The sequence below is a fragment of the Dendrobates tinctorius genome, unplaced genomic scaffold, assembly GCF_039654945.1.
Source record: "Dendrobates tinctorius isolate UK_male_01 unplaced genomic scaffold, ASM3965494v1 ptg000003l, whole genome shotgun sequence".
NCBI classification, from domain to species: domain Eukaryota; kingdom Metazoa; phylum Chordata; class Amphibia; order Anura; family Dendrobatidae; genus Dendrobates; species Dendrobates tinctorius.
This window is the reverse complement of record NW_027361671.1, coordinates 48,323,157-48,604,666: the sequence shown is the minus strand read 5'-3', so window position 1 is coordinate 48,604,666 and position 281,510 is coordinate 48,323,157. Positions and strand designations below refer to the sequence as shown.

General features: G+C 44.9%; 1 protein-coding gene across 2 annotated transcripts; it reads left to right on the top strand.

Moving 5' to 3' along the window:
• Window positions 1–60,951: 60,951 nt before the first annotated feature.
• STARD4 (StAR related lipid transfer domain containing 4) lies at window positions 60,952–261,459 on the top strand. Of its 2 annotated transcripts, XM_073550210.1 has the most exons (7): window positions 60,952–61,149; window positions 108,788–108,826; window positions 240,931–241,046; window positions 250,492–250,541; window positions 250,656–250,782; window positions 251,667–251,781; window positions 260,030–261,459. In XM_073550210.1, the coding sequence occupies exons 3-7, from the start codon at window positions 240,942–240,944 to the stop codon at window positions 260,257–260,259; spliced, it is 627 nt and encodes a 208-aa protein (XP_073406311.1). In that variant the 5' UTR covers window positions 60,952–61,149; window positions 108,788–108,826; window positions 240,931–240,941; the 3' UTR covers window positions 260,260–261,459. The 2 variants fall into 2 exon arrangements, with proteins under 2 accessions (XP_073406311.1, XP_073406237.1); XM_073550136.1 differs by lacking the exons at window positions 60,952–61,149; window positions 108,788–108,826 and adding an exon at window positions 229,962–230,042.
• Window positions 261,460–281,510: the final 20,051 nt, after the last annotated feature.

Here is a 281,510-nt window from a genome sequence, read left to right as displayed (position 1 = left end):
ATATTTTGCACTTCTAGTCAAGACAATTTTAAAAGTGTGCAAATAAGACATCAATTATAAGATACAGGAAAACACTTACAAGTTCCTTCATGTAATCAAACCATAATTCTGTATAAAGTGCATCATGAACATTCATATTTGGCACTTTAACACTAACAAAACCAGAGCCGTAGATGCTTTAAATAGCTGGATATTTTTAATTTTTGCGCTTTTGCCTTCAAAATAGTTTTGCTTGTTTTTTTTTTGTGGGACAAGTTGTCGTTTTGAATGTCTCCACTAATTTTGCCATATAATATGCTAAAAAACTACAAAAAAAATTCCAAGTGCAATTCTGCCTTTTTTGGGGAAGGGTGGGTTTTTTTTTTTTTAACAGCATTCATTCTGCGGTAAAAATGAAATAAGAGTATGATTCTCCAGGTCGATACATTTATATTGACACCAAATTTATAGTTTATTTATTATTTCTAAATTTTGGCAATTAAATAAAATTCATAACTATTATCTTTATTAAAAACATATTTTGTGTTGCCATTTTCTTAGACACATAAAATGTTTTCAGTCTAAGGAGCTGTGTAACATCTTGTGCGTGCTGAGATGTATAGAAAACCTTATGGGGCACTTATGACATTTTGATTGGTGTATATTGTATTTTTCTAGGGAATTGCAGTGATTGAAATAATGCAATTTTGATGTTTAGATTATTTTTTTCTTTTGGTCATATTTTTTTACTTATGGTTTATATAATTTTATATATAGTAGTACAGACACGAAAAGATCCATTTTTCCCCCCTTTTTTAATTTCTTTATTTTTGAACGGGGAAAAGAAGGTTGAGTTCAACTTTAATATATTTTTTTCAATATTTTTAAAAACATGTTTTCTAGTTTTACCTTATATTTTAGTAACTTTAGTGGATTTGAACCGGCACTAATTTGACCACTTAAACTACATCCTCAAACATTGAAATTGCAACATCAAGAAAAAAACAGTTGTAAAATTAGGGAAGTAACAGGATGCGTAGACATGTTAATGATATGCAAATGATGAAAAAATGGAAAGGAAATTTTCAAAACATCACAATTTATTCAGTATCCAGTACGAGATGTTATTGATCGGCAATTGCAAAGGGAGCTGCCGGCAGTGGCTCTTGATGATTTTTGTGACATAATTCGTTCAGTGCGGCAGAAGATTCTTCAGTCAATCACTAATAACCTGCTGGGGTATGTAGACTTTTGAGCACAACTGTATGTACAAGTGCTTCTCACTAAATTAGAATATCATCAAAAAGTTAATTTATTTCAGTTATTTAATACAAAAAGTGAAACTAATATATTATATAGAGTCATTACAAACAGAGTGATCTATTTCACGTGTTTATTTCTGTTATTGTTGATTATAGCTTACAGCCAACGAAAACCCAAAAGTCATTATCTCAGTAAATTAGAATACTGTATAACACCAGCTTGAAAAATCTGAAATGTTGGCCTACTGAAATGTGTATTCAGTAAATGCACTCAATACTTGGTTGGGGCTCCTTTTGCATCAATTACTGTATCAATGCGGCGAGGCATGGAGGCGATCAGCCTGTGGCACTGCTGAGGTGCTATGGAAGCCCAGGTTGCTTTGATAACAGCCTTCAGCTCGTCTGCATTGTTGTTTCTAGTGTCTCTCATCTTCCTCTTGACAATATCCTATAGATACTCTATGGGGTTAAGGTCAGGATAGTTTGATGGCCAATCAAGCACCGTGATACTCTTGTTTTTAAACCAGTATCAGTTGGCAGTGTAGACAGGTGCCAAGTCCTGCTGGAGAATTAAATTTCCATCTCCAAAAAGCTTGTCGGCAGATGGAAGAATGATGTGCTCTAAAATTTCCTGGTAGATGGCTGTGCTGACTTTGGTCTTGATAAAACACAGTGGACCTACACCAGCAGATGACATGGCTCCCCAAACCATCACTGATTGTGGAAACTTCTCACTAGACCACAAGCAGCTTGGATTGTGTGCCTCTCCTCTCTTCCTCCAGACTGTTGATTTCCTAATGACATGCAAAATTTACTTTCATCTGAAAACAACACCTTGGACCACTGAGCAACAGTCCAGTTGTTTTTCTCTTTGACCCAGGTAAGACGCTTCTGGCATTGTCTATTGGTCATGAGTGACTTGACACAAGGACTGTAACAACCCTGCTGGCATCATTGAATGGCCTCCCATCCCCCACACATCAACTTACTTCTCCAGGCCATGCTGTGACTTCTGTCAGCTGCCAGCTGTGTGCCTCTTGACTGCTCTCTATGCTTCCTGGCTGTGTGCATAGGAGGGTGGCACCAGAACTCTGGTTCTTATGGAATCAGGGTACACCTGTCTGATGTGTCCCCCGACCAATTACCAAGAGCCCTCTAGTATTTAGGGCAGCTCCACCCAGTGGATCTTGCCTGTGCAATGTGTTAACTCAGTTTCTTGCTGCTGAGTAAGTCAGGTCCTGTCCTGTGTTTCACCTCTGGAGGCTGTATTACTAGTTTCTGTGTCTCTATACCTTGCCTAGTACATCTGTCCGCCCACCAGAAGGCAGAATATCCTGGTCCCTGTGCTATTACTCCTTGCCTTGTCTTATCCTGGTCTCTGTGTCTTTGTTTTAGCCTCGTCTTGCACATGTCCTCTCTGCCCACCAGGAGGCAGTATTTCCTGGTCCTTGTGTCTTTGGTCTTGTACCTTGTCTCGTACAGTTACCTTGTCTGAACTCTGTCTTACCTCTGTCTCTCAGTCTCCTTGTCTGTGGCTTCTTTCCCTGCTGTGTCTCTCTTTGTGTCCTCTCTGTTTATGCTCTGCACTCTTGCAGCTCTGTCTGCTCAGTACCCTTGTGTCTCTGCCTGTGCTCCACATCCTTGTGGCTCTGCCTGTGCTCCGCACCCTTGCGACCCTCCTGTGTGAACAGGTCCAAACCTGTTCCCTCATACTCCACTCTTTCCTGTCAGTACCCGTACTTGCTCCTCCTGAGTGAACAGGTCCAAACCTCTTCCGTCATACTCCACTCCTTCCTGTCGGTATCCGTACCTGCTCTTCCTGTGTGAACAGGTCCGAACCTGTTCCGTCATACTCCACTCCTTCCTGTCAGAACCCGTACCTGCACCTCCTGTGTCAACAGGTCCAAACCTGGTCCGTCATACTCCACTCCTTGCCTGTTCCAGTACCTGCACCTGCTGTGTGAACAGGTCTCTACCTATTCCTTCATATACCACTCCTGCCTGCCCTGTGTCTCAGCCGTGCCTGCCTGCCCTGTGTCTCAGCCGTGCCTGCCTGCCCTGTGTGTCAGCCTTGCCTTTCTGGGACCTGCTGTGCCCACTCGCCTGCCTGTCAGTCGCACCTGTCCAAATGTCCTGTCCCCCGGTGGGGTCAGCAGCCACAGCCAGACACCACCCTGGAGTGGCAACTGCCTGCCACACAAGCCTGACCTCACCATCAGAGGCTCCAGTGAAAACCAAGGCAGCTATCTTAGTCACGCCCCTTCCAGGGTAGTGTTAGGCGTCGGGTTCCGAGTGCTGCACAGTGGGAATCCCGAGCCTTGCCATCTGCAGTCTCCCATTCCTCCCGGCCGCAGTGGAGCCTGCTCAGCAGACTCCACGATCCCGGCGTTCTGCACACACCAGCATCGTGGGTTCGGTTGCTGCTGCCACCTCTGGTCCAGTTATGGCAATGCAGCCTGTCCTGTTATGAGTTCATTTTCCCCTTCACCATTGAGGTCTGATGAACTCCCTCTTCTAGTGAAGGAAGGTAGGCTGATTACCAAACACCTGAGCTGGTAGAGGATGACTGGGTGACGGGAATTGCTGACTGGATATAATGCAGCCGACGCCCTTCTGCCTCGCTGGTGATTTCTCTGAGGGATTCTAGGAGACCAGTCTGATTCCTGCTCCTCAAAAGCTAAGTTTTCTGCCTAGCTTTTTGCATTTGTGTTTTGGCTTTATTTTGCCTTGCTTTTCTGGATTCTGCCATTCCCTGCTGGGGTGAGCTGAATTCCTTTGTGTCTTTTTGCTCTGTCTTCAGAAAATACCTGAGTACTGACATAGTCTTTTTGAAGCCTAGCGTCTTCAGGGCCTTTTTCCCTGTCAGTCTGTTGGCTCTTGTTTTGATAGGGTTTTTGGCGGATTGCAGACAGCAGCTTTTCTATCCTGTCCTATCTAGTTAGCTTGGGCCCCATCATTTGCTCAGTCTATCTTTCTATCTGTGTTAGTGTTTTTTCTTCTTGCTTCACCGTCATTATATGTTGGGGGCTGCCTATTGCTTTGGGGTCTGCTCTGGGGCAGTTTAGATTTCCCTTTCTGTCTTTAGGCTATGTAGTTCTCCGGCTGTGTTTGAGGGGTCTAGGGCACCGTAGGAACCCCCCACGGCTACTGCTAGTTGTTGTTGATAGGTTCAGGGGTCTGCAATCCGATAGCTGCCAACTTCTTTGGTTTTCTGGACTTAGCTAGCATTTCTGTTTTTGTCTCCTACGGTGACTCGTCATAACACTGTCCAGCAGCAAAAGACTCCAGAGTCTAAGTTCTCCCTTTGCTCCACTGAGCATGCTCAGGAGACGATCTCCACTGGGGATCGGGAGTCACATGCTCAGGTCCTTCTCCAGTTCCGATTGGTCAATCTGGAGGATCAGGAAGGTCCTGGAAGGGCACGGCTATATAGGCGTGCATTGCCGTCCCGCCATGTGCTATGATAGGCTCTGAGGCTAATGCATTTAGTGGATGTGTGATAATGGATGAATGAGCCTGGTGACTGACGCATTATAATTCCCCCCTCCTTGGATATTACGTATGTGTTAGGGTGAGGGATTAGAGTCAGTATGTTAGCTCTACACTGCATAGTGCCGCAGTGTTGCTCCACATCCACCGCTAGCGCCTAGGGCTTCGGCCAGTATAGGCCTCCTTGGTCACTGCTATCGCGGCGTCCGCTATTTACGCCGTGCGCTTTAGTAGCGCCTTCCAGCCCAGTTACTAGGCTGGTTAGTGGCGTGCGTCAGGGCGGATACTGCACACGTTGCAGCAGTGGTTCACACCCCGTGACCTGTGACGTTAACACGTTGCAGTTGTTCGCCGGCAGGCACGTGTTACGTGAAGTAATGGCGCACGTGTCTGTTAGCATCGGCTCAGTGGTTACGCACCGGTGTCCGACTTTACACCTACACGCCTTTCCCTCATTGTTTAGCAGCAGTTGGTCACCTCTGCACGGTGGGCCCTGGGCTGCGAACGCACCTTATACAGTGGGGAAAAAAAGTATTTAGTCAGTCAGCAATAGTGCAAGTTCCACCACTTAAAAAGATGAGAGGCGTCTGTAATTTACATCATAGGTAGACCTCAACTATGGGAGACAAACTGAGAAAAAAAAATCCAGAAAATCACATTGTCTGTTTTTTTTTTCATTTTATTTGCATATTATGGTGGAAAATAAGTATTTGGTCAGAAACAAAATTTCATCTCAATACTTTGTGATATATCCTTTGTTGGCAAAGACAGAGGTCAAACGTTTTCTGTAAGTCTTCACAAGGTTGCCACACACTGTTGTTGGTATGTTGGCCCATTCCTCCATGCAGATCTCCTCTAGAGCAGTGATGTTTTTGGCTTTTCGCTTGGCAACACGGACTTTCAACTCCCTCCAAAGGTTTTCTATAGGGTTGAGATCTGGAGACTGGCTAGGCCACTCCAGGACCTTGAAATGCTTCTTACGAAGCCACTCCTTCGTTGCCCTGGCGGTGTGCTTTGGATCATTGTCATGTTGAAAGACCCAGCCACGTTTCATCTTCAATGCCCTTGCTGATGGAAGGAGGTTTGCACTCAAAATCTCACGATACATGGCCCCATTCATTCTTTCATGTACCCGGATCAGTCGTCCTGGCCCCTTTGCAGAGAAACAGCCCCAAAGCATGATGTTTCCACCACCATGCTTTACAGTAGGTATGGTGTTTGATGGATGCAACTCAGTATTCTTTTTCCTCCAAACACGACAAGTTGTGTTTCTACCAAACAGTTCCAGTTTGGTTTCATCAGACCATAGGACATTCTCCCAAAACTCCTCTGGATCATCCAAATGCTCTCTAGCAAACTTCAGACGGGCCCGGACATGTACAGGCTTAAGCAGTGGGACACGTCTGGCACTGCAGGATCTGAGTCCATGGTGGCGTAGTGTGTTACTTATGGTAGGCCTTGTTACATTGGTCCCAGCTCTCTGCAGTTCATTCACTAGGTCCCCCCGCGTGGTTCTGGGATTTTTGCTCAGCGTTCTTGTGATCATTCTGACCCCACGGGGTGGGATTTTGCGTGGAACACCAGATCGAGGGAGATTATCAGTGGTCTTGTATGTCTTCCATTTTCTAATTATTGCTCCCACAGTTGATTTCTTCACTCCAAGCTGGTTGGCTATTGCAGATTCAGTCTTCCCAGCCTGGTGCAGGGCTACAATTTTGTTTCTGGTGTCCTTTGACAGCTCTTTGGTCTTCACCATAGTGGAGTTTGGAGGCAGACTGTTTGAGGGTGTGCACAGGTGTCTTTTTATACTGATAACAAGTTTAAACAGGTGCCATTACTACAGGTAGTGAGTGGAGGAAAGAGGAGACTCTTAAAGAAGAAGTTACAGGTCTGTGAGAGCCAGAAATCTTGATTGCTTGTTTCTGACCAAATACTTATTTTCCACCATAATATGCAAATAAAATGAAAAAAAAACAGACAATGTGATTTTCTGGATTTTTTTTTCTCAGTTTGTCTCCCATAGTTGAGGTCTACCTATGATGTAAATTACAGACGCCTCTCATCTTTTTAAGTGGTGGAACTTGCACTATTGCTGACTGACTAAATACTTTTTTTCCCCACTGTATATTATTCATCTTTATTAGCCTCGTAACAGGTAGTCTGGTTTGTGGCACAGTGGGGCCACAACCCCCTGGCTCCCGCCCACCAGTCAGGGCGTGAGCGTGACAGCAACTCTTGTAGCCCATGTCCTGGATATGTCTGTGTGTGGTGGCTCTTGAAGCAATAACTCAAGCAGAAGTCCATTCCTTGTGAATCTCCCCAAAATTTTTGAATGGCCTTTTCTTAACAATCCTTTCAAGGCTGCAAGTTATCCCGGTTGCTTGTGCACCTTTTTCTACCACACTTTTTCCTTCCACTCAATTTTCCATTAATATGCTTAGATACAGCACTCTGTGAACAGCCAGCTTCTTTAGCAATGACCTTTTGTCGCTTACCCTCCTTGTGGAGTATGTCAATGACTGCCTTCTGTTTAAACGCTTAGGAAGCCTTTGCAGGTGTTTTTTGATAATTATTCTAATTTACTGAGATAATGACTTTTGGGTTTTCATTGGCTGTAAGCCATAATCATCAATATTAACAGAAATATACATTTGAACTAGATCACTCTGTTTGCAATGACTCTATATAATATATGAGTTTCATTTTTTGCATTGAAGAACTGAAATAAATTAACTTTTTGATGATACTCTAATTTTGTGAGAAGCACCTGTGTTTGTGTGTGTATATACAGTAGATACACAGTGGGTACTGAAAGTATTCAGACCTCTTAAAATTTTTCACTCTTTGTTTCATTGCAACCATTAGGTAAATTAAAAAAAAAGTTCATTTTTTTCTCATTAACCCCTTCACCCCCAAGGGTGGTTTGCACGTTCATGACCGGGCCAATTTTTACAATTCTGACCACTGTACCTTTATGAGGTCATAACTCTGGAACGCTTCCATGGATCCCGGTGATTCTGACATTGTTTTCTCGTGACATATTGTACTTCATGTTAGTGGTAAAATTTCATTCAAATAACTTGCGTTTATTTGTGAGAAAAACGGAAATTTGGCGAAAATTTTTAAAATTTCGCAATTTTCCAACTTTGAATTTTTATGCCCTTAAATCACAGAGATACGGCACACAAAAAACTTGATAACTAACATTTCCCACATGTTTGCTTTACATCAGCACAATTTTGGAACCAAAATTTTTTTTTGTTAGGAAGTTATAAGGGTTAAAAGTTGACCAGCGATTTCTCATTTTTACAACACCATTTTATTTTTAGGACCACATCACATTTGAAGCCACTTTGAGGGGTCTATATGATAGAAAATACCCAAAAGTGACAACATTCTAAAAATTGCACCCCTTAAGGTGCTCCAAACCACATTCAAGAAGTTTATTAACCCTTTAGGTGCGTCACAGGAATTTTTTTGAATATTTAAAAAAAATGAACATTAACTTTTTTTCACAAAAAAAATACTTCAGGTTCAATTTTTTTTATTTTACCAAGGGTAACAGGAGAAATTGGACTGCAAAAGTTATTGTGCAATTTGTCCTGAGTACGCTGATACCTGATATGTGGGGGGGAACGACTGTTTCGGCGCATGGCAGAGCTCAGAATGGAAGGAGCGCCGTTTGACTTTTTCAATGCAAAATTGGCTGGAATTCAGATCGGACGCCATGTCACGTTTGGAGAGTCCCTGATGTACCTAAACAGTGGAAACCCCGTACAAGTGACCCCATTTTGGAAACTAGACCCCCTAAGGAACTTATCTAGATGTGTGGTGTGAACTTTGAACCCCCAAGGGCTTCATAGAAGTTTACAACATACAGCCGTACAATTAAAAAATCATATTTTTTCCACAAAAATGATCTTTTCACCCTCAATTCTTATTTTTCCAAGGGTAACAGGACCCTAAAAGTTATTGTGCAATTTGTCCTGAGTACGCTGATACCCCACATGTGGGGGTAAACCACTATTTGGGCGCATGGCAGAGCTCGGAAGGGAAGCAGCGCCATTTGACGTTTTTGGCTGGAATTGAGATCGGACACCATGTCGTGATTGGAAAACCCCTGATGTACCAAAACAGTGGAAACCCCCACAAATGACACCATTTTGGAAACTAGACCCCCTAAGGAACTTATCTAGATGTGTGGTGAGAACTTTGAACCCCCAAGGGCTTCACTGAAGTTTATAACATAAAGCCGTACAATTAAAAAATCATATTTTTTCCACAAAAATGATCTTTTCACCCTCAATTCTTATTTTTCCAAGGGTAACAGGACCCTAAAAGTTATTGTGCAATTTGTCCTGAGTACGCTGATACCCCACATGTGGGGGTAAACCACTATTTGGGCACATGGCAGAGCTCGGAAGGGATGCAGCGCCATTTGACGTTTTTGGCTGGAATTGAGAACGGACACCATGTCGCGATTGGAAAACCCCTGATGTACCTAAACAGTGGAAACCCCCCACAAATGACACCATTTTGTAAACTAGACCCCCCAAGGAACTTATCTAGATGTGTGGTGAGCACTTTGAACCCCCCAGTGCTTCACAGAAGTTTATAACGCCCGGGCGTGAAAACAAAAAATTTGTATTTTTTCCACAAACATGATCTTTTAGTCACCATTTTTTTATTTTCCCAAGGGTACCAGGAGAAATTGGACCCCAAAAGTTGTTGTCCAATTTGTCCTGAGTATGCTGATACCCCATATGTGGGAGAAAACTACTGTATGGACACACGTCGGGGCTCGGAAGGGAAGTAGTGACGTTTTGGAATGCAGACTTTGAGGGAATGTTCTGCGGGTGTCATGTTGCCTTTGGAGAGCCCCTAATGTACCTAAACAGTGGAAACCCCCCACAAATGACCCCATTTTGGAAACGAGACCCCCTAAGGAACTTATCTAGATGTGTGGTGAGCACTTTGAACCCCCAAGGGCTTCACAGAAGTTTATAATGCCCGGGCATGAAAATAAAAAAATCGTATTTTTTCCACAAACATGATCAATTAGTCCCCAATTTTTTCATTTTCCCAAGGGTAACAGGAGAAATTGGACCCCAAAAGTTGTTGCCCAGTTTGTCATAAGTACCCTGACACCCCATATGTGGGAGAAAACTACTGTATGGACACACGTCGGGGCTCGGAAGGGAAGCAGTGACGTTTTGGAATGCAGACTTTGATGGAATGGTCTGCGGGTGTCATGTGCGTTTGGAGAGCCACTAATGTACCTAAACTATTGAAACTCCCCACAAGTGACCCCATTTTGGACACTAGACCCCCCACAGAACTTATCTAGATGTGTGGTGAGCACTTTGAACCCCCAAGTGCTTCACAGAAGTTTATAACGCTCAGACGTGAAAATAAAAAAATCTTTTTTTTCCACAAAAATGATATTTTTGCCCCCAATTTTTTATTTTCCTAAGGGTAACAGGAGAAATTGGACCCCAAAAATTGTTTTGCAATTTGTCCTGAGTAGGCTGATACCCTACATGTGGGGGTAAAACACTGTTTGGGCGCATGGCAGAGCTTGGAAGGGAAGGAGCACCATTTGACTTTTTCAACTCAGAATTGGCTGGAATTGAGATCAGACGCCATGTTGCATTTGGAGAGCCCCTGATGTGCCCAAACAGTGGAAACCCCCAATTCTAACTCCAACCCAAACCCCAACACACCCCTAACCCTAATCTCAGCCCTGACCCTAACCCTAGCCATAACACTAGCCCTAACCCTAGCCCTAACCCTAGCCCTAACCCTAACCCTAATGGAAAAATGGAAATAAGTACATTTTTTTTATTTTATTATTTTTCCCTAACTAAGGGGGTGATAACGGGGGGTTTGATTTACTATTTATGGCGGGTTTTATATTTGGCAGCTGTCGCACACTAAAAGACGCTTTTTATTGTAAAAATAGTTTTTGCATCACCACATACTGAGAGCTATAATTTTTCCTTATTTTGACCCACCGAGTCATGTGAGGTCTTATTTTTTGCGGGACGAGTTGACGTTTTTATTGGTACCATTTTCGGGCACGTGACATTTTTTAATCGCTTTTTATTCCGATTTTTGGGACGCAGAATGAACAAGAACCAGCCTTTCATGAATTTCTTTTGGGGGGGTGCGTTTACACCGTTCTGAGTGCGGTAAAATTGATAAAGCGGTTTTATTCTTCGGGTCAGTACGGTTACAGCTATACCTCATTTAGGTCGTTTTTTTTATGTTTTGTCGGTTTTATGCAATGAAAACTATTTTATATAAAAAATAATTATTTTTGCATCGCTTTATTCTACGAGCTATAACTTTTTTATTTTTTCGCTGATGATGCTGTGTGGCTGCTTGTTTTTTGCGGGACAAGATGACGTACCATAGATATTTATATGCGTCTTTTTGATCGCGCGTTATTACACTTTTTGTTTGGCGGTTTGATAATAAATCATTATTTTTTGCTTCGTTTTTTATTTTTATTTTTTAAGGGGTTCGCTAAAGGGGTTAACTAATGGGACAGTTTTATAGGGCGGGTCGTTACGGACACGACGATACCTACTATGTGTACTTTTATTTTTTATTTTTTTATTTCCAAAAAATGGATTTATTTGGGGGAATATTTTTTTTTTTTTCTAATTTATTTGGCCATTTTTTTTTAATTATTTTAACACTTTTTTTAATTTTTTTTTTACTTTATTAAATAGTCCCAGGTGGGACATCACTGTCCTGTGACAGATCGCTGATCTGTCACATCACAGATCACTGTGACAGATCAGCGATCTGTCACAGGCAGTGCAGAAGGCTTCCTCATGCCTGCGCTTTGCAGGCACTGAGGAAGCCAGCTTCCTGCAGGCCCCCGAAGGCCCCCGTCGCCATCTTTGATTCGGGGGCCTGCAGGAAAGGAGCCCCCCGCAGCAGCGCTGCACATTGCGCTGCCGTGGGGGGCTCAGGGAAGCACGGAGGGAGCCCCCTCCCTGCCGATGCTTCCCTTTAACCCCCGGTACACCGCGATCATGTTTGATCGCGGTGTGCAAGGGGTTAACGTGTCGGGGGCGGTCCGTGACCGCCCCTGACACATTGTGCCGGGTGTCAGCTGTGATAATCCGCTGACACCCGGCCGCGATCAGCGGCGCTCACCACATGGGCGCTGCTGATCGCGGTAGACGTACTATCCCATCCATGGGCATAGGGGCCCAGGTCCCATGGACGGGATAGTACGTCGAATGTCAGGAAGGGGTTAATGTACACTCTGCACCCAATGTTGACTGAAACAAAAACCGGAATTGTAGACAACTGAAATATCACATAGTAATAAGAATTCAGACCCTTTGCTCAGTATTGAGTAGAAGCACCCTTTTGAGCTAGTACACCCATGAGTCTTCTTCGGAATGCAATAAGTTTTTCACACCTGGATTTGGGGGTCCTCTGCCATTCTTCCTTGCAGATCCTCTCCAGTTCTGTCAGGTTGGATGATGAACGTTGGTGAACAGCCATTTTCAGGTCTCTCCAGAGATGCTCAATTGGTTTAGGTCAGGACTCTGGCTGGGCCAGTCAAGAAAGGTCACAGAGCTGTTCTGAAGCCACTCCTTTGTTATTTTAGCTGTGTGCTTAGAGTCATTGTCTTGTTGGAAGGTGAACCTTTGGCCAAGTCTGAGGTCCAGAGCACTCTGGAAGAGGTTTTCATCCATCAATTTGTATTCTGGGTCAATTGATGCTACTTTTACGGGTATCTCCCCCTAATTTGAGCTGTTTTGGCAGCTTTTTTGCCCCCCTGAAGGTGTTGTGTATATGTTAAGTTTTGCCTCACATTATTGTTATTGTTATTTATTATTATAGCGCCATTTATTCCATGGTGCTTTACATGTGAGGAGGGGTATACATAATAAAACAAGTACAGTAATCTTAAACACTACAAGTCACGACTGGTAAAGGAAGAGAGAGGACCTTGCCCACGAGGGCTCACAATCTACAAGAGATGGGTGAGGGTAGAGCTGGTCGTGCATTGGTTTGGTCAATCAGTGGTTACTGCAGGTTTTAGGCTTGTGCGTGGGAGAAATCTTGTATGCAATTGTGGGAACAGGAGATAAGAGGGAAGTAGAGAAGGAGATCTTGTGAGGATCGGAAGTTGTGTGCAGGTAAGTACCGGGAGACTAGGTTACAGATGTATGGAGGACACAGATTGTGGCTGGCTTTGTATGCCTTGGTTAGGATTTTGAACTGGAGTCTTTGGGTATTGGGGAGCCAGTTCAGGGATTGACAGGGGAGAGCCCGGGGAATAGCGGGGGGACAGGTGAATTAGTCGGGCAGGAGAGTTTAGAATAGATTGGAGTGGTGCTAGAGTGTTAGAGGGGAGGTCACAGAGCAGGAGGTGGCAGTAGTCAAGGCGGGAGATGATGAGAGCATGGACTAGGGTTTCTGCAGATTCTTGGTTGAGAAATGTACGTATCCGGAAAATATTTTTGAGTTAAAGTCTGCAGGAAGTGGAAAGGGCTTGGATATGTGGTTTGAAGGAGAGATCAGTGTCAAGGATTACCCCAAGGCAGCGAGCTTATGGGAATGGGGAGAGTGAGCAGCCATTTATTTTAATGGATAGGTCCGTTGGGGGGGTTGATTGAGATGGGGAAAGATGATGTATTCTGTTTTATCCATATTAAGTTTTAGAAATCTAGTGGAGAAGAAAGATGAAATAGCAGACAGACATTGTGGGATTCTGGTTAGTAGGAAGGTGATATCTGTAGATCTGTGTGTCATCAGCATAGAGGTGATACTGAAAGCCGTGAAATTCTATGAGCTGTCCGACGCCGAATGTGTAAAAGAAGAGCAGGGCCCCTAGGACTGAACCTTGCGGGACTCCGACAGATATGAGGTGAGGTGAGGAGGTGGTGTGCGAGTGGGAGATGCTGAATGTCCGGTATGTTAGGTATGACAAGATGAAAGATAGGGCCAAGTCAGTGATGCCAAGAGATGAGAGGGTCTATAGTAATAGGGAATGGTCCACTCTGTCAATGGCAGAGGACAGGTCCAGGAGGAGGAGGACAGAGTAGTGTCGCTTGGCTTTGGCGGTTAAAAGGTCATTGGTGACTTTAGTTAGGGAAGTTTCAGTGGAGTGATGCATCCGGAAGCCAGTCTCTAAACGGTCGAAGAGGGAACAAGAAGAGTAGTGGGAGGACTGTTCAAGATGGACGTGTTGTTCCAGTAGTTTTGAGGCATGGGGAGAAGTGATATGGGGCGATAGCTAGATACAGAATATGGGTCAAGAGAGGGCTTTTTGAGGATAGGTGTGATTGAGGCATATTTAAAGCTTGAGGGGAAAAAAACAGTTGTTAGTTATAGGTTGAAGAGATGGGTTAGGGTTGGGATGAAGACTGTGATGAGGTTTGGGATGAAGTGGGATGGGATCGGGTCAAGTGCACAGGTGGTGATCTTGAGAGAAGAGTGGAGAGTTGATTTTCTGTAATGTGGGAGAAGTTGGTTTTGGAGGAGGGCTGAGCAGTTAGGAGGAAGTGCTCTGGGGGTTGGAGGCCAAAGCTTTGTCTGATATTATCAATCTTCAGCTTGAAAAATGAGGCAAAGTCTTCAGCTGAGATGAGTGGAGGAGGAAGGGTATGCTGGGGACGAAGGAGAGAATTGAAAGTGTTGAATAACTGTTTAGGGTTGTGAGACATGGAGGATATGAGAGATGAGAAGTAGGTTTGTTTTGCTGCAGCGAGTGTGGCCTTGAAAGTAGTGAGGGACTGTTTGAATGCGATGAAGTGCTTGTTGGAGTGGGATCTTTTCCATCTCCGCTCAGCAACCCTGGTAGCCCGTCTGAGTTCTTTGGTCAGGCTGGTGTGCCAGGGCTGTCTGTTGATTTTGCGAGCTTTGGTATGTGTGAGAGGGGCAACCGATTCCAGAGCTATAGCTATTTTGGTGTTATATAGAGCGGCAGCGGCATCCACATTGAATTCAATGGGGTTCAGGTGTGTTCGATGAACTCCGGTGTGTTCGCCGAACCTTGAAAGGTTCACTCATCTCTAGTAATGAAAACTAAACATAGCACCTAATCTGAGTCTATATTCTTTTTTAAAAAATAACTAGCAACATATATATATACAGTATATATATACACACACACACACACACACACACACACACACACACACACACCCCTAAGATTTCCCACAATTGTACTGTTAAGAGATGATTGGACAGGTTGGCACTTGTATAGAGGTGTCATTTATATAAGGGCGTGGTGTTCCCATGCACTTAAACATTTCCTTCTTTATAGCTGATTGGACAGACCATTCCAATATCTTCTTCACAGGGTTGAAAGTGCTGCTGCAGTGAGGGAGAGATGATCAAACCATTTTTATAGCCCTGGCTCCCTGTAAAAAGGTTGTCAGCTCCCTGTGAATGGGTTGTCAACGCTTCTGCAGTAAGGGAGAGGATCAGAGCATTGTCATTGCACTGACACAGCTTTTGGGACTGAGCTGTTCAGTCAGCTGTTCTCTGTATTTTCACAGTGCTTGCTATGAATATGATTGGAAGTCACTCATCCTTACAGCTGCTTAGCAAGCAGTAACCCAATCAGCTATTCTGATAGATGGAGGGAGTGGACGGAGGAGGGCCTGCTTGAGACTGGGGGGTGTCTGGTCTGACATCACTGAGTAGACTCCAGACAGGAAAACTCTAGTCGGGTTTTCACCAGCTTCTCCAGAATCAGTAGTGAGAATTCTGACAGAGAGTAAATTGAAAACTGTCAGCATTTTGCAGCCTAGGCGCACACACAAATTATACTGAATGCCCGGACAACTCTGGTGATGACGTAGGAGAGGTTTTCTTCTGATGACTCATATATTTGTGCAGGAGTCTCAACAGTAGAAGAATGTACCACAACTCCAGAGTGTGCCAAATCTTTCTGAAGGTCTTTTGCAATCAAGCGGAGGTTTTGATTTACATATCCAGCAATCCTAAGTGCAGCTGTCACTGAAATATTGCTTGGTCTTCCAGACCTTATCTTGACCTCTACTGTTCCTGTTAGCTGCCATTTCTTAATTATGTTCCAAAATGAGGAAAGGGCAACTTGAAAACGCTTTGCTATCTTCTTATATCCTTCTCCTTCTTTGTGGGCCTCCACCATTCTCATTTTCAGAGTGCTAGGCTGCTGCTTAGAAGAACCCATGGCTGCTGGTTTTTGCACGAGGTTAGAGGAGAATGGGTTTTTGTAAAACTGGGAAATTTGCATCAACTGGCTTTTCCTAACAATGAGGCTGCATTCACACGTCACGGTTTTTCCGAGTTTTCGTGGCGGTTTTTAACGCGCGATTTTGCCACGAAAACGAAAAAAAAACAGCATCCCATGCAATCCTATGGGATTTCACAATGCTGTGCTAATGCTGCGGATTGTCCCGCGGCGGAATCGCATCGCGGAAAATTACGCAGCATGCTCATTATTTGGCGGAATCGTGGCAATTCCGCCCACATGGGAATGCATTGTTCCGCTTACTTCCCGCATGTGGCTGTGCCCACCATGCGAAAAGTAAGCAGAACATTTGCGGTTGGTATCCACGGTCTGGAGGAGAGGAGACTGTACTCCGGGCTCTGGGTACCATATCCCTGTAAAAATTAGAATTAAAATAAAAAAATCGGGTTATATTCACCTTCCAATGTGCCGCGCAGCATCCCCAGGCTTCATTGATACACGCGGCAGGTCTCGTTCCCAGTAATGCATTGCGATAATGACCTTTGCTGACGTCTCTGTCTCGCGACACTGTAGCGGTCTTGCGAGACCGCGACGTCATCAAAGATCATTGCCGCAATGCATCACTGGGAACGGGACCTGCCAGAGCATCGCGGAGGCCTGGGGACGCTGTGAGGGACGTCGGAAGGTGAATGAATATAACACGATTTTTTTAAAATTATTTTTAACATTAGATCTTTTTACTACTGATGTTGCATAGGCAGCCTCAATAGTAAAAAGTTGGTTACACTAGTCAAACATTATGTTTGACAAATGTGACCAACCTGTCAATCAGTTCTCCAAGCGATGCTACAGATCGCTTGGAAAATGCTAGCATTCTGCAAGCTAATTACGCTTGCAAATCGCTAGTTTTTCTGCGGGAAAATAGCGGGAATTTAAAATGCGATTTTCCAGCGGAATAGAATTCCGGAATTCTCGCGGTAACTTCTGCGGGAGTTGCGCTATGTGTGAACCCAGCCTGATGGTGGACAAGCCATAACCCTAACCGGCTAATTTAGATCTGAAACCATGGTCACATTGCATCTGCCCATTTTCCTTTTTGCAATTTTTAAAATGTAAAAAAATTACAATATGTCATTATGCATATATAATATTGCATACAAGTTTGGCAGCATGTTGTTTTTTTTTGTCTGCAAGTTTCCATTCTTGATATATGGCCCCCTCTTCCTGTATGTAAATCTAGTCTTATTAGCTAAGTGGGCGTGGTCCTCAAGAAGATGCCCACAGAGAAGAGTTAAGAATCATGCCCATTTGGCTAAAAAAATAGATTTACATAAAGGGAAGGAGTTATATATTAATAACGGAGGAGAAGAGCAAAAAGAAAGAAAAAATTAACACCAGATTCAGGAAACATTCACTTAATGTAACTGAATCACATATTTGTGGCAGGAGGAGACAGGTCCTGGGGACAATAGCTTGTCTGCCAAGGACACTTAGTGGAAAATCACAATCATGTTTAGTTACATAGTTACATAGGTTGAAAAAAGACCTTTCTCCAATTGTACATTTCGCCACTAATTTATCTATAACCCGCAATCTTATGCATATCTAGGAAATCATCCGATGCTTTTTAAAAGCTGTTATAGTGTCTGCCATTATTACCTCTTGTGGTAGGGCATTCCACAGTCTGACTGATCTAACTGTAAGGAACATTTTCCTATTTAGCTGCCGGAATCGCCTTTAATCTACCCGTAATGAGTAGAGATGAACGAACTCGAACAGTAAAGTTTGGCGTTCGCACCGAACACCTACTGATCTGGCATGGACACCGAACACGGACTTCACCAGGAAGTCCATGTTACTGTTCAGATTCTGCACCCAAACACCAGGTGTTTGTCGCACTGTCATGTGCATGGCAGTGCGGCAAACACCGCTTCTGATTGGTGATGAAATCATCGCTGTGGGTTAGAGAGCCACAGTTCCCACGCTGTCAAAAGACAGCGTGAGCGCTCAGCTGTGATCAGAGGTATAAAATTTACCTCCGGTCACTGGTGTCAGCGGATGGGACTACTGCTCCCATCATCCGACACCTGCTGCCACTAATAACAGCGAGAGCAGGAGCAGCTGATGAGAGTATTCATTAGCCGGCTCCTGCTCTGTAAATAAATACTTTTTTAAAAAAACTGCGTGGGTTCCCCCCTATTTTTGCTAACCAGCTGGGCTAGCTAGCTGCAACCCTCAGCTGTCAGCTTCAACAAGGCTGGTTATCAAGAATAGAGGGGTCCCCAAGCTGTTTTTTGACTAAATAATTTTAAAAAATGGCTTGGGGTCCCCTCAGTTTTTGACAACCAGCATTGCTAAAGCAGACAGCTGGGGGCTGATATTCTCAGGCTGGTAAGGGGCTATGGATATTGCCCAACTCCTGGGCATAAGAATAACAGCCTGCAGCTGCCCTGAAAAGGCACATATATTAGATGCGCCAATTCTGGTGCTTTGCCCTCTCTTCCCACTTGCCCTTTAGTGGTGGCAAATGGGGTTCATATTTGTGGGGTTGATGCCATATTTGTATTGTCAGGTGACATCAAGCCCATGGATTAATAATGGAGAGGAGTCTATGAGACACCTATCCATTACTAATCTTATAGTTATATGGTAAATAAAGACACAGCAAGTATAAAGTCCTTTATTAGAAATAAAACAAAACTCAGTTTTATATTTTTATTTAAAAATATCAAGCACAGTTATACTCACCTAACACCTAATTCCACCGAAGCCCTCAATCTCCTGTAATAATCCAAAAATAAAAAAACAACAAGATCACCGCAGTGCAGCCCGGCTGGGAACGCAGCCTCCTTGACCGGAGGTAACCTCGATGACGTCCCCGCCAGTCACTGAGGCTGCGCTCACAGAAGCTCATTCACCAGTGGTTCTCAACCTGGACGGTCGCATCTTCGCACCGTCCAGGTTGAAAACTGTTTTTCCCCAGACATGGATTATGGCGTGGGACAGAATGACAGAGATGTGAGGGATATCAGAAGTGGTGTTTGCAGTGCTGCCATGCATATGGCAGCGTGGCAAACACTGGATGTTCGGGCCCCTCCATTCAAGTGAATGGAGTCCAGGTCCGGGTACTGTTCTGGTACCTGAACCCAAACCTTTTGTAATTGTTCGGCCGAACCCGACGGACCCGAACATCCAGGTGTCCGCCCATCTCTAGTAATGACTACCCCCTGGTCCTTAGTATGGTCTTTGGAAGGAATAAGTCATGTGCCAGTGCCTTGTACTGACCACATACAGTATATTTATACATATAAATGAGATCTCCTCTGAGGCATTTTTTTTAAGCTAAAGAAGCCTAACTTTTCCAACCTCTCAACATATGAGAGGCCTTCCATCCCTTGTAATAATCTGGTTTCCCGCCTTTGAACTGTCTCTAACTTCTGAATATACTTTTTTAAATGTGGAGCCCAAAACTGGATCCCATATTCTAGTTGTGGCCTCACTAGTGATTTATAAAGTGGTAACAATAATGTTTATCCTTCGTAAATCTGTAAGTAGAACACATGAAAACAAATTTATTTCACAATAGCAACACTATTACAATTGTTCTTCAATTTCCTAAGTGAAGATATAGGTAGCAGAATTGGGTAATTTACCTAATAACTAGAGTTGAGCGATACCGTCTGATACTTCAAAGTATCGTATCGGATGGTATCGGCTGATCTTTAAAAAAAGTATCGGTATCGCCGATTCCGATACCGGAAGTCCCATTCAAGTCTATGGGACTTCCGGTATCGGAATAAGAAAAACCCTTTCCTGCCCTTGTACAGCCTCTCTGGGGTCTGTACGGGCCTTTCGGGGGGCTGTGCCGGCCTGCCAGGGGGTCTGTGCAGGCTCCGGTGGTCTGTGCCGGCCTGCCGGTGGTCTGTGCAGGCTCCGGGGGGCTGTGCCGGCCTGCCGGGGGGCTGTGCCGGCCTGCCGGGGGGCTGTGCAGGCTCCGGGGGGCTGTGCCGGCCTGCCGGGGGGCTGTGCCGGCCTGCCGGTGGTCTGTGCAGGCTCCGGGGGTCTGTGCAGGCATCGTCCGATGGGACTACAAGTCCCATCGGGCGATGCCTGCTACCATGACAGTGATTGACACATTAGCCAATGATGGGACAGTAGTAGTCCCATCATCCGGCTAATGTGTTAAATGTAAAAAAAAAAAAAAAAAAAAAAAAAAAAAAAAATTACATGCTACATACATACAACATGCATACTACATACATGCTACATTCATACTACATAAATACTACATGCAACATACATACTACATATATACTACATGCATGCTACATACATACTGCATGCTACATACATACCACATATATACTACATACATACTACATGCATGCTACATACATGCTACATTCATACTACATACTACATACATGCTACATTCATACTACATAAATACTACATGCAACATACATACTACATATATACTACATGCATGCTACATACATACTACATACATGCTACATTCATACTACATAAATACTACATGCAACATACATACTACATATATACTACATGCATGCTACATACATACTGCATGCTACATACATACCACATATATACTACATACATACTACATGCATGCTACATACATGCTACATTCATACTACATACTACATACATGCTACATTCATACTACATAAATACTACATGCAACATACATACCACATATATACTACATACATACAACATGCATACTACATACATGCTACATTCATACTACATACTACATACATGCTACATTCATACTACATAAATACTACATGCAACATACATACTACATATATACTACATGCATGCTACATACATACTGCATGCTACATGCATGCTACATACATACTACATACATACTACATGCTACATACATACCACATATATACTACATACATACAATACATACATAGACATACAGTACATATAACATAGAGTAACATACTTACCAATACTTGTCACATTGTTCCCCGAAGCCATTGTCTTTTCCGGAATAAATATTAACATAACAAACCACAAAAATACTCACCCACGATCCGAAGCAGTCCACGAGTGTGTCCCACGACGATCTTGGGTAGAGAACTGCAGCATCAGCTGTTGCTGCCGTTCTCTACGGGCTGCAGGAATCCAATGACGGAAGGTAGGTATCCTTCCGCACTGTATTCCTCCGCCACTTAAAAAAAAAAAGTCCCTAGTCTCACTTTATACCATTGCTGTGTGGGAAATTCCCACACAGCAATGGCATAAAGTGAGACTAGGGACTTTTTTTTTTTAAGTGGCGGAGGAATACAGTGCGGAAGGATACCTACCTTCCGTCATTGGATTCCTGCAGCCCGTAGAGAACGGCAGCATCATCTGATGCTGCAGTTCTCTACCCAAGATCGTCGTGGGACACACTCGTGGACTGCTTCGGATCGTGGGTGAGTATTTTTGTGGTTTGTTATGTTAATATTTATTCCGGAAAAGACAATGGCTTCGGGGAACAATGTGACAAGTATTGGTAAGTATGTTACTCTATGTTATATGTACTGTATGTCTATGTATGTATTGTATGAATGTATTGTATGTATGTAGTATATATGTGGTATGTATGTAGCATGTAGTATGTATGTAGTATGTATGTAGCATGCATGTAGCATGCAGTATGTATGTAGCATGCATGTAGTATATATGTAGTATGTATGTAGCATGCATGTAGCATGTATGTAGTATGTATGTGGTATGTATGTAGCATGTAGTATGTATGTAGCATGCATGTAGTATATATGTAGTATGTATGTAGCATGTAGTATGTATGTAGTATGTATGTGGTATGTATGTAGCATGTAGTATGTATGTAGCATGCATGTAGTATATATGTATGTATGTAGTATGTATGTGGTATGTATGTAGCATGTAGTATGTATGTAGCATGCATGTAGCATGCATGTAGTATGTATGTAGCATGCATGTAGTATGTATGTAGCATGCATGTAGTATGTATGTAGCATGCATGTAGTATGTATGTAGTATGTATGTAGTATGTATGTAGCATGCAGTATGTATGTAGCATGTATGTAGTATATATGTAGTATGTATGTAGCATGTAGTATGTATGTAGCATGCATGTAGTATATATGTAGTATGTATGTAGCATGCATGTAGTATGTATGTAGTATGTATGTAGTATGTATGTAGCATGCAGTATGTATGTAGCATGTATGTAGTATGTATGTAGTATATATGTAGTATGTATGTAGCATGCATGTAGTATGTATGTAGCATGTAGTATGTATGTAGCATGCATGTAGTATGTATGTAGCATGTATGTAGTATGTATGTAGCATGTAGTATGTATGTAGCATGCATGTAGTATGTATGTAGTATTTTTTTTTTTTTTTTTTTTTAACATTTAACACATTAGCCGGATGATGGGACTACTACTGTCCCATCATTGGCTAATGTGTCAATCACTGTCATAGTAGCAGGCATCGCCCGATGGGACTTGTAGTCCCATCGGACGATGCTTGCACAGACCCCCGGACATCAGCACAGCCCCCCGGCAGGCCGGCACAGCCCCCCGGCAGGCCGGTACAGACCCCCACAGGGTGCACAGACCACCGGCAGGCCGGCACAGCCCCCCGGCAGGCCGGTACAGACCCCGGGCAGTCCACACAGCCCCCCGGCAGGCCGGCACAGCCCCCCGGCAGGCCGGTACAGACCCCGGGCAGTCCACACAGCCCCCCGGCAGGCCGGCACAGCCCCCCGGCAGGCCGGTACAGACCCCGGGCAGTCCACACAGCCCCCCGGCAGGCCGGCACAGCCCCCCGGCAGGCCGGCAGAGACCCCCGGAAGGCCCGAAATGACGGCGCATCATGATGCGCACACACCGCGCATCATGATGACGTCAGGCCGTCAATCAACTGAACTTCCGATTCCGATGCCGAATTCCGATATTGAAAAAATATCGGAAGTCGGTATCGGAATTCCGATACAGCAAGTATCGGCCGATACCCGATACTTGCGGTATCGGAATGCTCAACACTACTAATAACTTCTAAAATGTCATTTTAATTCATTTAAGGTTTTATTAATACTACAGCTATTGTTCATACTTACTGTTGTGTGAATGGGCTGCAGTTATTTGAGTGTCCCAACTGTAGTGTGAATTAATAAAGCATTAATATCACAGAAAGGGATGGCATATGGTATATCATCATTGATTGGTGCCAGGCCATCTCTAGGACTGCCCATAATCCTGAGACTAAAAAGACTACAGCATTGCTTCTCCCCTTCACAGCACACTCCCAGGTACATAGGTCTCTGAACTATTTTTGTTATTGCTGTGTAGGGAAAGAATATGGCAGAATTCAGCAATGAGAGAGTCATGGCATACCCCAGTGATATGCCATCATTTTCTATAAGAATTTCCACTTAAAAAATATATATAATAAAAATTCAAATCACTTCCTTTTTCTCCCATTACAAGTAAAGAAATGCAAAAAATAAATATATTTTGTATTACCGCATCTGTAAAAGTCAGGTCTAAGTATTAAAAATTAACCCATAAAATAAATGCAAAACCAAATGAATTTAGCTGGAATTTAAGTTAGCATGCATGTCATGTTTAAGAGCAGGTTCACACTCATCATTATTCAGTCAAATTCCAAGATAGAAACAAAACTAACATATACCCTGCTATATGTAAGTAAAAAACAATAGTGCAGGCGGGACGCCACTGATTGGGGCCTTCCCGACTGGCTACACCTTGGCCCTGGTGGGATGGCTTTTACACTTTTGATCAAAAACAGTGTTTAGTAAGTCCTCAATTTTATTTATATGCACTATTGCTTTTTACTTACTTACAGCAGGCAATATAGAATTAATCTTCAGCTCACCTGGTCCAGCCTGCCCAGTCCTCCTTTCCATGATCTCGGTGCACGGAATGAATCCATCCCCATTTGGGAGAAAATTCTTGGTGAAAAAAAAAACTTTTGTAGTTCCAGCACAAGATATAGGAAAATTTAAAAAAGCCTTTATTTAGTCCATCATTAAAAATTACAATACCAAATGTAATAAAAGCATGTGTAGGCTTACGCGTTTCGGATCATACTTGACCCTTAATAGATGCTATGATTAAGGGTCAAATATGATCCGAAACGCGTAAGCCTACACATGCTTTTATTACATTTGGTATTGTAATTTTTAATGATGGACTAAATAAAGGCTTTTTTTAATTTTCCTATATCTTGTGCTGGAACTACAAAAGTTTTTTTTTTACTTACAGCAGGGTATGTGTTCATTTTGTTTCTGTCTTAGGGTGTATCTATAAAATAAATGTGTTAAAAAAAAGATGAACTGAATTATCAGAATGTTTTATTAATCACCTCACCTCCCTAGAAAAATGCAAAAAACTGTTTTCAAAATGTCATATGTGCCCCAAATTAATATCAGTAAAATAATAAGCTTAAGATAACTTGTTTTGTGGAAAATTGGTTAATCTGCAGGTTAATAGTTTTCTGAACCTGCCTGGCACTCTCAATGAGAGACTCGCTGTCGGGAGGAAATAAACTTTATTTGCAGCAATGTTCAGGTTTCTGTCATGGGGTGGCGCTCGTTCAGTCACAGCTCTGTGAAGAGAGTGCAGCGACCGTAACCGCAGCCCCGGTACTGACTGACAGCCAGAGCAGGGGGCACGGTTACAGCCACCGCTCACTATACACATAGCTATGACTGAACCCATACTAGGGCCTCCCCCATTGCTGAAATAGAAATGTTACTGGTAGGAATAAACTTAATTTCCTTCTGACAGTGGGTCAGGAGTTGGGCAGGTTCACAACGCTATTAACCTGCAGATTAACCTCATATTTGCAGGTTAATAGCGCTTTCCACGTGGCAGGTTCCCTTTAGTACACAGAAAACAAGCCCTTACATAGCTCCATTAATGGAAAAATGATAATTGTTACATGTCTAAGAAAGTAATGGCACAATTCAAAAATTATTTTGTACAAACTTCTGGATTTTTTTCTCCATTTAAGGGTACCTAAACTTTCTCTTTTAAATGCTCTTGAAAAAGGGTAGTGTCACTGGGATATCACAACAGAGAAGGACTTTTTCCTTGCTGTCAGTGCAGGGGTTAATCTGTTCAGTTGAAGTTCCTGGAGCTTTCCTACCTGGATTGTCTCAGCTGTTTAATTTTGGACACTTCCCTCTGCTATATATACTCGCTTCTGGCACTTAGGAGTTATCAGTGTTAGTTCATACTGCCTGGATTGGAGTTGGAGGTGTAGTTTATGGTTGGAGCTGGCATTTGGAGATTTGTTCAAGAGATTGTTGATTGGATTTTTGTTTGTGTGCACATCCTCATCCTCTCCTATTTGGTTTATCCTTCCTTTAACTCCCCTGTGTTCTACTCTGTTGTTTCGTGAGTGTATTTTATATGATTGCTATTTTCATTTATCCCTGTCTGTCTTCCTTTGTATGGTTTGTGTTATCCTATACACTTTGACTTCTCATCTCATCTCCCTAGCTAGGAGAGTGCACAGATAAGGGTTGATATAGGAGAATAGCAATGCACGTGAACCCAGTGTCTCCACTTTCAGTAGTAATCTGAGGGACAGTGGTAAACTCGGGACCTTTGGGACCTGGTTAGCGCCCACAGTCCAAAGATACTGCATGACAGGTAATGTCATATTATGAAAATGGTAGTTAGTTTTAATACTATGAGAGAACTTTTATCTTATATAGTGCACAGATTGTTACTAAGGAAACTGACCATCAGAGCCTAACAGAGTATGCACAGTAGTACATTTCAGACAGCGAACTTAACTCCTAAGATACCAGCCACCTATCTCCAGACAATTAATTTCTTTAAAGGAGTTAGTTGTTTACCTTCCTCACACTTGCTCTCAGCTCCTGACTAAGCTGCTATCAGTCCTGCTAAATCACAATTCCCTGCCCAAACCATGGCCACTTTTCACTCGAACCGGCAGTTTTCGCTTGAATCCTGTGCTTGTCCAAATGCACTGTTATTTCTCTGTGCATAAATAGTGATAATAGTGTAGATTTCAGAACAAGTACTGACAGACCATTAATGTGTCACAGTAGCAAAAGCTCAGCAGTATGACGAAGATACTCAACTAGAGCAGTCATTCAAACAGGAGTATCTGCCCCCCCTTCAGCAGCAAGGAAGTAAAGAGACTGTAAAACTGTATTCTGCTGAAAAAACAACTTGAAAATACCCATTTAACCCCTTCACTACCAAGGGTGGTTTGCACGTTAACTACCGGGCCAATTTTTACAATTCTGACCACTGTACCTTTATGAGGTCATAACTCTGGAACGCTTCTATGGATCCCGGTGATTCTGACATTGTTTTCTCGTGACATATTGTACTTCATGTTAGTGGTAAAATTGCATTCAAATAACTTGCGTTTATTTGTAAAAAAATGGAAATTTGGCGAAAATTTTGAAAATTTCGCAATTTTCCAACTTTGAATTCCCACATGTTTACTTTACATCAGCACAGTTTTGGAACCAAAATTTTTTTTTGTTAGGAAGTTATAAGGGTTAAAAATTGACCAGCGATTTCTCATTTTTGCAACACCATTTTATTTTTAGGGACCACTTCACATTAGAAGCCACTTTGAGGGGTCTATATGATAGAAAATACCCAAAAGTGACACCATTCTAAAAACTGCACCCCTTAAGGTGCTTAAAACCACATTCAAGAAGTTTATTAACCCTTTAGGTGCGTCACAGGAATTTTTTGAATATTAAAAAAAAAATGAACATTTAACTTTTTTTCACAAAAAAAATACTTCAGATTCAATTTTCTTTATTTTACCAAGGGTAACAGGAGAAATTGGACTGCAAGACTTATTGTGCAATTTGTCCTGAGTATGCTGATACCTGATATGTGGGGGGGAACCACTGTTTCGGCGCATGGCAGAGCTCAGAATGGAAGGAGCGCCGTTTGACTTTTTCAATGCAAAATTGGCTGGAATTCAGATCGGACGCCATGTCACGTTTGGCGAGCCCCTGATGTACCTAAACAGTGGAAACCCCCCCAAGTGACCCCATTTTGGAAACTAGACCCCCCAAGGAACTTATCTAGATATGTGGTGAGAACTTTGAACCCACAAGGGCTTCACAGAAGTTTATAACGTACAGCGGTACAATTAAAAAATCATATTTTTTCCACAAAAATGATCTTTTCATCCCCAATTTTTATTTTTCCAAGGGTAACAGGACCCTAAAAGTTATTGTGCAATTTGTCCTGAGTACGCTGATACCCCATATGTGGGTGTAAATGACTATTTGGGCGCATAGCAGAGCTCGGAAGGGAAGCAGCGCCATTTGACGTTTTTGGCTAGAATTGAGATCGGACACCATGTCGCGATTGGAAAACCCCTGATGTACCAAAACAGTGGAAACCCCCCACAAATGACACCATTTTGGAATCTAGACCCCCCAAGGAACTTATCTAGATGTGTGGTGAGAACTTTGAACCCCCAAGGGCTTCACAGGAGTTTATAACGTACAGCAGTACAATTAAAAAATCATATTTTTTCCACAAAAATGATCTTTTCACCCTCAATTCTTATTTTTCCAAAAGTAACAGGACCCTAAAAGATATAGTGCAATTTATCCTAAGTACGCTGATACCCCACATGTGGGGGTAAACCACTATTTGGGCGTATGGCAGAGCTCGGAAGGGAAGCAGCGCCATTTGACGTTTTTGGCTGGAATTGAGATCGGACACCATGTCGCGTTAGGAAAGCCCCTGATGTACCAAAACAGTAGAAACCCCCCACAAATGACACCATTTTGGAAACTAGACCCCCCAAGGAACTTATCTAGATGTGTGGTGAGCACTTTGAACCCCCCAGTGCTTCACTGAAGTTTATAACGTCCGGGCGTGAAAATAAAAAAATCGTATTTTTTCCACAAACATGATCTTTTAGTCCCCATTTTTTATTTTCCCAAGGGTAACAGGAGAAATTGGACCCCAAAAGTTGTTGTCCAATTTGTCCTGAGTACGCTGATACCTCATATGTGGGAGAAAACTACTGTATGGGCACACGTCGGGGCTCGGAAGGGAAGTAGTGACGTTTTGGAATGCAGACTTTGATGGAATGGTCTGCGGGTGTCATGTTGCGTTTGGAGAGCCCCTGATGTACCTAAATAGTGGAAACCCCCCACAAGTGACCCCATTTTGGAAACTAGACCCCCTAATGAACTTATCTAGATGTGGGGTGAGCACTTTGAACCCCCCAGTGCTTCACAGAAGTTTTTAACGACCGGGCGTGAAAATAAAAATATCGTATTTTTTCAACAAACATCATCTTTTAGTCCCCATTTTTTTATTTTCCCAAGGGTAACAGGAGAAATTGGACCCCAAAAGTTGTTGTCCAATTTGTCCTGAGTACGCTGATACCTCATATGTGGGAGAAAACTACTGTATGGGCACACGTCGGGGCTCGGAAGGGAAGTAGTGACGTTTTGGAATGCAGACTTTGATGGAATGGTCTGCGGGTGTCATGTTGCGTTTGGAGAGCCCCTGATGTACCTAAACAGTGGAAACCCCCCACAAATGACCCCATTTTGGAAACTAGACCCCCTAATGAACTTATCTAGATGTGTGGTGAGCACTTTGAACCCCCCAGTGCTTCACAGAAGTTTATAACGACCGGGCGTGAAAATAAAAATATCATATTTTTTCAACAAACATCATCTTTTAGTCCCCATTTTTTTTATTTTCCCAAGGGTAACAGGAGAAATTGGACCCCAAAAGTTGTTGTCCAATTTGTCCTGAGTACGCTGATACCTCATATGTGGGAGAAAACTACTGTATGGGCACACGTCGGGGCTCGGAAGGGAAGTAGTGACGTTTTGGAATGCAGACTTTGATGGATTGGTATGCGGGTGTCATATGCGTTTGGAGAGCCCCTAATGTACCTAAACTATTGAAACTCCCCACAAGTGACCCCATTTTGGAAACTAGACCCCCCACCGAGCTTATCTAGATGTGTGGAGAGCACTTTGAACCCCCAAGTGCTTCACAGAAGTTTATAAAGCCTGGGCGTGAAAATAAAAAAAACATTTTTTTCCGCAAAATTATATTTTTGCCCCCAATTTTTTATTTTCCTAAGGGTAACAGGAGAAATTGGACCCCAAAAGTTGTTTTGTAATTTGTCCTGAGTAGGCTGATACCCTACATGTGGGGGTAAAACACTGTTTGGGCACATGGCAGAGCTTGGAAGGGAAGGAGCACCATTTGACTTTTTCAACGCAGAATTGGCTGGAATTGAGATCAGACGCCATGTTGCCTTTGGAGAGCACCTGATGTGCCCAAACAGTGGAAACCCCCAATTATAACTCCAACCCGAACCTCAACACACCCCTAACCCTAATCTGAGCCCTAGCCCTAACCCTAGCCCTAACCCTAGCCCTAACCCTAACCCTAACCCTAGCCCTAACCCTAGCCCTAACCCTACCCTAACCCTAACCCTAGCGGGAAAATGGAAATAAATACATTTTCTTTTAGTTTTATTATTTTTCCCTAACTAAGGGGGTGATAACGGGGGGTTTGATTTACGATTTATGGCGGTTTTTATGTTTGGCGGCTGTCGCACGCTAAAAGACGCTTTTTATTGTAAAAATAGTTTTTGCATCACCACATATTGTGAGCTATAATTTTTCCGTATTTTGACCCACCGAGTCATGTGAGGTCTTATTTTTTGCGGGACGAGTTGACGTTTTTATTGGTACCATTTTCGGGCACGTGACATTTTTTGATCGCTTTTTATTCCGATTTTTGGGATGCAGAATGAACAAAAACCAGCGTTTCATGAATTTCTTTTGGGGGGGTGCGTTTACACCGTTCCGCGTGCGGTAAAATTGATAAAGCGGTTTTATTCTTCGGGTCAGTACGGTTACAGCGATACCTCATTTAGGTCGTTTTTTTATGTTTTGTCGGTTTTTTGCAATGAAAACTATTTTATATAAAAAATCATTATTTTTGTATCGCTTTATTCTGCGAGCTATAACTTTTTAATTTTTTTGCGGATGATGCTGTATGGTGGATCGTTTTTTGCGGGACAAGATGACGTTTTCAGCGGTACCATGCATATTTATATGCATCTTTTTGATCGCGCGTTATTGCACTTTTTGTTCGGTGGTATGATAATAAATCATTATTTTTTGCTTCGTTTTTTTATTTTTATTTTTTAAGGGGTTCGCTAAAGGGGTTAACTAATGGGACAGTTTTATAGGGCAGGTCATTACGGACGCGCCGATACCAAATATGTGTACTTTTATTGTTTTTGTTTTTTTTATTTTGAAAAAATGGATTTATTGGGGAATATTTTTTTTTTTTTTACTGATTTATTTAGCGATTTTTTTAAATTATTTTTAACACTTTTTTTTTTTTTTTTTTTACTTTATTACCTTGTCCCAGGTGGGACATCACTGTCCTGTGACAGATCGCTGATCTGTCACATCACAGATCACTGTGACAGATCAGCGATCTGTCACAGGCACTGCTGCAGACTTCCTCATGCCTGCGCTTTGCAGGCAGTGAGGAAGTCAGCTCCCTGCAGGCCCCCGTCGCCATCTTGGATCCGGGGGCCTGTAGGGAAAGAGCCCCCCGCAGCAGCGCTGCACATTGCGCTGCCGTGGGGGGCTCAGGGAAGCACGGAGGGAGCCCCCTCCCTGCCGATGCTTCCCTTTAACCCCCGGTACACCGCGATCGCGTTTGATCGCGGTGTGCAAGGGGTTAACGTGTCGGGGCCGGTCCGTGACCGCCCCTGACACATTGTGCCGGGTGTCAGCTATGATAATTAGCTGACACTCGGCCGCGATCAGCGGCGCTCACCACGTGGGCGCCGCTGATCGCGATGACGTAATATTCCGTCCATGGTAATTAGGTCCATGGTCACATGGACGGAATATTACGTCAATTGTAGGTAAGGGGTTAAGGACAAAATGCCATATTTCAATCACGAAGCATCTTTCATTTCACCAGAGCTGTTTAAAAGAAGCTGAACTGTGATTGGTTGCTATGAGCAACAGTTCTCCTTGCAACCAATCACTAAGCATCTTTCATTTCACCAGAGCTGTTTAAAGAAGCTGAGCTGTGATTGGTTGCTATGAACAACAATTTTCCCACTCAAGAAAACATCTCCGCAAACACTGACTGGGAGGGAGAAATCTAGCATCCCTGGGAACATAAGCTCCCAGCCATTGTCTGCCCCCCAGAAAGGAGCAGAGAGCACATGACAGAAATGAATCCCCCCTCCCGTGCCCATATACCCATCACACATCCTCCATCCCATAGGCACATCTTCCCTCTTATAAGGATCTCCAGTATGGAAGTTAGGCAAATCCCCCAGCGCTCTGATACTGACCCCAGGCCTCTGTTAAAGGGATCATTGGTATGGAAGTTAGGGCAAATCCATCCAGCGCTTTAGTTTTGACCCCAGGCCTCTCTTAAAGGGATCCCTGGTATGCAATTAGGACTGTTCCACTCAGCGCTGTGGTTCTGACCCCAGGGTCTCTTAAAGGGATCATTGGTATGGAAGTTAGGGCAATTCCACTCAGCGCTCTGGTTCTGACCCCAGGCGCCTCTTAAAGGGATCCCCGGTATGGAAGTGAGGGCAAATCCACTCTGCGCTTTGGTACTGATCCCAGGCCTCTCTTAAAGGGATCCCCGGTATGGAAGTTAGGACCATTCCATGCAGCGTTCTGGTTCTGACCCCAGGCTGATGGGATGATGTGGGATATTAGGGGTAGTAGTCAGGTGGTTCTGGCTGATGGGATGATGTGGGATATAAGGGGTAGTAGTCTGGTGGCTCTGGCTGATGGGATGATGTGGGATATTAGGGGTAGTAGTCTGGTGGCTCTGGCTGATGGGATGATGTGGGATATAAGGGGTAGTAGTCCTGGAACGCCTGGTCCACTCCCGTCTTATCCGCTATCTCTTTGATAACTCTCTTCTCGACCCTCTCCAATCCGGTTTCCGCTCTTTACACTCTAATGAAACTGCCCTCACTAAAGTCTCTAATGATCTACTAACAGCTAAATCAAATGGTCATTACTCCATGCTAATTCTCTTGGATCTCTCTGCAGCATTCGACACTGTGGATCATCAGCTCCTCCTCACTATGCTCCGTTCCATTGGCCTCAAGGACACCGTTCTCTCCTGGTTCTCCTATCTCTCTGACCGCTCCTTTACTTTGCCAGTTCCTCCTCCTCTCACCTTCCCCTTACTGTTGTGGTTCCTCAAGGATCGGTTCTAGGCCCCCTCCTCTTCTCCTTGTACACTGCCCCTATTGGTCAAACAATCAGTAGATTTGGTTTCCAGTACCATCTCTATGCTGATGACACCCAATTATATGCTTCTTCTCCTGACATCACGCCAGCCTTTCTAGAAAACACCGACGATTGTCTAAACGCTGTGTCTAACATCATGTCCTCACTATATCTGAAACTGAACCTGTCAAAGACTGAACTCCTTGTGTTTCCTCCCTCTACAAATGTACCTATACCCGACATTGCCATTAACGTGTGTGGTTCCACTATTACTCCCCAGCAACATGCCCACTGTCTTGGGGTCATACTTGACTCCGAGCTTTCCTTTGCCCCCCACATTCGATCACTGGCTCGCTCTTGTCATATGCACCTCAAAAACATTTCTAGAATTCGACCTTTTCTTACTTTTGACTCTGCAAAAACTCTTACTGTTTCTCTTATTCGTTCTCGTCTCGACTATTGTAACTCTCTTCTAATCGGTCTCCCTCTTACCAAACTCTCCCCTCTCCAATTTGTCTTGAATGCTGCAGCCAGGATCATATTCATCACCAATCGTTACACCGATGCCTCTACCTTGTGCCAGTCATTACACTGGCTACCCATCCACTCCAGAATTCAGTATAAACTTATTACCCTCACCCACAAAGCCCTCCATGGCTCAGCACCACCCTACATCTCCTCCCTTGTTTCAGTATACCACACTACCCGTGCCCTCCGTTCTGATGACCTGAGATTAGCATCCTCAATAATCAGAACATCCCACTCCAGTCTCCAAGACTTTACACGTGCTGTGCCAATTCTTTGGAATGCACTTCCCAGGTCAATACGATTAGTCCCCAATCCCCACAATTTTAAGCGTGCCCTGAAAACGCATTTATTCAGACTGGCCTATCGCCTCAACACATTAACCTAATCTATCCCTGTGTGGCAGAGCCAAAAGTTTTACCATAACCAGGTTCTCCGCATCATATTCCCACATGCTTTATGCATCGATTAGCCCTCTGTGTCTGTACTGTTACACACTTAACATTATGGCTGGTCCATACAATCAGGGCAACTGTTACCACCCACCTTTCGTGTCTACCTCTTTCCTTAAAGACTGTAAGCTTGCAAGCAGGGCCCTCATTCCTCTTGGTATTTGTTATAATCTATGTGATTATTGTTATGCTGTAATGTCTATTGTCTGTACCAATCCCCTCTGAAATGTAAAGTGCTGCGGAATATGTCGGCGCTATAGAAATAAAATTTATTATTATTATTTATAGTAGTCCGGTGGCTCTGTTTGATGGGATGATGTGGGATATTAGGGGTAGTATTCCGGCAGCTCTGACGGGATGATGTGGGATATTGGGGGTAGTAGTCCGGTGGCTCTGACGGGATGATGTGGGATGTTAGGGGTAGTAGTCTCGTGGCCCTGGCTGACGGGATGATGTGGGATATTAGGGGTAGTAGTCCGGTGGCTCTGACGGGATGATGTGGGATATTAGGAGTAGTAGTCCGGTGGCCCTGGCTGACAGGATGATGTGGGATATTAGGGGTAGTAGTCCGGCGGCTGTGACGGGATGATGTGGGATATTAGTGGTAGTAGTCCAGTGGCTCTGGCTGACGGGATGATGTGGGATATTAGTGGTAGTAGTCCAGTAGCTCTGGCTGACGGGATGATGTGGGATATTAGGGGTAGTAGTCCGGTGGCCCTGGCTGACAGGATGATGTGGGATATTAGGGGTAGTAGTCCGGCGGCTGTGACGGGATGATGTGGGATATTAGTGGTAGTAGTCCAGTAGCTCTGGCTGACGGGATGATGTGGGATATTAGGGGTAGTAGTCCGGCGGCTCTGACAGGATGATGTGGTATATTAGGGGTAGTAGTCCGGTGGCTCTGGCTGACGGGATGATGCCTGATATTATAGTGAAAGTGGCTATGTGGAATGAGCGGGGCTCTACACTCAGCTTTATATATATAGAGAGAGAGAGAGAGAGAGAGAGATATAATCATTATAATATTATAATTTGTTGTTACTAACCGTAGTTAGTTACTATGCCTGGGCAGCGCCGGGCTCTTCAGCTAGTGATTAATATTATTCAAATAATTATTGAATAACAGAACTGGTAACTTCATATTATAAAGTAAAAAATGATATGGCCTTGCATTTTTTTATGCCTCTGTTACAAACATCCACATCTTAAGCCACTTACTTAGCTTGATACAAATGGAAGTATCGCCCACAATACACATTATATACATCTGGTAAATGTAGCAGAAAGCCAGCCTATTACTGCTTCGGAATATGTATATCAATACATTTGGCTTTTGTTACAGTTTTTGCAGGATTCTTGGTTACAACATTTTTTAAACAAACACATCTAGGAACATGTTCTTAGAATTGCGTTAATAGAGAACAGCATAGTGATGATAGTGCATTTAAAAACAAATCTACAGGAAAACCATGTGAAAATATAACTTTCCCTAAAAACTGTGTATTTTCTCACTGCAGTATGGCATTATGTGAATGGAATTTTGTAATAGCACCCTAGGGAGAACTGGTGCTCGAAAAAATGCTGTAACTGTTTACAGGTTTTCCCAACTGGATCTCCACAAGGACCTTCCAAGAGCGCTCAAACATAAAGGACTGACCCAACCAGAGCGTACTCCGTACTAATAAGAAGCAATAAGCCAAAACAAACCTAAATAAAATTGTCTACAGATGTGTTCCCGTCCTGTACTTGCAGAACTACTGCATGTTGTAATTTTTATGGACCTCCCTTCAGTCCACTCAGCCAACCTCTCGCCTGAGGCGACCTATCATATTGTTCCCCCTCTTCCATTTCCCTCTTAAGCTATGTGCCCACATATGCAGTAAATGTCTGCTTCAAAACCGGACTCCTTCCCAGAAAACGCACGTTTTATTTCCGCGCGTTTTCTGCGCATTTTTCCATGCGGCTTACAGTACCATGTAAACCTATGCAAAACCAAATCCGCTGTGCACTTGCTGCTGAAATTTCTGCGCAGATTTGCTGCGGTTTATTTTCCGCAGCATGTCACTTCTTTTTTGTGGAACTGAAGCTGCAGTTTTCGTTCCGGGAAGAACGAACATACAAAAATCTCTCTCTCATGTGTTTTTGAAGCGTTTTGACCAGGACAAATGCTTCAAAAACGTGAAAAAAACACGTGGAAATAAAACGCGCGTTTTCTGGGAAGAAGTCTGGTTTTGAAGCAGAAATTTTCTGCATACGTGGGCACATAGCCTTATTCTCACCGAGCCCCTGCTACATTGTATCGCTTTTCCCCTTTTATCTTCACAGAGCCCCTTCCACATATGGTCTATCTGCACTTGTTCTTCTGTACAGCCCATGCCATAGCGTGTCTTTCTTTTCCCTCTCCACCCCACTGAGCCCTTGTTACATTCCTTTCTTCGGCCCCCTCTTTGTACTGGCTGCTCCCTTTATGTAAGCGATATAACTGCATTAAACCCACACACGGGAAAGAAGGGGGTTTCCATTCCTCCTGCCTTGTGTCCAAGAGGTTTCACCTTTAGAGACAGTAGTACTAGGGTCTGGAGAGAAAAAATTCAGCCGCGCCCTCAAGTGTTTTTTATTTTTCCATGCCATACATACTCTATTATTTTTTTCCCAGCATACTGACTCTAGACTGAGTGGGATTGGACAAATTTAAAAAATAATGGATAAAATTCACATATAGAAAAAATTATGTGCTACAGAGGTAGTCCATCTTTACATTTTTTAAAAGTTGTGAGATATGTTCTGCCTTTTATTATGTTCTGCTTTGTTTTTACTACACAGGATTGTATGACTTCTGTTTTGTTTGTTTAAAGGGAAGCTGTCACCAGCTTTTTGCTACCTAATCTGAGGTTAGCATAAAGTAGAGACAGAGAACCTGATTCCAGTGATGTTTCACTTACTGGGCTGCAGCAGATTATCACTAGAGGACTAGTAAACCAACTGCCTGGTAGCCAAGCATATTCATGAGCCTTGTATACCCCACCCCGACCACTGATTTGCAGCTTTCTGGCTATGCACAGTGTACACAAAAAGCTGCAAATCAGGGCTGTGGGTGTGGTTATACAGAGCTCCACTTTCAGAGAACTGGTAGATCTGCGGCATATAAAACAGAGATTTTATCAAGACTGCAGCAAGCAACTCACTTAATGACACATCACTGGAATCTGGGTCTCTAACCCTACATCATACTGCTCTTAGATTGGGTAGCAAAAACCTGGTGACAGATTCCAATCAATTACTTTATATTGGGGGGTAGATTTTCCAGGCACTCTGGCATTTCTTAAGGAATGACTGCAGATATTCTATTAATTCCCAGACTCTGGGGGATTAATGGGCAGTATGGGGTTAGTTACACTAACATTGAGCCCCAGACTCCATCGTTATTTGTAAGAGTAAATCTCTATAATATGTTCACACATGGTGAGGTTTTTTTTTGCTGTTATTCAATGGAAATGAGTATTTTTTTCTGATGGTAATGACACCGAGCCGGAACCTAACATCAGGATTTTTCTTATTTCTGAAAGGCAAAAACCAAGTAAAAAAACAAAGAAAGCGGGCAGGACGCAAGCACCATAAACGTTCAAGGAATGATAACAAGACGCAAGAAAAAGTTTTGAATGGAGTCCAGCATACAAATGTTTTGAATCTGTCACATCAAAAGTTAACTCTTATATATATTCAGGTGCTTAGCTATGGTCTTAATTTTGTACCTGCACGGACTTTCTATCTTTTTGGGACTTTGTTGGATATAAATCGTTTTGTTCGTAATCTCACAGATAAGAGACATTTCTTTAATGATGATGGTGATGAAGCAGATGTTCATACATCTTTGCCTTTAACTAATGAATATCGTGCATTATCGTTTAATGAACGGTTGGTATTATTGCACTTACAAGGTCTAAATGAAAGTGAGAGAAATGATCAGGTTTTATTGGAAAATGTTTCTAAATTCCACACAAAAAATCCTTCTTTTTACCCTATATATTCTAGATCTGATCTTATGGGTCAGTTCCAAGAGGCAATTCAGCGTGATTTGAAGACATTGCATACAGCTGTAAAATTCAACGCCAAGAAGTCAAATCTTACCCGTGCTGAATCTATAGCTTTGGGAGAACTTCAATCCATGGACAATATTATTATCAAAATGTCTGATATGGGGGGACTTGTGGTGGTTTTGAATTTGGAGGTATATAATTCTCAAATGAATATTTTATTATCGGATGTATCGACATATACCAGGTTATCAAGTAGTCCCCTTAAAACATTTATGCAGGAAACCCACTCCATTATTAATGATGGTTTTACATTAGGGGTGTTAACTAAACAACAAAAGGAATATATGACTATAGATCATCCAACTATTCCGTATATTTACGGTTTACCCAAAGTACATAAAGCCCTTCATCCACCCCCTATGAGACCAGTTATCTCTGGAATCGGGTCGGTGACTGAAAGTGCTGGTGAGTGGCTGGATTCTATGCTGCAGCCCTTAGTCCAGCGGTCTTGCGTTTTTTTTTAAAGATTCCCGTAATGTCCTTCAACGGCTATCGCACTTGTGTTGGCATTCCACTTGCTCCTGGGTCAGTTGTGATGTGGTATCATTGTATACCTGCATCCCCCACCAAATTGCTTTGGAAGCGCTTCAGTTTCATTTATCTCATTACAGTAATTATTCTTTGGATTTGATTAATTTTATATTGGACCTGGTTTTCTTTCTTATGACACATAACTTTTTTACTTTTGACAACCAATATTATTTACAGTGTAGGGGTGTTTCAACGGGGGCAAAATTTTCCCCTTCGGTAGCAAACTTAGTAATGTCATATTGGGAATTAAACTATCTTTATGCTACATCTAACCCCTTCATTTCCAGCATATATTGGTACGGAAGATTTATCGACGATCTACTGTTTATTTGGAGGGGTGATGACACCCCCATTTCTGACTCTATCAAGTTTAGGCTGGTTTCACACTTGCGGTTTTTTTGCGCTGTATTTTAGCGCTAAAAAACGCATGCGTTTTTTTCCCTATATTTTGCATGGGATGTGCTTATGTGCGCATACACATGCGTTTGTATGCGTTTTTCCGCGCATGCGTTTTTTTGTGGTGTGCGCTCGGGCGCACAAAATGCATCCTGTTGCATTTTTTGGGCGTCCGACTTGCCTCAAAAAAACGCATGCGCGCAATGCGTTTTTTTACAGCAAGACACCCATTATAAGTCTATGGGTGCCCATATGTGCGCATTGCCATGCTCATGTATGCGGTTTTTTGCGCATGCGTTTTTTTGTTGACCATTAGTTAGACAATGGAATTTAGGGGTTTGGGTTAGAGTTAGGGTTAGTTAAGGGGGTTTAGGGTTAGGGTTAGGGTTTGGGTTAGGGTTAGTATGGTTTGGTTAAGGGTTAGGGTTTAGGGTTAGTTAGGGTTTAGGGTTAGGGTTTGGGTAGGGTTTGGTTAAGGGTTAGGGTTAGGGTCAGGGTTAGGGTTAGGGTATGGTTTGGTTAAGGGTTAGGGTTAGGGTCAGGGTTAGGGTTAGGGTTAGTAAAGTCAAGGTTTGGGTTAGTGTGAGGGGCCAACTAATGTTGGAAAAAAACGCAAGCGCGGTAAAAATGCATACAAACGCATAAAAACGCTGCGTTTTTTTCATGCATGCTCATAAAAATGCTTGAAAAAAACGCAGCATTTGTATGCGTTTGTATGCATTTTTTCCATGCTTTTTTTGCGGGAAAAACGCGCTGCAAAAAAAAGCAAGTGTGAAAGTAGCCTTTTTAATGATAATCTGTTTGGTCTTTCTTTTACATCCAGTACTCATTCCTCTTCCATTTCCTTTTTAGATCTTTTTTTGGAGGGTTCAGGTAACATGATTTTGACTTCTACTTTCTCTAAACCTTTGTCGGGTAATAGTATACTGCATGCGCATAGTTGCCATTAGAGATGAGCGACTTTGCCTTTTTTCGGGTCGAGTCGGGTTTCATGAAACCCGACTTTCGCAAAAGTCGGGTCGAACGCGATCGGCCGATTATCGTGAAAAGTTGAAGGCCGACTGAAACACGAAACCCAATGCAAGTCAATGGGGAAGAAAAGTCGGCAGTGAGTGGAGGACAGGAAACACACCTACAGTGCCCATTTTAATGTCAAAAACATCAATTCTTATTACTTAAGCTTGTCAACCTTAATTTACTTTATAATAATAGTTAGGCATTGAAAACTGGGGGTTATTTAGCTAAAGTTGTGGGGGGGGGGTAAGGCTGGCTCCAGATTTTCGTGGGCCCAGGGCCAAAGAGTGTCACTGGACTCCTTTAACACATGCCACAATTCATGATCCTCTGATATGGAAGAGAAATAGTGGTATAGTACAATGAAAAATACTTCACTTCTTACATCACATGACTGACATCCATTTTAAATTCTCCAATAGCTCCAAAAATGGACAGTATATTACTCCATACAGTATTATGGCCACCGCATAGTGCGCCATACAGAGTAATGAGCCCCATATATTTCTCCATACAGAATCATTGGTCCCATATAATGTTCGATACAGTACACTCACTGGCCACTTTATTAGGTACACCATGCTAGTAAGGGGTTGGACCCCCTTTTGCCTTCAGAACTGCCTCAATTCTTCGTGGCAAAGATTCAACAAGGTGCTGGAAGCATTCCTCAGAGATTTTGGACCATATTGACATGATGGCATCACACAGTTGGCGCAGATTTGTCGGCTGCACATCCCTGATGCGAATCTCCCGTTCCACCACATCCCAAAGATGCTCTATTGGATTGAGATCTGGTGACTGAGGAGGCCATTTGAGTACAGTGAACTCATTGTCATGTTCAAGAAACCAATCTGAGATGATTCAAGCTTTATGACATGGCGCATTATCCTGCTGAAAGTAGCCATCAGATGTTGGGTACATTGTGGCCATAAAGGGATGGACATGGTCAGCAACAATACTCAGGTAGGCTGTGGCGTTGCAACGATGCTCAATTGGTACCAAGGGGCCCAAAGAGTGCCAAGAAAAAATTCCCCACACCATGACACCACCACCACCAGCCTGAACCGTTGATACAAGGCAGGATGGATCCATGCTTTCATGTTGTTTACGCCAAATTCTGACCCTACCATCCGAATGTCGCAGCAGAAATCGAGACTCATCAGACCAGGCAACGTTTTTCCAATCTTCTACTGTCCAATTTCGATGAGCTTGTGCAAATTTTAGCCTCAGTTTCCTGTTCTTAGCTGAGAGGAGAGGTACCCAGTGTGGTCTTCTGCTGCTGTAGCCCATCTGCCTCAAAGTTCGACGCACTGTGCGTTCAGAGATGCTCTTCTGCCTACCTTGGTTGTAACGGGTGGCAATTTGAGTCACTGTTGCCTTTCTATCAGCTCGAACCAGTATGCCCATTCTCCTCTGACCTCTGGCATCAACAAGGCATTTCCGGCCACAGAACTGCCGCTCACTGGTTTTTTTTTCTTTTTCGGACCATTCTCTGTAAACCCTAGAGATGGTTGTGCGTGAAAATCCCAGTAGATCAGCAGTTTCTGAAATACTCAGACCAGCCCTTCTGGCACCAACAATCATGCCACGTTCAAAGGCACTCAAATCACCTTTCTTCCCCATACTGATGCTCGGTTTGAACTGCAGGAGATTGTCTTGACCATGTCTACATGCCTAAATGCACTGAGTTGCCGCCATGTGATTGGCTGATTAGAAATTAAGTCTTAACACACAGTTGGACAGGTGTACCTAATAAAGTGGCCAGTGAGTGTATATGATGAGCTCCACATAATGCTACAGTATATGTTGGTCCCCATGGATGAAGCTCCACTGTCTTATGGGTCGAAATAATGCTCCATATGTAATGGGCCCCATTTCTAATGCTCCAGTGTATAATGGGCCCTGTAAATGCTGCTCCAGTGTCTGATGTCCCCCATTTGGAAAGCTCCAGCATATGATGGGCCTCACGGATGATGCTCTAGTGTACGATTGGTCCAAATAATGCTCCATATATAACCTAACCCATTTACAATGCTCCAGTATATGATGGGCCCCATGGATGATGCTCCAGTGTCTTATGGGCCCAAATAATGCTCTATATATAATGGGCCCCATTTCTAATACTCCAGTGTATAATGGGCCCTGTAAATGCTGCTCCAGTGTCTGATGTCCACCTTTGGAATGCTCAAGTGTATGGTGGGCCCCATATATCATTCTCAAGAGTATAGTGCTCCCCAAAAATTGCTCCCAACCTTTAAAACAATTAAATAAGTCTCCTCGCTAGGGAATCCCTGTACTCTGGACTCCTCGTCATCCCCATCTTCCATCTCTCTGCACTTGGACTGTTTAGGCAAAGGGCGTACAGACGTGATGTCATTGCGCTCTCTGACCAGAATGTCACTATCAGGAAACGTGGAAGACATCACGGCGGTGGAGCAGGTAGAGGTAAGTATTTCAACTTTGCAAGTGCTGTGATCCTGAGCAAGCGGGGGGGCCCACTCGTTGGCGACGGCACTGGCACAGGGCCCCTCATAGTACAGCGGTGTGTCTGACGGCGGGTGGGCCCTCCCACCGGTAGAGACACTTTTGCGTACTATGAGGGGCCCTGTGCCAGTGCTGTCGCCCATGAGTATGCCCCCCACCTGCTCAAGGAACCTGCACTTTCATCTGCACCTTCCTCTTTGTCACCATGTAAGGTGGTATAGTATGCGGGAAGGGGAACTTGAGTTTCATCAGGGTCAAATTCTGGCTGTGTAGAGTGCGAGGGGAATGTACAGTCATGGCCAAAAGTTTAGAGAATGACACAAATATTAATTTTTACAAAGTCTACTGCTTCATTTTTTCTAATGGCAATTTGCATATACTCCAGAATGTTATAAAGAGTGATCAGCTTAACAGCAATTACTTGCAAAGTCAATATTTGCCTAGAAAATGAACTTTATCCCCCAAAACACATTTCAACATCATTGCAGCCCTGCCTTAAAAGGACCAGCTAACATCGTTTCAGTGATTGCTCCATTACCACAGGTGTGGGTGTTGATGAGGATAGGGCTAGAGATCAATCTGTCATGATTAAGTAAGAATGACACCACTGGACACTTTAAAAGGAGGCTGGTGCTTGGCATCATTGTTTCTCTTCTGTTAACCATGGTTATCTCTAAAGAAACACGTGCAGTCATCATTGCACTGCACAAAAATGGCCTAACAGGGAAGAGTATTGCAGCTAGAAAGATTGCACCTCAGTCAACAATCTATCTCATCATCAAGAACTTCAAGGAGAGAGGTTCCCTTGTTGCCAAAAAGGTTCCAGGGCGCCCAAGAAAGACCAGCAAGCGCCAGGACCGTCTCTTAAAAGTGTTTCAGCTGCGGGATCGGGCTACAAGCAGTGCAGAGCTTGCTCAGGAATGGCAGCAGGCAGGTGTGAGTGCATCTGCACGCACTGTGAGGTGGAGACTCTTGGAGCAAGGCCTGGTCTCAAGGAGGGCAGCAAAGAAGCCACTTCTCTCCAGAAAAAACATCATGGACAGACTGATATTCTGCAAGAGGTACAGGGAGTGGACTGCTGAGGACTGGGGTAAAGTCATTTTCTCTGATGAATCCCCTTTTCGATTGTTTGGGACATCTGGAAAACGGCTTATTCGGAGAAGACCAGGTGAGCGCTACCACCAGTCTTGTCTCATGCCAACTGTCAAGCATCCTGAAACCATTCATGTGTGGGGTTGCTTCTCAGCCAAGGGAATGGGCTCTCTCTCAGTCTTGCCTAGAAACACAGCAATGAATAAAGAATGGTACCAGAATGTCCTCCAAGAGCAACTTCTCCCAACCGTCCAAGAGCAGTTTGGCGATCAACAATGCCTTTTTCAACATGATGGAGCACCTTGCCATAAAGCAAAGGTGATAACTAAATGGCTCAGGGAACAAAACATAGAAATTTTGGGACCATGGCCTGGAAACTCCCCAGATCTTAATCCCATTGAGAACTTGTGGTCAATCATCAAGAGACGGGTGGACAAACAAAAACCTTCAAATTCAGACAAAATAAAAGCATTGATTTTGCAAGAATGGACTGCTATCAGTCAGGATTTTATCCAGAAGTTGATTGAGAGCATGCCAGGGAGAATTGCTGAGGTCCTGAAGAAGAAGGGTCAACACTGCAAATATTGACTTGCTGCAATAACTCATTCTAACTGTCAATATAACCTTTTGCTACTCATAATATGATTGCAATTATATTTCTGTATGTGATAAAAACATCTCACAAACACACATAAAAACCAGAGACCAGCAGATCATGTGAAAATATAATATTTGTTTCATTCTCTAAACTTTTGACCATGACTGTAGTGGTCTGGGTCAATGTACCAGCAGAATCATCTAGCAGTGGCTGGGCATCAGTGCATTTGTGGCGCCCCCAGGAGTACGGTCGCCACAGTGGCATTACCTTCCTCCTAGGGAGTGTGATGTCATGCTTGGGAGCAACGAAGGATCTCTCTAGCAGTTAAACCAACACACAACACAGTTCCCACTCCAGGCCAGCAGGGAGAGCTCTGAACCTGACTGCTGAGGAGCTGCTCTCTGTGGTCAGGAGGAGGGAAGTTAGGGCAGTCTGTGAAGGGAAGGGGAAGTGTGTGGACATGAGAAGGGGAGCTGGAGGATGAGCAGAGTTAAGGCTCACTCCTAGCTGGAGCGCATGGTCCGGATTCCGGTGTCCGAGTTTGTAGGGACACTGACGGTCCTGCAGCAGAAACCAGAGGAAGTAGCAGCTGTAAATGCTCTGTTCCCAACTAAGGCTTGGAGGCCCCAGCAGTGACGTGTGAGCCAGAAGGAAAAGACTACGGCTGCCTGCCATACGAGAAAGTTCCAAAAGAGAGGCAACAGGGGGAACTTCAGTGAACTCAGTACTGCGAGTACCTCAGATAAGCACTAGAACAGAGGCCACACTACCTATCTGCAGAGAGAGAATTCCTAATTTGCTTCCAGGTTGACCAACTCCTTCTCCATCTGTACTCTGTGTCCTGGACGGCACTTACCAAGTACAGGTAAAGGAACTGCACAACTGTGTCAGTCATCTTTCTCCTGCACCTGGTGCACGGTTCTGCTACATCCTGCACTGCACACCATCTACCAACTCTTTCATTAGCCCTGCGATTATGGCCCTACCTGTGCAGGGCTTCTACATCTTAGCTGCACCACAACATCTGTCCCAGACAAGCGACACTGCAGCGCTGGTCAATCTGATCAGAAACCACAGGTGGCGTCACATATCATTCACCTATAAACGTTGCATGGACGCCCAGGGCCACGGACCGGGTCACCACCACCATGACACATCCCTCTGAGACACCGGCCCGGTACCGATTAACCACACTGCCCTGGCTGGCGACCCACACTCCATGTCAGATTCATCTTGGACTGGGGAATTCACAATTTGACTTGATAACCCAGGCATGGTATGTGAGAAAGTGCTACATGGACTAATGTGAAGTGTGGCCTGCTGCATCATTCACTTTTGGTGGGGGTGAAGGACACAAGGAAAGGGGTTCTTCCTGACCAGGAGCCAGCACTTGACGACTCAGTGCTTGCATTTTTTGAAACTCCAGAAGAGGAGGCGATAGAGCTGGGGGCTGTGTCAGCAATGTAAGCCAAAACTTGTTCCTGAAGCTCCGGCTTTAAAAGCGGTTTACCTACTCCCAGAAAAGGGAGCCTTTGAGGCCTTGTGGAGCCAGACGATGATGCAGTCTCAACACCTCCTGCCTTAGGTGCTATTGTGCTTTTGCCACTACTAGCAGATGCACCACCACCACCACCATCAGTACCAGCTGGCAACCCCCGCCCACTTCCATGGCCTCTTCCACCATACTTCCTCATTTTTGGGAAAATGTTCCCAAAATACCACCAGCTATATGGTACTGTAAAACAAGGTACAAGGTGTATATAGTATTGGGGAGAATTTGAATCCCCCTAGAGATTTTAGGAGGCTGAACAATTATCTCAGGCCCACTATAGATTACACCTCAATGTAATAGGCTGAAATTGGCTGGTGTATGACAAGGTACAAGGTGTATATAGTATTGGGGAGAATTTGAATCTCCCTAGAGATTTTAGGAGGCTGAACTATTATCTCAGGCCCACTATAGATTACACCTCAATGTAACAGGCTGAAATAGGCCGGTGTATGACAAGGTACAAGGTGTATATAGTATTGGGGAGAATTTGAATCTCCCTAGAGATTTTAGGAGGCTGAACTATTATCTCAGGCCCACTATAGATTACACCTCAATTTAACAGGCTGAAATAGGCTGGTGTATGACAAGGTACAAGGTGTATATAGTATTGGGGAGAATTTGAATCTCCCTAGAGATTTTAGGAGGCTGACAATGATGCTCTCAGTCCAAGTATGGCAGCAGGCAGCCTAATAAGCAGGACTGCTGCACACAAAGGTGTGGAAAAATGAACGCTTGGTAACTGTGCAGAAAAGAGGAAGAAAAGTATTTTTGCTTTTAAAAAAGCAGTTTGCACAGCAGTGTGGAAACAGCAATGCAGCTATCAGGGAACCTTATAAGGCAGCCTAATAAACGACAGAGCTGATGCACAAAAAATATAGCCTCCCCGTCACTGCACACAAACTGTTGTGTTGTACAGTGAAAATCGCTACCAGCAGAAGCAGTTTTTTTTCTTCTTCCCTGCCTAACGCTCTCCCTTATTCTGAATCAGCAGCAGCACCTCTCCCTAATGCTAAGATCGGCAGAAGTAAGATGGCGGTCGGCGTGCACGCCCTTTTATAGCCCCTGTGACGCCACACAAAGCCAGCCAATCACTTGCATGCCCTTCTCAAAGATGGTGGTGACCGCTTCCCATGTCATCGCGTTGCCCACAGTGTGCGTCCTCCATCATTGGCTGAAAAAGGGCGCTGGAAGCATCATTTGAAACGCGACTTTGGCGCTCTGGTTGCCGACCTCATGGCCGACCTCACGCTATGGTCGGGTTTCGTTTCATGAAACCTGACTTTAGCGAAAGTCGGTGACTTATGAATGTGACCGACCCGTTTCGCTGAACTCTAGTTGCCATCCAAAGCATATTATTAAATCTATACCTGTAGGGGAATTTACACGTATAAAATGCAATTGTAGTGATGAAAGCAGGTTAATTTTGGAACTGAAAGAAAGTGAAAAAAAACTCAGTAATCGAGGGTATCCAAAATGGATGTTAAAAAGAGCCGAGAAAATAGTAGAAAAAAAGAAACGATCTGACTTGTTGAATGATGAAAAATCAATTAAAAAAAACGGCAGAATAAACCTGTTTTATCTTTACAGTATAGTATGCAAGTCTATGATATTAAAAAAATTGTTCTCAAATATTTACCTCTTTTGGAAGAAGATGAAATATTATCTAGAATATTAGAACCTGGATGTGCAGTTGTAGCAAAACGAGCAAAAACTTTGGGTAACCCTTTGTCAGTTTTAAATAATGAGAGAAAATGTAGCAGAACCACATGGTTTAGTTGCAAATGTTTTTAGATGTGGAGAGAGCAAGTGTAAAATATGTAAATTTGTTTCCACCACTAAAAAATTCTCTAATTCAAATGCTTCTGAACATTTTAATATAAATCAATTTATGAATTGTAACAGCCAGTATGTGGTTTATGTTATTAATTGTTCGATTTGCAACAAAATGTATGTCGGTTGTACCATCCGGAATTTGAAAATGGCGCATTTCTGAGCATTGGGGGATATTTGTAACATTTCTGATTCTTCTTGTACTATTTCACAGGCTTCTAAACATTTTGTGCAACAACATGAACGCAACACTACTTCTTTCCAGGTTTTTGCAATAGAAAACATTCTTCCATCATCTAAAGGAGGGGACATTCGAAAATATCTGCGGGATCGCGAAGCTTTTTGTATGTTTCATCTGAACACCTGCCATCCATCCGGACTTAATCTTCGGAGGGAATTATTGTTTCATCATTAAGGAACTGATTTTTTGTCTTTCTTTGTATATATACAATTTTGTAATTGTGTAATTGTTTTTATCTAATTTTTGTCTATTAATGTTTTTATCACATGACTTGTTGGGGGTGTGGTATTGTCATGTCTAAATGTATAAATTGTTTGCTAAAACGTCATTATGCAGCTCTGACAAAGAACACACACAGTGTTCGAAACGCGTAGCTGCGGTGCAGCTTCTGTCTGCGGTATACCAATCTTATCATGGATTTTTCAATAAATTAGCTTTTTTGCATCAGCTGGACTATTTCCTCCTTTCTTGATGATTTGATCAAGTGTTCCACATGCAGTCCGTGCTGACAACACGCCACGAACAGGTGAGCTGGCTTTACTTGCTTTACTATTTTGTAATATTTAAAAAAAAAATACGCAAAAGGCAAAGAAAATTATGCCAAAGACATTACTAGTGAAATACAAATGCACGTCACAGTTTTCAGATTTATATTTTCAAAATAATTCGAAAACCATGTATAATTTCCTTTACACTTCACAAATACTTTCTACTTTGTGTTCGTATATCACATAAAATCCCAATAAGATACATTTATTTGCGGTTGTAAAGTGAAAAAATGTGGAAAATGTCACAGGGTATGAATACTTTTTCAAGGCACTGAATGTATGTGTGTTTGTAAATCATATTTCCAGGTGTTTTTTACCTGACAATGAACACCATAAAAAAAGGGGGGGAATAAATCTACACCCATCAGTGGTCACTGGCAAATGTAATGTTAACATTTTGCTACCTTATCTGGGCATATGGTGTGTGACATGGTCAGACACATCCTGTTTAATTTATGAAGGAGGAAATGTGAAACTCACAAAGCCTATGCAGACCATGCAAGAACTGCCAAAAATTAGAAGAGGGACTCCGATACACCATGCATTAGACATAAAGGAGGGCCTCATACACATTCTGTTAAAATTGTTAGGTAGTGGGGTTCCTAGACTCAAAAAGCGTGTGCACTGTGTGCTAGGGCTGCCAAAACTTAGAAGGAGGTACTGCAATATCCCCTGGAAGACACATAGAGGAGAGCCTCAGAAAACATTTTTTTCCCATTTTTAAAGATCGGGACTCCTAGACCGGTAAAGCCTATGCACTAAGTGCAAGGGCTGAAAAACATTTACCCCTAGGGGTATACATTTATATCTAAGAGAATTGTAGAGGTAGACCTCATAAACATGCTGTAAAAATTTTGAAGGAGGGCATTATAAACACCCTGGAAAAATTAAGAGCGAGGGTAGCATGATGACACTCTAAAAATTATGAGTCAGGGCTGCATGATTACCGTATAAAAACTTTGAGTGAGAGACTCATGATGACCCTGTAAAAATTTTGAGTGAGGACTACATGATTACCCTGTTAAAATCTTGGGAGAGGGCCGCCGCATCGATAGCATGTGTGCCATCTCAGGATCTGACTCGGTCACGGCCTCCACTAGGTTCACTCAGTATGCCGTCAGGGAAATGTAGAGTCCCTGGCCACAAGCATTTGTGCACATGTTGGTTGCGAAGTAGACCTTCCCAGTAACTGCATTGTTATCATAAGAAATGCTCATGAAAAACAGCGACTCTATAAGGCATAGCTCTGGCATGATGAATATAAACCAAGGTGCCCCCGTGATGCCGCTGCATGGGACGTCAATAGAGAGCTATCGCAATAGAACATCAAAAGGGGGGATGGAAAATTGAACGACCACAGATCCAACAATGAAAAAGTATAAATGACAGTGACAGGTTAAAGTGCAGGCACGGACAAACCCGCGCAACTATAGGAGAAAACGCTTAGAGCCCAGAAAGCCTATGCATGGCACATGAGATGGTACACACAGGTAAGTAAATAAAGGGATTGATAGCCACCACCTGACCATCACCCTATAGACCAATCTAATTACCAGACGAGGCCATGATACCTATAGGCCCATATAAAAAACAAGTGTCAAATACAGTGGATCACAATGATCACCATGCCTTGCTGTAAAGCGTTACCTCAAGTGAACGGCATGGTGGAGGCTAGAGGGGTCCGCTTGTGGGGCAGACCTGTGGCCTTGCCATTAGTTACTTATGTATCCACATTTTGATACATGTTACCATGATCCTATTTTTTTTACCATCTCATGTGCCATATATAGGCTTTCTGGGGTCTAAGCGTTTTCTCCCATAGTTGCGCGGGTTTGTCCGTGCCTGCACTTTAACCTGTCACTGTCATTGTATTTACCTTTATAATAATTTAATAAAGATTTATACTTTTTCATTGTTGGATCTGTGGTCGTTCATTTGTGGATTTTTCCACCCCCCCTTTTTTTCAGTAACTGCATTGGTTAGGGCACGGGTAATGCTATGGGACACATGCTGACGTAAGGCAAGGACTGCATACTGGGATAAATACTGGCGAGTGGGGATGGAGTACCAAGTTCTGCCGCCATAAGGTTGGGGAAAGCTTCAGTGTCCACAAACCTCAATAGCAACATTTCCAGGGCAAGCAGCCTAGAAATGTGGCCATTTAGTGTTTTGGCCTGTGGGCTATTTGCTTTCCGAGGCCTGGTGTATGTACAGCTGAAAAATGCTCTGGTACAAAGAATTGGATGTGGTTGCTGATGGTGCTTATGAATGCGCAATGACAGGTGCAGGGAGGGGGCATCCACTCCTGTTTCATGCACAGGGGATAGGCAAGGACGTAGCACAGGGGAAGAGGCAGTGGTGTCACCCGCAGACACTGATTGTGGACCCAAGCGTTCAGGCCACCTAGTCATGTGCTTTGATGACATGCAGGGGCGTAACACCCGTGGTCTCATGGGTCGTGTTAGGCGTCGGGTTCCAGTCGCTGCACAGCGGGAATCCCGAGCCTTGCCATCTGTGATTTCCCATTCTCCACCGGCAGCAGTGGAGCCTGCTCAGCAGACTCCACGATCCCGGCATTCTGTCCACACCAGCATCATGGGTTCGGTTGCTGCTGCCACCTCTGGTCCAGTTATGGCAATACAGTCTGTCCAGCAGCAAAAGACTCCAGAGTCTAAGTCTTCCTTTCGCTCCACTGAGCATGCTCAGGAGACAATCTCCCATTGGGGATCGAGAGTCACATGCTCAGGTCCTTCTCCAGTTCTGATTGGTCCATCTGAAGGATCAGGAAGGTCCCGGAAGGGCACGGCTATAAAAGGCTCGCATGGCCGCCCCACCATGCGCTATGATAGACTCTGAGGCTAATGCATTTAGTGTATGTGTGATGATGGATGAATGAGCCTGGTGACTGACCATTATAATTCCCCCCTCGGATATTATGTATGTGTTAGGGTGAGGGATTAGAGTCAGTATGTTAGCTCTGCACTGCATAGTGCCACAGTATTGCTCCACATCCACCGCTAGGGCCTAGGGCGTCAGCCAGTATAGGCCTCCTTGGCTATATCGCAGCATCCGCTAGTTACACCGTGCGCTTTAGTAGCGTTTTCCAGCCCGGTTATTAGGCAGGTTAGTGGCATCCATCAGGGCGGATACTGCACATGTTGCAGCAGTGATTCACACCCCATGCCTGTGACGCTAACAGGTTGCGGTTGTTTGCCGACAGGCACGTATTACGTGAAGTAACGGCACACGTGTCTGTTAGCTCCAGCTCAGTGATTACGCACTGGTGTCCGGCTTTACTCCTACACGCCTTTCCCTCATTGTCCAGCAGCAGTTGGTCACCTCTGCACGGTGTGCCCTGGGCTGCGAACGCACCTTATATATTATTATTATTATATTCTTGCTTTTAAAACATTTAGGAGGCCGCAATGGCACAGTGAATAAATAAAAATGTAGAGTAGGACCCCCCATATGAGATTGCCTTGGCGTGGCGGGGTGGCTCAATATATTGATCAATATTTTGCTAAATGTCTCATTTTGAATACAGTAAGATATGTGCATATGCACCTCATGTTATGCGTTCTGACCACTGGCAGTGCTGGCTCTTCTCTCTTTTTATTGCAAATTGGTTTTGTGGCTGACCACCACTGTTGCCGTGCACGCTGGGTCATGTTCGCCATCTTTTCTGTGTTTATTGTGATTGATCTAGGCTGCTGTGCACACTCACGGCAGCCCCGCCCTGCCCCAGGCTTTATTTATTTTTGCATCCATGTCTGAGCCTGCATTGCCCTTCATCTGTGTTTGCTGGTCAGGCAGTGTGTGGAGGTCAAACCTGAGATGTCTGTGTTCAGACCTGGTTGGCCTTCATCTGCACCTGCTCCATCTGGCTGCACGGGAATGATGCAGATATGCTTCAGGTATGGATTGCATTTGATATGGTCTTGCTTTTAAAACATTTAGGAGGCCGCAATGGCACAGTGAATAAATAAAAATGTAGAGTAGGACCCCCCATATGAGATTGCCTTGGCGTGGCGGGGTGGCTCAATATATTGATCAATATTTTGCTAAATGTCTCATTTTGAATACAGTAAGATATGTGCATATGCACCTCATGTTATGCGTTCTGACCACTGGCAGTGCTGGCTCTTCCCTCTTTTTATTGCAAATTGGTTTTGTGGCTGACCACCACTGTTGCCGTGCACGCTGGGTCATGTTCGCCATCTTTTCTGTGTTTATTGTGATTGATCTAGGCTGCTGTGCACACTCACGGCAGCCCCGCCCTGCCCCAGGCTTTATTTATTTTTGCATCCATGTCTGAGCCTGCATTGCCCTTCATCTGTGTTTGCTGGTCAGGCAGTGTGTGGAGGTCAAACCTGAGATGTCTGTGTTCAGACCTGGTTGGCCTTCATCTGCACCTGCTCCATCTGGCTGCACGGGAATGATGCAGATATGCTTCAGGTATGGATTGCATTTGATATGGTCTTGCTTTTAAAACATTTAGGAGGCTGCAATGGCACAGTGAATAAATAAAAATGTAGAGTAGGACCCCCCATATGAGATTGCCTTGGCGTGGCGGGGTGGCTCAATATATTGATCAATATTTTGCTAAATGTCTCATTTTGAATACAGTAAGATATGTGCATATGCACCTCATGTTATGCGTTCTGACCACTGGCAGTGCTGGCTCTTCTCTCTTTTTATTGCAAATTGGTTTTGTGGCTGACCACCACTGTTGCCGTGCACGCTGGGTCATGTTCGCCATCTTTTCTGTGTTTATTGTGATTGATCTAGGCTGCTGTGCAGACTCACGGCAGCCCCGCCCTGCCCCAGGCTTTATTTATTTTTGCATCTATGTCTGAGCCTGCATTGCCCTTCATCTGTGTTTGCTGGTCAGGCAGTGTGTGGAGGTCAAACCTGAGATGTCTGTGTTCAGACCTGGTTGGCCTTCATCTGCACCTGCTCCATCTGGCTGCACGGGAATGATGCAGATATGCTTCAGGTATGGATTGCATTTGATATGGTCTTGCTTTTAAAACATTTAGGAGGCCGCAATGGCACAGTGAATAAATAAAAATGTAGAGTAGGACCCCCCATATGAGATTGCCTTGGCGTGGCGGGGTGGCTCAATATATTGATCAATATTTTGCTAAATGTCTCATTTTGAATACAGTAATATATGTGCATATGCACCTCATGTTATGCGTTCTGACCACTGGCAGTGCTGGCTCTTCTCTCTTTTTATTGCAAATTGGTTTTGTGGCTGACCACCACTGTTGCCGTGCACGCTGGGTCATGTTCGCCATCTTTTCTGTGTTTATTGTGATTGATCTAGGCTGCTGTGCACACTCACGGCAGCCCCGCCCTGCCCCAGGCTTTATTTATTTTTGCATCCATGTCTGAGCCTGCATTGCCCTTCATCTGTGTTTGCTGGTCAGGCAGTGTGTGGAGGTCAAACCTGAGATGTCTGTGTTCAGACCTGGTTGGCCTTCATCTGCACCTGCTCCATCTGGCTGCACGGGAATGATGCAGATATGCTTCAGGTATGGATTGCATTTGATATGGTCTTGCTTTTAAAACATTTAGGAGGCTGCAATGGCACAGTGAATAAATAAAAATGTAGAGTAGGACCCCCATATGAGATTGCCTTGGCGTGGCAGGGTGGCTCAATATATTGATCAATATTTTGCTAAATGTCTCATTTTGAATACAGTAAGATATGTGCATATGCACCTCATGTTATGCGTTCTGACCACTGGCAGTGCTGGCTCTTCTCTCTTTTTATTATATATTATTTCATCTTTATTATTTGGTGCGTTCCGCCAGCCCCGTTACATTTTCATAGCGCCAGGGCCTGGCTAACAATGACGGGTGAGCAGCGCCTGCAGCGATATGTTCAGCAGCTGGAAGGCAGGTTGTCCGCTCTCGAGCGCTCAGCCTCAGCTGTGGACGTCACTGCAGTCGCCATCCAGGCAGCAGCAGAGGCAGTCTCCCGCGCCTCTATGTCCATTCCTGCCCCGACATTATCCCATCTCCCGTTGCCCGACAAGTTCTCGGGTGACAGCGCAACCTGTAGGGGTTTCGTGAGCCAGTGCTCTATCCAGCTTGAGTTACTGGCCACATGATTCTCTACAGAGCGGGCTAAGGTGGGATTTATCATCTCCCTCCTGTCGGGCAGGACGTTAGAATGGGCCACTCCACTGTGGGAGCGTGGTGACCCCGTGGTTCTGAGCGCTGCGCAGTTTCTAATGTCCCTAAAGCAGGTCTTTTTGGGGCCACGGGTCACTCACGACACCTCTCTCCAGTTATTAGCACTAACACAGGGATCCCTCTCGGTCAGCCATTATGCCGTCCGCTTCCGGACACTGGCTTCCGAGCTGGAATGGCCTGATAAGACACTCGTCCCTGTGTTCTGGAGAGGTTTGGCGGAGCATGTCAAAGATGCTCTAGCTACCAGGGAGGTTCCCGTTAGTCTGGAGGAGCTGATTACCCTTTCCACCCGCATAATCTCCGTTTTACGGAGCACGGGCTGGAGCGTGCTCAATCCAGACAGAGGGTTAGGTTGGCTCCCGCCTTCTCTAAACCCCTTGAACCCCCGCTCTGGGAGTTATACCTCCAGAGCCCATGGAGGTGTCTCGCACCAGTCCTGAGTCGTGCCCGATGCGAATCTCCGCACACTGTTACCTGTGTCGACAGTCTGGTCACCTGGCTAACAGGTGTCCTCAGTGGTCGAAAAAACGATCACGTCCAGTGGTAGTTGGAGGAGGTCTACTTGATATAGGAACTTTCTCCTCCAAGCTGTCCCTTCGAGGGACGTTTGAGAGCAGTGTTTCCACCTGTGAGGTAGAGGTCTGCGTGGACTTCGGGGCAGAAGGAAGCTTTATGTCCTCGGCCTTCGCCCAACAGCACGCAATTCCGTTGGTGTCCCTTCCTCATCCCGTGACCATCAGGGTGGTCAACGATTCGCCCTTACGTCCCAGATTACCCACCAGACAGCACCCCTTGGGCTCTCAATCCCACCATCTCACCGCGAGACGTTGTCCCTGCTCATTATGCCAGAGGGCATCGACCAGGTGCTCCTAGGAGTTCCCTGGCTCTGTTGCCATTCTCCTCATATAGAGTGGTCCTCGGGGAGAATATTGGGTTGGAGCAAGGACTGTGAGGGAAGGTGCATGAGGGGCAACGTTCAAGTAGCCTCTACTGAAGTGCCCGCGGATCTCTCCGCGCTTCCCAGACACTACCAGCAGTATGCGGACGTCTTTTCTAAAATATCTGCAGAGACGCTTCCGCCTCATTGCCCCTACGACTGCCCGATATACCTTTTGCCAGGCGCGGAGCCTCCTCGAGGCCGCGTGTACCCTCTATCCCTCCCCAAAGAGGGGGCCAATCCAATGGTTTGGTCGGAACAGGTCACCGCGGCCTTCTTGTCTCTTAAGACTCATTTTGCTGGCGCTCCTATCCTCCATCGTCCCAATGTGGATAAACCCTTTATTCTAGAGGTAGATGACTCCTCCGTCGGTGCAGGGGCAGTCCTTTTCCAGAAGGATGCCCAAAGTCGGAAGCATCCCTGCTTCTTTTTCTCCAAGACCTTCTCACCGGCGGAGAGAAACTACTCCATCGGGGACAGGGAGCTGCTGGCAATGAAATTGGCCTTTTCCGAGTGGAGACATCTCCCGGTGGGAGCCCGGTTTCCCTTTCAGGTACACACCGACCATAAAAACCTGGTGTATTTACAAACGGCCCAGTGGTTGAACTCTCGCCAAGCCAGGTGGTCACTTTTCTTTTCCCGTTTCCGATTCACCTTGCACTATCTGTCCAGTGAGAAGAACATCCGAGCTGATGCTCTCTCTCGCTCGGTGGTGTCAGCAAAGGAGGAGGAGGCTGAGCCTCAGCTAATCATCCCTTCTGAGAGTCTGAGGACCGTGGCTCCGGTCGCTCTTGAGTCAGTGCCGCTGGGCAAGACTTTTGTCCCTCCCAGCCTGCGGCCAGAGGTTCTCGCGTGGGCTCACGCATCCAGGGTGGGTGGTCATTTTGGTATTAGGTGGACCACGGAACTCCTGGCAAGGACTTATTGGTGGCCGCACATGGCTCAGGACATAAGAGAATACATTCAGGCATGCGTCTCCTGTGCTTGGAACAGGTCCTCTAGGCAGAGGCCGGCTGGGTTACTGTATCCCTTTCCGGTGGCAGACAGACCCTGGGAGATGGTCGGCATGGATTTTGTGGTCGGCCTGCCCAAATCCAGTGGCAGCTCGGTCATCTGGGTGGTCACCGATCATTTTTCTAAAATGTTGCATCTGGTGCCTCTCGCGCAGCTGCATTCTGCTCGTGGTCTTACCACGCTGTTCATTAAGCACGTTTTTCGTTTGCACGGTATGCTGGACAAGATAGTTAGTGACTGGGATCCCCAATTTGCATCTCGGTTTTGGAGGGATCTCTGCAGTCTGCTCAGCATTGAGCTAAATTTGTCCTCCGCCTATCACCCCGAGACGAACGGGTTGGTTGAGAGAGCTAACCAAACTCTGGTCACATACCTGCGACATTTTGTCTCGGCCAGGCAGGATGACTGGGCATCCTTACTACCGTGGGCAGAATTTGCTATGAACAATGCAGTAGCTGATTCCACCGGTCAGACCCCGTTCCTCCTTAATTACGGCCAGCATCTGGGCGTCCCCGTCCCGATGCCATTATTTTCCACTCATGCCAGGCTGGCAGATTGGGCAGTGGAGGCTCGCGACATCTGGGATAGCACTCAGGATGCCATCTGGGCCTCTAAGGACACACACACATCGGCACCCCGCTCCAACTTTTGCCCCTGGTGACTTGGTGTGGCTCTCTGCCCGAAATATCAGCCTGCAGGCCAAGTCCACCAAGTTTGCGCCGCGAAATATCGGTCCCTTCAAGGTCCTGGAGCAGGTCAACCCTGTGGTTTATCACCTAGCTCTTCCTCCCCACTTGGCCATTTCGGACACCTTTCACGTGTCGCTCCTTAATGGTGCAGCAGTTGTATGCAAGTACTGCAATAGCAATATTAAACCCTGTCTATATGCCTGCTCTAAAATACCCTCTCTCTCCTATAACAAGTCTCCTCTTCTTCCAGAGGAGGAGTGCTATGCATCGCGTCACCGGGTCTTATATAAGACCCTATGACGTGATGTGTCTGGCCAATCATAATAATGTCCGAAGCCAGCATGGCTACGGTATTACTATGTATGGCGGGCAATCCCCGCATGTTCGTTGGCTGTCTAAACTGGTGCAAAACATGTAGGGTGGGAACTTGAACACAGCACTCGAGCACCCGCAATACTTGTTAGAGTAACGAGCGATCCTAGATCGAATATCGAGCAGTGGCAAGTATGCTCACCCATCGCTACTGCATATGCCTTAAAGGGGTTTTTCAGTACATTTATAGTGATGGCCTCTCCCTAGGACAGATAATATCAGATCAGTGAGGGTTCGACACCCAGCACCTCCACCGATCAGCAGTTCCCGAGTGCCACCAGGCAGAAGTGATCAGTTTCGGAGCTGCACAGCACAGTTCCGTCAACTGTATTGTGGCTGCATACAGCACATCCGCCCTATGCACATCCAAATTAATAGGAGTCGATCTTGCCTTGCCTCTGTCTAGCTGCAGACAGTATACAATTGAGGGAGATTTGCTGTTCTACTCCACAACTGAGCACATCCGGCAGCCACCAGCACTGGGAACAGCTGATGGATGGGTACTGGAGGATTCCGTTCATAATCTGCTGGGCATTGGTCATGGCTAAATTTAACCTGGAAGAAAAAATGTGCGATTAAGCCTATTATCGCATGTAATATTTACCAATAGTCCTGAAAGAGTTGTTATGTCCATTGTAAAAAGTGAAATGTTTGTTGTGTGAAGAGAGTGAGCAGTTCATCACTCCAACTAAGGCCTCATTCAGACATCAGTAATTGCACAAAAACAGTTCTTGTTTCAACAGTGTTTTTAGTTGCAGTTTTATCAGTGTTTTTTGGCCAGTGTGTCAGTTTTTACCATTAGAGTTTAATCAGATTTTCTCACCTGGAAAAATGAACTGATGCAGGCCCCTCCAGCTTCTCAAACAGTCCATGAAAAATGGTCACAGATGGCATCCAAGTTTTTAAATTGGCGAGTTGGATCCAAAACAATTTCAATTCACAATAGAGTGAGATGGTCCCATGGTATGAATAAACATGAGAAACGTCATATAATGATTCTCAAATATGTATGATTGTAATACTTTGCTTTCTGTGCAGTAGTGATGCAGAAAAAATTAGATAAAATTTGACCCTGCAGCAAATCTTCCCTGCACTTCCCTGCACTTTCAGGAGCTGCTACACAATCTGTAGCAATCTAATTATGCAATGTCAGACAGTAATAGACACATTGTATGCCTTGTACAAGCGTTACCATTTTTTTTTGTAGTGTAGCAAAGAGGCAAAGACTGATGTGGATGGAGACTGGATACAAAGGTGTTAGGCCGGTTTCACATTAGCGCTTTTTAAGCGCACGCACGGCCAGGGGTAGCTCCGCCCCCGAGCCGGCTCTCTGCCCGGCGTGCCCGCCCCTTGCTTGTAGCGCCGCCTACTAGCGGACAGCGGCGCCTGCGATCGGCGCACCCTATCTTTAGCATAGGGTGCGCAGATCGTGCGCAGGCCGTGCGCTAGTTGCGCTTTGACCTGCGCTGCGCACTTTTGACGGTGCGCCGTGCGCGCCAAAATCAAACTTTTCGGATTTTGGCGCGCACGGCGCACCGTCAAAAGTGCGCAGCGCAGGTCAAAGCGCAACTAGCGCACGGCCTGCGCACGATCTGCGCACCCTATGCTAAAGATAGGGTGCGCCGATCGCAGGCGCTGCTGTCCGCTAGTAGGCGGCGCTACAAGCAAGGGGCGGGCACGCCGGGCAGAGAGCCGGCTCGGGGGCGGAGCTACCCCCGGCCGTGCGTGCGCTTAAAAAGCGCTAATGTGAAACCGGCCTTATAATGATGAAATAGTACAGTGTGTCCACAGTCACCTGTCAACAATTCTTTGATAAAGTGGGAATATCCTGTGTATAAAAGCTTACCGTACACTGCATTATTATTTGCTTTTATCTTACACATATAAAACCTTGACAGTAGATCTCTTACTGTCACATTTTGAGTCAGTGTGTAGTGATTCTTAGAATGGTGGTTATCAATGTTACATTACCTTCTAGGCCAGGGGTCTCAAACACTGTTGTGCGGCCCAAGGAACCCTGAGATGGGACATTATTACAGTATAAGGTACATTATTACAGGCTGAGGAACATTACAGAATAGGGACATTATTACAGTACAGGGTACATTATTATAGAACAGGGGACATCATTACAGTATTGGAGACATTACAGGATGGGGACCAGAATTACTCTATGGGGCTAATTGTAAAACTATATTACTGTATGGGGCAGATTAAGGGTCAAAAAGGAAAATATTAAAAAACAATATAAAATAAAGAATGAAAAAATAATGGACTAATGTTTTATGTGAAAATTTAAGTAAAAGAAGTCCTGTACCATAACCCATATGAAAAACTGCATTAAAATAATTAAAAAGCGCCAAAAAAAGAAAAGATGATGATGATCAAAAAGTCATATAGAAAAATAATGGTAATGGAGATGGTATGTTGTGACTGTCACACAGCAGCGACACATGCAACTGCGGAGCCGAAGAGCTGATTATCGGGAGCGCTCCAGGTATCCGGGTTCACGATGGAGCTTCTTTGGTAAGCGCTATAGCTTGCCGAATAAGGAAGGAGCCAAAGATGTTCGCTCATCTCTAATATTGAGTAAGTAAAGTAAGTAAAATTTTATGGCCTGTTAGTGAGGGTTACGCAATGGGGTTCCCCCTTCTGTTTTCAATTAGTAATATATCCCTCCCTGGTCATTTATACCCAACTGATTTTTCCATGATTGAATAAGTAACTACTTCTTGGCACTGACCAAGGTGGTGGAGATATGGAAACAGCTACACTGCTTCGGTAACTCCTTACTCATCGGGTAAATGGCATTAAAAAACCTAAATAAAAACAAATCATGAACTGCTGTTATTTTCATCCTGCCTACTATAAAGTGATTAAATAAAAAGTAATCATGAAGTCATATGAAGCCCACAATGGCAACAATGAAAATGGGCAGCTCTACCTGCAAAAAAAACAACTAATCACACAACTTGCTTAAAGGTCCCATTACATTTAGCGACGCACCAGCGACCCCGACAATAATACGACCCGGTCAGGATCGTTGGTCCTTGGTGCATCGCTAAATGGTCACTAGTGAGCTGCCAAACAGGCAGATCTCACTATTGATGCAGCAGCGATTGGCAGTCGCTACTTACCTGTCACACGCAGCGATGGTGACGTCTTCCGCCTGCGTCCATGGAGTCGCTCGTTGGTACCAGCAGGAAGCCGACGACGAGAAATGGACCAGGCCGATCTCGCTCGATCAGCGATATCCAGTGGGGAGCCGGGTCGGAGTTAAGTGTCACATGTAGCGAGATCGCTACCGATATCGCTGTTGCGTCACAATATCGGTGACGCTTTAGCGATATCGCTAGCGATCTCGCTATGTGTGAAGGGGGCTCTACAGAGAAAACAAAGGTTTTATCACCATGATATTATCACTGCCTGGAATAGGTCTCATGTGCCTGTTCGACCCACCACACCCCTTCCTGTGATAAGCAGCTAACTGTCAATAGAAAATGTACATAGAGCCTGGTGTGGATGGGATTAGATTTATCAGCTCTGCTACATGCTACATCTAAGAACTCTGAAAATGATCTGAGTTACGACTATCAATTGCAGTACATACATTAGATCTCTATATGTAATAAATTATGTATAAATTATGCACCTATATTGGGAAAAGGACAGGATGTTCAATGCAATAAATGGTCTGTAGAGCATATAGAAAAAATTTTAAAACGAACCCGGAGTAGAAATATAAAAATAATATTTATTGAATCAATTAAATTAAAATTGTACAAAGTACTGTAGACTAGGGTGATGACAATGAGTGACAAAAAAATTGGCATTGCAATGAAGAAAGGCAAATAATAGTATATATACTTAGAAATTGCAGAATATATAGCTGTTACGATCTCCACTCTGTTCCTGTCTGATATGTTGCTTTGTGTAGGGGTTGTGCTGGGTTTGTGCTGCATCGTCTGTATTCACTTTCCTTTATGAGTCTCCTACTTAAGCATGCTAGCTCCTTCACTCTGTGTCAATCGTACACTTGCTGTTGCTTGTGTAAGACTGATCCCTCTATGCTCTGTGCCTGACCCAGCCTGACTTTATTCCCTTCCTGGACTCAGACCCTTTGCTTGTGACCTGACCTCTCTTGTGCCTGCTCCTTGTAAACTACAGTATATTTCCTTACTGGTTTTCCTGACCTCGGCTCGTGAATTGGATATCGTCTCTGACTACCCCTTGTTGCACTGAGCCATTTCCTGGACCTGACCTCGGATTGTTTGACCTCCCTTTACTTATCCAGTAAGTAGTATTACAATACTGTCTGTTATAGTAGTCTTTCTCTCCATTTTTGGGACTTATTATTACTATAGTGACTCACGTCACATTAACAAAGTGCAAAACTGGACATCGGCGGGTAGCTACAAACTCACAGTTGATAAATAGTAATTGCATGCAGCACATTAACTTAACATAGGAGATTAACATAGAAAATGGGGTTATACATACATGTGTATGTATTCAAAGATTAAGGGTATGTGCACACGGTGCGGATTCTGCTGTGGTTCCGCAGCGTTTCTGCAGCTGCGGGTCCGCAGCAGATTCTGCTGCGTTGTACAGTACCTTTATTTCCTATGGAAATTAAAAAATGCTGTGCACATGCTTCGGTTTTTTCCGCGCGGTTTTGCTGCGGTTTGCAATCAGCAACATGTCAATTGTTTGGTGCAGAAACGCTGCAGTTTTACACCTCATCCATTATGAGGTGTAAAACCGCAAGGCAAAACCGCAGATAAAGCGCAGGAAAAAGTCCTGCGGATTTACCTGCGGTTTTCTCTCCAAAATCCGCACACCCAAAAAACTACGTGTGCACATAGCCTTATATCTTAATCATGTATTGCGGTATAAGGTGTTAATCTTTTAATACATACATATGCTTTCTGCAAGACTTAAATCTTCATCATTATGTAGATACTTATACTGAAAATACTAATATTTTTATTTTTCTACTCCTGGGTTCTTATAGCAAAGACAAAGGGGCTGATATTGATAGGTTGGGAAGGTCCATGGATATTGTCCCCTTTCTAGCATAATATGACCAGCTCACAGCTATGTGCTTTCCTTTGGCTGGTAATTAAAAATAGGAGGAACCCGATTAGTTTTTTCATTTATTTTTTCATTTATTCGCAAATACTGTAAACTTCACACACAAGGCACTCGTCCACTTGGACCTTCTCCTACTGGTTCAATATTATAATTTTTTATTGTTTTATTTTTCTATGTTCTTTTAAGTAATTTTCCTATCCATATTTGTTTGCAGACCAATTGTCCTGCTATTACACCCATTTTGCTTCCTTTTACAGCCGCCTTAGCCTTTACTATGACCATTTTACAGCACCAAAGTTGACTTTTATGGGGTTTGGGTCCTGGGTCAAGAATGGGTCAAGTTTTTGTACCCAAACTGAACTTTGGCCTAAACTTCAGCCGAAACCAAAGAACCTGAAAATTCCACGGGTCTGCTCATCCCTAACAAAGAGAAAATATTGTCATGTTCACATATGATGCAGGAGTTGTCCATTCTTTTTTTTCTGCACTGCAATGAGTAAAACAGAATGAGAAAAGTAAAAACACCAAATGAAGGAAAACAAAGATTCAACACTATTCACAGGGTTGCTATAAAATCAGGAGTGGCTTTTTCTTGATGCAGAATTAATAGTTTGAGAACTTACATCTGGATCACAATGGAGTTAACAATGTGAATGATTCTGGGGTCATATTCATATAAGCTTATTGCTTATCATGTCTGGGAATGAGCCAGTTCTCAGCCCAGTGATAGCTCCAGTCGTAGCTCAGTGTTAATAGTTTCTCCAGTTATGACTCATTTCCTGATGTGAAACCCCAAACTCGCTTTTAAAACAGTCAGCAGATATAAATACCGTATGTGCGGTTTGAAATAAATAAGTTTAAACGGATTTTTGGCTTTCTAAAAATATTTAGAGCAGATGTGCACTAAGCATTAAGTCTAAATTTAAAGAAAATTTAGTTTTTACATGTTCAGGGGTGATACCTGACACTTATATGTGTCTATGAAAGATGCAGCATAGACAAGACTCTAACTTGTATTCCAGACAATCAGAAGACTCACCTGCAAAGTTTCCAGGTGATCAGTCTAAACTTTTACAGAAGCGCAGAATATGGACATGTTATCAACTGGAGCTATCCATTGTGTCAATATGAGATTTTTTTTTATCTCACATAGTTATATATAAAAAAATAAAACCAGTCAAACTGAAATAATGCACATAAGGCCAGGGTCACACTTGCGAGAAACTCGCACAAGTCTCACATCTCAATACCCTGCACTGCGGCCAGCACTCGGGACCGGAGCGCTCAGCTGCATAGAAATACATGTAGCCGCATACTCCGGTCCCAAGTGCCGGCGGCAGTGCCAGGTATTGAAATGCAAGACTCGTGCGAGTTTCTCTCAAGTGTGACCCCGGACTAAGGCACACAATATATTGTATATAAATATGTATTTAAAAATATACATTCTGGCAAATTTATTATATTTATTGTGTATTTACAATTGTGATGGAAGAACACCCATGGAACTTTTGTGTATGTGTTACGAAGTGAGCCAAGTGAACAGGGATTTTCTCTAAGGCTAGTTTCACCCTTGCGCCTTTTTACGCAGCGTTTCGAGTGCACATGAATCGCATGCAAAAAAACGCTTACTAACGCTTGGAAACGCTGCGTTTTTCGTCGCATCATCGTGCGCATTACGACAAAAAAACGCAGCGTTTGTATGCGTTTGCATTTTTTATGCGCATTGTGTCACAATCACAGGAGGAAAATTCTAGAAAAATTCTTGCAACAGACACCACCAATGGGACAGCAGTGGGCTTGTGTTATGGAAATTCTTTATATAGACCCAGTTTACAGCTGAATTCTTCACATTTCCTTGGATTTTCTCTTGACAACATGGATCTGTGCTGGAAGTGTTTTCACTTCAACTTGGATCTGGACATCAGGATGGTTCAGGCTTATACAGCTGCTTGCCATCAACAAAGGAAGAGAGAGAGACAGCGAAGACGGCAGCGGCGGCGTTTGTGGATACATGCGATTATTGAACTCCAAGAGAGCCGTGGAGCGTAACACACCCTCTACAGTGAGCTCCAGGCAAACCCGGATAAATTTATTGATTACACACGGATGTCCCAACAAACCTTCATGTATTTGCTTGGTCATGTTCAAGATGCCATCCGGAGACAGGACACACAGCTCCGTCGTGCGATTCCTCCTGAGGAACGGCTCCTGGTCACATTACGGTACGTAGTATTGCAAAAACAATGCCTGCATAATTTTCTTTGTTCTCACATGGATTATTCCAAAGCTGGCAGAATTATTGTTCTGCCATGTAGTTAACCAAAGGCTGAATTTTTTTTTTTTTTTATGCCATGTAGTAAAGAAAAGGCTGCATATACACTCACTGGCCACTTTATTAGGTACACCTGTCCAACTGTGTGTTAAGACTTAATTTCTAATCAGCCAATCACATGGCGGCAACTCAGTGCATTTAGGCATGTAGACATGGTCAAGACAATCTCCTGCAGTTCAAACCGAGCATCAGTATGGGGAAGAAAGGTGATTTGAGTGCCTTTGAACGTGGCATGATTGTTGGTGCCAGAAGGGCTGGTCTGAGAATTTCAGAAACTGCTGATCTACTGGGATTTTCACGCACAACCATCTCTAGGGTTTACAGAGAATGGTCCGAAAAAGAAAAAAAATCCAGTGAGCGGCAGTTCTGTGGCCGGAAATGCCATGTTGATGCCAGAGGTCAGAGGAGAATGGGCAGACTGGTTCGAGCTGATAGAAAGGCAACAGTGACTCAAATTGCCACCCGTTACAACCAAGGTAGGCAGAAGAGCATCTCTGAACGCACAGTGCGTCGAACTTTGAGGCAGATGGGCTACAGCAGCAGAAGACCACAATGGGTACCACTCCTCTCAGCTAAGAACAGGAAACTGAGGCTAAAATTTGCACAAGCTCATCGAAATTGGACAGTAGAAGATTGGAAAAACGTTGCCTGGTCTGATGAGTCACGATTTCTGCTGCGACATTCGGATGGTAGGGTCAGAATTTGGCGTAAACAACATGAAAGCATGTATCCATCCTGCCTTGTATCAACGGTTCAGGCTAGTGGTGGTGGTGTCATGGTGTGGGGAATTTTTTCTGGGCACTCTTTGGGCCCCTTGGTACCAATTGAGCATCGTTGCAACGCCACAGCCTACCTGAGTATTGTTGCTGACCATGTCCATCCCTTTATGACCACAATGTACCCAACATCTGATGGCTACTTTCAGCAGGATAATGCGCCATGTCATAAAGCTCGAATCATCTCAGATTGGTTTCTTGAACATGACAATGAGTTTACTGTACTCAAATGGCCTCCTCAGTCACCAGATCTCAATCCAATAGAGCATCTTTGGGATGTGGTGGAACGGGAGATTCGCATCAGGGATGTGCAGCCGACAAATCTGCGCCAACTGTGTGATGCCATCATGTCAATATGGTCCAAAATCTCTGAGGAATGCTTCCAGCACCTTGTTGAATCTCTGCCATGAAGAATTGAGGCAGTTCTGAAGGCAAAAGGGGGTCCAACCCCTTACTAGCATGGTGTACCTAATAAAGTGGCCAGTGAGTGTATATTTGTATGCCTTTGTTTTTTTCTTGTGGTTCTAAACAATCTATATACACAAAAATTAATTTTTTTGGTTTCTCGGTTTCACAGATTCCTTGCTACTGGCGAGAGCCTCTCTTCACTGCACTTCCAGTACCGTATTGGAATATCAACCTTGTCTGAAATAGTTGCGGACACCTGCCGGGCTTTCTGGGACGTTCTCTGTCCCGAATTTATGCCCCTGCCCACCGTTGAAAAGTGGTTTGAAACTGCTGAAAGATTCTGGACAGTCTGCAATTTCCCTAACTGTTTGGGTGCCGTTGATGGGGAAACACATCCGTATTATAAAACCAAAAAAACAGGCTCTGAGTACTATAACTATAAAAAGTACTTTTGTACAGTACTCATGGCCATTTCGGATGCAGACTGTATGTTTATCGCAGTGGACATTGGGGCATTTGGCCGTGGGAATGACTCCCAGGCTTTTAAGAACTCTGACATGGGCCGGAGGTTGTATAGCAACCAGTTAAATTTCCCCAGGCCACGGCCTCTTCCCAACACCGAAGGTTCGCCTCATCCCTTTGTAATGGTTGGGGATGAGGCATTCCAGATGTGCCAAAACCTGCTCAAGCCCTACTCCAGCCGGGACTTGGACCACATCCAAAAGAATTTTTAATTACAGGCTGACCAGGGCCAGAACTGTTGAGTGTGCCTTTGGTATACTTGTCTCCAGATGGCGCATTCTCGGCACAGCCATTAATCTGAAGCTGGAAACAGTGGATGAGGTGGTGAAGGCCTGTGTGGTTCTACATAATTTTGTCATGGTTAGAGAGCACCTGAACTTTGAACTCAATCATGCAGCTCCTAACCCATTGCCTGAATTTATTCAGAACCCTCTCAGGTCATCCGTTGAAGTTGGCCAAATGAGGGACCAATTTGCGGCCTACTTCAACTCAGATGTGGGATGGGTGGAATGGCAAGAGCAAATGGTGTAAACCAAGTTTTCTTTTCTGTGTATGTTAATAAAAAACCTGTGTTGATACCTGTACCGAGTGCACTCTGTCTTCTTACACTTCAATACAATAATCAACTGGCCCGGTGTACCAGTGAAGTAATGATGCTGTGTCTTGTGCATCATGAATTTACTAGTAATCCTGACCAGGTGACTATACATACACACAAGTTGTATGACCTTTATCATCTCTACACTTTGAGTTCAATTTGCTGCGACGGTGGAGATAATACAAATAATTTTTTTGTCACCTGGCATGATGTTATCAATAGTGATTTGTGACTGCAGTTGCATCCCTCACTATTTATGACACCTAACGCTGTGACTATAAATATTATTTGTTGTATCATCACTGTGGCTTCAGTTTAAACGCAGACAGTAGTCATAATAAAGTTTATACAACTAATACAATACCCAGGCCTGGTGTCATGCTGAAGTGAGGACGCCAAAAGTAATGCATCCAGACTTTAGAAGGTTATCACACAAGATGCAGGAGAATACACATAAGAGGTAAACTGCAGCATTGCTACAGTCTGATAGAAATATATGCAGACTGAAGCGATGCTGCAGGTTAAAACTCATGTGTATTCAACTGGCTAGGTGTGATAGTTATGATACAAGGCCTGGGTATTGTACATATGGCATGTATTTTCCCCATCATCTCCTGAGTTTCTCAACACACACTGAATAGAGGATGTGGTTAATTACAAGGTATATCTAGAATCACTTTGCCTTGTATCACAAAAAGTTAAATGATGTTGGTAAAAACACACCATAGTCAAGTAACTTTTGATGATACCTGGCAAGGTAACCACAGATACACCTTGCACTCAACAACATCCTCTATTCAGTATGTGTAATATTAGCTGACTCAAGAGACTGGTGTGGAAAATACAAGTCATATAGATTTGCGTTTTTGACTACACATATCTCCAAGGATGACACAAGAAACATGTGCCAGTAATGGAGCTATGTGGTGACAAAAACGCTAAGTGTACGGCACAGTGTGTGTGCGGCACAGTGTGTGTAGGCGGCGAAAGACACATTAATGAGAGGTTTTTTTTAAAGCAGAATTGCACATTTATTTTTTTAAAAAGAAATTTTTTTTTTTTATTTTGAAGGACGTTTGGGGGAAGAGTGGGATACTTTGGGGGTGTGGAGAGAAGAGGAACGGCTGGAAGTTGAGGAAGAGGTTCTAAGTGAAGGGGCGACTAAAGTAATGGAGGAAGGGAGATCAGGGATGGAAATGAAGGCAGGTTGAGAAACATTAGAAGGAGAGGGGGAATTGATAAACAAAGTCTTTTGTTTTTTTGGTCTTCTTTGGGGCAGGAGTCACCTGCCTGGACCGACTACCACCGTGTGACCACCTTACATTGCTTCCCCGCCTGGAGATGGTGTACCGTGTCCGTGAAGAGAAAAAGATGGAATGTGGGTCACCCCTCTGCTGCTCGGTGGTGGCGGTGCTCCTTGAAGTAGAATATGTGGTGTCGGTGCTCATAGAAGGAGAAGTGTTCTCGGTGCTTCTTGTTGGAGAAGTGGTGGCGGTGCTCCTACGAGGAGAAGTGGTGGCAGTGCTCCTAGTAGGAGAAGTCTTCTGTCCCCACATGAGGCGAATGGAGGTGTAGTTGAGTGGGGCTGGGAGAGATTCCTACCTTCCGTTTCCTCGATGCAGAGCAGACAGGACCATTGTTGCTATTTTGCTGTTCATGCGTCCGGAGAGATGATACACACCAGATATTGTGAAGTCCAGACTTGTTTAGTGGAAATCTGGACATACAGCATATGATTGGTGATGCAGTACTTCTCCAGAAATGCAGGTGTAACAACCCAGGTGGTACAGCAAGATGATTCAGCAAATTTAGCAAATTGTGAGTGGTCAAAAAACTGATGCCTTCCACAGCCTGGTAAGCGTGTCTCTCCCGGGGTGAAAAAGAAAATACTAATGGCCATCGGCAGGAAGAGAAGGAGTCACTGACCTGGAAGTGGGAGGCATGTACTAGAATTAATTAGCTGCCATCTGCTATACAGAAAAGGACAGCAGGTGGCAGCAAACCAAATGCAAAACTGAATACAAAGAAAGGTAACCTAACATAATCTATATAAGCATATAGTCATAACCTTAGATGGAACAGCACACTCCCCGTCTGAAATTTCGTAAGGGATTTCACTATATTAATGTTTTTTGTTTAAGTAAAGTTCAATAACCTAGAAAGGAAACACAAATATGCATGCAATAATAACTTCAAAGCGAGGTAGATGACAGTCAGTTCCTGAGACAATCCAATGATACCCATCTTCGGATCGGAGAAGCCACACTAGGCCAAACTGTCTCCAACCCAACGGTACTCCAGTGGACGAAGTAGTAGGGCAGTGTTCTGTTTGTGATTCATCCTACCGGAATATTCTCAAATGGTAGTGATTTATGGCAAACGTGCCAACCGTGATGGTCTTTGTCTCCACGTGAGCTGAGATAAGATCTCGCAATGTTGACTAACCTTGCTACAGTCTTAAGAAGTTTCATCCCATTGGAGAAGTATTTTAAGCGCTGGCAACCGAGGCTGGAGTTTGTTTTAGTGTTCGTCGCCAAAGCACTGACCTCGGAGCGGACTTCTGGATCGCCATCCGGATCCTGGATGCTGAAGACTTCCTGGACACATTCACTTCCCTTCTGTTCCAACAGAAACTTAGGACCTGAAAGCCAAGAAGAGTTAGCAAAGGACCTTATAGACATTTGTCTCGTGGCATGGTCAGCTGGATTAAGTTCAGATGAGATATAGTGACATTGTTCTGGCTTGGAAGACCTCCTTGTTCTTTCGATGCGGTTACTGACGTACACGTAGAAGCGCCTTGTTTGATTGTAGATGTAATCTAAGACAACCTTACTGTCAGTGTAGTATTGTACGTTGTCTATGTTGGTGTCCATCTCATACTGTATAAAGTCTGCGAGTTCTAGACTGGGAATAGTGTGGTCAGGCTTGGGAGCCAACTTAGCCTTGCAGAAGACAAACCCAATGTGATCTCGATTGTCGGGTCCCATCACCTTCAGATAGGCAACTGCTGCAATGGCCTCCATGGATGCATTCGAGAACACATGAAGTTCCTTCCTAGTGCTAGCAGCAAGTGAGGTTCTGGCATAGCATCTCGGTATATGGATCTCATCCAAGGCACACAAAGACCTCTTCCAGGTTTCCCATTTTGGTTCCTTCTCAGGAGGGAGTGGGGCATCCCAGTCCTTGACGATTTTGGAAAGCTGTCTCAGAAGGGATTTACCTTGTATGGTAATTGGTGCTACGAACCCTAGTGGGTCATATAAGTTATTCACCACTGACAGGACACCACGTTTAGTGAATGGTTTGTCTGCACAGTTTATTTGGAAACTGAAGGTGTCGACTGACAGGTTCCACCTCAAGCCTAAGCTTCTCTGCACAGGCTGACAGTCTGGTCCCAGGTCTATGTCCTTGAATCCTGGTGCGTGGTCACTTGAATCAAAGGCTCTCTTGACTGCCTGGCTGTTTGAAGCAATATTGTGCAATCTAAGCTTAGCTTGGTACAGCATACCTTGGGTTCTCTTGAGTAGATCGATAGCTGCTTCTTCTGTGGGCAGAGATTTTAGTCCATCATCTGCATAGAAATATTTCTCTACAAAGTCTCTGGCATCTGTTCCATATTCGGTCTCTCCTTCTTGAGCGGTTCTCCGCAGGCCATAGGTTGCCACTGCGGGGGGAAGGGCTGTTCCCGAATACGTGCTCTCTCATGCGATACTCCACCATCTCTTTGCTGGGGTCATTGTCCTTGTACCATAAGAACCTGAGGAAATTCCTATGGCCCTCTCTGACTATGAAACAGTGGAACATCTGTTCAATGTTGGCGGTGATGGCAATGGGCTCTTTCCGGAACCTCATAAACACTCCTACTAGGTTGTTTGTAAGATTAGGCCCTGTGAGGAGGACATCGTTGAGAGATACACCTTGATGTTTGGCGCTTGAATCAAAGACAACTCTAATTTGCTTAGGTTTCCGTGGGTGATATACTCCGAATGAGGGTAGGTACCAGCACTCCTCGTTTTCCTTTATGGGAGGCGCTGGCTCCGCATGGTTATTCTGGAATATCTTGCTCATGAAGGTGACAATGTGTTCTTTCATCTCCGGTTTGTTGCTAAGTGTGCGCTGGAGGGAGTTGAATCTGGACAAGGCTTGTTCACGATTGTTCGGGAGTCTTACCCTGGTAGCTCGGAAGGGTAGGGGAAAAATCCAGTGATTGGTCTCGTCCTTAAGGAACTCATTGTCCATTACCCTGACAAATTCCTTGTCTTCCATTGACGGGGCTACTTTGTTGTCATCCTTAGTTGTATGAAACACTGATCTTCCCAAGTCATCTGCATAGGGAGAAGGAATGACATCAGGCAGCTGTATGGGATCTGGAGGCGTCTCTTTCACCTCATAGTGATGAGGGCATGGTTTGCAGAAAGTAGCTCGTCCGTCTCTGCGTACATAGGTCTTAAAGGAATCGACTCTTGTTCGGTCCAAGCACACATTTCCTATGATTACCCACCCCAAGTCGAGTCTCTGTGCTTAGGGGGCGTAGTCAGGACCATTGCACTGTTGGCGGACCTTATGTATCTTTAAATTGTCTCTGCCGAGCAGAAGTAGGATTTCAGCATCTGAGTCCATAGGTGGGATAACGCTGACTAGGTGCCTTAGGTGTGGTTGGTGGAACGCAGCTTCCGGGGTAGGTATCTCATGTCTTTGGCTGGGTATTTGATCGCATTCGATTAGCGTAGGTAGAGGTATTTCTACGCCTCCGTTGACAGGAGAAGCAATGAAACCTTGTGCCCTTCTGCCGCTAGTCTCTCTGCGGCCTGAGCAAGTGTTCAGAGTATATGGCGTTGCTGGTCCCTTGATTCCAAAGGCTTCAAAGAACTTAGGTCCAGCTAGGAATCGATTGCTCTGATTGTCAATGATGATATACATTTTTACTGCCTTCTCTGGTTGCCCTTCTGGATAAACTTAGGCATATCCTGGCACAGCATTTATCACTTTGGCTTTCCCCACATACTTCTGAGCATGAGCAGGAGACAGCCGTGGTAGAATTGGCGTTATTCTGAGGCTCCCCGCCATGGCTTGTAGCCGGACTAGAGGTAACTGCGACTGCTGGATCGCTGGTGGCTGAGGTTGGATGCAAAGCTGAAGGGTGTTTGTCACTATGACACTCTTCACACTTAATGGCAGATTTACAGTCCTTGGCCATGTGTTCTAATGAGGCGCAGCACTTGAAACATACCACAAGAGGATTTTCTTGCGCTCCTGCATGGTTTTGAACCTGAAGCCTCTACATTTATTCAGTGAGTGCGTTTTTTTGTGAATGGGACACTCACGATTGAAAGACTTATCTCTCGATGGAATAGTGTACTGTTTATCAGCAGTTACTGCAGATGGTGGCAGGTTAGTCTTTCTGACACTTATACTGCTCCTCAAGTCCTGGCGTCTATGTGAAACGCTTTCAAACCTTGATGACGGTGTTGCTGAAGCTGTAGTGTTAGACGCCAGGAAGTTAAGGCTAGGGTCGTTCCTCATTTGGGCCTGTTCGTCGACAAACTTGCATAACTGATTGAACAGAGGAAAGGTGACATCATGTGACCTTTTGTACCTGGAAACGCATACTGCCCACTTCTCTTGCAGACTATGTGGCAGCTTTGAGACGATTGGGTTCACCCCATGGGCGGTGTCCAGGTAGCACAATCCAGACAGACGAGGGTCTTTTTTTGCGAGTTCCAGCTCCATAAGCAGATCGCTTAAGTCCAGAAGCTTGTGGGCTTCCTTAAGGTTGATCCTTGGAATGTTCTGCAGTCTCTTGAGTAGGGACTTTTCTATGGCTTCAGCACTGCCGTAGGTTCTTTCGAGTCTCAGCCAGGCAGCGGCGAGACCTGCTTCAGCTTGCCCCACGTAGACGGTCCGAAGACTCTTGATACGGTTCGTGGAGTCAGGACCCAACCATTTTACCATGAGGTCGAGCTCCTGTTCTGCAGATAGGTTAAGATCAGCAATGGTGGCCTTGAAGGTCACTTTCCAGGCTCTGTAGTTCTCTGCACAGTCGTCAAACTTTGAGAGGCTAGTGCTGATTAGATCTTTGCTCACCAGAAACCTGGCAAACTCAGACATGTCCGATCCTTCACTCCTTGTTACCGTGTTAGCTTGTGTTGCCCCTCGGGCGTATAAGCTGTGTGGCGTGGAAGGGTGAATCGTTCCCGGGTAGAATGATGTTGCTGCAGGGTTGAGCTGTGGTTTAACCTCTGGAGATTTCGATGACTGCGGCTTGAACTGTGGAGATGGACCGGAATGCGTCTTGTGGTCGTCTTGTGGTGATTGCTGCACTTGAGGAGACACATCATTGCGTTGGTCTTGGGTCTCTGCAGATGCTGTGGGTAACTCTGGCACCGTAAGTTGGGCTGACTTGGACGTTTTCATATTGTTGGGTTGAACGTCGCTGGAAAAGGTGTGTGCTGCAGAGATCTGTTTCTGCACGTAATCACTGGTACGGACAGCTGGGTCCTCTTCTTCCAGTGGTGGTAGGCAAATCGGGTCGAGGTTTTGATTCATTGCTTGCTCGAGTATTTTTACTTCAGCTAATGCGATTTTTTTTTTTTTTTTTTTTTTTTTTTTTTTTTTTCCTCCATTTCTGTTTGAAGAATCTTTACCCAAGCCTCTGCTTCTGTTTGAAGGATCTTTGCTTGGGCCTCTGCCTTTGCTTTCTTGGCTTTTGCCTCTGCCTCTGCTTTCTTGCTTTCTGCCTCTGCTTCTGCTTTCTTGGCTTCTGCCTCTGCCTCTGCTTTCTTGCTTTCTGCCTCTGCTTCTGCTTTCGCTTTCTTGGCTTCTGCCTCTGCTTTCTTGCTTTCTGCCTCTGCTTCCGCTTTCTTGGCTGTGTAGGAGCGTCTTAGTGTGGATCGCTCTGCGTTTAATCCGGCCTCTAGGATTCTGTCGCTGAGGGCTGAAGTTCATGGGCAGGATGATTTGTATGACCAAGCAGAGTGTCTGGATGAGCCTGACCTGTGAGATCCAGCTTCTTGCAGATAAGCGATACGGAGCTCCGCTTTATCTTTGGCGTCTTGCACAGCGGCGTCCCTTTCTCTTTCTGTGGAATCCACTTTGCTTAATTCTGATGAGGCTTCATCAATATTAGAGTCTTTTAGGAAGGCAACGTACCTTGCGGACAGTCTCTTGTATCTTCCGTGGGCCGTGTCTAGCCGTTTTATAGTGTCCTGTAGACTTGCTGCATCATTTTTGTGGCGTTGGATGCTTGACATGAGGGAGGCGACTCGTTCCCATAGGTCGTCCAGGTTGTCATTAAACTCATCCATTGTACTGTGATAGTTTTCGATGACCTTTATGGTTGGTTTGACAGAGCATCTTGGTCGTGAGTCTTGGTCTGTTTCTGAAGCTGGCTCTGTTTCCCCCTCTTCATAATGGACAGTATCGGGTAGTATTTGCTCTGTTTCAGCAGTGGGAGACTGTGCAGGGTCTTTTTCGGCCATTTTGATTTAAGGTGCACTGTCTTTTAAGAAACTGAACTTTTGAATTGGGGGGCTGGAAATCGCAGTGCAGCTTAGTTAAGATGTCCTGACGAGATCCCCAATGTGTTTTTAGAGAATTGTGGGGTTTTGCAGTCCGACAATCTGCAGCAATGTTGTATAATATACAGACAGTCTCTATGCACAATGCGGTGTGGGGTGACGCTGCAGAGTTTCTTAGCAGAGCAGGTCTGCAGTATGTGAGCGGGCAGGCGGGTTAGGATATAAGGGTGATTTTTTGCCGGGCTTCAAGGCAATTTTTTGACTGTTCTGTCCCCACATGAGGCGAATGGAGGTGTAGTTGAGTGGGGCTGGGAGAGATTCCTACCTTCCGTTTCCTCGATGCAGAGCAGACAGGACCATTGTTGCTGTTCATGTGTCCGAAATGATACACACCAGATATTGTGAAGTCCAGTTTATTGGAAATCTGGACATACAGCGTATGATTGGTAATGCATTACTTCTCCAGAAATCCAGGTGTAACAACCCAGGTGGTACAGCAAGATGTGTGCAGCAAGGTATGCAGCAAGATGATTTAGCAAATTGTGAGTGGTCAAAAAACTGATGCCTTCCACAGCCTGGTAAGCGTGTCTCTCCCAGGTGAAAAAGAAACTAGTAATGGCCACCGGCAGGAAGAGAAGGAGTCACTGACCTGGAAGTGGGAGGCATGTACTAGAATTAATTAGCTGCCGTCTGCTATACAGAAAAGGACAGCAGGTGGCAGCAGACCAAATGCAAAACTGAATACAAAGAAAGGTAACCTAACACAATCTATATAAGCATATAGTCATAACCTTAGATGGAACAGCACAAGAAGTTGTGGCGGTGCTCCTAGTAGGTGAAGTGATGGCGGTGCTCCTATGATGAGGAGTGGTGGTGGTGCTCCTATGAGGTGAAGTGGTGGCGGTCCTCCGATGAGACGAAGTGGTGTCGGTGCTCCTATGATGAGGAGTGGCGGCGGTGCTCCCATGCTGATGCTGAATGGTGGCAGTGCTCCTAGACGGAGATGTTGTGTCGGTGCTCTGACCAGGAGAATAAGTGGTGGTGGCCCAAGCTGGTTGTGCAGTGGTGGTGTGCCAAGATGTTGGAACGGTGGTGGTAGTGGTGCTTCAGACAGGAGCAGCGCTTGCCATGGTGGTGGCGGGGGTGGAGTGTCCAGCAGCACTCGGCATCGGGGTGGTGTAGTGGTGTCCGGCTTTGCTAGGAATGCAGGTGGCCGTGCTGTGGTATGCAGCAGAAGTCGGTACTGTGGTGAAGCGAGTCAGTGGTGGCACAGGTGGGAATGACACCACTGAGTGCTGCACGTACTGATTCTGCTGCATAGCCTGTAAGAAAGCAGTGTTGCAGGCCTGTAACACATTCAGCTGTTGCTCAGGACTAAGGTGTTCCGCCATGCCCTGTTCAACTTTACAAAAGAAATGGTGCGCTGGTCTGTTGAGGTCGGCCTCCAGCCGGTCAAGGCGCTGGTCAACAGAGTGGAAGCGGTGTTCCATGTGGGTAAAACCGCGTTCCATGAGTGAAAAACCACTTTACACTCTGCTGTCGGACAGCAACTTGAGGCTGGCATGAAAGGCCTCGCTCAAGTGCATGAACTCGGGCAAGACAGGCCTGTCCGAGGCTCTCTGCCGCTGGCGTGTAGTGCCCGCATAACCAGTGGCAGAGACCTGGGACGGGGACACCTGATGGACCAACTTCCTGGTCACCAGCTGTCCGTGTTGCTGACCTGCAAGTTGCTTCCTGGCTGTCGGATGGCTGGGACGGGTCCGAGGTCGATCGATGAAGGACCACTCCAGGGACAGGTTGCAGGGTGCTGCTCCAGGTGCTGTGGAAAGAAAAGTAAAACATTACTATCATGCATTTACTAGAAGCATCAGCTGTGGAATAGAAAAGCACAGGTTATTAAAAAAATATATAATAAAAAAAAATAAAATACTTACGCTCTAGTGGCAAGGACCGGTCTCAGGAAAGCCAACTCGTGATGATAGCGGTACTTTGTTCTTGTCCTTGCCGCTGAACCACTGCAAACCTGTCCCACAGCACGAACATCAGTGTTGAAGAGGTCCTTCATTGAGTGCCAACGTGTGCAGACTTTGTTTGCTGTAGAAAAAAACACAGAAAAAAGTTATACAATGCACTGATGGCAACATCTGCATCATCTCACACACCTGAGTGAACGTGGCAAACATTCAATGCGGCATCACAAAATAATTCAATACACAATTCGGTCACTGTTGATCCTGAGGTCACAGGTATGTTTACTGCAAGAATATATCTTGCAACCAACACACCAGTACCTTCAGGAGCAAGAATGATACCAGAATCAATGCAGCAGTCCAATACACAAAGCAGTCACTGTTAATCCAGAGAGCACTGGTGTGTTTGAAGCAAGAATATATCTTGCAACAAACACAACAGTACCTTCAGGAGCAAGAGTGAAAACAGAATCAATACTGCAGTCCAATACACAAAGCAGTCACTGTTGATCCAGAGGACACTGGTGTGTTTGATGCAAGAATATATCTTGCAACAAACATACCAGTACCTTCAGGAGCAAGAGTGAATACAGATTCAATACAGCATTACAATGTACAATGCAGTCACTTTTGATGCAGAGAGCATTGGTGTGTTTGAAGCAGAGGTCTGTAAAAGAACACAAATCATTACCCATTTGTAGAGGCAGCAGCTATACTTACACAAAGGCAGCAAAATCCTCACCTCCCGGTCAGCTTGGGCCAGTTCTTCTTCGGATGACGCATATTCAGATCCAGAAGACATACTGGAATAAAAAAAACAAAAAACATTAGTACATAATATATTTTAAAGGAGAGGCACACATATATAGATTTTATAATACTCACATTTTAGCTGCTGAAGCTGTAATCCAAACTGGAGTCTTGTCTCTTGCTGGGTAGGTGTATTGTCTCTTGCAGGGATTCTTATCTCTTGCAGACTGTCTGTAGAGTGTGGTCTGGCACTACAGACCCCTTCTTTTATGTACACTCCTCCAAAACAATGTTGCTTGTTTAGGGGGTGGAATAAACAAGTGTCTAGACAATGTTTACTCTGAAATCGCATGCGCTCACAAAGCGCTAACGTGCGCACTTCACAGCACATGTCAGCGACCCCATAGACTCTAATGCTACTTTTTTGAGCATTGCGTGCGCACATGCGATTTTTTTTTTTTTTTTTTTTTTTTTTTTTACGTCGTTGGGCGGAACAAAAGATGCAACATGTACACCTGCAAAATGCGCAGCAAATGAAAAAGCTGAGGCACGCGTGTAATCGCTAGACACTGCGCCCGCCATTTTAAAGATAGGGGACTATTGCGCATGCGACCAATAGCGCATGTTGCGCTGCGCAATAAAACGCTAGTGTGAAACCAGCCTAAGTAGGTGAGGCCCAATGCCCACAGGTGGGGGTTGTTCTCACAGCCCAACACCATGCGACCCTCCAAAGAAATGCCACCCCACATCGTTACTTACCCCCTGCCAAACCGGTCATGCTGAAGGATGTTGAAGGCAGATCGCTCTCCACGGCGTCTCCAGACTCTGTCACGTCTGTCACATGTGCTCAGTGTGAACCTGCTTTCATCTGTGAAGAGCACAGGGCGCCAGTGATGAATTTGCCAATCCTGGTGTTGTGGCAAATGCCAAATGTCCTGCACGGTGTTGTGCCATCTGTGGATGTCGGGCCCTCATACCATCCTCATGGAGTTGGTTTCTAACCGTTTGTGCAGACACTGAACATTTGTAGCCTGCTGGAGGTCATTTTACAGGGCTTTAGCAGTGCTCCTCCTGTTCCTCCTTGCAAAAAGGCTGAGGTAGTGGTCCTGCTGCTGGATTGTTGCCCTCCTACGGCCCCCTCCACATCTCCTGGTCTACTGGCCGGTCTCCTGGTAGTGCCTCCAGCCTCTGGACACTACACTGACAGACACACCAAACCTTCTTGCCACAGCTCGCATTGATGTGCCATCCTGGTTGAGCTGCACTACCTAAGCCACTTGTGTGGGTTGTAGAGTCCGTCTCATGCTACTATGAGTGTGAAAGCACAACCAACATTGAAAAGTGACCAAAATATCAGCCAGAAAGCATTGGTACTGAGATGTGGTCTGTGGTCCTCACCTGCAGAACCTCTCCTTTATTGAGGGTGTCTTGATAATTGCCAATAATTTCCATCTGTTGTCTATTCCATTTGCACAACAGCATGTGAAATTGATTGTCAATCAGTGTTTCTTCCTAAGTGGACAGTTTGATTTCACAGTAGTTTGATTTACTTGAAGTTATATTCTGTTTAAGTGTTCCCTTTATTTTTTTGATCAGTGTACATTAAAAAGGGTAATTATAAAGGGTAAATTATAGTAAGTAAAAGTACCGATTCAAGGAAATAAATGACATGGAGAATAAAGTATAACGTGTCAATTTAATAAAATGTATGATTTTTATTGTTTGTGCTGAAAGCAACAAAAAAAGTGATTGTGGTCTAAGTAGAGATACAGTCCTAAAATAATTGGGTATTACTGCTGGTGCTGGCTAGTCTATGGTTTTAATAAATTACTTATTTCAGATTTTGAAGCTATGTATTGATTACTCTGATTGGGGCCTTGGAAATGTAACTATCATCTGTATTTTTCACCATTCCTTAGCGTAATTTATTCAAAGTTTAATTCTCTCCATCGTGTGTGTGTATGTATGTATGTATGTATGTGTATATATATATATATATATATATATATATACACACACACACTAGGATTTAGTATGTAATGTGCTCCATATCTTCTTTATGTTCCAGTTAAAACGTTTGGAAAAAATTATCAGTTAAAAGGAAAAGGTCGTTAATATCATTACTAAATGGTGCTAATTTTGATGCAAAATAGAAAGATTCTTACAAAGGTAGATTTATTTTTCAGACAGGTAAAAATACGACAAACTAATTAAAGGTGTTTTGTTATTAATACATTTTGTACAAATCAATCTACTGTAAGGGCCCCGACACATTTCGCGATCTCGCCAATGCAAGTCAATGGGTGCGAGAAAAAAAATGCACGACATATGGACCATGTATGCGCCGTCCGATATTTCCACACACATCGCAAAGGAAACTCGACATTTCACCAGCCAAATACAGTAAATTCACAGCCCGAACCGATAGAATAGACAGAAATAGGTCAGTAAGATACCTATAATCAGTGCTTTGTGTGTGTAGTTTTCTGTACTTGTATATGTCAGACACCCCCTTTACTACTGTAGTCAAAAGAAATAATCACACACACATACAAAAGTCCTTTAATTGTAAAATGCACTCCCCCTCTGCCTTCTTTTACCCTTTTATTAGCTAAAAATAATCCACATAGTCCACTGTAAATCTGTAATATGGACGTCCCACGACGATCCCCGATTCTGCTTCATCTGGAGGCTGTGATGAGTGGTGACATCAGAAACATTACAGCTCACCACGGCTGCAGGAGCACACAGAGTAGCGTGTGAACCTGGCTGCTGCTGTGATGAGCTGTGACGTCAGTAAGGCTGCCGCAGGTCACAGCCGATGGTTCTCATGCACCTCACTGCCGGCTGTGACTTGCGGTAACCTTATTGACATTACTGATGTCACTATTCATCACAGATGCCTCTCCATTATTAACTCATGGGCTTGATGTCAGCAGACATTACACAGCTGACATCAACTCCAAAACCAGTACCCAGATTGCCACCGCTCCAGGGCAATCGGGACGAGGCGTGGCTAAGTGCCAGAACTGGCACATCTAATGCATGCACCATTTCTGGGGCTTCTGAGGGCCATTCGTATTAGACTGGGAAGGGGACAATATCCATGGCCCTTCCTAGGCCTATTAATATCAGCCCACAGCTATCTGCTTAGCTGTTGCTGGTTATTAAACATATGGGGGACCCCACATAATTTGGTTTCGTTCTGCCATTTTTAATAACCAGTAAAGACTAAGCAGATAGCTGCAGGCTGATGTTAATAGGCTGGGAAAACCCATGAATATTGGCTCCTTCCCAAACTAATAACACTGGCTCACAGCTGTCTGCCTTCCCTTAGCTGGTTATTAAAATAACCAAGACCCCACGCCATTTTTTTAAATTGTTTATTTAATGGGTTAAATAAGGCTAAACACCCTTTGGTGCCACATGAAAGGCAATAAAGGTGCTAGTTTATTATATGTAGGGGACTTGTGACCTTAAATATCTACAGGACATCTATCCTATTTATTCTATCTATATCTGTATATAAGATTGCTTATTTTGTAAACTAGGTTTAAATGACAATGAAGTACTGTATGTAAAAGCTGATGTTAGAAACGCACTGTATACCGATTGCATGCACATGTCATATGGATGATGGTTGAGGAAAAAAATCGCATAACACTGGCCCTACTTTTCTGGATCAGCATCAGATGAATTTTTTATACACTAGTGTGACTCCAGCCTTACCACTGCACTATGCAATTATATTGTCATTATATGCTAAACGATCTCCTCTTCTTGGACATCTTGTGTATTTTTTTTGTTTTTTTAAGCCTTTTTCTTGTACTATCCGATGTGAAACTTAAGACATTGTGGAAAACAACTGGACTGAGTTATAATACTGGAAAATATGACTGACTTGGAGAATAACACTGGAATTAGAATGAGCAGAAGTATAAAAGAGGCTTATGCAATATAAATCAACCAATGTGCCATGAAGTGTTTGGCAGGTAAGTGCATATGGAAGTGGAGCAGACATGTGAGCTTGTCACATGGACTGGACTCAGCAATTTCCCTGCCTACATAAAAAGCTTTAGAAGAGAAATGTTATAATCAGCCAGTTAGGATTACATACACAAGAACAGCTTAAAGGAAACCTGTCACCTCCAAAATATCTACTTACATTCAGATATAGTGGTAATGTGCAAGTAAATAGCATTATAATTGTGCCTGGCTTAGGGCTCATTCAGATGCCAGTGATTCTTCTCGTACATAAAAACCTGTCTGATTTCCATTAGTGTTTTGCATCAGATTCTCATCAGAATGGGTCAGTGTACAAGTAGTTACCATCAATATTAATATTTCATCAGTATTCTCATATGCAAAAAACAAATCTGAGGAAGATTTCTCCAGCTTCTCCTATCAAACAGTCAGTGAAAAATGGACAGCACACGGATGGTATCCAAGTACTGTCCGATTTTTTTTTTTTTTTCACAGACCCCTAGACTTGCATTGGTGGGTTTGACCCATAACTCGGATCAAAATCAGACTTGTCTCTTTCTTTGTTGAGTACCACTCTTTCTGCAAAAATACATAGACATGTGAACAGATCCATAAGCTATAACACATAGGTTTGTGAAAAACTGACAGCCGAACAGGCTTTTACTGGAGCAGGGTCTGCAAAGAGAAAATTAAAGGGTTGTCTGGGACTTTTACATTGATCATCAATATCTGATTCGCGGGGGGTGTGACACCTGGCACCCCCAATGATCAGGTGTTTCCATTGCTGGCGAAGGTCCCATGTGCTTCATTCTACATTTATTCTGCACAGCTCCGTCAACAGAATGCTGGCCACTGCCTGGTACTGCTCTTCTGACCGTTATTTGAAACAATACGGGATTGAAGTGCAGTACCCGGCCATGGCCATTGTACCATTAACCCTCCGTCAGGCGCAATATAGATTCTCCTCAGTTCATGCGCAATGTGCCTGACAAGCACAGGTCAGAAAACCACCTATAGTAGCTACATATTTCAATTTCAGGACTATAGAAGTAGTCAGTGACCTTCATAGGAATGTATTAAAAGAGATTACACCAAATCAGATGCAAAAAAAAACATTTATTAACCATAAACTTATTAAAACTAAAAGTACCACTTTTCGGTAGTACCGCCAAATAGGCTCCAGTTATCTTTACTTAACTATTGCTTAAATATAAAATTATGGAAAAAAACTTAAAGGATATTGCACTTAGATGTTACTTAATTATTTTCTACTCATCTTCAGTGGTTTCAATTGCAGCAGAAGCAGCACAGGTACACTTAGAAAAGCAAGGCTGGCAGACGAAAGTTGCATGGGAAAGGCAGATTGATTCTTTACATATTTTGCAGTCATATTTAGAAAGCCTTCTGAAACCAGATACAAATGAGCAGGTAGTACAACTGCGTCTTTTAGAAGGTGGTAGAGTTGGTGTTTGTTCTGGAACGTCCTTGGGACGTCCTTTGTATTTTTATCTTTGCCCAAATAATAAGCTAGATCTGTGTCTGTTTCCTCTGTATCAGTGTCATCACCATCCTGCTCTGTTCCAGAATCAGTGTTACATTCTGCTACCTCATCTTCAGATGAAATGTCACTAGATTCCTCTAAATCCTCAGTTACTGCTGGTTCTTCCTCATCATCTTCTAACAAAAAAATCTTCATTTCTTCTAAATGAAGGGGTTTAGATGAATCATACTGTTTTCTGGCCATTGCAGCAGAAAATCTGAAGCAAGAGAGAAAGAGTATGTGTTAGGGCGCAATGTGCCTTAGAAGCCACCCTCCTTTTGTCTAAGAAAACAGTACTTATGTACACTAACTTAGCATTAATCCTTCATAAAACAAGCTAAATACACAATCGTGATGAATAAAAAAAGAAAATACTAACCTTTCAATTTGTGTTGAAATCAGGCGCAATGTGCCTGAGAAGCCAAAGTGTTGATATCTGCTCACTAGAAGGTCTGCTGAGTCACTGTGATATCAGGTTTCACAGAGCCTGTAGAGTCAGGAGATAACTAGGAGGGGTGGGGTTTTCTGATAAGTGGGCAAGGAGAGAGAAGTGAAACTAATTACTGTGTGCCTGTCAGATCTATTGCGCCTGACGGAGGGTTAATGAAGCTGTGCAGCTCCACAGCTGAGCACATCTGGCCACCAAAAACACCAGGATCAGCTGATCGCCAGGAGTTTGACATCTGGCACCCCCACCAATCGACTGTTCCTAGTGCTGGTAGTGGCTGGATATGCTTAGTTGTGGAGCTGCACAGCTCCGCTAACAATAAGCTGGCTGCAGCTGAGTACTGCACATCCACCTCCTATTCAAATCAATAGCGGATTGATGTGCAGTACCCACTATATCTTTTATGGAGCTACTGTATGCAGCTCCAAAACTGAGCACATCTGGCCAACAACAGCACCTGGAACAGCTAGATGGAGGGGGTGGCGGGTGGGTGTCACACCTCCATCAATCAGATATTAATAATCTATCCTATTGGATACGCCATCAATGTAAAAATCTCTGAAAACTCCTTTATACAGACACCGCTCACTATACACTGAACACGCTGTAATCACTCTCCACCACACAGATTGATAAACTGCTCTGCATACACAGACTGGTGACTGCAATAGCGCCATGAACCATCTTGATAGCAGGAAATGAACAGCTGCAGGGAGAATAAAGCATTGTTTTCACTCTGTAACTGCTGCTGCACTAAGGCAGCCAGACATAACATAAACACTATTTTCATGCAGATTACTGCTATATCTGCAGGTAACTAGTGTCTCTCGAGATGACAGATTTTCTTTAATAAATATCTTTCTTTTCATGGCTTTTTTCAAAAATTCTGTATGGATATGCAAGTGTAAGATCACAGCATACAGACACTGAAAATATTCTTGCATGATTTACTTAAAATAAGGTGTTAAGTGAGACAAAGTTTGACCATTTATCTCATCTGCATCTCACAGCACAAAGTAATGATTGATCAGCAGCTTTCTAAATATAATATCTATGACTACGTTCTCATTCAGACATTCATTAAAAGAACTGAATCATTTTCATTGATGTGCTGGATCAGATGTTCACCAGTGTTGTTTGGTCTGTGTTTCTGTTTTTACCATCAGTGTTTCATCTGTGTTTCGGCTTTTACCATTAGTTTGGCATCTGGTTTTCTCATTTTCTGAGCTTTTCCTACCTACTAAACAGTGAATAACATATAGCACTTGGATGACACGGACGACATCTATGAGATGTTTGTTTTTTTTCATGGACCCATTGATTTGATAGGGCGAATTTCATTTTGACTCGAATCAAAAATAGACGTGTCTCTGTTTTTTGGGGGTTTTTTTGGCAGACTTGTGAGGAGACTGCAGGCACATAGGATGCAGTAATGGACTGTACACAGACCAAGGGTGAATGGGGTTTATTATACAGTAGAAACTCCATGCAGGGTGAAAACGGAGGGATAATATTCCCTAATACAGCAAAAGGCTAACGGGATAACTTAAGGAATGGGGACAAGTAAAGCCGACAATACAATAAAATATAACTTATCACTGAGGCGCTAGTCATGGCTGAACTTCCGTCTGTGACTGGTGCTGCCTAGATTGCGTCACAGTGGGGGTCTGTCACAATCCTGAGGTAAATGATGTAGTATCTTTTGACGTTGGCGGTGTCCTCCCGTGGTCCTGATGATGTGGCGCATCCTCGGGATCCTGAAGCGGGTCTTGGATCCAGCAGATGAGGTGATGCCTAGTTAATTCCTTCCCCTTACATTCTCCCTCTCTTTGTGCTTGCCATTCCAAGGGCAAGAGTTCTTGAAGTATGCGTTGACATTCTTCTATGTTTCCCTACACAACGGAGATTTGCAACACTGCCCAAACACAGTTTACAATGGGCAGCCCGGTTCGCTGTGCCGACTCGACACACACCTAAGTCCCGTTGACAGACCTTGTTTCCCACGGTCAGTACTGTCAGCGGGGGCGGCTTTGTCAGCGGTCTTAGCGAGGGCAGTGATGTCTGCTGGGACAGCGGAGTCTGAGCGGTACCCAGTCGACAGACTCCTGTCAAAGCACTCTGCCATCCCAGGCTCTGCTCTGCCCAGACGCCTCTCAGCTGATTTTACCTCACAGGCGTCCTGTGCGCCCGAAGTTCCCACTCAAACTGTCTGGTCACTGACGCGCTGCAACGCTGTCCGCTTAGCCACGCCCCCTTTTCTCAAACACGGAGTACGGTCTGGAGTCTCAAGCTTTCTACCCCGTAATATAGGTGACAGCCCCGACGGATCCGGACCCTTCACGGAGGAGACATGCCTAGTTAGTTCCATCCCCTTACAGACACACAATTAAAACAAAGCACAGACAAGTAAATAGCCCCATAGATAATAATGGGAACATGTTAACATGTTCTATACATGAAAATCACAGCATTTAAAAGTGTATGCACACAAGGAAAGAAATATGGTACATTGCTAAGAATCTGACAATGTTGTGGTGTCTCAATATTGTATAGTCTGTAAAGTGTTTGTGTAGCTTGTGGCACACTGATGATGCTGAGCACTGCTCACATAACTTGTGCCTGCATTGTGCTTTATTGACTTGTATATCAGGTATGTGTCATGTGTTGCAAAAAAAAAATTACAGATTTGCTGTATACCACACATAGACTAATTTTTTAAACAGATGTTAGATTGATATCCAAAAATGTCATTATTTATTTTTACATAGCTATTTGTCATCATCTGCATTATCAAACCAGATACCGTTGTATTACTCTCCTTAACATACAGGAGCCGTCTGTGTCATTTTTTCAACCATCTTAAGCTTCGTCTGCATGGGACCATGCACACTTTCTGAACATTGACTATGCGTGTCCTGCCTGCAGGGCCGGCTTTAGGCAAAGTGGGGCCCTAGGCAAAGTTTAAAATGGGGTCCCAAATGCTAACATATTGCACATCACACAGTAGCATTTCGGTTGTATTTACATGCACTGAGTTCAGACCGCTAAATGAGTGTGATCGATGGCCTCTTTCCACCGTCTGAAAGAATGATGGGGACAGAACAATCACTAATGGATTACTAACAGATCACCATTCAGTATCATGTTATCAGCAGCACATCTACAGTTTACACCCCATAGTCCTCTATATAATATAATGTGCCACATAGTCCTCCATATAGTATAATACACTCCTCAGTCCTCCATATAGTATAATCCACTTCCCATAGTCCTCTATATAGTATAATAAACACATCATAGCCCTCCATATAGGATAATACACTCCTCATAGTCCTCCATATAGTATAATACAGTCTTCATTGCCCTCCATATATTAAAATACACTCAGTCCTCCATATAATATAATACACTCCTCATAGTCCTCCATATATTAAAATACACTGCTGAGTCCTCTATATAAAATACACTCAGTCCTCCATATAATATAATACACTCCTCATAGTCCTCCATATATTAAAATACACTGCTCAGTCCTCTATATAGTATAATACACTCCTCATAGTGCTCCATATAGTATAATACACCGCCAGTCATCCATGTAGTGCAATCCACTTCCCACAGTATAATGCACCCCATAGTTCTTCAAATAGTATAATGTATTCCCCATAGTCCTCGATACAGCATAATGCAGCCACCCCATAGAATATAATGCAGCCCCCCTCTTATAGTATAATGCAGCCACCCCTTAGTGCATAATGCAGCCACCCCACAGTATATAATGAAATCCCCCATAGAATATAATCCAGCCCCCCTCATATAGTATAATGCAGCCACTCCATAGATTATATGGCAGCCCCCTCATGGAGTATAATGCAGCCCCCCATAGAATATAATGCAGCACCTTATATAGTATAATGTAGCCCCTCCATAGAATACAATGTAGCCCTCCTCATATAGCATAATGCAGCCCCAATAGAATATAATGTAGCCCCCTCATAAAGTATAATGAAGCCCCCATACAATATAATCTAGCCCCCATAGAATATAATGCAACACCCCATAAAATACAATGTAGCCTCCTCATATAGTATAATGTAGCCCCATTATAGAGTTTGATGCAATCACCCCCCATAGAATTAATAAATATAATACAGCCCCCCACAGAATATAATGTAGCCCAGAATAGAATATAATACAGCCGACCTCCCCATAGAGTATAATGTACCACCCTATGGTATATAACACAGCCACATAGTATATAACACAGCCCACATACTATATAACCAAGCCCACATGGTATACAGCACGGCCCCACATGGTATAAAGCACAGCCCCACATGGTATACAGCACAGCCCCACATTTTATAAAGCACAGCCCCACGTGGTATATAGCACAGCCCCACGTGGTATATAGCACAGCCCCACGTGGTATATAGCACAGCCCCACGTGGTATATAGCACAGCCCCACGTGGTATATAGCACAGCCCCACGTGGTATATAGCACAGCCCCACATGGTATATAGAACAGCCCCATGTGGTATATAGCACAGCCCCACATGGTGTATAGCACAGCCCCACATGGTGTATAGCACAGCCCCACATGGTGTATAGCACAGCCCACATGGTATATAGCACAGTCCCACATGGTATATAGCACAGTCCCACATGGTATATAGCACAGCCCCACATGGTATATAGCACAGCCCCACATGGTATATAGCACAGCCCCACATGGTATAGAGCACAGCCCCACATGGTATAGAGCACAGCCCCACATGGTATAGAGCACAGCACCACATGTTAGATAGCACAGCCCCACATGGTATAGAGCACAGCCCCACATGGTATAGAGCACAGCCCCACATGGTATAGAGCACAGCCCCACATGGTATACAGCACAGCACCATGGTATATAGCACAGCACCACAAGGTATATAACACCCCCCTCCCCAAGAATGGCCCCATAGGCCAGTACTCACTGTTACATTAAAAAAACAAAACACACTCCTCACCTCTCCTCATGCCCGCGCTGCTTCCAGCTCCTGTCTCAGCCTGCACTGCCTGGTACTGTGAGTGTGCGATGACATCATCACCATCGCACACCCGCAGTGTCAGAGGCAGAGCAGGGAATGATGGGAGAGTGTCAGCTGACGCTCTCTCCTCCATCAATGCTTTGTACTGTACTCTGACACTGGTATAGTTGAATGCGGCGGCGGGGGGAGTCGGCACTGGCGGCAGAGGGGGCCTTCCTGCCTTACAGGGGTCCCATAGCGTTTGCATGATGTGCCGCTAGCTGGGAGGCCCCTGGGGGAGCGGGGGCCCTAGGTAGCTGCCTGGTCTGCCTGCCGCCAACGCCAGCCCTGGATGGATGGATGGTCATACATTGGTGAGGATGCACCTGAAATCTAATACATTGTATAACGTTTTTCTGGCAGTATAATTGTAGTCTAAATCCTCTAATTATACGAGCAGAACCTGTAATATTGAGTCCAATGGACATTGCTGAATTAACATGCGAGACTCGGTCCTGTTTCTCGCATATGTGATCCTGGATATAGAATTGAATAGCCATGTTCATACTTTCAGTATTTGGTCAGTATTTTATATCTGTATCTGTAAGCCAAAATCAGGAGTGGGTGATAAATACAGACGTGGCGACGTGTTTCTATTATACTTTTCATCTTATTGTTCCACACCTAATTTTTCCTTACATATACTGACCAAATACTGAACGTGTGAACGTGGCCAATGGGTGAGTCTCATCCAAGACTTGGGAGAAAGTAGTGTGTGCTGGGATTTTTTCTCACGGAAAGATGGACTGAGAAAAAAAATCATTCATCTGAACAGCCCTATTGAATAACATGGGGCAGTGTGTTGTCCACGTGCTATGCAATTAAAATTCAGACAGCACACAACTGATCTATATGCTCGGCTGCACGAGCCCTTAGGCTACTAGGCTACGGTCCTATCATGCACATGATGAAATCAGACAGAAAAAAAACAAAAGGTATGAACTGGGATATAAACTGGTGTGCATGCAGCATGTAAGTACATGTTCACACAAGTCACGAAACAGAAAGAAGCATAATTGCATCATGCGCATGTAAGCAGGTGTTGAGATGCAGTACGCAAGGATTGCAGAGCAGTACGGTATAACATACTATTTATTCTTTTAACAGTAAAGGTTAAAGTAATCTCGCAGGGAGTTAATAGGCAGTGGGAAAGAGTTATTGGAACAATAAGGGTTAAATGAAATCAGCAAAACTAGTGCGACAGTCTGTCTCAAGCAACACTCATCGTAGCTCCTGGTGGGGTCCTTAGTCCACAGTCCGATGGGGTTAGTAGTATCAGCAACGGCCGGTGTAGGGTCCTCAGATGGGGTCCAAGATTAGCGATCCGTCTTCTAGCGGCAGCGAGCGGTCTCCGGTTTTATTCGCTGAGCCCCTAGTCCATAAGCCTACGCAATCAAAGCGGGAAAAGCTGCAGAAGTCTCTGTACCGACCGTGGGGTGATACGTGCTAGCCAGCAAAGGAAACCACACTTCAATGACCTGTAACCGGACCACGCTTCTCTGCACGCCCGCGATCTTATGCTTAGCCGAGCGCACGGCGCTTTACGAACTCACTGTCCCGCTGGAGCACTCAGGAGATCTCAGCCGCAGTACGTTGCGGTGCTGCTGCTCAGAGGGGAGAGCACATATCTCCCTGCCCTGCTCTCTCCCTGACGGTGGGAAACAGCTGGCTGCTTCGCACGCTTTTTGCTCTGTCCTCCCTATTAACATGCCCCCTCTTTCTGGGTCATGGGGTTTGTTCGGTCCCCTATTCCTTCCCCCAAGCAACATTGGACGCAGCCCCGACAGTTCCAGACCCAACTCAGTGCAGGTACCTGCAACCCGGTCTTTCTGCATAGACGCATAAAAAAGGTGTGGTCTGCCTTTGTATTGAGCTGGACATTATTTATGTGGTATCCCTCTGCTGTGAAGAGTAGCTGTGTCTGTCAGCACAGAGTCCAGAGCATGGAGCAGATACCAGGAGACAGGCCAGTACACCCGGAGAAGTGGAGGGGGCCGTAGAAGGGCAACAGCCCAGCAGTAGGACAGCTACCTCCTCCTTGGTGCAAGGAGGAACAGGAGTAGCAGTGCCAGAGCCTGGCAAAATGACCTCCAGCAGGCCACTAACATCCATGTGTGTGCTTAAGCTGTCAGAAACAGCCTCCATGAGTTTGGTATGAGGGCCCGACGTCCAAAAGTGGGTGATTGCCATTTGCCAGTGAACACCAAGATTGGCAGATTCGACATTGGCGCCCTGTGCTCTTCACGGATGAGAACAGATTCTCACTGAGCACTTGTGTTCTCAACGCATTCGATTATGTAATGAATAAAGATTTGCAAATATTTAATTCAGTGATATCTAGGATGTGGTATTTTAGTGTTCCCCTTAGTTTTTTGAGCAGTGTATAATACATAGTTCACTGTAGTTTGTGGGATTACGCCACCTTTGAAGGACATCCCCAAATAAAGAACCTGTGATCTACGGGTTGGAAAATACCCCTCTTTTCTTTGTCTCTCTTCTCGGAGAAAAGAGAGGCATTTTCTTAGTACTTAACTTAGGTTTGAGTTCTCTGCCTACTTTGGCTCATAGGCTACCTTATAGTTCTTTTTTATTTCTGTTTCTGTGCACCTAACAATCTTTCTTCTCTTCTTATCTTCTGTCCCACTTGTTTTCCCATCTCACATTCCCCACCTCCCCTATAGGGATGACTGCAATTAAAGTAGCTTCACTAAATGTCAGGGAATTCAATATCCCACAAAAAAGGTCTCAGATTTTATATGGTATGCATAAATTGGGAGTTCAGATGCTTTTCATTCTAGAGACCCATTTAACTGAGAGTCTTATTTGACTTTTATCCTATGTCATATTGCAAGACTCATTAAAGGGCTGATTGTGACTTGTAGGATCGCTACTTCCAACAGGTGGCAGTATAGAGTTCAAGTCCTCTTTCTTTCTGAAGAGGCAATTTGCATTTCAAAGATAATCACTTTTCAGGAGTTAAAAATCGTTACTATACACATTGGTTTCACAGCACAAATCCAATATCTAAATCTAAAGGAGTGCTATTCATAAAAATCTACTTTTTATTTGTGTGAAATATAATGCAGATGAAAATGATCGATTTTTGTCTTTAAAGGTTTCAATTATGAATCAAAACTATACCTTAGCTAATCTTTATCTTTCAAGTCAGAACTAAACGAAGACCTGCCAGTGGTATGTGGGATGGCTAGTTGGTTTTTTGGAGGGTCTACTGATCTTTAGAGGAAACCTCAATCTGACAATGAACAAATTATTAGACTTTTTCTGTGGGTAAGTCATCCATACCACCTACTCACCTAGCTACAATAACAAAAGTAACTATTCAAGTTTGGCAGTAGTTTTGTCGCATTCTACACCCAAAAGATACACTACACCTACTATTCATTATTTCACAACTCATACAGTCAAACTGACCCCTTTTTGATCAGTCATCATATGTTGAGCTGGTGTCCTGCTGCTTTCATCGGTACCATGATCTGGTCCGACCATGCACCCATCCTCTTCATATTAAAAGCCCCAGGGGTATTCCCCAAAACATGGCAAAGGCTTCTAAATTCAAATCTTTGAAGTATCCTGATACTGTAGAGGCTTTGGAGCAGGCAATCACTGAATTCTTGTCACATCGCGAATCGGACAGTAGTCTGCTCCCTATGCAATGGGAAGCTTTAAAATGTGTATTAAGGGGTATTCTAATCAGAGAATGTTCAAGACTTAAGAAAAGAAAGTCTGCCCAAATAACAGAAAATTAAAAACAAATACATATCATAAAAAGGGTACATAAACGCTATCCGACCACTACAATTCTGATTAATTTGAATAAATAAAGAGATGATCTAAAAAAAGCTAATGGATCAGAGTTATTCCAAACACTGAGATAGAATGTAACAATTCTTTTATGAATTTGCAGACAAGTGTGGTGGCCCATTAGCGAGAAATATTCATCCTAGGGCTCCCACCACACACATATCAACTATTCGCACATCAGCGGAAAAAGAAGTTCACGAATCCTAACAAGTTGAAGAGTCATTAAAGAAATACTACAAATTGTTATATAACATTAAAGGCCAATATACAGACTTTTCCCCCTCACGTCTCCAAGCAAAAATAGAACAATATATTAGGAAAACGGCATTTCCCTCTTTATCTGAAGATAGCCAGAATACATTAGATCAACCCTTTACTGAGGAAGAAATATTTCAAGTCATCATAACATAACCATCAAATAAAAGCCTGGGTCCAGATGGATATATCTCTAAAGGGCCTGTCACACTAAGCGATATCGCTAGCAAAATCGCTATAACTTGTGACGTTATAGCGATATTGCTAGCGATATCGCTGTGTTTGATACTTACCTCCGACTGCTCCCCCGCTGGTTATCGCTGATCGCGCGAGAACGTACAGGACTGTTTCTCATCGTCAGCTTCCTGCGGCGCTTCCTGTGGAGAGACGAGCGACGAGCGTGGAGGCGGGCGGGAGGACGCAGGATCGCCTAGTGTGACAGGTAAGTAGCGACCCCCGTCCCCAGCGATGTCGCTAGTGAGATCTGCCTGTGTGGCAGCTCACTAGCGACCACTTAGCGATGTACCAGCGATCCTGACCGCGTCATATCGCTGGTCGGGATCGCTGGTACATCGCTAAGTGTGACAGTACCTTTAGTCCAAAGCTCAAAAAGGATTCAACCATTTGTTCGGATTAATGACCAATTTCATTTATCAACATTGATGTGAAATTACCGTATCTTCCAGGACTATAGCCATGAGATTAACCCCACTCATGCCCCACCTTATACATAATGACCAGGTCAGATTTATCTCCCATAGAGAAGCAATAGATAACACATGCCAAGACACTGAAAATCCAAACCTGTATGTTATCAGTAGATGCTGAGAATACATTTGACCGGGTTAGCTGATCCTTGTTACAAAATACCCTGAAATAAATCATTTTAGGTCCTATTATACTCAGCAAAATAATGGTCTTATACCAGAATCTCTCGGCCAAGGTTAGATGCAATGGAACGATCTTGGATTCCTTTGCGGCATCTAATAGAACCAGACAGGGACGCCCACTTTCCCCCTACAATATGTTATCATAAAGGAACATTTAGCGATAACCCTTAGAAATGACACAAATATTTAGAGCATCAATGTTGGTCATAAATCACACAAACTTGCATTATATGCAGAAGACCTTTAGCTTTACATCACCTTTGCTATATAAACCCCAGAGCCAGGGCCGGACTGGGACTAAAATTCAGCCCTGGCATTTGAAGTTACACTTCCCACTAGTCACATGGTGACTATATAATATCTTTGTACACTTGTAGGTTACAAGAAGTGAGAGGAGATTAACACGACTATATAACATGTAGTCACAGCTGTGCTCAGTATTTCAGCTCAGTCCTATTTATTGCGTTTAGTTGCAGTACTCCTCCCAAAACTCTGTCCCCTTTTGTACACACGGTGACAGAATTCCTGGCAGAACTGCTATCCATTGGGCAACCAGACCCCCTGGTCATAGCTGCCCCTCTCATACCTCCCAACTTTTGAAGAATGGAAAGAGGGACAAAGACTGCTGTGCAAATTTTAGGCCACGCCCGGCCACACCCATTTCACAACTAGTCACACCCATGTCCACGCCCAACCCCATGCATTTAGCACTGCTGATCACACTGACTGGTACTGAGGGCACAGTGGCTGGCATTATGGGCACATTTACTGGTACTGTGGGCACACTGACTGGTACTAAGGAAGAGAGAAAACAGAGAGAAAAAAGAAAACAGAGAGAGAAAGGAGAGCGCGAGAGAAAGAACAGAGAGAGAAAGAAGTAAGGAAAGAAAGAACAGAGAGAAAGGGAGGAAGGAAAAGGAAATAGAAAGAAAGAGGGGAAAGAAAGAACAGACAGAGAGAAAGAAAAAGAAAGATTAGAGAGAGAGAGAACAGAGAATGAGAAAGAAAGAACAGAGAAAGAAAGAAACAGAGAGAAAGACATAAAGAAAGATTCTATAAAGATACTATAGCAGCCCGGCTCCTGTTGTAGTGCCCACCTGAGCCTCCTGGTGCAGGACATATCATGATCCGCTCACATGGCCGGCATCCCCGATTCCAAGGCGATCCTGCTGTCTGCGCTGTCGGAGGAAATGGTGATGGATCTGAAGCATTCCTAGTTCCGTCACAATCTCCTCATGAAATTATCTAATTTCCGGTCAGCTTCCAGCACATTACTTCCGGTGGAACGTCATGTATGAGTTTTAAAATGCTCCTCTGGGCTCCACCGTGTACTCCTGTGTCCGTGGGAGAAAAGCCCGTTTTGTATGCCTCGTACACACGCGATTCCGCTCCGCATACCCCATACACACACGGTTCCGCTCCGTACACCAAGTACACACACGACTACGCTCCGTACACCTCGTACACGTGCGTTTCCGCTCCGTACACCTCGTACATGCGCGGCTCCGCTCCGTACACCTCGTACACGCGCGGGTCCACTACGTACACCTCGTACACATGCGGCTCCGCTCCGTACACCTCGTACACATGCGGCTCTGCTCCATACACCTCGTATACACGCGGCTCCGCTCACATTCACCTCGTACACACACGGCTTTGCTACATCCACCCTGCAAACCCCTCCTGACCCCACACAGAAACTTACCCACATCCAGCAGTGCACCATGACAACCAGCATGGCAGAGTCCTGCATACACACGGAGGCTCCTGATCATGTGACCCCTGACTCCTCCCCTCCTGTGACCTCATTACAGGTCCTGTGCGCACAGAGCAGCCAATTGCAGCCTGAGAACAGAGCTGCCTACGGGGGGGTCAGAAGTGCTGTGCAGCATCTCATCCCGTCATTGCAGGAGGGGACCCCGCATTTGCGTGCAGTGCCCTGGAAGCAGGAATGGATCGAGCGGCCCACTACAGGCACCTGCCCTTCTGGCATTTGCCAGAAGTGCCCGATGGTCAGTTCGGCCCTGCCCAGAGCAATATTACATCTTGAAAGAATTAGAAAATTATGGCTTCTTAACCAATTTTAAAATCAATCTTTCTAATCAGAGATTGTTAATATCCCTTATACGGAAAAACTCACTGTGCAAAAGGTGTTCCCTTTCCATTGGTGCTCCACCTCGATTAAATATTCATGTCCCAAATCTTCCAGCACAACCTCAAACCTTTACTAACCCAAAATATTATGGAAACACCAAAAAACAGAGCAAGGAAGCATATGCCAAATAAAATGTACAAATCTTTATTCACAAATATTTCCAAAAAGTAAAAAGACTAAAAATAGAGACACATTCAAAAGACTGTCTCCAAGGAGATATACCCCTACCCAAAATGTAACAGAAAAATCAATAGGGAGCACTTGGAAGCCTTACAAACACAGGAAATCTTATCCACAAAATGTATCCAGATTTATAATAGGGGTAGATCTATTCTATTATTTCTAAACACTATTTTTCGGTGATTACTTTGTATCTCCGTTCATACTGCACCCACACACACAAATGATACACAATTTGAAAGGCAAACTTGCCCCCTTTTAGCAAGAAAATAGCCAAACAAACCACACATTCACTGCAGGTGAGTCACATATGCAAACACATTTGTAAACATGCACTGCTTTTTCGCTGATTACTTCGCCCCACACACAAATGATACACCATTTGAAAGGTAAACTTGCTACCTTCAGCAAGAATAGAGCCAAACAAACCACACATTCATGATTTTATCACTAAATACAGTTTAAACATTCATTTTCATAAACCTGCAGAAAGACACAATGAACTGCACGTGGCACCTCAACCGGAAGACATTTTTTGGCCACTACTTATCAAACCAATTGATTGTATTATCAATCTACATCTATAAATACCTGTCTGTGTTCATCATCTCATGAAATACATTTACATTTGACCAGCTTGCTTATTCTGAAATTGCCTGCGCCCCCGACGACCAATGGGCGACAGGGGCCAAGCTAGTATTTCTAAAAGCTAAATAGTTCATGTGGTATAAATCAGCATAGAAAGATGTATCAATAGTGTAATGAAGGCTTAATCCCAATAGTGCTAAAAGTAAAAGTTGCTAGAAAGGATTATGCATAATTTGAATGAAATTGGTATACGGTTCTAAGTGCTTACACATAAATGTGTCTGAACCAAAAGCATAAGGTGCCTAGTGCATATCTAATCAGACTACAATAGTCATATGAAAGTCCGTAGTTTAGTAATGTACATGCAATCTCAGGGACCAATATGCCACATAATATATAGCACGACAATGCATCTATACAATAAAGTAGCAGCAGAGATATAAAATATGCAGTGTATATATATAGATAGAGAAAGAAGGTATATGAGATAAGAAGAACCCCCCAAGAAGAAGCAGCACGCAAAACGCACGTCGGGGATCAGGACTGCTTCCATCAGGTCATATACCTTCTTTCCATATCTATAAATATATTTTCTATCTCTGCTGCTACTTTATTGTATAGATGCATTGTCGTGCTATATATTATGTGGGATATTGGTCCCTGAGATTGCATGTACATTACTAAACTATGGACTTTGATATGGCTTTTGTAGTCAGATTAGATATGCACTAGGCACTTTGTGTTTTTGGTTCTGACACATTTATGTGTAAGCACTTAGGGTACCGTTACACTTAGCGATGCACCAGCGATCCCGACAACGATATGGATCGCTGGTGCATCGCTAAGTGGTTGCTAGTGAGCTGCCACACAGGCAGATCTCACCAGCGACATAGCAGGGGTCGGGGGTCGCTACTTACCTGTCAGAAGCGGCGATCCTGACGTCCTCCCACCCGCATCCACGCGTCGCTCACCACAGGAAGCCCAGCAGGAAGCGCCTGACGAGAAATGGTCCAGGAAGTTCTCACGCAACCAGCGATGAGCAGCGGGGGAGCCGGTCGGAGGTAAGTATCAGACATAATCGGTGACGTTACAGCGATATTGCTAGCGATATCGCTATGTGTAACGGGGGCTTTAGAGCCTTATACCAATTTCATTCATATTATGCATAATCCTTTCTAGCAGCTTTTATTTTTAGCACTATTGGGATTTCATCACACTATAGTTTTTAGAAATATTTAGCCCTATTATAAATCTGGATACATTTTGTGGATAAGATTTCCTGTATTTGTAAGACTTCCAAGTGCTCCCTGTTGATTTTTCTGTTACATTTTGGGTAGGGGTATATCTCCTTGGAGACAGTCTTTTGTATTTGTTTTTTTATTTTTACTCATTTTACTTGTACATTTTATTTGGCATATGCTTCCTTGCTCTGTTTTTTGGTGTTTGTATTTTGGAAGTGCCACATATCTAGCCATCCTTTTGTAGGTTATCAAAATATTATGGATCTTAAATCGTTTAATTGCGACTCTTCTGGTTTGGCAGATTCAATGTCTTAAAATGGATATCCTTCCCAAACTTCTTTATCTATTTCAGGCAATTCCTGTGCTCCTTCTCCGTTTATTCTTTAAATAACTAAACAAAGCTTGCAGTAACTTTTTTGGAGAACCGGTAGGCACCACCTGGCACATAGATTTTTAAGTAGATCCAAGAGTTGAGGGGGAATAGGTCTTCTGGATTTTTGGTTGGACTTTTTTCCTGATGCTGAGTGACAGCAGTGGGTACTTTTAGATCCTCTTTATTAGAGTTGAGCGACTTTGGTCGGATCGGGTTTCATGAAACAAAATTTGTTTCAGATGAAACTGGTCCGACTAGGGCAAAAAAAGTCGGAGTTTCGTCCGAAACCCGACCCCAATGCAAGTTAATGGGGAATAAAAGTCGGCATTGAGTGGATGAATGTCATCCGCTCAATGCCGACTTTTATTTCCCATTGACTTGCATTGGGGTCGGGTTTCGGACGAAACTCCGACTTTTTTTGCCCTAGTCGGACCAGTTTCATCTGAAACAAATTTTGTTTCATGAAACCCGATCTGACCAAAGTCGCTCAACTCTAACTCTCAACACATAATCACATAATAAATGGTTTAATGGTTTCTTTATAACCTGGCAGAGTTGGATTATACTGTATTTAGAGAGTCCGACGATTTCTCAGAGATTCAATCAAACTGATTATCCAACGAGTGATATTATTTTAATTTTATCATTTTGACATCTTCTTTCCTGCAGTCGTCCCTCTGCTTCCTCCCCTCCTTTTCTCTCTCTTTTTCCATACTTTTTTCTTTCTAACTGAAATTTTATAAACATTGAAGAAAATCTGTATTACTGATAAATACTTCTGTACAATATTGGGTTAATGTAAAGTATATGGAAAATTAATTGTTGCCTGTTTCTTTCTTTCTGTATTATGACCTTTTGCTTTCAATAAAGTTTATGCAAAAAAAGCACAGTGGGCATGAGATTTCTATAAATCCCATCCACTTTGCTGGAACAGTAAGACTGCATTGTTGAGGCAGTAGAAATATGCTGCGTCAAAAACAGATCAAAAGCTCATCGTGGGAGCGTAGCCTCAGACTGACACAGATCTCTCTTGAGCCTATATCTCAGGGGTTTTCTAAATTACAACATCTGACAAATGTATTCTTCCAAATAGAAATAATTTTATCTGATAAAGTACAAACCAATAGTCCAACAAGAATATATACAAAAAACTAGTTTACTTCCTGTACATACCGCTACCTTAAATGGACATTGTCAGTTGAAATTTGTGTTATTGATAATGATTATGTGAAGTGGGGATTGTAATAGTTAAAGTAGTTAAATAGTTACAGTAGGGATTACAATCAAGTTTGGGACTAACCCAGAATGGAAGGGGCTAAGCTGAAGGGAAAAGGACCGTTTTCTGTTGAGACATCAGATAGGTCTTAGAGTGCATAGAGAGGAGACAAATGTTCAGAATTGAGAGTACTCAGTGCTTGATACCTTTTAACGGCTAACTGAAAAGATGTTAATAAATTGCAAGCTTTCGGGACTACTCAGGTCTCTTCATCAGGCTAGACTAATACAACATCTGAAGAATCACATATTTATGCACAACACAGCACAGAAAAAATGCAATAGATTAGCTTTTATGAAGAGGTAAGTTCCGGACTGGACCAAGGGAATGCAGTGGACATGGTGTACATGGACTTTTCAAAAGCTTTTGACACGGTGCCACACAAAAGGTTGATACATAAAATGAGAACAATGGGGATAGGGGAAAATATGTGTATGTGGGTTAAGAGCTGGCTCAGGAATAGGAAACAAAGGGTGGTTATTAATGGAGCACACTCGGACTGGGACACAGTTAGCAGTGGGGTACCACAGGGGTCAGTATTGGGCCCACTTCTTTTTAACATATTATTTAATGACCTTGTAGGGGGCATAGAGAGTAGAATTTCAATATTTGCAAATGACACTAAACTCTGCAGGGTAATCAATACAGAGGAGGACAATTTTATATTACCGGAGGATTTATGTAAACTAGAAGCTTGGGCTGATAAATGGCAAATGAGCTTTAATGGGGATAAATGTAAGGTCATGCACTTGGGTAGAACGAATAAGATGTATAATTATGTGCTTAATTGTAAAACACTGGCAAAGCTGTCACTGAAAGACCTGGATGTATGGGTGGACGACAAACTCACATTTAGTGTCCAGTGTCAGGCAGCTGCTGCAAAGCCAAATAAAATAATGGGATGCATTAAAAGAGGCATAGATGCTCATGAGGAGAACATAATTTTACCTCTATATAAGTCACTAGTGCAACCACACTTAGAATACTGTGTACAGTTCTGGTCTCCGGTGTATAAGAAAGACATAGCTGAACTGGAGCGGGTGCAGAGAAGAGCGACCAAGGTTATTAGGGAACTGGGGGGGTCTGCAATACCAAGATAGGTTATTACACTTGGGGTTATTTAGTTTGGAAAATAAAAGGCTTAGGGGTGATCTTATTACAATGAATAAATATATGCGGGGACAGTACAAAGACCTTTCTAATGATCTTTTAACTCTTAGTCCTGTGATGGGGACAATTGGGCATCCTCTACGTCTGGAGGAAAGAAGGTTTAAGCATACTCACAGATGCAGATTCTTTACTGTAAGAGCAGTGAGACTATGGAACTCTCTGCCATATGATGTTGTAATGAGTGATTCCCTACTAAAATTTACGAAGGGACTGGATGCCTTTCTTGAAAAGTATAATATTACAGGGTATATACACTAGTTTCCTTAATATTGCATTGATCCAGGGAACTAGTCTGATTGCCGTATGTGGAGTCAGGAAGGAATTTTTTTCCCCAATGTGAAGCTTACTGTTTTCCACATGGGATTTTTTTGCCTTCCTCTGGATCAACATGTTAGGGCAAGTTAGGATAGGATATGGGTTGAACTAGAAGTCTTCCTTCAACCTTAATAACTATGTTACTATGTAAGTGATGTGAAGCAGAATTGTCATTATGGGAGAGGGATAAACATAAATATTGGAACAGTTCATAGATAAGGAGTGAAAGTTATATTGTCCTCTGATTGGGATCTGGTAATGTGTTGTGATGCCCCAACAAGGTCTTAGGAGAAAATTCCTTAATTGATGTAAAAAGACATAAATTCTGTCCCACTAAGGCCCTAGATAAAACTGAACTCTGTAGTGATATGGAACATTTTTTCAGGAGACTGCGCCTGAGGGAATATTTCAATGATACAGAAAATTCAGAAAACACTGAAAACACTCAGACTGAAGGAAAAGGAATCCTAAGAAAAGGTCAGACTGGACACCTCCACCTGGATAAATATATAGACTCCTTCAGACTTTTGATAAAATCCACCATCATAGACACTAACAGGATAGTCCAGTCAAAATACGGTTTGACCCGGGACAAATTCCAAGAAAGCGTTTTATGATTTTATTTATTACTATTATATGTGGGGAGCAACATATTAAAAGTTTTCCAAAAATTGATCACCACAAAGGTCCTAACCATGATGTCATAAGACGATGACAGCCATCGCACTAAAAATAACGAATATTTCCCTATTTCAAAGCTGTAGCTTTAGGTTACAGAAGAGTTTGCATTTTGTATACTATATATTTTCATATAACAATTTTTATACAAAGTTTTATATTAACTACATGGACAGGCGAGGTCATGACGTCATCAATGACGTCATGACATATTTGTGCATTTCTAGAAATTATAGAATTAATACACAGTGCATTTTAAGACCTACTTCATCACTGAATAAGCGTGTCAGGTCAATAGTCACTATTTTCATAATCAGACACTGCTTCCTCACTCATATTGTCACAATGCCCTTCTTGACATGGTCCGCATACCCGTGAACAGGTAAGTCTGTGTCTTTTGAAAGTGCACCGAAGTGTACTACAACCACGAGAACAATTGCAGTGAATTATTTTCAGAAGTGTTTCTGGCGCGGGTGAAGTATCCATCATGACTGGAACTAGACTGTTGTTCTGCAATTCCCATCCTCATTCAGTAGTGTCCATGGCCTCACCATTGTCCATCCAAAGCATCACTTGGAGGTAATTCCGAAGGGCATGATACTTCGTTGCAGAGGAGGTCGGTGGCAGTCGTTCAGGTGTAACAAAGATTTTGGCTGAACCAACTTTTTTGCAGAGAGTAGAATACCTCATTGCAGACAGATTGTCTCCAGGTTTGTCCCCGAACAATGCCACCATCGCTTTACACCCACCGTCTTCAATCTCAGCTCTGTTTTTGTTAGGTGTGGAAAAGATTTTAGCACAGCTGTTTAAGACCGAGTCTCCCTTCAAAACCTTGTGTAGACCGAGTTTTTTTCCGATTCCAAAAACCACGGAAGTGGTATCGCAACCCGTGAATGCATGAAGGAACAGAAGACTGCTGCAGACATGGTTTCCCAGGAACTTCTTCATAACCTTAATGTCGTATACTGTTGCAGGACTCCCTTTATCCGAGTAGAAATAAAGCTTGTTGCCATCGCTGGTTGACGCGTGATGAAGTAACAACACCAAAAGATTTGTATCTTCGCCAATAAGACAAGTACTTTTGTTGGATGACATTGACACTGCTGCCTTAACAATCTCCACATCTGCATCTCCCTCTATTGTATTACGTGGCAACCTCTGTCATTCATGCGCTGTGAAACGAGATTGATAAGAGACTGTTTGTTCTCCACATTCGAAAGGAAGTCCTCCTTTTTCCCGACAAATTTCGTTCCTTCATCAATGTTCACTTTGTTACTTGATCGTTTTTTGCGCCGTCGCTGATGGGTAATGTCCTTAGTGTTTGGTCCTCCAATGTAACCATCAAATATTATCGTAGCCTTACCATAGTGCTTTAGTGTGAAAGATGCATAGTCTTCAGCGATTGAAAGATATGTCTTTCCTTCTGACCACTTTAGTCGATGGAGAAGAGAACCTCCTTCAAGAACATAATGCTACACTTCTGGTACATCCTTGAGTACTGCGTCATCTGAACTCTGTTCTTTTATAGCAGCCATCAGTTGTGCTTTGTTTGGTTTGCGTAAGAGATGTTTTGCCTCAAAGAGGGATGGTGGGTATGGTGACAGTTCATAGGCCATCACCTCATCAAGGGAAAGATCAGCAGTTTGAGACACCACAAGAAACCTTTGGAACAAAAGAGCGGGGTCTATTGTTTTGTCCTTAGCAACATCAATAGCCTCACTGGATGCCAGGGTCTTGGCTTTCATTGACCGCTTGTACTTAACTGAAAACAGTGATTGACCCTCCATTGTTGCCACTATTTCTCTGCCAATGGTGAACAGGTTATGGACATTCACATCCTTATTTGCATTGACACCGGTGATAAAGTTGAGACGAGACACTTCATCAGAGAAAGGTGAAAAGGTCTCGAGTTTATCTGCAATTTTCTCCATGTCTTCACGATCTCTTCTCGTCCTTGACGTTCTTGCCTCCTTGTGTTGTTCACTGGTGACAAAGCTCTGGCGAGTGAAACCCTGCATTGCATCACTGTAGGAAGAGGACACTGGCACAGACAGAGTCCACAAGGCCCTCTGATGTTCGGACATTCCACTTCCTCTGGTGAGTCCTCCTGCAGTTTTTAGGGAGCGCATCAGAGCTTGCTCGATGACTAGGTCGAAAGCCAGGCCTGCCCAGTACTGATCAGTCCACCTTACAACATGCAAGCCATTCATAAATCTATGTAAGACTGATGGCATATCATCTTCCAGAGTGGTCATAGACTGGACGTAAAGGTAGGTGGCCTTCACATAGTTCCCATGCCCAGCAGCTGCAAGAATGGGCAAACATTCGGCTACAGCATGAAGGTGCATCAGCCAGAATCCTGTACGATCATCCTCGATAAGCTCCCTTGCAATTCCAACCATCTGTTGGTAATTCAGCCATAGTTTACTGGTGCGAGAGTGAGTGGATAATCCGTTACTTTTGGTGGACAAGAGGTGGACAATTTCACTAAGGCAGGTAGAAGTGATGACCGAATTCAAGTCACTCTCCCCTGTCAGTGTCCGAGCATACAACTGCTCAAGTTCTTGCAACAGGTCTGCAAAACCGGGATGGTCACAAAGTACTTCGTCTGCAACTTGCTGAGTAAGACACTGATCAAGGAGGAGATGGCGACGAACTGCCTTTCCAGTCACGATGTGTTGCACAGCATTGTCACCGTAAATTGTTCCCAAGATCTCTTTGATTCCACACCCATTCATCAACGTTCCTATGGCACCCATAAGATTCATCAATGTGTGGAAGCTCCCGAACATCAGGACAACATCTCGAACCGGGCTGTCTTCAGGCACCTCGTGTTTGATTTCTGACGCTTTCCAGCAGAGTGGCTGATCGAATGTAACAACTGCAGCCGATCGGTGTTCATCAGCAAGGCTGCACAGATACTCAAGAGTAGAGAAGATGCATGACTTGTCTCCGGAATACATGTCAATGATGGGCAGGAAGATTACCGAAGACGACCCCGGATGATCACAGTCTTTATGTAGCATGTGCATCATTCCATTCCAGCTCGGTGCAGGCTGTTTGAAGTGTAAAGACATCTCCCACAATACATCAACACGATGGTCAATGGTGTCGATAAATGGCAAGGGCTTGAATTTTATGTTTCGGCGAGTGTGTTTTGCGAAACGGTATTCCCTTACATCAACTCTGCTTTGTTCAACTATCTCCAAGTCCGCAGTCTTCCGTCTGAGAACAGTGCGACTGACCTTCCTTCCTGGAGTCACAGTAGCTGCCATCCCCATGCCGTGGAAAGTCGCCTTCCCATCTAATGTGATGATATTATGATCGACGTTGTCCGCAGCGAACAGCAGTGCCGTATCCAGTCTGTCTATGGTACCACCGAGTACATCCTGGCCAACAGAAGCGGCAGCGTTTTCCTCAAAACGCTGAACTTCCGAATATGATGAATAATATCCCATGGCTGAGAGACTGTCTACAAGAAATCGAGACCTGAAATGATGATGGAGCTGGACTGCTAACCCAAGCTGCAATGGAGCTACTACAGCCCTGGGACGTACAGCCTGAACAACTGATTGTCCAATGCTTGCGACCTTCCTGTGAATGTCCTTTCCAACGAAGAGGGTTTCAAGCAAGCAAAGCAAACTCAGGGGGAGATAATCTAAGGCAGACTGACATTCAAGCGAAGAAGTCTTCGGATATTCATCGGTTGAAGATGGGATCTTAGACTTGATATCGCTCTTGATTAGTTTGGCCGCAGTCTCTATGATGGCTCTCTTCTGGGCTTCTTCATCCATTTCTTGACTACGGAAATAGTCCCTCAGGATTATTCTGGTCTTTTCACGGAACGTTACAATGTTAGGCAACCCTTCACACTCTGCTATGAATAGCGAATCGCCATACCTCTCCTCCAGCCTATACTTCTGCCATTTATTACTATAGGCAGCACTGTCTCCTTCTACAAGATACTCTGTCATTTTCTTTGCAAGATCTGTGACAGTCAGTTGCTCTTCATCATTGTCCTCGAGAAATGCACACATTGTCAAGAACGCTTGCTCTTGGTCCATGTTCATCGGCCTCCCTACCTTCCACGGTTTCTTTGTAGTAGATCCACCACCATGACGCATAGGAATTCCGTAATTTGTCCGAAAGTTAATGTCACATGAACGATGATACAGACAGTCTGCAGCATGTAAGTCCTTCCCAAAGTACGCGATTCTCCCTTGAATGGTGATTGCAAACAGCGTAAAGATGACTGGGCAATGTGACAAGATGGACCTTACAAATCCATCCGTTTTAACAAAGCTATAGTCATCGAAATCACTACTAGATCTTGTCTTCACCACTTCATGTCCACAGAACAAACACTGCGTCGTGCTCTCATAGGATCCAGTAGACACCCGTGTACCTCTCTTGGCAGGTGAACGATGAACGATGAAGTAGCTTTCTTATGCAAGTCTATTTGCTTCTTGTTTATGTAGTTCATACGACATCTCTTGTGCACCACTGCTCCAGCAGCTACCACAGTGCTAACGCCCCTCTCAATACTGGCTTTATTGATCCCTTCAGCTCCTTTCGCACCAATCACCACTCTTTCTCCATCATCTTCTACTTCATGGCTGCATAAGGGGTAAGTTTCTTGACTTTCCATCATTCTCAGCTCTGTAAAAGAAGATAAATAAATCGTTAAATAATAAATATAATAGTAGTAGTAATTGTAAAAGAAATATGATAGACACTGAAAGGCGAGTCGCACTTAACATTTTACAGCTTTGGCGGCCATAATTCTTTGACGTCACATTTGGACCCTTTGTGGTAACCCTATCTTGGTAAACCTTTAGTATGTTTTTCCCTACATGTAATACTACCAAAGAAAACAATAAAACACTTTCTTGGAATTTTTTCAGGGTAAAGGATTTTTTTTCGTATTTTGTCTGGACTAGGAGACAAGCATTCAACATCAATGCCCAGGAGAGAAAAGCCATACAGTCTTTAAAAACCAACAAAGAAATCATTATTAAACCTGCTGACAAGGGAGGTGCAATAGTCTGATGAATACGTCAGACAACATGAAGGAAGCAAACAGACGACTGATGGACACACACTACTACAAAAATTGGAGTCGGATCCTACACAGGACTATTACAAGGAACTAAACAAGTTGGTATCTTGTCTGCCTGACTAATCCATAGGAGCCGATGACCTGATACCAGAGAGTCCAAAAATAGGGACATTCTACATGCTTCCCAAAATCCACAAATCTGGAAATCCAGGAAGACCAATTATTTCATGTGTGGGCACCCTTACTGAGCAGGTATCTGGATGGGTAGAGGGTGTCCTTAAACCCCTGGTAAAGGATACACCCAGCTACATTCAGGACACAACTGACCTATTGAATAAACTAGCAGCAATAGGTCCTCTACCATAAGGAACCATCCTGGCCACCATGGATGTGGAATCTTTGTACTCTAATATCCCACACCAGAATGAATTAAATGCCTGCAAATTCTTCATGGAAAACACAGGGACTGCTGCTGATTCTGTGGTGAAACTTAAAAAATTCATCCTCACCCACAATTAGAGTACTTTGAATTTGACAACAAGATATATCTACAGGACACTGGCACATCTATGGGAAGTAAAATGGCTCCACAGTATGCAAATCTTTTCATGGTCAAGCTTGAAAGCAACTTTTTGTCCTCATGTCCCATCAGGCCTCTGGCCTACTACCGCTACATTGATAATATTTTAATTATCTGGATGGAGTCTGAGCCACAGCTAAAGACGTTCCATGAAGAGTTTAATCAATTTCATCCCACCATCAACTCAACACTCAACTACTCCAGCACTGAGATTAACTTTTTGGACACCATCATTAAAGATAATCTGTCACCCCATTTTTCGACTATGAGCTGCCGGCACCGCAATCAGGGGCTTATCTACAGCATTCTGTAATGCTCTAGATAAGCCCCCAATGTAACCTGAAAGATAAGAAAAATTAGTTAAATTATACTCACCCAGGGGTGGTCCGGGTCCGGTTTTGGTCCGATGGGTGTCACGATCCAGTCCGGCGCCTTCCATCTTCTAACGGTGATGTCCTCTTCTTTCCTTCCCGTTGCGGCTCCTGTGCAGGCGCATTGCTCTGCAGTGTGCAGGCACTGGGAGAGGTCTGTCGCCTGCGCACTGCAGTATTCTGCTCTGCCCTCAACAGGGCAGAGCAGTGAGCCTGCGCCAGAGCCACAACAGGCAGCAAAGAAGAGGACGTCACCGTTAGAAGATTGGAGGCGCCGGACCGCAACACCCATTGGACCAAGACCGGACCGCCCCCCGGTGAGTATAATCTAACTCCTTTTTCTTCTCTTTCAGGTTACATCGGGGGCTTATCTACAGCATTACAGAATGCTTGCAATTTTCGAAAGCTTGCAATTTGTTACCATCTTTTCAGTAAGCCATTAAAAGGTATCAACCACTGAGGACTCTCAATTCTGAATATTTTTCTATCTACTGGCTAACACGGTACAAAGATATACATCTTTCCTCTATTAGAGAGGAGACGTAAGTTCTGGTGTGAGTAGTGCTGCATTACTTGGGTGTCCCTAGAAGTGAGAGGAGACAAGAAGAAAGAGATAGCGTGATCTGGAACAGAAATGAGGAAGCATGACTGAAAGACAGAATGATCAATTGGAGATGGGTCCTGTGATAAGATACCTTGCAGGAAGGCCTAGAGTTTATAACTCCTAAAGGAAACGGGATTAGACAGACAGGAGTACTCGAGACGAAGAGAGTTCCCTGGGTGGGAGTTCAAGAGCGTCAACAGAAAAGAAGATAAGTACCTTCCATACTGGCACTGCTACTAGTAATGTTTAATAACATGATGGGCTATTTTTTTCTGGAAGCAGCCATTTGATGATCTCACTATGTGTTAGCAATAATATTTAATAGCAATATATATTCATGTCCCCCTCCAGTACTTTGGTTGTATGCACTAGCAGCTCGGATTGGTAAATATACTTACTACAGCTATTTTGCATTATTACTTCTACTACCTTAGGTAACTTTATACATACCCCACATATGTGACAGATTTAGTGCCACTATCAGCCGTGTAGTTTCAAGCACATAGATTTAACATTATATTTTCATTTGCTCCCTCTTGCAGCCCTATTTTTATTATCTTTCAATCATTTCCATTCACATTGCCTTGTTTTCAGTTGTTGTCACCTGATGTAATAAAACAAAGATTATCATGGTTCACTATATTGTGTATATGGACTTTATGGTCGTTCTCCCTTCCCCTCTCTTCAGTGTGTTCCCTGATTGTCCATGCGCTAGAATCTTGGTTGCAGAAATACAATTTCTACTATTTAATTAAATATTACAATATTACCCTGCATCAGGAACTTTTCCCTTGCTTTTTCTTTTCATATTTACTATGTATCAGCTGTAAGGTTCCCTTTAAATTTACTTCACTATAATTAATATATAACAACTAAGTAATTAAAGTTTCTAAAACTATTAGTCAACTCTATTTATACTACTTATGTGCAGACCAAACAAGTACACACCAACCTTGTCCTTTTTGAGTCATCGAGCAGATTGTCGTGTAGTGTATTTTCTTAGTATGATAAGTACTGTGTTACTGAACAGTCACAATCTAGCTTCCCACAATACAAATTTAACATATTTTTTTCTCAGATAAAACCATCACATCCCTCATCGGCATTTAGTCATACAGAAACACTGTTATTTCCTATCTGATCTTTCTCCTAATAATGTCTCTCCCATCTCTTTATACAGTTGTACGATTTTACAAGACATTAGAGATATTATCAGATTGTAATAAACTGTTACCTGTGTTGCACCACTCTCTACGTTATACCTGTGTTGGTTCAGGTCTTGGCTGGATGATAAGTTTATTGATATTTTCCAGTTCAGGTAAGGTGTTTCACCTATTGTATTACTTCTCTCTTTATTTTTAGGGTTTATTCAGACGTCAGATTTTCTCATAATTTTCACAGGTAAGGGCTGTATTAGGCAACATTCCCGAGATGAGTATTTGGTGAACTATCTTCTGTTGCTAATTTTCTGCATCACCTCTGCAGTTATTAGCTAAATAAGGTTAAGGCTATGTGCCCACGTGGCGTGTTAAAACACACACTAAAAACCGGACTCCTTCCCAGAAATCGCGCGTTTTTTTCCACGCGATTTCACCGCGATTTTACTGCGATTCTGTTCGCGATTTTGCCGCGATTTTCTCAAGCACTTTCCAAGCAATTTGAAGCATCGCTTGGAAAGTGATTGACAGGTTGGTCACACTTGTCAAACATAGTGTTTGACAAGTGTGACCAGCTTTTTACTATTGAGGCCGCCTATGCGGCCTCAATAGTAAAGGATAAAATGTTACAAATGATAAAAAAATAAAAAATCGGGGTATATTTACCTTCCGGCGTCCCGCGCTGCCATCCCGGCCTAAGCATTCCCAGTAATGCCTTGCGAGACCTGTGATGACGTTGGTCTCGCGTTACTATAGCGATCTCGTGAGACCGCTAGAGTAACGCGAGACTACGTCATTACAGGGCCTTGCCGCAAGGCATTACTGGGAATGCTTAGGCCGGGAATGCAGCGCGGGACGTCGGAAGGTAAATATACCCCGATTTTTTTATTTTTTATTCTTTTTTTTACAGGGGTATGGTACCCAGGGCCTGGAGGACAGTCTCCTCTCCTCCACACCGTGGGTACCAACCGCACATGAGACTCTTAACTTCCCGCATGGTGGGCATATCCACATGCGGGAAGTAAGCGATTCTCATGCATTCCTATGGGTGCGGAATCGCGGCAATTCTTTGCGATTCCGCACAAAAGAATGACCATGCTGCGATTTTTTTCCGCGATGCGTTTCCGCCGCGGAAAAAAGCGCAGCATTAGCACAGCATGTGCGGAATGCCATAGGAATGCATGGGGGGCGTTCTGTACACGATTTTTAAACGTTTTCGCGCCGAAAATCGAGGCAAAAACGCTTAAAAATCGCATCGTGGGCACACAGCCTAAATGTGTTTTTTATTGTGCAATTTTTACATTTGTTTTTATCGCAGTTTTGACGGTATTATTTTTTTCTGCTATGTCATGGTTTAAATAAAGCTGCTTTGCTTTTGATACTTCTCGGTATTTGGCTTTATTGATACAGTCATGTTTGGATTACATGCATTTTTTTTGTGCATTTCCACAAAAATCGCATATACATTTTTCACCTGCGGATTTTCTGCATCTAATGTAAGTCTATGAGAAAAATCTGCACATAAAACTCAGCATATCTGCAAGAGAAATTGAAATTCTGTGGATTTGATATGTCATGATCACGTGTGTCAGGACGCGGATGATGTCGCAAGGCGAACCCATGTGACACACGTGACCCTGGATACACCGCCTCCAGTGGGGCGAATTTAAATAATAAAACCGTGCAGGTGGATACGCCGCCTCCACCTGGCGAATTTAGGTATTACACGTTAATAAACATTCTGGAAACCCCGCCTCCAGTATGGCGAATTTAAATAATAAGGGGGACCTGGGAAACATTAACAATGGTGGGCCCTGCTATAGGGAAAAGGGAATTGGAGACCTCCTGAGCTCCCCTGAGCCAGTGTCCCTGCACTCCTAACATTCCCTATGCCGGTTTCGCACCGGGCGCCGCACGCGTACCTTAACGCCCTTGCTCACCCTGACCCTAAACCCTCACTAGGGAATGGGTCGGTGCGGAGACTAATCCCACCACTGCACTAATAACACACATGAGGAAAGAGACAATACAGGGGAAATACCACTTAGCTTTGCTCTGTTGCGTGCGCTCCCAGCAACAGAGCCCTCCACCTGAGTGCATCTTCTCCTCCACCCGGATCCATCACCATAACAGGATCCTTCACCTTAGTGCAACCTTGGAGCAGAGTCCAACACCTGTTGCAGCTGCTTAGAACCAGAGTCCCAAGGATGAGTTCAGCTGCTGACACGAAGTCGAGCATGCTTGAGTCCAGCTCAGCGGCCAAGTCCCACATGGTGAGTGCCACTCTCCATAGTCGCCACTCCACCAGCCCATGCAGACACTTCCCGCTGACACCATCACTGCGACTCCACCACACCATGCCAGCCCTTCGTCCAGACACCATAGCTGAAACACATCCCCCCTGGCTAAGCTGCGCAGGACTCCTCACCAGCTCCATCCTTCATCCAGGCTCTCCAAAAACAGAGTGAACACACTCTCAATATCACAGGCAGTGATTGCACACCTCTAGCACACCTTTATAGGGTGTAACACCTGATCCCTAATTAAGTGCACAAAAACCTAAAGTGCAATACTGCTAACCACCACCGGGGACAGTCAAGACACCTTGGAACTTTCCAAAGTAAAAAAAGTTCACCCAGTGCAATTTAATACCGCCAGATCCAACACTGGATCATGACATGATACACACACTGCAGGTCAGTTTACACAGCGTACAAAAACCCCCACTCAGCACAGTAGACATGAGATATCTATAAATCTCATCCACTTTGATAGAACTGTAAGAGACTGTGTTTTTTCTCAGCAAAAATATCAAAAATGCATCTTGGGAAATCTATAGGGCTGGTCACATGTGACATACATTTCCGTGGACTGAGTACCATATTTTTTTAACTATATGATGCACTTTTTTCCTCCAAAAATGTGGAGGGATCTGTGGGGCGCATCTTATAGTCCAGAAATACCTGCTCTGGCGGTGGATGGGGAGGTGGGGGCGCAGCACCAGCAGAGCAGCGGGTCACAGAGGCAGGAGTCGGCAGCTGCGGCTAACTCCTGTGTCCGCTGTTAAAGAGAAATGAATATTCACTGCATTCCATGCCCATGGGAGTGGAGGGCAATGAATATTCATTTCTCTTTAATAGCAGACACGCGTTTAGCCTCAGCAGCCGACTTCCTGCAGCTGCCAGGCGTTCGAGTATGCCCACACTTAAAGGAATAATTATTCACTGGTCTCCACTCCCATAGGCGTGGAATGCAGTGAATATTCACTCCCTTTAGTAGCGGGCACACGTGATTGCCCGGCAGCTGCAGGAAGTCGGCGGCTGTGGCTAACACTGTGTCCGCTGTTAAAAAGCAATGAATATTCACTGCTCTCCATGCACTTAGTCCTGGAATGGAGACCAGTTAGTATTCCGGTAGCTGTCCTTGGCTTGTAAGCAGCTCATGGCATCACTTCCATGTGGCCATGCATACCAGGATGGGGATGGGGGCCAATCATATCAGGATAAGGATGGGGCCATGCACACCAGGACAGAAATGGGGGTCCTGCATACCAGGATGGATATGGGGGCCCTGCATACCAGGATAGGGTTGAGGAGGCAATGCATACCAGGATAAGGATGAGGGGGCCATTCATATCAGGATAGGGATGAGGGGGTCATGCATACCAGGATGGGGATGGGTGCCATGCATACCAGGATAGGGATGAGGAACCCATGCATACGAGGATAGGGATGAGGAGGCCAGGATAGGGATGGGGGCTATGCATACCAGGATAGGGATGAGGGGGCTATGCATACCACGATAGGGATGAGGAGGCCGTGCATACCAGGATAGGGATGAGGAGGCTATTTATACCAGGATAGGGATGAGTGGGCCATGCATACCAGGATAGGGATGAGGGGGCCATTTATACCAGGATGGGGACCATGCATACCAGGATAGGGATGAGGAGCCATGCATACCAGAAGACACAGATTAGATATTAGAAAAAACTTTTTGACAGTGAGGGTGATCAATGACTGGAACAGGATGCCACGAGAGGTGGTGAGTTCTCCTTCAATGGAAGTCTTCAAACAGAGGCTGGACAGTCATCTTTCTGGGATGATTTAGTGAATCCTGCTTTGATCAGGGGGTTGGACCAGATGACCCAGGAGGTCCCTTCCAACTCTACCATTCTATGATTCTAGGATAGGGATGAGGAGACCATGCATACCAGGATAAGGATTAGGGGGGCAAGCATGCAAGGGTAGGGATAAGGGGGCCATGCTTACCAGGATGGAGATGAGGGGGCCATGCATACAAGGATAGGGATGAGAGGGTCATGCATACCAGGGTGGGGATGAGGGGGCCATGCATACCAGGTTGGGGATGAGGGGGCCATACATACCAGGATAGGGATGAGGGGGACATGCATATCAAGAAGAAGATTAGAGGACCATATATAGCAGGATACAGGATATTAGTACAGAATTGACTACATTTTTTACTTCAATTTATTTTTTTCTAATTTCCTCCTAGGTGCATCTTACGGGAAGGTGTGTCTTATAGTCAAAAAATACGGTAATTCGCACAAAACCGCAGAGAAGTTGATCCAAGTCTTGGCTCACACTCCGCAATTAAATCCTATGGCCACATTAATGGGTCGCCCTCCCAGGACTGGCGGGGTACTCGGTAACGGGCCCGATGAGCTTCAATGGGAGATGTCACGGTAGCTGGGACCCGGCCCGTGGCCTTGGGCGCCCATTGTAAAAGGGGGGAAAGTTCAGTGTGCTTATGTTGATTAAAGTTTATGAATGATTCGTGACGCCACCTATGGTGTTCGGCAATGAAGATGTTAAGCCGTCGCTGCAGACAGATCTTCTGGGACAGATGGTGTGATGCAGCAAGGATGTTATAGCCCTCCACAGGCAGGGCTGTAGTCCCAGGGCAGTGTAGGTGAAGTGACACGTAGATGGTGCAGTGTCAGGCGTGGGGGACGTAGCAGTGCTGAGTAGGTTGACGCAGGAATAAGTGGAGGACACCAGGGCATGTAGTTCCAAAGCTTTACTCACAGTCTGTTGTGGTACAAGGGCCCGTGTCAGTGCCGTGTCCTCCGGGTCAGGAGCTCAGCCAACTTCCAGGCAAGATGAAGTCTTCCTTTCCAACACTCCGCCAACATGTGCCTTTTCTGAACGTCTCCCTCTTAGCGCCTAGAGTGAAGTAGTCACAGTACTGAGTTACACTGGAGTTCCTCCTGTCAGATGTTCCTATGAACTCTACTTGTACGGCAGACAGCTGTAGCCTGCTTCGGGGACTCCTTACTACCTAGTCCCGGCTCACTCACGATGCTGTTGTGCCCCCAAGTCTGGTGTGGGAATAAAGTGGTGACAACTTCTTTTCCTCCGGTGTCTGCTGCAGGACCATTAGTATCCATACAACCTCGGGGACCGGACCCTGGCCTTGCGCTGTGAACTTGGGAAGGGTTCTGCTCTAACCCTAGTCCTTAGTTCCCTTCTTCTCACGTTCCGTACAAATCCTTTCCTTCTTATGGAGAGAGTCAGGCTTTCTATCAATGTCCCTTTCCTGTGCCAGCAGACCCAGGTCACTGAGGTCGGCTGCAGCACTTCCTTCCATCCATTCCCCTCAGGGGATTTTCTCTCCTCCTCTGACTCCGTCAGGCTGACTCAATCCTAAACTCTTCCCGCTCTTTTGGTGCAAACTAAACTCCACCCGCCTCCCAGCTCGCTTCGTGTTCCAAGCAGGGAGCCACCAAAGGGTGCTTTGCTACACTACTGTGTTGTGTGGGATGCAGGTGAGGAGTGTGGCCAGGAGTCTCCACCTTACCTGGATGGTTGGATACCACACCTCAGGAGGAGGTGCAGTACCTCCGTGGCGACTGAACCCTCAGGGGCGCCACATTAACACGTTCAGTATTTGGTCAGTTTTTTACATCAGTATTTGTAAGCCAAAATGAGGAGTGGAACAATCAGTGGAAAAGTATAATAGAATCACATCACCACTGTTTATCATACACTCTTGGTTTTGGCTTACACTGAAGTAATATACTGACCAAATACTGAATGTGTGAACATGGCCTATAGATCATGAAAAAAATCGGACAGCACCTGGATGCCTTCACGGTCTCTTTGATATAAGAAGATTGAGAAACCTTGATCAGTTTTTTTGGTTTTTCATCTGAGAAAAATTAACCAAACTCTGAGGATAAAAAAAATGATACTTTTTTTTGCCAAAATCCCCCACTGACTGTGAGACTTGGAGAGACTGGATTGAATTCCTGGAATCTGATGCCTACCACCTTTCATCAGACGGATGTGACCCGCCATTTTCTCCTATGCGCTCATTCTCTTTACATATTATGCTCCATGCCTGGTTGCGCTATGTATGGTTTCCATTGGATTTAATAGCCTCATACTGACTTAAAATGTTCCCTTGACTCCTTTTTCTTCCTATAATGTGATGTTTTATCGGACATTATACTTATAGTTTATGATATGTGGATGATGACATTGTCCTGATTATTCCTCTTTTTGCATCTTTGTAACTGAAAATTATATGATCTTTCAATAAATAATGAATTTTGACAAAAAAAATTTGGTACACTGATTAAACTGATGACACACTGTCATGAACTGGGGGTGTTTGGTTGCCCCCAGTTCTTCTTCAGGAGAGATTTTAGTATATCCCACTTTCCAGTTGCAGTTTGGAACATGCAGCTCTCTAGTGCCCACCTTACCCTCAGGTCAGTCAGGGAACTGCACCTAGGATAAGTAGTCGCCAGAAAGGATGCCTAGCTGCGTACTGGCTATTGGACACACTGCAGTGAGGGTGATATAACTATTCCGGTCCCAGGGGGGATATACACTTATCAAACTCTGACCTTCGCTGCCAGGGTCTCCCCAATACCCCAGAACAAACTTCGCTGCCACCAGCCCCCGATTTGATTTAATATCGGGTCAGTAGCGATGACTTAGTTGGAGAACATGGGGATACGATTAGAGCAAGGAGAACAAAGCTAGTAAAGTTTTATATTTTACTCCAAAAAGAATAGGCAGTATTTACAAAAGTGTAAAAAGATGTTACAAAATGAGACAATTACAATATGTACAGACAATAATAAAACAAAAGGGATTAAAGTGAAGACATACATATTTCGGTTACTGGTAAGCCATGTGGGAGATGGTTGGTGGGGGAGGGGTTCCCAAAGGCAAAGATTCAGTCCACAGTATGGATGGTATATGCTGTCTCCGTTGGATCTGAATGCCGCCTGAATGAGCCTCCTAGCATTATCGTTTTCAATGGGTGACCTCACTGGGGGGCTGAGCTATGGAATGCACTCCCCTTTTTACAAGGACTGAAGACTTACTAACACCTTATTAATTTCATATCTCAGGCTGGAAACCTCAGAGAGCGACAGCGCGACTATCATAAATCTTGTTCTGAAATTAGCTTTCTATTAAATCTAAACATGAACTATCTGCCAGCTAGGGGGAAGCAGGCACCCTTTTCTCAGCTCCTGACAGGCACCAATGCTTCAAAACCCACCTGTGGGTAGCTCTAAAACTGCAGTTTCCAGAAATATGAGCTTCCTGTTTCTATGAATATTCTGCGCCATTATATTTTGATCTTAAATGAACACCGAACTAAGACAAAGAAATGGCCATGTGCTTTTTGCATAGGGCAGAGGGGGCTGCTCACAACACATTCTTGAGGGAGGTGGGAAGAGTTCTAGCAGGGAGAAAGAGGGGCTTGCAACATGACAGTCAGAAAACTAAGGAGATGTAGCAGATTTCAGTGTGCGTGATTGAACAATAAGACGTATGTCATAATTCATGACACCTCCCCTTTTGGACTGCGCTATGGAGGCAGAACCTCTCAATACTCCTCCATGCGCACCTCAGCAGAGATCCGATAGGGTGTCCGCTGTAGTGGGGCATGACTCCCGGTGTCCACTTTGTGGATCGCTAACTCAGTCCTTCCTGGTCGGTTGGTAAACATGGCCCGGAAGGGTTCCAGCAGGGCTCGCAGCCGCGTCCACTGGGGTTCGGATAGCAGGGCGCTTACCTCCATGTCCTCTATGGGCCCACCACCCTTAGCTTGGGCCATGTTCAATGGGGGAGACCCTTAGTTTTGGGCAAGGGTATAATGCCTCCGGGTACGGGGTAGCGTAGTCTACCACAGTGAGGATGTATTCCTTTCCCGATCTGCTGGGGACGGCAAGTGGGCCCACAATGTCCACAGCGATCTGCTGGAAAGGCTCCTCTATCACTGGCAAAGTGATCAAGAGAGCCTTGAGAACAGGCAATGACTTCCCCACTTTTTGACAGGTGATACAGGAGAGACAGTAGTTTGTCACATCTGTCCCCATCTTGGGACAATAGAAGTGTTGAGACAATACAGTGTGTATAGCAGTTATTCCCTACCCTTTCTCTTCGTTTTTCTGTCCTATCTTTTATTTGGTAACCATGGTTAAGCTGGGAGAAGCTTTTTAAAAACAGCAGAACAAGGCCACTCTTAGTGCCCTGTGCACGTCAAAGCAGACTGACCCCACGGTAAAAAACAATGACTAAATGGTCACGGAACTGGTGCGACTTGAAGAGTTCTAGCAGAGAGAAAGAGGGGCTTGAAATATGACAGTCACAAAACCATGGCAATGTAGCAGGGTTCAGTGTGCGTGATTGAACAATAAGACTTACGTCATAGTTCATGACACACACATAAAAAAAATATTGAAACTGTTTTTTTTGCATACAGTTAAAATCAAATGTGGCCTTACATTGCAAGCTCTCTTATGAATACATTTTTAGATTGTTTTCATTTAACATTTTACCATTTAATTTCATCCTATTAAAGAATCAATAGCAACCAAGAGAAGTCTTCCATGGTTTATAGTTAAGTAGTAAATGAAGAAAAATCCAAAGAAGAGGTAAATTGGGAAATTACTATAATTGCAAGTCAGAACCATCTGAGCCATAATGAAATCATTTATTCAACAAAATTAGGGAATTCAAATGATGAAAATGTTCTTTTGCTTGTTTTTTTTTACAGTGCTTCTTTCTGTCTAACCCATGGATGTCAAACTCAAATACACAGGACAAAATTAAAAGCTTGGACAAAGTCGAGGGCTGACCTTATATTTATTTTAAAAAAGTATACAATTGAGCAAGTTTTTCCTTATCATCAAATATTGCAATGAACTTTTTCATGTGAAAACATACTTAAAGGGGTTGTCCCACATACAAAGTACATTTTAATTAATACATCTTAACATATCATATTATTCCAATATTTTATTCTATTGAAGAGCAGTAAAAAGCATATGGCCTAATTTAATTACTGAATAACAAATGAAAAAAAACCTTGACTAATACAGATAATAAAGTATGATGCAAACAAAAGTGCCCCCAAACACAGTATGATACTCCCCTCAGTGAATTCCTCCACACACATAGTATGATGACCCTACTGTACCCCCCTCAATCCCCTCAACAAAGAATGGTGACCCCATCACAATATGATTCTCCAACTGTAATCTCCCCACAGCCCTCCATACAGTATAATGGCCACAAAAGTCCCTATATAGTATAACGGGGTCCTGCCTTCCATACAATATAATGGCCCCATATAGCGCTTCATGTAGTATAATGGCCACAAAAAGTTCTCCATACAGTATAATGGCCTCATACAGTGCTCCATACAGTATAAATGGCCCCACATAGTAATCCATACAGTATAATGACCTCACATGGTGCTCCATACAGTATAATGGCCCCACATAGTAATCGATACAGTGTAATGGCCTCACATAGTGCTCCATACAGTATAATGGGCCCCATATAATGCTCCATACAGAATAATGGGCCCCATATAATTCTCCATACAGAATAATGGTCCCAATATAATGCTCCATACAGTATAAAGGCCGCACATAGATGCTTCTTCCTCCATTAATGATTTCAACTGTAATTGTAGTTGAAAGTGTGGGGAAACCTGCCTGGTGTTGCTGGCAAAACATACTCTGGACACCCGTCCGGCATCACAGGGCAAATATAACTCTGGGGACTCACCCGGCAATGCAGAGCAAATACACTCTGGGGACCCACCTGGCATCGCAGGGCAAATATATTCTGGGGACCCACCTGGCATTGCAGGGCAAATATACTCCTGGGACCCACCTGGCATCGCAGGGCAAATATACTCTGGGGACCCCCCTCGGCATCGTAGGGCAAATATACTCTGGGGACCCGTCGGCGCAGGCCAATTATACTCGGTGGACCCGCCCACCTCTGCGAGCCAAATATTCTCATCCTGTGGGCCAGATTTGGCCTGAGTTTGACATATGTGGTATAACCATTAACATTCTGTGGTTATTACTAAACATGGAGTTAAACCGAGACGATTGGATTTATGCCAGATCCCAGTTGATATAGCTGACACCTGCTGCATATCAGACATGTTCAACTTCTGAGCCCACAAAATAACCATATACCGAGGTAATTGAGATAATTGTGTAAAATCTGGATGTACAGTTGTGTTGTTTTGTAGGAGGAGATTAAAAGTGTTGTCCAGACTTGCGGTTCAAGTCTGCAAACACTCTATGTGAATCCTCACAGCGTACAGTCTGCATTATCAGGATTCTATGGTGCCCGCTACGTGAGTGGGTGGGACATGTGACTGTAAGTATGCGATTTGCATACATGCGGTCACCTACCAACTAGTCATATGTTTCATTGCTCAATACAAGGGTATTGTGGCTGGAAGTATGTAAATCGCATACTTGCGGTTAGATGATGCTGGTGAAACCTGACAGCGCTCACTGCGCGTGTTGTGAGGATTTACAAGTCTGTAGTCATGTAGAGTGACTGCAGACTTGAACCCCAAGTCTGGACAACCCCTTTAATATGCTATTGTTTTCATTGAGTGATTCTACTTTGCCCTTTCCTGAACTGGAAACATTAAATATTAATAGAGATCAAAATGGGGAATTAGCAACCTGTGCAACCTTTATTAACTAATGGGCATGCTACTATCTGGTATCACTAATCTGTCTCATCTAACTTCAAAACTGAGCCTCCTGATGATCCAGCAATGGTGAAACGTGTAGAGATATGAGACACAAAAACTGACATTATGACAAGAACCTCAGGAGCGATAAGTTTCCATGCATGGTGTGCTTTAAATGCCTTTTTAGACCAGTACCAATGTTGTCTAGATCTGATTATTTTCTATGTTATCTAATGTCTAGGGACAACTAGGACAAATGAGGGCGAGCCACCGTGGAGCGGGGATGCTAAATCTCATATTAGTAGGGTGCTGTCACAGGTGTGTCAGAGGCTGCAGACAGTCGCACTACATCTGGCTGCAGAAGGTCTCAGCGGTTGGCCTTGCAGACTAGTGACCACCTCCCCCGGCCTTAATGGTGTCACCTGGATCTGGGTGTTTATAACTCCCAACTTCCTGTTGGGAGTTGCAAATGTTATTTCCTACTTGCACTTCTCTGTTGAGGCTTGGAGCTGTAGCAGTCTGCTAGCGTTCTCTTGGAGTTTGGAGGGCGTTGGCGTTTCTCTCTGAGTCTACTCAAGCTAAGTGTCCTCCTTGTTTTATTTATCCTTGCTGTTTTTAGTGTTAGTGGAATTGACTAGCGCCCATCTTGTCCTTCCTGATGCCGGACTTATCACCAGGGTCACACAGGCATTAAGCATCCTGCTCGGCGATAGGTGCGGAACTCATATAGGGACGGTAGAACAGGCAGGGTGACGTTAGATCTGTCTAGGAGTCTCCACTCCCCCCTTCTCTAGTGTTTGGTTCCCTTTCCCCTCATCCCTTTGTGTTGCACTTAGTCTGTCCTACACTGTGCGTGATAGGTTCCAACCTTCGCTGCTAGGCAGAAACAGCCTAGGGGACATCCTAGATTTAAGTAGGCCCATTTTGTGTTATATAACCTGGGATGGCATTACTGATCTGATACAATACAGACATTATTCATATCTATTGAATTTTGACAAGATATTAACTGATATGTGGTGAATCTGTCAGATTCACATTGACAGTATATCTATGTTATCATGAAGATCCTTCTATATGTCTATAACAGAATACTGATTTTATAGTGTAGATTCTGCTAGACATAAGCTCTACTTTCACAGTGCACAGCTGTTTTATCAGGTACATTTTATTAATTTAGTTAATAAATTCATGTTTTTAAGGGAGTCCTTTCCTGAATTGCAAAATACTACAAAAAGTATTGTTGCTATAAAAAGGGTAATTATAATAAATCTAAAAAAAAAAAAACCATAAAATAAATCCTGGAATTTCCTTGGGTGTATAGAAAACCGAATGAAATAGCTGCAAACAGAAATGTGCAAAATAGAAATAACGACTACAACATCGAGCCACTTTTCATTTGATTACTAAATATTTTTATTTTGTGGAAAGGTTTAGAAGTTGTAGAAGTATTTGGGCAAAATCCTCTAACGAATACACATCTTTCCTGCAACAATCTAACATTTCCTCAGTCCCAGTACAAGCAAACAAATGATTTCACACATGTTAAAAAGAGATTTGTCTCTTCCAATACATAACTTTCTTGGCAAAATTGATACTGATCTGAAATGAAAAATTGAACACCTACTTTTTTTGTGCTGGAACAGTTATATGTCGTTTTATTATGCTCAGCTCGAATATTGGCACCAAATAGCTGGCATTTTGTACTGTTCACAAAGCCAAGCAGGGCCAGTATGAATGATATGCATGAATCATGCTGCAGCCTTTCCAAGAATGGCCAAAGAGCAGGTTTATTCCAGGACAGTACAGTTACATAACATATGGTATCAGGAGTCAGGACCCCATTTCCTGGAAAAGCCCAGATAGGGGTGGTGCTGTGTTGGAAAGTCAAAGTCTTGTATAAAACTACAGTTGTTATTAGAATTTATTACTGTGTTTTAGGAAATTGCTTTAAAGGAAACTTGTCATGTCCAGAAACGCTATTTACCTCCAGATATAGGGTTGATAAGCAGGCAAAAAGTGTTGAAATCATGAATGCCTGTCTTAAGGCCCCGTTACATTTAGCGATGCACCAGCGATCCCGACCACGATACAACCCGGTCAGGATCGCTGGTGCATCGCTAAATGGTCGCTAGTGAGCTGCCAAACAGGCAGATCTCACTAGCGATGCAGCAGTGGTCGGCGGTCGTACTTACCTGTCAGACGCGGTGAGTGTGACCGTCTTCTGCCTGCGTCCATGGCTCGCTCGTTGGCGCCAGCAGGAAGCCGACGACAAGAAATGGACCAGGCCGATCTCGCGCGATCAGCGATAGCCAGCCGGGGAGCCGGTCGGAGGTGAGTATCACATGTAGCGATATTGCTAGTGATATCGCTGCTGCGTCACAAAATCGGTGACGCTTTAGCGATATTGCTAGCGATATCGCTATGTGTAAATGGCCCTTTACTGCAGCAGCGGCTACAGGGAGAACATGAACTTATATCTTCACTGCAGGCGCTCGCTTACAGCTATAAGGGCGGTGCAGGGAGAGGTTACAGTCACTGTAACCTTGTAAGAAAATAAAATAGTACCCTTAAGAGGACCTTTAACCCACTCTTGCCGCCATCCCCTGAAATAGGGCATCATCAGAGGATGGTGGTGAGAGAAGCTGAGGTAAGTGACAGCAGTGCCACTCCATGATCAAGTGCTGTTCCAGGGGGAGCGATAGAAAGATAGACTCCGCAGGGAAGTGACTGCAGGAGCCTTCTCCTGTGACACCCAGTTTGAGACTCCCCTCAGACAAAACATCACATGAAGTAGAGAAAAAAAAGCCCATGTAAGGGATAGAAAGAATGGTAGGGAATTTATAATAAACCAAATTACAAATGTGGTTAGGGATTAAATATAGATATTTATAAAGGGCATTTTAGGTATTGGACAATTCCTTTGAGTATAGTTAGATTTTTTTTCTTACATAATTTTTTTTATATTCCTAGAGAAAACCTTGTAAGGGGAACCTGTCAGCAGGATTGTGCACAGTAACCTACACACAGTCTCAGGTCGGTGCCGTTATACTCATTAAAATGATACCTGGTGATGAAATCCGTCTTGTGGTTGTTTAATTTTTATTTTCAGCTTTAAATTAATGATATGCTCGTGCTCCGGGGCGGCCTGTGGGGGGTCTTCATCTGCAGGACATTTGACCTGCGGATTTCTTCAATTCTGCGCGGAAAATTCTGCAGGGCCAAAAAGTATGTCTTCACTTAGCCTAACTCTCACATTATTTACGGTAAGTTAAAAATGAAAGCTGGCCATACTGTTGGCTATAGGTTAGTTTGGACAATAGCTCTTTCTGCTTATTCTAGCAAAAACATTAAGGAGCAGCTAATTTCCAGCAGAAACAAAGGGTCAAACTTTTTGAAATCCCACATACTCAAAACCTCTTTTCCCTGATATTTGCCATATGTACAGACAACAGAGAAGGAAGTATATGTTTCCAATATGGCTGTCCCATGGAACCTTTTAAAACACGGAACCTTTTAAAACACATTATTTGTCATGTACATACAATACTTATATTTAACTTACTAGCTGTACCCAGCCACGCGTTGCTGTGGCTCAGTCTGGTTAAATGGAAAAAAAAAAAGAAATGAGAAAACGCACATTTCTAATATGTTTAATTTTACAATGCTTGTGGGTATACAATATTTTTGTTGTTCCATTGTCTGTGTAGATATAGGGATTGTCTGGTTTGTCGATTCTATAACATGCAACGTATAATTGTCCATGTGAGAAGCAACCTAGGTCTAGATCTAAACCGCACAATTCTAAAGATTGACCCTGAGCTTTGTTGATGTACATACAATACTTATGTTTAACTAATGAAAACAAGGTTAAATAGTTGAGTCTATTTCCATTATTAAAGAAACAAGGCTATAAGGCACCTGAATGCAAGATTCCAGGGGATTCCACTGCTTGCATCTGCTCATGCACCGGACACATCCAGTTACTGTTCTGTGGATGTATAAAGGGGTGAAGCCAGTGCCAATCTGGGGATTGTTGGCAGCAAATTATTCAGGATAGCTATTATTCAAGTAGCTCCCCTCACCCTCAGAACCTCCAAACACAGAGTGAAACAGCCCTGGCTCACATCACAAACCCGATTTTTCCAGTGATGCTCTAGGTGTGCTGAGCGCTTATGGAGGAAAACACGCACATCAGAAGACTTCATACACTTCAAATTTATGTTAAGGATATATAACTCTGCCCTTCACCTCGCCAAACAGACCTACTTCACCACCCTGATCTCCTCACTATCCAACAACCCCAAGAAACTTTTTGACACCTTTCACTCCCTCCTCAGGCCAAAAGCTCAAGCCCCTATCACAGACATTTGTGCTGACGACCTGGCCTCCCACTTTATAGAGAAAATAAACAATATCCGCCAGGAAATCCGCTCCCAATCACCAAGTCCAGTGACTCCCATCCCTCCCTGCATTTCCCCTGGCTCACTCTCCACATTCGATCCCATCACAGAAGAAGTCGCCAGGCTCCTCTCCTCTTCTCGTCCGACTACATGCACAACTGACCCCATTCCCTCACATCTCCTCCAGTCTCTCTCTCCAGTCGTCACAACTTACCTAACTACAATCTTTAATCTCTCCCTCTCCTCTGGCATTTTCCCCTCCTCCTTCAAACACTCTATCATTACTCCATTACTAAAGAAGCCCACCCTCGACCCATCCTGCACAAACAACTACAGACCAGTCTCCAATCTCCCCTTCATCTCTAAACTCTTGGAGCGCCTGATATACTCCTGCCTTACCCGTTACCTCTCCACTCACTCCCTCCTAGACCCTTCACAGTCCGGTTTCCGCCCCCTACATTCGACAGAAACTGCACTCATCAAAGTGACCAATGACCTTCTGACAGCAAAACGTAACGGTGACCACTCTCTGCTCATTCCTCTCGACCTTTCTGCAGCTTTCGACACTGTTGACCACCCTCTCCTACTATCTAGGCTCCAGTCACTAGGCATTAAGGACACTGCTCTCTCCTGGTTCTCCTCCTATCTTTCTGACCGCTCCTTCAGTGTTCTGTTCTCTGGCTCCACTTCATCTCCTCTTCCTCTCAATGTCAGGGTACCTCAGGGCTCAGTCCTTGGCCCACTTCTCTTCTCTCTCTACACAGCCCCAATTGGACAGACCATCAGCAGATTTGGCTTTCAGTACCATCTTTATACTGATGACACACAACTATACACATCATCCCCTGACCTTACCCCCGCTGTACTACTGAACGCCACTGACTGTCTGTCTACAGTCTCCAACATCATGTCTGCTCTCTATCTGAAACTCAACCTCTCCAAAACTGAACTTCTTCTGCTCCCGCCATCTACTAACCTCCCTAAATCTGACATTTCCCTCTCCGTGGGTGGCACCATAATAACACCCTGACAGCAGGCGCGCTGTCTGGGCGTTATGTTTGACTCTGATCTCTCCTTCACCTCCCATATACAATCTCTTGCCCGCTCGTGCCGCTTACACCTAAAGAACATCTCTAGAATCTGCCCTTTTCTCACCATGGAAACAACAAAAACCCTCACTGTCGCCCTGATCCACTCCCGCCTGGACTACTGTAACGCTCTATTAATTGGCCTCCCCCTCACTCGACTCTCCCCTCTCCAGTCCATCCTTAATGCAGCAGCCAGGGTTGTCCATCTGGCTAATCGTTTCTCGGACGCGTCCACTCTTTGCCAGTCGTTACACTGGCTGCCCATTCATTACAGGATACAATTCAAAGTACTTGTTCTCACCCACAAAGCTATCCACAGTGTGGCACCCCCTTACATCTCCTCCCTCATTTCTGTCTATCGGCCTAACCGACCACTGCGCTCTGCAAATGACTTTCGACTAACCTCTGCCCTAATCCGTACCTCCCACTCCCGACTCCAAGACTTCTCCCATGCTGCGCCAATCCTCTGGAATGCTCTACCCCAAGATATTAGGACCATCCACAATTTGCATAGTTTTAGGCACTCGCTCAAAACACATTTGTTCAGAGCGGCCTATCACATTCAGTAATCAAAGTCATTTTATGCTTATGTGTGTGTAGCCCATTCACTATCTCCATCTATCCCCCACCCCCTGTAGATGGCTGGACCATCATTGTAAATACATCATTGTAAATACAAACCTGTGCTTTGTATCTCCCCCACCTCATTGTAGATTGTTAGCTCCCACGAGCAGGGTCGTCTTATTTCGCTTTAATTATTGTATTGTTAACGTTATTACTTATGACTGTTGTGTTTGAAACTGTTCAACTGTAAAGCGCTGTGGAATATGTTGGCGCTATATAAATAAAGATTATTATTATTCAGGATACTCTCAAGCGTGTGACAACAGAGCTTCTTTATTCAGGAACAATCAGGAACAATATATGACAAGCTTAATAGATCAGGAATAAATCATTTGTGTGTCTCTATCTGTCCAGCATCTACAGCAGGCTGCTTCTCTCATACACAGACACAGGAAAACAGGAAACTCAGTCACATGCTATCCCTGTGTGAGACTCTGGGAGTTTTTTTGTGTTCTAAAGGCCCCTTTACATTTAGCGATGCACCAGCGATCCCGACCACGATACGACCCGGTCAGGATCGCTGGTGCATCGCTAAATGGTCGCTAGTGAGCTGCCACACAGGCAGATCTCACAGCGACATAGCGACGCAGCAGCGGTCGTTACTTACCTTTCAGACGCAGCGATCCTGACGTCCTCCCGCCCGCGTCCACGCGTCGATGATCGGCGCCACAGGAAGCCCAGCAGGAAGTGCCCGACGAGAAATGGAGCTGCCCGATCTCGCGCGATCAGCGACAGACAGCGGGGAGCGGGTCGGAGGTAAGTATCACACATAGCGATATCACTAGCGATATCGCTGCTGCGTCACAAAATCGGTGGCGCTTTAGCGATATTGCTAGCGATATCGCTATGTGTAAAACCCCCTTAACTTTATAAACAGCATACAAATCTATCAAATAAACACTCATAGACAGGAATGGAGTTGATGCACCAGACATATTCCAACATGGATACAGCCACATAATATGTTCACAATACTGCTTCCTCTCCGCCTTGCGTTCTATGGACACAGGGACCACCAGTGTGACTGTTTACATTGATAAATATCTGGTCAAAAGAGGGCTTCAATTTCAAAGCTCAGGTAAAGTAGAAGGTCAGTTATAGTTGTAAGTGCCAAACCTTACAGACTATGTTCATTTCAGAAATGTCATATAAAGTGGCTGACATACAGCTAGAACATACAAATAAGGATTAAACTCACAGGATAATAAATCACCAGGTTTTATTTTCCCAATCTTTGAGCAGCATACAATAGAGACAGAGACCCCTGAAACAAGACATTATCACGGGATTGTGGTGACGGAAGTTGAGGTAAGTGACCCCAGTGCAACCCCATGATGACGTCCTGTTTTATTTGGGCACAGCTGGTCAAATTTGGAGTGAAAATGACAAAAATCGCAACATTTTTGAGCAACTCCTCCATGAGCAACAAAACTCTTCATTGTGCTCTATGGCAGAAAACTACCTTATATACTTGAGTATAAGCCGACCCAAGTATAAGCCGAGAAACCCCCTCCAATTTTGCCACAAAAAAATGGGAAAACTTATTGACTCGAGTATAAGCCGGGGGTGGTGCTGCACAAGGGTTTATGGTGGTCCAAAAAGATGCTCCATAGATAAATACCCCCTATAAAATGCTTCACAAGGGTTAATGGTTGCCCAAGAAGATGCTCCATAGATAAATACCCCCATAAAATGCTTCACAAGGGTTAATAGTTGCCCAAGAAGATGCTCTATAGATAAATACCCCCCATAAAATGCTGCACAAGGGTTAATGGTTGCCCAAGAAGATGCTCCATAGATAAATACCCCCATAAAATGCTGCACAAGGGTTAATAGTTGCCCAAGAAGATGCTCTATAGATAAATACCCCCCATAAAATGCTGCACAAGGGTTAATGGTGGCCCAAGAAGATGCTCTATAGATAAATAACCCCCATAAAATGCTGCACAAGGGTTAATGGTGGCCCAAGAAGATGCTCCATACATAAATACCCCCCATAAAATGCTTCACAAGGGTTAATGGTGGCCCAAGAAGATGCTCCATAGATAAATGCCCCCCATAAAATGCCGCACAAGGCTTAATGGTGGCCCAAGAAGATGCTCCATAGATAAATACCCCCCATAAAATGCTGCACAAGGGTTAATGCTGGCCCAAGAAGATGCTCCATAGATAAATGCGGCCCATATATTGCTAGTGCCACTGCTGCTGCAATAAAAAAAAAACATACTCACCTCTCGTCGCTGGGGGCCAGGTGCTGGTGTCCTGAGCAGGCAGGGACACCGGTGCATTATGTGGGCCAGGTGCCGGTGTTGCCACTGGCTCAGGCTCCCGGCACTGGCGATATTCACCTGTCCCCATTCCTTCGCCGTGCACCGTTCTGTCTCCAGGGTCTCTGCAGTGACGTTCAGCGTCATTGCACCCTCTGACCTGAACGTCACAGTCAGAGGACAGGGAGGACAGAGCGGTACCACATGACCGCTGAATGCAGGAAGAGCTGGGAGCCGAGACCATGGAAGAAGCAGGGGGCTGCAGAGACCTGCAAGGAGGGGGTGAGTATGATCTCTGACACCCGTTCCCCTCCCCTGCCAACCCCGGGAATATGACTCGAGTATAAGCCGAGAGGGGCACTTTTAGCCTTAAAAAATGGGCTGAAAATCTTGGCTTATACTCAAGTATACAGTGCCTTGCGAAAGTATTCGGCCCCCTGGAACTTTTCAACCTTTTCCTACATATCATGCTTCAAACATAAAGATACCAAATGTAAATTTTTGGTGAAGAATCAACAACAAGTGGGACACAATTGTGAAGTTGAAAGAAATTTATTGGTTATTTTAAATTTTTGTGGAAATTCAAAAACTGAAAAGTGGGGTGTGCAATATTATTCGGCCCCTTTACTTTTAGTGCAGCAAACTCACTCCAGAAGTTCATTGTGGATCTCTGAATGATCCAATGTTGTCCTAAATGACTAATGATGATAAATATAATCCACCTATGTGTAATCAAGTCTTCGTATAAATGCAATAAATTCTTTAAGAGGCCTACACACGTGTTCAAAATTGTTGGTAACCCTCGTTTAATGATCGAAAAACCCACAATGGTGACAGAAATAACTTGAATCTGACAAAAGTAATAATAAATAAAAAATCTATGAAAATGAACAAATGAAAGTCAGACATTGCTTTTTAACCATGCTTCCACAGAATTGTTTTAAAAAAAACAAACAATAAAACTCATGAAATAGGTCTGGACAGAAATGATGGAAGCCTTAACTTAATATTTTGCTGCACAACCTTTTGAGGCAATCACTGCAATCAAATGATTCCTGTAACTGTCAATGAGGCTTCTGCACCTCTCGACAGTTAAGATCATACAAATGCCTGAAAAAAAGGTCTACCTACTTCTTTTAAGAATTTTGGTATCTTTGGAAATCTGAAGTGGTGAAAAAACGCTGAAAAGATGGAACAGCGAGTCGTTTTTACATAGAAATTCATAGTTTCATTGTTTTTTGTATACTTCTTCAGGCAGATTTCGGAGTGGACTTGCCTGTAAAAGACGTGTGCACATACCGTTCAGTGGCTTGTACATGTTAATCCTGATTCTGTTACTAGTTCTTAGGAGTAGTGATGAGCGAGTATACTCGTTGCTCGGGTTTTCCCAAGCATACTCTCATGATCGCCGAGTATTTTAGCGTGCTTGAAGATTTAGTTTCTGTCGCCATAGCTGCATGATTTGCGGCTGCTAGAAAGCTGGAATAAATGTGTGGAATTGTTAACAAACAGGCAATCCACACATGTATTCAGGCTGTCTAGGAGCCACAAATCATGCAGCTGCGTTTACAAACACTAAGGCTATGTGCCCAAGTAACGTTTTATTCCGGGCACTAAAAACCGGACTCCTTCCCAGAAATCGCGCCATTGCACCGCGATTTTACCGTGATTATGTTCGCGATTTTGCCGCGATTTCTGCTTGCGATATTCAAGCACTTTCCAAGCGATTTGAAGCATCGCTTGGAAAGCGATTGACAGGTTGGTCACACTTGTCAAACATTAGTGTTTGACAAGTGTGAGAAGCTTTTTACTATTGAGGCTGCCTATGCGGCATCAATAGTAAAAGATAGAATGTTAAATGCTAAAAAAAATAAAAAATCGGGGTATATTTACCTTCCGACGTCCCGCGCTGCCATCCCGGGCCTCAGCGTTCCCAGTAATGCCTTGCGAGACCTGTGATAACGTTGGTCTCGCGTTGCTATAGCGATCTCGCGAGACCACGTCATCACAGGACCTTGCCGCAAGGCATTACTGGGAACGCTGAGGCCGGGAATGCAGCGCGTGACGCCGGAAGTTAAATATACCCCGATTTTTTATTTTTTATTCTTTTTTTTACAAGGGTATGGTACCCAGGGCCTGGAGGACAGTCTCCTCTCCTCCACACCGTGGGTACCAACCGCACAAGAGATGCTTAACTTCCCGCATGGTGGGCATAGCCACATGCGGGAAGTAAGCGATTCTCATGCATTCCTATGGGTGCGGAATCGCGGCAATTCTTTGCGATTCCGCACAAAAGAATGACCATGCTGCGATTTTTTCCGCAATGCGATTCCGCCGCAGAAAAAAGCGCAGCATTAGCACAGCATGTGCGGAATGCCATAGGAATGCATGGGGGGCGTTCTGTACAAGATTTTTAAACGTTTTCGCAGCGTTTTTGCGCCGAAAATCGCGGCAAAAACGCTTAAAAATCGCTACGTGGGCACATAGCCTAAATCTCTGAGCACGCCAAAATACTCGGAGGACACCCGAGCATGCTCCGGAAAACCCAAGCGACGAGTATACTCGCTTATCACTACTTGGGAGTCATGATAAGTTTATATAAATCTCTATAACCAATCATTTGATAAATAAATCCCAGAGAACCTGACACACCCAATTATATTAGAATAGGTTCCTTCAAGATTCTGCTTTTCTTTCTTTTCTTCATAGCAAGAATGTGACCTATAATATACTGTACATTAGTACAATGTCCAGATCAATATTTCTTCGTTGTTTATCTACCATCTCTATATTAATTCCTCCAGCAGAAACCTGAGGTATGAATGTAAATGTATCAGGTAACAATATAATGATATTGTCAGTAAACATCTCTATGTGTCAACCGGTAACAGTCTGTGCGCATGTTGTAGCTGCGGAATAACTTTTTTCCGAGTCAGCTCTATTTTGCAGAAACAGATGACTAATACACATTCACGTTCTCGGCACGGCAAATGTGTCTCGAAGATGGGAAGGACTTATTACATAGACAAAAGTCATGTGGTGTCCAGGGGATTATTCACCACGCCAAAATCATTTTTGTGTGAGAAAAAGCAGTTTTTATGGATAACAGATGTACTTCAAGGACAATTTGAGGATTAACACAATCTCATTATTCTCAGTATACAAATAATTATGTGACCAGATGTAGCAGAGATTGTTATCTGACCCATAAAATCACAATTCTGGAGCATCTTTCCTTAGAACTGTCCATTGTATGAATTATTTATCTTGTGGAGATTATCATTCTCCTTAACAATGGGACGTCTCCCGACAAACCTTAATTCTATTCCATTGCCAGCACCAGGACTTTGTTTGTGGGCAGAGTTAGCACACTCTTCCCACAGTCTTACCTATTTACCATTACATTCTCACCTGGCCACATTAACAAAAGTATAGAAAGTGACGGATAACCCTTTTAAGGCTGTGTTCACACTATTGCTAAGCCTTTTTGTTGTCCTATCCATTATATAAGCAAAACAATGGAAAGCAGCTGTGGACAGATTTGTCATCAAACATACAGCAGAGTCCACCTGTCCCCATTGACTATAATGAGCTCCATCAGCTTTTTGTACAGGTGTCCATCACAGTGCTCCTGTCTACCTTCAGGGCATCTCTTCTCTGCCCTCAGGCCATCTCCTCAGGGCTCTCTCTGCCCTTGGGCCATCACTTCAGGGCTCCTCTTTGCCCATAGGCCGTCTCCTCTCTGATCTCAGGCTGCCTCCTCAGCACTCCTCTCTGCCCTCAGGCTGTCTCCTCGGCGCTCCTCTCTGACCTCAGGAAGTCTCCATAGGCCTCCTTTCTGCCCTTTGAACATTTCCTGAGTGCTCCTCTCTGCCCTCAGGCTGTCTTCTTGGTGCTCCTCTCTGTAGACCTCCTTTCTGCCCTTGTTCCATCTCCTAAGTGCTCCTCTCTGCCCTCAGGCTGTCTCCTTGGTGCTCCTCTCTAACCTCAGGCAGTCTCTGTAGGCCTCCTTTCTGCCCTCGGACCATCTCCTCAATGCTCCTCTCTGCCCTCAGGCTGTCTCCTCGGTGCTCCTCTCTGACCTGAGGCAGTCTAAGTAGGCCTCCTTTCTGCCCTCGAACCATCTCCTCAGTGCTGCTCTCTGCCTTCAGGCCATCTTGTCTCTGCTCTTGGGACGTGGTGTGATAAGATAGACAAATGTGATAAGATAGAACATGCGCATTCGTCACAGCGTACACTAATGAAGGCATGGCGGGACAGGTGGCTCACCGCTCAGATCAACGGGACACAAACCCGAATCCAGGACTGTCCCACTGGATCCGGGATGATTGGAAGCTATTCACACACTAGCAGTGCTATTTTAGCCATTGTTACCAGCTACCTATCCTATCTGTAATCTAATTCATTCACCCTTTTTATGGGGGGCACATAGCTCCGCACAGCACATTTTTTCTACATCAGAAGTATATTTGATAAAACATGTGTAAAGCAGAGATGAGCGGATCAATACATAGAAAATTGATTTCAAGTTGAATTTCCTTATATTCACAGGTTCCCATGAATTTGAACAGTTTGTGATTCAATATGCATGCCTTGAAAATAAAATAAAATGGTGCCATTTCACAAACTGCACAAGAGTCACAGTGCAGGATAATGACTTCAGGCACAGCCGTACGGGTGTCCCCATAATGCCCTGCAGCTATTACTTCATATGGTCTATCGCAGCCAGTATAAAAGATGAGTCCCGGCCAAGCAACATTATTTTATACTTTTATAGTCAATTGATAGAGTCAGAGACCACAATTCATTCCACATAGGGACAGACAAAAGCCTAAATTGTATTGCATGGTACTACTACACTAGTGTTGAAGCACATTGAAAATGGGAGTGGTAGTCAGTCTATGAATAATAATCCAAAGATTCAAGTGAGAGGTGCTGAACCTGCAGAGTCAGTGTCACTGTGAATTTGTCTGTGATATAGTGCAATAACAGCGTGGCACCTTAATGACAGCACCTGCAATGACACACTGCAATTGAAAATCAGGAGGGCAGTTTCCGGAGAATTTGTCAAACTATTTATATGTGCATGTAGCTCTCTCAAAGACAAGTCCAGCAATACCTTTACATGGCCGGTCTATTCCTTCAATACTGAGAAATCAATGTTTGAATTGATATGCCAAAGGTATGGTAGATCTGAAGCCTCTGTCGCTCCAACTCTATATCCTGCCCAGTGATGCCTCCTCATGCTTGACTGACAGCCTTTCTGCTGTGTGAATTCAGGCAATGGAGGTGTTCAATTCAAACACTGATTACCAATGGAGGAACAGACAGGCCATGGAATGATATTGCCTTTTGTCTTTCAAAGGCAAAAGATCTACATGCGAATATTTTTTTGGGTGTAAAATCTTGAAGACAGATTCTCTTTAATATCATGTGTTGTAATTTTCTAGTAAAGAAGAATCTTGAAACTTTTTTAAATCCAAACCTCAAATCTCCACAATCCAGAAATGTAAAAATAATTGTCTTTCTCACAAAGTGTGCATTGTTAAAAATTGTCTCTTTTTTTGCACACTACTTTATTGTAACCTGTAGTCCAATATCAGTGGCCTGTTGCAGGTGCTGGCTTTTGCGTAGCAAAACTACAAGCTTTTCTTGTCCTGTTCTTTTTTTTTTCTAGAGTAGTAGTAGCAATTAAAATTTTTCTAATACCTCTTTTAATAGTCCAATTTACTGTATCAACCATACATTCCATGACCATAATACATACTGTTGCATAATTTTGTGAACATATGTGTACAATGTAGCATTTTGAGTTACATTGCATTTTTGTTCAAGGGGGATAAATATACTGAAAAAAAAAGGTTTGGCTTTTGTAACAACCGTATGCAACCAAAACAATACAACTGGCTGTTGTTGCAAATTACTTACACACGGCACCAATATGAAATGGTAGGCTGATGTTGCATTAGCCTTTTTGGCTGTCACATGAACCCTATCCTGCATTTGTGGATGATTTGTTTTTCCAGGGTTGATTAGGTGTGGTTACAAATTCTGAGCTTAAATATTACACTTGTGTTCAAAATGTATTTTAAACCAAAAACGTGACACTGGCATGGTACTGTGAGAGAAAAAAACACCCATATCATGACAAAAAGATTGGGAGCTGCTAGCAGCAGTACTATCTATCCTGCAGGAACTGATAGTATGAAACACATGTTAGATTTGCCATCCTTTACCTCTGGCTAGCATATCAGTGAGGAGGAAGCAGATGGCATAATGGAATACATGTCACATAGCTCAGCTCAGTAACAAAAGGATGATGTAGCCTCTGACAGCGACACCATCAGCTTGAGTCAATGTTTTTTTCAGTCCACCACTTCCGCCACCATAGCACCTAATGTTGTACAAAGCAAAATTTCCATTCTGTCAATGAGACCTGTTTCTATCCTGTCTTATAGTCCCCTAACACACAGCACCCCTTGGTCTAAGGAACATACTATACCAGAACAACTTCCTCCAGTAGATTTATTGGAAGAGATAAACTGTCAGCCTTTGTATCCAGATGACATGGGGCAGAAGGAGATGGAGGACATGAATCTACAATCAAACTTTGTTGCTGGCTCTGTGAGTCGTTGTGGTAGGGGTAGTAGCACTCTGAGCCAGGGCAAATATTGAGGCGGGAATCAGGTGGGGGACATGGAGCTTAGGCCATTTCACATATGGGTCAACTGTTCGCAAAATCAGGGATAATAGTGATCATTCTGTGGTGAATAACACATTGGAACCAGGCAAGGGTGCTAAGGAGGTGATGTTATCATAGGAGAAGGGTGTTTGCCTTGGCAATACACAGTGCAAGCTGGGTTGTCAACCATCACTAAGTCAGTATTGACAACAATGGGTTGTCAACCATCAGTAAATTTAAATTGACAACCGTCCATAGCGTCCAGCAGAAAAAAGCACTGCCTTGATTTTTATTATCCAATAATTTTTATTGGGATTTTTTATGAATATTAACAAACACAGGAACGAATAGGGAAAAATAAGAAATAAGGGAGAGAAGAAAAGGGAGGAGATAACAAGGTAAGAAAACCCCATGTGAAGACAGGGAGACCCCCAGATTGGGGATAGACGGGCAGACATACAATGGAATGCCATAGTTACATAAACAATAATATTATACTTAATAACAAGAGTATACCAAGGTCCTTAAAAATATAGAACAGATAATGAGCAATAATTTTCCACTGCTTATTACCTTCCGCTATAGATAAACAAACTGTCTCATAATTTTACGTTGTATATATGACCTTAGAGATCTTTGTAGTATATAAAAATTCTTGAGCTTTGCCTTGCATAAAACCTTACATAGCATAGATACCGTTATACCTAAAAAGAAGAACATTATATGGCAAATACTGTAGAAAAGAACAAACTAATAGCTATAAATGTATGAAGGCCTGTCCTGTCCGGGACCACCCTAAGTGGCCATAGGACCGGTTGGGGGCAGAAATTGGTTCATTCAATAGCTATAAAAGTGAATGGATTCCTTTAAATTTACATAATATAAACAATATTGGAATTACTTATCCAGTGAATTATATTATATACATATATATTATAGACACACATCACACATGGTTTTTCCCCTGAAGAAGAAAGAAATTCCAAGTCTTGAATTCTCCATTATTTTCAATTAGGACGAAGATCAGATTTAGTTAATTCAAGAAGTCTATGAGAATCCGCAGAAGATGATATTCCAGCATTCCTTAGGAATTCATCGCCTTCATCTGGTGAAGAAATAACATTAATTTTTTATGCAAACTTGACCAGAAGATTAGAGTGCTGAATCCAATTGTAGGGAATACCGGCACAACGGAGTTCTCTTGTTATAGTGTGAAATGATTTCCTTTTTATCCGAGTGTCTTTAGAGAGGTCTTTGAAGAAAGATATGTGACCAAAGGGAGATGAAAGGAACTTTGACTCCTTCAAAATATTTAAAAGCGTGTTTCTGACCAAGTTGGGGTAGAATGAGACGATGACGTCCCTGGCTACGCCAAATGGAAGAGAAGGGGATCTACGGATTCTAAAAGCTTTCTCAATCAAATTTTTCTCTTCAATGTTTGGTATTATATGGTGGATCATTGAAGAAATGTAACTTTTTAAATGGAAGGGCTGAACTTTTTCGGGGATCCCTCTGATCTTGACATTTTTTCTCCTTCTAAAATGTTCATATGCGGCCAAACTGTTTCTAAAGGAATCCATGTCCTTTTGGATTTTTTCCACGGATTCCGTGACTGCAGAGAAACTCTTAATTCCCCCAACACATAGAGACTCATATTTTGAATAAGGAGATTCAACTATATTGGAGTCATGAGAAGGACTGACAGAGATCTCAGTAGAATTAGAATAAGAATCCTCTACGAACAGTGGTAGCATCTTTTGGAAGAGCTTTTTTTTATAAAAGCCTCAGATGCTTTAGCCTGCTCAGAGTTTGTTGTTTTAGTTTTTAATTCAATCACTACTTCTGAATTATTATCGGTAATAGGATTTTTCCATAATAATTCCACAGATTTTAACAGAGCTTTAAACATTTTAGCTATAAACCCCTCTGTGGGGTAATCATCTGAAGCAGGTATTTCATCAATTAATGATGTACTAGAGGTATTATGCCTTCCACTGTTATATGGCTTTTCAGGACCCAAATTAACCGTTTCTATTTGGGTAGTATAGTTTTCTCCAAATTCAAAATCAGAGTAGTCATCCCTGACAATATCATCTGAAATAGAACTTGAGGAACTGCACTTCACAGAATCCGTGTCTGCAGTCATATCACTTCCCACAGATTCAGGTGACCCCATATCCTCTATAAATTCCTCCGAATGTACACTTTGCAAACCTTCCAGTGAGTTATAGGAGTTGTATGAATGGCCTGATAAGGTATCTGTGTTAATACTAGCTTTAAGAAGTTCAAGATTACATCCTTCTTCTTTTTCCTTTTCCCATGTCCTGTTATTATCCTCCTTATTTATCCCTGGGACAAACACCGGCGCATCATACCTGAGCCTACTGTTTACAGCTGACCTGGGTGAGGAAGTCCTGCTAGGGCTATGCCATGAAGAGGTTGCATTGCGATCATGCTCAATTTTCTCTTCCAGCTCTGTTAAATCGTATGGGTGAGATTTCTCCCCCAAGTCGCCACATTTGCCCAGCTTGAAGCGTTTAATTTATCACTCCACAGGTCAGCAACGTCACCCCCGCCAACTCTCCTTTGTTGAGGAGTGCCACTTATCTTTCCCATCACCGCCGCTTGTTTCCAGCTTCTTCCTGCTCTTGTCACCGCTAATGTATTCACCGCCACCTCTCCCGGGCTCCTGCTTCAACTGATGATGACAGCACCATGTCACCCTGGCTCCTTCCTACTGCTGGCGCCACTGATGCGCATGACACCACCGCCTCTCCTGGGCTCCTGCCTGCTCCTACCACCTCTGATGACACCGCCGCATCTCCTGGGTTCCTGCCTGCTCCTGCCGCCGCTGATGACATCACCACATCTTCCGGGCTCCTGCCGCCGCTGATGAGTCCACCGCCACGTTGCTCAACCTCCCAGCTGTATCTGTTCCTGCACTCTGGGCTTTCTGTGAGTCTCTAGCTAACTCCCCCTCCATGCTTCTCTTCTGCACCGCCGCCGCTCTGGTCCCGCTGCCCCTTCTCTCACCGCTGACAGGCGGCGATGACATCACCGCTTCTCCTCTCGGTCTGCTCACCGCGCTCCAGCAGGCTGAATATGTCCCGGCAGGCTTCCCCAGCAATACTGCCTCCATGCTCCTCTTCTGCACCGCCGCTGCACAGGACCCGCTGCCACTTCTCCCACCGCTGACAGCCGCCAATGACATCACCGCCTCTCCCTCTGGTCCGCTCCTCATGCTTCGGCTTGATGAAGATTTCCCGACAGGCTTCCCCAGCGTTGCTGCCTCCACGCTCCTCTTCTGCTCCACTGTGCACCAGTACCGCCGCCTCTCCTCCTGCCGCTGACAGTCGGTGATGATGTCACTGCTTTTCTCCCCGGTCCATTGCTGATGCTCCGGCTGACTGAGGGTGACCCGGCAGACTTCCCCAAGGATACTACTTCAATCTTCTTCTTTGCCACGGGCCTCCCAGCAGCCGCCATCTTCCTTCTGTCAGACAGCGGGGAAGACAGAGCAGCTTCAACCCGCTTGTTCCTCTGCACTGCAGAAAGCTTCTTATCCACAAAGTTCTTCTCAATCTTCATATTTTTCGTCCCAGACATGATCTTCAAGGTCTTCCACAGCAGATAAATAAAGAAATCCACTTATTTGTATGCTTGAAGTAGCTTTTTTTAGGGGAATCTAAGGAGCTCTTGCCAAACACGACTGCTCCTGGCCCCTGCAAACCACGCCCCTGTCGTTATTTTTAGATTTTCTTCCGAGGTTTGTACTGCACATGCGCTAAAGAGGATGCAATGTGCAGTACAAACAAAACCTTACTGGAAGAAGAATGACCTTGGCGTGAGTATAGAAGATCAGCAATCACCGCTGAGCACGTCGGGTCCTCGTTTGAACTTGAATGTCGGAGCCAGCCAGTAACTGGTGAGTATAACTCTGTGTGTTGTCTTCCTGCTCTTGTTTCCGTCTCACACACAGCACCATACTATAGTGCTGGGCATATATTATATGCCAGCAGCCTGTACCCACTATATGATATATATACAGAGCTCAGCCTGTATACTCTCTTTGATATACATACAGCAAGCAGAGTCTGTCTCCTATGTGATATATAGAGCCAGCAGAGTCTCAGTGTCTCCTATGTGATGTACATATGGTATTTTCTTAGTATTTCCTAAGTGATGTATACGGCAGGGTCTCAGCACATCCCATGTCAGGTATACGGCATACTATAGTTTAGAGTGTGAACCTCTATAGTATGATGCTGTATATATAGTGTGGACTTCATACTATGTACTTTATTCACAGGCACACCTCCACACTATATATATATAAACCTCAACATTGAAATTACATGATGAGAAAGTCATGGATTTATGGGAATCACAGGATGGATAGACATGTTAATAATATCAGAATAATGTAAATAAGGAAACAAAATTTTCTAAGCCTCTCTATTTATTCAGTCTGAACAGTATGAGCCATGTGCAGAAATCCCGACACCTCCAGCCTCGGCTGCTATCAGTGAGTATATTAATAATAGTCTGAGGAAGTCTCAGCAGCTTAATGCACTTGGGCTAACCATGAAGGTCCGCTGCAGGCAGCTCCTATCGTCCTAGATGTGCTTGAGAGACAAGTCTGTAGACTCTACCGGCCATGGTAGCATGTTAAGCCATTAAAAGGGTTGTCCAGGCTTGGAGCACAAGTCTGCGCGCTGTCATGTTTCTCCAGTACTGGGTTTGTGACCGCAAAAATGTGATTTGCATATATGCGGTCACAGGTCGACTAGATGTGCTTAGCCTCACTCTATACTAGTGAGTTGTCTTACATTGCATACTTGCGGTCACATATCCCCCCATTCCCAGCAATGGAGAATCCTGAAAGCACATGCAGTGAGGATTCACAAGTCTGCAGTCACATAGAGTGACTGCAGACTTCTATCCCAAGCCTGGACAACCCCTTTATAATTGCTTAATGTAGCACAAGCAACATGCGACCTTGCTCTGTCATGATGAGAAATGGATCCTGGGACACTTTTGGGAAATGACCGCACCATTGGTACCACCATTGATCCATTCCCTACTCCAAGTGAAATTATTTGAAGCCTTAGGTATGGGATGCAACATCCAGTCTCTACATAAAACAATAGAAGGTCTTTACATAACATTGGGCTACGAGCCAGACGTCCAGCTACAGGTGTTCTTTAACCTCACGCCATGGATCTCAAATGCTATCATGGTGCAGAGTAAAACGGCAATGAAGGATGGAATAGAGGTCTATCCTCTTCAGCGATGAGTCCTAATTTTTTTTTTAATTCATTGATATCCAGAGATTGTCCTGCAGTCCGCACATGGGTAACGCATCAAGAGGCCTTCATGAGGGATATCACATTAGTCCTACCCCTGAGATTATGATGTCGGATGACATAATTTACAATTACTAGACCCCTCTAGTCTCCATTCCAGGTGCACTAACAGCTCGGCGTTACATTTGATTTCATTTGGTCATAGAACCAGTGATGCAGCCATTTCCCCAATGTGTCCCTGGAGCCATTCTTCAATATGATAACTGCAGGCCACATGTTGCTGGAGCTATTGTGAACAGCCTGCTTGGCCTAAACGTGCTGCCATGGCCTGCTGTGTCTACAGACTTATCTCCCATTGAACACATTTGGGACGTCATTGTTCTGTGATAACACAGGATCAGCCAGCAGTGGATCTTGATGATTTACCCAAGTGCATTCAAGGGAATAATGTTTCTCAAATGACTATTATTAACCTCAGTTATAGCAGCTGAGGCTGGAAGGGCTGGGATTTCTGTGGTGCTCATACTCCATACTTATTAAAGCAAAATGTTTTAGAAAATGCTGTTTCCATATTTTCATCATTTGCAGATCAGCGACGTCTCCAGCCTGTGATTTCCGTAACTCCACAAGTTTTCAATCTTGGTGTTGCAATTTCAATGTTGTGGAGTTTAGTAAAGTGCAGAGCTGTGTATATAGTGCATAGTGTGGACTCCACACCATAACTTATACACATAGGCATAGATTCACACTGCATAATATATATGTACAGCTCTACACGCTATAGTATATTACAGTATATTGTGTGAAACTATGTGTACAGTATATACAGTGCGGGCTATATTACAGTATATACTTGGATGTTGTGTACACTGGGTGTAATTATATACTGCAAAGTACCAATTCTCCTGTCCGGTATACTGGGTGTAATTCTCAGTATCTGTATTATTCTGTGTATTAATACACTAAACAATGACACTTCTTCTTCCCTGTATGCTGGATGTAATTCTTAGCATATATACACAGTGGCTTGCGAAAGCATTCATTCCCCCTGGCATTTTTCGTGTTTTGCTACCTCACAAACCGGAATTTCACTATTTTTTGTGGGTTTGCATCAGTTTATGTAAAGAACATGCCTACAACTGTGAACATTTGGTTTTCTTTTTTTTGTGATGTGAACAACAAATAGGACAAAATAATTAAAAACTTCAGTGTGCATAACTATTCACCCCCCTAAGTCAGTACATTGTGGAGCCTCCTTTTGTGGCAAAAAGAGCTGAAAGTCACTCTGGATAAGTCTCTATGAGCTTTCCACATCTGGCCACTGGGATGTTTTGCCCATTCCTCAACGCAAAACTGCTCCAGCTCCTTTCTGCTACATGGTTTCCTCTGGTGAACAGCAATCTTGAAGTCCGACCATAGATTCTCAAATGGATTAATGTCTGGGCTTTGACAAGGCCACTCCAAAACATTTACATGTTTCCTCTTAAATTCACTCGCGTGTTGCTTTAGCAATATGCTTTAGGTCATTGTCTTGTTGGAAGGTGAACCTCCATTCCAGTCTCAAAACACTGACTGACTAACAAGAGTTTCATTGTGAGGCCTGCGTTCTTGGGGTGATGAGCCGTGTTAGTTTGGCGCCAGACATAGTGTTTACCTTGGTGGCTAAAAAGTTACATTTTGGTCTCATCTGACCATAGCACCTTCCTCCATACATTAGGGCAGTCTCCCACATGTTTTTTGGCAAACTCAAAACAAGCCTTACAATTTTTGTGTGTGAGTAAAGGCTTTTCTCTGCCCACTCTTCCATAAAGGCCACCTCTGTGGAGTGTACGGCTTATTGTGGTTGCTTGAACAGAAACTCCAGTCTCAGCTTGGGAACTCTGTGGCTCCTCCAGGGTTACCTTTGGTCTCTGTGCTGTCTCTCTGATTAATGCCCTCCTTGCCCGGGCTGAGAGATTTGGTTGGCAGCCCTTTCTTGATAGATTTGTTGTGGTATCATGTCCTTTCCATTTGATGATAATGGATTTGAGGGTGCTCTGGGGGATCAACAGAAATTGGGAGATTTTTTACTTGTAGTCCTCAACAAGGAATTCTCAGTATGTGCTCTTACGCTGTATCATTTTGGACATCTTAGGGGTGTGGTTTTATCAGTGGGTGTGGTTTTATCAAGGGGCATGAATTTATTAAGGGGAGTGGCAAATGTCCGTAAAAAATTTGGGCCGTCTGTGAATTTTGGTCCAGTTAAAATTGAATAGTAGATTGGCAATGTTTAGCTAAAAGAAACTCTCTGGGGCAAAATCTGAGATTCAGTCAACAATGGAGCAGGTGATGCTGCATGTGCTTGTTGGTTTTGGAGGCTAAATAGTGCCTGAAAGCTGTTGGCGGCAATTCCTATGTGCAGGTATCTCATGTGTGGGAATTCTTTTCCACATTGCAAGAGTTGTCAGATAGCCTTTTGTGTATCCAGTCGTTCGTTTGTGTGGAAACTGAACTCTCACATGTAGAAGTTCACCTGATTATCTATGTTCAGGCTCAATGAAGATACATTATTGCCTTTAATTTATGAAAAATGCCATTCCTGTCATGTTTTGGCTCAAAACTTTATCGTATTCTGGCATAAAATTTCCAATACATCTCATGACTCTTACCTTCTTTGTAATATTTGGTGAAATAACATTTTTGGTGTGTCTGCATCTAGGGTGGTTTTCCACAGCAGCACTCTGTGCAGAATTGGGCCCCTGAGCAGGGAAGGGCCTAAAGGGCAAAATTGTTGTAACTTATTAAATCAAAATTCTCAGTATTCCATGAATTAGTTTTCTTTTATAGTAACTAATAATGATTTTTTTGGTTTGGGTGAATTAGTATATTACCAGGATAAGCTGTGTTCATTGCTTGGTGTTGGTGTTGCATTGCGTCATCAGTCAAAACCTCACTGTGTACTTTATCTGGCACATACTCTGAGCACGAGTCCCATAGATTTCTGGGTCAGCAGACTGGACCAGTGGCAACAATTGGCCCAGTTTGCTATGGGCTTAGTGTCATATACAGTTTCCACTGTAATGTCAGAAAGGGGATTCAGTGCAGCATGTTTCTTTGTCCAGGCATTGTTATTCGCCACAAGTAAATTTGTCAAAAAGCGTCAGGCATGGATCAGTGGAGGCTTTCATTCACCTATGGCTGATGCCAATGATTAAATTGGCCGGTCCATCTACCTGCATGATTGTATGGAAGGTATTTGCCCCCAATAGGGATCATTGTTTCTATGATTTCTACAATTTAAGAAGCTTAACAAGTCTGATATTCTGTTTACCACCAATTACCATCCGTTTTCACCTGGCCAGAAAGGTTGCGATCACTTGTACATTAATAATGCTGTGTTTGCATTATTTTTTAATGGCCTTCGGCTCAATCTCGGACCATGGCCGCTAGATGGTTGAACGATCTGTAGGAAGATCGATCTTCTGCAAGCCTAGATAGGTCCGCCAGGGTCTTCTGTAACGTTATCTCAATAGTATCAAGCCATCAGGTTGCTGGTCTTCCTCTTCGCCTTCTTCTGACATGATGTCCTTCTCCAGTGACTGCACTCTTCGTATGATGAGCCCCAAGTAGGCAACTCATAGCTTGGTGGTCTTTGCTTTGAGTGACATATCAGCTTGATTTGTTCCAAAATTGATTTGTTTGTTCTTCTTGCCATTTATGGTATTGATAACATCATTCTCCAGCACCACATTCCAAAGACATTGGTACTTCTTCTGTTTTGTTTCATTATTGTCCAAGTTTCGCATCCGTATGTTACTACAGAAAAGACCAGACTGTGTATCAACTATGTCTTCATCACCAGTGAAATGTTCCTTGATTTGAAGGTCTTGTCCAGTGACTTCATTGTTGATTTGCCCATAGCTATTCTCCTATTGACTTCCGACATCGTCGCTGCATCTTGATTGATCATTGATTCGAGTAGGTTGAAGTCCTTTACAACCTTCTTTGTAATCAGGAGGAGTCCCATGTTCGAGCTTTCCATCTTGACACTCCATAATAAGTCCTTCATTATATCTATGCTTGTTGCTATCAATGTTGGGTCATCTGCGTATTTAAGATTGTTGATGATTCATCCAGCAATTATGACTAAAGGGATCAAAAGGAGTTTGATACCCACTGAAAGTTCTACACTGATTTTCAGAGCAATTAGAGGCATTTTAATATTGAGATTAACAGGATATTAAAATTTCATATAATTCGATCATGTTTTTCTCTACAGATTCCAAGTAAACTGTACAAACATAACCACATTGGATGCATTTGACTTCTATTATAATAAATACAATGCTGTAAAACATAACTTTGTGAAGTTTTGTCTTTTGGAAACTGCTTCCATCTGTTGAATTATATCTATTACATCACTCCTTGTGGGTTGTATTAATCTGTGCACTGATTCCCCCTGGTGGATTAGAATTGTCATTATTTAACAAATTCATTTTTGTCTACTTTACTGCCCTCTGGTGGATGTGATTTATTTATTTCCTGCATACTAAAATGTTCATCTCTTAAAATTACACGGACAATAGTATTGGGACAAATCAGCGAATCACTGAATATTAATCAGTTTTTCATTTAGTCCAATTACAACTTGTGTATAAAATTGTCTTTTCTCTGCATGTTTTGCAAAATGTTAGTAAAGTATAGTTGAGTCAGATATTGTGACTTTTTTTAAAAAGTCGCATTTCATAAACCTGTTTAACACATTTGGAAAGACCATATTGACATAAAATAAATAAATAAATAACTTGACCACAAAAGGACAACGTAAAAAAGGCTCAAATGGGTTAATGATTTTGTTGCAAAAAAAAAATCAAAAAAGTATTCATGCCAAAAAACTGACAGAAATGCAATCAGGCTTGGACAGGCCCACAGGTTAACAGGGGAATCCCCCGGTGGGCCCCTGTGCAGATCTGGGCCCCCAACCCCACTGTATTATGGAAAGTACTTATCATAATTCACTTGATTTACTCTATACAGAAAAAAGCAGCATCTCATCTTTCATTAAAGGGAATCTGTCCCCCCTTTTTTGAAATATCATATAATATCATTCAGTTGTGTGTTACCTAAGTATTGTAGTCGTACTTTTTATTCCCCCTGTCCCCGCACCTTTGATGCATAAATACCTTTTTTATCACTCTTCAGATTTATGGAAATTGCCGCGGTCTGGTCCAATGGGCGTGGCTTATTCTCCCCTCCCCCACCTTGACTTGCTGGACGGAATATCTTCTGTGAATATAACAGATGCCGTTGTTTATTCGCGTCTGCGCATTGATAAGGCCATTCACGCTTGCGCAGTATGCTTTGCCCAACTGTGGGCAAAGCATATAATTGCTACTGCGCATGCGCCGGTATTTTTCCCTGCGTCTATGACCTGGAAGTCTTCATATGCATTAAAGATTCCCTTTAACCAAACTACCCAGTTTATTATTTAGAGATATAGGTACATTTGTGAATGAGGGGAGTGTAATATTTGTATGCAGGTGAAAAGTGGGCCCCTCAAAGTCAATGTTACTGGTGGGTCTTTAGCACCCCAGTCCGACACTGCATGCAATGATGAATCAGACCCAATGTGCATAAATGTTTTTAGCACTCTGCTAACTACAGAGCTCCAAACCTCCTCCTCCTTGTTTGTGGTTTGTCATTTCTTACTGTACATCTAATGACTAAATCAGGCAAGCAAAGCTGCTTTGTTCTATCAGCCACCTTATCCCCTATCTACTTCAAAGACCTCCAAATGAGGTCCATTAATGTTATTTTATACCTGGTCTGAAGGCTTGCTCACACACTACGTTCTTGCAGCACCTTTTTCAAGGATATCAAACGCTGCACTTTACAGCATCAGCAAAGTGAACAAGATTTCTGAAATCTCTCCTATCCCTCTTCATTCCTAAAATATGTCCCCATCAACCTTTTTACCCCTTTAAGGACCATGTCCTCTTCGGTAAACAAAATGTACATGCAGGGCACAAAATGAAGATGAGGCATGTCCCTGAAACAGAGAGTCATATTTAATAGTGGGCTTAAAAAATGCTCAGGTGCTCGGGTCAAGCAAATTGGAATACTCGATTGCTCGACCTGAGCAACAAGCCCAATGTAAGTCTATGGGAAACACGAGCACTTTTCCGGCAGCCCCACTGGCGGTCTGCAGAGAGACTAGAAATTGCGGAAATCGATGGGAACAGTGCTCAAATGACATGGGAAAAGCATGGGGAAGACCCCTGGAAGCATTTCTGACTCCCAGGTCACTGCTGCAAACAATATTGTCAGAGTCTTACGCCACTTTTATAGACTCACAATAAAACATACAAAAGCGAAACCAAAGTGGATTTTCCTGAGAAATATGTTAACCCCTTCCTGACATCAGACGTACTATCCCGTCCATGGGACCCGGGCCCCTATGCCCATGGACGTGATAGTACGTCTACCGCGATCAGCGGCGCCCACGTGGTGAGCGCCGCTGATCGCGGCCGGGTGTCAGCTGATTATCACAGCTGACACCCGGCACAATGTGTCAGTGGCGGTCACGGACTGCCCCCGACACGTTAACCCCTTGCACACCGCGATCAAACATGATCGCGGTTTACCGGGGGTTAAAGGGAAGCATCGGCAGGGAGGGGGCTCCCTCCGTGCTTCCCTGAGCCCCCCACAGCAGCGCAATGTGCAGCGCTGCTGCGGGGGGCTCCTTTCCTGCAGGCCCCCGAATCCAAGATGGCGACGGGGCCTTCGGGGGCCTGCAGGAAGCTGGCTTCCTCAGTGCCTGCAAAGCGCAGGCATGAGGAAGCCTTCTGCACTGCCTGTGACAGATCGCTGATCTGTCACAGTGATCTGTGATGTGACAGATCAGTGATCTGTCACAGGACAGTGAAGTCCCACCTGGGACTATTTAATAAAGTGAAAAAAAAAAATAAAAAAAAGTGTTAAAATAATTAAAAAAAAATCGCCAAATAAATTAGAAAAAAAAAAAAAAAATTTCCCCAAATAAATCCATTTTTTGGAAATAAAAAAACCAAAACAATAAAAGTACACATATTAGGTATCGCCGCGTCCGTAACGACCCGCCCTATAAAACTGTCCCATTAGTTAACCCCTTTAGCGAACCCCTTAAAAAATAAAAATAAAAAACGAAGCAAAAAATATTGATTTATTATCATACCGCCATACAAAAAGTGTAATAACGCGCGATCAAAAAGACGCATATAAATATCCATGGTACCGATGAAAATGTCATCTTGTCCCGCAAAAAACGAGCCGCCACACAGCATCAGCGAAAAAATTAAAAAGCTATAGCTCGCAGAATAAAGCAATGCAAAAATAATTATTTTTTATATAAAATAGTTTTCATTGCATAAAACCGACAAAAACATAAAAAAAGACCTAAATGAGGTATCGCTGTAACCGTACTGACCCGAAGAATAAAACCGCTTTATCAATTTTACCGCACGCGGAACGGTGTAAACGCACTCCCCCAAAAGAAATTCATGAAACGCTGGTTTTTGTTCATTCTGCGTCCCAAAAATCGGAATAAAAAGCGATCAAAAAATGTCATGTGCCCGAAAATGGTGCCAATAAAAACGTCAACTCGTCCCACAAAAAATAAGACCTCACATGACTCGGTGGGTCAAAATACGGAAAAATTATAGCTCCCAATATGTGGTGATGCAAAAACTATTTTTACAATAAAAAGCGTCTTTTAGCGTGCGACAGCTGCCAAACATAAAAACCGCCATAAATAGTAAATCAAACCCCCCGTTATCACCCCCTTAGTTAGGGAAAAATAATAAAATAAAAAAAATGTATTTATTTCCATTTTTCCATTAGGGTTAGGGCTAGGGTTAGGGTTAGGGTAGGGTTAGGGCTAGGGTTAGGGCTAGGGATGAGATTAGGGTTAGGGGTGTGTTGGGGTTCGGGTTGGAGTTAGAATTGGGGGTTTCCACTGTTTGGGTACATCAGGGGCTCTCCAAATGCAACATGGCGTCTGATCTCAATTCCAGACAATTCTGAGTTGAAAAAGTCAAATGGTGCTCCTTCCCTTCCAAGCTCTGCCATGCGCCCAAACAGTGTTTTACCCCCACATGTAGGGTATCAGCCTACTCAGGACAAATTGCAAAACAATTTTTGGGGTCCAATTTCTCCTGTTACCCTTAGGAAAATAAAAAATTGGGGGCAAAAATATCATTTTTGTGGAAAAAAATGATTTTTTTATTTTCACTTCCGAGCATTATAAACTTCTGTGAAGCACTTGGGGGTTCAAAATGCTCACCACACATCTAGATAAGTTCCGTGGGGGGTCTAGTGTCCAAAATGGGGTCACTTGTGGGGAGTTTCAATAGTTTAGGTACATCAGGGGCTCTCCAAACGCACATGACACCCGCAGACCATTCCATCAAAGTCTGCATTCCAAAACGTCACTGCTTCCCTTCCGAGCCCCGACGTGTGTCCATACAGTAGTTTTCTCCCACATATGGGGTGTCAGTGTACTCATGACAAATTGTACAACAACTTTTGGGGTCCAATTTCTCCTGTTACCCTTGGGAAAATTAAAAAAATTGGGGACTAATTGATCATGTTTGTGGAAAAAATACGATTTTTTTATTTTCATGCCCTGGCATTATAAACTTCTGTGAAGCCCTTGGGGGTTCAAAGTGCTCACCTCACATCTAGATAAGTTCCTTAGGGGGTCTAGTTTTCAAAATGGGGTCATTTGTGGGGGGTTTCCACTGTTTAGGTACATTACGGGCTCTCCAAAGGCAACATGACACCCGCAGACCATTCCATCAATGTCTGCATTCCAAAACGTCACTACTTCCCTTCCGAGCCCCGAAGTGTGCCCATACAGTAGTTTTCTCCCACATATGGGGTATCAGCATACTCAGGACAAATTGGACAATAACTTTTGGGGTCCAATTTCTCCTGTTACCCTTGGGAAAATAAAAAAATGGTGACTGAAAGATCATGTTTGTGGAAAAAATACAAATTTTTTTATTTTCACGCCCGGGCGTTATAAACTTCTGTGAAGCACTGGGGGGTTAAAAGTGCTCACCAACCATCTAGATAAGTTCCTTGGGGGGTCTAGTTTACAAAATGGTGTAATTTGTGGGGGGTTTCCACTGTTTACGTACATCAGGGGTTTTTCAATCGCGACATGGTGTCCGATCTCAATTCCAGCCAAAAACGTCAAATGGTGCTGCTTCCCTTCCGAGCTCTGCCATGCGCCCAAATAGTGGTTTACCCCCACATGTGGGCTATCAGCGTACTCAGGACAAATTGCACAATAACTTTTAGGGTGCTGTTACCCTTGGAAAAATAAGAATTGAGGGTGAAAAGATCATTTTTGTGGAAAAAATATGATTTTTTAATTGTACCGCTGTACGTTATAAACTTCTGTAAATCCCTTGTGGGTTCAAAGTTCTCACCACATATCTAGATAAGTTCCTTGGGGGGTCTAGTTTCCAAAATGGGGTCACTTGTAGGGGGTTTCCACTGTTTAGGTACATCAGGGACTCTCCAAACGTAACATGGCGTCCGATCTGAATTCCAGCCAATTTTGCATTGAAAAAGTCAAACGGCGCTCCTTCCATTCTGAGCTCTGCCATGCGCCGAAACAGTCGTTCCCCCCCACATATCAGGTATCAGCGTACTCAGGACAAATTGCACAATAACTTTTGCAGTCCAATTTCTCCTGTTACCCTTGGTAAAATAAAAAAAATTGAACCTGAAGTATTTTTTTTGTGAAAAAAAGTTAGATGTTCATTTTTTTTTAAATATTCAAAAAAATTCCTGTGACGCATCTAAAGGGTTAATAAACTTCTTGAATGTGGTTTTGAGCACCTTAAGGGGTGCAGTTTTTAGAATGGTGTCACTTTTGGGTATTTTCTATCATATAGACCCCTCAAAGTGGCTTCAAATGTGATGTGGTCCTAAAAATAAAATGGTGTTGTAAAAATGAGAAATCGCTGGTCAACTTTTAACCCTTATAACTTCCTAACTAAAAAAAAATTTTGGTTCAAAAATTGTGCTGATGTAAAGTAAACATGTGGGAAATGTTAGCTATCAAGTTTTTTGTGTGCCGTATCTCTGTGATTTAAGGGCATAAAAATTCAAAGTTGGAAAAATGCGAAATTTTCAAAATTTTCGCCAAATTTCCGTTTTTCTCACAAATAAACACAAGTTATTTGAATGAAATTTTACCACTAACATGAAGTACAATATGTCACGAGAAAACAATGTCAGAATCACCGGGATCCATGGAAGCGTTCCAGAGTTATGACCTCATAAAGATACAGTGGTCAGAATTGTAAAAATTGGCCCGGTCATGAATGTGCAAACCACCCTTTGGGGTGAAGGGGTTAAGGAGCATCCTTTCCAGGGCAATGACTTGTATATAATGCAAAATAAATAACCAAAAACAAAAGTGCTCCTTCACACCTTGGGCTTTGTTCACACGTAGCGTTTTTGAAGCGTTTTTGAACTTTAGCTTTGCTTTCAACCCAGACAAATGCATTCACTGGGAAATGGCCAGTAGTCGGTCCGCACTATTCTTAGGGATTCATCAGCCGGCTATGCTTTGTTGTTCCCATTATTAAACAGTGGGTCTCCTATACTGTTATTGCTTATACAGTGAGTGGCAGGGCTGCCAAAAATTAGGATGCACCCCAATAACCCTTTGTAGAGACTTACAGCAGGGGCTCCTGAAAACAATGTTTCCATTATTAGGAAGTGGTTTTCCCATACTGTTTGCCTATGCAGTGAATGCAAGGGCTTCCTAAAAATTTGGTCGCACCCCAATACCCCGTGGAAGAGCCGTGGAGGAGGGCCTCATAAAAAAATGTTCCCATTAGAAAGGAGCGGGTCTCTAAATTGTAATGCCCAAGCACTTAGTGTATGGGCTGACAAACATTTACCCCTGGAGGGTATACATGAACATACTGTGTAAAAAAAAATTTTTTATGGGCATCATAAACACCCTTTAAAAATATTATGTGGGTGATGCATCACGGACCACGGTCACCCTGGTGATATGGTGATGGAGGATGAGGATGAGGAGAAAGGACTAAGGACAACATCTGCAAGGAGTTTGTATGCTCTCCCCTTGTTTGCGTGGGTTTCCTCAGGGTTCTCCGGTTTCCTCCCACATTCCAAAGACATACTGATAGGGAATTTAAATTGTGAGCCCCATCGGGGACTGCGATGATAATGTGTGCAAACTGTAAAGTGCTGCAGAATATGTTAGCGCTATATAAAAATAAAGATTATTATTATTATAAGGAGGAGGACAAAAGCAAATAGCCAAAATCAGGGAGCGTATACCCATGTGTTGGTGTGAAGAGGTGCATAGGAATAGACCTCCCAAAAAAAGACACTGGATTTGAGTTTATGTTACACTGCTATGATTTGGTGGTGTTGAGAAGTCTAGCCTAATCCAGCCATGTTCATTTTTATAAGAGTCAGCTACTCAGCATTTTCAGCTGATAGGCAGATGCGCTTATCAGTTATAATTCCACCAGCGGCACTAAAAATCCGCTCTGAGAAAATGCTAGCGGAAGGGCAGGCCAGAACCTCCAAGGTGTAGAGAGCCAGTTCATGCCACATGTCCAGCTTGGATACCCAATAATTATAAGGCACAGAAGAATCACAGAGGACATTGATACGGTCAGCAAGGTACTCCCTCAGCATCTTCCCAAACTTTGCACGCCTTGTGAGAGTACCCCGCGCCTCAGGGCCTGTGCGATGGGAGGGTCTGATAAAACTCTCCCAGAACTTTGCCAATGTTCCCCTGCCTCTGCTGGATTGGAGTTGCGTTTCTCTCGCCTGTACTCCTTGGTTGTCCAACGAACTGTGACCTCTGCCGCCAGCGTTTTCAGATGGGAATTTTTTTAATAATTCCGCAACAAGGGCCTTCTGGTGCTGCACCATTTTAGTAGACCTGTCTGCCTCGAGAATAAGAGATAGAAAGTTCTCCTTGTAACGTGGGTCTAGAAGTGTCACCAATAGAGATGAGTGACTTTACCTTTCTTAGGGTCGAGTCGGGTTTCATGAAACCCGACTTTCTCAAAAGTCGAGTCAAACGATATCGGCCGACTATAGTGAAAAGTCGGAGGTTCGACTGAAACACGAAACCCACGAAACCCAATGCATGTCAATGGGGAAGCAAAGTCAGCAGGGAGTGGAGGACAGTAAACACACCTACAGTGCCCATTTCAATGCCAACGACATCAATTCTTATTAGTTAAGCTTGTCAACCTTAGTTTACTTTATAATAATAGTTATGCATTGAAAACTGGGGGTTATTTGGCTAAAGTTGTGGGAGGGTAGGGCTGGCGCCAGGTTTTCGTGTGCCCCGGGCCAAAGAGTGTCAGTGTGCCCCTTTAACAGATAAACGGATTAGCGTGCACACTGTGTGAATTTCGGAGGTGCTGGTGTAACGGACCAAATGCCCCGTGTCAATAGGATTAATGTTCACCGCACACTCAAGTGAAATAACTTGTGTAAAGAATTCATTTATTGTGATACAAATATTAAGCCAGGGAGCAGATTTACAAATGCGATTGTAAGTGACGTTTCGACCCTACCAGGGTCTTAATCATATATCGCTGTAAGAAAATAAAACAAATATAAATAAAACACAATACACCAAAAGTTGATTAGATATACAGAAAAAGAATCACCCCGAGTACATAGTCAAACAAAAAACAGAGTAGACGATATATACAGTATATACAATATATACAAAATGAGCACAGCTCTAAGTAATCAATAAATTTGAACAGTTCATAGCATAACAAAGCATAAGGTCCAATGCATGGAGCAGGTCAGAGACATGAATAAAGAGGTATATATTACCTTAACTTAGAGCACAGTGGTGCAGTGAGGGTATAATGATTCATTGCAGCCTATGGGATCGCTTTATACCCTCACTGCACCACTGTGCTCTATCTCGTGTATGCACTAAAAGTTAAGGTAATATATACCTTTTTATTCATGTCTCTGACCTGCTCCGTGCATTGGACCTTATGCTTTGTTATGCTATGAACTGTTCAAATTTATTGATTACTTAGAGCTGTGCTCATTTTGTATATATTGTATATACTGTATATATCGTCTACTCTGTTTTTTGTTTGACTATGTACCCTGGGTGATTCTTTTTCTGTATATTTAATCAACTTTTGGTGTATTGTGTTTTATTTATATTTGTTTTATTTTCTTACAGCGATATATGATTAAGACCCTGGCAGGGTCGAAACGTCACTTACAATCGCATTTGTAAATCTGCTTCCTGGCTTAATATTTGTATCACAATAAATGAATTCTTTATGCAAGTTATTCCACTTGAATGTGCGGTGAACATTAATCCTAGTGTGCCCCTTTAACACATACCACAATTTATGATGCTCCGATACGGCACAGAAATATAGGTATAGTACAATGAAAAATACTTCACTTCTTACATGACATGACTGATATATCTATTTTAAATTCTACAATAGCTCAAAAAATGGACAGTATATTACTCCATACAGTATTATGGCCACCACATGGTGCGCCATACAGAAAAATGAGCCCCATATATTTCTCCATACAGAATAATTGGTCCCATATAATGTTCCATGCAGTATATGATTAGCTCCACATAATGTTACAGTATATGATGGTCTCCATGGATGTTGCTCCAGTGTGTTATGGGCCCAAATAATGCTCCATATATAATGGGCCCCATTTCTAATCCTCCAGTGTATAATGGGCCCCATAGATGCTGCTCCAGTGTCTGATGTCCCCCATTTGGAATGCTACAGTATATGATTGGCCTCATGGATGATGCTCCAGTGTATGATGGGCCCAAATAATGCTCCATATATAATCTGCCCCATTTAGAATGCTCCAGTGTATAATGGGCCCCATAAATGCTGCTCCAGTGTCTGATGTCCCCCATCTGGAATGCTCCAGTATATGATGGGCCTCATGGATGATGCTCCAGTGTATGATGGGCCCAAATAATCCTCCATATATAATCTGCCCCATTTAGAATGCTCCAGTATATGATGGGCCCCATGGATGATGCTCCAGTGTCTTATGGGCCCAAATAATGCTCCATATATAATGAGCCCCATTTGTAATGCTCCAGTGTATAATGGGCCCCGTAAATGCTGCTCCAGTGTCTGATGTCCCCATTTCGAATGCTCCAGTATATGATGGGCCTCATGGATGATGCTCCAGTGTATGATGGGTCCAAATAATGCTCCATATATAATGTGCCCCATTTAGAATGAACCCAGGCATGGTATGTGAAAAGAGCTCCATGGAGTAATCTGAAGTGTGGGCTGCCGCATCCTTCACTTTTGGTGTGAGTGAAGGACCCAAGGAAAGGGGTTGCTCCTTACCAGAAGCCTGCACTTACGACTCACTGCTTGCATTTTTTGAAACTTCAGAAGAGGAGGCAATAGAGCTGGAGGCTATTTCAGCAATGTAAGGCAAAACCAGTTCCTGATGCTCCGGCTTTAAAAGCAGTTTACCTACTCCCAGAAAAGGGAGCTTTACAGGCCTTCCGGAGCTAGACCATGACGCAGGCTCAACACCTCCTGCCTTAGCTGCTATTGTGCTTTTGGCACTACCAGCAGATGCACCACCACCATCAGTACCAGCTGGCCCTCCATACCCACGTCCACGGCCTCTTCCACCATACTTACTAATTTTTGTGAAAATGTACCCAAAATACCAGCAGATATATGGTATTGTATCAGAAGCGTACAGCTCTATACAGTCTAGGGATAATTGTAAATCTCCGTATACATTTCATGAGTCATACACAGATGCTCACAGGCCTAGTATGGATTACACAATAATATAAAAAGTTGAAAAAGGGTACAGTATCACCAGATACAAGGTATATATAGTATAGTTTAAAACATTCTGAATCTCTGTATATATTTTAGGAGGCAGACACAAATGCTCTCAGGCCCAGTATGGATTAGACAAGAATATAAAAAGCAGTAAATGGGTAATGTATCACAAGCGTACAGCTGTATACAGTGTGGGTGTAATCTTAAATCTCCAGCTATATTTCCGGGGTAACAGACAGACGTTCACAGGCTCATTATGGATTACACCAGAATCAAAATAGCAAAAAAGGGTACTGTATCAGAAGCGTAGAGCTGTATACAGTGTTGGGCAAATTTGAAATCTCTGTATATATTTCCGGAGTCACCCTCAGACGCTCATCAGTCTGGATTTGACCATAATACAAAATGTTGAAAAAAAGGTACTGGATAACAAGATAGCAAGTATATATATATATATTACAGGGTACAATTTAAATCTCCGTATAGATATTCCCGTAGTCACCCTCAGACGCTCACCCAATATGGATTTAACCGTAATACTAAATGTCGAACAAAGGTACTGTATAACAAGATAGAAGCTGTATATAGTATAGGGTAACATTTTTATCTCCGTATATATAGAAGGAGGAAACCACACATGCTCACTCAGTATGGATTATACCGTAATAAAAAATTTAGAACAAAGGTACTGTATCAGCAAATACCTGGTGTATCCAGTCTAGGGGTCATTGCAAATTTCAATCTATATTTCCACAGTCAGACACAGACACTCACAGGCTCAGTATAGATTACACCAGAATATAAAAAGTAGAAAAAGGGAAATGTATTCGAAGCGTACACCAGTATACATTGTTGGAGTACTTTTAAATCTTCGTATATACAGTATTTCAGTCTCAGTAAGCCAGTCCCGATTCTCCGCTACTGGAAACTAGATGGATACTAGTACAGACGTAAAGTCGAGTGTTTGCAGAAATTTGGGAATTACTGATCATGGGAAAACCTCCCGGTAGATTTCGCAGAGGCGATGCTGACCCTCAATTACTTTGTCTGTGAAGACAGCAAAAATGGTTATTTGTGAAGAAAGGGTTGCTGTATCGCAGTAGCATGGATCCCATCACCGTTACTCTCCATCAAATTGTGATCACAGGGAGAGATGTAGACATGGTCCTCACTGCCTATCATGATGTGTCTGGTCACTTTGGAGTGCAAGTATAGCAGCGGACCAGTCATGTATAAACTTGAAAGATAAAACTAATCTACTTTATTTCAAAACTTATTAAAAATGCACATGTACAAAGACACAAACAGCAACAAGACACAAAAAAACGCTCTTAGAGATGCGGACAATAAGATACCCAAACTTTAGTCGGATTTTCTAGTCTAAATGTCTTCATACAAATCTCCTATTCAAAGACAATTAAACTGAATCTCTCCTTTATATAGCTTTTTCCATTTGAAATAGTTTGGGACTGACAACAACACTCCTCTGTAAGTTCTGTGATGTTGTAAACTGTCTATGGTCTGTCTAGTGTCCAGAAATCAATATGGTAATTGAAAATCCACATCTACCATTATTGCTCGTAATGATCATAGACAAGTTATAATAGTGACAACCTGTAAAGTATAAGTGGCATAATGTGCATCTCTAAGAGCGTTTTTTTGTGTCTTGTTGTTGTTTGTGTCTTTGTACATGTGCATTTTTAATAGGGACTATAGTCCTTTTCAATAAGTTTTGAAATAAAGTAGATTAGTTTTATCTTTCTAGTTTATACATGACTGGTCCGCTGCTATACTTATATTTTGAGCTAGTTGATCACTCGCTGGAACCTGATTTATCATAGGCTTTGGCAGGTTTCTTGACCACTGGTATTGACACTAATGCATGGATTTCAGAGGCCAGAGAAGTTTTTTCTGATAAAGTATTTACTCAAAAAAGGTACACTCCATCATATAGTGCGGCATTTAAGGAATTGGACAAAATTTATAGGGATCAGATAGCCTCATGGTGGGAGGTCCAAAGTCTGGAAAACTATATACATTCTGGCATTGTACCTCGCCATCTGAGAATCACCCTCACCCCTGTCTTTAGATATAAAAGTGTGCCCCTACTCACTAAGTGGGAGAACGAGGCAACAGAGAGCTCTATCAGATTCATGAGACTCCTCTTGGAGGAAGAAAAAAGTAATCTTAACAAACTCTCTGAATCTTTAAAAGAGCAGATTGAGATTACTAAAAAGTATTCAAGTGAGTCTGACTTCTCTGTAAAAGAAGCCAATCTGCAAAGTAGCCTTGAGAAATTTCAATACCACCTTAAAGAAGAAACATAAGCTGTACAATAGAGATCTTCAAGAATTTAAAGACAATAAAGCATATTCAGTACAGGTGGTCAGGAACAATAGACCAGTAGAAACTAACATATCCTCGTCAGAGGCAGAATTTTCCGATACGGAGAATAGGTCAAGGCATTTCAGAGGCAGAGGCAGAGGACGGGGAGGGAATTACAATAGAGGCTCCCATAAGAGGTCACCACAGAAAGATTTTTTAGATTAAGTTACCCTCTAAGGAACCACCTGAATCCACACAGCGGACAAGAGGGCCAGAGGTGATTAATTTGTCCCAACGACCCCTGACTGAAACTGAGATGTGTGTGCTAAGTAAAGGTCTCTCGTTTGTGCCAACATCAGATTTAGACATCTTTGAAACCGTTAAAGATCTACACTTGTTTGCCCGCAAACTAAAATGGAAAAAGCATTTTGCCAAACAAGACCAAAGGTCTTCTCAAGAGTTGGGTATTTCTGAAGATCTATTACAAGATGTACGGTTTCTGTTTCATCTGGGGGATGTTGACCCAAATTTGAGAGGAGAGGGCCCGTTCTCAGATTTAAAGAAAAAAAGTACAACCATGCCCCCTCCCTCTAGTGATGTCAATTCAATTGACATCTTTGTGAATCTTGTCACAGATGATCTGATGAAATCGGGAGATCTCTTAAACGCAAAGTCTTATAATTTGAGTAAAGAGGAGATGGAAAGTCTTAAGAGATTGGAGAATGACAACAGTGTTACCATTAAAAGCTCCGACAAAGGGGGTAATACTGTTGTCATGGACACAATAAACTATAAGAGCTTGTGCCTCTCCATGTAAGAAGACCAGACGAATTATGAGATCTTGCCATCAAACCCAATAGTGAGTCTGTCTGATTCTTTTAAGGCGCTAGTCAATGAAGGTTTTGATGTCGGAGTTATTGACAAAAAGGAGAAGGATTTTTTGATTCCATTGCATCCCACTATGGCGACATTCTACTGTCTCCCAAAAATCTACAAAGGTCTGAATCCCTTAAAAGGAAGACCTATAGTGGCGGGTATTGACAGTGTGACTCAGAATCTGGGCATGTATATTGATCAGATATTAAGACCATTTGTGACAAATTTAAGTTCATACATACAGGACACGGGTGATCTCTTATGCAGATTGGACGGTTTATGCCTTGAGGAAGACATGATTCTTGGAAGTATAGACATGGAGGCCTTATAGTCTTCGATACCCCACGAGAAAGGACTGATGGCTGTTGAATACTATTTAAAAACTCGTGGACGCTTTTACACGAAACATAATGTTTTCATTTTAAAGGCTTTGAAATTCTGCCTTACGAATAATGTCTTCCTTTTCGGGAATAAGTACTTCCACCAGCTTAGGGGCACTGCAATGGGTTGCCCTTGTGCGCCCACTTATGCATATCTGCTCCTGGGCTGGTGGGAGGAAAAAGTTGTATTTAATGACATGAACTCTCGACATGATAGCATAGCCTTATGGCTACGTTATATTGATGATATATTTGTGATTTGGAAGGGCACAGAAACTGACTTCATGTCCTTTGTGGATGACCTTAACGTGAATGACTTGGGCCTACGGTTTACTCATGAGGTACATAGGTCAGAAATGAGGTTTTTAGATGTTTTCATCCAAAAGGGAACAAATGGAGAGATAGAAACAAGTAATTATAGGAAGCCGACAGCCACTAATTCATTGTTGAGATGGGAGAGCAGCCATCCCCTCCCTCAAAAAAGGGGGATACCAAAAGGGCAGTATCTAAGGATACGGCGTAACTGCTCAAATCCTCTGAAATTTAAAGAACCAGCTGATGATATGAGGGGGAGATTTCAAGAGAGAGGATACCCAGACCATGTATTGAGGGCTGCCTATGAGGAATCTCTCAAAAAAGATCACAAAGAACTATTAAGGAAGGTAGAAAAAAATGAAGACAAAGAGGTCACACGATTTATCACTAAATTTTTAAACGGGTCGGCAAAATTTAAAGAAATCCTAGAACGACATTGGCCAGTCCTTAAAATAGATGCAGATATTGAGAAGACTCTAGGCCCTAGACCTCAAGTGATATACAAAAAGAACAGATCCTTGAAAGACAGACTAGTGCATAGTCACTTTAGAGAGGCCTCGGCACGTACATGGTTGGAAAGGGAGGTCAAAGGGTGCTATAAATGCGGGAGTTGCTTAGCATGTCAGTCAGTAACACAAGGGAAGATCTTTAGGAGTACGAATAATGACAAAACATATACTATAAAGCAGTTCATCAATTGCCGCACTACGGGGGTGATTTATAAGGCAACATGCACATGTGGGATGGAGTATGTGGGGAAAACAAGGAGGAAGTTCAGGAAAAGGATCCGTGAGCACATTGGGGATGTGGTAAATCGAAGAGATACAGCAAGAGCGAACCAAATTAATAGGGTACACCAAGGAGATTATAAGAAAATTCAATTTATGGGGATTGAAAAAGTCCCTTATCCCTGTAGAGGAGGAGATTGGGATAAATTAATTCTCCAGAAGGAATGTAAATGGATCTTTTGGCTGAAGACGCTCCAACCAACCGGACTAAATGACCAACTATCCTTCGCGGCTTATTTGCAGACCCCCCCCCCCTATTCTCCGACATGATTTTTTTCTACCATGTGACTCGAGTGTTTACCCAGAGGTTACTCTCCATTGTGCTCCACATAAAACCAGATCCCTGTATAGGGGTAAAAGGGTCGTGGGGTTACTCAGGAGGTTAGCTAAAAGGTTTAATACTCTTTTTTGAGAAAAATAATACATACTTTATCCCTCCATGATGCAGTTAGAAATTGAATAACCATTTTTTTTTTTTTTTAACCCCTTACCTACAATGGACATAATATTCCGTCCATGTGACCCTGGACCTAACTACCATGGACGGAATATTACGTCCCAGTGATCAGCGGCGCCCACGTGGTGAGCGCCGCAGATCGCGGCCGGGTGTCAGCTGATTATCACAGCTGACACCCGGCACAATGTGTCAGGGGCGGTCACGGACCGCCCCCGACACGTTAACCCCTTGTACACCGCGATCAAACACGATCGCGGTGTACCGGGGGTTAAAGGGAAGCATCGGCAGGGAGGGGGCTCCCTCCTTGCTTCCCTGAGCCCCCCACGGCAGCGCAATGTGCAGCGCTGCTGCGGGGGGCTCTTTCCCTACAGGCCCCCGGATCCAAGATGGCGACGGGGGCCTTCGGGGGCCTGCAGGGAGCTGACTACCTGACTGCCTGCAAAGCGCAGGCATGAGGAAGTCTGCAGCAGTGCCTGTGACAGATCTGTCACAGGACAGTGATGTCCCACCTGGGACAAGGTAATAAAGTAAAAAAAAAAAAAAAAAGTGTTAAAAATAATTAAAAAAAAATCGCTAAATAAATTAGTAAAAAAAAAACAAAAAATATTCCCCAATAAATCCATTTTTTCAAAATAAAAAAACCCAAAAACAATAAAAGTACACATATTTGGTATCGCCGCGTCCGTAGCAACCTGCTCTATAAAACTGTCCCATTAGTTAACCCCTTTAGCGAACCCCTTAAAAAATAAAAATAAAAAACGAAGCAAAAAATAATGATTTATTATCATACCACCGAACAAAAAGTGCAATAACGCACGATCAAAACAACGCATATAAATATCCATGGTACCGCTGAAAACATCATCTTGTCCCGCAAAAATCGAGCCAACATACAGCGTCATCCGCAAAAAATTAAAAAAGTTATAGCTCGCAGAATAAAGCGATACAAAAATAATTATTTTTTATATAAAATTGTTTTCATTGCAAAAAACCGACAAAACATAAAAAAACGACCTAAATGAGGTATCGCTGTAACCGTACTGACCCGAAGAATAAAACCGCTTTATCAATTTTACCGCACGCGGAACGGTGTAAACGCACCCCCCAAAAGAAGTTCATGAAACGCTGGTTTTTGTTCATTCTGCGTCCCAAAAATCGGAATAAAAAGCGATCAAAACATGTCACGTGCCCGAAAATGGTGCCAATGAAAACATCAACTCGTCCCACAAAAAATAAGACCTCACATGACTCTGTGAGTCAAAATACGGAAAAATTATAGCTCACAATATGTGGTGATGCCAAAACTATTTTTACAATAAAAAGCATCTTTTAGCGTCTGACAGCTGCCAAACATAAAAATCGCCATAAATAGTAAATCAAACCCCCCGTTATCACCCCCTTAGTTAGGGAAAAATAATAAAACTAAAAGAAAATGTATTTATTTCCATTTTCCTGCTAGGGTTAGGGTTAGGGTAGGGTTAGGGCTAGGGTTAGGGTTAGGGTTAGGGCTAGGGCTAGGGTTAGGGCTAGGGTTAGGGTTAGGGCTAGGGCTAGGGCTAGGGCTCAGATTAGGGTTAGGGGTGTGTTGGGGTTAGGGTTGGAGTTATAATTGGGGGGTCTCCACTGTTTGGGCACATCAGGTGCTCTCCAAAGGCAACATGGCGTCTGATCTCAATTCCAGCCAATTCTACGTTGAAAAAGTCAAATGGTGCTCCTTCCCTTCCAAGCTCTGCCATGCGCCCAAACAGTGTTTTACCCCCACATGTAGGGTATCAGCCTACTCAGGATAAATTACAAAACAACTTTTGCGGTCCAATTTCTCCTGTTACCCCTAGGAAAATAAAAAATTGGGGGCAAAAATATAATTTTGCGGAAAAAAATGTTTTTTTTATTTTCACGCCCAGGCGTTATAAACTTCTGTGAAGCACTTGGGGGTTCAAAGTGCTCTCCACACATCTAGATAAGTTCCGTGGGGGGTCTAGTTTCCAAAATGGGGTCACTTGTGGGGAGTTTCAATAGTTTAGGTACATCAGGGGCTCTCCAAACGCACATGACACCCGCAGACCAATCCATTAAAGTCTGCATTCCAAAACGTCACTACTTCCCTTCCGAGCCCCGACGTGTGCCCATACAGTAGTTTTCTCCCACATATGAGGTATCAGCGTACTCAGGACAAATTGGACAACAACTTTTGGGGTCCAATTTCTCCTGTTACCCTTGGGAAAATAAAAAAAATGGGGACTAAAAGATGATGTTTGTTGAAAAAATACGATATTTTTATTTTCACGCCCGGTCGTTATAAACTTCTGTGAAGTACTGGGGGGTTTAAAGTGCTCACCACACATCTAGATAAGTTCATTAGGGGGTCTAGTTTCCAAAATGGGGTCACTTGTGGGGGGTTTCCACTGTTTAGGTACATCAGGGGCTCTCCAAAAGCAACATGCCACCTGCAGACCATGCAATCAAAGTCTGCATTCCAAAACGTCACTACTTCCCTTCCGAGCCCCGACGTGTGCCTATACAGTAGTTTTCTCCCACATATGAGGTATCAGCGTACTCAGGACAAATTGGACAACAACTTTTGGGGTCCAATTTCTCCTGTTACCCTTGGGAAAATAAAAAAAATGGGGACTAAAAGATGATGTTTGCTGAAAAAATACGATATTTTTATTTTCACGCCCGGTCGTTATAAACTTCTGTGAAGCACTGGGGGGTTCAAAGTGCTCACCACACATCTAGATAAGTTCATTAGGGGGTCTAGTTTCCAAAATGGGGTCACTTGTGGGGGGTTTCCACTGTTTAGGTACATCAGGGGCTCTCCAAAAGCAACATGACACCCGCAGACCATTCCATCAAAGTCTGCATTCCAAAACGTCACTACTTCCCTCCCGAGCCCCGACGTGTCCCCATACAGTAGTTTTCTCCCACATATGGGGTGTCAGCGTACTCAGGACAAATTGGACAACAACTTTTGGGGTCCAATTTCTCCTGTTACCCTTGGGAAAATAAAAAAAATGGGGACTAAAAGATGATGTTTGTTGAAAAAATACGATATTTTTATTTTCACGCCCGGTCGTTATAAACTTCTGTGAAGCACTGGGGGGTTCAAAGTGCTCACCACACATCTAGATAAGTTCCTCAGGGGGTATAGTTTCCAAAATGGGGTCATTTGTGGGGGGTTTCCACTGTTTAGGTACATTAGGGGCTCTCCAAAGGCAACATGACACCCGCAGACCATTCCATCAAAGTCTGCATTCCAAAACGTCACTACTTCCCTTCCGAGCCCCGACGTGTCCCCATACAGTAGTTTTCTCCCACATATGGGGTGTCAGCGTACTCAGGACAAATTGGACAACAACTTTTGGGGTCCAATTTCTCCTGTTACCCTTGGGAAAATAAAAAAATGGGGACTAAAAGATAATGTTTGTGGAAAAAATACGATTTTTTTATTTTCACGCCCGGACGTTATAAACTTCAGTGAAGCACTGGGGGGGTTCAAAGTTCTCACCACACATCTAGATAAGTTCCTTGGGGGGTCTAGATTCCAAAATGGTGTCATTTGTGGGGGGTTTCTACTGTTTTGGTACATCAGGGGTTTTCCAATCGCGACATGGTGTCTGATCTCAATTCTAGCCAAAAACGTCAAATGGCGCTGCTTCCCTTCCGAGCTCTGCTATGCACCCAAATAGTCATTTACACCCACATATGGGGTATCAGCGTACTCAGGACAAATTGCACAATAACTTTTAGGGTCCTGTTACCCTTGCAAAAATACAAATTGGGGGTGAAAAGATCATTTTTGTGGAAAAAATATGATTTTTTAATTGTACCGCTGTACGTTATAAACTTCTGTGAAGCCCTTGTGGGTTCAAAGTTCTCACCACATATCTAGATAAGTTCCTTGGGGGGTCTAGTTTTCAAAATGGGGTCACTTGTAGGGGGTTTCCACTGTTTAGGTACATCAGGGGCTCTCCAAACGCGACATGGCGTCCGATCTCAATTCCAGCCAATTTTGCATTGAAAAAGACAAACGGCGCTCCTTCCCTACTGAGGTCTGCCATGCGCCGAAACAGTGGTTCCCCCCCACATATCAGGTATCAGCGTACTCAGGACAAATTGCACAATAACTTTTGCAGTCCAATTTCTCTTGTTACCCTTGGTAAAATAAAGAAAATTGAACCTGAAGTATTTTTTTTGTGAAAAAAAGTTAAATGTTCATTTTTTTTAATATTCAAAAAATTCCTGTGACGCATCTAAAGGGTTAATAAACTTCTTGAATGTGGTTTTAAGCACCTTAAGGGGTGCAGTTTTTAGAATTGTGCCACTTTTGGGTATTTTCTATCATACAGACCCCTCAAAGTGGCTTCAAATGTGATGTGGTCCCTAAAAATAAAATGGTGTTGCAAAAATGAGAAATCGCTGGTCAATTTTTAACCCTTATAACTTCCTAACAAAAAAAAATTTTGGTTCCAAGATTGTGCTGATGTAAAGTAAACATGTGGGAAATGTTATGTATTAAGTTTTTTGTGTGCCGTATCGCTGTGATTTAAGGGCATAAAAATTCAAAGTTGGAAAATTGCGAAATTTTCAAAATTTTAGCCAAATTTCCGTTTTTTTCACAAATAAACGCAAGTTATTTGAATGCAATTTTACCACTATCATGAAGTACAATATGTCACGAGAAAACAATGTCAGAATCACCGGGATCCATGGAAGCGTTCCAGAGTTATGACCTCATAAAGGTACAGTGGTCAGACTTGTAAAAATTGGCCCGGGAGTTAACGTGCAAACCACCCTTGGTAGTGAAGGGGTTAAACAAAGAAGACTAAATAAAGGAAAAAGGAGAAGGCAAGAAGTTCTTTTCTGAATCAAGTTGAATGTGTCAAAATTATGTCAAGTACTGTACATCGTCCTAGGTGATCCTTGTTGGTTGTTAAAAAAAAGGAGGTTATGATAAAGTTTAATACTCCTGACATACTCTAATAGATTGAAAAATAAACGAACAGTATCTGGGGGGATATTCATGATTGTCTAAGATGACTGCTAACTTTATATAAATATATGGAAATCAAGTATGGGGTGGCCACTCGGTGATCCAAGAAGTATACTACATTAAAGAAAATATGCAGTTTTGTGAAAATATGCTCCGCATAATTTATTTTATTTCTCTCTGGGATCCCATAGAGATATAGAGTGGGCACGAGTGTAATGATTATTGCTAAACCGTATTGTACATATGCGCCATACAATGTCAAACTACGCTAACCATGTGAATATAAGATTGCGGGAAATAGAAACAGATACCATATAATTGACCTGATTGAATAAAAGCTGTGAATATAAGAATATGTGAATATAAGATTGCGGGAAAAAGAAACAGATACCATATAATTGACTTGATTGAATAAGAGCTGCTGAACGTTATGTGGGGAGTGCGCAGGCGCAGTATATACCATTGATATATGGACATGAGAGCGCGAGAGGAGTGACTACGCAATCTATCTAACTAAATGTGGTCTTTGGAATGTTTCATAGGGAGCGCGCATGCGCGATACTCCCCCGATGCATGGGTGCTCCGGCGCAATGACCCGATGATGGGAGGTACTGGGTGCACTTGCGCAGTGGAGCAAAGTGAACTTTGCATAGGAGATGTTATACTGGAGGCGCGGTGTGCCCCTTTGGTATGTGGACGCCGTGCGTTACTACGCAACCTATTTGATTAGCTGAACGCTACTTAGGGAGCGCACGTGCGCGCCCTCGATGTGTGGATGTTTTTGTGTGACAGCCCGATTACAGGAAGTACTGGGCGCACTTGCGTAGTAGGATTGGATGAGAGGTATGTAGGAAGCGCGCAAGCGCTGTATACTTCCCCATAGAAACCGAAAAACAGGAAGTGGTCACTGACAATTATCCGCCCACCTGCAGGAGGCAGGGATGTTCAAAGGAGCGCATGATATAAAAAGCAAACAAGTGAGCAGCCTCAGTGATGGCATGTTTTTGAATATGGAGGCATTGAGCCTTACCCAGAAACTCCCCTCATGATCTGGAGAACAGTGAAACGCATAGGGAGAAGGGAGCGTTATGTGCATGGAGGAACTCATCACTGAAATGGTTATGGGTGAGACCTCTCCATGATATATGATATATATGCAAATTCTGAGACTATGAAAAAAGTGAGGAAGTACATGCTATATGAGCAATGAATATGTTTACATAGAGATAAGAATCTCAGATTGCACGTTATGCCACTTATACTTTACAGGTTGTCACTATTATAACTTGTCTATGATCATTACGAGCAATAACGGTAGATGTGGATTTTCAATTACCATTACCATATTGATTTCTGGACTCTAGACAGACCATAGACAGTTTACAACATCACAGAACTTACAGAGGAGTGTTGTTGTCAGTCCCAAACTATTTCAAACGGAAAAAGCTATGTAAAGGAGAGATTCAGTTTAATTGTCTTTGAATAGGAGATTTGTATGAAGATATTTAGACTAGAAAATCTGACTAAAGTTTGGGTATCTTATTGTCCGCATCTCTAAGAGCGTTTTTTTGTGTCTTGTTGTTGTTTGTGTCTTTGTACATGTGCATTTTTAATAGGGACTATAGTCCTTTTTAATAAGTTAAAAAAAAAAGTAGATTAGTTTTATCTTTCTAGTTTATACATGACTGGTCCGCTGCTATACTTATACTTATATTTTGAGCTAGTTGATCACTCGCTGGAACCTCACTTTGGAGTGCAAAAGACAGAAGCCACAGGCCATAGGCAATTCTATTGGATTGGCAAGAGAGGAGACATTGAAAAATGGTGGCAGGAATGTCACACGTCTGTGACTGGGAAAACTGTGAAAGCTGATCATAAAGCACCACTGCATCCGATTGTGAGTTGACGTCCATTACAAATGGTAGCCATTGATCATCTGAAGGTAGGGGCCAGCAGGACATGCCATAGCTACATCTTAACCATCATCGATCAGTTCACCAAATTTGTAGTGGCCATCCCTGTGAAGGATTTAACTGCCCAGACTACACAGTGGTGGAGCAGGGAGAGGTAAGTATTGCAACTTGCAAGTGCTGTGGCCATGAGCAGGCTGGGGTCACCACCTGGCGCACCTGGGCAACTGCCGTTACTCTGAACAGGTGGGTGGGCCCACTCTTGGCCGACGGTACTGGCACAGGGCCCCTCATAGCACGCCAGTGTGTCTGACGGCGAGTGGGCCCCCTCAACGTCAGAGACGCTGTATTGTACTATGAGGGGCGCTGTGCCAGTACCGTCGGCCAAGAGTGGGCCCACCCACCTGTTCAGAGCAACGGCAGTTGCCCGGGTGCGCCAGGTGGTGACCCCAGCCCTTGGGGGGGTAGCCCAGTTAGGGAGGTTTAAAAAACGGCATATGTTGATGTGTAGGCTGTACATTCAGCAGCTGCAAATGGAGGAATTTGACAAGTCCGAGGAAGAGGAGGACAAAAGCGAGCCAAATTTCTGGCAACCTATGTGTCATCAGGGGATGGTGGGACCACATCCTTTGAAACCCATGCATGGTTCATTTTAATGAAGGTTAGATCATCAACATTTTGGGTCAAGAGATGGGTCCTTTTTTCTGTCAGGATTGATCCAGCAGCACTGAAGACTCTTTCAGATAGCACACTAGCAGCAGAGCAAGCGAGCTCCTGTAAGGCATATTGTGCCAATTCAGGCCAGGTGTCCAGTTTACAGGCCCAATAGTCAAAGGGGAATGACCTGTGAGGGAGAACATCGATATGGGAGGAGAAGTAGTTTGTAGCCATAGTTGACAACTGCTGTCTCCTGTCACTTGCAATCGATGCAGTATTACCAGTCGTGTGAGCGGTACTTGAGAAATCAGTCCACAACATTGTCATGAAACTCCTGTCTCCAACGCCACTTCGGCTATGTGCACCACGAACACCTCTTCCATTTTGCCCAGTTCGGCTCGTGGGAGAACCAGCACCGCTGCTGTGTGCTGGGAATGCCTCAAACAAACGGTTCACCAGAGTTGCTTGTTTGTTAGCCAATATTATCTCTAGGTTCTCCTGTGGCATGATGCTGTGTAATTTGCCTTTATAGCGTGGATCGAGGATGCTGGCCAACCAGTAGTCGTCATCCTTCATCATTTTGGCAATGCGGAGGTCCCTTTTTAGGATCCACAAGGCATAATCACACATGTGTGCCAATGTTCCAGGTGTCAATGATGCACTGGCAGTGGTGGAGGAGCACTTTCTGGCAAATCCACATCCCTCCTGTCACGCACAAACCCTGTACCTGACCTTGCCACGCCAACATTTTCTCTTGCTCCCAGTGAAGCATCCTCCTCCCCAAAATAATCATCCCCCTCATCCTCCTTCTCCTCTTCCTCTTCTTCCTCCACCTTGTCCAGGACAGTTCCCTGACCAGACAATGGCTGACAGTCATCAAGGCTTCCCTCCTCCTCCTCCTCCTGTTCCTCCTCCACTGCAGACGCCTGATCCTTAATGTTCGTCAAACTTTGCATGAGCAGACGCATAAGTGGAATGCTCATGCTTATGATGGCGTCGTCTGCGCTTTCCAGCCATGTGCATTCCTCAAAACACTGAAGGACTTCACAGAGGTCTTTCAGCTTTGACCACTGCACACCTGGCAACTCCATGTCTGCCCTCAAACTGCCTGCCCGTGTATCCTCCTACAAATGCATTACAGCCTGCCTCTGTTCGCACAGCCTCTCAACCATGTGCAGGATGGAGTTCCACCTTGTTGCAACGTCTATGATTAGGCGTGCTTGGGGAGGTGAAGCAATCGCTGCAGCTTCTGTACATGACTGGAATGTACGGGCGAGCGACGGATGTGCAAGCACAGTCTTCGCACCTTTTGGAGCAGGGCTGTTAACTCCGGATAATTATTTAGGAAGCACTGCACCACCAGGTGTGAGCTAGGCAAGGTATGTGTGTGTTTTGCAAGGGCTATGGCTGCCACAAAATTCCGGCCATTATCACTGACTACCTTGCCTGGCTCAAGATGTAGACTGCCCAGCCATGACTCAGTTTGTCGCTGCAAGTAGTCGGCCAGTACCTCCGCGGTGTGTCTGTTGTCGCCCAAAGACATCATCTTTAAAACAGCCTGCTGCCGCTTACCACTAGCTGTTCGGTAGTGGGACACCTCGTGTGCAACACTGGCAGCTGCGGATGGAATGCTCGTGCAACTGCGCTCTGTGGACGAGCTTTCGCTTCCTTAGGAGGAGGGTCGAACGCCTACAGCCAACTGTTTCCTATACTGTGGGCTAGGCAGCACTGTTCCACCGCCACTGTCCCCTGTGGAGCATGCATCCACCACTTTAACCCAGTGCGCAGGGATGGACACGTAACGGCCCTGGCCATGCCTACTGGACCATGCATCTGCTGTGAGGTGCACCTTTCCACTCACTGATTGTTTGAGTGCATGGACAATGCGGTCTTTCACATGCAGGTGGAGGGCAGGGATGGCTTTTCGAGAAAAGCAGTGCCGACTGGGTAGGTCATAGCGTGGGACAGTGTAGGCCATGAGCTCTCGGAAAGCTTCGCTTTCAACCAAACGGAAGGGCATTATCTCTAATGAGATCAGTTTGGCAATGTAGGCGTTCAAAGCCAGTGTACGCGGATGAGAGGATGAGTACTTTCTTGTCCTACTCAGAGTGTCTGCTAGGGTGAGCTGGACTTGAGAGCTGCATATGGGGGAACTAGCGGTGGACCGGACGGACTGAGAGGGGGTTGGTGATGGTGTTGGTGGTGATGGCCTAGATTCAGTGTTTCAGTGTTTCCTTGCAAAACCATTGTGATTCCCTGACTGCTTTGGCCTTGCGATGACACCTCAACATTTATTGCTGGTGGTGTGCTTACCGGTGGCAGTGGTCTTACAGTGGGGGAAGCGATGGAGCGTTGCTGGCTACCTTCAGTCGGAGCTGGTGCACATGTGGTACCTGAGGTTTTGTAGTCCGTCCACGCTTGCAAGTGCATGGTGGTTAAATGTCTAAGAATGCAACTGGTATTCAAATTTCTGAGATTTTTCCCTCGACTAAAGGTCCTTCCGCACTTCTTACAGATAACCTTTGCCTCATCAGTAGGAGTCTGAACAAAGAAGTGCCACACTGCACTCTTCCTACTATGGTATAAATTTTCAGGGCTTGTGCTAATTTGACCGTGTGGCCAAGCTGTCCTGCACCTCTTTTGGTTTTTGCTCCACGTTTTTGGACAGCTATGGGCCTGCCAGATAACCGCTGCTGAGATGTCGATGCCTGCTGCGGATCCTTCTCTTCATCTGAGCTATTGCCAGCGGCACCCTCTTCCCCCAATGGATGCCAATCCAGGTCAACAACTGGGTCATCCATCACCTCCTCTTCAATTTCATCTGCACCTTCCTCTGTGTCACCGTGTAAGGTGGTATAGTATGCGGGAAGGGGCACCTGAGTTTCATCAGGGTCAGATTCTGGCTTAGTAGACTGCGAGGGCAATGTAGTGCTGTGGTCAATGCACCAGCAGAATCATCTAGCAGTGGCTGTGCATCAGTGCACTCCATGTCAGATTCATCTTGGACTGGGAAATTCAGGATTTGACTGGATAACCCAGGCATGGTATGTGAAAAGAACTCCATGGAGTAATCTGAAGTGTGGGCTGCCGCATCCTTCACTTTTGGTGGGGGTGAAGGACACAAGGAAAGGTGATGTTCCTGACCAGAAGTCTGCACTGATGACTCAGTGCTTGCAGGTTTTGACAGTTCACAAGAGGAGGCAATAGAGCTGGTCGCTGTTTCGGCAATGTAAGCCAAAACCTGTTCCTGATGCTTTGGCTTTAAAAGCGGTTTTCCTACTCCCAGAAAAGGGAACCTTACAGGTCTTCTTGTGCCAGACGATGACGCAGGCTCAACACCTCCTGCCTTAGCTGCATTTGTGCTTTTGGAAAAACTAGCAGATGCACCACCACCACCATCAGTACCAGCTGCCCCCCCCACCCACGTTCGCGGCCTCTTCCACCATACTTCCTCATGTTTGTGAAAATGTAACAAAAATACCAGGAGATTTATGGTACTGTATGAGGAGTATACAGCTGTATAAGGTGTAGGTAAAAATGTAAATCTCTGCATATATTTCCTTATTCACAGACGCTCTCCCAGTATGTATTTGACCGTAATCCAACCAGCAGATATACGGTACTGTATCAGAAGTGGACAGCTCTATACGGTGTATGTATGGAAAAATGAAAATCTCCGTCTATTTTTTAACGGAGTCACACACAGATAGCATGTATTTGTTCGTGATACCAGCCAGTACACGGTAGTGTGTGTGGAGCGTACAGCTCTATACGGTGTATGTATGGAAATTTTTAAATTTCCGTCTATGTTTTTATGTAGTCACACACACGCTGTCTCTGTGTAGATTTGACCGTAATCAAACAGCAGATATACGATACTGTTTGACAAGCGGACAGCTCTATATGCTGTATGTATGGAAAATTTTAAATCTCCGTTTATTTTTTTACGGAGTCTCACACACGCTGTCGCTGCATAGATTTGACAGTAATCCAAACAGCAGATATACAAAACTGTTTGACAAGCGGACAGCTCTATACGGTGTATGTATGAAAATTATAAATCTTCTATTTTTTACGGAGTCACACACAGATAGCATGTATTTGTCCGTGATACCAGCCGGTACATGGTAGTCTGTGAGGAGCGTACAGCTCTATATGGTGTATGTATGGAAATTTTTAAATAGGTCTATTTTTTTACAGAGTCACACACACACTGTCTCTGTATAGATTTGACTGTAATCAAACAGCAGATATACGATACTGTTTGACAAGCTGACAGCTCTATACGGTGTATGTATGGAAAATTTTAAATCTCCATCTATATTTTTACGGAGTCACACACAGATAGCATGTATTTGTCCATGATACCAGCCAGTACACGGTAGTGTGTGAGGAGCGTACAGCTCTATACGGTGTATGTATGGAAAATTTTAAATCGTCTATTTTTTTACGGAATCACACACACACACGCTGTCTCTGTGTAATCAAACAGCAGATATGATACTGTTTGAGAAGCGGACAGCTCAATATGGTGTATGGAAGAATTGAAATGTCAATATATGTATTTACGGAGTCTCACACACACGCTGTCTCTGTATAGCTTTGACCGCAATACAAACAGCAGATATACGATACTGTTTGATAAGCGGACAACTCTATATGGTGTATGTATGGAAAATTTAAAATCTCCGTCTATTTTTTAACGGAATCACATACAGATAGCATGTATATGTCCGTGATACCAGCCGGTACACGGTAGTGTGTGAAGAGCGTACATCTCTATACGGTGTGTGAAAAAATTAACGCTCTGTAACTGTGCAGAAAATCAGAATAAAAGTTTTTTTGCTTTTAAAAAAGCAGTCAGCACAGCAGTGTGCACACAGCAATGCAGCTATCAGGTAGCCTTATAAAGCAGCCTAATAATCACCAGCGCTGCTGCACACACAAAAATCCTCCCCTGTCACTACACACTAACTGTACAGTTGAAATCGCTATCAGAAGAAGCACAGATTTTTTTTCTTTGTTGCCTAACGCTCTCCCTATTGAGAATCAGCAGCAGCAACCTCTCCCTATGCTAAGATCGGCAGAAGTAAAATGGCTGTCGGCGATCAGGGCATTTATAGCCACTGTGATGCCACACAAAGCAAGCCAATCACACGAATGCCCTTCTCTAAGATGGTGGTGGCCGCTGCCGATGTCATCGCGTTGCCCACAGTGTGCGTCCTTGATGATTGGCTGAGAAAAGGTGGTAGAAGAAGCATCATGGGAAACGCGACTTTGGCGCATGGGTCGGCGACCTCATGGCCAACCTCACGCTATGGTCGGGTTTCGATCGGAGAAACTGAACTTTAGCGAAAGTCGGCGACTTATCAATTTGACCGACCCGTTTTGCTCAACTCTAGTCACCAACCATTAATGACTGTCACCCAAAATTTTGAGAAAGTGTGGGTCATGGGAAAGACAGCGTGCTATCAGGCAAGACTTCCGTATCCTCACCAAGAGGAGAACTGACCATGCTCTCTTCCTCCTCCCTGTCCTCAAGCCATCCATGCTGAACAGAAGGTATGACAGTTGTGCAGGTAGTACAGTCTATAGCGCATGAAACTAGCTCCTGTTCTTCCTCCTCCTCAGTGTCACCCAATCCACGTTGGGATGAGATGAGGCTGGGCTGTGTGTAATCACCCTGTATGGTTCCTTGCTCCATCTCATCGTGCTCCGCCTGCAATGCCTCCTCTTTGATTCTGAGCAGAGAGCGTTTCAGAACACAGAGAAGCGGGATGATGATGCTTATTATGGCGTAATTGCTGCTCACCATCTTGGTGGCGCCCTCAAAGTTTTGGAAGAGGGTACATATGTCTGACATGTCCACTCTTTAGGTCTTATGTGTGGAGTCTGAACTGAATATCGACATCCTTTTTGATGCTGGTAGTCAACAACTGCCCTCTTCTGTTCACAAATCGCGAGTCATTTGAATATTCTTCAGCAAAAACGTAAAAGCTTCAGAGAATTTTAATAAAAAGATCAAGAAGGAAATAATTCTCCTTATATGCAAAAGTACTGATTCAAGATCTTTCAATGCTCCGATTAAACCTATAAACCCTTCTAAATTAGAAGAAGATGATTGAATGCTTGTACGGTGCGGGACTCCTACCCATTGCTCAGGATGATTAATCTCTGTCTGCCTTGGGAAAGTCGAAGTACTTTTTGTCCCTGGATCTGGCCAGTGGATACTAGCAGGTGCAGGTGACGTTTCATTGGTTAATGAAAGATGCTTACGGGACTTGAATTTCAAAGCAGCACTCATCTATCTGGATGACATCATTGTCTATGCGGCCACTTCTGAGAAACATCTTTGGCGGCTGGAGCAAGTGTTGAGTCGGCTGCAGAAACACGATCTGAAAGTGAAGCCCCAAAAATGTCACCTTTTCGCAAATGTGGTGCCCCTGAGGGTTCAGTCGCCACAGAGGTACTGCACCTCCTCCTGAGGTGTGGTACCTCACCATTCAGGTAAGGTGGAGACCCCTGACCACGCTCCAACACGTGCATTCCTCACAACACATTAGTGTAGCAAAGCACCCTTTGGTGGCTCCCTGCTTGGAACACGAAGCGTGCTGGAAGGCGGGTGGAGTTTAGTTTGCACTAAAGAGCGGGAAGAGGATAGGAGGGAGAGAGTTGGTCACAGGAGTCTGACGAGGTCGGACCTGTGTAAGGAGATCCCCTTAGAGGGATGGAGGAGGGAAAGTGCTGCAGCCGACCTCGGTGATCTGGGTCCGCTGGCACAGGAAAGGAACACTGAAAGAAAGCCTGACTCTCCATAAGAAGGAAAGGATTAGTATGGAACATGAGGAAAGGAAGAGAACAGAGGATTGAACGTTAGAGGATAACCCTTTTTATTATTATTATTATTATTATTATTATTATTTACTAGCTGAAGAGCCCGGCGCTGCCCGGGCATAGTTACTAAATGTGGTTAGTTATAGCAAATTAGAATTAGCCTCCATCCCATAGTCCCATGCCCATATACCCATCATGCATATCCATGATCCCATAGGCCCGTGCCCATATACCCATCATACATATCCTCCATCCCATAGTCGAGTGCCCATATACCCATCATACATCCTCCATCCCATAGTCCCATGCCCATATACCCATCATACATATTCGCCATCCCATAGTCCCATGCCCATATACCCATCACACATCCTCCATCCCATAGTCCCATGCCCATATACCCATCACACATCCTCCATCCCATAGTCCCGTGCCCATATACCCATCATACATATTCGCCATCCCATAGTCGAGTGCCCATATACCCATCACACATCCTCCATCCCATAGTCCCGTGCCCATATACCCATCATACATATTCGCCATCCCATAGTCGAGTGCCCATATACCCATCACACATCCTCCATCCCATAGTCCCATGCCCATATACCCATCATACATATCCTCCATCCCATAGTCCCGTGCCCATATACCCATCATACATATCAACCATCACATAGTCCCGTGCCCATATACCCGTCATACATATCCTCCATCCCATAGTCCAGTGTCCATATACCCATCACACATCCTCCATCCCATAGTCCCGTGCCATATACCCGTCATACATATCCTCCATCCCATAGTCCAGTGCCCATATACCGATCACACATCCTCCATCCCATAGTCAACCATTATGACATCATAATGAGCGGCGGGGCTTGCAACCTATGATGACATCAGCGACACCATGGCAACCATTATGAGATCATAATGAGCTTGATACACACACACTTTTTCCCCATTATGCAGATAGGGGCAAAATTGTTTGGTGAATTGGAACGCGCGGGGTTAAAATTTCGCCTCACAACATAGCTTAGGACACTCTCGGGGACCAGACGTGTGACTGTGCCAAATTTTGTTGCTGTAGCTGTGACGGTGCGGATGCCAATCCTGGACATACACACATACACACACTTGAGCTTTATATAATAGATTTATATAGCACCATTGATTCCATGGTGCTGTACATGAGAAGGGGTTACATACAAATTACAGATATCACTTACAGTAAACAAACTAACAATGACAGACTGATACAGAGGGGAGAGAGGACCCTGCCCTTTCAAGCTTACATGCTACAGGATGGTGGAGAAGGAGACAGTAGGTTGGTGGTTGCAGCAGTTCCGATGTTGGTTGAGGTGATATCACCGGTAGTGGTGAGAGAGAAGGAGGTAGCGGGGTCATTGCAGGCTGTAGGCTTTCTTGAAGAGGTGGGTTTTCAGGTTCCGTCTGAAGGATCCAAATGTGGTTGATAGTCGGACTTGTTGGGGCAAAGAATTCCAGAGAATAGGGGCTATTCGAGAGAAGTCTTGGAGGCGGTTGAGTGAGGAGCGAATAAGTGTGGAGGAGAGAAGGAGGACTTGGGAGGACCGGAGATTACGTGAGGGAAGGTATCGGGAGATTAGTTCAGAGACATATGGGGGAGACCGGTTATAGATGGCCTTGTAGGTCAGTATTAGTAATTTGAACTGGATATGCTGAGGGAACGTGAGCCAGTGAAGAGATTTGCAGAGGGGAGAAGCGGAGGAGTAGCGAGGAGAGAGATGAATTAGTCGGGCGGCAGAGTTAAGGATGGAATGGAGAGGTGCGAGTGTGTTAACAGGGAGACCACAGAAAAGGATGTTGCAGTAGTCGAGGCGGGAGATGATGAGGGCATGCACAAGCATTTTAGTAGATTGAGGGTTGAGGAAAGGATGGATTCTGGAAATATTTTTGAACTGGAGGTGACAGGAGATAGAAAGAGCTTGGATGTGCGGTTTGAAGGACAGGGCAGAGTCAAAGGTTACTCCGAGGCAGCGGACTTCTGGTACTGGGGAAAGTGTGATGTCATTAATTGTTATAGCTAGGTCGGGTAAGGAAGATCTGTGAGATGGAGGAAAGATGATGAGTTCAGATTTGTCTACATTGAGTTTGAGGAAGCGAGAGGAGAAGAAGGAGGATATGGCTGATAGACACTCTGGGATTCTGGACAGCAGAGAGGTGACGTCTGGGCCAGAGAGGTAGATCTGAGTGTCATCAGCATAAAGGTGGTAGTGGAATCTGTGGGACTTTATGAGTTGCCCCAGACCAAGTGTAAAGTTTGAGAAGAGTAGGGGTCCTAAAACAGAGCCTTGGAGGACTCCAACAGAGAGAGTGTGGGAAGAGGAGGTGGTGTGGGAGTGGGAGACGCTGAATGTGCAGTTGGAAAGGTATGAGGAGATCCAGGATAGGGCAAGGCCTTTGATGCCGTAGAAGGAGAGGATCTGTAGTAGGAGTCAGTGGTCAACTGTGTCAAATGCAGAAGACAGGTCTAGAAGCAGGAGTATAGTTTATTGTCCATTTGATTTGGCTGTAAGTAGGTCGTTAGTAATTTTGGCAAGCAAACAGTTCAACATAAGCATCAAAGTCATAATCAAGTGGTATATATATGACAATGCCAAATGGATTTGGTACTATAGTCATGGACCAAAATATGGACTGATCGCAATATGGAAACACACAGACCAAAAGGAAAAAATGATCATTAAGTCCAAAGTCCATAGTATTAACCAAGATCACTATCTAGATCGTGTGCCATGAGATTAATTAGAGTGAGCGTCCACTAGCACATTAATATGTACCTGCACCAGAGTGATCTTGGTTAATACTATGGTATATGATGCAGAGATAGACGCAGGGGAGACTATTTATTCAAAGCTATTTTGTCTATAATGCATTATATGGATGAGTTTTCAGTGTGACGTGTCAGCGTCGGTAGTTTTTCTTGCTGTTTTCACAATGTGGTGTTTTAGCCTCACCTGTATGCTTTCATATAATAAAGGATTTTTTATGAATTTTTTCATACTAACTTTGGACTTAATGATCGTTTTTTCCTTTTGGTCTGTGCGTTAGTAATTTTGGTCAGGGCTGTCTCAGTGGAGTGATGGGGGCGGAAACCAGATTGTAGATTGTCAAAGAGCAAGTTAGATGATAGGTGGGAGGAAAGTTCAGCGTGGACGTGCTGTTTCAGGAGTTTGGAAGCGAATGGAAGCAATGATATTGGGCGATAGCTGGACATAGTGGTTGGGTCGAGGGTTGGCTTTTTAAGGATAAGCATGCTTGAAAGCAGAAGGGAAGGTACCGGACGTTAGTGCTAGGTTGAAGAGGTGGGTTAGAGATGGGATAAGTGTGGTGGTGAGGTTGGGGAGGAGGTGGGATGGGATGGGGTCAAGTGCACAGGTTGTGAGGTGCGATTTGGAGAAGAGGCGATTAAGCTTCCCTTCAGTGATGTTGGAGAGTGAGGTTATGGGGTTTATGCATTGGTCTGGTATACAAAGGGGTTGTGGTGGTTGAGTGATGAAGACTTGCCTTGTTTGGTCAGTCTAGTTTTTGAAGTGTGTGGCAAAGTCCTCGGCAGAGATGAGGGAGGTTGGAGGAGGCAGTGGTGGGCGGAGGAGGGAGTTAAAAGTTTTGAATAACTGTTTTGGGTTGTAAGATAGGGAAGATACGAGGGTTGTGAAGTAGGCCTGTTTAGCAGAGGTGAGGGCAGATTTGAAATCTCAAGTTCTAGGCGCAAGACCGGGGTCCGGTCCCCGAGGTTGTTTGGATACTTATGGTCCCACAACAGACACCGGAGGAATAGAAGTTTGTCATCACTTTATTCCCACACAAGACTTGGGGGCACAACAGCAACGAGATAGAGAGCCGGGACTTAGAAGCAGAGAGTCCCCGAAGCAGGCTACAGCTGTCTGCCGTACAAGTAGAGTTCATAGGAACATTGGACAGGAGGAACTTGTCATGGTATCTGGAATTTTGGTCTGACAAGCGAAGGGTTAATATCATGGTATTTGGAATTTTGGTCTGACAAGTGAAGGGTTAATGGTTGGAGCCTCTCTTTGGTCTCAGGGAGGGTATTTATGGCCACAGGCAAGCAACCTTCCCTGTCGTTTATACTTCATACTTGAGTGTGTCCGACCCTGCCTTTGCTAAGTGCCTCTCGCCTGTTTCCATGTTTGTGGTGTGTATGACCTGGTCTGGATTTTGGTTTTTGTCCCTTGGCTTCCTGATTTGGTACCGTCCTGCTCGACCCGTGTTCTGACCTTTGGCTCCCCTAGACTACTCTCTGACTTTCTGAATTTGTACCGTGCAGCCCGACCCATGCCTGACCTCTTGCTTCCCTGACCATTCTTGCTCTGCCTGACTCTGTACCGCATTGATTCTCCTGTGTATGACTTCTGGATTGTCCGACCATCGCTACTGTATAAACCGCTGGCCCTCTGAGCCCTCTGCCTGTCACTTCAGCGTCCCTGCGATAAGCTCCGCCCCCTCTGACATCACAGGTCACGTGGTGCTAGGTTCTGCAGCCTCTGAGTGCTTCTGCAAGTGCTCCGCCCCTTCCACAGGTCCTGCAACCTCCCAAACTGTGCTCCTGCACTGGTCCCTCTGACAGCCCCGTGGTCTGAGTTCCTTCACCAACGCCGGGACCGCTGACCGGTCACGCTACACTCCTGCAGATAAGGGTAAGCGTGATAGAACTCCAGTGTAACTCAGTACTAGGAGTACTTCACTTAAAGGTTCTAAGAGGAAGACGTTCAGAAAAGGCACATAAGTTGGAGGAGTGTTGGAAAGGTGTGCTTCATCTTTCCTGGAGGCTGGCTGGGCTCCTGACCTGGAGGATACGGCACCGATGCGGGCTCTTGAGCCACCACAGACTGTGAGTAAAGCTTTGGAACTACATGCCCTGGTGTCCTCCACTTATTCCTGCGCCAACCTGCCCAGCACTGCTACATCCCTTGCGCCTGACACTACACCATCTAAGTGTCGCTTCATCCACTCTGCCCTGGGACTACAGCCCTGCCTGTGGAGGGCTTTACCATCACTGCTGCACCACACCATCTGTCCCAGAGGAACTGTCTGCAGCGTCGGCTTAACATCTACATTGCCGAACACCACAGGTGGCGTCACGACTTACACATTCACACTGAACATTTACAATGGGCGCCCAAGGCCACGGACTGGGTCACTGCTGCTGTGACACTTCCCTGTGAGATACCGGCCCGGTACCGAGTACCCCACAGCCCTGGGTGCGAGGGCGACTCATTTTTGGCATCACGAACAGGATGACGAAACCTGATGCCACCGGGTTCTGTGTGCCTACGATTTATTGAGCTTAAAAGATTGTGGAAATGTGCAGAAGACCTAATTTGATAGACTGTAAAATGAATGCTAAAACTGGCCGCTGGCGTGGAAAAGAGGGGCGTGATAATATGGGTGGTCCTAAGAAAAGACTGCGAATGGTCCTGGGCCTCCCCTGTCTGAACTTCTATGCGACAGCAACATGGCCCACCCCCCGAGGGGTTTGTATACTGGCCTGGTATGGAGGAGTAGGAAAAAGACGCCTCCCCCAGAAGGAGGAGCGGAAGCCAGTGGCGGAAAAAGAGCAGAGACAGGAAGAAGGAGAGAGAGAAGACGCCATGATGGAAGGAGAAAGGAGGCCTAAAGAGCGAAGGGAGGTTGAGCTGAATCTCCCAGGCGCAGCAACTGAAGGCTCCGATCTGGCTTCCACAATGAACCGCCGACAGCTGGAGAAGGAAATAACCTGGCTGACTCACGAATTGCGGCAGAAGCAGGAGGCGCTCTGGAAGAAGAAATGGCAGCACGCCCTGGAGGGTCCGCCACCATCCGCGGTGCCACAGTCACTGGTACTCGCCGCCGCTACATCGGATCTCCTCCAGACAAATCCTGTGGAGCCCGTGGCTGCTGCAATCCCCCAGCAGTGCCTATCCCCAGCTCCCCGCTGTCATCACTGCAGAGTGAGGCCTGCCAGGAGGGGTTGTCTGAGGGCCTGGGAGCCGAAGCGGAGGAAGGAGTTGAACTCCCGCCTGGACCTGATGCGGCTGTGCAGGTCCCACCGCACCGCAGACTCCCGCGGACCCAGAGTTGCCAGCCGCCCCACCATCATCTCCGATCGTGAGCCCGGTTACGCCAGTGAACATTGTACGCCGCCGGGAGGCCTCAGGTATGATCGCTACCCCTCCCAACGGGCTAACCCCTGAGTTTTCGTATAGTGAGGCCGGCATGCTTGAACTCCAAATGGGGCAATTAGATGAGCTATGCTCTCAATTCAAAATCACTAAGCTTACTGCAATGGGTAAGTGGAAGAAATCCCTGCTGAAAAGAGTAAGACTGGAGCAGGCGCGTCCCATTCAACATCTTCTGATCCCAGCAGAGGAATCTGAGCAGCTGAGGGGTGTTACTGTGCACCGTGGGTTACCTTTGCCACAAGTTCAGGACCCCCGCCTCAACCCTTACCAGCGCCCACAGATGCCAGTGACACCAGGTGCCAGGCCAAAAATTAAGACTGATACCACCTGAAATTGAGGAACCGCATCCATTGGTACCCATTGCAACTCCTGCAGAACCACCAGCAGCAGCAGAAATGCTACCTTCACAAGCAGGTACCAATTTAACTCCTTGCGAGGAAGAGTATATGCAATTTGTGGGTAAACAGCAGGAAGAGGAGGTCAAGAAATTCTTCCGTGGAAGCAGCAGCCAAGAGAGCCAGCTTCCAGTACCCCAGGAGGGGCCCACCAACACTAAAGCAAATAACTAACTTTTGTTACACTGGAGGGCATTAGCACCATTGTGCCTGTTTTTTCCAGTTTTTGTTTTTCCTATTTTTGGTTATCATGTTTATTGTTGCTACCCAGTTTTATTGGCAGCCTTTTTCATATTGAACTGTGGAGATTATGGACGCGGAATGATCCAGAACTGTATTTGTAAATAGTTGAACCTCTTTAGGTGCCCTCTCTTGGTTTTACATAGACCTTTTGAAGATAAGGACTACCTCACCTGGAGCATAGCTCCAATCAAAGGACACTGCAAGAGATCCCGGCTGGGAGCGGTGTCCAGCACTTACAAGAATTATTGAAGTTTTAATGTGCAGTATTTGATAATGTGTCTTATGAAAGTATTGATGACTAGAAAATAGTTTTTATATAGGATTTAGGAAAGCTTTAATAAAGAGAGGAGAGATTTGAATAAAAGAAGATGCAAGTGATGAACCAGGTATCAGCGGTTGTCACTTAAAGTTAATGATAGAAGAAAATGTAAAAAGGAAAGATGATAAAGAAATGTGTTGATAATGCAGCTTGCACTTTTGAATTAGGACTCTAGATAGTTGATTAAGAATTGTTTGCAACGTTCAAGAATGATTGCCTCTCATATTGAGATTAGATAAGTATTGTTTATTAAGCATCCCAAAAATTTTGTATGTTCCTGTATTTGTCAACTTTTGTTTTCTTGCAGTTCGCGGGCGTGCTGTGTTTAACGGGGGGTATGTGGCGCCCCTGAGGGTTCAGTCACCACAGAGGTACTACACCTCCTCCTGAGGTGTGGTACCCCACCATTCAGGTAAGGTGGAGACCTCTGACCACGCTCCAACACCTGCATTCCACACAACACAGTAGTGTAGCAAAGCACCCTTTGGTGGCTCCCTGCTTGGAACACGAAGCGTGCTGGGAGGCGGGTGGAGTTTAGTTTGCACTAAAGAGCGGGAAGAGGATAGGAGGGAGAGAGTTAGTCACAGGAGTCTGACGAGGTCGGACCTGTGTAAGGAGATCCCCTGAGAGGGATGGAGGAGGGAAATTGCTGCAGCCGACCTCAGTGATCTGGGTCCACCGGCACAGGAAAGGAACACTGAAAGAAAGCCTGACTCTCCATAAGAAGGAAAGGATTAGTACGGAACGTGAGGAGAGGAAGAGAACAGAGGATTGAGGGTTAGAGGAAAACCCTTCTCAATTTCTAGGTGCAAGGCCGGGGTCCGGTCCCCGAGGTTGATGGATACTTATGGTCCTGCAACAGACACCGGAGGAATAGAAGTTTGTCATCACTTTATTCCCACCCCACACAAGACTTGGGCGCACAACAGCCACGAGATAGAGAGCCGGGACTTAGAAGCAGAGAGTCCCCAAAGCAGGCTACAGCTGTCTGCCGTACAAGTAGAGTTCATAGGAACATCGGACAGGAGGAACTCCAGTGTAACTCAGTACTAAGAGTACTTCACTTAAAGGTGCTAAGAGGGAGACGTTCAGAAAAGGCATATAAGTTGGAGGAGTGTTGGAAAGGTGTGTTTCATCTTGCCTGGAGGTTGGCTGGGCTCCTGACCCGGAGGACACGGCACCGATGCGGGCTCTTGAGCCACCACAGACTGTGAGTAAAGCTTTGGAACTACATGCCCTGGTGTCCTCCACTTATTCCTGCGTCAACCTTCCCAGCACTGCTACATCCCTTGCGCCCGACACTACACCATCTAAGTGTCGCTTCATCCACTCTGCCCTGGGACTACACCCCTGCCTGTGGATGGCTATACCATCACTGCTGCACCACACCATCTGTCCCAGAGGAACTGTCTGCAGCGTTGGCTTAACATCTACATTGCCGAACACCACAGGTGGTGTCACGACTTACACATTCACATTGAACATTTACAATGGGCGCCCAGGGCCACGGACCGGGTCACCGTTGCTGTGACACTTCCCTGTGAGATACCGGCCCGGTACCGAGTACCCCACAGCCCTGGGTGCGAGGGCGACCCACAAACAAATTGAGTGTCTGGGACACATCGAATCTGCTGAAGGAGTGAGATCGGCGTATGAAAAAATAGCTGTGCAAGAATGGCCCACCCCGACAGCAGTGAAAGATGTTCGGGCCTTCCTGGGGCTTACTGGGTACTACTGAAGGTTCGTAAAGCATTGTGCCCGTATCGCTAACCCGCTGCTGGAGCTACTCAAGGCAGTACCATCTGGTTCGAAGAATCAAACCTCAATGAAAAGCAGCTGGGAAGAATCCTTCAGAGCCTTAAAAATGGCGTTGACAGAGGTCCCAATACTCGCCTATGCGGAATGAGTGATAGTCTATGCCAGCCGGTCTCTTCACGACTTGGAACGAAACCCGGACAACTACAGCTCTTTCAAGTTGGAACTGCTGGCGTTGGTGTGGGCAATGACCAAAAAGTTCAGAGTATTTGTCGGGGTCTGAAGTCTTGGTGCGTACCGATAATAATCCCCTCGCCCACCTGGAAAACAAAATTGGGGGCCCTAGAACAACGAAGGGTGGCCCGCATGGCGAAGTATCGCTACAAGATCGCTGATCGGGCCGGGGCTGAGAACACACACGCTGTTGCTCTCTCGCAAGTGATGCATGAGGAGCCTGAACAGGACAGAGATGAAGAATTGGAGGCAGAGGAGATCCTCAGTTTCCGGGACCTTGCTAAGTCATTGGTGGCAAAGCAGGGACAGATCAGAGGGGCGTCTGGAGAACGGTTGCTAAAGAGGCATGGTCTGCAGCTGGATGGAGTGAGACGTCTGGCGCGGAGCTCCTGCAGTCATCTGCATAAACGACGGAAATAAGCAACTTTTCTAAGACTTCAGCGACTTGAGGACTCTTCCTTATAGCCTGAGGAACAAGAGGACACCTTAAAAGCCGATTTACCAACATCAGTGGAGAGTATTTCTGAGCGGCCTTCAGTGTCGGGTGAGCCTGATTCTCCTGCTCCCCTGCATGACTCAGCGTTTCAGCTTGCTGGTTATCTGAAGTGGCAGAGAATCGTGGCCTTCTTCTGTGAAGATCTTGGGTCCCTGGAAACCTTTCCTGACCACTTGGGAGGCAGAGTTCTTCAGGTAGGAGAGAGGAGCAAAGCGGCAGTAACAGTCTGCAGCGGCGGTTCAGAGCCGCTGCTGTTGATTGATATCGGCTGTCCTCCTGCATTGTGATGCGCTCCTTCTCTGCATCCTGGGGTTAATTCTTCCTCTCCTCCCTCCTCTGTTTGATTGGGAGTTGTTCTCGGAGGGTAAGAGGACTTTGTAAAGCGGCAACTGAAGAGTTACAGCGGCGGTAAGGAGCTGCAGTTCCTGATTGACAGTGGGTCTCTTCTTGTAGAGGCCCGCCGACTTCAAAGCTGTGTGTCACGCTGCGCTTTGGTTCCAAGGATTGACTCTTCCTCTCCTCTCCCCTCTGATCAGCCTGGGGTCCTTTTCGGAGCGTAAGAGGTCACTGCTAAGCGGCACCTGAAGAGTTACAGCAGCGGTAAGGAGTAGTGTTGAGCATTCCGATACTGCAAATATCGGGTATCGGCCGATATTCGCTGTATCGGAATTCCGATACCGAGTACCGATATTTTTTCAATATCGGATGCCGGAATCGGAAGTCCCCATAATGCAATGAGCCACTGTTGTGGCTGTGATTGGCTGCTGAAATGATGTCAAGTAGTAGTCCCATCATCGGGCTAATGTGTTGAATGTAAAAAAAAAATAAAAAAAACATACTACATATATACTACATTCATACAACATACATACATGCTACATACATACTTCATATATACTGCATTCATACAACATACATATATACTACATACTACATACATGCTACATATATACTACATTCATACAACATACATACATGCTACATACATGCTACCTATATACTACATTCATACAACATGCATACATACTACATACATACTACATATATGCTACATTCATACAACATACATACATACATACTACATATACATACTACAATCATACAACATACATACATACTACATACATGCTACATATATACTACATTCATACAACATACATACAGTACATACTACATACTACATACATACTACATGTATACTACATTCATACAACATACATGCATACTACACACTACATACATGCTACATATATACTACATTCATACAACATTCATACATACTACATACTACATACATACTACATGTATACTACATTCATACAACATGCATTCATACTACATACTACATACATGCTACATATATACTACATTCATACAACATACATACATACTACATACTACATACATACTACATACATACAACATGCTACAGACATACAACATACATACATACATACTACATACTGCATACATACTACATACATACTGCATACAATACATTCATACAATACATACATAGACATACAGTACACATAACATAGAGAACATACTCACCATCACTTGTCACTTTGATCCCCGAAGCCAGTGTCATCTATGAAAAATATGAAAATAACAAACAAGCCATATACTCCCTGATCCGCAGAAATCCACAAGGGTCCCACGCCGATCTCCCGTGAAGAACAGCAGCATCAGCTGATGCGACCGCTCTCTAGGGGCTTCAATAATCCAATGACGGGAGGTAGGTATCCTTCCGCACTGTATTCCTCCGCCACTGTAAAAAAAATGCCATAAAGTGAGACCAGGGACTATTTTTTACAGTGGCGGAGGAATACAGTGCGGAAGGATACCTACCTCCCGTCACTGGATTCCTGGAGCCCCTAGAGAGCGGTCGCATCAGCTGATGCTGCTGTTCTCCATGGGAGATTGGCGTGGGACACGCGTGGATTTCTGTGGATCAGGGAGTATATTGTTTGTTTGTTATTTTCATATTTTTCCACAGATGACACTGGCTTCGGGGATCAAAGTGACAAGTGATGGTGAGTATGTACTCTATGTTATATGTACTGTATGTCTATATGTATGTATTGTATGAATGTATTGTATGCAGTATGTATGTAGTATGTATGCAGTATGTAGTATGTATGTAGTATGTATGTATGTTGTATGAATGTAGTATAAATGTAGCATGTATGTAGTATGTAGTATGTATGTATGTTGTATGAATGTAGTATATATGTAGCATGTATGTAGTATATATGTTGTATGAATGTAGTATATATGTAGCATGTATGTAGTATGTAGTATGTATGTATGTTGTATGAATGTAGTATATATGTAGCATGTATGTAGTATGTATGTATGTTGTATATATGTTGCATGTATGTATGCTGTATGAATGTAGTATATATGTAGTATGTATGTAGTATGTTGTATGAATGTAGTATATATGTAGTATATATGTAGTATGTTTTTTGGTTTTTTTTACATTCAACACATTAGCCGGATGATGGGACTACTACTGTCCCATCATTGGCTAATGTGTCAATCACTGTCATTGTAGCAGGCATCGCCCGATGGGATTGCAGTCCCATTGGACGATGCCTGCACACACACAAGACCCCCGGCAGGCCCGCACAGACCACCGGGAGCCGGCACAGACCACCGACAGCCGGCACATGCCCCCGAGAGGCCCGTACAGACCACCGACAGCTGGCACAGGCCCCCAAGAGGCCCGTACAGACCACCGGCAGCCGGCACAGGCCCCCGGCAGCCGGCACAGACCACCGACATCTGGCACAGGCCCCCGAGAGGCCCGTACAGACCACCGGCAGCCGGCACAGGCCCCGACAGGCCTGTACAGACCCTCGAGAGGCCCGTACAGACCACCGGCAGCCGGCACAGGCCCCCGACAGTCGGCACAGACCCCCAAGAGGCCCGCACAGACCCCGCCCGCACACACCGACACGCACAGTGTCCGCCCACGCACCGCCCATACTCTTCCCCCCTCCCGAACAGGATGTACAAGGCAAGAAAGGTTTTTTTTTAATTCCGATATTTCTGTCCCATTGACTTGAATGGGACTTCCGGTATCGGAATCAGCGATACCAGATACTTTTTGTGTATCGGGCCGATCCAATCCGATATTTCTGAATATCGGATGGTATCGCTCAACACTAGTAAGGAGCTGATTTACAGCTGGTCTCTATTTGCAGCGGTCAGACGATTCTTAGGGTTGCGGGCTGGTTTGGTGTCCTCTTCCCGAAATATAATCACATCTCTGACCCTGGGAAGGTGCGACAAGGGTGAAAGAAGGTATTGGAGAGTGTCACCTCTTGGTCTCCCATCCCGGTAAGGACTTGCGGCTATTGATTATCAGTGGGAGCTGTTCAGCAGCACCGACCAGTTGCTCTCCCCGACCTCGGAACAACTTGAGGCTTTTGCTCCATGGGTGGTCACACTCCTCTGGATAGAATTGCGACTTCATTCCACATTTTAAGAAGAAGAAAGAGGGTGGTGCTGCTTTAAAGGATGCTGATTGGTTACAGCAAAATCAGCAAGGTCAGTTAACAGATCTCTCTGTACCAGGACTGGTGTGGAGCTTCTTTCTAGATCTGGGGGGATCCCTCCTGTTATTGGATCTGTTTCCTTTTATACATAGTAGTGCCTATCTGCAGCAGCAATGAAACTGCTTCATATTACTAACCTAAATCTTTTCTTAAGCTGATTCTTGGGTAGATTGTTCTTCTCAAATAGGAGTAATTTAAAGTGCATTTGGGTGGATTTTGTCTGTGGGTGGTTTTGATTCGGAGGTGTTTCTCAGGTTTTTGGCATAACGCTATTATTATATTGCTTAAGTTGGCTTCTTGGATAAGGAAGCAATAATTAAAGGGAGTGGAGGTTTCCTAGTATTTTTAGTTTGCTAGTTTCCAGACATAAATGTAACTTGTCCCTATATATGAGGCAGGAGTTTGGTAAATAAAGAAATTTAAGGCATATTTTTAACACTAGTGCCTCCACCAATTGCTAAGAGGATCTGATATTTGTTCAATAAATCTATTTAGATACAAGGGCTATCTCAAACTAGGAGTAATTTAGCCCACTCTTATAGTTCTTCAAGCCTTTGTCAATATTTGTTCTGGAATAGCTTAAAGCTATAAGTAGTTTTTCTCGAAGCGGTTAATTTAACCCCTTTCTGCCATGAGACATACTATCACGTCCATGTGCCCTGGGAGGGGATAGTACGTCATAGCGATCAGCGGCGCCCACGTGGTGAGCGCCGCTAATTGCGGCCGGGTGTCAGCTGATTATCACAGCTGACACTCGGCACAATGTGTCAGGGGAGGTCACGGACCTCCCACGACACGTTAACCCCTTGTACACCGCGATCAAACACGATTGCGGTGTACCGGGGGTTAAAGGGAAGCATCGGCAGGGAGGGGGCTCCCTCCGTGCTTCCCTGAGTCCCCCACGGCAGCACAATGTGCAGCGCTGCAGCGGGGGGCTCCTTCCCTGCAGGCCCCCGAATTCAAGATGGCGACGGGGACCTTCGGGGACCTGCAGGGAGCCGGCTTCCTCAGTGCCTGCAAAGCGCAGGCACAAGGAAGCCTGCTGCACTGCCTGTGACAGATCGCTGATCTGTCACAGTGATCTGTGACAGGACTGTGATGTCCCACCTGGGACAATGTAATAAAGTAAAAAAAAAGTGTTAAAATAATTTTTAAAAAATCGCCAAATAAATTAGAAAAAAAAAATATTCCCCCAATAAATTCATTTTTTGGAAATAAAAAAAAAAAAAAACCAATAAAAGTACACATATTTGGCATCGCCACGTCCGTAACGACCTGCCCTATAAAACTGTATCATTAGTTAACCCTTTTAGCGAACCCCTTAAAAAATAAAAATAAAAAACGAAGCAAAAAATAATGATTTATTATCATACCGCCGAACAAAAAGTGCAATAACGCGCGAACAAAAAGACACATATAAATATCCATGGTACCACTGAAAATGTCATCTTGTCCCGCAAAAAAACGAGCCGCCATACAGCATCATCAGCGAAAAAATTAAAAAGTTATAGCTCGCAGAATAAAGCGATGCAAAAATAATTATTTTTTATATAAAATAGTTTTCATTGCATAAAACCGACAAAACATAAAAAAGACATAAATGAGGTATCGCTGTAACCGTACTGACCCGAAGAATAAAGCCGCTTTATCAATTTTATCGCACGCAGAATGGTGTAAACGCACCCCCCCAAAAGAAATTCATGAAACGCTGTTTTTTGTTCATTCTGCGTCCCAAAAATCAGAATAATAAGCGATCAAAAAATGTCACGTGCCCGAAAATGATACCAATAAAAACATCAACTCGTCCCGCAAAAAATAAGACCTCACATGACTCAGTGGGTCAAAATATGGAAAAATTATAGCTCTCAATATGTGGTGATGCAAAAACTATTTTTACAATAAAAAGAGTCTTTTAGCGTGCGACAGCTGCCAAACATAAAAACCGCCATAAATAGTAAATCAACCCCCCCTTTTCACCTCCTTAGTTAGGGAAAAATAATAAAATTAAAAGAAAATGTATTTATTTCCATTTTCCCGCTAGGGCTAGGGTTAAGGCTAGGGTTAGGGTTTGGGTTAGGGCTAGGGTTAGGGCTGAGATTAGGGTTAGGGGTATGTTGGAGTTAGGGTTGGAGTTAGAATTGGGGGTTTCCACTGTTTGGGCACATCAGGTCCTCTCCAAATGCAACATGGCGTCTGATCTCAATTCCAGCCAATTCTGAATTGAAAAAGTCAAATGGTGCTCCTTCCCTTCCAAGCTCTGCCATGCTCCCAAACAGTTTTTTACCCCCACATATGGGGTATCAGCCTACTCAGGACAAATTGGACAACTTTTGGGGTCCAATTTCTCCTGTTACCCTTGGGAAAATAAAAAAATTGGGGACTAATTGATCATGTCTGTGGAAAAAATACGATTTTTTTATTTTCATGCCCGGGCATTATAAACTTCTGTGAAGCCCTTGGGGGTTCAAAGTGCTCACCACACATCTAGATAAGTTCCTTAGGGGATCTAATTTTCAAAATGGGGTCATTTGTGGGGGGTTTCCACTGTTTAGGTACATTAGGGGCTCTCCAAAAGCAACATGACACCCGCAGACCATTCCATCAAAGTCTGCATTCCAAAACGTCACTACTTCCCTTCCGAGACCCGACATGTGCTCATACAGTAGTTTTCTCCCACATATGGGGTATCCGCGTACTCAGGACAAATTGGACAACAAATTTTGGGGTCTAATTTCTCCTGGCACCCTTGGGAAAATAAAAAAATTGGTGACTAAAAGATCATGTTTGTGGAAAAAATACGATTTTTTTATTTTCACGCCCGGGCGTTATAAACTTCTGTGAAGCACTGGAGGGGTCAAAGTGCTCACCACACATCTAGATAAATTCCTTGGGGGGTCTAGTTTCCAAAATGGTGTCATTTGTGGGGGGTTTCCACTGTTTTGGTACATCAGGGGCATTCCAAACGCGACATGGTGTCCGATCTCAATTCCAGCCAAAAACGTCAAATGGCGCTGCTTCCCTACCGAGCTCTGCCATGCGCCCAAATAGTGGTCAACCCCCACATATGGGGTATCAGCGTACTCAGGACAAATTGCACAATAACTTTTAGGGTCCTGTTACCCTTGGAAAAATAAGAATTGAGGGTGAAAAGATCATTTTTCTGGAAAAAATATGATTTTTTAATTGTACGGCTGTATGTTATAAACTTCTGTGAAGCCCTTGGGGGTTCAAAGTTCTCACCACACATCTAGATAAGTTCCTTGGGGGGTCTAGTTTCCAAAATGGTGTCTTTTGTGGAGGGTTTCCATTTTTTTTGTACATCAGGGGTTTTCCAATCGCGACATGGTGTCCGATCTCAATTCCAGCCAAAAACGTCAAATGGCGCTGCTTCCCTTCCGAGCTCTGCCATGCGCCCAAATAGTGGTTTACCCTCACATGTGGGGTATCAGCGTACTCAAGACAAATTGCACAATAACTTGTTGGGTATTTCTATCATATAGACCCCTCAAAGTGGCTTCAAATGTGATGTGGTCCGTAAAAATAAAATGGTGTTGCAAAAATGAGAAATCGCTGGTCAATTTTTAACCCTTATAACTTCCTAACAAACAAAAATTTTGGTTCCAAAATTATGCTGATGTAAAGTAAACATGTGGGAAATGTTGCTTATCAAGTTTTTTGTGTGCTGTATCTCTGTGATTTAAGGGCATAAAAATTCAAAGTTGGAAAATTGCAAAATTTTCAAAATTTTCGCCAAATTTCTGTTTGTTTCACAAATAAACGCAAGTTATTTGAATGAAATTTTACCACTATCATGAAGTACAATATGTCACGAGAAAACAATGTCAGAATCACCGGGATCCATGGAAACGTTTCAGAGTTATTACCTCATAAAGGGACAGTGGTCAGAATTGTAAAAAATGGCCTGGTCATTAACGTGCAAACCACCCTTGGGGCTTAAGGGGTTAATAGCATTATATAGACTGATTTTTCATTTGTTCTGGGTGGGCTGGCTCTTTGGAAGAGGCGGAAGCACATAATAATTCTGTTTGAAATAGTAGTGCTGATTGTAATCTTCTCCCGAGAGGTCCAATTCTATTTTTGTTGGGTTGGTAATTTTTACTCAAACAATAGTCACCCACCTACTTTTTCGGGTGCCTCTAACTTCTACTAGGAGATTTGGAACATCTTTTTTACTATTATAGTCTACCTAAATCTTCAAAATAAGTCAGAAGAGTACTAGATCTAAACAGCAAAGGGGAAAATATGCGTCAAATCAAGATGTTACTAATTTAGATGAGGCTTTATTGATTAGTCCCCCTACTACCCCTCCAGTAGCCAGAATTGCTATAGATCAAAAAGCTGATGTAACCTCCCTAATGATACAAGAACTTAAAAATATTCAAACAGAAATGGATATTACTACAGCTAATAAAAAAGCCAAGAGAAAAGAGACAAAAATAGGGGGTAAATCTTTATTATCAGACTCTGAAGAGGAATTTTATGAGACCTCTCCTATTCAGAGCCCTAACAAAAGTAGGCCCAGATTGGAGGAAAGCATTTTACCAGAGGGCTCTAATCTAAATACCAATACCGATTTTGACAGTATTCAAGCCTCAGGGAGGGGAGCTTCGGAACAATATGTTAAAGACCTAATTTTGGCGCTAAACAGGAATCTAGAATCCACTCTTAATAAACATGCTAATCTATTACAAACTAACTTAGACTCGATTAATAATAGAATTGATAAAAATGATAAAAAAATTGAGGCCCTTGAAAAAACATCTGTTTCGTTACAAAAAGAACAAGCAAATACCCAAAAAGAAATACAAGTTTTGCGCAGTAAATTAGCTGACTTTGAAGACCGCAACAGGCGGAACAATATAAAACTGAGAGGAATCTCAGAAAAAATAAATAAAAACAGTCTTCAAAACTATGTTAAGGAGATTCTAACTAAAATTTTACCCTCCATCCCAGAATCAGAATTAATGATAGACAGAATACATAGATTGCCCCGCCCAAGATCCATTTCGGCCGAAATCCCCAGGGACACAATTCTGAGGTTCCATTTTTTCCCTACTAAAGAAAAACTTTACCTGACGAAGGTACACCAAAACGCGCGTCGGGGCTGGCACATCCCGGGGACTACAGCAGCAAAAGAGGTATAGCACCGTGCCTGCACTGTTAAACACCTTCATACACTTTTTTCTTGCCTCTAGCATTTCTTTTTTTTATATATATTCACTTTAATTGTTTAAATTCACTTCACCATTGTTTTGCATTTGCACTTTATTTGCGGCCATATATTTATCGCCTGCTGCACAGATGTATTTGCACTTTATATGATATCCTACTTTGCTGTTTGCACATAAATATTATATTGACACTTGTATTTTCTTTTTGGTTATACTTTGCATTGTGCTATATCATCTCAACATACAGTATTTGTGGTTACTATTGTCCCCTGGTTGTGCCTATGGCATTGGCCTCCCCTTATTATTATATATTTTTTATTTGATATTTATCTAATAAACTTTAATTATTGGACATATTTTCAGTTTCTTTCGCTGTTTAAAGAAAAACTTCTAAACTATCTTAAAACTAACAAACAACTTCCCCACCCTTACGATCACATCAAAACGTTTGCAGACCTCTCAAAAGATACTGTACTATCCAGTCGAGAAAGAATTTTAAAGAGGTTACTACTCTACTTCGCAGAAAAGGTGTAATATATAGGTGGGGGTTTCCCACCAAGCTTTTGGTTAACCATGGGGGAAAAGTTATCTCAATTCTCTCCGCTCAAGAGGAAATGTCCTTTCCTGCGTCCTTGAATAAAAAAGCAGAAATGCCTGGATGAATCCTAGGTTTTATATCCCGCTATGTCTTGAATCCTTTAATATGCAGAGGATATGTAAAGTTTCCACGAACTTTCCCAATTTAGGAAGTCTATCCGCAAGTTGCGGATTCTTCCTCTGTACTAATGCGACAAGTCTACATATAATTTATATTTTGAGTATAGTTTGGCTTTTGTAGAAGCATTTGTTAGTAAGCAATGTATTAAGCGATATTAATACCTTTATTGCAGGTGTTGTATTATATATGTATGCTTGTCTTTATTTTTTATAGGGGTTTATTTAACTCCTATTCATACTGAAGAGAAACAATACTGTTAATTTATATAATATATATTGTAATGTAACCTCTACTTTATCATTTTATTGTAGAACCATTACTGTTAATTTTGAAAATTTTAATTAATGTAACTTCTACTTTATTATACTACTGTAGAATCATTACTGTTAATTTTGAAAATTTTAATAAAGTTATTTGAAAATGGAGAACGGTTGCTGGGACGACCTCGGGATGACTGGGTGCAACTTCAGCAAGCAGATGAAGAACTTGCCCAACTGAGAGAGTGGGTTGCCCTGAAGCAACTTCCCAGCTGGTGAGAGAGAGACGCTGTCCTCGGGGGCTCTGCAGATCCTGAAACAGTGGGAGAGACTTCAGTTGGAAGATGGATTGCTATACAGAAGAGTACAGCTTGTCCGAGAATTGGGGGTCACTTGGCAAGTAGTGCTCCTCGAAAATATGATCCGTGTGGTGGCTACACGTGCTCACTTTGGTCCAGAGAAGACATTTCAGTGGATACATAAGCTGGTATAAAACCCTCAACTGAGAACTGCAGTAGAGGAGGCTTGTCAAAGATGTTGGAACTGTGAACTAGCCAAACCTTCAGTGCAGCGAACCCCGACGAAGACCATCGTAAAATCTGCCCCCCCTAGAGCTATTGATGATCAATTACTTAGCCGTAGGCCCGGCACATCTCGGGTATGAACATTGTCTGTCTGGTGATGACCGACCACTTCACCAAGTTCATTGTAGTGAGACCAGACTGCTGAATCAGCTGTGCAGGCCATTTTCCGAGACTTCATCTGGGTGTACGGTTGCCCGAAACAGATCCAGTCTGATCAAGGTGCTTGCTTCCAAGGTCGAGTGATGGAGGAGTTACATAGTTTGTACCGGATTGAGAAGTCAAGGACTACGCCGTATCATCCTCAGTGGAATGGAGCTTATGCGCGCTTCAATCAGACATTGATCCAACTGCTCCGAACATTGGAGGAAGATCGGAAAATACGGTGGCCTGAGTTCGTGGCTGAGCTGGTGTGGGTGTACAACAATCGGGTGCACAGTACAACTGGATACATTCCGTATACCTTGCTGTTTGTCCGAAAAAGACGAGAGATCACTGAGCTGGAGTTAGACCCAGAAGAAGACTACCCGCGGATGAGGTGTCTTCCTGGGTTCGAGAACACCGACATCGACTACAGACTATTCACCGACTGGTACAGACGAAGTTCCGAGAACTCCAACACCATGAAACGCCAACCTAGGGACACCTCTGAGAGGAGATCGGGTGTTGCTCCAGGCCAAGTGGCCCCAGGGAAAACTGGACCATCGATGAGAGAAGACACCGCATCGAGTGAAGCACCGAGTCAGCTCTGATGGGCCGGTGTATGAAGTTCAACCCGAATGGGAAGGAGAGACACCTACCCCGACTAATTCATTGCAGCTTGTTGCTGTCCTGTTTGTCACAGGATCCGGAGGAAGGAGAAAGAGTGCCGGACATCACTGAAGTACCCTCTCCAACGGTTCTCGACTGTAATGAGGAAGAGACACTCGTCTCAGCATGAACAGGGGGCGTGGCCGGCAAGAGAGGGGGCGTGGCTGACACATTTGCAGTGGAGTGCGGTAAAAGTTACATCCCGGACGTGACAGTGGGACAGGCTCTCAAAATCGGGACTGTCCCCTGGATCCGGGACGGTTGAGAGGTATGCGTATGCACCACACACACACTGTATACACAGACAAGGGGGAGAGCACATGGGGTACACAGGTCAAAGAAGAGATGACATGAGAGGAGAAGACAGGAGGTGGGGGACAGAGAAAGCACACAGGGGTGAGAGAGACAGAGCACAGGGGGGAGACAGCTCAAACGGGACAGCACATGAGGGGAGAGCACAGCACAGGAAGGAGAGAGACAGCAAAGGGGATAGTACATGGGGTAGACATGGGGTATATATATATATATATATATGTAGCTTTGTCGCCATAAAAGGAGGGCTGACTGGACCCAAAGATCCAGAGGGAGGCAAAGATAGTTATGCCTTAGGAAGGAAAAAAATCTTTCCTGACCCCAATTCTAGAGATTGGATATTTCCCTGGGTCATGTCTGTTCTGCTGCATATTGCTGTAAATCTGTATGTAATTATAAGTTCAGGAGAACTGGCCTACTAAAGAAAAAGACACAAACCCTGTTCCTACTCCCCCCTACTATGAACTGACTCTAAGACACTCTGTGCCCAGGAGCAAACAATCTAATAAACGATAGGGGAATGAAAAAAGAATATTTATGTCTCTTTTCACATCTCGATAAGAACCTGGATTTGTTGCAAACCCTGAGAAAAACGCCTGGTGTAAATGCCAGACATATCCAAAGGGCTTTGTTCACCCGCAGGAAGACAAAACAGTGCCCTTTTTGCCAGTTTACATCTATATAACTTTTCATGTACAGAGGGTTGTATTCCATGCAAAAGGTATCCAATAAGATATACCGTATATACGATTTATCTCATTCTTATAGCAATACATTCAGTGCATGCTGGAGTGTTCATGACACACACAGTCCCCCATCACCACCACCACCCAATGCTCATAATAATAATAATAATAATCTTTATTTATATAGCGCCAACATATTCCGCAGCGCTTTACAGTTTAACAGTTTTTAAGCACAAGTCATAAGCAACAAGTAGAGATGAGCGACTTTGCCTTTTTTCGGGTCGAGTCGGGTTTCATGAAACCCGACTTTCGCAAAAGTCGGGTCGAACGAAATTGGCCGATTTTTGTGAAAAGTCGAAGGCCGACTGAAACACGAAACCCAATGCAAGTCAATGGGGAAGCAAAGTCGGCAGGGAGTGGAGGCCAGGAAACATACCTACAGTGCCCTTTTGAATGCCAAAAACATCAATTCTTATTAATGAAGCATTTCAACCTTAATTTACTTCATAATACTAGTTACGCACTGAAAAATGGGGGTTATTTGGCTAAATTTGTGGGGGGGTAGGGCTGGCTCCAGGTTTTCATGTGCCCTGGGCCAAAGAGCACCCCTTTAACACATACCACAACTCATGATGCTTCTATACGGCAGAGAAATAGCGGTATAGTACAATGAAAAATACTTCACTTTTTACATCTCATGACTGATATCCATTTTAAATTCTCCAATAGCTCCAAAAACGGACAGTATCTTACTCCATACAGTATTATGACCACCACATAGTGCGCTATACAGAGTAATGAGGCCCATATATTTCTCCATACAGAATTATTGCTCCCATATAATGTTTGAAACAGTATATGATGAGCTCCACATAATGCTACAGCTTATGTTGGTCCCCATGGATGAAGCTGCACTGTCTTATGGGCCCAAATAATGCTTCATATATAATGGGCCCCATTTCTAATGCTCTAGTGTATAATGGGCCCTGTAAATGCTGCTCCAGTGTCTGATGTCCACCTTTGGAATGCTCCAGTGTATGGTGGGCCCCATATATCATTCTCCAGAGTATAGTGCTCCCCAAAAATTGCTGTCCCAACAATGAAAACAATTAAAAAAGTCTCCTCAAATAAGTCTCCTCGCTAGGGAATCCCTGTACTAGTCTGGGCGTACAGACGTGATGTCATTGCGCTCTCTGATCAGAATATCACTGTCAGGAAATGCGGAAGACGTCATGGCGGTGGAGCAGGGAGAGGTAAGTATTTCAACTTTGCAAGTGCTGTGATCCTGAGCAAGCAGGGGGGGGGGCACACGTTGGCGATGTCACTGGCACAGGGCCCCTCATAGTATCGTGGTGTGTCTGACGGCGGGTGGGCCAAACCTGCACTTTCATCTGCACCTTCCTCTTTGTCACCATGTAAGGTGGTACAGTATATGGGAAGGGTAACCTGAGTTTCATCAGGGTCAGATTCTGGCTGTGTAGAGTGCGAGGGGAATGTAGTGGTCTGGGTCAATGTACCAGCAGAATCATCTAGCAGTGGCTGGGCATCAGTGCACTTGTGGCGCCCCCAGGAGTACGGTCGCCACAGTGGCATTACCTTCCTCCTAGGGAGTGTGATGTCATGCTTGGGAGCAACAAAGGATCTCTCTAGCAGTTAAACCAACACACAACACATTTCCCACTCCAGGCCAGCAGGGAGACCTCTGAACCTGACTGCTGAGGAGCTGCTCTCTGTGGTCGGGAGGAGGTAAGTTAGGGCAGTCTGTGAAGGGAAGGGGAAGTGTATGGACATGAGAAGGGGAGCTGGAGGATGAGCAGAGTTAAAGCTCACTCCTAGCTGGAGCGCATGGTCCGGATTCCGGTCTCCGAGTTTGTAGGGACACTGATGTTCCTGCAGCCGAAACCGGAGGAAGTAGCAGTTGTAAATGCTCTGTACCCAACTAAGGCTCGGAGGCCCCAGCAGCGACGTGTGGGAGCCAGAAGGAAAAGGCTACGGCTGCCTGCCATATGAAAAAGTTCCAAAAGAGAGTCAACAGGGGGAACTTCATTGAACGCAGCACTGCGAGTACCTCAGATAAGCGCTAGAATTGAGGCCACACTACCTATCTGCAGAGAGAGAATTCCAAATTGGCTTCCAGGCTGACCAACTCCTTCTCCATCTGTACTCTGGGTCCTGGACGGCACTTATCAAGTACAGATAAAGGAACTGCACGACTGTGTCTGTCATCTTTCTCCTGCGCCTGGCACACGGCTCTGCTACATCCTACACTACACACCATCTACCAACTCTTTCATCTGCCCTGCGACTACGGCCCTACCTGTGCAGGGCTTCTACATCTTAGCTGCACCACAACATCTGTCCCAGAGAAGCGACACTGCAGCGCTGGTCAATCTAATCAGAAACCACAGGTGGCGTCACGTATCATTCACCTATAAACGTAATTCACCCCTTTGCATGGACGCCCAGGGCCACGGAACGGGTCACCACCACCGTGACACATCCCTGTGAGACACCGGCCCGGTACCGATTAACCCCACTGCCCTGGCTGGCCACCCACACTCCATGTCAGATTCATCTTGGACTGCGGAATTCACGATTTGACTTGATAACCCAGGCATCGTATGATAGAAAGAGCTACATGGACAAATGTGAAGTGTGGCCTGCTGCATCATTCACTTTGGGTGGGGGTGCAGGACACAAGGAAAGGGGTTCTTCCTGACCAGGAGCCAGCACTTGATGACTCAGTGCTTGCATTTTTTGAAACTTCAGAAGAGTAGGGCATATTTGCTGGAGTCTTTTGGCAATGTAAGCCAAAACCAGTTCCTCTTGCTCCAGCTTTAAAAGCGGTTAACCTACTCCCAGAAAAGGTAGCCTTCCAGGTGTTCCGGAGCCAGACCATGACGCAGGTTCAACACCTCCTGCCTTAGCTGCTATTGTGCTTTTGACACTACCAGCAAATGAACCACCATCAGCACCAGCTGGCCCCCCCACGCCCTTGGCCTCCTCCACCAAACTTCAAAATTTAGCACAAAATAACATCAGATATATGGCACTGTATCAGAAGCGTACAGCTCTATTCAGACAAAGGATAATTGTCAATCTCCATTCAATTCCATCAGTCACACAGAGACGCTCACAGGCTCAGTATGGATTAGGCAAGAATATAAAAAGTAGACAAAGTGTACAGTATCATCAGATACCAGGTATATATAGTATAGTTTAAACATTAACAATGTATGTCTATATATCAGGAGTAGTGTTGAGCCACCCCGCTAGTGTTTTGGTTCGTCGCACAGGAGGCAAATTCGTTGAATGTTCGTCGAACCACATTGAAAACAATGGCAGGCAAACACAAACACATACAAACACATAGAAAACAATTACAAAACACCTTAAAAGGTGTCCCAAAGCCGAAAAAATGCTCAGAAGACAAAAATTAACATATGGAAAAGGGCAACTACATTTAGAAAAGAGGTGGAGGAGTAAAATGAGGAGGTGGAGGAGACACAGAAATAGGCTTGTCATGCCCTTATGAAGTCAAGAAAGGCTGGAATAAAAATGTAAAATACAAACCAAAAAAAAAAAATTCTGAAATCGAACACGATCATATACCATCGGACTTCCCACCAATAAATTATGCCAACTGGCGATCGGGCGGCGTTATTCCCACGAACCTCCAAACAGCGTCCATGAAGGCAAAGTGTTTGCTTTCCGGGGGCAGTATGATTGCAAAGCTGAACCTTAAAGGAATGTCCAAAAGGGCACCACCAGAAGTGGAGCCTGCGGCTTAATTGGACTCCACCCGGGAAACCACAACCATGCCACCTCAAGAAAAGATGCACACATTGAAAGCTTTGTCGATTGTGTGTGTGTGGTGTGGTATGTCCGTTTGTAGTTGTGCTAGCGATTTGTCAGCTTTATTCCATTAATGAACGAGACTCCGGCATGCCCCCGCGGAACGCATCAAGCTTACTAGAGGGATACGCGAGGCTCTGGCACGCGAGATTGAGCAATAACAGGTCTATGATGGCCTTACATGTCCGGGGCTGCATGCTTGCTACACTGAAAGGACCAGCTTTTGACGCTTACAGGTGCAGATAACCCGCTGAACACCGTTAGTGATGGGGATCTGTGATTCCAATTATTCCCCGCGAACGATGATTTCCCAGTAAGTGCAGGTCAACGCAATTCCTGAATTATGTCTAACCGGTATTCCTGAAAAAATGCAAAAAATTACGTGTCCAAACCACAGGTGCTGTAGCTTGCTTAACAGCTCGGCAGCCGTTCTCAGGCCCAGTATGGATTCCACAAGATTTTAGAAAGTTGATAAAGGGTACAGTTTCACCGGATAACACGTATATATGTAGCATAGTTTACACATTAAAAACCTATGTCTATATATCAGGAGGCAGGCTCAGATGGTCTCAGGCCCAGTATGGATTAGACGTGATTGGACAAAGGTGAGAAAGGGTACTGTATCACTGGATAACAGGTATGTATACCATAGTTTACACATTAAAAATATATGTCTATAGATCAGGAGGCAAGCTCAGACGGTCTCAGGCTCATTATGGATTAGACGTGATTGGACAAAGGTGACAAAGGTTACCGTATCACTGGATAACAGGTATGTATAGCATAGTTTACACATTAAAAATATATGTCTATAGATCAGGAGGCAGACTCAGACATTCTCAGGTCCAGTATGGATTTGACCAGATTGTACAAGTTGAGAAAGCGTACATTATCACTGAATAGCAGGTATATATATAGCATAGTTTAAACATTTAAAATCTCTGTGTTCTCAGTATGGATTAGACAACAATCTAAAAAATCGAAAAAAGGAAATGATTTTGAAGCGTACACCAGTATACACTTTTGGTGGTATTTTTTAATCTTCATATATATTTCTGTCTCAGTAAGACAGTCCAGACTCTCCGCAATAGGAAATGAGATGCATACAATTACTGACATAAAGTCTAGTGATTGCAGAAATCTAGGAATTACTATTCACGGGAAAAACTTCCGTCACAATTCTCAGAGGCGATGCTGACCCTCAATTACTTTGTGTGTGGAGACAGCGAAAACCTTTCTTTGTGAAGAAAGTGTTGCTGTATCGCAGTACCGTTGATCCCATCACCGTTACTGTTATCCAATTTTGATCACAGGGAGAGATGTAAACATGGTGCTCACTGCCTATCATGATCTGTCACGTAACTTTGGAGTGCAAAACACAGAAGCCACAGGCCGTAGGCGATTCAATTGGATTGGCATGAGAGGGCACATTTAAAAATGTGCGCTGGAATGTCACACGTCTGTGGGTAGGAAAACTATGAAAGCTGATGAGAAACCACCACTGCATCTCATTGTGAGTCGACGTCCATAAGAAATGGAAGCCATTGATCATCTGAACCTAGAGCCCAGCCAGCGGGACAGGGCATAGCTACCATCATCTTCTATCAGTTCACCAAATTTGTAGTGGCAGTCCCAGTGAAGGATTTGACAGCCCAGACTACACAGCGGAGGAGCAGTGAGAGGTAAACATTGCAAATGCTGGGGCCTTGCCCAAGCAAGGGGGGCCCACTCGTGGGCGTCGGTACTGGCAATGGGCCCCTCATAGTACGGCGGTGTGTCTGACGGCGGGTGTGCACCCCCACCATCAGAGACACTTGATTGCACTATGAGGGACCCTGTGCCAGTGCCCGCACCCAAGAGTCGGCCCACCCACCTGTCCAGGGCAATGGCACTTGCACGGTTGCGTGCGCTAGGTGGTGACCCCGGCCATGGGGGGAGGAGGCAGCCCAGTTAGGGAGGTTTACAAAATGGCATATGTTGATGTGGGACATTCACCTGCTGCTAAAGGTAAAATTGGTCAAGTCCCAGGAAGAGGAGGACCAAAGAAAGCCATTTTTCTGGAAACCTATGTGTCTTCAGGGTAAGGTGTGACAAAATCCTTGGAAACCCATGCATGGTTCATTTAAACGAAGGTTAGATCATCCACATTTTGGGTCGAGAGACGGGTCCTTTTTTCTGTCAGGATTGATCCAGCAGCACTGAAGACTCTTTCCGATAGCACACTTGCAGCTGGGCAAGCGAGCTCCTGTAAGGCATATTGTGCCAATTCAGGCCATGTGTCCAGTTTAGCGGCCCAATAGTCAAATGGGAATGACCTGTGAGGGAGAACATCGATATGGGACGAGAAGTAGTTTGTAACCATAGTTGACAAGTGCTGTCTCTTGTCACTTTCAATTGATGCAGTATTACCAGTCGTGTGAGCGGGACTTGAAAAATCAGTCCACAACATGGTCATGAAACCCCTGTCTCCAACGCCACTTCTGATGTGTGCACCACCAACACCTCTTCCAAGTTGCCCCCGTTCCCTACGGCTCGTGTGAGAACCATCACCGCTGCTGTGTGCTGGGAATGCCTCAACCAACCGGTTTACCAGAGCTGCTTGTTTGTTAGCCAATATTAGGTCAAGGTTCTCCTGTGGATGATGTTTTGCAATTTGCCTTTATAGCGTGGATCCAGGATGCTGGCCAACCAGTAGTCGTCATCGTTCATCACTTTGGCAATGCGGGGTCCCTTTTTAGGATCTGCAAGGCATAATCTGACATGTGGGCCAATGTTCCCGGTGTCAAAGATGCACTGCGAGTGCTGGGTGGAGGAGCACTTTCTGGCAAATTCACATCCCTCCAGTCACGCACAAACCCTGTACCAGACCTTGCCACGCCAACATTTTTTCTTGCCCCACGAGAAGCATCCTCCTCCCCTAAATAATCATCCCCATCATCATGCTCCTCCTTCTCTTCCTCTTCTTCCTCCACCTCGTCCAGGAGAGTTCCCGGAGCAGACAATGGCTGACTATCATCAAGGCTTCCCTCCTCCTCTTCCTCATCATCCTCGGCTGCAGACGCCTGCTCCTTAATGTGCGTCAAAGTTTGCATGAGCAGACGCATAAGTGGGATGCTCATGCTTATGATGGCGTCGTCTGCGCTTACCAGCCGTGTGCATTCCTCAAAACACTGAAGGACTTTACAGAGGTCTTTCAGCTTCGACAACTGCACACCTGTCAACTCCATGTCTGCCCTCAAAGTGCCTGCCCGTATATCCTCCCACAAATGCATTACGGCCTGCCTCTGTTTCCACAGCGGCTTAACCATGTGCAGGGTGGAGTTCCACCTTGTTGCAACGTCGATAATTAGGCGGTGCTTGGGAAGGTGTAGCAATCGCTGCAGCTTCTGCATACGACTGGAGTGTACCGGCGACTGGCGGATGTGCGAGCACAGTCTTCGGACCTTCTGGAGCAGGCCTGTTAACTCCGGATAATTATTGAGGAAGCACTGCACTACCAGGTTCAAGGTGTGAGCCAAGCAAGATATGTGTCTGAGTTTTGAAAGGGCTATGGCTGCCGCAAAATTCCGGCCGTTATCACTAACTACCTTGCCTGCCTCAAGATGTAGACTCCCCAGCCATGACTCAGTTTGTCGCTGAAAGTAGTCGGCCAGTACCTCCGCGGTGTGTCTGTCGCCCAAACACATCATCTTCAACACAGCCTGCTGACGCTTTCCACTAGCTAATCGATAAGGGGACACCTCGTGTGCAACACTGGCAGCTGCGGATGGAGTGTTCGTGCGACTGCGTTCTGTGGACGAGCTTTCGCTTCTGGAGGAGGAGGAGGGTCGAACGACTTCAGCCAACTGTTTCCTATACCGTGGGCTAGGCAGCACTGTCCCACCACCGCTGTCCCCTGTGGACCCTGTATCCACCACATTAACCCAGTGCGCAGTGATGGACACGTAACGGCCCTGGCCATGCCTACTGGACCATGCATCAGGTGTGAGGTGCACCATTCCACTCACTGATTGCTTGAGTGCATGTACAATGCGGTCTTTCACATGAAGGTGGAGGGCTGGGATGGCTTTGCGAGAAAAGAAGTGGTGACTGGGTAGGTCATAGAGTGGTACTGCATAAGCCATGAGTTCGCGGAAAGCTGCGCTTTCAACCAACCGATAGGGCATCATCTCTAACGAGATTAGTTTGGCAATGTGGGTGTTCAAACCCAGTGTACGCGGATGAGAGGATGAGTACTTTCTTGTCCTACTCATAGTCTCTGGTAGGGTGAGCTGGACTTGAGAGCTGCATATGGTCGAACTAGTGGTGGACATGGCGGACTGATGATAGTGATGGAGTTGGTGTTCTTTCTGATGGCCTAGACTCAGTCTTTCGTTGCAATAACAGTGTGATTCCCTGACTGATTTGCCCTTGCGACGACAACGCAACATTTGCTGCTGGTGGTGTGCTAACCGGTGGGCTTACAGTGGGGGAAACAATGTAGTGTTGCTGACTACCTTCTTTGGGAGCAGCTGCACATGTGGTACATGAGGTTTGGTAGTCCGTCCACGCTTGCAAGTGCATGGTGTTTAAATGTCTTAGCATGCAACTGGTATTCAAATTTCTCAGATTTTTCCCTCGGCTAAAGGTCTTTGCGCACTTCTTACAGATAACCTTGGCCTGATCATTAGGATTTTGTTCAAAAAAGTGCCACACTGCACTCTTCCTACTATGGAAGACATTTTGAGGCCTTGCACGCTGTGCTATTTTGACCGTCTGGCCAAGCTGTCCTGCAACTCTTTTGGTTTTTGTAACCTGTTTTTGGACTGCTCCTGGCCTGCCAGATAACAGCTGTTGTGATGTCGATGCCCGCTGCGGATGCTCCTCCTCCTCTTCTGAGCTATTGGCAGCGGCACCCTCATCCCCCAGTGGATGCCAATCTGGGTCAACAACTGGGTCATCCATCACCTCCTCTTCAATGTCATGTGCACCTTCCTCTGTGTCACCGTGTATGGTGGTATAGTATGCGGGAAGGGGCACCTGAGTTTCATCAGGGTCAGATTCTTCCTCAGTACACTGCGAGGACAATGTAGTGCTCTGAGTGAATGTACCAGCAGAATCATCTATCAGTGGCTGTGCATCAGTGCACTCCATGTCAGATTCATCTTGGCCTGGGTAATTCACAATTTGACTTGATAACCCAGGCATGGTGTGTGAAAACAGCTCCATGGAGTAATCTGTAGTGTGGCCTGCCGCATCCTTCAATTTTGGTTGGGGTGAAGGACACAAGGAAAGGTGTGGTTCATGACCATGAGCCTCCAATGATGACTCAGTGCTTTTATTTTTTAAAACTTCAGAAGAGGAGGCGATAGAGCTGGAGGCTGAGTCAGCAATGTAAGCCAAAACTTGTTCTTGAAGCTCCGGCTTTAAAAGCGGTTTACCTACTCCCAGAAAAGGGAGCCTTCGAGGCCTTGTGGAGCCAGACAATGACGCAGGCTCAACACCTCCTGCATTAGGTGCGATTTTGCTTTTGCCACTACCAGCAGATGCACACCAACATCAACACCATCATTACCAGCTGCCAACCCCCGCCCACTTCCACGGACTCTTCCACCACAGTTCCTCATTTTTGGGGAAAATGTACCCAAAAAACCACCAACTATATGGTACTGTAAAACAAGGTACAAGGTGTATATAGTAGTGGGGAGAATTTGAAACTCTCTAGACTTCAGGACACAGTTGGATTCTGTCAGGCCCTGTTTATATTACACCGCAATGTGACAGGCAGATTCTGGATGGTGTAAGAAAGGTGTATAGAGGACTGGGGAGAATTTGATTCTCTCTAGACTTCAGGACAAAGTTGGATTCTGTCAGGCCGTGTTTATATTACACCGCAATGTGACAGGCAGATTCTGGATGGTGTAAGAAAGATGTATAGAGGACTGGGGAGAATTGGAATCTCTCTAGACTTCAGGACACAGTTGGATTCTGTCAGGCCCTGTTTATATTACACCGCAATGTGACAGGCAGATTCTGGATGGTGTAAGAAAGGTGTATAGAGGATTGGGGAGAATTGGAATCTCTCTAGACTTCAGGACACAGTTGGATTCTGTCAGGCCCTGTTTATATTACACTGCAATGTGACAGGCAAATTCTAGATGGTGTAAGAAAGGTGTATAGAGGACTGGGGAGAATTGGAATCTCTCTAGACTTCAGGACACAGTTGGATTCTGTCAGGCCCTTTGTATATTACACCGCAATGTGACAGGCACAAATTGCCTAGTGTATGACAAACTACTATGTGTATATAGAATTGGAATCTCCCTAGAGTGTAGGTCTGTAAGAACGGACAAACTCCTCGGCTTTTCCTTACAGAGTCACACACTTAGCTTCAATTTGGCTGTGATAACAGCCGTTACAAGGTACTGTGAGAAGAGCGTGCACGTACACCGCTGTCCAGTGTATGTAAAATTGTCAAACTCCGTGTTTTTGGATACGGACTGACACACGCTGTCTCTCTCTAGTTTTGAATGTAATCAAACAGCAGATATACTAAACTGTTTGAAAAACGGACAAAACTATAAGGTGTAGGTCTGTAAGAATGGACAAACTCCTCGGCTTTTCCTTACAGAGTCACACACTTAGCTCCAATTTGGCCGTGATAACAGCCGTTACACGGTACTGTGAGAGGAGAGTACACGTACACCGCTGTCCAGTGTATGTAAAATTGTCAAACTCCGTGTTTTTGGATACGGACTGACACACGCTGTCTCTCTCTAGTTTTGAATGTAATCAAACAGTAGATATACTTAACTGTTTGAAAAATGGACAAAACTATAAGGTGTAGGTCTGTAAGAACGGACAAACTCCTCGGCTTTTCCTTACAGAGTCACACACTTAGATAGCTTCAATTTGGCCCTGATAACAGCCGTTACACGGTACTGAGAGAGGAGCGTACACATACACCGCTGTACGGTGTATGTAAAATTGTCAAGCTCCGTGTTTTTGGATACGGACTGACACACGCTGTCTCTCTCTAGTTTTGAATGTAATCAAACAGCAGATATACTAAACTGTTTGAAAAACGGACAAAACAATAAGGTGTAGGTCTGTAAGAACGGACAAACTCCTTGGCTTTTCCTTACAGAGTCACACACTTAGCTTCAATTTTGCCGTGATAACAGCCGTTACACGGTACTGTGTGAGGAGCGTACACCGCTGTACGGTGTGTGAAAAAATGAACACTCACTACCTCACCAGGACAAAACAATAAAATTTGAATTGCTTTTAAAAAAGCAGTTTGAACACCAGTGTGCACACAGCAATGCAGCTAGCCTTAAAAGGCAGGCTAATCACCACCAGCGCTGCTGCACAAAAGCAAAAATCTTCACCTTTCACTACACAGTAACTACAGTGAAAAGCGCTATCAGCAGAAGCAGTTTTTTTTTTTCTTTTTGCCTTCCTAACGCTCTCCCTTCAGAATCAGCAGCAGCAGCTCTCCCTATTCTGAGATCAGCATGAGTAACATGGCGGTCGACGTGCACGCCCTTTTATACCCCCTGTGACGCCCCACAAAGCAAGCCAATCACTTGCATGCCCTTCTCCAAGATGGTGGTGACCGCTGCCTATGTCATCACGTTGCCCACAGTGTCCGTTCTTCCTGATTGGCTGAAAAAGGGTGCTAAAGCATCTTTTGAAACACGACTTTGGCGCTAAAGTCGCCGACCTCGTGGCCGACCTCACGCTAAGGTCGGGTTTCGATTCATGAAACCCGACTTTGGCGAAAGTTGGCGACTTTTGAATTTTTTCGACCCGTTTCGCTCTACTCTAGTAACAAGTCATAAGTAACTCATCTATCCGTGATGCCATTTTGGTCAGGGCTATCACGCTCCTTTCTCTAGCAGTTAATACAGAGGTGTAAATGCATTATGCGCTCGTCATGCAGATGATAATACTAGACTGGAGTGAGCCTCAAGGGCTTTGTATGTTCTTACCTGTCAGGACAGTAACAGAGCAGTTTAGGAATAATTCATTACAGACTGGAGGACACCAAGTTGACTATTAACCAGTCCTATTTTTGGAGTAGGGGTTGTAGGAAATTTAAGGAGTTATCCCGGGCTTTGATTATTTTTTCCTATGGGGCTAAGAACTTACAGGCAGGTAATGACAAAAGACTGACTGTCACTTATAAGCTAGTGTGAACAGGTGCATACTAGGAGCAGCCATCTCCATATACAAAAAAACAAAAAAAGTTGCACTCTGTCGTGCTAAAGCATGTCAATGTGAGATATATGAAATATGAATAGTAATACGGCTTCTGGATACTAGGAAAAAAATGAGACACTTAACACATAATTTGGCCAATTCATCCATGCCCTTCAACCAACGACAAGGCGGTCTCAAATCTGCTGGGTCCTACGTGTCTAGTGTGAATACCTCTGAATTCCTGGATAGACGTGAATACCTCTCTTCAAAGTCTGATTTTATGGGTAGGAAGTACCCTATATAGTCACCAGCTATCTACCAGTACTGCCTAGCGCTGATGTCTGCTGGCTCAGGCGTTGACTCTCCTGCTTCATTTCACCTCATGATGACAGAGCAGCTCTTCCTCTTCCATTCTGCTCTGTTGACAGAGCGTCACTGCCAATACCATGCTCCCCGTAGCTGGGCAGCGTGTAACCAGCGATCTATCGGCATGATATCGGCAATGAAGCCCTAGTGACAGAGCAGAGTGGAAGAGAAGAAGCTGCTCTGTCAATGTGACGTCACCAGAAACAGAAGACTCTCCTTCAGGAGTGGTCAGCGTCTGCTGTGCCAGCAGAGATCAATGCCGAGTAGAACAGGCAGATAGTTGGCCTGTAAATTCTTAGTCCATAGAAAAAATTACCAAAGTCCCAGATAACCCCTTTTAAAAAAAAGCGTCTGATTTCTGCAGACACAGAACCGCACCTGTCTATCAATTATCTCTGGCACTACAGCTAAACCATCACACAATATCCAGAAATCAGCCACGTTTTTTTTTAATCCTGTACAATCCCTTTAAGGTTTTCACATTTCCGTATGTTAAAGTTATTTATCTGACTATTAATGGAAAGTTGCATAAAACTGAGTTTTTTACTGCAGTCCAAAGGTGTGAGAAGCACTTGCTGACTTGGCTGTGTCATATCTATAGTGTAAACTTTGTTTTTATGGTTGTGGATGAACTTCCCAGCTGTTTCCTCTCATCCTGAAGGAATGAACACCGTCTCCTGAAGAAATGGTGGAAAATCAGCTTCAAAGTGAGAAAGAAGCAATTTGCATCTGAGGAAGTTTTTATAATTGCTGCCACTTTGGTTGTATTCAAATGTTAAATTATCAGAGCTGCCATTGTGATACCCGGAAGAGGTATCAACGGCGGAGGGCATTTGGCTCATCTTGAACTTAAAGGGGATCTAGGGGCATATGATGTTAGTTGCCAATGGCCGGAATACATCATCAGTATCTGATTGGTGGGGTCCATTACCCAACTCTCCTATATATCAGCTGCTTTTAGCTCTGAATAGTAGCTCATCTGCAGTACTCGGCAGAGGTTACTATACATTGAACGCTGTGCAGCTCCAGTCAATGACTACATCCAGCCACCACTGCTAGTAACAGCTGATTGCTGGGGTGCTGGGTGTCAGATAACTTATTTTGCAGATAGGTCAATATTGTCCAACCAGAGAGCCCTGTAAGGACATCGTCCAGCACTCTCATCCACTGCTGAAATAAAACTGCCAGACACCTCTTAAAAATCTGCAATAAAAGGTCCAAATATCACATTTGAGCCTTCCAACGGAAGCACTTATTGGGAGAACTTAACGATTTTTGCACTACTGAAATGGTATAGATAGACCATAGGCTTGATTGACAGCTCCTTTGTCTGAAGCCCCACAGCACAGAGACTGCCAGTCAAGCAGGAAGAGGCGGCGCTGCTGGGCGAGGAATAGAGCTGGAGTGACAGAGGCTTCAGATTTACAAATGGCTCTCTAGTGTCATTTGCATATCAATTTGACAGCTGATTTCTGAGTAACAGTAGAACAGACTGGAAATGTAAAGGTATTGCTGGACTTTTCTTTGAAACAGCTACAGGCACATATAAATAGTTGGGGGGTGAAATCCTGCTGTCAGATTTCCTGTAAGGAAAATTAAAAAGGTATGCTGACATGTACCTGTCTAGTGGATGCTAAAATGAGAAAAAAACACTATATACATAATAACATGGCTATACAATGCAAAATATATACAGTGCGTACCTCCATTTCTGCTGTTTACCTAGTAACTGGTTAGTGCACCTCCTTATGTTTTTTTATCCTACTTCATATACACTCACTGGCCACTTTATTAGGTACACCATGCTAGTAAGGGGTTGGACCCCCTTTTGCCTTCAGAACTGCCTCAATTCTTCGTGGCAGAGATTCAACAAGGTGCTGGAAGCATTCCTCAGAGATTTTGGACCATATTGACATGATGGCATCACACAGTTGGCGCAGATTTGTCGGCTGCACATCCCTGATGCGAATCTCCCGTTCCACCACATCCCAAAGATGCTCTATTGGATTGAGATCTGGTGACTGAGGAGGCCATTTGAGTACAGTAAACTCATTGTCATGTTCAAGAAACCAATCTGAGATGATTCGAGCTTTATGACATGGCGCATTATCCTGCTGAAAGTAGCCATCAGATGTTGGGTACATTGTGGTCATAAAGGGATGGACATGGTCAGCAACAATACTCAGGTAGGCTGTGGCGTTGCAACGATGCTCAATTGGTACCAAGGGGCCCAAAGAGTGCCCAGAAAAAATTCCCCACACCATGACACCACCACCACCAGCCTGAACCGTTGATACAAGGCAGGATGGATCCATGCTTTCATGTTGTTTACGCCAAATTCTGACCCTACCATCCCAATGTCGCAGCAGAAATCGAGACTCATCAGACCAGGCAACGTTTTTCCAATCTTCTACTGTCCAATTTCGATGAGCTTGTGCAAATTGTAGCCTCAGTTTCCTGTTCTTAGCTGAGAGGAGTGGTACCCAGTGTGTGTCTTCTGCTGCTGTAGCCCATCTGCCTCAAAGTTCGACGCACTGTGCGTTCAGAGATGCTCTTCTGCCTACCTTGGTTGTAACGGGTGGCAATTTGAGTCACTGTTGCCTTTCTATCAGCTCGAACCAGTCTGCCCATTCTCCTCTGACCTCTGGCATCAACATGGCATTTCCGGCCACAGAACTGCCGCTCACTGGATTTTTTTTCTTTTTCGGACCATTCTCTGTAAACCCTAGAGATGGTTGTGCGTGAAAATCCCAGTAGATCAGCAGTTTCTGAAATTCTCAGACCAGCCCTTCTGGCACCAACAATCATGCCACGTTCAAAGGCACTCAAATCACCTTTCTTCCCCATACTGATGCTCGGTTTGAACTTGACCATGTCTAGATGCCTAAATGCACTGAGTTGCCGCCATGTGATTGGCTGATTAGAAATTAAGTCTTAACACACAGTTGGACAGGTGTACCTAATAAAGTGGCCAGTGAGTGTATATATATATATATATATATAATATATAAAGCTCAAGTGTGTGTATGTATGTATGTGTGTATGTATGTGTGTATGTATGTGTGTATGTCCGGGATTGGCATCTGCACCGTCGCAGCTACAGCCACAAAATTTGGCAAAGTCACACGTCTGGACACCGAGAGCGTCATAGGCCATGTTGTGAGGCAAAATTTTAACCCCACGCGTTCCAATTCACCAAACAATTTTGCCCCTATCTACATAATGGGGAAAAAGTGTGTGTGTATCAAGCCCCGCCCCTCATTATGATGTCATAATGGTTGCCATGGCGACGCTGATGTCATCATAGGTTGCAAGCCCTACCGCTCATTATGATGTCATAATGGTTGACTATGGGATGGAGGATGTGTGATGGGTATATGAGCACGGGACTATGGGATGGAGGATATGTATGATGGGTATATGGGCATGGGACTATGAGATGAAGGATGTGTGATGGGTATATGGGCACTGGACTATGGGATGGAGGATATGTATGATGGGTATATGGGCACGGGACTATGGGATGGAGGATGTGTGATGGGTATATGGGCACTCGACTATGGGATGGCGAATATGTATGATGGGTATATGGGCACGGGACTATGGGATGGAGGATGTGTGATGGGTATATGGGCATGGGACTATGGGATGGAGGATGTGTGATGGGTATATGGGCATGGGACTATGGGATGGCGGATATGTATGATGGGTATATGGGCATGGGACTATGAGATGAAGGATGTGTGATGGGTATATGGGCACTGGACTATGGGATGGAGGATATGTATGATGGGTATATGGGCACGGGACTATGGGATGGAGGATGTGTGATGGGTATATGGGCACTCGACTATGGGATGGCGAATATGTATGATGGGTATATGGGCACGGGACTATGGGATGGAGGATGTGTGATGGGTATATGGGCATGGGACTATGGGATGGAGGATGTGTGATGGGTATATGGGCATGGGACTATGGGATGGCGGATATGTATGATGGGTATATGGGCATGGGAAAATGAGATGAAGGCTGTGTGATGGGTATATGGGCACTCGACTATGGGATGGAGGATATGTATTATGGGTATATGGGCACGGACCTATGGGATCGTGGATATGTATGATGGGTATATGGGCATGGGACTATGGGATGGAGGATAATTATAATTTGCTATAACTAACCACAGTTAGTTTCTATGCCCGGGCAGTGCCGGGCTCTTCAGCTAGTATATATATCCATAATATAAAGCTCAAGTGTGTGTATGTATGTATGTCCGGGATTGGCATCCGCACCGTCGCAGCTACAGCCACAAAATTTGGCACAGTCACACGTCTGGACCCCGAGAGCGTCCTAAGCTATGTTGTGAGGTGAAATTTTAACCCCGCGCATTCCAATTCACCAAACAATTTTATCTACATAATGGGGAGAAAGTGTGTGTGTATCAATCCCCGCCCCTCACTATGATGTCATAATGGTTGCCTTGGCGACGCTGATGTCATCATAGGTTGCAAGCCCCGACACTCATTATGATGTCATAATGGTTGACTATGGGATGGAGGATGTGTGATGGGTATATGGGCACTGGACTATGGGATGAAGGATATGTATGACGGGTATATGGGCGCGGGACAATGGGATGGTGGATATGTAAGATGGGTATATGGGCATGGGACTATGAGATGAAGGATGTGTGATGGGTATACGGGCACTCAACTATGGGATGGCGAATATGTGTGATGGGTATATGGGCATGGGACTATGGGATGGAGGATTGTTGTGAGTTCATTTTCCCCTTCACCGTCGATGTCTGATGAACTCCCTCTTCTGGTGAAGGAAGGTAGTGAGGCTGATTATCAAACACCTGATCTTGTAGATGATGACTGGGTAACAGGAACTGCTGACTGGATATAAGGCAGCCGATGCCCTTCTGAGTCGCTGGTGATTTCTCTGCTGGATTCTTGGAGACCAGTCTGATTCCTGCTTCCCAAAGATAAGTTTTTGCTCTGCTATTGAACTTATTAGTTTTGTTTTGTTTACCTTGTTTTTTGGAGTTCAGCCATCCCCGGTCGGGGGTGTGCTGAGTTCCATTTTTGTCTCTGATCAGTTTGTCTCTTTGCTCTGTCTTCAGAATTTACCTGAGTGCTGATATAGTCTTTTTGAAGTCCTAGCGACTTCAGGGCCTGTTTTTCCTATCAGACGGTTGGGACATTTTTTGGTAGGGTTTATTACGGATTGCAGACAGCAGCTTTTCTATCCTGTCCTTTTTAGTTAGCTTGGGCCCCATCGTTTGCTCAACCTATCTTTCTATCTGTGTTAGTGTTTTCATCTTGCTTCACCGTCATTATATGTTGGGGGCTGCCTATTGCTTTGGGGTCTGCTCTGTGGCAGTTTAGATTTCCCCTTTCTTTCTTTAGGCCTATTTAGTTCTCTGGCTGTGATCGAGGCGTCTAGGGCATCGTAGGAACCCCCCACGGCTACTGTTAGTTGTTGTGGATAGGATCAGGGGTCTGCAATCCGATAGCTACCAACCTCTCCGGTTTTCTGGACTTAGCTTGTATTTTTGTTTTTTCCTCCTTCGGTGACTCATTCATAACAGAGGATGTGTGATGGGTATGTGGGCACTCAACTATGGGATGGAGGATATGTATGATGGGTATATGGGCACGGGCCTATGGGATCGTGGATATGTATGATGGGTATATGGGCACGGGACTATGGGATGGAGGATAATTATAATTTGCTATAACTAGCCACAGTTAGTTACTATGCCCGGGCAGCGCCGGGCTCTTCAGCTAGTATAATATATAAAGCTCAATGTGAGTGTATATGTATGTGTGTGTGCGTGTGTATGTCCGGGATAGGCATCAACACCGTCGCAGCTACAGCCACAAAATTTGGCACAGTCACACGTCTGGACCCCAAGAGCGTCATAGGCTATGTTGTGAGGTGAAATTTTAACCCTGCACGTTCCAATTCACCAAACAATTTTGCCCCTATCTACATAATGGGGAAAAACTGTGTGTATCAAGCCCCGCCCTTCATTATGATGTCATCATGGTTGCCATAGTGACGCTGATGTCATCATAGGTTGCAAGCCCCGCCCCTCATTATGATGTCATAATGGTTGCCATGGTGACGATGATGTCTTAATAGGTTGCAATGGTGACGGTTATGTCATAACGGTTGCCATGGTGATGATGATGTCATAATGGGTATATGGGCACGGGACTATGGGATGGAGGATGTGTGATGTGTATATGGGTACTGGACTATGGGATGGAGGATATGTATGACGGGTATATGGGCACGGGACTATGGGATGGAGGATATGAATGATGGGAATATGGGCATGGGACTATGAGATGAAGGATGTGTGATGGGTATATGGGCACTCGACTATGGGATGGCGAATATGTATGATGGGTATATGGGCATGGGACTATGGGATGGAGAATATGTATGATGGGTATATGGGCATGGGACTATGGGATGGCGAATATGTATGATGGGTATATGGGCATGAGACTATGGGATGGAGAATATGTATGATGGGTATATGTGCATGGGACTATGGGATGGAGTATGCGTGATGGGTATATGGGCACTCGTCTATGGGATGGAGGATATGTATGATGGGTATATGGGCACGGGACTATGGGATGGAGGATAATTATAATTTGTTATAACTAACCACAGTTAGTTACTATGCCCGGGCAGTGCCGGGCTCTTCAGCTAGTATGTATATATATACACTCACTGGCCACTTTATTAGGTACACCTGTCCAACTGTGTGTTAAGACTTAATTTCTAATCAGCCAATCACATGGCGGCAACTCAGTGCATTTAGGCATGTAGACATGGTCAAGACAATCTCCTGCAGTTCAAACCGAGCATCAGTATGGGGAAGAAAGGTGATTTGAGTGCCTTTGAACGTGGCATGATTGTTGGTGCCAGAAGGGCTGGTCTGAGAATTTCAGAAACTGCTGATCTACTGGGATTTTCACGCACAACCATCTCTAGGGTTTACAGAGAATGGTCCGAAAAAGAAAAAAAATCCAGTGAGCGGCAGTTCTGTGGCCGGAAATGCCATGTTGATGCCAGAGGTCAGAGGAGAATGGGCAGACTGGTTCGAGCTGATAGAAAGGCAACAGTGACTCAAATTGCCACCCGTTACAACCAAGGTAGGCAGAAGAGCATCTCTGAACGCACAGTGCGTCAAACTTTGAGGCAGATGGGCTACAGCAGCAGAAGACCACACTGGGTACCACTCCTCTCAGCTAAGAACAGGAAACTGAGGCTACAATTTGCACAAGCTCATCGACATTGGACAGTAGAAGATTGGAAAAACGTTGCCTGGTCTGATGAGTCTCGATTTCTGCTGCGACATTGGGATGGTAGGGTCAGAATTTGGCGTAAACAACATGAAAGCATGGATCCATCCTGCCTTGTATCAACGGTTCAGGCTGGTGGTGGTGGTGTCATGGTGTGGGGAATTTTTTCTGGGCACTCTTTGGGCCCCTTGGTACCAATTGAGCATCGTTGCAACGCCACAGCCTACCTGAGTATTGTTGCTGACCATGTCCATCCCTTTATGACCACAATGTACCCAACATCTGATGGCTACTTTCAGCAGGATAATGCGCCATGTCATAAAGCTCGAATCATCTCAGATTGGTTTCTTGAACATGACAATGAGTTTACTGTACTCAAATGGCCTCCTCAGTCACCAGATCTCAATCCAATAGAGCATCTTTGGGATGTGGTGGAACGGGAGATTCGCATCAGGGATGTGCAGCCGACAAATCTGCGCCAACTGTGTGATGCCATCATGTCAATATGGTCCAAAATCTCTGAGGAATGCTTCCAGCACCTTGTTGAATCTCTGCCACGAAGAATTGAGGCAGTTCTGAAGGCAAAAGGGGGTCCAACCCCTTACTAGCATGGTGTACCTAATAAAGTGGCCAGTGAGTGTATATATATATATAGTGTGGTGTAGTTACCACTATGTCAGCTAGGGGGCGCTGTGTGGGTGTCCCAGGACGGGTGTACAGGCACATTCAGTGTAGTAACAGGAGCAGGGTCCTAAATGACCATTATGGGTCTCAAGGTGGGTGGCCTTGGGATGCAGGCTCCAGGGTGTATTGATCAGCAGAGGTACTGCTGATCTTTCTGTTACACTGTGTCAGGGCTATGTAATTGAGGTGTTTGGCACATGTGAGACACTGTGAGGGAGTCTGTCTGAGTGTGGACAGACTTCCATGTGTCCAGGCGGGACACTACAGAGGTTGTATATGGGGAGGACTACAGCTCCCAGCATGTGCTGAGACTCTCGGTCCGAGTCTGAAGCCACGGACATTTGTGTTCTTTTGCCTAATCTAGAGGCTATTTTGGTAATGTGCTCCCTTGTGGGTTTATGATGCAAATAAACCCCATGAACTTTGGGAAGAACCTGCCTCATGATTGTCTCCCGCTGCACCTAAGCGAGTCGAATCCCTACAATTGGTGACAGACTGCGGGCAGCGATTCCCAGAAGCACGTGTGGCAGCGCTGGCGATTCTGAGCCAGGAGAGCAGACGGTCTGACAACCGTGAGTAATACTGACCGAGGTCAGAGAAAGTGACTGTGTTAATATTTGTGGGATACCTCTGAGGAGAAGAGGCATCCGAGAACCTGTGTGGCCGACACAGGTAACAGACAGGAGTCTGTGTTGCACTGACCAGGGTCAGTGAGAGACTGTGTCCCTGGAGGGGTCAGTGAGCAAGGTCCTGGAGGGTCAGTGTTGGGAAGAGCCCTGAAGCACGTGCTATGACCTTGGACCTGGTGAGGCGTGTGTTGGGCAGTCTCAGGTGGAGACGGATGTCCTGAAGAGCACTCGCTGAGCCCCTGGACCTGGTGAGATCGGTGTGTTGGGAAACCCTGGGAGGAGGGCTGCTCCCTGAATAGCACCCGGTGTGCGCCTGTGTGTTGGACGGTCTCAGGCGGAGACGGTACGTCCTGAACAGCACACGGACAGGACATGAGAGACTGTGCATGTGTTTTTGTTTTTTTTTTTCTTTTCCTCTGCAAAACCTGAAGGTGCTTGCTGTGGCTCAGTGGGGTCACGAAGGTCTCGCAGCACAGGGTCCTGGTGTTTTTCCTTTTTTGGGATCTGCCCTGGGAGCATTGGTAGCAGACGCTGTCTGTCTACACCATCCTGCTGCAGCTTTATTGCATATGACTAAGCGGATACAGTAGTTGTGGCTTTACACAACTATTAAGGGTGAGTACCCTGTATTATTGCTGCATAACCCATTATACCTGCACTGGTAAGGCCCTATGGGCGCACTTTTGTGGCTTTTTTTATCTTTGAGGGTGACAAGCAGCTTCCAGTAACCCGGCGGGGTTACGAAGGTGACAAGCGGCTTCCGGTGGATCGGCGGGTCCACGAAGATGGCGCAGCAGGGGCTGCAGTGACACCAGCCGCTGTGTATGTGTGTGAACAGCAGCCGGAGGTGCCGGTGATCAGTGACAGCAGGAGCTGTGGTGGTGCCAGCAAAGACTTGTGTGGTATCGTTAAAAGACAAACTGTACTGTGTGAACTGTGGCCTAAGAGGTTCTGCAGGACGGACATGGGGAAATCCCAAAAGGGGGCGGTGACCCAAAAGGGGGCGGTGACCCAAATTGGAGTGGTAACCCAAAAAGGGGTGGAGTCCCAAAAGGGGGCGGTGACCCAAATTGGGGTGGCAACCCAAAGTGGGGTGGTGGTCCAGAAAGGGGCCAAGTGTGAAGAAGTGACAGCACTGGGTGTCTCAGTAGGTATGTCTGGAGTACCGCAGTGTATGTGCAGGTCTTTTTCAGAATGTGGAATATCATTTCCAGGTAGTAATGACGGGCCACAGATGTGTACAGTGATGCTGCACCGGGAAGGAGCCTTTGGTCGGCTGGACTCAGAGAGTCAGGTGACTCTGACAGGAACGCCTCTCGTTTTCTCTCTGACCGAGAAAAACGTCAGGGTTCGCTGTAAACACGGGGTCACGGTGAACTACGCAGTAGACACAGTAGTGTTTGAGGGGACCAAAGGTGGTGAGTGCCAAGGTAGAGGGATACCACAGGACTTAGTCTATGCCTGGGAGAGGGGCCGGGACTTTCTTTTGTTTGATGACGTTTGGTCTGACGATGGAGATGCTTCGACTGTGGGACAAGCAGACACTGAGACAGTGACGGCTCCTGACATGGACAGGTCAGAGGTAGAACTGACCAGAGGAAGAAGTACATCTGCCCAACTGACGGACCTGACGTCTCGTGATAAGACAGATGGTGGGCTGGGAGATGAGACTACTGGACTAGACACATTGGTGCTGGACGGTAACTGGAGGGTTCACTCGACTGGTGTGACTGACCCAGTGGTACCCTTTGATGATATAATTAAAGAGGTAGTGGTGAGACTCGTGCTGGCCAAAAGAGAACAAGATCATGAGATACAGCTGATAAAGGAGACTGTAACAGAACATGTCGAACGGGAAAGAGTCCTAAGGCAAGCAGCTGAGCACAGAGTGGATGAGCTGGAGAAGGAAGTCTCTGAGCTCAGAGGTCACCTGTCAGCATCTAAAACCATGAACAAGACCCTGTTGGAAGATATGGAGGTGCTCAGAGAGGCCCAAGAGAAGCATCAACAGGAGATTCTCAGGAGAGAGGATCAGCGTCGCTACCTGGCAGAGGAGCGAGATAAAGTTCTGCAAGAACTCAGTGGAGTAGTAAAAGGTCTTCTGCAGAAGAAGTGGATGGGTGAAGACGTACAGCGGCCGTGCCCGACTGATAGCAAGGCAGAACTGCCAAAGCCCATCTTGGAAAAGGGTCCTGAAGACTTTAAATATCAGGAAGATGGTGAACCAAGAGCTGCACAAGACAGTCACCCGGTCTTGGCAGATACCTTGAGGGAAGTGTCCGTGGGGAACCCAGAGCCATCTGTCCAGGATGAGAGCAAGTCCATGACCTTCAAGTGCGTGATGGAGGTACCCGAAGACGTGCGAGAATCGTGTGCCAACGAAGGTGTGCATGAGACCTTTAAAAAGGCAGTAAAGGCCTATAGTGTGAGCTGGGCACCAGAAACAGACCAGTTGGTGATACTGGCAGAAACGGAAGACACAGAGAAAAAGGGTGGCTGTCCTGAAGGAGATGCACCTACAATGTCTCCGCACGAAACAGATGCTCGTGGAGCGTAATAGGAAAGCCGCTCGATGTCTGGAGCTTGCAAGGGAAGCACAAAGTCGGCTGGGCTTTGTGGAAGACATAATTCCGGTACCCAGAAATCTGGTAGGGAAAGTCATTGGCAGACTTGGAAAGGTGATGCAGGAGATGGTGAATCGATCCTGTGTGAAGAGAGTGAGGATCCCACCTGCTGGTGAAATCCAAGTCGTTATTGAAGATGACATGGTTCCTGTCATTGTGGTTGGTTCGGTGGAAAGCATTGGGAAGCTTCGCATGCTCCTGGAATATCGGGTAGCGTACCTGAAGGAGATTGAGCAGCTAAGACAGGATCGACTGCAGATGAATGAGCAGATAGAGAACGTCAGGTGGCGTCCCCCTCCAACCCAAGGTGTAAGGACCCGAAGGGATCCTCCAAGGAATGAAAGGACAGGTAGTTGAAGGCAAGAACGTCGAGAGTCCGCAAGTGGCCGTTCTAATCTTAGTAACATAGGCACGAGACTCGGTGGTGGACATAGCGACAGAGGGTCAGACTCAGACCAGCCAGTTGGCCCAGCTGGACGTGGGACTCATGACCGTGCGAACTGGGAGAGCCAGCCAGTGAGAGAAAGGTCGCGTGATGAAGCACACTGCAGACAGGTGGAGACTAAAGAGTGTCTGGTCACACTGACGGACGTTGACGGGAAGGCCAAAGCCCAAGGCCGAGATACTGACCGCTGGGGGCAGGGGAGGCCTAATGTAAATATGCAGTATGACTACCGAAACAGACGGAGATGGTCCTCCCGACTGGTAGGGCAAGGTGACATGGGTGCCAGGTCTCAAGATCCCTGGGTGATGTCATGTGTTCAACCCCACAAGTTTGAACAGAGGGGGGAGGTATGTTGTGTAGTTACCACTATGTCAGCTAGGGGGCGCTGTGTGGGTGTCCCAGGACGGGTGTACAGGCACATTCAGTGTGGTAACAGGAGCAGGGTCCTAAATGACCATTATGGGTCTCAAGGTGGGTGGCCTTGGGATGCAGGCTCCAGGGTGTATTGATCAGCAGAGGTACTGCTGATCTTTCTGTTACACTGTGTCAGGGAAGCCTGTGTGTGTCTATACAACCTTTAGTGATGTCATAGCCATGTGATCACCTGTGGGTGTGGTTACAGGGCTATGTAATTGAGGTGTTTGGCACATGTGAGAGACTGTGAGGGAGTCTGTCTGAGTGTGGACAGACTTCCATGTGTCCAGGCGGGACACTACAGAGGTTGTATATGGGGAGGACTACAGCTCCCAGCATGTGCTGAGACTCTCGGTCCGAGTCTGAAGCCACGGACATTTGTGTTCTTTTGCCTAATCTAGAGGCTATTTTGGTAATGTGCTCCCTGGTGGGTTTATGATGCAAATAAACCCCATGAACTTTGGGAAGAACCTGCCTCATGATTGTCTCCCGCTGCACCTAAGCGAGTCGAATCCCTACAATATATATAATTAATGCAACAGTTTTATTTATTGTGTAAGAAAAAGGTTCTTTAATGCTAGAAACATAATTTTGAAATGCATAAAACCAATACATTCACCTATACACACACACTGTATGTTAATATATAACCCATACACAATATACTGATAATACACATAATGGACACACACTGCATACAGTCCATATAGACATTCTTCATTTATACATACAGGTGCATCTCACAATATTAGAATATCCTCAAATAGTTAAATTGTTTCAGTTCTTCAACACAAAAAGTGAAACTCATATTATATAGAGTCATTACAAACAGAGTGATCTGTTTCTTGTATTTATTTCTGTTAATGTTGAGGATTATGGCTTACAGCCAACGAAAACCCAAAAGTCATTATCTTAGTAAATTAGAATACTTTATAACACCAGCTTGAAAAAATGATTTTAAAATCTGAAATGTTGGCCTACTGAAATGTATGTTCAGTAAATGCACTCAATACTTGGTCGGGGTTCCTTTTGCATCAATTACTGCATCAATGCAGCGTGGCATGGAGGCAATCAGCCTGTGGCACTGCTGAGGTGTTATGGAAGCCCAGGTTGCTTTGATAGCAGCCTTCAGCTCGTCTGCATTGTTAGGGCTGGTGTCTCTCATCTTCCTCTTGACAATACCCCATAGATTCTCTATGGCATTAAGGTCAGGTGAGTTTGCTGGCCAATCAAGCACTTTGATACTGTTGTGTGTAAACCAGGTATTGGTACTTTTGGCAGTGTGGACAGGTGCCAATCCTGCTGGAGAAAGAAATTTCCATCTCCAATAAGCTTGTCGGCAAAGGGAAGCACGAAGTGCTCTAAAATTTCCTAGTAGACGGCTGCGCTGACTTTGGTCTTGACAAAACACACTGGATCTACACCAGCAGATAACATGGCTCCCCAAACTATCACGGATTGTGGAAACTTCACACTAGACCTTGGAAATAAAGGTCCCAGAGTCTGGAGGAAGAGTGGAGAGGCCACAATCCAAGCTGCTAGAGGTCTAGTGCGAAGTTTCCACAATGAGTGATGGTTTGGGGAGCCATGTCATCTGCTGGTGTAGGTCCACTGTGTTTTATCAAGAGCAAAGTCATCGCAGCCGTCTACCAGGATATTGTAGAGCACTTCATGCTTCCCTCTGCCGACAATCTTTTTGGGGATGGAAATGTCATTCTCCAGCAGGACTTGGCACCTGTCTACACTGTCAAAAGTACCAATACCCGGATTATAAACAACAGTATCACTGCGCTTGTGTCACGCTGCCGCCGCCACTGCCTGCCCCTGTCACGCTGCCGCCTCCCCCCGGTATACTTACCGGTCCTCGGCGTCCGGGCGCGCGCCTGCTCTGGCTCCTGCCTCCCGTCGGGTGCGCACGTGCACTGAGTTCTGCGGCGCACGCGCACACCGTTCCTAGTAAATCCAGCGGCTCCCTCCAGCCTACTCTATGGTCTGGAGGACTCTGACCTGGAAGTTCACTGTGCACTCTGCTTATCAGGCCGCCTCTTCCACCTGGCTGTGCCTGTCATTTGTGTTTCACAAGTGATTCTGGCCCCACTTCTCTCTGCGCTCCTTGCCCTCCCTGTCACAAGCCTCTGACCTTACATCCTCCGTGTGCTTTCTCCTACTGCCTGTCCACCTGTGTCCCCAACCAGCCCGTGTTCCCGTGTCTCTGCTGTGTCTTCCTGCCAGTGTCTCCTATACCTGCCCGTTTTCCGTGTCTCTGCCGTGTCTTCCAGCCAGTGTCTCCAATACCCGCCCGGGTTCCGTGTCTCAGTGTCAGGATTCGTACCGGGGTCTAGTCTGGTTTCCACAGCAAGTCTCGCTGCCTTACTTGCTGTGCCACACAACCATTCGTATTATACAGTTTCTGATCAACTAGTTCTTTTTCTTTCATTGTTCTTCCTCCGTTCTGGTGATTGGCTGCTTCACTGTTTCCTGTGCTTATGTCCCGCCTTTTTCCTATTTAGCACTCCACAGGGCTCTCACTCCCTGCCGGTGATTCTTCTGTGGTACGGATTCCTGTCTTCCCTACAGCGCTGTCCGGTACAACCTCTGACAGCCTCCCGGTCTCTCTTTCGTTGAGTACCTCTGGGACTCCAGCTTTCCGCTTTGGTCTTTGCTGAAATCTTAGTATTTTTGTGTTAGCTTGGGGTTTTCGTGGTTTTACCCTTCAGGTTCATTCACTCTTTAGTTTCACTCTAGGAGTCCTCCTTGCTGCTGCTTGTCTCCCTTAGGTTGTCCTGCACTCATTCCACCCTCGGTTTACCCACACTGTAGCTCCCTGCACTTACGCCGAGGTAGGGACCGCCGCCCAGTTGTCGCCCACCGGCTAGGGTGGGACCGGCAAGTAGGTAGGGTCAGTGGTGGGTGGAGCTCAGTGGCACCCTCTTCCCCTGCCGTGTGGTGGAATCATAACAGAATCACCGGCCTTCCCTATAGACGCTATGACCTCTTTAGTCAATCAAATGCAGGGTCTTACTCAGCTGGTGCAAGATCTTGCTGCGCAGATCCAGCGTCAGGAGCAAATTCAAGCAGCTGCCGTTGCAGGGACAACTAATTCTGAGCCTAGAGTTAACTTAACCGAGCCATTTTTCGGAGATAGAAGCCAATTTGCTTCTTTTAGAGAAAATTGTAAATTATATTTTCAATTACGACCTATTTCTTCTGGCCCCCCAGCTCAAAGAGTCATAATCTCTCGCTTACGGGAGGGACCCCGAGTGGGCCTTCTCTCTGCCGCCAGATTCAAATCTCCGTGATTCTGTAGACAACTTCTTTCAAGCCTTAGGGAATATTTACGATGAGCCTGACCAAGTCGCTCTGGCCGAGGCAAACCTTACCTCCCTGACCCAGGGTGATCAGGAGGTAGAGGTTTATTGCACCCAGTTTCGTAGATGGAGCTTAGCTACCCGTTGGAATGATCCCACACTTTGGAATCAATTTCAGCGGGGCCTTTCACCAGCCCTAAAGGATGAATTGGTACACTACACTCTGCCCCAGTCTCTGGAGGAGCTGATGGCTTTAATGGTCAGAATAGATCGCAGGTTAAGGGCGAGGAGATCGGAGCAGGCAGCAGCACAAGTTCCCGTTTTCTCTAGGGTCACCCCGGCTGTTCCGAATCTGCCAGCTGCCGAACCTATGGAATTGGGAGCCATGCAAGCTGCCACAGATCCAAGTCCTTGCCGTCCACGCCACGCACTTGGAACCTGTTTTTACTGCGGAGATCCTCGGCACTGGATAAAGGATTGCCCGCGGCGCCCTGGCACTCCACAGGAATCTTCTCGGAATACACCACCTAGGCCTGTGGGTGGACAGGTAATTCCTTTAAGTTCTAAGAGACTCTTAGTGCCAATTTCTATTGCTTTCACCTCCTCTAAGGGAGAAGGAGTTGCCATGATTGATTCAGGGGCTACTGCTAATTTTATGTGTTATGAGTTTGCTGTCTCATTGGGTATTTCTTTAATTCCACTAGCTCACCCCACTAAATTAGTTGGTATTGATAACACCCCACTAGCAAATGGGGAGATTAGTCTCTGTACTCCATTGCTATCATTTCAGGTTGGTGTACTGCATGTGGAACAACTGTCATTTTTGGTTATGCATGACCTCCCAACTAGTGTCATACTGGGGCTTCCATGGCTCCAGCTCCATAACCCCAACATTAACTGGGTTTCTGGTGAATTGGAGAAGTGGGGTGCAGATTGTTCACAGAAATGCTTGTTAACACACGTTTGTGGTATCGTCTCCGCACAAGCTTCTCTTCAGAGTCTTTTGGGCCAACTCGCAGATGTCTTTTCTTTGAAGGAGTCTGAGCGGTTGCCACCTCATCGCTCCTATGACTGTACTATCAATTTGGTTCCCAATTGTAAATTCCCTAAGGGACGCCTGTATAATTTATCACCTCCTGAGAGAGAAGCTTTACGTGAATATGTACAAGAGGCTCTAAGAAAGGGGCATATCCGTCCGTCCACCTCACCTCTGGCCGCAGGTTTCTTTTTTGTCAGTAAAAAGGATGGAGGACTTAGGCCGTGTGTAGACTACCGAGGTCTTAATGAAATAACTGTCCGTAACCAATATCCTCTACCGTTGATTCCGGACCTGTTCAACCAGGTTCAGGGGGCTCGATGGTTCTCGAAGTTGGACCTGAGAGGGGCGTATAATCTCATTCGTGTAAAGGCTGGCGACGAGTGGAAGACCGCCTTCAATACCCCCGAGGGCCACTTCGAGTGTCTGGTTATGCCCTTTGGGCTGTGCAATGCTCCGGCGATTTTTCAAAATTTCACCAATGATATTTTCCAACATGCTATTGGCCGCTATGTAATTGTCTATCTGGATGATATTTTAGTGTTCTCTCCGGACTGGGACTCACATTTAAAGCATGTAAGGGATGTTCTCCAGGTACTCCGCAATAACCAACTTTTCGCCAAGCAAGAAAAGTGTATTTTCGGGGTCCAAAGTCTATCTTTTTTGGGTCATATTTTGACACCCCAGGCCATCACAATGGAGCCGGAGAAGGTAAAAGCGGTTCTTAATTGGGCTCGTCCTGTATCTTTGAAAGCTCTTCAAAGATTTCTGGGGTTTGCCAATTTTTACCGCAAGTTTATAAAAAACTTCTCCATTGTGGTGAAGCCTCTCACAGATCTTACTGTGAAAGGTTCCGACTTGGTAAACTGGAGTAAGGATGCAGTGGATGCCTTCACGTTTCTTAAGGAGAGCTTTGCCACTGCTCCTGTTCTTACCCAGCCCGATCAGGAGAGACCCTTTATTGTTGAGGTTGACGCCTCGGAGGCAGGGGTAGGGGCAGTACTTTCACAGGGGACTTCGTCTTTGACTCGTTTGAAACCCTGTGCGTTCTTCTCAAAGAAGTTTTCCCCAGCTGAAAAAAATTATGATATTGGGAATAGGGAACTGCTCGCTATAAAATTGGCCTTTGAGGAATGGCGACATTTCCTGGAGGGGGCCAAACATCCTGTTACTGTCCTCACCGACCATAAAAATCTTGAATATCTCAAAACGGCCAAACGGCTTAATCCAAGACAGGCAAGGTGGGCGTTGTTCTTTTCACGTTTTAATTTTGTGATTTCTTTCAGACCCGGCTGCAAAAACGCCAGAGCAGACGCGCTATCTAGAAGCTTCTTGCCTGAACAACCGTCAAACATCCCACCTGTTCCCATTTTACCTGATAAAGTATTTTTGGCTGCTAATTCCTCTGATTTGTTTGCTGAAGTTAAGCAATTTCAACATTTGTCTCCGTCCGGCTCTCCTGATAATAAATGGTTCGTTCCCTGTCATTTGCGTTTGAGACTGCTGAATGAACACCACAACTCTCCTCTTTCAGGTCACCCTGGTATCTCTGGTACGATGGAGTCAATCTCCAGAAATTTTTGGTGGCCGACCTTACGCCGGGATGCCACTGCCTATGTCAAGGCGTGTGACATTTGTGCCCGGTCTAAGGTTAACCGCTCACGGCCTTTGGGTGAACTATGTCCTCTACCTGTTCCCTCCAAGCCATGGACCCATCTTTCCATGGACTTTGTTACTGATTTACCTTCCTCCCTGGGAATGACTACCTTGTGGGTTGTGGTGGATCGCTTTAGTAAGATGGCACACTTTATTCCTTTACCCAAATTGCCATCCGCCAAGCAATTGGTCCCCTTGTTTCTAAATCATGTGGTGCGGCTGCATGGAATTCCTTCTAATATTGTGTCAGATAGGGGTACCCAATTTGTCTCCAAATTCTGGAGAGCTTTCTGTAGTAAAATTGGCGTTACCCTTGCTTTCTCATCGGCCTTTCACCCGGAGACCAATGGGCAGACAGAACGGGCCAATCAAGCCCTTGAACAATTCTTACATTGCTATGTGGCTGATAAGCAAGAGACCTGGGCATCTTTTATTGCCCTGGCAGAGTTTGCCATAAATAATAGGGTAAACTCTTCCACAGGGATATCTCCCTTCTTCTGCAACATGGGATTTCACCCTAAATCCAGCTCTTTCTCTGAGGACACCTCGGACAATCCTGAGGTAGTGATTGTTTCCTCTGATCTGCGGTCAGTTTGGGAGCAAGTCCAAGGCAACATCAAAAAGGCTCAGGAGTCACAATGCCACTTTGCTAATATGAAAAGGAGAAGTCCTTCCTTTGAAGTTGGACAGAAAGTGTGGCTTTCTACTAAAAATCTGAAACTAAGAGTCCCCTCTGGTAAACTGGCTCCCCGGTACATTGGTCCTTTTAAAATATCTCAGATAATCAACTCTGTTTCTGTCAAATTGGATCTCCCCCAGGCGATGAGAGTGCATAAGGTATTCCATGTCGCTCTCCTAAAACCTTATGCACCTCCAGTTTGTCCGGCTGACACACCTCCTGCTCCTGTTGTTGTACTTGGTCACCCCGAGTTTGAGGTAAAAAAGATCTTGGATTCCAGGAAAGTTCGTGGGGTCCTGCAGTACCTGGTGGACTGGAAGGGGTATGGCCCTGAGGAGAGGTCGTGGGTGTCTCATTCTGAGGTTCATGCTTCCAGGTTATGTAAGAGGTTCCATATCAATTTTCCTGAGAAGCCTTCCCTGTGTGAGGGTCCAGGGGCCCCTCATAAGGGAGGGGGTAATGTCAGGATTCGTACCGGGGTCTAGTCTGGTTTCCACAGCAAGTCTTGCTGCCTTACTTGCTGTGCCACACAACCATTCGTATTATACAGTTTCTGATCAACTAGTTCTTTTTCGTTCATTGTTCTTTCTCCGTTCTGGTGATTGGCTGCTTCACTGTTTCCTGTGCTTATGTCCCGCCTTTTTCCTATTTAGCACTCCACAGGGCTCTCACTCCCTGCCGGTGATTCTTCTGTGGTACGGATTCCTGTCTTCCCTACAGCGCTGTCCAGTACAACCTCTGACAGCCTCCCGGTCTCTCTTTCGTTGAGTACCTCTGGGACTCCAGCTTTCCGCTTTGGTCTTTGCTGAAATCTTAGTATTTTTGTGTTAGCTTGGGGTTTTCGTGGTTTTACCCTGCAGGTTCATTCACTCTTTAGTTTCACTCTAGGAGTCCTCCTTGCTGCTGCTTGTCTCCCTTAGGTTGTCCTGCACTCATTCCACCCTCGGTTTACCCACACTGTAGCTCCCTGCACTTACGCCGAGGTAGGGACCGCCGCCCAGTTGTCGCCCACCGGCTAGGGTGGGACCGGCAAGTAGGTAGGGTCAGTGGTGGGTGGAGCTCAGTGGCACCCTCTTCCCCTGCCGTGTGGTGGAATCATAACACTCAGCCGTGCCTCCCAGCCAGTGTCGCCAGCCTGCTTGTGTTCCCGTGTCTCTGCCGTACTTGCCTGCCAGTGTCTCCATCCCGTCCGTGTTCCCGTGACGCAGCCATGCCAGCCTGCCACCTGTCCCCCTTGTCTCTCGCTGAAGCTCCTGTTGTTCTCCCCTGGGTACCAGCTGCCGTGGTTGTAGTCTTCCTCGGGCCTGCCCCTAACGCTCCCTGTATAGGGGGTGGTCCACCTGGTCAGCTCGTCTGAGGGAGGTTCGTTGCCACGGTCCAGCGGCTCCACCCTTGGAAGTCCACTAGTCGTCACAGCTTGATTGGACAGAAAACTCGCCTGACCTTAACCCCATAGATGGGGTATTGTCAAGAGGAAGATGAGAGACACCAGACCCAACAATGCAGATGAGCTGAAGGCTGCTATCAAAGCAACCTGGGCTTCCATAACACCTCAGCAGTGCCAGAGGTTGATCGCCTCCATGCCACGCTGCATTGATGCAGTAATTGATGCAAAAAGAGCCCTGACCAAGTATTGAGTGCATTTACTGAACATACATTTCAGTAAGCCAACATTTCTGATTTTTCACGCTGGTGTTATAAAGTATTCTAATTTACTGAGATAATGACTTTTGGGTTTTCATTGGATGTAAGCCATAATCATCAACATTAACAGAAATAAACACTTGAAATAGATCACTCTGTTTGTAATGACTCTATATAATGTATGAGTTACACTTTTTGTATTGAACTGAAATAAATGAACTTTTTGATGATCTTCTAATTTAGTAAGAAGCACCTGTATCTTCTCTATTCACACTCTGACTTCAATAACCCTAAGTGCCTATTGAAATGCCTGTGTGACTGCTCATACTTCAGCATGTGGATGGCGTCCAAGAAAATGTCACACGTCTTCTAGTGATCCTGATTAGTAATGGTTGCGCAGAGCATCAGTGTATTAGTGGAGGAGGGTAAGCTGCATTACTGCCATATAGAGTAACATTTATAGTAAAACCAAGGTACAAATGGCAAATCTGTGTGTGCCCATCAGCCACGACAAGGCTCCCTTATTTCTGATGGGACCCAAGCCTCCTGGGCATCTTGTTACCGGTGTTTTACAGGCATTTTCTTATTCCAATAAACAATGAAGAAATCACTGACAAAATGCTCCAAAATATGCCAGGGCGTCTTCCAGGCGCCTTTTGGGCCTTCCCATTGACTTCTAGTGTAAAGTTTCCTCCCAGGGTGGCGGCCCCTTTGCTCTGGAGATCAGACCCCGCCACAAGTGAGATCCAGTCCTGCCTATTGCCTGCTCCGGTATACTGAGCCGCCCGCCATCTCCATCACAACAGGAAGATTCTGAATGACTCACAGCCCCGCCCACTACGGGACTTCAATGACTAGTTGGTGGGCGGGGCTATGCAGCCGATCTCCTCTGATAGGTTGAAGAACCGGGTAAGGTCACGCCCTATGAATGACTGTACGCTGTGATTGGCTAGTAGTAAAACTGCTGATACGGTCGGAGCGCGCTGTGCAGCTGCAGCAGCCCGGCAGCATCCGGAGGGTGAAGAGGTCCAGAGGGTGAGTGCGCGGATTCCTGCAGACATCCGTTATACACAGGATGCTGGCAGTGCTGGGGCTTGTGGTTCTACCGCAGCTTGTGATTGTTATTTCCCTTTGGTATATAATAGGGGTGATCTGAGATGATACCTATGAGAATTGTCACTACTGGCCTGTACACAGCAAGTCCATGCGTGAGCAGGGGTTAATCCACGGGACTGCGTGACTGTGTCCCACGCAGAGAATCGGGGCGCTCGTTGTTATCAGAGATCCATCCACAGACCGGACGATCACCGATCGTGATCAGATCTAGGGTATATGTCATCGATAGTCATCGCCGGGTCTGTGGTAGTGGGAGTCGTCCGACTGATCGATCAGCTCAGAGGGCCAGGACATATAGCGCTCATACATCCGGCGGTGATGGAAGAAAATGGCAATAATCCAGTGATGAGTTCCATGTGGCACAGCCCTGATGCCCCATACATTGTATATACCCACCAGGAAGCGGGCATCTAGGTGCTATGTGTGCAGGATGGCATCCAGGAGGGGCAGGGGCAAATCTCAGGCACAGGGGCGACCTGTGAACCCACGCAGGGGCCTTAGGGCCACGTCTACCTCCAGAGCAGACTCCACTGTGTATTATGATGAGATCTTGGAGTACAAAGGGCCCTTCTACTGTTCTTGGACAGGGGCCTGTTCTGTCTGTGCCCATCACTGGCTCATCTACTAATGTAGTATGTCAGAACAAATGGGATAATGCTCCGCCTGTGCGCAGGGGGCCCCTGACGGTAAGGGAACACGAAAACAAAACTACACAATGTACCAACATCAGAGGGTACACGATAAACAAAGCGATATATACAATATTATATAACACCACACAATACAAGATATACAGTACAATATACACGAGACCATTTATCACCATACAATATAGACAGTATAATACAATCTAACAACATCACATACTACAAGATCTAAGATATATACAATATACACAACACAACGTATACAAAACGAACTGACACCACACAATACAAGATGTACAGTGTAAGATATACAAAGAAATATATACACTATGCATCATAGAATATATACGATATCACACCACACAGTACAGTATATACAGTACAATGGAACAACTTCACCTTCTGAGGTCAAAACCATAAACCCCAACAATGCAAAACTTGACGGTGAGAAATCAGTCATCTTATCTGTCACTCGTTTAAAAACCAGACATTGTGCAGAAATCCTGCGCGTAAAGCCCCCGTTACACATAGCGATATCGCTAGCAATATCGCTATAACGTCACTAGTTTTGTGACGCAGCAGTGATATTACTAGCGATATCGCTATGTCTGATACTTACCTCCGACCGGCTCCCCCGCTGATTATCGCTGATCGCGCGAGAACGTCCTGGGCCGTTTCTCGTCGGCCACTTCCTGCTGGGCTTCCTGCTGTGGTGACGCGTGGAGCCGGGCGGGAGGACGTCAGGATCGCCGCGTCTGACAGGTAAGTAGCGACCCCCGACCGCTTCTATGTCGCTGGTGAGATCTGCCTGTGTGGCAGCTCACTAGCGACCACTTAGCGATGTACCTGACCGGGTCATATCGTGGTCGGGATCGCTGGTGCATCGCTAAGTGTAACGGTACCCTTAGAATTTAAAAATACATGACCCAGCCGTTCTGTAAGAGGCACGGAGCGGCGCAGCTTCCAGTCACTACTTATTCTGGCTTTGCTGAATGTTCAAGTAATCATGTGCACAATTTGTTTTATTTGTAAATTTTTATCAGAATGAAACCAGTTTATTTCTTGCTGACGGGCTCCAGTCTGAGGACACTATTTATTTGCTCTGGAGATGCTCAATGTAGGGATGGAATTATTTGAAGGGGTTGTTCATTTTCACACGAACTTAGCCTTCATGCTGGTACGGCTGTGAAATAAGGAAACCCAAACACAAGAGACTAATATCAGCTGAACCCACCCATATCGACAGTCTAATGTGCATGGGGGCGCCTCCCGATAGTCGGGAGAGATGTCCATTACACTTGTCTTATTTCAGGCTACAGATTGCATAGATTTCCCTCAGATATTCCTCAGGCCAGCTTGTCAGTGTGCTGCTTTCTCAAAGAGAACAGAGGAGCGCTTGGCTGTTTATGAGAAATCAGGCGGAGATGGCTGTCGGCTGAGCGAGCACCCCTGTGTATGAGAATTCAGGCTGAGCTGGCTGTCGGCTGAGCGAGCGACGCTGTGTATGAGAAATTAGGCTGAGATGACTGTCGGCTGAGCGAGTGCCCCTTTGTATGAGAAATCAGGCTGAGATGGCTGTCGGCTGAGCGAGCGACCCTGTGTATGAGCGAGCAGGCTGAGATGGCTGTCGGCTGAGCGAGCACCCCCGTGTATGAGAAATCAGGCTGAGATGGCTGTCGGCTGATCGAGCGCCCCTGTGTATGAGAGAGCAGGCTGAGATGGCTGTCGGCTAAGCAAGCGCCCCTGTGTATGAGAAATCAAGCTGAGATGGCTGTCGGCTGAGCGAGCATCCCTGTGTATGAGAAATCAGGCTGAGATGGCTGCTGGCTGAGTGAGCGCCTCTGTGTATGAGAAATCAGGCTGAGATGGCTGTCGGCTGAGTGAGCGACTCTGTGTATGAGAAATCAGGTGGAGATGACTGTCGGCAGAGCGAGCACCCCTGTATTGAGAAATCAGGCTGAGATGGCTGTCGGCTGAGCGAGCGACCCTGTGTATGAGAAATCAGACGGAGATGGCTGTCGGCTAAGCGATCAACCGTGTGTATGAGGAATCAGGTTGAGATTGCTGTCGGCTGAGCGAGTGCTCTTGTGTATGAGAAATCAGGCTGAGATGACTGTCGGCTGAGCGAGCATCCCTGTGTATGAGAAATCAGGCTGAGATGGCTGTCGGCTGAGTGAGCGCCTCTGTGTATGAGAAATCAGGCTGAGATGGCTGTCGGCTGAGCGAGCGACTCTGTGTATGAGAAATCAGGTGGAGATGGCTGTCGGCTGAGCGAGCGCCCCTGTGTATGAAAGATCAGGTGGAGATGACTATCGGCTGAGCGAGTGCCCCTGTGTTTAAGAAATCAGGCTGAGATGGCTGTCGGCTGAGCGATCAACCCTGTGCATGAGGAATCAGGTTGAGATGGCTGTCGGCTGAGCGAGTGCTCTTGTGTAAGAGAAATCAGGCTGAGATGACTGTCGGCTGAATGAGCATCCCTGTGTATGAGAAATCAGGCTGAGATGGCTGTCGGCTGAGTGAGCGCCTCTTTGTATGAGAAATCAGGCTGAGATGACTGTCGGCTGAGCGAGCGACTCTGTGTATGAGAAATCAGGTGGAGATGGCTGTCGGCTGAGCGAGCACCCCTGTATATGAGAAATCAGGCTGAGATGGCTGTCGGCTGAGCGAGCGACCCTGTGTATGAGAAATCAGGCAGAGATGACTTGTCGGCTGAGCGAGCACCCCGGTTTATGAGAAATCAAGTTGAGATGGCTGTCGGCTGAGCGAGCACCCCTGTGTAAGAGAAATCAGGCGGAGATGGCTGTCGGCTGAGTGAGCGCCTCTTTGTATGAGAAATCAGGCTGAGATGGCTGTCGGCTGAGTGAGCGCCTCTGTGTATGAGAAATCAGGCTGAGATGGCTGTCGGCTGAGCGAGCGACTCTGTGTATGAGAAATCAGGTGGAGATGGCTGTCGGCTGAGCGAGCGCCCCTGTGTATGAAAGATCAGGTGGAGATGACTATCGGCTGAGCGAGTGCCCCTGTGTTTAAGAAATCAGGCTGAGATGGCTGTCGGCTGAGCGAGCAGCCCTGTGTATGAGAAATCAGGCGGAGATGGCTGTCGGCTGAGCGATCAACCCTGTGCATGAGGAATCAGGTTGAGATGGCTGTCGGCTGAGCGAGTGCTCTTGTGTAAGAGAAATCAGGCTGAGATGACTGTCGGCTGAACGAGCATCCCTGTGTATGAGAAATCAGGCTGAGATGGCTGTCGGCTGAGTGAGCGCCTCTTTGTATGAGAAATCAGGCTGAGATGACTGTCGGCTGAGCGAGCGACTCTGTGTATGAGAAATCAGGTGGAGATGGCTGTCGGCTGAGCGAGCACCCCTGTATATGAGAAATCAGGCTGAGATGGCTGTCGGCTGAGCGAGCGACCCTGTGTATGAGAAATCAGGCAGAGATGACTTGTCGGCTGAGCGAGCACCCCGGTTTATGAGAAATCAAGTTGAGATGGCTGTCGGCTGAGCGAGCACCCCTGTGTAAGAGAAATCAGGCGGAGATGGCTGTCGGCTGAGTGAGCGCCTCTTTGTATGAGAAATCAGGCTGAGATGGCTGTCGGCTGAGCGAGTGACTCTGTGTATGAGAAATCAGGTGGAGATGGCTGTCGGCTGAGCGATCAGCCCTGTGTATGAGAAATCAGGCAGAGATGGCTGTCTGCTGAGCGAGCGACCCTGTGTATGAGAAATCAAGCGGAGATGGCTGTCGGCTGAGCGAGTGCTCTTGTGTAAGAGAAATCAGGCTGAGATGGCTGTCGGCTGAGCGATCAGCCCTGTGTATGAGAAATCAGGCAGAGATGGCTGTCTGCTGAGCGAGCGACCCTGTGTATGAGAAATCAAGCGGAGATGGCTGTCGGCTGAGCGAGTGCTCTTGTGTAAGAGAAATCAGGCTGAGATGGCTGTCGGCTGAGCGATCAGCCCTGTGTATGAGAAATCAGGCAGAGATGGCTGTCTGCTGAGCGAGCGACCCTGTGTATGAGAAATCAAGCGGAGATGGCTGTCGGCTGAGCGAGTGCTCTTGTGTAAGAGAAATCAGGCTGAGATGGCTGTCGGCTGAGCGAGCAGCTCTGTGTATGAGAAATCAGGCAGAGATGGCTGTCTGCTGAGCGAGCGACCCTGTGTATGAGAAATCAGGCAGAGATGGCTGTCGGCTGAGCGAGCACCCCGGTTTATGAGAAATCAGGCGGAGATGGCTGTCGGCTGAGCGAGCACCCCTGTGTATGAAATGTGAAGTGCAATTTTTTTCAAATATACAAGGTCCGGTGACTAACTAAAAATTTCAAACAAATGAAACTATCTCTATCATCTCTATTCATCATGCATAGACCTTAGTGTAGAAAAAAGTCTAAGACTGTATGGAGGAAGTTTTTTACAGTGGCCCACTATATGAGAAAGCTCAGACAGCTATGCTTTCCTATATATTAATATCGCCCACTGAACGCAAATGGGTATTCTTTTGGTTTTCATAGATTCCTTTGTTTCCGACCATGACTTAAGCAAACACAGAATTAAAATGCCCCAATATAGATCCATCGGAACTTTGTCTATTGCAGTAAAGGCCCTTTGTGGCTTTGCCGGATGCATGGCTAAAAAACAAAATCAAAGTTACTGAATTTTTTGTACTGTGCAAGGCCTCTTTCACACGTCCATATATTTCCAGTACCGGAGATATCCGTGTCTGTGTGTGTGGCAACCGTTTGCCGCCCGTGTGCCGCATGAGTACCACACGGACGGCTGCCGGGGAAGAAGCGCTACTGTAAGCGCTGTTCCTCGGCGGCAGGTGCTGAATGCGGCTCTCATGGCCGCATAAGACCCATTCATACAAAGAATACATTACACCAAGAGTTGGCAGAAATGGCCGTGATGTTTATTTTGGTTACATAAGATAAAATAATAAATAATTTCAATAAATAAATACCATCTCACTTAAACCATATTTCCAAGACCATAACCAATCCACCCTAAACAAAGGGCGATTTCCCCAAAAGCCAAGGCTCGAAGAGTCAAGGCCCCCCAAAAAACACAGCCATTTCTCAACCATAGACTGTAAGTCCATATTGAATATATCCAAGCCTATGTCAGACAGGTGGACTGAGTCGCTCCGATAAAGTCCTGGCACGAAACCTTCGAGCTCCGTATGCCTAAAGGAGAAACCACCTAGCATAGGAAAAAATTTGCTCATTCCTCTATTAACTCTCTTACGTATTTTTTCCAAAAAGAGAAACTTGTTATTAGCCCAGGCCAATCTGGGAATGATTTCGGAAAAAATGAAACTGATTTGAGGGAATGATTGCTTTAAGTTTATAACCTCTGATCTCAAAAAGGCTAATAAATCCAGAGTTTTCATTTTTCCAACATCATTGCCAGCCAGATGTATAATCACTAAATTCGGATAAGGTAGCTGTTGACAACATTTCTTGAATTCTGAAATAAAATTCGCCCATCTCATCCCGCTAACGCTGTGCCAAAAAATTTGAACATTAGTAGGGTTAAAAGATAAGTTCTCAGTATAAGATCTCTGGCTGGCCCTCTTCTGGGCCCAGGGAATAAATGAGTGCCCGATGATCCATACAATCATGGGACCTAGAAACAAATAAGGATTAATAATCATATAAATCATGTCTGACATATAACTTATATCTCTCGGACTCCCATCTTCCCATTTTCATAATCTCAGAATTGCACAAGCCGGATCTCGCTGCTTCTGTAGCTGCTCCAATTCTGAAAGAATGTGATGTTATGTTCAAATTATCCCGATTCAGCAAATGAAGACATTTTTTAAGGATGCTATTAAACTGAAAAATAGTGGCCGGAGATTTATCCTTATGAATGAAAAGGGGGCCCAGAACGTTCGGTCTCATATCAAGCCATTATTTAATATTGGTTGCAGGGCAGATGATGGGGTCCTGAACTGAATCTAATTGCAATCTGGCACCTCTGCCCCACTGATCGGTCTTGGACTTTCTGATGAAGAGAAAAAGGACCGAATCGTGAACGTTAACGTCTGAAAACAAGAGACCTGAAGGCTCCATTTTTTTAGATGAGACTAGTTCCCCTATGCGGAGGGCACCGAAAAAGGCAATAGAAAACGCAGCACAAAAAAGCGCAGTTTCAAAGGGGTTAAACATACCCCTTGGAGGGACAAACATAGATCTTTTAATAATGTGAGAGATATAGGCCTACGCGAATCGGGATTGAAATTACCCTTTTTGAATCCCTTCAAAAATTGTTTTATGGGAAAAATTCCTGTTAAAGGAGGGTTACCTGACAATTTTAAGAAAAAGGAAACCCCCGCCAAGTATTTTGAAACCGCCGAAAAAGAAAGGCCTTTATGTACTAGTAATTCTGCGAATCGCAAACCTGCATTAGGACTAGAAGACATATGATCAAAATTATGCAAATTACAAAATTCCACCCATTGCTGCCAGGCGGCTGAATAATCAGCCCATGTTCTCTTCGATAGGGAATGTTCGATGAATTGCGGGATTATACTGAGATTATATCCCAAATTGACTGAGGGCAGGGTGTTGCTTCTGTATCCGCATTGGGAACCTGTTGGTAAAAATTTAACCACTCACCAAGACATAGAGACTTAGTAAGCAAAGCCTTTTCACTGCAACCCAATTTTGCCTTAATCCAAGTATTATGCTTTAAACAAAGGACGACCAACTGTCTCAAAATCGTGGCCACCCAAGCATTCTTAGAAGATAGAGTATTGACGGCAAAAACTAATCCTTGATTAGGTGATAGGACAACTAACCTGTGATTTTGTAATAAGGACCCCCCATAGCTGTATTGCCAATAAAATTGAAAAAAGCTCAAGTACCACAATATTCATGGATATTTTCGACTCAATCCAAGTTTTAGGCCACGTTTGAACTGACCAATGAGTTAGAAAAATAACTGAGCATCCTGCAAAAATGTCTGTAGCAAACAGAAGAGGCAAAGAATCGGCCAACACAAAATTAGATTGTAAACAAGATCTACCATTGAACTCTGAGAGGAATCTTAGCCAAACTTTTATGTCTGCTTTCATTTCGGAATTGACTCCAATGTGAGAAAATGGAGAGGAAAGGCCCAAAGTCGCATCGTACAGGCGTCTGGAAAAAACACGGCCCATAGGCATAATGCGGAGGGCAAAGGTTAATAAACCCAGAACTGATTGTAGCTCTTTCAAAGTAATTTTTTCTCTGGACAACATACCAGCGAGGGATATCTGGAATTTTAATACCTTTTCCATAGGAAGGCTGCATTCCATCCTCTCAGTGTTCAAAGTGATACCTAAAAATTCGATCGAAGTGGAAGGAAGAACAGTTTTTTCTTTAGCAATTGGTACCCTGAAAAATTCACACATGGATAAGAATTTATTAAGATTCAGTAGGCATGTCTGGGAATCCGGGGGACCAACAAAAAGGAAATCGTCTAGATAGTGTAATATACCGGAATCGCAGCAGACTGATTCGATTACCCAATGCAAGAAAGTTGAAAAGCTCTCAAAGTAAGAACATGACAGAGAAAAACCCATAGGTAGGCATTTATCGAAAAAATACTCGTTGTCAAAAGAGAATCCTAAAGAATTAAAACCATCCGGGTGAACCAGTAGAATTCTGAATGCAGACTTTATGTCTGATTTTGACAACAGGGCATCCTTTCCAAACTTCCTAATCAAGTCAAGGGCTACATCGAAAGAAGTGTAACATACAGTACATGCAGACTTGTCTATTTCATCATTCAGCGAAAAACCCTTAGGATATGACAGATGATGAATTAGACGATAAGAACCAGGTTCTTTTTGTGGAACGACGCCTAGAGGGGAAATACGAAAATTAGTGAAAGGAGGAGAAGGAAATGGGCCTGCTACTCTGCCTAGTGAAACTTCGTGGAAAATTTTTTCTTTAGCTACTTCCGGATATAAAGATAAAGAAATTAAATTCTTATGAAAAGTACAACCCGGACCCTTGAAAGGGGGAATATGAAAGCCGAAAGAGAATCCTTTGAATAAGAGCTCGCTAGTCTCCTTGTTTGGGTAGCTGCTTAGCCAATAAAGCATTCTTTCCACTCTCACTGGTGTCTGAGCCCTTGAAAACAAATTCTCTGGAAGCTTGTTGTTGAGAGGTTTGTTTTTTAAAACATTTGGACACTGGGTGAGCGTTACCGCAGAAGGAACACTCATGGCGAAATCTACAACTATTGCTCCATTTACAGGAGGAGTCGTTAAACGCAAAGCAAAAACCTCTCTTAACGGATGGGTAGGACATTTGGTTGTTTGCGTACTGACGCTGTGGGAGCATAAGGTTGATCCATAAACCAACGTCCTTCACGCCCCATTTAAGTTCTGGGTGTACTGCTAATTTCTGTCTAAAAGCTTCATCATAGCTGAGCCATGCGAAGCCACCAAAATTCCTGTAAGCTTCCAATATAATATCTATATGCTGAAACAAACTGCTACACAGGTGTGGAAATTTTTTACCGAGAACAGCCGAGTAAATCGAGAAGGCTTGAATCCAGTTGTTGAATGACTTCAAAGAACCTTGTTTGGCATCGTCAGATTCTGATTTATCCTTCTCGAACCTACCCGGCTGTTTCCTGCGAGGCAGTAACGAAAACAAATCAACGTATTTATTCTCCCAAATAAGCTCCTTTACGGAAGCGTTGATGTGAAAACCTTATGGAGATAACTCGCAAGTGAGCGCCTCTTTAAATGGATTCTGAGGGGGTGTGTTATCTTTTGCAATATGGCTATCGACCGCCTTGGCAGTGCTAGCTAATGGACTGGAAGCACTGACAGCCTCACCCAAAGCCTCAGTAAATAAATTTTTGATAATAGTTTTAAAATTGTTAAGCTGAGGGACAGACAGGGGGACATTTAAGTTCTCACCCCTTCCGGATGTGTTCTCCGCTCTATCTTGATCCGAAGAACAGCCAGCCCTCGGACCCTGGGACACAGGGGAGAGCAGCTGGCACCAGCCGGCAGCAGGGCCGTCCTCTTGATCCGATGTTGTTGTCACCTGGTGGACTGAAGACGGGCGTCTGGAATTAGGAGCTGTTGTGCAAGGCGGCCTCGCCGCCGCAGCGCTTGTACGGCTGCGGCAGGTACCAGCACCCTTGGCGGCCGATAATGCCGTCACCCACGAGTCCCGATGATCGCGCTGAAAGTCTCTTGGGCTCCGAGACTTCCTTGTTGCAGGGTGGGCAGAGGACGCGCGCTCTTCCTGTGCGCGCCTGGAAGATCTCGTCGGCGTCACCGGTGTTGAGAACGACCTCCGGGGCTTATAGCCAGGCAGCTCCTCAGCCAATCCTCCTCGTCCCTTTCTCCGGCCCTCGCGACTAGCTGCTGTAGTAGGTTCTCTATTGAAGGAAGTACGTGGTCGATCTTCTTTCTTCATCCAGCGACGTAATGGAGCTCAACTTGCCAAACAGGGCGATTTATAACCTGACAAAGCCCGCCAATTCCTATCACAACCAATCAGAAAACCATTAAAAAAAGGCGCCAAGAACTGGTTAGAACCAGTCTCTGCTTGTGTAGGTGCCAGGCTTGAAACGGTCACTTGACCTCAAATTAACCCCGGCCTAGCGATTTCTTGATAATACAAATGTACTGAAAAGAACATTCGGGGCCTAAGCACCCATGAGTCCCCCCCTATATTAAATTTTGTCTTACGGGGGGGGGGCTAACATTCTCCTCTGCTCTGCTGGTGGGTATGTCTGAATGGCTTTTGTGTTACCATGAGGTAAAATACTCACCAAATCCTAAACGTGTGAACGTGGCCTAAAGAAGACACCATACCACGGCACATGGAGAGCCCACAGTAACTCTCCGCCTGACTCCATACACACCACATACTCGCTGCTGCTCTATCTACATGAGGACAGAGCACATGATTGCAGACGTTCTCATTTCTCCTGTGTATAGGCATCTCTACATATGCTTGGCCTAGGGTCAGAGTTATTATAAAGTAACAACCACTGATAGTATAATACATTACACATCGTATCATTTCCTAAAAAAAGACCTTGATACATAATTATACCTTACAATATGATTTCATTAATCGCCCCCACATTTATTGATTCTGGATATAGTGACCTTACAGTTTTGTTTATGACTTCTTCTATTTTCCTTGGCTTTAGTTTAGAAAAACATGGAGGATCAGATTGATGTAACATCCATGTCAACAAAGCTTCAGAACACATTGATCCAGTACCACAACATTCCTGAAGACGTGTGGAGTGTGGCTAAGAAATCCGTAAGTGTCTTTCAAGCATTTGTCCTTGTTATATGATATTTGCCTTAACCACTTAACGACCAGGGGTATTTTTGGTTTTGCATTTTCATTTTTCCCTCCCCTTCTTTCCAGAGCCATAACTTTTATTTTTCCGTCAATATGGCTATGTGAAGGCTTGTTTTTTGCAGGACGAGTTGTACTTTTGAATGACACCATTGGTTTTACCATCTCGTGTACTAGAATATGGGAAAAAGTTCCAAGTATGGTGACATTGCAAAAAAATGCAATCCCACACTTGTTTTTTTGCTTGACTTTTTTGCTAGGTTCACTAAATGCTAAAAGTTACCTGCCATTATGATTCTCCAGGTCATTACGAGTTCATAGAATCGTGGTGAAAAAAAATGGCAAAGTTTGTTTAAAAAAAAAATGCACCATTTTCCGAGACCCGTAGCGTCTCCATTTTTCGTGATCTCGGGTTGGGTGCGGGCTTATTTTTTGTGTGCTGACGTTTTTAATTATATCACTTTTGTGCAGATACTTTCTTTTGATTGCCCGTTATTGCATTTTAATGCAATGTCACAGCGACCCAAAAAAACGTAAATTTTGGTATTTTGATTTTTTTTTTCGCTACACCGTTTAGCGATCGGGTTAATCCTTTTCTTATTGATAGATCGCGCGATTCTGAACGCGGCGATACCTAATATGTGTGATTTTTTTTATTGTTTTATTTGAATGGGGTGAAAGGGGGGTAATTTAAACTTTTATATTTTTTTATTTTTTTTAATATTTTTTAAACTTTTTTTTAATTTTGGCATGCTTCAATAGCCTCCATGGGAGGCTAGAAGCATCACATACTTGATTGACTCTGCTACATATAGGCGATGAGTGCTCATAGCAATGTGGTGCTCATAGCAATGTGGCATCAACAACCATAGAGGTCTCGAGGATACCTCTGGTTGTTATTCCAACGCATCGCTGACCCCCAATCACGTGACGAGGGTCAGCGATGCGTGTATTTCCGGCCGTGCGTCTGGAAGCGCCGGTTAAATGCCGCTGTCAGCGTTTGACAGCGGCGTTTAACTAGTTAATAGGCGCAGGTGGATCGTGATTCCACCTGCGCCTATTGCGTGCACATGTCAGCTGTTCAAACCCGCTGACATGTCCCGGCTTTGATGCGGGCTCACGGCCGGAGCCCTCATAGAACATGTACCCATTATAGTCCATGGGACTGTTCAAATGTCTGTGTTTTCTCTAGACCATGTGTTTGCAAAAAAGTCACAGAGACATGTCTTTTTTTATACGCATCATGGATCAGAATTATCCATAGAAGTCTATTGGTCTGTGAAATCACTGATGGCACACGCGTGACCCCAGTGTACAGTCCTTGTCCTGTTCTGATCTTGTGATGAATAGGAGAAGCTTTGTCATTTAGTTATTTCTTTTTCAGTGAAAATCACTGATGAAAAACAGTAAAATCGACACCCAGACCAAACCTTGATGAAAGTTGAACGAAAAATACTGATGAAACTCAGACCGGTTTTGCATATGGGAAAAATCACATACATCTGATTGAGGCCTAAGAGCTTGTGCACACAACCGATTTTCTGGAGTGCGATCTGTGGTTTTTACAGATAGAATATCATGGACACAAGTGCTATGGGGCTGTGCAAATATCCGATTTTCGTCCTCCGTTCGAGCAGTCTGAGGAAAATATCTGTGACATGCCTGATTATTATCTGACTGTCAGGTCAAAATGACTTCTGAGTGCGCTCCAATTTTCATGGACTGACAGAATGGAGAAGGTGGAGAAACTTTTTTTCTCTCCATGTTCGAGAAATACTGATGCCACTCTGATCAGAGTCTGATCGGAATAATCGGAGTGTTTTTCTCGGATGAAGAGAAAACTGTTGTGTGCGCCCACCCTTAGGGTGGCCATACAAGGTTCACCTGACCTCGCAGCCTAAATTCTGCCATCCTGTAGCAGCCGTTATGAACCAAAATTGTGCACCCGATGCCAACCACTGATGGGCTTAGTTTCAGCGTCAAGATAAACCCTACTGTGTGATCTCACCCTCATTTTTATGAGGATCTTTTCAAGTTGTAGCCTTTCCCTCTCTTAGACTTTATTCACACATCAGTATTTTCGATCAGTATTTCATCAGTAGTTTTTGCCAAAACCAGTAGTGTCTCCAAAACACAGAACAGGTGTTAACTTTTCAATGATAGGTTTTCTCTGTAAGTTCCACTCCTGATTTTGGAATATAAACAATATAAACACTGAGGTAAAATACTAGCGTGTGAATGAGGCCTTACAGACACTTGTACGATATGAGGATCTTAGCAATTCTATCATTTGCTTATTTGTGACAGGTCTAATACTTCATATGTGAAACTTGTATAGTAAACCTTACAGCCATGTCAAACTTTGCTCCTACAATATTGTAATCAGCAATTGAGAAAAGATTTAATCTTCAGCACAACCAAGACCTGTTTCCCAGTAGTCATAAATACAGCGATAAATGTAATGCTGTAAATGCGCTCGGTCAGGACACAAGTCAGATTATTTTCACGGACGACCGGTTTATCAGTTCTGTGCAGATCACATATTTGGACCCAATAAATGAGCGCTAGCGATATCCACATCTCCTGTTTGGGGAATCTCACTGGATACATATTTTTGCCTTGAAGAAATATATCCCATGAATTATTTAATTTTGGCGCCTGGCTTCAGTTGTGTCCATCTTCTTAGGCTGGCGTCATACTGCCGTAGAATACGGCCGAGTGCTAAGTGAGGAAACATCGCATAGCACTTGGCCCAGTGTTAAGCTATGGGGCAACTCACATCACCGTTTATTTTTGGGCGTATTCAGCATGCTGTGATTAGCACTGAGACTCGGCTGAGACTCACCAAAGCAAGCCTATTGGTGTGATAAAAAAAAAATCGCACAGCACTTGGACCATGTGAGTGCTGTCCGATTTTTACGCACCTGTGTCCTTTGAAAAGCCGGCAATTCATGTGCCGCATACAGTAAAATCACACTGACAGGTTACAATAGAATAGATAGAAAATATATATATACCCATAGGATACGTAGATTTATATATGTCTGTAACCCACACATATATGTATATATATTACATAGATAGAAGAAAAGCCGGAAATTCATGTGCCGTGTACTGTTAAATCACTGCAGGAGCCGACAGGATAGATGAGATGGATTTCATACAGTAAATACAAATAGAATAGGTAGGCACATAGATGTCTGTGACAAATACAATTAGTACATTGTGTGTGCAGCTTACTGTACATGTGTTTAATTAATAAAAGTTTATTTTTCAGAAAAAAATGGTGTGGGCGGCCGCACAATTTTCGTAACCAGCAGAGGGAAAGCAGACTACTGAGGGCCGATGTTTATAGCCTGGGAAGGGGGTATTACCCATGGAGCTTCCCAGGCTATTAATATTAGCTCACAGCTGTATAATTAGCCTTTACTGGCTATTAAAATTGTGGACCATAAAAAAATGATGTATAATTAATAACCAGTAAAGGCTATGCAGATAGCTGCAGGCTGATATTAATACCCTAAGAAGGGGCCATGGATACTGCCTCCTAGGCTAAAAACATCAGCTCTCAGCTGCCCCAGAAAAGTAGCATCTTTAACATTCGCCAATTTTGGCACTTAGCCTCGCTCTTCCCACTTGCCCTGTAGCAGTGGCAAGGGAGGTGATAGTCGGTGGATGTTGATATGACCTTCATATTGTCAGAAGACCTCAAGCCCCGAGGTTAGTAATAGAGAGGCGTCAATAAGACACCCCCATTACTAACCTCATAGTCACGTTGTAAGAAAACACCGACACCCAGAAAAAGTCATTTAATTGAAAGAAAGACACAGACTCCTTTAGTAATCTTAATATTAATCTTAATAGACTCCTTTAATAATCTTAATTAAACCATACTTACGACCTCGCCTATTCCCTCGATGCCCTCGTCAGCTGCAAAAGAGGTAAAAAAAACAAATAACAATTTTCTAATTTGATGACAGGCTGCATGGTTGCATGATGCGTCCATACAGCCTTTCATCCAGCAAACACTGAGCACCGTGTGCTCAGTGTCTGCCTGTGAACTCCTATTCCCTGTCTGAGGGCACTGTGAGCGTGAGAAAGTTCTCCTGCTTGCGGTGCTGTCTGACAGGTCCTGCGAGTTCACGGCCAATTAACTCACTTGACCTTTCTGACGTCAGCGCGAGCCCCGTGGGAAAATTTCATAGTTCATAGGTGAAGTAAGTTCATTGGCCGTGAACTCGCGGGACCTGTCTGACGGCACTGCGAGCGTACTGCCAGGATCCTGATTCATCCAGAGGCGCCCACCTCCTAATGAATCAGGGGCTTCTGATGAGTGGCATGCACCTTCATGTGTGCCCTGCCAGACACCTTACACAAAAAAATTGTATCACCCTTTTTTCTCCCCCAAGCCACTGACATATAAAAACTACACAAGTTTTCTATCGTCGTAATTGCACTGACCTAAAGAATCCCACTGCCAAGTTATTTTTATTACACCACAAACCCTCCCTGTAATAACGAGACTCCCAAAAATGCATTTTTTCATCATTTTAGCTCAATTGAACTTTTATTTCCCATTGTCCAGTACATTACATGGAAAAGAGAAATACGTAATTCAAAATGAAACAAAAAAAAAACAAACAATAGCAATGTTGTAGGAAAAAGAAAAAAGTCATGACTTTTGGATAAAAGAAACAAAACAGGGCGCATCCACTGTGTGAAACCTTTAAAACACAATTGTAATGGTGAGGCAAGGAGAGACTCACCTGATAGGGTTGAGAATCTTCGGTCACAACACCTACAAACGCATGAAACAGCTGCTGCAGTCTGCACAGGGTCCAAGGACTTGTAAGATAAGATGGCTTTAAGGTGCAATGATACACTGCGCTGCCTTAGGTAAAATTCAAGGAGCTTTATTGGTGCCTTTTGGATGACAGAATGAAAACGCAAAAATGGAAATTGGCCATGATGGGAAAGGGTTAATGACCTCTACATGATAAAGTAGTAGGTTATAGTGAACTTGTTCATGTGAGAGATACTGGTTAACCATCTACTTGGAGTCCTAAGTATCATACAATTCCCGAGCTGTAATCTGAATTAGCTTGTAGAGGTTACTGGTGAAGATGTGAACTCCATTATACATCACTTGATCCTGTTTGGTGTTTTTTAATCTTCATTATTAGATCATTCGGCATCTTATATATACAATACGGGGTATCTAATATACACATTACACCAACAGGTGCTTTTATGACATCCCATTCAAAATCCATACACATTCAATGGTCACTGTCGTTTCATCAAACTTTGAATAAATCAATTGTACAGATGAATGTAATAAACATTATAATATCTCTTGACAGAGAAATCTGCTTTCTTCTCCACTTATGAGCCACTTTTTTTGCCCCATCCAATCTCCAGAACAGGTCGTCCAGTCTGAAACTAGAGCTCGGCTCCATCTTGCTGAAGACTAGACACACTGCCAGCTCACTGTCTAATCACATAACACCTCCTATACTCCATGGATGGGGCACAGAGAGGGGCGAGTAGCAGAGTGATACAGGCAGGAAAGCACACTGATTGAGCAGCCGCTTTCTAGCAAATGATTTAGTTGTTTAGTCCTACTGTATAATGTCTTCCATGCTGCGTGTGCCTCGGTCTGTGTGCTACGTAGAACAGGAATCCTTCACATCTGTGATTACTGTGTATATGAGACATCATAGCAGCAAGTCTCCACCCACTAGTTCAGAGAGAACTGAAAATTGGCATTAGAGCCTACAAAAGGAAAAACTAGACAAGATGCAGGATACAAGTCATATGAAGGCCAGAAATAGTGTTATTATATTATTTATTATGCTTACTTATATAGTGCTGTCATATTCCACAATGCTTTACAGACATTGTCCCCATTGGGACTCACAATCTAAATTCCCTATCAGTATGTCTTTGGATTTGTCTGAGGAAGCCCCCATAAACATAGGGAGAGCATAAAAGCTCCTTGCAAATGTCATCCCTGGTGGGATTTGAACCTGCAAGGTTTTCTGCAAGATTTCGGAGTTTGTCTGTGAACATTTTTGACCATTCATCCACAAGAGCATTTGTGAGATCAGACATTGTGTGTTGAACAAGACGGCCTGGCTCAAAATCTCTTTTCTAGTTCATCTCAAAGGTTTTCAATGGGATTGAGGCCAGAATGCTGTGCAGCCGATCATGTTCTTTCACACAATCTCTCCCAACCACGTGTTTATGGACCTTACTTCATTGGGGCACAGTCATGGGAAGCAACTACTGTACATATAGTGTGTGTATGTGTTTTAATTTGAGGGTATTCACATCCTAAATGATCTCAAAAGCTTTTTAATGGATTATTCCCTTATTAATCCATCATCAATAAGCAGATAATGGGTCTGGAGCTAATTCTAGGTGTGGCCTTGAAATTTGGAAACGGTTGCTGTGAACCCACAACATGTGCTCATAGAAGGTCTCACTGGAAACAGACCATCATTAGGCTGAAAAAAGGGCAAAATCCAGCAGAGAGATAGCAGAAATGTTAGGAGTGGCCAAATAAATAGTTTGGTACATTTTGCCAAAAAAAAAAACAACCTGTTCCAGAATGATGGGAAGAAGAAAATATGGAGAAGGCTTGGAATGGCTCATGATCCAAAGCACACCACATTCTCTTTAACCCCTTAACGATAAAAGGTGTTTTTGCCATAACTTTTTTATTTTTTGGTCAATATGGCCATGTGAGGGCTTGTTTTTTGCGGGACGAGTTGTAGTTTTGAACTACATGATTGGTTTCAACATATTGTGTACTGGAAAACAGGAAAAAATGTAAAGGGGGGTTAAATTGTAAAAAAAAAAATTGCAATTCCACAGTTGTTTTCTTTTTTTTTATCATGTTCACTAAATGATAAAACTGACATGCCATTATGATTCTCCAGGTCAGTGCAAGTTCATAGACACCAATCATGTCTAGGCTATTTTTTATAGCATTTTTTGGTGCAGATACGATCTTTTGATTGACCATTATTGCATTTTAATGCAATGTTGCGGCGACTAGTGATGAGCGAGTATGCTTGTTGCTCGGGTGATCTCCCGAGTATTTGGATGTGCTTGGAGCCTTAAGGCCCCGTCTCACATAATGAGATCGATAGCGAGATCGCTGAAACATCACAGGTTTTGTGACGCAACAGCGATCTCGCTACGTGTGACACATAGCGGCCACCGGCCCCCCCGCTGGATATCGCTGATCGTGCTCGAATGTCCTAGGCCAGCTTTTCATCGTCGGCGTCCCGCTGGCCAGCACGCATCTCTGTTTGACGCCGACGAGCGATCTCGTTGGCGACGCAGAACTCAGGGACGCAGTTGTGAGTCGTCAGAATAGCTGCTGTGTGACAAGGTCCCAACGACCGCCGAGGTCGTTATACTGATCGTCGTATCGTTGCTGCATCATTGAGTAGATCTGCCTGTTTGACAGCTTACTAGCGACCATGTAGCGACGTACCAGCGATCCTTACCAGGTCGTATCGTTGTTGGGATCGCTGGAGCGTCGCTAAGTGTAACGGTACCCTAAGTTTCCTTCGCCTCAGCTGCATGATTTGCGGCTGCTAGCCAGCCTGAATACATGTGTGGAATTCCTAACAAACAGGCAACCATCACATGTATTCAGGCTGTCAAGTAGCCGCAGCACTTCCAAATACCCGGAGATGACCCGAGTATGCTCGGGGAAACCCAAGCAACGAGCATACTCACTCATCACAACGGCGACCAAAAAAATGTAATTCTGGCGTTTTGACTTTTTTCTTGTTATGCTGTTTAATGATTGGGTTAATTCTTTTTTTATATTTATAGATCAGGCGATTCTGAATGCGGCGATACCAAATATGTATGTTTGATTTTTTTTTATTGTTTTATTTTGAATGGGGCGAAAGGGGGATGATTTGAACTTTTATATTTTCATTTTTTTAAATATTTTTAAAAACTTTTTTTTTTTACTTTTTGCATGCTTCATTAGTCTCTATGGGTGAGTACAAGCTGCAGTACTTTGATCGGCTCTACTACACACGGGCAATGATCAAATCGTCTGTATGCAGCAGAAATGCTCAATTGCTATGAGTGGCGACCACCGCGTGGCGCTCATAGAAATCTGGCTATGACAACCATAGAGTTCTACTGGAAACCTCTGGTTGTCATGCCAACCCATTAGTGAGCCGTGATCACATGACGGGGTCACCGGTGGGCAGGATTTAAGTCTCGCTTGCCGGAAGCGCGAGTTAAATGCCGCTATCAGAGATTGACAGCGGCATTTAATGGGTTAACAGCCACGAGTGGATCGCGATTCCACCCGTGGCTGTTGAGGGCACCTGTCATCTGTATAAATCAGCTGTCATGTGCCCGGAAAGGTTTGGGCTCAGCGCCGGAGCCTGCACCAAACAGGGGGAGTCTGACATGACGGACTATTACTCCCGATGTCGGAAAGGGGTTAAAACATGGTGGAGGCAGCGTGAAGGCATGGACAAGCATGGCTTTCAATGGCACTGGGTCATCACTAGTGTTTCTTGATGATGTGACTGAAGACAGAAGCAGATGGATGAATTCTGAAGTGTACAGGGCGATACTTTCTGCTCAGATTCAACCAAATGCAGCAAGGTTGACTAGACGCCTCTTCACACTACAGATGGACAATGACCCAAACATACTGTGAAAGCAACCCAGGAATTTTTTTAAGGCAAAGAAGTGGAATATTCTGCAATGGGCGAGTCAATTACCAGATCTTAACCCCATTGAGCAGAATTCCACATGCTTAAGGCAAGACTTAAGGCAGAAAGACCCACAAACAAGCAAAAACTGAAGTCAGCTGCAGTAACAGCCTGGCCAAGCATCACAAAGGAGAAAATCCAGCGTTTGGCAATGTCCAGGGCTTCCAGACTTCAGGCAGTCATTGCCTGCAATAGATTCTCTACAATTAAAAATTAACATTTTATTTATGGTAAAGTTAATTTGTCCAAATACTTTTGAGCCCCTGAAATGAGGAGGCTCTTGTAGAAAAATGATTGCAATTGCTAAACATTTTACAGGAAATTTTTGTTTAGCTCCTTTAATCAAACCTGAAATTCTGCACTTCAATTGCATCTCAGTTCTTTCATTCTAAATAAAATATAGTGGTAGTGCTGAAATCGCAAAGATTCGGTCACTGTCCAAATTTTTCGGGACCTAACTGTATATCCTGCTGAAAGGAGATGCTACGGCAGAACATGTACATGTGCAGTATATTTCTATTACTTTATTCCTTTGTGTACTTTCTCTATGATAACAGCTCAGTCTATTTCATTGTATTGTGTTATCTACATTTTGCGTTATTTGACCTCACACAATTGACCTTGACTTCTGTGTTTTCCAGAGTGATGTGACCGTCTGGCGCAAACCTTCTGAGGAATTTGGTGGTTGCCTGTGAGTGTCTATGAAAAATGTGAAGTATTTGTCATTTTTGATATGTAGGATATTTCATCAGTCTTGAGTGTAAATGTTGAGCTTTCATTCCTGTCTGAATTGTATTTCTTACAGCTACAAAGTGGAGGGAGTTGTGAAAGACGTCACAAACAAGATTGTAGACTATATCCGACCAGGACCTTACAGGCTACAATGGGACAGTTTGATGACCACAATGGATATCCTCAAGGATCTTGATCAGGTACCTCATCTGCTGTTGATAATATACGTATGTCCCCAGAATTGCAGTAAATCGGCCACTACTTATATTAATGAGTGATGACCTATTCTTGTGATGAGTCATCAATATCAGATCAGTGGAGGTCCAACTCCCACCACCAGCTTACTGACTAGGAGCAGAGGTTCAGTTCTTGGCAATGGATATTAAACAGTGTATGGAGCTGTGCTGTTCTACTCCATGTACTGTTTACATCTGTCCACCACCGGAGATGATCGGTGGGGGTGTTGGGACTTGGACCCCAACAGATCTGATATTGATAACCTAACCTAGATATAGGTCAACAGTATCAATGCAGTGGATAATCATAAAGACATTAGAGGCTGCTATTCTTGGTCTTTCTTTTCTGTATTCTTTTTAGAGAACTATAATCTTTAGCTCAGTGGACTTCCACTTAGAATATGCAGTTTGTGTGTACAAAGGTATTAATGTTTGACCTATCACCAGGATAGGGGATTAGTTATTGATTTTTGGACGACTGACCTCTGGGAACAAGGTTCTTCAGAGCACTTAACTATTTTTGGCTAGTTTTAGAGAATGTAGGTGCAGAACACTCAACTTTGCTCAACTTCTGCTCTTCTGCTTCAGTTAGACTGGGCTCTGCCGAGTCCTATTCATTGAATTAATTGAATCAATGAGGGTCTCAGTTGTCGGACCAGCAGCGATTAGTAAGTTATCCTTTATCATATGGCACAAACCAATTCAGTACAGTTGCAGAGTTTGGGCCTGATGCTGATATCTGCGGATTAGGGCACCTTTGATAATACAAATCCATTAGTATCTTGTATACTTTTTATTATTCTGAACACATCTAACAAGTATTATATGTGACTATTTTCCCACACTAGGGTTGCTGCGTGATGCGCTATACAACCGCTGGACAACTTTTGAACATTATCTCCCCACGAGAATTCATAGACTTCTCCTACACCACAAAATATGAAGACGGCCTTTTAACTTGCGGTATGATTCCAATGTTTTCAATTCTCAACGCTTTTTTTAAATCTGTAATATATTTTATTATGGACTATATTTTGTCTCTGTGTATTAGTTGACATTTATTGCAGGATTCTTAAGCTTTAGCCGTATTGTTTAAGGGCTCTTGTAGGAGAGGATTCCCCAACTCCAGTCCTCAAGGCCCACCAACAGATGATGTTTTCAGGATTTCCTTAGTATTGCTCAGGTGATAATTGCTTCAGCTGTGCAATACAAGGAAATCCTGAAATCATGATCTGTTGGTGGGCCTTGAGGACTGGAGTTGGGGAACCCTGTTGTAGGATATATATTGAAAACTTTCCATTATAGATTTTTTTTTAATTTCATGGCAAAATCCATATGTAGTAAAACATCCCAAGAACTATAGGGTATGCTGCTGATTTTTTCACATCGAGCAGTAGTTGGGCTTTTGTAACATAATACTATACTATAATCTACTGATGTGACCTTGGAGTTTTCCTCATTTCCAGAACATTCAGTACCAGTGAGACTATAGATAAAATTAAGGCTGGTCTTAAATGACTCCTGTATGTCTACATTTTAGCGTCTGTATTACAGTGTCTCGATCCAAGCTCCACGCAGCTTTCTTGAACCATCTTAGGCTATATGCACACGGTGCGGATTCTGCTGCGGATCTGCAGCGTTTCAGGCTCTGCGGGTCCGCAGCAGATTTAGCTGCGTTGTACAGTACCATTGTTTTCAATGGTAAACTGAAAAACGCTGTGCACATGCTGCGGATTTTTCAGCGGGTTCAAATCCGCAGCATATCAATTCTTTGTGCGGATTCCGCTGCGGTTTCACACCTTCTCCATTGTAGAGGTGTGAAACCGCAGGCTAATCTGCAGGTCTTTTGACCTGAGTTTTTACCTTCGGATTTTTCCAGATCGGCTCGTAAAAATCCGCAGGACCTAAATCTACGTGTGCACATAGCCTTAGATCACCTGATCACCATAGGACTCCATGTTGATCTAAATTCTGTCCCTGACATTTGGTGGCGGGTTCTTGGCTTATGCCTATAAAAATGTGGTTGCATTATGGCCTTGTGAATCTAACCCCAGACATGAAAATTCAAATGTGGTCCTTATACAGTCAGTGTCCATAAGTCTCAAGAAGCCCATGATAACTGTGAGTTGACAACATCTGCAAGGAGTTTGTATGTTCTCCCCTTGTTTGCGTGGGTTTCCTCCGGGTACTCCGGTTTCCTCCCACATTCCAAAGACATACTGATAGGGAATTTAGATTGTGAGCCCCATCGGGGACAGTGATGATAATGTGTGCAAACTGTAAAGCGCTGCGGAATATGTTAGCGCTATATAAAAATAAAGATTATTATTATTATCTATCTCATCCGACGCCCCCATACATATGAATGCACGGATCAGCCGAGAGTTCATATTTTCTCTATGGGAAGAGTCATTACCAGACTCATCAGAAAACAATTGCATCATCTGTTTTGATTCAAACTGATCATTATTTTCCTAACATCATCTAGGAGGAGACAGGAGACTCACACATTAGGTGATTGGTCAAACCTGATTGTCAGGTTCAGCTGACTTCAATCCAGTTTGTTTGGATGTCTTTTTATATGGTCATAAAGCAGTTCAACATTTTCAGTAAAGTTGTGTCCACAGATGCAGTTGGTTGTAAAAAAAAAAAAAAAAAGCAAAAAAACCGAGCTTTCTTTACTTGCCCTCCCCTGGTCCAACACTGCTCTCAGTGTCTTGTGTTGTTTACTGCATTAACATTACATCGTCAGTGTTGCAAAAAACTGCAAACAACAGGAGCAGCATATCAGAAACTCAGTGATGGACCTAGGGAGGGTGAGTAAAGCGCTGCTTTGTTTTTTCTTACAACAAACTGCGCCTGTTGAAACAACTTTACTGAAAACCCCTTCAGGGTGTGTGCACACTACGTCTTTTTCAAGCGGATAAAAAAAGGAAACGTCAAAAAGAATGAACATGTGGACTGCAATGTCACACGGACTGCAATTTTGTCTTTTTGAGCTTATTTTAACTACTTCAGGCCTGAGTCATGAAGCGGCTGAGAGAACTGACCTGACCGTTCATCTAGAGGCGTCTGTTTAGATCCAGCTCAGTAGTTTACATAGACAACTAGATGTGTATTTCCTGAAGGAAGTACAGATAGTGGTTTGAAATGGTGCCCGGGCTGCCCCTTTAAGAGAGACTTGCCTGCTGCCCCTGCAAGACTTTCAACTCAGGATCCGTTTTAACTGTGAGTGCCTCTCAGGTGCCACTTTGGCCTCAGGGTCTGATTTGGTGGGTGGGGCCCCTCATGATCTGATTCCTTGGCCTGGGCTCCTCAGGGTTTGAATTGTTGGCAGGGATCCCTCAAGCTCCGATTTTGTGGGTGTGGCCCCTCAGGGTCCGATTTTGTGGGTGGGGCCCTCAGGGTCCGATTTTGTGGCCGGGGCCCCTCAGGGTCTGATTTTGTGGCCAGATCCCCTCAGGGTCTGATTTTGTGGGTGTGGCCCCTCATGGTCCGATTTTGTGGGTGGGGCCCCTTAGGGTCTGATTTTGTGGGTGGAGCCCCCTGGGTCCATTTTGGTGGGCAGGTCCACTCTGGGTCCGATTTTGTGGTTGGGGCCCCTCAGGGTCCGATTTTGTGGTTGGGGCCCCTCAGGGTTCGATTTTGTGGGTGGGGCCCCTCAGGGTCCGATTTTGTGGGTGGGGCCCCTCAGGGTCCGATTTTGTGGGTGGGGCCCCTCAGGGTCTGATTTTGTGGGTGGGGCCCCTCAGGGTCCGATTTTGTGGGTGGGGCCGTCAGGGTCCGATTTTGTGGGTGGGGCCCCTCAGGGTCCAATTTGGTGGGCGGGGCCACTCTGGGTCTGATTTGGTGGGCGAGGCCACTCTGGGTCCGATTTCGTGGGCGGGGCCACTCTGGGTCCGATTTGGATGCCAGGGTTGCTCAGCCTCCTTTTTGTAGGCCAGGGTCTATCAGCCTCCGATTTGGAGCCTTGGGTCACTCAGCTTTCGATTTGGTGCGCCGGCCCTTTAAGACTCATTTTGGTGCGCCGGGTCTTTAAGAATCACTTTGGCGCGTCGGCCCTTTAAGAGCCAGGGTGGCTCACTGGGCTTCTAAATCCACTTTGGCGCACACATTCTCTCTCAGGGGCATGTGTCATGTGATGAAGCTAGATTTGCATTTGTGCTGTGGGTTTAGCTTTAAGAGCTGATATTATGTGGCAGAGGCTCTGTGCTGGAGATGTCATGTGACGTTCGTAGGCGTTGGCATAGTAACTGAGTCTGCCTGCGCATATCAATGAGCTCAACTGCCATTTCAATCGCCTCAGGGCACGTTTTAAGCTTCCCATTGAAAAGCATTGACACAGTGCATTCCAATGACGGGAAAAAAAATTTTCAAACGCAAATTGCGCAAAAACTACAAATCCGATCGACACGAAAAATACTTAGCACACCTCTCATGGACGCTGGCTTCGAAACGACACCTCAACGGAGTCTGTGCGTGTAGCGGTTCGGGCCGCATTAATTGCGGAAGTCAACTTAATAATAATAATAAGAAGAAGAACTAGATGTGTATTTCCTGAAGGAAGTACAGATAGTGGTTTGAAATGGTGCCCAGGCTGCCCCTTTAAGAGAGATTTGCCTGCTGCACCTGCAAGACTTTCAACTCAGGATCCGTTTTAACTGTGGGTGCCTCTCAGGGGCCACTTTGGCCTCAGGGTCCGATTTTGTGGGTGGGGCCCTCAGGGCCCGATTTTGTGGGTGGGGCACCTCAGGGTCCGATTTGGTGGGCGGGGCCCCTCAGGGTCGGATTTGGTGGGCGGGACCCCTCAGAATCCGATTTGGTGGGCGGGGGCACTCTGGGTCCGATTTGGTGGGTGGGGCCACTCTGGGTCCGATTTTGAGGCCTGGGTGGCTCAGCCTCCGATTTGTAGGCCAGGGTCGATCAGATTTGCATTTGTGCTTGGGTTTCCCTTTGAGAGCTGATATTATTTGGCAAAAACGCTGTCCTGCTGGGGTCATGCAAAGTTCGTAGGCGTTGGCATAGTAACTGGGTGTGCCTGTGCATATCAATGAGCTTAACTGCCACCTCACCACTGCCCCATGTTTTCCCTATGGCAAAATTGTCCCATTGAAATGCATTGACACAGTGCATTCCAATGACAGGAAAATGTTTTTTCAAATGCAAATTGCGCAAAAACTACAAATCTGATCGACACAAAAAATACTTAGCACACCACTCGTGGACGCTGGCTTCGAAACGACGCCTCAATGGAGTCTGTGCGTGTAGCGGTGCGGACCACATTAATTGCGGAAATCAACTGAATAATAATAATAATACTAGATGTGTATTTCCTGAAGGAAGTACAGATAGTGGTTTGAAATGGTGCCCGGGCTGCCCCTTTAAGAGAGACTTGCCTGCTGCCCCTGCAAGACTTTCAACTCAGGATCCGTTTTAACTGTGGGTGCCTCTCAGGGGCCACTTTGGCCTCAGGGTCCGATTTTGTGGGTGGGACCCCTCAGGGTCCGATTTTGTGGCCGGGGCACCTCAGGGTCCGATTTTGTGGGTGGGGCCCCTTAGGGTCCGATTTGGTGGACGGGGCCACTCAGGGTCCGATTTGGTGGGTGGGGCCCCTCAGGGTCCGATTTTGTGGTTGGGGCCTTTCAGAATCCGATTTAGTGGGCGGGGCCCCTCCGGGTCTGAATTGGTGGGCGGGGCCCCTCAGGGTCCGATTTGGTGGGCGGGGCCCCTCAGGGTCCAATTTGGTGGGTTGGGCCCCTCAGGGTCCGATTTTGTGGGTTGGACCCCTCAGGGTCCGATTTTGTGTCCGGGGCCCCTCAGGGTCCGATTTTGTGGCCGGTGCCTCTCAGGGTCCGATTTTGTGGTTGGGGCCCCTCAGGGTCCGATTTTGTGTCCGGAGCCTCTCAGGGTCCGATTTTGTGGGTGGGGCCCCTCAGGGTCCGATTTTGTGGCCGGGGCACCTCAGGGTCCGATTTTGTGGGTGGGGCCCCTTAGGGTCCGATTTGGTGGACGGGGCCACTCAGGGTCCGATTTGGTGGGTGGGGCCCCTCAGAGTTCAATTTGGTCAGCGGGGCCCCTCAGGGTCCGATTTTGTGGGTGGGGCCCCTCAGGGTCCGATTTTGTGGTTGGGGCCTTTCAGAATCCGATTTAGTGGGCGGGGCCCCTCCGGGTCTGAATTGGTGGGCGGGGCCCCTCAGGGTCCGATTTGGTGGGCGGAGCCCCTCAGGGTCCGATTTGGTGGGTTGGGCCCCTCAGGGTCCGATTTTGTGGGTTGGACCCCTCAGGGTCCGATTTTGTGTCCGGGGCCCCTCAGGGTCCGATTTTGTGGCCGGTGCCTCTCAGGGTCCGATTTTGTGGTTGGGGCCCCTCAGGGTCCGATTTTGTGTCCGGAGCCTCTCAGGGTCCGATTTTGTGGTTGGGGCCCCTCAGGATCTGATTTTGTGGCCGGGGTCCCTCAGGGTCCGATTTTGTGGCCGGGGCCCCTCAGGGTCCAATTTTGTGGGTGGGGCCCCTCAGGGTCCATTTTTTGGCCGGGGCCCCTCAGGGTCCAATTTTGTGCGTGGGGCCCCTCAGGGTCCAATTTTGTGGGTGGGGCCCCTTAGGGTCCGATTTTGTGGCCGGGGCCCCTCAGGGTCCGATTTTGTGGTTGGGGCCCCTCAGGGTCCGATTTTGTGAGTGGGGCCCCTCAGGGTCCGATTTTGTGACCGGATCCCCTCAGGGTCCGATTTTGTGGGTGGGGCCCCTCAGGGTCCAATTTTGTGGGTGGGGCCCCTCAGGGTCCGATTTTGTGGTTGGGGCCCCTCAGGGTCCGATTTTGTGGTTGGGCCCCTCAGGATCCATATTTGTGGGTGGGGCCCCTCAGGGTCCGATATTGTGGGTGGGGCCCCTCAGGATCCGATTTTGTGGGTGGGGCCCCTCAGGATCTGATTTTGTGGTTGGGGCCCCTCAGGGTTCAATTTTGTAGGTGGGGCCCCTCAGGGTCCGATTTTGTGGCCGGGGCCCCTCAGGGTCCGATTTTGTGGCCGGGGCCCGTGAGGGTCCGATTTTGTGGCCGGGGCCCCTCAGGGTCCGATTTTGTGGTTGGGGCCCCTCAGGGTCCGATTTTGTGGTTGGGGCCCCTCAGGGTCCGATTTTGTGGTTGGGGCCCCTCAGGGTCCGATTTTGTGAGTGGGGCCCCTCAGGGTCCGATGCTGTGGCCGGGGCCCCTCAGGGTCTGATTTTGTGGCCGGATCCCCTCAGGGTCCGATTTTGTGGTTGGGGCCCCTCAGGGTCCGATTTTGTGGCCGGGGCCCCTCAGGATCTGATTTTGTGGTTGGGGCCCCTCAGGGTTCAATTTTGTAGGCGGGGCCCCTCAGGGTCCGATTTTGTGGCCGGGGCCCTTCAGGGTCCGATTTTGTGGCCGGGGTCCATGAGGGTCCGATTTTGTGGCCGGGGCCCCTCAGGGTCCGATTTTGTGGTTGGGGCCCCTCAGGGTCCGATTTTGTGGTTGGGGCCCCTCAGGGTCCGATTTTGTGAGTGGGGCCCCTCAGGGTCCGATGTTGTGGCCGGGGCCCCTCAGGGTCTGATTTTGTGGCCGGATCCCCTCAGGGTCCGATTTTGTGGGTGGGGCCCCTCAGGGTCCGATTTTGTGGCCGGGGCCCCTCAGGGTCCGATTTTGTGGGTGGGGCCCCTTAGGGTCCGATTTTGTGGGTGGGGCCCCTCAGGGTCCAATTTGGTGGGCGGGGCCACTCTGGGTCTGATTTGGTGGGCGGGGCCACTCTGGGTCCAATTTGGTGGGCGGGGCCACTCTGGGTCCAATTTGGATGCCAGGGTGGCTCAGCCTCCTTTTTGTAGGCCAGGGTCTATCAGCCTCCGATTTGGAGCCCTGGGTCACTCAGCTTTCGATTTGGCGCGCCGGCCCTTTAAGACTCATTTTGGTGCGCCGGCTCTTTAAGAATCACTTTGGCGCGTCGGCCCTTTAAGAGCCAGGGTGGCTCACTGGGCTTCTAAATCCACTTTGGCGCACATTCTCTCTCAGGGGCATGCGTCATGTGATGAAGCTAGATTTGCATTTGTGCTGTGGGTTTCACTTTAAGAGCTGATATTATGTGGCAGAAGCTCTGTCCTTGGGATGTCATGTGACCTTCGTAGGCGTTGGCATAGTAACTGGGTCTGCCTGCGCATATCAATGAGCTCAACTGCCATTTCAATCGCCTCAGGGCACGTTTTGCCATTTCCCATTCAAATGCATTGAGACAGTGCATTCCAATGACGGGAAAAAAAATTTTCAAACGCAAATTGCGCAAAAACTACAAATCCGATCGACACGAAAAATACTTAGCACACCTCTCATGGACGCTGGCTTCGAAACGACACCTCAACGGAGTCTGTGCGTGAAGCGGTTCGGGCCGCATTAATTGCGGAAATCAACTTAATAATAATAATAATAATAAGAAGAAGAAGTTAGCAGCGTTCGGATTACAATATAGTGGTTTTTTCAAACCACTATAATTAAAATATCACTGGTAGCAAAGTCACCGAGAAAATGACCAGAAGGACACCAAAGACGACACTTCAGGAAAAACACCACTGTCGTTCGTCTGAAGTGTCTTCTGCTTCAAAAACTGGAGTCTGAAAGACGTAGTGTGTGCATAATGTTAAGGGGGTTGTCTAGTCCAAAATGATAAGTCTGCAGTCCCTCTGTGTGACTGCAGACTTATGAATCCCTCCAGAACTCGCACTGTGCGCTGCGGGGATTTGTTGCTTTCTGAGCCAAGATTGGCAGTTACTTACTTAGACCAGGATCACACATGCGAGAAACACGGCCGAGTCTTGCATGTCCATACCCGGCACTGCCGCCGGCACTTAGGAGCGGAGCGTGCGGCCGCATAGTAATACATGGAGCTGCATGCTCCGCTCTCGAGTGCCGGCGGCAGTACCGGGTATTAACATGCGAGACTCGGCCGTGTTTCTTGCATGTGTGATCCTGGTCTTATACATACTCTCGGACAGAACCTGACTAGTGGGCGTGGCCTTGCACCCAGGCTATTCACTGGGCCGTCCAGTGGGCGTGGATGACTATGGGGTGCGGTCTCACTCAATACGAGTGTATGGAGCAAGGCCATGCCCACTAGTTAGGCAAGAAGCGGTTCACAGGGCCACAGACTACTGATAGGGTCCTTTTAACTCAGTCTGCACAATCTAACATTTACGTATATTTTTGCTTACACAGGTGTTAGTATTGATCATGAAATTGTGAAACCACATTGCGTTCGCGGCTTTAATCACCCCTGCGGCTGGTTCTGTGTGCCCCTCCAGAACAACCCTGAGTGCAGCTTCCTGACCGGCTACATCCAGACCGACCTGAGAGGAATGCTTCCTCACGGCACCGTGGACTTGGCTATGGCGGGCTCCCTGGTGAACTTCTACAGCGACCTAAGGAAAGCCTTAAAGATATCCTAAACTTGAAGCAGAACTTCTAGGGGCTGCGTTACTGCAGGAGAGCCCACACCGAGATCTATAGACTAGAGGCTTGAAAATTATTATTAATTGCATAGTAACACTCCAAAAGGGAAGAAAATTTTTAAATGATTTATATTTTATGAGATGTAACTGACAGAAATGTATTTTTTTAGAATTTTGCTGTCAGCTTTGCACATGCTGCTATGCATATACATAGCTAAATGGTATGATATATTGGAGCTGATCTTTAGTGTACGTTGTACATGATGACGTGAAGGACCGCACACCGGTGACGTACTGTAGCTATTCTGTGACATCTGGAAGAGTCACAGCATCAGAGCAATTTTCAGGGGTGCTACTAATCCTAAAGTCCCCTTACCTTTATAGTCACCTCATAAGCATTTCACATTCAGTTGTGCTTGATATTTACTGATGTCTTTTAAATATTTTTAATTATTTATAATCTGTGAGAAATATTTAACTTTGTGTTTCATATTATAAGGATTAGAGCAATGTTAATATATTTTATTGGTAATATTCTACAACATATGTAGATGACGTCTCTGCCTGCGATCAGCACGGGCCGTATTGTCATGAAATGTAACATCGAGCTTTAATTCCCACTATAGAGTTTTCAGCTCTCAGTAATGTTTGAAAAGTCTCCTCTTGAAAACTGGAAACCATCAGCAAGCATGATTATTACTGCTGAAAACCCTGGATGCCTCAGTATGAAGATAGAGGCATATGGCACGGGAGTTCAGCACCAAACAGAGCTGATATTCAGACTTGTTTTTGAGGCCTCCGTTATCTAACCTCAGAGTTTTGCACTTTTGTCAAATTGCATTTGGCTCCTGAATTGAGATCTCCTTGGACTTTGCTTATTGTTTTTGTATTAGTACTGATACCTCGGGATATTCTGATGACTGATGTAAGTGCGTTTTCTGTAAAGCATTGAAGAATATGTTAACCCTCAGCCCCCAAATTAAATATTTAAATAAGTATAGTTTATGGGGGTCACAAAATGCTCTCTGACATATGCATTAAGATACCTCTGGACTGGATTCACACACATTGCTTTGCAGTCATTTTTTGTTTGTTTTTTTTTTTTTACTTTGCCAGTATTGCTTATTAAAGTCAAAAGCGCGGAAAACTCACAGAAAATATTAAAACTGAATTAAAAAAAATCGAATTTGAAACCGACCTCAAATTAGCGTGATTCTTCATAACCCAAGACCTTACATGAAGGCACGTTAAGGCTTTGTCTACACATAACTCATACTCAGGCTGGTCTCATACGTCCAGATAATTCTGGTACCTGAAAAATCGGTACCGGAGCTATCCGTGTCCGTGTGGACACGTGGTACCTCCGTGTGGCACACGTGTGGCAACCGTGTACTGCACGTGTGCCGCATCAGGACCACACGGATGGCGCCGGGAAGAAGCGCTACAGTAAGCACTGTTCCCAGCGTCCGGTGCTGGCCGTGGCTGTGATTCTTCTCTCCTGCTCTGCCGGCAACAACAAGCTGGAGATAAAGAATGAATGAAAACCCGACGTGGGGCCCCCCTCATTTTCTGAACCAACCAGATGAAACTTACAGCTTGGGGCTGCAGCCCTCAGCTGTCAGCTTCATCAAGGTTGGTTGTGAAGAATAGAGGGGTCCCCACGCTGTTTTTTTAATGATTTAAATAAATCATTAAAAAAAACGGCGTGGGGTCCCCCCTATTTTTGACAACCAACCTGACTAAAGCTGACAGATGAGGGCTGATATTCTCAGGCTGGTAAGGAGCCATTGATCTTGCCCCCCCCAGCCTAAAAATAGCAGCCCCCAGCTGCCCAGAAAAGGCGCATCTATGAGGGGGACCCCACGTCGGGTTTTCAATCATTCTTCACTCCTGCTGGCAGAGCAGGAGAGAAGTAAGACAGCCGCGATCAGCACCAGCCGCCGGGAACAGCGCTTACAGTAGCAGCTTCTTCCCGGCGGCCGTCCGTGAGCATGGAGGACAGTGTGAACTGTTGTCCGTGTGCAGCATGTGTTGCGGGCCGTGTGTCCGTGTTAAAACGGACACGTCTCCGTGTTTTGCACACGGACACACGGTCTGTGAAAACACGCTGACATCTGCATAGTACACATTTGAATGGGTCTACGTGTGCTAGTGTCTCCGGTACGTGAGAAAACTCACAACACGTACCGGAGCCACTGACATGTGAAAGAGGCCTTAGAAATATTTTATTTACAGCCTAAAATGTGTTTTGTCATATAGTAAATGCTACACATGCACGATTAGTTGTGTATGTGCACTTTGTCACTTGCCATGAAGATAAGTAATAAATAAGATTGTGGGGCAACTTTATCAATACTATCACAGAAACATGTCCTCCCTCTATGGAAAATCTTTGTAAAAAGTCTTAGAGATATCAGAGACATATTTATTACAATTTTACTAATCTTAAATGTCTCTTCTCAGCTTTGTTTGCAGATATTAATGCATTTTGGCTTCACATTTGGCCATCATTTTCATACATAGCTTTGTAGTGATCCGTAAGTTGGCATTTTATTACTGTACACAGAGGCCCCTTCCACTAAAGATATATTTCAGAATGAATAAAGATGGATTTAGAGGTGAATAATTATCAAAACTTTCAAACACTGTCTATTTGTGAGGCTATGTGCACACGCTGCGGGTTCACCTGCGTGTTTTTCCGCGGATCTGCAGGTAAAGTGACCTGCAGTTTTCCTGCGGATTAGCCTGCGGTTTTGCCCTGCGGTTTCACACCTCTACTATGTTAAGGCTATGTGCACACGCTGCGGATTCTGTTGCGTTTCCGCAGTGTTTTTGGCCCTGCGGAAACACAGCTGTTCCGCAGACATGGTACAGTACCATGTTAGCCTATGGCATTTCAAATCCGCTGTGCTAACACTGCGTTTTTTTCCGCGCGGTTTTGCTGCGGTTTACAAACCGCAGCATGTCAATTCTTTGTGCGGATTCCGCAGCGGTTTCATACCTTTAGCATAATAGAGGTGTGAAACCGCAGGCTAATCCGCAGGAAAACCGCCAGTCACTTTACCTGCGGTTTTACCTGCGGATCCGCGCCCTATTTTCACCGGGTGTAGCAAGTCCTTAACCACCCCGACCTCATGCGACTCAACCCCACAGTTAGTTTTTATAGTCACTCTGGCAACAGGATAGTCCTTGGCATCCCCGTGGATACAACGGATGCCCACATTTTTTCCTGAGACCAACTGGTGGGGGAGTGTGGCTCTTATCAGGGTCACCAAGCTCCCTGAGTCTAACAATCCTGACACCAGCACTCTGTTTATGGTCACACGACATGACTGCGGCCTCTCTCCGGGCTGATAGTCTACACTGCAGGTGGGATATGTGTAGTAGGTCAGCGTCTCCCTAGGCTGCAGTCCACCTCTTTGGGGGAGAAAGGACAATTGGCGGCTATATGTCCTGGACTGCGAAATCTCCAGCAGAGCAAGTCACTCCCCGTGGCCTTTGACAACCCCTCAGCGACCCCTTGGGATCTAGGACTCCCCCTAGTCGTAGCTCTACTACCCGTGTTTTGGGGCTCAGGGTCCCGCTGAGTACCCCGGTATAGGGATGCACCACCACTGGGTTCCTTAGGGACCTCTCGACCACCTGGAACTGTTCCACTAGGCCCACCAGTTTGTCCGCATTTCGGGGATCGCCCTGGGCAACCCAGGTCTGCACCAGCCTAAGAAGGGAATGCACAAATCTGTCCATGACAACCTGCTTGACCATCTGCACTGGAGTGGAGGACTTTGGCAGAAGTCATTGTTGCACCAGATGCAGTAGGTCAAACATTTGGGACCGAGGTAGTTTATACTCATAATTTGCCCAGTGGTGAACCCTTTGCGCTCTCACTGACTTAGTCACTCCTTTGCGTGCCAAAATTTCAGTTTTTATCTTGGTATATTCTCGAGCATCCTATAATGCCAGATCATAATAAGCCTTCTGGGGCTCACCAGTCAATTAGGGGGCCTGCACTTCTGCCCATTGCTCTGGTAGTAGCTTCTAACGCTCTACCACCCACTCGAATACAGTCAAAAATGCCTCCACATTATCACTTATCATTTTTTTGCATAGCTCGTCTTACCACCTTCTAGACGTACGTGTCGTCACCTGGACTTGGGGGAGGAGCTGACGGTCTTACATGAACCGCCTCTTTAAGCAAGTCAATCTGCTGCTGCATCTGCTGTATAAGAAGCTTGTCTCTTGTTACGCCATCTGTTGCTGCTGTAATTACTGCTGGTGCTCTAGTTGCTGTTGCTGCTGTGCTTGTAGCAGATGTTTCAGCAGGTCCTCCATCTTGCCTGACGTTGTATGCAGGCTTGTGGCCATCCCACGTGTTCACTGGGAACACTGCCCGCACCTATGGTAGATCGGCTCACTCGGCTGCACCCAGAGGTAGACACGAGTACACTGTGGCTTTAAGAACTTCCTTTAGGTTATTGTAGGCAGCATAAACCACGGTGTAGTAAAGAAAATACAGCCCTCTGTGCAAAACAGGAAAACAGAACAAAATGGCAGAACAAACAGTCCTTCTGTGAGCGCGGTTCCTCACGCTCACGTCTGACAGAACACATACTGTTCGGGTTCACAAGTCCAAGCTGTTGGCATATGCAACAGAAATGGACTTACTGTTTATGTAAAGGAGGACTTTACACTAGCCTGACAGCAGATGGCGACAGTGTGAAGTTATATGTTTGCTGTATTGTGGGGAGGGAAGCTCTGTTGTTGATGTTAGTTTTACTTTCGCTTTTGACTCTATTATACCAGCAGCAAGGCTGTGTGCTTCTGAATTCTTATCTCATGTTTACCCATAAGAAGTAAATGCTGTTTACTCAAGATAACTTGCTCAGTGAAGTTCTCCTGTGTACCAGTGGATTCTCAAAAGATACACTATGCTACACAAGCAACACTTTCCTGCAGTCCTGCCTCTTCAGGCACATACTGAACACTGAAAGCTCTGGCCTTCAGCCATTTAAGCCCAGACCTTGTGACTCCACCATCATGTGCTGATCACATGATCCTGACATCACACAGGTCCTGTCAGGACTCTGCATGTGGAGATACGGTGGACCCCCTCCCACCCACTCTATGGAGGTCCACTAAAACCAGCCCATAACATAACTCTCACTTCAACTTCTCAACACGTAGTGTGCTAAAGGAAACTACTCTGGTTTTACATCACTGACGCCATCATGCACAGTGACACGTATCTCCCCTCTATCACTTCACCAGTGAGTCTGTCACACCACGTATGCAATAGAAGGGTAAAGGGGAGACCATACCATGTATACAATAGAAGGGTAAAGGGGACACCATACCATGTATACAATAGAAGGTTAAAGGGGACACAATACTATGTATGCAATAGAAGGGTAAAGGGAACACCATACCACGTATACAATAGAAGGGTAAAGGGGACACCATACCACGTATACAATAGAATGGTAAAGGGGACACCATACCTCATACAATAGAAGGGTAAAGGGGACACCATACCATGTATACAATAGAAGGTTAAAGGGGACACAATACTATGTATACAATAGAAGGGTAAAGGGAACACCATACCACGTATACAATAGAAGGGTAAAGGGGACACCATACCTCATATACAATAGAAGGGTAAAGGGAACACCATACCACGTATACAATAGAAGGGTAAAGGGGACACCATACCTCATATACAATAGAAGGTTAAAGGGGACACCATACCACGTATACAATAGAAGGGTAAAGGGGACACCATACCACGTATACAATAGAAGGGTAAAGGGGACACCATACCACGTATACAATAGAATGGTAAAGGGTACACCATACCTCATATACAATAGAAGGGTAAATGGGATACCATACCATGTGTACAATAGAAGAGTAAAAGAGGACACAATGCCTCGTATACGATCCAAGGTGGATCTGACAAGTAAATGGACATAGTGAACTTTTTTTTCTTTGGCTTGGTGCCAAAGTGGGTTGATTGCCCCCGGTGGCCATTAGAATTATTACACGTGGTGTCGTTCGTTCTAAGTTGCCCCGGTGGTGGTGAGCGGTAGTGCACTTTAGTTTCTTTGGTTTAATGTGCACTTAATTACAAATGACGTGTGAGGTTCTATAAAAGGTCAGGTGTGTTTGATCACAGTTGGTGATATTGTGAGTTTGTCATTTGGGAAGCAAGCCTGGGTGATGAAGGAGCTGAATGAGAGTCCTGGGCAGCCCAGCCAGAGGGGTTGAGTCAGCTATGGAGTCTGCATTGAGTGCTGGCATGGATTGGTGGAGTTCTACGATGTGGTCTGCAAGAAGGGCTGGCATGGCATGGTGGAGTCGCAGTTTATGGTGTCAGCAGGAAGTGCTTGCATGGCTTGGTGGAGTGGCAACTTTGGTGAGAGTTGCACTCAGCATGCTGGACTTGGTTGCTGAAAACTGGACTCAAGCATGCTGGACTTATTGGCAGAAGCTGGACTCATCTTTGGGACTCTGTTTACTGGGCCGCTGCAACTGGTGGTGGACTCTGCTCCAAGGCTGCACTATGGTGATGGATCCAGTTATGGTGATGGATCCGGGTGGAGGAGAAGATGCACACAGGTGGTGGGCTCTGTTGCTAGGAGCGTATGCAACAGAGCAAAGCTAAGTGGTGTTCCCCCTGTATTGTCATTTTCCCTTGTGTGTGTTTAGTGCAGTGGTGGGATTAGTTTCCGCACCGACCAATTCCCTAGTGAGGGTTTAGGGTCAGGGCGAGTCAGGGTTTTAAGGTTCCTGTGCGTCGCCCAGTGCAGAACCGGCATAGGGAACGTTAAGAGTGCAGGGACACTGGCTCAAGGGAGTACAGGAGGTCTCCACATCCCTATTCCCTATTGCAGGGCCCACCATTGTTAATGTTACCCAGGTTCCCCTTTATTATTTAAATTCGCCTTACTGGAGACGGGGTTTCCAGACTATTGTATAAATACGTGTAATACCTAAATTCGCCAGTTGGAGGCGGTGTATCCAGCTGCACGTCTTATTTAAATTCGCCCAACTGGAGGCGGTGTATCCAGGGTCACGTGTGTCATATGGGTTCGCCTTGCGGTACTCGCTGCGTCCAAACACACGTGACCGTGACAGTATACAATAGAAGGGTAAATGGGATACCATACCATGAGTACAATAGAAGAGTAAAAGAGGACACAATATCTCGTATACGATAGAAGGGTAAAGGGACACCATACCACGTATACAATAGAAGGGTAAAGGGGACACTATACCATGTATACAATAGAAGGGTAAAGGGGACACAATACCACGTATACAATAGAAGGGTAAAGGGACACCATACCACGTATACAATAGAAGGGTAAAGGGACACCATACCACGTATACAATAGAAGGGTAAAGGGACACCATACCACGTATACAATAGAAGGGTAAAGGGGACACTATACCATGTATACAATAGAAGGGTAAAGGGGACACCATACCACGTATACAATAGAAGGGTAATGGAGACACCATACCACGTATACAGTAGAAGGGTAATGGAGACACCATACCACGTATACAGTAGAAGGGTAATGGAGACACCATATCATGTATCTGCAAGGAGTTTGTATGTTCTCCCCGTGTTTGCGTGGGTTTCCTCCGGGTACTGCGGTTTCCTCCCACACTCCAAAGACATACTGATAGGGAATTTAAATTTAGATTGTGAGCCCCTCAGGGACAGTGCTGAAAATATGTGCAAAACTGTAAAGCGCTACGGAATATGTTAGCGCTATATAAAAATAAAGATTATTATTATTACCATAGAAGGGTAAAAGAGGACATGATACCACATATACCACAGAAGGTTAAAAGGGGCCACCATACTACGTTTACAATAGAGAGGTGAAGTGGTTACCATACCACAAATACACTAGAAGGGTAAAAGAGGACACGATACCACGTATTATCGTATCATTGGGGCACTTTGTCTTATTCTACTCAAAAATGGGTCATATTTCTTATGATTTAAATATATTTGTTGAAAAAAAAGTATGATTATTACATTGCAAGCGTGGCTCATTACCAAAATTGAATTGAATTTTCATTACCGAAAATTTAAAATAATATTTTTTTCTCAAAAAAAACTAACAGATTCCTTTCCACTTGCTGTCTATTTATAGATACAGATATGTAGGACAAGATACAGAAAGCATGTACTTGCAAGCCTGATGTTCCCTTTTCTCACACAGAGTGTTATCGGACCTCTTCCTGCTCAGAAATAGCACACAGCAGGAAAGCTGCTGGACTTTTAGATCGGGGTCACACTGGCGAGGAATACGGATGAGTGAGAGGCGTTAAAAGCACGCATTACACACGGACCAATGATTCTCTATGGGTTTGCTCCCAACAGCCGTATATTTCTCCAGCGTATTCTACAGTCCGTGCCAATCGCAGCATGCTGCGATTGTCAGTGTACTATGCCCGTAGTACGCCAATGAAAGTCTATGGGTGCGCTAAAAATACGCATTACACACGGACCACACGTGTGACTTGCGAGAAATATGCACCCGGTGTCTTTTAGAAAAGCCGGCAATTCAGTGCGCTATACAGTAATATCACACTGACAGGTTTAACAAAGAAACGAAAGAATAGATATATACACAAAGAATACATACGGTATATATATATACATACATGTCATTGTGACAAACATATATATATATTTATATTTCACAGAGTTCTTCATAGCAGAATAGCCGCTAATTAAATTGCCGGCTTCTATCAAATCCTTCCCCAACCCGACATGAAATGACACATGGTTTACATTTAGTAAAGCATTTCATTTCATGTTTTTTAATATGTCCCTGACTAATAATTAGATGAGGGTTTGTGTACAAAATTTGGGAGTTGTAGTTGTTATTTTAAGGGGTTAATTCATTGTTACAAAATGCGTGGGATTCCCATTGCCCTATAGTGGTGGCGAGTGGGTTAATCTAACAAAGGGTTAATGTCACCATTCGATTGTAAGGTGACATTAACCCTTTGTTAGATTAACCCATTGAAGAACTATGGGTGAAATATATATATATATATATATAGATGTTTGTCTCAATGACTTGTGTGTGTGTGTGTATATATATATATATATATATATATATATATATATATATATATGCATTCTATGTGTCTATATCTATTATTTCGTTTCTGTTAGAAACCCTGTCATAGGGCTCCATTATGTGTCCATTTTGCAAGGCGGCGAGAAAATCTCGCCATACGGATGCCATACGGATTACATACGGATGCTGACATGCGCAAAATACGCGACCACACCTTGCTTACGGATGACATACGGAGCACTATTTAGGGGTCATTCATCCGTATTACGCCTGTAAACTACGGACCTTATTTTGCGTCAGTTAGTGTGACCCCGGCCTTACTCTGCTTCGACTGTCTGTGACAGATTTCATCAGTCAGTAAAGAGTATCTGTCAGCATGTTTTTGCTGTGTTATCTGAGGACCACATGATGTAGGGGCTGAGATACAGACTTCAAGGATGTGTCGCTAATTAGACTGTGTGCTATTGTGTCCATACAATGAATGTTTTATCACCAGGAGATTACCACTGCCCAGACTAGCTCTCTCATGCCAAGTAGTCTGACCACGCCCCCTTCTCTGATAAGCAGCTCACTGTCAATAGACAATGTATACAGAAAGCTGTGGCACTGGCAGCCTTTGAGTCCTGCTACATCTAACTGCTGCACCCAGTAAACTAAGTGATACATCCCTGGACTCATGGTCTCTTACCCTACATTACTGCTACATGCTGCTCTCAGATGAGGTAGCAAAAACCTAGTGACAGATTCCCTTTAACTTGTTCTGTTCAATTGTCTGCTTAGTTTTTTATGCCATATTTGCTGTGCACTTGTAACTTTCCGTCCAAGGTTTGTTTCCAATTTATCCGATTTCCCTCCTTGTATTCTCCCCTTCTCTTCTCACTTTTGTGTTTTCTACACTGGTAAAGCTGTTCTTACTCTAAAACAGCCATTGTAACCCAGCTTTCCCACAGCTTTAACATCTAGTTATCATGTAAATAAATATATGCAAAAGTACACGATGAAATTAATATTTAGGCACAGGACAACCCTTTTAGGCTGTGTGCCCACGATGCGATTTTTAAGCGTTTTTGCCGCGATTTTCGGCGCAAAAACGTTTAAAAATCTTGTACACAACGCCCCCCATGCATTCCTATGGCATTCCGCACATGCTGTGCTAATGCTGCGCTTTTTTCCGCAGCGGAATCACATCGCGGAAAAAATCGCAGCATGGTCATTCTTTTGTGCGGAATCGCAAAGAATTGCCGCGATTCCGCACCCATAGGAATGCATGAGAATCGCTTACTTCCCGCATGTGGCTATGCCCACCATGCGGGAAGTTAAGCGTCTCATGTGCGGTTGGTACCCACGGTGTGGAGGAGAGGAGACTGTCCTCCAGGCCCTGGGTACCATACCCCTGTAAAAAAAAGAATAAAAAATAAAAAATCGGGGTATATTTACCTTCCGACGTCCCGCGCTGCATTCCCGGCCTAAGCGTTCCCAGTAATGCCTTGCGGCACGGTCCTGTGATGACGTAGTCTCGCGTGACTCTAGCGGTCTCGTGAGATCGCTATAGCAACGCGAGACCAATGTCATCACAGGTCTCGCAAGGCATCGCTGGGAAGGGGAGCGTCGCTGAGGCTGCGCGGGACGCCGGAAGGTAAATATACCCCGATTTTTTATTTTTTTATCAATTTTAACATTTTATCTTTTACTATTGAGGCCGCATAGGCGGCCTCAATAGTAAAAAGCTGCTCACACTTGTCAAACACTATGTTTGACGAGTGTGACCAACCTGTCAATCACTTTCCAAGCGATGCTTCAAATCGCTTGGAAAGTGCTTGAGAAAATCGCGGCAAAATCGCGAACATAATCGCGGTAAAATCGCGAGGGGAAAAAACGCGCGATTTCTGGGAAGGAGTCCGGTATTCATTGTGCGTTTTAAAACACTACGTGGGCACATATCCTAAAAGTGGAAACACCAGATTCCTCTAGTAGAATTGTGTTGCCTATAAACAACTGTTTCAGCTTTTCCTATTCGGAGCCCTGTGTGATGTTCAGCACTACCTGCTCACAGCGAGCACCTAACATACTGTATGCAACCTGCTTTGATTTTACGATTTACTGAAGCAGAGGTTTTTATGACTGGTGCTATGGTTGTTATTATATCACTAGCATTGATCGGCTGTAAAGATGGCCCAAATACTGTATATCTGTTTCATGGCTGAAACTGACCGCACAAGGTCCTGTGCTTGATTATATGCTTGATGTCGGGTAATAAAACTTGGGTACAATATAATAGTACCAGCCACTGTGTATATCACAAGTATTTCCCCCTTCCGGACATTTTCAAGCTTTGTTTTTAAGTAATAATTAGTGATGAGTGAACGTGCTGGGATAAGGTGTTATCTGAGCATGCTCATGTGCTAACCGAGTGTCTCCGGCGTGCAAGAGTAATATGTTCGAGACCCCGCGGCTGCACATCTCGCGGCTGTCTGACCTTGGTCATGTCATTTCTTAAAGAACTATGTCATAAGAAAATCACAAGTCACATAATGTTTAAGGTTTCTATGTTAAATGTATTTTTAAAAAATATTTTAATTTTTTTTACATTTTCTTTATCACTATTTATGTGAAAAAAATCAGTAAGCAATTTATACAAAGGACATGAAGCCTAAGGCCGGGGTCACACTGGCGAGGAATACGGCCGAGTGAGAGGCGCTAAAAGCACGCATTAGACACGGACCAATGATTCTCTATGGGGTCCCTCGCACCAGGCGTATATTTCTCATCCGTATCCTACGCTCCGTGCCACTCGCAGCATGCTGCGATTGTCAGCGTGCTACGGCCGTAGTACGCCAATGCAAGTCTATGGGTGCGCAAAAAATACGCATTACACACGGACCACACATGTGACTTGCGAGAAATACGCACCCGGTGTCTTTTACCAAAGCCGGCAATTCAGTGCGCGATACAGTAAACTCACACTGACAGGTTTAATAAAGAAACGAATGAATAGATAGAATATATATATATATATATATGCATTCTATGTGTCTATATCTATTCTTTGGTTTGTGTTAGAAACCCTGTCATAGGGCTCCATTATATGTCCATTTTGCAAGCCTGCGAGAAAATCTCGCCATACGGATGCTGACATGCGCAAAATACGCGACCACACCTTGCTTACGGATGACATACGGAGCACTGTTTAGGGGCCATCATCCGTATTACGCATGTAAAATACTGACCGTATTTTGCGTCGGTTAGTGTGACCCCGGCCTAATACTCACCAAATGACTCTGATCTAGGCAAAGGAAATTGTGCAGAGAAGGGGAAGAGGTGAGCTGTGATCATCACCTGTTGTGAATGGTGAATCCTGTTTCATCTTCCATCTCTAGAAGTGTTTCCTTTAATTTTAATCTTGAGTGTGAAGGATAATGAGACTGCAGCAAAGGCATCACTACAGGACAGGAAGTATGGGTCTACCAAAAGGCTTAGTGGTCAGTTGTGCAATTCACAAGATTTCTGTTGTTTTATTTTATCAATTTTTTAAATAAATGTGGAAAACTGATGAACGGGTGTGTTGGGACAGAATCAGGAGCATCTGATGAGTGGTGTGCGCCTCCGTGCTCTACGTCAGAAATTTTACTCCAGTTCCTGACTGGAGGAAGATTTCTGTCATAGGGAACACCACAGCTCATTGTGAATTAGGGGTTGTGTCGCGCCCTGCAGCGTCCCGCCCTGCCCCAGCACTGACCATTTTGGTGGAGCTATGCCTGAAAACACCAATGTTTGCTGATTATTTCTGCAACTCACAGAGTGACAAGATTTTCTGACTTTTCAAAGCAAGTAATGGAAGAATTCTAACAAAATTGCTTTGATTAACTTGGGTCATAGTTTCAATATTGATAAATTAAGGCCGCCACACACATTAGATGACAGTCGAACAAATCTCATTTTGGTAGGACCGGTTGACCATTTAATGTTCATGGGTCCTCCTGACTCTCCCCCAACAGGTCATATTTCGGACATGCTGAATTACATTGCCCGATCCTTTGATTTTCCAGGGAGATAAACTGCAGTCACTCTTCCGGTTGAAAACAGAAGCATGCTCACCTACCAGAAGCCATTACACTAGTGTGAACAGTCTTACTGTAGTAAGGAGCATGCTCACCTAACAGAAGCCATTACACTAGTGTGAACAGAGTCTTACGGTAGTCAGGAGCATGCTCACCTAACAGAAGCCATTACACTAGTGTGAACAGAGTCTTACATTAGTCAAGAGCATGCTCACCTAACAGAAGCCATTACACTAGTGTGAACAGAGTCTTACGGTAGTCAGGACCATGCTCACCTAACAGAAACCATTACACTAGTGTGAACAGAGTCTTACGGTGTCAGGAGCATGCTCACCTAACAGAAGCCATTACACTAGTGTGAACAGAGTCTTACGGTAGTCAGGAGTAGAGTTGAGCGACTTTTGGTTTTTTAGGGTCGCGTTTCGTTTCGTGAAACCCGACTTTTCCAAAAGTCGGGTCGAGCAAGATCGTCCGATTATAGGGAAAAGTCGGGGTCGTCCCGAAACACAAAACCCAATGTAAGTCAATGGGGAATAAAAGTCGGCAGTGAGAGGAGGACAGGAAACACACCAACAGTGCCCATTTGAATGCCAAAAGCATCAATTCTTCTTACTTAAGCTTGTCAACCTTAATTAACTTCATAATACAAGTTACGCACTGAAAAATGGGGGTTATTTGGCTAAAGTTGTGGGGGGGGGGAGGGCTGGCTCCAGGTTTTCATGTGCCCTGGGCGAAAGAGCGCCCCTTTAACACATACCACAACTCATCATGCTCCGATACGGCAGAGAAATAGCGGTATAGTACAATGAAAAATACTTCACTTTTTACATCTCATGACAAGGCCAATCTATTTCTCCATACAGAATCATTGGTCCCATATAATGTTTGAAACAGTATATGATGAGCTCCACATAATGCTACAGTATATGTTGGTCCCCATGGATGAAGCTCCACTGTCTTATGGGCCCAAATAATGCTCCAAACATAATGGGACCCATTTCTAATGCTCTAGTGTATAATGGGCCCTGTAAATGCTGCTCCAGTGTCTGATGTCCACCTTTGGAATGTTCCAGTGTATGGTGGGCCCCATCTATCATTCTCCAGAGTATAGTGCTCCCCAAAAATTGCTGTCCCAACATTGAAAACAATCAAATAAGTCTCCTCGCTAGGGAATCCCTGTACTAGTCTGGATTCCTCGCCATTCCCATCTTCCATCTCACTGCACAGTATTTCAACCTTGCAAGTGCTGTGATCCTGAGCAAGCAGGGGGGGCCCACTCGTTGGCGACGGCACTGGCACAGGGCCCCTGATAGTACGGTGGTGTGTCTGATGGCGGGTGGGCCGAACCTGCACTTTCACCTGCAGCTTCCTCTTTGTCACCGTGTAAGATGGAACTGTATATGGGAAGGGTAACCTGAGTTTCATCAGGGTCAGATTCAGGCCGTGTAGCGTGCGAGGAGAATGTAGTGGTCTGGGTCAATGTACCAGCAGATTCATAGAGCAGTGGCTGGGCATCAGTGCACTTGTGTCGCCCCCAGGAGTACGGTCGCCACAGTGGCATTACCTTCCTCCTAGGGAGTGTGATGTCATGCTTGGGAGCAACGAAGGATCTCTCTAGCAGGTTAACTGATTGGGCGGCGTTATTCCCATGAGTCATGACCCTCCAAACAGCGTTCATGAAGGCAAAGTGTTTGTTTTACGTGGGCAGTATGGTTGCAAAGCTGAACCTTAAAGGAATGTCCAGAAGGGCACCACCAGGAGTGGAGCCTACGGTTTAATTCGACTCCACCTGGGAAACCTCAACCATGCAAGCTACAGAACAGATGCACACATTGCAAGCTTAATTCCGTTAACGAACGAGACTCCGTCATGCCCCGCGGTCCGAGTCTGGCTTACTAGAGGGACACGTGAGGCTCTGGCACATGAGATTGGCCAATAACTGGTGTGTCATGCCCTTACATGTCCGTGGCTGCATGTGCGCTACACTGAAAAGGCCAGCGTTTGTCGCTTACAGGTGCAGATAACCCGCTGAACAACGTTAGTGATGGGGATCTGTGATTACAATTATTACCCTCGAACGATGATTTCCCAGTAAGTGCAGGTCAACAGCAGTTCCGGAATTAGGCCTAACCGTCATTCCTGAAAAAATGAAAAACTTACGTGTGCAAACCACAGGTGCTGTAGCTTGCTTAACAGCTCGCCATCTGTTCTCAGGCCCAGTATGGATTACACGTGATTGCACAAAGGTGAGAAAGGGTACCGTATACCCGGATAACATGTATGGATAGCATAGTGTACACATTCAAAATATATGTCTATACATCAGGAGGCAGGCTCAGACGGTGTCAGGCCCAGTATGGATTGCACGTGATTGCACAAAGGTGAGAAAGGGTTCCGTATCCCCAGATAACATGTATGGATAGCGTACACATTCAAAATATATGTCTATACATCAAGAGGCAGCCTCAGACGGTGTCAGGCCCAGTATGGATTGCACGTGATTGCACAAAGGTGAGAAAGGGTTCCGTATCCCCAGATAACATGTATGGATAGCGTACACATTCAAAATATATGTCTATACATCAGGAGGCAGGCTCAGATGGTGTCAGGCCCAGTATGGATTGCACGTGATTGCACAAAGGTGAGAAAGGGTTCCGTATCCCCAGATAACATGTATGGATAGCGTACACATTCAAAATATATGTCTATACATCAGGAGGCAGGCTCAGACGGTGTTAGGCCCAGTATGGATTGCACGTGATTGCACAAAGGTGAGAAAGGGTTCCGTATCCCCAGATAACATGTATGGATAGCGTACACATTCAAAATATATGTCTATACACCAGGAGGCAGGCTCAAACGGTGTCAGGCCCAGTATGGATTTGACGGCCCAGACTACACAGCGGAGGAGCAGGGAGAGGTAAAGATTGCAAATGCTGGGGCCCTGCCCAAGCAAGGGGGGCCCACTCGTGGGCGTCGGTACTGGCACTGGGCCCCTCATAGTACGGCGGTGTGTCTGACGGCGGGTGTGCACCACCACCGTCAGAGACACTTGATTGCACTATGAGGGACCCTGTGCCAGTGCCCACGCCCAAGAGTCGGCCTACCCACCTGTCCAGGGCAACGGCACTCGCACGGTGTCGTGCGCTTGGTGGTGACCCCGGCCATGGGGGGGAGGCAGCACAGTTAGGGAGTTTTAGAAAGTGGCATATGTTGATGTTGGACATTCAGCTGATGCAAAAGGTGAAATAGGTCAAGTCCCAGGAAGAGGTGGACCAAAGCAAGCCATTTTTCTGTCACCCTATGTGTCACCAGGGGAAGGTGGGACAAAATCCTTGGAAACCCATGCGTGGTTCATTTTAATGAAGGTTAGATCATCCACATTTTGGGTTGACAGACGGGTCCTTTTTTCTGTCAGGATTGATCCAGCTGCACTGAAGACTCTTTCCGATAGCACACTTGCAGCTGGGCAAGCGAGCTCCTGTAAGGCATATTGTGCCAATTCAGGCCAGGTGTCCAGTTTAGCGGCCCAATAGTCAAAGGGGAATGACCTGTGTGGGAGAACATCGATATGGGAAGAAAAGTAGTTTGTAACCATAGTTGACAACTGCTGTCTCCTGTCACTTTCCATCGATGCAGTATTACCAGTTGTGTGAGCGGTACTTGAAAAATCAGTCCACAACATTGTCATGAAACCCCTGTCTCCAACGCCACTTCTGCTGTGTGCACCACGAACACCTCTGCCAAGCTGACCCCGGCCCGTACGGCTCGTGTGAGGACCATCACCGCTGCTGTGTGCTGGGAATGCCTCAAGCAACCGATTTACCAGAGTTGCTTGTTTATTAGCCAATATTAGGTCAAGGTTCTCCTGTGGCATGATGTTTTGTAATTTACCTTTATAGCGTGGATCCAGGATGCTGGCCAACCAGTAGTCGTCATCGTTCATCATTTTGGCAATGCGGGGGTCCCTTTTTAGGATCTGCAAGGCATAATCTGACATGTGGGCCAATGTTCCCGGTGTCAATGATGCACTGCGAGTGCTGGGCGGAGGAGCACTTTCTGGCAAATCCACATCCCTCCAGTCACGCACAAACCCTGTACCAGACCTTGCCACGCCAACATTTTCACTTGCCCCACGAGATGCATCCTCCTCCCCTAAGTAATCATCCCCATCATCCTCCTCCTCCTCCTCCTCTTCTTCCTCCACCTCGTCCAGGAGAGGTCCCTGAGCAGACAATGGCTGAATGTCATCAAGGATTCCCTCCTCCTCTTCCTCCTCATCAACATTGGCTGCAGAAGCCTGCTCCTTAAGGTGCGTCAAAGTTTGCATGAGCAGACGCATAAGTGAGATGCTCATGCTTAGGATGGCGTCGTCTGCACTTACCAGCCATGTGCATTCCTCAAAACACTGAAGGACTTTACAGAGGTCTTTCAGCTTCGACCACTGCACACCGGTCAACTCCATGTCTGCTCTCAAAGTGCCTGGCCGTGTATCCTCCCACAAATGCATTATGGCCTGCCTCTGCTCGCACAGCCGCTCCACCATGTGCAGGGTGGAGTTCCACCTTGTTGCAATGTCGATAATGAGGCGGTGGTTGGGAAGGTGGAGCAATCGCTGCAGCTTCTGCATACGAACGGAGTGTACAGGCGACCGGCGGATGTGCGCGCACAGTCTTCGCACCTTCTGGAGCAGGGCTGTTAACTCCGGATAATTTTTGAGGAAGCACTGCACCACCAGGTTCAAGGTATGAGCCAAGCAAGGTATGTGTCTGAGTTTTGAAAGGGCTATGGCTGCCACAAAATTACGGCCGTTATCACTAACTACCTTGCCTGCCTCAAGATGTACACTGCCCAGCCATGACTCAGTTTGTCGCTGAAAGTACTCGGCCAGCACCTCGGCGGTGTGTCTGTCGCCCAAACACATCATCTGCAACACAGCCTGCTGACACTTTCCACTAGCTGCTCGATAGGGGGACACCTCGTGTGCAACAGTGGCAGCTGCAGATGGAGTGCTCGTACGACTGCGCTCTGTGGACGAGCTTTCGCTTCTGGAGGAGGAGGAGGAGGAGGAGGGTCGAACGCCTACAGCCAACTGTTTACTATACCGTGGGCTAGGCAGCACTGTCCCACCACCGCTATCCCCTGTGGACCCTGCATCCACCACATTATCCCAGTGCGCAGTGATGGACACGTAACGGCCCTGGCCATGGCGACTGGACCATGCATCAGTTGTGAGGTGCACCTTTCCGCTCTCTGACTGCTTGAGTGCATGGACAATGCGGTCTTTCACATGATGGTGGAGGGCTGGGATGGCTTTGCGAGAGAAGAAGTGGCGACTGGGTAGGTCATAGCGTGGTACTGCATAGGCCATGAGTTCGCGGAAAGCTGCGCTTTCCACCAACCGAAAGGGCATCATCTCAAACGAGATTAGTTTGGCAATGTGGGCGTTCAAACCCAGTGTACACGGATGAGAGACTGAGTACTTTCTTGACCTACTCATAGTGTCTGGGAGGGTGAGCTGGACTTGAGAGCTGCATATGGTGGAAGTAGCGGTGGACAGGGCGGACTGAGAGAGGGTTGATGATGGTGATGGAGTTGGTGTTCTTTCTGATGGCCTAGAATCAGTCTTTCGTTGATATAACAGTGGGATTCCCTGACTGCTGTGGCCTTGCAACGACACCTCAACATTTGCTGCTGTGCTAACCGGTGGGCTTACAGTGGGGGAAACAATGTAGCGTTGCTGACTACCTTCGTTGTGATCAGTTGCACATGTGGCACTTGAGGTTTGGTGTTGTGTCCACGCTTGCAAGTGCATGCTGGTTAAATGTCTAAGCATGCAACTGGTATTCAAATTTTTCAGATTTTTCCCTCGGCTAAAGGTCTTTGCGCACTTTTTACAGATAACCTTGGCCTGATCATGAGGATTTTGTTCAAAAAAGTGCCACACTGCACTCTTCCTACTTTGGCAGACATTTTGCGGCCTAGCACGCTGTGATGTTTTGACCCTCTGGACAAGCTGTCCAGCAACTCTTTTGATTTTTGGAACCTGTCTTTGGAGTGCTCCGGGCCTGCCGGATAACAGCTGTTGCGATGTCGATGTCTGCTGTGGATGCTCCTCATCTGAGCTATTGGAAGCAGCACCCTCTTCCCCCAATGGATGCCAATCTGGGTCAACAACTGGGTCATCCATCACCTCCTCTTCAATGTCATGTGCACCTTCCTCTGTGTCACTGTGTATGGTGGTATAGTGTGCGGGAAGGGGCACCTGAGTCTCATCAGGGTCAGAATCTGGCTCTGTACACTGCGAGGACAATGTAGTGCTCTGAGTGAATGTACCAGCAGAATCATCCATCAGCGGCTGTGCATCAGTGCACTCCATGTCAGATTCATCTTGGCCTGGGTAATTCACCATTTCACTTCATAATCCAGGCATGGTATGTGAAAACAGCTCCATGGAGTAATCAGTAGTATGGCCTGCGTCATCCTTCAATCTTGGTTGGGGTGAAGGACACAAGGAAAGGTGTGGTTCATGAACATGAGCCTCCAATGACGACTCAGTGCTTTTACTTTTTACAACTGAAGAAGAGGAGGCGATAGAGCTGGAGGCTGAGTCAGCAATGTAAGACAAAACTTTTTCCTGATGCTCTGGCTTTAAAAGCGGTTTGCCAACTCCTAGAAAACTAAGCCTTCGAAGCCTTATGGAGCCAGACGATGACGCAGGCTCAACACCTCCTGCATTCGGTCCTATTTTGTTCTTGCCACTACCATCAGATCCACCACCAACACCATCATTACCAGCTGGCAACCCCCGCCCAATTCCACGGCCTCTTCCACCAGCCTTCCTCATTTTTGGTAAAAATGTAGACAAAATCCAACAAACTATATAGTAATGTAAAACAAGGTACAAGCTGTCTATAGGACAGGGGAGATTTTGAATTTCTTCTCACACTAGTGGACACTGGACACTTTTGGATTGTGTGAGGCCCAATGAATATCTGAGCGCTATGTGACAGGCTCAATGGCACTGCTGTGACCAAAGTGACTAGAGGATAAGTGAGATTTTGAATTTCTTCTCACACTAGTGGACACTGGACACTTTTGGGTTGTGTGAGGCCCAATGAATATCTGAGCGCTATGTGACAGGCTCGATGGCACTGCTGTGAGCAAAGTGACTAGAGGATAAGTGAGATTTTGAATTTCTTCTCACACTAGTGGACACTGGACACTTTTGGATTGTGTGAGGCTCAATGAATATCTGAGCGCTATGTGACAGGCTCGATGGCACAGCTGTGACCAAAGTGACTAGAGGATAAGTGAGATTTTGAATTTCAGCAGACACTTGTGGACACTGGACACTTTTGGATTGTGTGAGGCCCAATGAATATCTGAGCGCTATGTGACAGGCTCGATGGCACTGCTGTGAGCAAAGTGACTAGAGGATAAGTGAGATTTTGAATTTCTTCTCACACTAGTGGGCACTGGACACTTTTGGATTGTGTGAGGCCCAATGAATATCTGAGCGCTATGTGACAGGCTCGATGGCACTGCTGTGACCAAAGTGACTAGAGGATAAGTGAGATTTTGAATTTCTTCTCACACTTGTGGACACTGGACACTTTTGGATTGTGTGAGGCCCAATGAATATCTGAGCGCTATGTGACAGGCTCGATGGCACTGCTGTGACCAAAGTGACTAGAGGATAAGTGAGATTTTGAATTTCTTCTCACACTAGTGGACACTGGACACTTTTGGATTGTGTGAGGCCCAATGAATATCTGAGCGCTATGTGACAGGCTCGATGGCACTGCTGTGAACAAAGTGACTAGAGGATAAGTGAGATTTTGAATTTCTTCTCACACTTGTGGACACTGGACACTTTTGGATTGTGTGAGGCCCAATGAATATCTGAGCGCTATGTGACAGGCTCGATGGCACTGCTGTGACCAAAGTGACTAGAGGATAAGTGAGATTTTGAATTTCTTCTCACACTAGTGGACACTGGACACTTTTGGATTGTGTGAGGCCCAATGAATATCTGAGCGCTATGTGACAGGCTCGATGGCACTGCTGTGAGCAAAGT

Bases quoted from the DNA above. Each gene is read 5' to 3' on its own strand.
- STARD4 (XM_073550210.1), top strand. From the start codon at position 240,942: ATGGAGGATCAGATTGATGTAACATCCATGTCAACAAAGCTTCAGAAC. The intron at 250,783-251,666 runs GTACCTCATCTG...TTCCCACACTAG, and splicing joins TCCTCAAGGATCTTGATCAG to GGTTGCTGCGTGATGCGCTA. The intron at 251,782-260,029 runs GTATGATTCCAA...TTGCTTACACAG, and splicing joins AGACGGCCTTTTAACTTGCG to GTGTTAGTATTGATCATGAA.